Below are 258,567 nucleotides of genomic sequence, written 5' to 3'. Positions count from 1 at the left end.
TAACAAATTAAACCTAGGACATCACAATAGATAAAATATTGAATAATGTGTTTGTATTGACATTGACTCAGATGCACATTCACAATGCACAGAGCCCTTAAACCCAGAGAGTAACAGGTTGCCCACAAGAGAGCTAAAAATAAAAAATTGTTTCGTTGTGAAACCAGCATAGCACTGTCTCTCTCTAGCTTTATAGTTAACACTTGGCCCAAGAAAAACAAAAAAAAGATTACAGTGTCCAGCTCAGGGACATTGCTGTTTTTTTATTATAGAACTGAAGCACAGAAACTCAGCAAAGCAACTTAAGTTTGATGTCTAGAGTCACAGTTGTGATTCAACAGCACACATGTCTAAAGGCCCTTACATTTTAACTAACCCAAACCTATAATCAAAGAATGATTGACGGCTTTATAGAAGTATATATGTATTGCTTCTCGATAGAGGAAGCTTGTCTGTGAATCACGCATGAACAGAAATTATAGGGGACAGCGAGGAGAGACATGGTAAAGTGCAACATTTCTGTGAGACCGGGGCTGCTTTTAACTGAAGGAAATGACTTAGTAGATGGAAGAGCTGACAACACAAAGGCAACGTCAAAACTAGATGAGATGAGGGAGAGCTGGTAGTATAGTGGTTAGAGCTGCTGCCTTTGGACCTAAAGGTCAGAAGTTCAGCTTTCACCTCTAGCTATAGTACCCTTGAGCAAGGTCCTTACCCTAAATTGCTTCAGTAAAGTTACCCTACTGTATAAATTGGTAAATAATTGTTGGTAATTTGGGGGGGGGTGCAGTGGCTGGGTTCTGCTTTCTGACAGGCCTGGGGTTGGGGTGCCTTGCAATGGACTGGTGTCCTGTCCTGGGTGTGCCCCCTCCTCCACCAGCCTTGCACCCTGTGTTGCCGGGTTAGGCTCCGCAGCTTCAGCCAGTGTGTGTTGGTAATTCGATGTTTTAAGTTGCTTTGGAAAAAAGTATCAGCAAAATGAATAAATGTAGATGAAATCTTTAGTGATGGCATGTAGACTTAAAAAAAATACCAGGTTAAATCAAGTTACCTGGATACCTAAATACTCCATCAGATCTGGCTATGCTGACATTCGCGAACAACAAAGCACAAAGAAAGCAAAATATAAAGCTTAATACATTTTCTGCCTCCATGGTACAGCAGAAACAATACCAGCTTGTTCCCAACCGGTAAGCGGAAAACGCATATGGGGTTAAACTACAAAAGGGAGGTAAAACTATTGTTAGCTTGCAACCAAGGCAGGTGCCCAGCAACAGTCAGAAGGACTTGACCACCCTCTGTATTGGCAGATGGAAGGGGTTTGACCACCCTCTCTAGTGGCAGATGGAGGGGGTTTGAGTACTCTCCCCAGTGGCAGATGGGAGAGTTTGAGTGCCCTCTTCAGCAGCAGATTGGCTACTGGAGCCATCAAAGAAGCAACAGTAGCAACTGAGGCTGGCGATGGGTTCCCTGCCATTTCGTGGTGCCCAGAAAGCCCTCATATTCCTTCCCAGTGGAGTATGGATGAAAAAAGCTTTGCCGAGGAGCTGGGAAGCCTCAGCAGGGCAAGGCACCAGGCCTTCCCTTTCAAGCCGTCACAACAAGCTTGCGCAAAGCTCCCGTGAGGAGGTTCCAAGATTCATTCTCCTCAGTGGTCAGCCCCAAATCGGACATGCTGCCTCCCTTGGAGGCCCATGGAACAGTTCGGGTCAGGAGAAGGGCTTTGACAGCTGTATGAAGGTAGGAGACCACACTTATCAAGTTTCCGTCTCCAATGGACCATGATTTGCGTAACAGGGTGAGGGAAACATGAGCATTAATATCAACTTGATGTTGCTTTTCCCCATCCGGTGTGACACAGATGCCCCTTGGCTCCTTTCTTTCATATCATGTATAGAGAGCCTCTCGTCCGAGCAATCTTCCAGAAAGTTGGCGTTAAAGGTTAGCCATTGTCCACGCTGCTGCAGTACAGCGGGAAGCGCAGTGGTTAAGGACTTCCAAGCTGAAACTTGGCAACTCCGTTCTCAGGCACGACCCTTGGCGTGCTTCCCTTGAGCTACTTAACCTGAATTGCTCCGCTGAAAACATCCAGCTGTATAAATGGATGAAATAAAGAGTTGCTTTGGATAACAGAGTCAGCAAAACAATAACAGTAACAGCAATTCAGCAGTGAAAAGCTGAAGAGTGCTGCACACATGGATGGCAGTGCTGCCATCAGTACACATCGCCATGGCAACAAAGGTGGGGACTGCATGTGTACAGCCACAGGGGTCTTTTTCGGCGAGGGTACGCGAGTGCTTTACCTCTGGAGAGGCTGTGTAACCTCAGGTAGGTGAAGACCTTTTATCATGTCCAGGTCACACACATCAGTTGGAATGGTGGCACAGCAAGTAGTGCTGCTGTCTCACAGTGGCTGGGTGGTGTGAGAGAACAGGGGTTCAATGCCTGCTCAGTCTGTCTGGAGTTTGCATGTTCTCCCCATATTTGTGTGGGTTTCCTCCTGGTGCTCTCATTTCCTCCCATACTCCAAAGACCTGCTGTTGAGGTTCACCTGTAGTGTATGAGCGACAGAGAGAGTGTGTTCCACTGATGTATGGGTGAGGGATCCAGTGTAAGTCACCATGGTGAATAAGGTGTGTGGGCTGATAACACTACATAGAGTTCATTGGAAGTTGCTTTGCTGGAAAGCATCTGCTAAATAAATGTAATGTGTATACTGCTTGTCCTCTATATGGGGAAATCTTTCTCATAGGGTAATTTATAAGGGTATTAAGGAAAAAAGGTAAGGCCAGTGGTTTGTCTGGGGCAGAGCTCTTGCTCTGTTGGATTGGAATGGTCTTGGAAGGAGCTCCAGATGACCTGCTCTGAAAAGAGAACTGCCTTTTCTGGGTATTTTGGGTCTTCCCACCTTCAAGCTGTGGGTTGGAAAGGACTATACAAAACCATGGTGCTCACCTGAAAGGTCCAGGCAATCTAAAGAGCATCAAAGTACCTTGATTATAAGTAGGGGTGTGGAACCAAACTGAAACTACCGCTGTGTGTGTGAAGTTGAGCGGTTTTTAGGACCTTTACAGTTTTAGGTGTTTGACATCCTTGTAGATTTTTTTTTAGAAATGATGGACAGGGCAACTGTTCACTCATATGCAGAATTTTTCACATATACCAGCACACTGATTTTTTGACCTCTGGGATAGACTTATAACTTCAGGGTTACCCAGCATTCGTGGTTGTTCCAGGAGAAGATGACCTAGGTCTTACGCCGAGTCTTTGTTTTTTTCAAACCTCAGTTCCCAGCGAGCGAGTGCAGAAGCTGAGTTATGAGCGCTGGAGGAGTTTTGTTATCTGGCCCTCACTAATCCTTTTCTTATACATGCTCCAGATCTCTCGGTGCCATAGAAGAGCGGAGTGCTGACCATCTCGCCGAGGCCGTGACCTCATTTCATTAGTTAAATTGCATTGTTCAGCTGCTATTCCGGGTGAGGTTGGATTCCTTCGAGTGCTACGCCTTTACCAATTATACATAGCTGGATATGTTGAAGAAACATTGCAGGTTAAGCACTTTGCTCAGGAGAACTGGCTCAAACTTGAAGCCGCTGGTCATTAATTCCTTCCCCACCGCACAACCTGTAACTGCTGTCCTTTTCGAGCACAATCCTTATTTATGGCTCATTTTTCAAACGCAGTCCTGAGAAGTCTCTTTGACTGGTATTGATCCCGTATGTGTGTATATGTCTGTTCTGTTTTTTTTTTTTTTTTTTTTTTTTTTGTCGACTTTACACTACGAGCCATTGGGAACCGAAGCCGAATTCCTCGTGTGTGTGTGCGTGCATAGTTGGGCAAATGAATCGGATTCTGATTCCGATCCTGATTCTGATTCGCCGTACAGCATCCGAATGTTTCTGTGCCTCCTGCGTCGAAATTCTTGCTCTGACTCGCTGAAATGGTTTTCGCTAACCTTTACTCTTTTCCTTCTGCACATTTCCCCGGTGAAAATTAAAACCACGTTGCGGGCCCTGAATTCTTAACAGCTGCCGAGCTGGCTACTCGGCGCACTCAATCTATGAAATGAAAATGCTGTGATTTTTTTTTTTTTAAGCTTTCCCCTCTTTCTCAGACGCCGTGCGCGTACGTATAATGCGGTACTTTGTTTCTGTAAGATGCAGGGTTGATATCAAGGTTACCACATGTGAGGTTTTTCAGGGATGCGGAGCTCACGCTGAGGAGCTCTGCTCCTCTTTTCCAACAAAAGCTTTTTGTTCAGGCCTTTTGACACTAACAAAATGTAAAGAAATGTTTTTTTTTTTTCCCCCTCCCTGCCGCCATCTCCATTGATTAGTTTGGATCAGGACAGATAAGAGCACTGTGTTAAATTGCCCTGTGAAACACTCCCTGGAGGTTTTAAGAGCAGACAGACCCCATAAAGAAGGGTAAATATGGGCTGTAGTAACTGTCTCTTCTTACACACTCCAGCATGAAAGATTAGAGAGGCACTTCAATTCTCTGCTGGGCTGTACACAAAAGGGTGGTTATGCCCATGTACATTACATTTATTCATTTAGCAGACACTTTTCTCCAAAGTGACTTCCAATGAACTCTATGTTGTGTTAGGAGCCAACACATCTTATTTACCAGGGCGACATACACTGCTAGATACACTACTTACACTGGGTCACTCATCCATACATCAGTGGAACACACACACTCTGGGTGAACCTGAACAGAATGTCTTTGGAGTGTGGGAGGAAACCAGAGCACCCGGAAGAAAGCCACACAAACACGGGGAGAACATACAAACTCCACACACACTGAGCGGGGATTGAACCCACGTCCTCTCGCACCACCAAGGTGCTGTATCTCCATACCACCCGCCAGTTTCTTGTGTCATGTTCTAGGTTTCCAGGATAAGCTCTGGAACACAGCGACAAAGTGCTGCATAAGACGAACAGTTCCACAAAACAAAAAAAAGAAAGCCTTACAGTGATTTTTCAATTCATATTCCTTGATCTGGAGTTTCTATAGAATCCATACCATGAAAAAATCATGGGATGTCTGCAGTCTTTTGTTGACTGTGTCATACAGGTTGGATTTATACCATTAAATTTATTTTTATAAAGTGCTTTTCTCACCACACCGATGCAGAGTGTGCAGAGCTGAACACGGTTGCAGTAAATGACCCAAAATTACAGTTTTAACGAATACAAGTAACAATAAACTAAGCCAGCTGGATGTGGAGGTGAGGAAAATACAAAACTCTCAAAAAAACCCTTTTGGGGGTCCAGGTACCTGTGGCTGCCCACCCCTCCTGGGCATTTTACCATGGTGACAACGGACCTGTGTGGACATGTCTAGCCAAAAAAGACGAGAATGTCAGCAAAGGCACAGCTATAGCCTACTGGAAGCTAAAATTCAGTGTCCAGACACAAGGTTGCTGGTCCTGTTGTACAGTTATATCTGGGTGCTCTGGTTTCCTATCACATTCCAAATTCACACACACACACACTGTCTGAACCACTTGTCTCATACAGGGTCACAGAGCCTAACCTGGCAACAGAAGGCACAAGGCCAGAGGGGGAGGGGACACACCCAGGACACGTTGCCAGTCTGCCGCAAGGTACCCCAAGGGGGACTCGAACCACAAACCCACTGGAGAACAAGACCCAGTTCAACCTACTGCACCACAGCACCGCTGCACCTCTGCATTTCAAATTCATGCTTTCAAATGAACTGGTGACTAAAATTGCTCATGCTGTCTATGTGTGTGAGAAATAAAGTGTTCTACTGGTGTATGGAAGAGTGACTCACTGTGGCAGTGTGTCTAGCACTACCAGTCACCCTGGGTGTGAAGGTGTGAGCTAAATAATACCACAAAGTGCTCAGTGGAACTTGCTTTGGAGAAAAGCATCTGCTGAATAAATAAATGTAAATATCGACATTACGCTATGTTATGAAATGAGTTCTCTCCACTTTGTCAAGTGTTTTTACATGTTTAATATGTTGATATTGTCATAGGCTGGTGGCATGGTGGCACAGCAAGTAGCGCTGTTGTCTCACAGCACCTGGGTGGTGTGAGAGAACATGGGTTCAGTCCCTGCTCAGTCTGTGTGGAGTTTGCATGTTCTTCCTGGGTTTTGTCTGGGTGCTCTGTTTTCCTCCCACACTCCAAAGACATGCTGTTGAAGTTCACCCACAGTGTGTGAGTGACAGAGAGAGTGTGTTCCACTGATGTATGGATGAGTGACTCAGTGTAAGCAGTGTATCTAGCAGTGTAAGTCACCGCCGTGAATAAGGTGTGTGTGGACTGATAACACTACATAGAGTTCATTGGAAGTCACTTTGGAGAGAAGCATCTGGCTAAATAAATGTGAATGTAGTTTAGCTGCCCAGACAGTCACAGGCCAGACTGCTGTCTTCTTGAGGACAAAAATGTTCGATTAGACAGGGGCTCGTCCTCTGGTGACTTATTCCCTACTTGCCACTTCTCCAACGGGCCCCTTGAACAGCAGCCTCCAGATTTTAAGGGAATGAATGAAATAAATCACTGCTGCTGTAGGGTAGCAGACATGTGTCCTCTGGCAATTATGCTGAAATTCACTAAGGGCATTATTTGTACCATTTCACTTTCTTTCCCACAACAGTTATGATGTTTGATATATATGTGTTGCCAGGCTAGGCTCCGGTTTGCCGCAACCCTACTCAGAACAAACGGTTTAAGCCAGCGTGTGTGTGTGTGTGTGTGTGTGTGTGTGTGTGTGTGTGTGTGTGTGTGTGTGCGTATATACTTTTTTTAAAGTTTGTTAATCTTGCATCACACATTTTGTATTTTCACTTCATTTTTTTCTCAACATCTTCCTGCATACTTTCTGATTGCCCTCCCTTTCCCCAGCGTCCACGCACTGAAAAACTAAACTTTGCTCGACCATATTGCGACAAAAAAAAAAAATTTTACGATAGCTAACATGCTAAAATTTACGCACTGTTTAAAAATGACTGTTTTTGTTCTGCATCAAGCACTTTTCCAACACTGCTCCCACACAGATTTTACCCGAAGTGAAACAATTCACATGGCTTCTAGTGGAAATTGAGTGTTTTTTGCAATACATTGCACTGAGATGGCGCAAAACCACCGGTGTAGTATAGAAACGCAAGCGGTCATGAACGGTGCCTGGATGTCCACAAGCCCAAAAACATTTATCTGGCACTTTTATCCAAAGCAACTGATACTGTTCAGTTACTTATAATCATTTACCCATCTGGGTAATTACCTTTGTCAAGAGTTCTAAATTTACATTTATTTATTTAGCATGTACTTTTCTCCAAAGCAACTTCCAATGAACTCTATGTAGTGTTATCAGCCCACATACCTTGTTCACCATGGTGACTTACACTGCTAGATACACTACTTACACTGGGTCACTCATCCGTACATCAGTGGAACACACACACTCTCTCTGTCACTCACGTGCTATGGGTGAACCTGAACAGCATGTCTTTGGAGTGTGGGAGGAAACCAGAGCACCCAGAGAACATGCAAACTCCACACAGACTGAGCGGGCATCAAACCCATGTCCTCTCACATCCTCAACATGCTGTGAGACAGCAACACAACTCACTGTGCCATCATGCCGCCCCATAGCTACTGCCAGAGGAGGGAGTTGAACCTGCGACCTTTGGGTGCGAAAGCAGCAGCTGTATCCACTGCACTCCCAGCTGCCCCTGAACAAGCACAACTGAACCGCACATGGAGGCTAAAGCCACTGCTGATTTTTCAAACGGTTTCTGCATTTTAAAGTACACCAAAATGTTGAGTCTGCTTACCCACCGACACAATAATGCGTCGCAAAGTCAAAGAGCGAAACGGCACCCGGGCCAAAGAAAACGAACCCATGTTTGTAAAGGGATGTGGTTTCGCACTGCAGGCTGAGCCCCGGGAAGAAGCCTAGTAGGAAGGCATTTCGGCGTTGTCCTCCCCCCCTCGAACCTAACCGTATTTTCCCTTTCGCTACGGGAACCGTTCTCTCCATCCATTTGGTCGGCACCGCGCTGCATGTGGGCCCCCGGCCTGACGGAGGCCTTCATTAGTACTGCTAGCTGACATTTGCTGCCAGCCTTTGTGGCTGCCAAATAACATTGGTGGGAAAAAAAAAAATCATTTTCAATGATGTGAAATAACACTAGTAATTAGGTCAAGAATAAAAAAAATGACATTTTTCAATGGAATGACTCATCGATGTTCGTAAACCTGAATGTCAGTGGAAAAGGCTGAACAGGTATTGCGCACTTAATCCCATAAATAAATATCTGCATGCGGACAGCCCCTCCGCTTTACTCGCTGCGCCCGTTTTGCTGGCATTTTTCTGTGATACGCTTCCAACAGCGGAGGGTAGTGAAATTATCAGACCACTTGCAACTCGACTAAAAGTGGATTATTTCAGTTCCGCCCTTTTTGCCCTATTAATATTAACCTATTACTAAGAGTGAAGCTCACAAAATTGCTGCACTGGAAGCAGGAGAAGCTCAGATAGATAGATAGATAGATATACTTTATTGATCCCACAAGGGAAATTATTATGTTACAGCAGTAGAACACAAGTCAGATAAATACTTCCAATATATATATTAAAAAAAAAAAAAACATATAAAACAAGTGGAAAAGATGTGCTCAGAGCTTCAAACAGCTGCACTATACAGAAGCACAATGTTCTCCATGTAAATTAACCTGGCAGGAGATGTGGGATTTACCTCTTTGTAACTGTACGTAAGAGACGAGGCAGGAGACAAGAGGTGCAGTTGCCTGTTGATGAAGGCTTTTATTTGCCCTTAGAGCGGGGAGAAGGAAGGGGATGGAAAAGGGGGACCGGGGAGCAGGTAGGATGAGGTTTCGTGCGGGTCGGGGGGGCTGGGAGAGTCGGGTCGGTCGGGACGCGGGCGTCGTCTCCGGGGTCGGGTTCGAGCTCGGGTTCGTCCGTCTCGTTCCCCTCCTCGGTCTCTTCTCTCTACTGCTGGGCACTGGGGAAGAAATAGGGAGTGTAATCAGCTCCAGCTGTGGCTGCTTTGCCCCCCGTCTCTGCCTCGTCCCTGGGAGGCGTTGGCGTGCTACACTGTATTACATGACAGCAGGTAGTGTACTAGTCAGGGGTGGAGTACCTTTGATCAACATTCTCACCCTGAACTGATAGAGTAGCAAAAACCTACAGAATAAATGGGTAAACTATTGTAAATTTGGCCAACATTTTTAATAATAATAATAATAATAATAAACATGGACAGCTGGAAGCATAGGGGTTAGAACTACTGCCTTTGGATCCAAAGGTTGCAGCTTTGATCCCTACCTCTGGATGTAGTACCCTTCTGCAAGGTACTTACCTTAAAATTGCTTAAGAAAAAAAAAAAGAAAGAAAAATTTCCCAGCTGCATAAATGGGCAAACAACTGTAAGCTTGTAATAACGGTGACCTTAACATTGTAAGTCACTGAAGAAAGATGTCAGATAAATGTTGAGTTATTACTTAATAATAATATCCTGTGCAAAGTTCTTGGATAAATTTCTTTGGTCTCTTGTAAACATCTGAATTCATCGAGGACCAATGGAAGTATAGGAATGAGAGGAATGTTGATGACAATAATAAGAATGAAAAACACATTCAGTTGACATACTTCTACAAAGTAACTTACCATGTTAAGCTACTCACAACTGTTTACTCATTTATGCAGGGAGGATTTGAACCCATAACTTGTGGATCTATTGGCAGCAGCACTGACCATCACACTGCCAGCTGGGTGCACCAACCCTCAGGCAGCAACCAACCAATCAACCAAATATAAAACAAAGAAACAAACAAACAATAAAATTGTGAAAGGGTTGTACTTACAAGATCAAGACTGTAGATGGAGACATTGTGTTTATCCAGGAGTTCCTTACTAACCCTAATAAAATAAAAACAAGACTTTGCCAAAGTGACCAATACACCCCCCCCCCCCCACACACACACACACACACACACACACACACACACACACACACAGAGTTAAAAAACTGATATTTGTGCTCTGGTTTCCTCCCACACTCCAAAGACATGCTGTTGAGGTTCACCCACAGTGTGTGAGTGACAGAGAGAGTGTGTGTGATAAATGATAATAAATGTAAATTATTGTTTTAATAATAAATTGGTGTTATAAATTTTCAGTAACTTTATCCATTTCCATGTGCCCACGAGGGGGCGTAGCAAGGCCACGGCACTCCTGCTGGAGGCCCCCATGGGACTCATCCACCGCCAGATAGACACATCCAAGGTTATCCACAGTATCTGTGACACCTTCAAGTGTCGGGAAACCATCTGCTTTTTCTCCAAGTTGGGGTGCAAACCAAATGAGCCGGTGGAAGGAGTCCTGCTGCAAAGCAGAACAGATGCAGCTGTTTTCACACATGTGGACTCAATCAGATGTTTACATTCATTTAGCAGACGCTTTTCTCCAAAGCGACTTCCAATGAACTCTATCTAGTGTCATCAGCCCACACACCTTATTCACCAAGGTAACTTACACTGCTAGATACACTACTTACACTGGATCACTCATGCATACATCAGCGGAACACACACTCTCTCTCTCTCTGTCACTCACACACTATGGGGGAACCTGAAAAGCATGTCTTTGGAGTGTGGGAGGAAACCAGAGCACCCAGAGGAAACCCATGAAGACACGAGTAGAACATGCAAACTCCACACAGACTGAGTGGGGATCAAATCCACACCCTCTCACACCAGCTAGGTGCTGAGAGACAGCCGCTCTACTCTCTGTAGCACCATGCTACCACCCATTTACCTTCGTCATCAGCTCCAACAGTCTCCCGGATGATTCCGTCGCTTTTTGAACTGGATTAAATGCATCTGAATGTGGAATGCAAGGGGCAGCAGGTCGCAGAATTGCTATATGTATCACAGAGCCGCCAGCGAACTCAATCCAATTCCTTGAATACGACTTTTCCAGATCACCGCGGTGAAATCCCATGTGCTGGGATTACTGGAAAGGCAGATTCTCCGCAATATGTGGGCAAACTGAAAGATTTTACTCGCCGTGCCAGTTACTCTCCGTACGCATAGTTTTGAAAACACCCAGTCAGGGTATTTTATGAAGCTGGAAGGCCTTGTTGCTGCAATGTGACGACATGATTGATTATGACCCTGCCTCACCCTCCCAGTATGAAAAAAATGAGAGTGCCTGGAAATGGCACGGGACTTTGGCAGTGAGACAACTATTTTGCAGTAGGAAAGAATGTTGGGAAGCGGTTATGGAGATTGTGGAAGACATTGAACAGCAGCATTCATCTCATTTTTAATGTATGTGTGTTTATGAGGGGGGGGGGGAGTGGTGGCGCAGAGGACTTGGGTGGCTCCTGCTGTGTGGTGGGTCTGGGGCTCAGCTCCCACCCGGGGTGCCCTGGAGCGGACTGGCATCCCGCCCACGTCACGTAGTTTTTTTTTTTTGTTCCAAGAAAATCAAGGGCATTAACAGCGAAATCATTTTATCTTATAGCAAAACCCACAGCGCACAAGAATTCAGACCCCTGTCTTTCACTTCCCTCGTTTCTGGATCCAGACGTCACGTTCATGTTTACTTTTGTTCACGTAACGCTTTCCTCCAATTCAAGGTATTCAAAAGTGCGTTTCGTAAAAGATGAAGAGCGTTGGATACAGACACAGAATTACTGAAACTCAGTTCATTTGTCACATTCCATCCATTTTTGTTGGGCACGTTACTCAAGTAGGCACTCGTATAATGGAGTCGGATGAGAAATACAAAGATGATCATGGCAGATAACACACACACACACACACTGTCTGAACCTGCTTATCCCAAACGGGGTCATGGTGAACCAGAGCCTAACCCAGCAACATAGGGCGCAAGGCTGGAGCGGGAGGGGACACACCCCGGAGGGGACGCCAGTCCATCAGAGGGCACCCCAAGCAGGACTCGAACCCCAGACCCACCGGAGAACGGGACCTGGCCAAGCCCACCACGCCACCGCACCCCCTATGGCAGATAACGTGATGCAGATTTATGGATCTGTTGGTAGGCCATGAGATCAGTGCTGTGAAGTTGGAGTCGGAAGCAATTATTGGGTTACTGGAGTTGGTAAAAATGTATGGACTCCGACTAAATGTACTGTATATGCCGGCGTATAAGTCGATCTGGCGTATAAGTCAACCCTCAAAAATTTGAGGTATAATACAGGTTTAGACCTATATTCACCAGATAAGTCGACCCCAAAAGTAATGTCCAATTTCTGGGCCTTGGCTAGGCAGCAGAAGTCAACAAATAGTCCTGTTTCATATAGAATTATAAATTTTGTTTTACTTACTGTATCCTGTTATATGATAGGTTATTTTATTGTTTTATTATATGATTAATAACAGTGCTGTGGAGTCAGAGTCGGAGTTGGAAGCAATTATTGGGTTACTTGAATCGGAGTCGAAGGGTTTGTGTACCGACTCCACAGCCCTGCATGAGAGATGTTGTCTGCAAGAGTTGTGTTTCGAGACCCTTCTTGAGTGTTGGAAGGGATTCAGCAGTTCTGAGAAAGAGAATGAGCTCCACATGAGGGCAAAAACCAAAATACCACAGACTTTTTTGATTTTAGACCCCTTGTGAGTAAGAGCACTATGTGTCCAGAGATGAAGAAACTCTATGTTCTTGGTGGGGTGTAGAGAGAGATCAGTCTCAATGGGTATGAGGGTGCAGATCCTTTGACCGTCTTGTAGACCACAGCCAGAGTCTTCAACTTGCTCCAGGCAGTTACAGGAAGCCAAAGGAAAATGAGATAGATGGGAAGACCTTGGCGAGTCAAACCTACCTCATGCTTTGACCTTCTGGATCAGCTGAAGATACCTGAAGGCAGGGGCTGGAAGACCAGACAGGGGGGAGCTGTGGTGGTCCAGGTGGGACCACTCTCCATGGCCTGGAACAGGACCTTGGAAGAGTGTTTGGTGAGATACAGGTCAATTTCTCAAATGTTTCACAGGAAGTGTCTACAAGAACTGCTCTTAGTTGTTCACTGACTGTCTTTGATTCTCCTCGACCTGGACCCACCGCCTACAGCTGTTGTGATGATTCATTGCCTTGTAGCTGCGAACCTGAAGCGTGATCCCGCTTTTTCCATGAGGGACCTTTCTCTGAGGACTAGGCCAACTGAGATGGACCTCAGCAGACCCTGGAGTGTGACGCAAGCAGCGCTTGGGTGAGATGTTCTCAGTGAGCCGTCAAGCTGCGTATCAAAGCCTTCAAAAGAGCCCAACATGAACGAATCCCACGGTGTTTTGCAGTTAAACAACCACACTAATGCTTTTATTGATCTGTCCTCACACAGGCTTTCTGTTGGATCAGCTACCTGTTGTCATCCTCAGACTCTTCGTTTTAATGGGGTGACTTCTTCTGGTTGGAGAAGAAAGACCACGACAGACTTGTAAGTATGGGTAGATTTGTATAGAAGCGCGTTAAGGGACGCCGGGTTGCCTGAAGAAGCCAGGTGGGTCAGAGTGAGACAATGAGCCACACAGAGAGCTTTTGCCTGGAAGGAACCCCTACCAGACTTTAATTAACGCTCCCTCCAGGAGGCCAACCCTCCCCGCCCTTAATACCACCACTCCTTCCCAAGCGCTGCTGACCTGCACTCCCCCACCGTGATGGCTTTGGTGACCCTCAGGCATTGAGGTCGCCATCAGAGATCTGAGCTCTAACTATAGGCCTACTGTGTGCCTCGCAGGGTTGGGACACACAAACTCCAGCCACACGTACAATCATCTCCCTCATCAATCCAACCAGACACATCTCTCTGCACCAAGTCACCGTATTTCATACCGTGTTCATCATTCTTACATGTGATGCCTTGGCCTGCCAGCCTAGTTCTATCACTTAGCCCAAAGTGACCCTTCAACATGCTTATGGCCCATTTAGGCAGCATGGTGGTGCAGAGAGCAGCGCTGCTGTCTCACAGCATCTTGGTGGTGCAAGAGGAGATGGGTTTGATCCCCACTCAGTCTGTGTGGAGTTTGCATGTTCTCCCCATGTGTGTGGGTTTCCTCTGGGTGCTCTGGTTTCCTCCCGCAGTCCAAAGATGTGCTGTTCAGGTTCACCCATAGTGTGTGAGTGACAGAGTGAGTGTGTGTGTGTGTTCCATTGATGTATGGATGAGTGACCTAGTGTATCTAGCAGTGTAAGTTTTGGGTGCTCTGGTTTCCTCCCATACTCCAAAGACATGCTGTTCAGGTTCCCCCATAGTGTGTGAGTGACAGAGAGAGAGTGTGTGTGTGTGTTCCACTGATGTATGGATGAGTGATCCATTGTAAGCAGTGTATCTAGCAGTGTAAGTCACCGCGGTGAATAAGGTGTGTGGGCTCATAACACTACATAGAGTTCATTGGAAGTCATTTTGGAGAAAAGCATCTGCTGAATAAATAAATGGAAATGTGACCATTTACTGGCTGCCATCAAGAATCGCTGTGTAATTCCAGGCCTGTCACCGGTGAGATGACAGCTCTGGGTTTGTTAAAATGTCAGTCTTATTCAACTTTACCCATTTTGTGTTGTAATAAAGAACACAAAGCGTGCATGAAAAATAATGTTTAAAAAAAATGAAAGCAGCATATTTGTAAGCAAGCACCATCTCGCAGGAATGTGAGTTCTGGCCAGGAGGGGAGGACTGACGTCGCTCGGCGGCCCAGCGGCGGACAGGCAGGGTTCACTCGCTGCCCGGACGCACCGAGGAACCCGCGCCAATGCGTTGCTCACTGGAAGCGGCCTCACGGGGGCTGCGGGAAGACTGATTTATGGCTGCATTCGCTGTGGTGAGTCAGGGCTTTGGACACTCCTGGATGCTGACAATTTCCAGCCCCCACTTCACTGCCGCAGAAGAGCAGTGCAAACTGCGCTATGTCTTTCATTATCATAATGTGCATAAAGTCCAGCTTTCACTGACCTCAGTGGCCTGGACCCACTCTAGCAGAAACACAGGATCACTGTCTGAATATACATCGTGTGTTTGTGTGTGTGTGTGTGTGTGCGGCTCTTTCCCGGCAGTAGTTGTACTGGAAACAGACCCTTTATGATGATTCACTCTGTTGAGGTAACCTTCATTTAACACCGGTCCATTCAGGCCAGAACTGCTGTGCTATTGGCTGTCTGTAGCAGCCAGGGGGACGTGATCCATGTAGGTAAGTCGAACCCCAGCGCCGGGGAACAAATGCAAATGAGCTGGGAACTGGTTTGACGCACAAACAGCAGGACATTTCTCGGGCTTGGAAAATGTGGCATCAGGCGGCACGGTGGTTGACACTGCCGCCTTGCAGGTAAAGGACTCGGGTTTGAACCCTCGCTGTACTACCCTCGATCAAGGTACTTACCCTGAACTGATATGGTAAACATCACAGAGCTGTATAATCAACATAAATAATTTCAGTAGCCCTGGAGAAGCACGTTGGCTGTGATAATGTGATGCTGGTAGCGCAGCAGTTAAATCTGCTGCTTTTGGTCCTAGAGGTTGTAGGTTCAAATCCCACCTATAAGTGTAGTACTGTTGAGCAATGAAGTCCCTCTAAATTGCTCTAGTAAATGTTGCTGAGTTCTGTAAATGGATAGATATTGTAAGCTGCTTTGGAGAAAAGCATCAAATAAATATAGGTATGATAAAGAATGCTCTATTAGCCCCAACTAGATATCCAACATGTGCAGCAGGGCTTCTTTGATCACTCCTCAAATTGTGAGCTCTCATTCACAAGTGCCCTGTGGTCATTCTCCTTTTTCACGGTGTAGTGTACAGCTTGGCCACTTTTTTCCAACACACGGTGATCCAGGTGTCCTTGCGTAGCTAACAGCTCACAAAGAGTGTTAAATGGGCTCATTTTACCCGTGAAGTTGAATCGGGTGATTCATTGCTCAGCTGAAGCAATATCCATCTGGACTTGGCCCTCAAGAAGCATAGTTGAACATTGCTCCCTCTTCGTGGATGATGTGCCAGCCTAGGTCACTGCCAGTAGGTATCAGGTGTCATGCGCAAGTGCAGAGGTGAGAAGGGGTGTGTGTGTGTGTGTGTGTGTGTGTGTGTGTGTGTTTGTTTCTCCACTTGAGCACGAAGCTAAACCACATGGTCTGAGACCAGGCGTGAATTCACCGCGACCTTCCTCCCAGGTACGCAGAGGGTACCACACAGATTAACGTGTAGCGCAGATGTGGAGCGGGTTTTGGACCGGCCCTTATTTTCTGTTGTGCTGGTGGGCGATGTACGCAGCGCAGTCACTTCCGTTAAATCCCGTTTCCGGGTCCGAGTCGTGGAGGTCTGGAGCATATCCTGGCAGCACAGGTTGTGAAGGCTAATCCGGTATACCACTCCGTCGCAGAGCAGCCGAACACACACTCCAGGCAATGTAGAGTCCCCAGTTCGCCTGACCTGCATGTCTTTGGACTGTGGGAGGAAACCAGAGCACTCTGCGGAACCCTACAGACGAGGGGAAAACTCCACACACGCCAAGATGGATTCGAACCTATGTCTAAACAGCCCAGGCACTGTGAACCCTCCATGCAGGGCACACACCACCACCACCCCCCCCCTCGGGTGCAATTGCAATGATATTATGCGGCCTTGTTAACCATTGTGAATATTTCCTTCATCTAGAATGAACTTCTCTGTTCATTACCTTTTATATTTTGATTATTTAGAATAGATATTGTGTCTGTTTTTTTTTTTTTCCCCCACTTGCTTTTTTTTCTGGACTTTTTCTCCATGCAAGCTGTTTTAGCATTTATTACAATGACTGTCATACTTGCTTGAATTAGACTTTGTTCTGCTGGGAGCGTAGCTGTCTTTTCCACGAACCCCCCCTTGTTTACACACATCACTGCTGGGTATGTAATGTTTCAATTCTAATTAGACAGTGCGGAGCACAGCAAAGTGTTTACTAACCAAATGATTTTCAGTTTTCCCTCAGTTTAGAAGGCTTACCGCAGTATACGCTTAAAATATTGAATCGACATAATTTTGCCTAAGCGGTAACTTTAGGCAGAGTTAGAAAAGTCTTTTTTTACATATTTTTATTTAGCTGCTGCTGTTCTCCATGGTGACTTGCAAATCGTTGTTACGCTCCCATTTTTTTTCCACCTTCATTAGTACAGCAAAAGGCGAGACTCGAACCTGAGTCCTTAAAGTGCAAGGCAGCGGATCTAACCACCACCGTACCTGCTGCCCCTTTTTTATATATAACTTCTGTATTTATTTGCTTCTCTAATATAAAACACACATATTTTTCATCACCTACATCAATGAATTGTCATTATATAATCTCTTTAAGTGGAGGATATTCATTTTAGCCTCATTTGAAAAATAATTTATTTCATTAGCTAAATTTATTTATTACTACATTTACTTACTTAGGAGAGACTTTTCTCCAAAGCGACTTCCAATGAACTCTATGTAGTGTTATCAACCCACACACCTTATTCACCGTGGTGACTTACACTGCTAGGTACACTACTTACACTGGGTCACTCATCCATACATCAGTGGAACACACACTCGCTGTCACTCTCACATTACGGGGAAACCTGAACAGCATGTCTTTGGACTGTGGGAGGAAACCAGAGCACCCAAAGACTTACACTGCTAAACACACTACTTGCAATGGCTCAATCATCCATACATCAGTGGAACACACACACACTGTCTCTGTCACTCACACACTATGGGTGAACCTGAACAGCATGTCTTCGGACTGTGGGAGGAAACCAGAGCACCCGGAGGAAACCCACTCGGACACGGGAAGAACATGCAAACTCCACACAGACTGAGCGTGGATCGAACCCACATCCTCTCGCACCACCCGGGTGCTGTGAGAGAGCAGTGCTACTAAGTCTGCATTTGAAGCGTTCAAACCCGGGCCCATAAAAGAGAGTTAGACGCCTCAACTGCTAGGGAAAGTGGTCTTACTTCGGTACAATTAGTAAGTTCACTGAGCTGAAGCTATTACAATAGGTGTACAGAGAAAGAGCTCCACTAGAATAGTTCTTTCTTCAGAAGCCCCTCCCTCACCGTCGCTTATCCGCCGAGGGTAACGTGAACCCACCCCCCCCCCGACGCGAAGCGGGCCCACGCCCCGGCGCCCCACCCGGCCCTCAGCCCCAACGTAATAGATATAATTACTGATATTTCACCAGGACGGACAAACCTTGAAGCGGGCATAGAGATCTGGCCTGGCCCGGTGAGGGAGACCGGCAAACTAAAAATACCCCGTTATTACCGGTTCGCCAGTCGGACGCAGTTCGGGGCTCTCATTTTGGCTTTCCCGGACAAAAATAAAAAGCCGTGCAGCTGAGAGTTGAAAGGACCTCAGAGGCCCGGTAATGAATAGCACTGGCAGGGAGTGGAGAAGCCAAGTCTCGCAGAGGAGACAAAGGAGAAGGGTTCATGTGGAGCGCTGCCATGCGGAGGAGCGTGCGCTCCAAGCGAACCGGGCCCGGGGACGGTCGGAACCGCTCCGGGCTCTCGGCGACGCGGACGTCCCGCGCGGAGCTCGCCGCGTGCTTCGTTAAAGGCCTGCGGTGAACCTTCATGCGACGAGCCACAATTTGTCGTGCGGCCGATCGCTGCCGTTCGGGTCGCTTAGGGTCGCGTGAATTTTCTGGCTGAAATAATTCCTACCGGCACTATTTAAAGAAGAGCAGTTGTGAAATACAGACACTCCTCTACTTACGTGAATTTCACTTACGTAAATCCGGATTTGCGAAAAAACTACAGATAGAGCTTTTATTTTATGGGAAACGTCTGAAATACGTAAAGCACAAGTCGGCGTAGCCAGACAAGGCAGGGAGCTGCACCTTCCCGGTTCTCACGTTTCGAGCCGTGAACGCATCTCCTCTAATTCGTGTACAGTACTGCTTTTTTCGCATTTTTTTTTACTCTTTTCATTATTCACAGTGCCTGGTGGTAAACGTACACTCGAAGGAAAACGAGAACCGTCTCGCAAACGTACAGCAATCGATTCGGAGATGAAATTGAAAATAATAAGGAAGCATGAAGGTGGACAAAGGTGATCGTCTATAGAACGGGAACCAGATTTAGCCGTACCGACTATAAATACGACAGTGAAGGATGCTGCACGTATAAAGAAGCACGTGATCATGTTGGACGGTGGGGGACGAAGGGGAATCTGACATACGTAACTTTTGACTTACGTAAAGGGTTGAAGAACGGTCTGTTTGCGAAAGTCGAGGGGCGTCTGTATGTGTTCGGAGCGAAAGATTGAAATGATGCGAATTACGAAGCTTTTCTTTAAGTGTCCTATAGAGATCTTTCCGTATTTCTCTCCTGAAACGAATATACTCAGAATATTTTAAATGTGGGGGGTGTGGTGGTGCAGTGGGTTGGACCGGGTCCTGCTCTCCGGTGGGTCTGGGGTTCAAGTCCCGCTTAGGGTACCTTGCAATGGACTGGCGTCCCGTCCTGGGTGTGTCTCCTCCGGCCTTCCGCCCTGAGATGCCGGGTTAGGCTCCGGCTCCCCGCGACCGCGTACGGGACAAGCGGTTTCAGATGTATTTCAGATGTTTTTTTTTTCCCCCCACATTTTTCCGAACACTAAGTTCTGTCATCGCAGCTCAGAAATTCTCAGCGCATCTAAATTTTATAGACTGTGACTGACAGGCTGGAGTGACACAGGTGTTTGAACGGGAGCCAGGTGAGCAGTTTTTTTTGACAACAGGGACTCAGCTCACTTTTTAGAATAATGTATTGCAGACCAGGTGGAAATGAGTGCAGCATGAGCTACAGACTGAAGATAAAAAAGCGAATGAGAATATTCGTGTAAAATGCTAATAAAAAAATTAAGTCATTAAATAATGTTTTAGCGTTCACACCCGACTGGGTCTCCGGGTAGAGCTGTTGCTGCATCCGCATGGGTTATGACATCTTGTCCCGTATATCTTGAATGTTTTTACTAATAAAAAAGGAAAACATTCGGCCTTAATACAGATCATATACAAGAAAGCAACAAACGTGAGCACATATGGCTCCAGATTTTTTGGTTGCATTCAATACATCGGGGCTTCATTAGTTGCACCCGGTTCTTGTTTCCTCCCTGGATTTGTCTGATAATATGGAAATGTGTAAGTGTGGACTAATCCCAACCACCAGCCCCCCCCACCCCTCCCACATGCCACGCAGTTATACCACATTGCATATTAGGAGACACATGACCCACCCGCTTGTTATGCACGTGAATGACCGAAAATGAACAATAACTAATGTGAGATCAGATATGCTGTGGTTTCCCAGAGGACGTGGCTCATGAATCTGGATTTTTTTTCTCTGCAGTTCCCACTCGATCCTTTAAGCTCCTTAGACGCAAGAAACCTTTTACACGGAAGAGGTGCAAAAGAGGTGTAATTTGCCGAACGTCATCTAGTCCTCTGGCTCAGAACAGCAGAGGAGGTCTTACCTGCGCAGCCGATGCCATGTCCGGCTGGGAGGTGGGGGGGGTGGGTATCGTACGGGCAAGGGAGGCTGCTCGCGCCGTATTTGTGGCCGAGGCAAAACGCGAAGAGATCAGATCGGAGAGGAAAGGAGACCAATTTTTCGGAGCGCGTTAGCCTCGCTGTGTGAACCGAGTCGGAGCTGCTATCGTACCAAACGGGAATGTGCAAACAGGATGCTAAAGGTCACCCAGATCCATCTCGGAAAATCAGTCCGGTGACTCATCCTTTCTCCCTCGCTTTCTCACAATTCAGCGATGATGAGCTTTTTATACGTTTGGAAACAGAAAAGTGTTCTATTAACCTGCAGCAAAACGCACTTGTTAAACAGATACAGGGAGTCAAATGATAATTTGTAAATCTGCATACAAGTGTGTGAACCTCATTGGGATGATCGTTATTCTTCTATTAAATATTAAAATTAACTTGAAGGAATAAATGACTATGATTTACACCCCTGATTCTACTTACCTACGTGGTTTAACCAGTGTAACTTGGGCTTCACTTATTTTTCCACCTGCAGCACCTGCGCATTTCTACTAAACATATGATTTTCTCTAAAGCAACATATGGAATTGATCATTATACACCTATTATGCCACCTGAGAAACACTGATTCTCATTAAATAACCATTTTGTGGTAAAACTGAGGGACAAAAGGGGTTCACATACATTTGAGGAGCACTGTATGAGAATTATATGTATAAGACAGTTATGAAACGTTGACTTTTATTACTGAGGTATGAATATGTATAACACAGATGGCTGAACAGGTACAGATGGTAGCGTAGTGGTTAGAGCTCCTACCTTTGGTCCCACAGGTTCAAGCCCCATCTACTTACTCTAAAATTGCTCCAGTAAAATGACCCAGCTGTATAAATAGGGAAACAATCATAAGCATCTTAACATTATAAGTTGCATTAGAGAAAAGCACAGTGGCACAGCAAGTAATGCTGCTGTCTCCCAGTGCCTCAGTAGTGCGAGAGGACATGAGTTTGACCCCCACTCAGTATGTGTGTGTGGAGGTTGCATGTTCTCCCCATGTCTGTGTGGGTTTCCTCCGGGTGCTCTGGTTTCCTCCCACAGTCCAAAGACATGCTGTTCAGGTTCACCCATGGTGTGTGAATGACAGAGTGTGCTCCACTGATGTATGGATGAGTGACCCATTGTAAGTAGTGTATCTAGCAGTGTAAGTCACCACGGTGAATAAGGGGTGTGGGCTCATAACACTACATAGAGTTCATTGGAAGTTGCTTTGGAGAAAAGCGTCTGCTAAACAAATAAATACTAAAGCATAAAGTAAATGAATGCTGCATTTTGTGAAATTGTGATACAGGCCTTGTGGTGCTGGAGTACTCCCATCTGGGGTATGGCGACAGGAATATTTATTATAAAACGACACAAAATTTTTTTCTTTGGGAAATACTTTCCAGTCTATTTTGGAAAAAAGTAATATTTAATATTTTCTTTTAAAGAAATTAATATAATTTTTAAGCAAGCCTCCGCGCTCCGTGAGAAGCGTGTGAGCTCCTTGGCCAGGTCGGCGTAGCTGTGGACGGATTTTGCCTGTTGTTTGCTCAGGCATCGAAAGATATCGCTCGATACCGTCAAAGTTCGAACTGGAAAGAACCTCAAGCGCAAATCTCGGGCGATGCCTTTTTCCAGAAAGTCATCGGTCCAGGATCCGCGGAAATACGAACTGAAACACAACATATTGCGAGGAGAATCGAGGGCATTGTGCATTGTTCGCTTCTGTGAGCGACTGGAACCAGTGCGGATCCCAGGGGTGTGAATTCTGTTGGTTCTGGCCCGCAGTACACAGGACCGTGCGGGAATGGGTCGGACCAGATGCCGCTGGAGTCTTCCCTCAACATCTGCGGTCCAAACTGCGATCCCAGTCCTGCCAGAGGACCGGTTCGCCCTTGATTATCCTTATATAACATCTTGAGCGCGCTCTCAGCTTTCTGGCTGTGGGTTCACAGCCCTCTATTTCAAGCGCTACCGAACTGGAAGACCTCGTGACGTATGCGTTTGCATTTAATTGTCTTTTCTTGAAGGCGGCACTAAATGGACGGTTGCTGAACAAGAACGGGACCAAATGCCACTAAATGCATCTGTTAAGACAGGTTGCTTTCAAAAGAACATAGGGACCAGTAGGTGGCGTAGTGGTTACAATACAAAGGTCCTGCGACTGAGCCCCACCTCCAGCTGTAGTACCCTCGAGCAAGGTACTTACCCTGAATTGCTATAGTAAAAATTTACCATGTCCCCCATGGGGTAAATAATCGCGCGTAGCTTGACATAATAAGTCACTTTGAAGAAAATAAATGAACTGATAACTAATTCAATAACGAACTCGCAGCCAAGCTCCATTCTTCACAAGCCGTGTAGTTAAGGCCACGTCTGTCCTGAGGCCACCCTTCCTTTTGTCTAATACAAACTGGAAAAAGGGCCAATTTTGCAACAAGCCAGCCCTAAGACATTTTGTCATTTTTAGGGCCTGGATGAAAGAATTTATTCAGTGCACTTCGCTTAGCAGCCCTAACAGCTCTTTCCCCGAAACGGTGCTCACAGCGATCAGCTGTGAAAACAACTTGCACACCGACGGCTTGTCTTTGCACGCTGATGTAAACCCCCCTGGTGCATTCTGATTACCCTGTTGGTCCCTCAACCGCTCCCAGTGGCTCCAGCTGGCAAAGGGAGGCACTGGTGTCGTGCACTGATTCGGTATTTTTTTAACAGAGAAATACTCTAGGTCTTATCGCATGGTACTTATTTTGACATTCTAAAATTTTATTCTAAGGCACCTTGAGTGGGTGGGCGGAGTGGCCATGGCATCGGGCATGGGGCATGGGGCACGGGGCACGCTTCAACTTCATGGACAGCACACCACAGCCCATCCCTGCCTTTCCAAATTAATGACGACCAGCTGCTGGCTGCTGAGGACTCGTTTCCAAAAACACATAAGCAGTTGGTCTGAAGGACTGAAGAGACTTTTGGGGAATGTACAGAGGGAGTACGAGTGCCTTCCTACAATAAGCCAGAGGTTTTTTTTTTTCTTCTTACATTTTCTTGCCTGTTTTCTGTTGCTTTTGCCTGTTTTTGTGCCTGATTGAACAGATTTTTATTACTCTCTGTTTTGCCTTAAAAGGGCTATAGTCGCATTTTTTGTTTGAAACCTGCTGTCCTCCACCTGTGTCCTGCCCATGTGGACACCTCCACGCCACAACAGGTCACAGTATTAAAAAGGATGAACATTTGGATACAACACAACTGGCTCCCATCCTTTGCTTGCAAAAGTTTTTATTAGCATTATTGATATTACTTTTCTGTCTTTTTAATATTAGTATTGTCACATGCATATTTTGTTTGTATTAATCTATCGCCTATGCGGGGGGGGGATGCAGTGGTGCAGCAGGCTTGGCTGGGTTCTGCTCTCTGGCGGGTCTGGGGTTCGAGTCCTGCTTGGGGTGCCTTGCGATGGCCTGGTGTCCCATCCTGGGTGTGTCCCCCCTCCAGCCCTGCACCCTGTGTTGTTGGGTTAATCTCTGGTTTGCTGTGACCCTGCTTGGGACAAGTGGTTTCAGCCAGTGTGTATGTGTGTATTTCCTATTTGTCTAATAAATGAAAACCTTTTTTTGTTTTTTTCCACCTAGTAACTGGTAGAAAAAGTGAAAAATATTGCTTTGCATTAATCTCAAAGTAACAGAACCCTACATTTCACATGACAATTTTTTTGACCCAACTCATCATGTCCTGGTGGGGTTTCACTATATATGTGTATTGGCCCTCTACATTCAGCAGGTGTATTTACACACACACACTGGCTGAAGCCACCTGTCCCAAGCAGGGTCACGGTGAGTCGGAGCCTATCCCAACAACACAGGGCGCAAGGCTGGAGAGGGAGGGGACACACCCAGGACAGGACACCAGTCTGTTGCAGGGCACCCCAGGCAGGACTCGAACCCCAGACCTGCCAGAGAACGGCACCTGGCTAAACCTGCCGCGCCACCACATCCCCCGCTCTGCTAGTTAATGTGCTTTAAATAAATTTTGGCAATAGCATATGGCTATTTCTCTGGTCTGCGTCCAGCTTTTTCATAGTGGCTCTCTTTAGTGACTGCTCACTTGTTCTCAGCACAATATTTTAGTGCTTATTGTTTACTGTGAGGGGGCGTGGTGGCGCAGTGGGTTGGGCTGCAGTCCTGCTCTCCGGTGGGTCTGGGGTTCGAGTCCCGCTTGGGGTGCCTTGCGACGGACTGGCGTCCCGTCCTGGGTGTGTCCCCTCCCCCTCCGGCCTTACGCCCTGTGTTGCCGGGTAGGCTCCGGTTCCCCGTGACCCCGTATGGGACAAGCGGTTCTGAAAATGTGTGTGTGTGTGTGTGTGTGTGTGTGTGTGTGTGTGTGTTTACTGTGAATTTTCTGGCTTTCCACTAAATACACACACCATCTGAAACCGCTTGTCCTATATGGGGTCATGGGGAGCCAGAGCCTAGCCCAGCAACACAGGGTGGGAGGGGACAGGGTCCTGCTCTCCGGTGGGTCTGGGGTTCAAGTCCCACTTGGGGTGTCTTGAGACAGACTGGCGTCCCATCCTCGGTGTGTCCCCTCCCCCTCCAGCCTTACACCCTGTGTTGCCGGGTTAGGCTCCGGTTCCCTGCAACCCTGTATGGGACAAGCGGTTCAGAAGGTGTGTGTGGTTGGGGGAGGGGACACACCCTGGATGGGACACCAGTCCATCACAATTGAACCCCAACTGAGACTCAAACCCCAGACCCACCGGAGAGCAGGATCGGGTCCAACCCATTGTGCCACTGCACCCCCCTACTTCCACCAAATAAGTAAATGTAAAAGATGAGTGCACAGAAAGCGGCGTTGGTCCTCTTTGATACGTCAAGCAAGCAAATGCCCCGCTATGCACATTACACAGCTATCAGCTGTTCAACATCATTTGGGAATAGGGTCGCTGCCCGAACATCGAGCTGCACACCTTCCATTTTGCTACCTATTTCATCAGATGCATCCGCGAGAGCAGAAATTTCGAAGCTATATTAAGCCGGGACATGCGCCCTTATTTCCGGACGTTGTCTCCCCAAAAATGTCATTGGCTGCGTCTGGTCTCAGTTGCAGAGGTCTGCTCACCCAGGCGTGGCGTGTAGAAGTGGGGAATGGATGTCATAAATGAAAGGAGACACAATCTGACTCGCCCTCTCCTTGTTATGCAGGCTGAAAAAGCTTGGAGAAAATGATGCATTCAGCTTCAACAATGAGATCACACACACACACACACACACACACACACGCACACACACATATGCACTGGTTTAGGTGTGTTAAGAAGTTGCCTGATCAAAGTATAGACTCGCTCCCCTTGAGAACGAATTTGAAGCGTGGAGACTGTGACTGCAGCGTGCAGGGGGAGAAGGTTCTCCGAGGAAGACTGTGACGGAGAAGAAGGGTGTTAATGAGCTCTGACTTTTTTACCTACGTTTCAACGATTTCGCTTGTGCAAGCGAACGTGGTTACGCCCGAAGTAGGTGCTGGTAGCATAGTGGTTCGAGCTGCTTTCTTTGCGCCCAAGATTCGATTCCCACCTCTGGCTCTAGTACCCTGAAGCAAGGTACTTGCTACCTTGCTCTGGTAAAATTACCCAGCTGTATACATGGGTGAATAATTGTAAGTACCTTAACATTGAAAGTTGCTTTGGAGAAAAGTGTCAGCTACATGAATAAATGTAAGAAGGACACATCCCGAGTTCTGTTTCTGCTCTTTTGCATTTATTCATTGAGATGATGCTTTTTTCCAAAGCAGCTTACAATTATTCACCCTTTCATACAGCCGAGTAGCTCTGAGGGAAGTATGTTGCTCAACGGTAGTAGCTAGAGGTGGGGATCGAACCTGCAACCTTCAGGTCCAAAGGCAGCAGTTCTAACCACTACGTTTCTTATTGTCCCTCCACCACCTCATGTAAAACATGGTCCGGGGAATTCTGAAAAAAGAAAAACCAAGCGAGTTTTTTGGTGGAAGCAGATGAGGGGTCGAGTGCGCTAATCTCTATTAACGGCGACCCTTTCAGTCATTCGACGGCGAAGGGTTCGAAGACAGGCAGCGCAAGAGTGTGGCTACGGGTTTTTCTCTTTTTGAAGTCTGTTTACTCGGTTGCCGTATGTTCATGCATAAGCCACATAAAACCTGTTGCCATGGCATTGAGATGTCATGCATCAGAGATGTGCGCAGAGCTGCTTCGAGAGCCAGATGAGCCTTTCACCTTGGTCTCCCCCCCCCCCCCCCCCCCCCCAGCTGGAAAGAGCAGTGAGTCACAGAGAGTCACCGTTTTATTGTGTTCCTTGACGTCAAAAACCTTGGTTGTTCACATGCAGCATCCATGGTTCCTGCTTTGAAAGTAAATGAGGTAGAAACGTCCCTGTCGTGTTTGTGGCCCTAGAAGGCTGGGACTCGGGGTAGATGTCTTCTGCTGCTGGTGGCCGGGTGCTTCTCGCTGGACCCACATGTCCGTGTCAGACTAAAGGTAGTTTGGAGAGTGCCAGCCCAGAGAAAAGCTCAACTGCATTGATGGCAGAGGTGTGAGCTGCTGTCACTGGCTGTGTCTCCTGCCCTAAAATAGGACCCTGTTGTCACACAACCAGCACTCCCAATAACATGTGCTTTGGCATCCTACCTGAATCCTGACTCCTGTTTTCTTGACTTGATATCAACACACCTCTCAGTTATGCAACTGGAAGTGTGAGAGTGTCTCTAGCAGGTATATGAGATCCACAGGGAAATGTATGTCATGTTCCATATTTGTTGTAGACAGGTTACTGTACCCCTCCACAGTAGAGAATACTTTGTGTTACTGTATTATCCAGCTATGTTTACTTATTCAGGAGACACCTTTTTCCAGAGCAATGCCAATGAACTCTATGTAGTATTATTACCCCACACACCTTATTCACCATGGTGACTTACACTGCTAGGTACACTACTGGGTCACTCATCCATACATCAAGTGGAACACACTCTCTCTCTCTCTGTCACTCACACACTATGGGGGAACCTGAACAGCATGTCTTTGGACTGTGGGAGGAAACCAGAGCACTTGGAGGAAACCCACACAGACATGGGGAGACCATGCAAACTCCATACAGACTGAGTGGGGATTGAACCCAGATCCTCGTAACACAGTCACTGTGAGACAGCAGCGCCGTTTGGTGTGCCGCCCCATTCACGTACTATTAATAACCAGTGGTCATGGTGGCCCAGAGCATATCCTGGAAACGTGGGGCATGAGAAAGGATACACCCTGGATCAAAGGGCAATCACACGTCCACTCATTCAGACACACACGGGCAAGCACGCACACACACGGAATTTGGAGTCATCAATCCAGCTGAATCACGCGTTTGAACTGTGGGTGGAAACTGGAGCACCTGGAGAGAACCCAGGTGAGCACAGGGAGAACGTTCAAACCCCATCCGCACTGATAATGATTCAAATCCACGTCCAAACCCACAATCCTCCAGTGCTACCTGCTGTGCCACCTTGTAACCATACTACATGCTTTTTCACTTAAAAAGATTAGCAGGTTCTTCCAAGAACGTAATTCTAATACCTTACATTATATCTTTTATGGCTTCAGCTCTGCCTAATTCGGCACCTTTGATAGCTGCCTGGTGCTGAACGTTCTCGGATTCATTGCCTCTGTGTTCTTCGGTGGGTCGCGTGGGTCCACAGGCTGGCGCTTGCGTGTCGACGGTACGAACCGCTCGCGTTATCCTTAAAACGGAAGGGCTCTTGAGAAAATGTGAGCAACGGCTTCATCATGTCACCCACGGATTCAAAGAAAGATCTCCCGGGAGCGAAGGGACTCTCGTCACAAAGGGAACTTTCTAGAGTTGCAGCAGTGCTTTAGAAAGGGTGCTATCACACGCACCTGTAACTAAATAATCTTTTTTCCTCCTTTGGGTAAGTCTGGGTGTGTATTTCTTTTGTAAATGCAATTGATATTATATGTTGAGTCATCCTGTATAATTTTCTTTGTTTAATCTAATTTTAGTGCTTTGGGGTTTAGACGTTTTTATGGTTGTAATTTTCGAGAAGCCAAAAGGAGAAAAGTGGGGGAGTGTGTATGCACGTCTGGAAAGTTAACCCCTCCCCATCTGGTTTGGTCGGGACAGAATGGGGGCCGAGGGTGGGCGGGGAACCGTGGTTTTTAATGGTAAAACTGGCTGAGCGTAATTCCGCGGCGGAGCCCGGCTGGGTTCTAGCGTATAATCACATCTCATTCTCTGCTCGGCCTGTAATTATGGGAGCGCCGAGTGAGTCTGCAGGAAGATTCGGGAGGAAGGATCTGAATGGGCCGAGCGCAACCGCTCACTGTACAAATTACTCCTTCTTCTCCACCGTGTGCATCGGCATCCCACTCGGCCCGGCCGAAGCCGCCTATGTGCGCCGGCAGCTGAGCGCAGCCTGGAGCCGTTGCCGATCGATTCCCTTTCGCCGAACCCCATTCCAGCGCTAAGCCTGAGTAAATGAGATGAGCCGTTTAATTGGACATGCATATTAAAGACTGACACGAAGAGATAATGAGAGTCTGCAACGGAGCAGATATGGTGGGTGGCTGTCTAGGGACGCCTCGCCCTCGTCGCATTGTGACGACTCTCTGTCTAACCGCTGCAGTTAATCACGCGGTCGTTTTCCGCGAAGGTGTGTTACATCAGTTTGAATGTCACACTGCAGGCTGTACAGAACAATGAGCGGGATGCAGATCCCAGGTGCAAGTGTTGCAGCTCGAGGCCCCCCACACGCACACACATATGGTCTTCTTCAATTTGCGGTACTTCCAGTGATGCTGTTGAACTGGGAGAGCAACTCACGTGGTCAGCAAGGTGAAGGGAGATGTTTATCAAAGTAAGTGCTGCTCCCGAACCTTGAGAACCTCGAGAACTCGGCGCCCTTGCTAACATCATGGCTTAACCCAGTTAGGAAGAAAAGTGGCAACTACATATTCTAGAAAAAATGAAGATGAGTGAGGACAGGTTATATAATAATCTAAAATGGCGCAGTGTTGCGGAGTTTAAAATTGTTCTTTATACTGATGTTCGGTAAAGGTAATGTGAGTTTTCTTTGACATCTACTTAGCAGACACTTTTGTCCAAAGCGACTTCTAATCAGCTATATGTAGTGTTATGAGCCCACACACCTTATTCACCACAGTGACTTACACTGCTAGATACACTACTTACACTGGGTCACTCATCCATACATCAGCGGAACACACACACACACACACACTCTCTCTGTCACTCACACACTGTGGGAGAACCTGAAGAGCATGTGTTTGGAGTGTGGGAGGAAACCAGAGCACCCAAAGACTTACACTGCTAGATACGTTACTTACACTGGGTCACTCATCCATACATCAGTGGAACACACACACTCTCTCTCTCTGTCACTCTCATTCTATGGGTCAACCTGAACAGCATGTCTTTGGAGTGTGGGAGGAAACCCATGCAGACACAGGGAGAACATGCAAACTCCACACAGGCTGAGTAGGGTTGAACCCACATCATCTCACACCACCCAGGAGCCATGAGACAGCAGTGCTACTCACTGTGCCACCCCATTTGACATCATGTTGTAATTACAGGCAGCAATCTTCTTCTCCTCAAAGACCTCCGAAGACACTTACCTAGACACCTTCCTTGCTCAAGCCTGCTTCAGGAAAGGGTAGGATGTGTGCAGTACTGTACAAGGCAGTGTGTCATATACTGCAATGGTTAAGGAGCCTAACTTGCGACCTAAAGGTCATTGTTTAAGTACCAGAAAGAGCCTGGCTGCTCTGGCTGGCTGAAGTAGCGCACTTTCTAAATGGATGATGCGTGAACATAGTGAACTCCGTGAATCATTTAGGATTAAAAAGGAATCCACTGAGCAATTGTAATTGTGCAGATAATCATAAAGTTGCGGGAAAAAAAAGGAAAACTGGAAAAAAACGGAAAAATTGCTATTGATGTCATTGACATATTTTGTTGGATTTTTCTGTTTTGCTAGTGACAGTATTCCATTGTGTGTATCTTGTTCATACCGAACTTCATTGGCCGGAGTTAATGAACATTTTTCTGACCTTCACACCCTCAGATTGGAAATATGCCTGACTGGCCCTAGCATATGGATTGATTTCCTGAAGATGTGTCCCTTGCTCTACCTCAGAAATACTCATCATCAGCCTGTAGACAAGTCATGTATGACTTCTGCACCTGAGCTCTTTTTCCTGCCAAAGGATGGCACTTGAATCACTATCTTCTGAGGGAATTTCTGTAAACCATCCACCAACGATGGCACTTGGGTCTGCTTTTACGACATAGTCAGGGCACTGGAGTCACCCCAGACCAAGGGTAAGGAAAGGGTGAAAGCCGTTGAGTGCTGGACCATGGGGATGCAAAGATGGGGAGGACAAACAAACCCTGATTAAACTGGGATTGAATTGGGATTCAGCACAAGAGCCCAGCTTTGCAGCATTACCTGCTGAACCATCAAGTTCCTGTAGATCAAAGTAGGGGCCTGGATTCCCCAAAAAGCTTACACTCCCCTTGTAAGTGAATTGAAAGTGATATCAAAGTTGTTTTGAATTCCTCAAACATGATGAAGCTTAATGATAAATAAATATTCTAATTATTTTGTATTTTTTGTATTATTTAATATTGGTCATTGTAACGGGACGAGGTATGCTCTTTCTGTCCCTCTCGCATATCGCAATCCGGCAGACATTATGTGCGGGAAGAAATGCCGTTCGAGTCCAACTGAAGGTGGTACAACCGTCAATGACGTCTTCCATAACTTCGGCCTGTAAGTGTGACGCACACATTTTTGAAAGAAGCAGGAAGTCGTGGAGGCCCCCAGCCTCACCCCACAGCTCTTCAAACCCCACCCCAAACCCAACTGGCCTGTCGCAGGGTTTTCTTCTTCGCCAGAGTGAGGTCCCAGCTGTGTTTACGGGTACTGTTGCAGGTCGTTTGTAATTACATAAGACATTGTGAGGCTGGACCAAAAGGCCACTGGCCAAAAATCTTAACTGCAAGATCTTTAAGAGCTTCTTTTCTCATGTTCTTCAAAGAGCACTGCAGGCTGATGGAGAAAAGCTTAGTGAACACACACTTTCTGAGCAATACTGAAGGCGTGCTCCACCATGGAGAAACCAACACATAGGGAGCAGGTCTTGCATGTGGTTTTTTTTTTTTTACAGGAGCAGAAGCCCAGGATTATAGTTCGGAGCTAGATGAGCACAACAGGGGCTCCTCTCATGAATCACCATGGACAAAGGATCCTTGGAGGGCAGGAAGTGGTTGATGGTTTCTCCACCAGCTGAGAAGGATTTGTAATAGTCTGAGATAGGAGCAAGAGTCACTTGGAATCAAAGTGCAACGGGGGGCGTGAGTTATAACTCCTTACTCTAACTGGTTCTTCCGCATTCAGCCAAAGATAGAGCGGGGCAGCAATGAGATGTCCAGGCCTCCAGGAATGGCTTTCAAGGTGAATGAGCGTGACGTAGGTCTGGAAAACAACCCTAGACTTCAGAGGGTTCCCATTGGCTCCGGAAAAAGCTCTAGAGTATGCTCAGCCTCTCTGGATTCCAGACCATGGTATCAGCCAAAACATGCAACTGTACCAGTTATACAGCTGGATATTTCACCGGAACAATGCAGGTTTAAGTACCTTCCTTGAAGGTACAAAAGCTTGTGCTCTTAAATACTGCACTACCTACTGTCCTTGTTGAGTTATACAGTAACGCTGCTGTCTCACAACACATGGGTGAAGCAAGAGGACATGGGTTCAACCCCCACTCAGTCTGTGTGGAGATGGCATGTTCTCCTGGTTTCCTCCCACACTCCAAAGACAGGCTGTTAAGGTTCACCCATAGTGTATGCGTGACAGAGAGAGTGTGTTCCAATGATGTATGGATGAGTGACCCATTATAATCTAGCAGCGTAAGTCACCTTGGTGAATGAGGTGTGTGTGCTGATAACACTACACAGAGTTCATTGGAGGTCACTTTGGAGAAAAGCATCTGCTAAATAAATAAATGTAAATGTAATTTCTGGAGTTGGCATCATTATTACAGTAAAACAAGTTCCATGACTAATCTTTTGGAGGCTTTTCCATTGTGGAAGTAAAATTAGGCAAGAAAGTGGTCGTTTCTGCTTCTCCAGCCATATGACTGTCAAGGCTTTTTTTTTTTTTTCTTGAACAGCTTTATTTATTTGAAGAACACTTGACCCTTTTCCATCATGATTCAGCCTACCAGCCAAGATTATGGCAGCATGTGTTGCTGGAGTAGTGTAATGTTTATTTGCTGTCTTTGCCCTTACGGACAGTCTGCTTCTGGCAGTAAATTTCGAGGTGTGGTTTCAAAGGTGATGTCCCTCTAAGTGAAAGAAGAAGTTTGCGGCCTTTCCTCAAAGATCCCAAATCTTTCTGAAAAAGGTCAAAGGCTGTCACTTTAAAACGCTCCCCCAAGGGTCTGACCCAGCAGCATATTTGTTTTTTCAGGACTTCATTATGCTCGGTAAAAGTGGCGCCCAGCTGCAAAACAGCTTTGGTTTGGCCAATGTGTTTATTTGAAAAATCAAAGAGCTGTGTGCACAGAACACATTTCTGTTTTTTCTTTTTTTTTTTTGTTCATGAAACTGGAAATTCTAAAGATAAAGACATTATTAGAACCCATTTGCTGTTTAACTGGTGCTTTTATCTGGAGCTACTTACTATGTTTGACCCCTTTATGTAGCGTTGTATGGGAGCAGTTTTGGGTATGGACCCAACCACAGGGTACTGCAGCAGTAGCAAGGTGTAGGACCTTCAGCCTACAAATCCATGCCCTTAACTGCTACACTTCCTGCTGCCCTGATATTGTGATGCATAAGCACATAAGTATATGAGCATGATTTTTACATATCCGGATGACATTTAAGACCCTGGTTATTGCCTACAAATGCATCAGTGGAACTGCTCCTAGCTGTTTACAAGACTTGATGAACTGCTAAACCCCAACCAGACCTCTTTGCTCTTCTACTTCTGCCCACTTGGTGGTCCCACGCATGAAAGGTGAAGCATGGAGGTTCTTGCTTCTGGCTCCGTTGTGGTGGAACAACCTCCCCCTCTCGCTCAGAACTGCCGAAACTCTGTCCACATTTAAAAAGTGTCTGAAAACTCACCTCTTCCAGACTCACCTCACCCATGATCTCTTAAGCTCATGTAAGGTGTAAATGTTCATGCACCATAACTTTACGATAATGTCCGGATAAGCATTTACATAGCCACTACTCCTGTATTGTACGTAAATGTTTGTATATCTCATTAAAAAAAGGGTCAGGAGGTGATCAGAAATAGTTTGAGTTTTATGCAGCTATTTGTATGATGAACATTGATTCATAAAGTGGAAAGAAACGAACAAAGTTAACTTAAGAATCACACGTCTGCATCTATGTCTCTCTTTCTCCTAATGTAATGAACACATTGTATTTTCTATAAGATGTACGTCGCTTTGGAGAAAAGCATCTGCTAAATGAATACATGTAAATATAAATTAAATCTCATACAAACTGTACAGTAACTGCATTACAGTTGTGCTATAATTCAGACTGTATGTGTTGCCGTCATGCTCGACATCAAATGTAAAATACATGTATATTTCATATTTATTTTTACATTACTGCTCGAGTTTTTAGTATAGTATTATAGTTAAATGCAGTAAATCAGTGCCTTAGAGTAGAAGCCTATTGCCAAGTTCAGATCATTGTGAAAAAGTAAGATACATACTGGAAGTCAGTGGGAAAATAATGTCTGACAAACAGTGTGCTTTTATTTCTGTACGATTATTATACCTTACATATTCACTCCCTCCACCAGCTGTGCTCCTACAGCTGTTGGGCTAAAAGACTAATGCAATCAACACATTAAAACCACTCTACAAAACAGTGTAATGTGAAGTAAGTGCAGTAAAATGCATTAAATGCACTAAAATGTGCCGGCAGGAGTTCTTCTTTACTCTGTATCCAGAGGAGGGTTGCACATTTAGCCATATTGTTGCCTTGATCCCTTGCTGCCCAAAGACAGAGGAATTTTTATTGCCGACAAGTGTACAAGCAGTGAATGCTGTGCTGATGTTTTCAGCAGTTATTAATCAAGTGTTTACAGCAGTTGTTTTTTCATTTATCCCGATCCTGGGCTGGAATGTGAAATACGAAGCGGTAGACACAATACAGACATGCTGCTTGTGGAGGATTTCTCCATGCTGAAACAAAGCAAACATTTTTGATGAACAGGTCTTTTCAAAGCCAAGCAGATACAGATGAACAGGAGGACAAGGTCATTCCATGCGATAAGGTAACCTGCCTTCCAGGATAGGGAGAGACAGTCATTATGGGTAGACACTTTAATTAATGTACAGCATTTAATATGGTAGTTATGTGCTCGCTGGAACAAGGGTGAGGGAAAGCTGCAGGGTCGAGTGGCGTCCTCCCACCGTGTTTGAAAAGCAGCGAGGTTCTCCGAACGGGCCCTTCGTCAACAATCCAGGGATTCGTATCGGACCACTCCCCTGTTGACTCTTCCTGTCCCGGCTTATTTGGCTTGGGGAGGAAAGCGTCTCTGATATAGCCTTTGAAGAGGTCCAGATCATGTAATCAGGGAAGTAGCATAAATGATATCCCTTCTTGCATGGTAATTATAACTAATTATAACAACAGAAGGTCAGAGATGCTTCAGGTTCTTAAGCAGGTTCAATCCTGTCTTTGCAACATGCAGTGTGAACATTTAACTCTAAACCACAGACACGATTTAAGTCAAAACATAAATGCATCCTATCTGTACACTGCATAGAAGCAGATTTATATGACATATAGTTTTCATTCTCAACCCCTCCTCAAAGCTGTTGAAGGAGATCATGACACAAATGTAGTAGACCTATTTGGATATATTTTTCAATTCACTCTGACCAACGACAATCTAAGACTGCTAGTGGACCAGTTATTTTCTTTTGGAGATGCAAGAGCAAACCCATGAATGGTGGCACAGTGAGTAGCGCTGCTGTCTCACACTGTCTGGGTGGTGCGAGAGGATGTGGGTTTGGTCCCTGCTCAGTCTGTGTGGGCTTTGCATGTTCTCCCTGTGTCTGCGTGGGTTTCCTCCAGGTGCTCTGGTTTCCCCCCACACTCTAAAACAGGCTGTTCAGGTTCACCCATAGTGTGTGAGTGACAGAGAGAGTGTGTGTGTTCCACTAATGTATGGATGAGTGACCCATTGTAAGCAGTGTATCTAGCAGTGTAAGTCACCGTGGTGAATAAGGTGTGTGGGCTCATAACACTACATAGAGTTCATTGGAAGTTGCTTTGGAGAAAAGTGTCTGCTAAATATGTAAACCTATTAATTTCAGCACCGTTTTATACGGTCATTGTTATTCGGTCCATATTTTAGCCGCTCATGGACGTAACCAACTATGCTGAAATTTCTTTCAGTGATCCTCTGTGCAGAAGAGTTGACTAGGAACTCGAGCAGTGATTTTTGGTCAAAGAAGGGCACAGCTTACCACTCGGATGTAATCTGTCACACACCAACTGTCACACAAAGCACCACACGCCGGGGCTCCCTGAAGGTGCCTCCAAGCAGCCCTTGACACACACAGTCTCTTGGCAAACACATCTTTTGAACCACTGAATAATGATGTCATTGCTGGTTCTCCCTGTTCAAACCAAGAGCATTAAAGAGTGAGCTGTGAACTTTTCACCATGCAGGAAACATTGCAAACTGACGTTGATAGTCTAATGCTTTGGCAGAAGATAATGCTTGACATACAGCTATCAGCCACACCTTTCCTATAAACTGGTTCCAGTTTTTTTTTTTTTGGTTGGTTGGTTTTATAAAGAGCACAGGGTCACAATGAGCGAGTTCTCAGGGTCAAAAGGTAGCAATGTATCACAGTCATGGTCATACTTTCTAGAAATTTCCCAGTGAGTGTATAGATATTCCAGAATTCATTGGAGTTGTCATGCAAATTAATGTCACTTTTTCTAGTGGGAGAAATTTAAACACTTCGGTCATCCACATGTTTACAGACGGACTTTCAGATGTAGACCACAGCTTTAAAATTTATTTTTCCCAAGTATGTATGAGCCTAAGAACCATAACACCATCAAGAACGGAGGAGGTTAACAAGAGCGTAGTTGGGGAGAAATCTTTTTTTTGCTAAAAATTTTCTTGGATGGTTGCATGAACTCCAGTCCAGTAAACTTCTATCTTATCGCATTCCCAAAATAGATGTCAAAGTGACTGGAGAGGCTTTTGCATTTAAAACATAGCTGAGATGGCCCTGGGAACATCCTGCGAAGGCGCACTGGAGTGGGATAGGTCTGTGAATGAGCTTGGAGTTTTATTCCTGGATGTTGAAGAAGGTGCAGGCAGGGAAGACTTTAGCACATAGAGATGACCATTCATGGTCGCTAAAGGACACAACAAGGGCCTGTACCCAAGTCTCCCTCAGTCAGTCAAAAGAGCCAGTACCAGTGCTTGATAAAATTATATATAAAGCAGAAATCATGGCCCTGGAGTTGTTTGGTATAATGAGCTGTTTCTCAGCTTTTCTTAATTCTTTCCATAACCTCTTCTTCTTTACTAGAGCACCAATAAAATGACATAGTTGTAGATATCTATTTTGCTGGGTTGAAAATATTTCTTAAAAGTTTGAAGCTCTCCAGTGATTGATCCACAGATAAAAATTCTATATTCATCAGCCCTTTAAACAGCTCTTTTTGGAGCCCAGTTTGGCAAATCGTTGCGGGTAGATCTTGGTTCAGAATAATAGGAGACCATAATGATAAACTGTTCCCAAGTTGTTACTTAACGTCTTTCCAAATGAGAAAAGTGTTCAATACAAAAAAAAAAAAAAAAAAATTGGATGAAAACGGGATCTCGTGAAATTTCTCAATGAAACGCAAAGATCTTAAGAGTATCGGGTGGCATGAAGCAGACTCCATACCCATCCACAGTGAACTCTGGTCTAGCCTGGAACCATTTAGTCATTTGTTTAATTTGTTCAGCCCAATAGTAAAATTGCATTTTTTTTCCACACTCACTGTCTGAAACCGCTTGACCTAAGCAGGGTCATGGTGAACTGGAGCCTAACCCGGCAACAAAGGGCGGAGGGAACGCACCCAGGGCAGGACGCCAGTCCGTCGCAAGGCACCCCAAGCAGGGCTTGAACCCCAGACCTGCCAGAGAGTGGGACCCGACCAAGCCTGTCACACCACCGCACCCCCCCAGATCTTTCTAGTGTTTTTAAATCTATCTTTTCCCATCTTTTATATGAAGATGTGTTTGGATAGCTGCAAAAGAATGAGGAGCATTTAAACAGAAGAGCAGGAGACTTTGATTATGGTTTGGTTCTTCTTGAGCTGACAGCACTGATTTACTTGCTGTGTCACCCCCTACATGGTTTTTGTGATCTCAGCTCTGGAGATGTGTGTGGCAGCCTTGGGCCTTTATGGGGGAATTTTCACCAGATGCACAGGGTTTTCAGGGACTTGAAGCGGTTTGAATCACACACACAGTGTGTACAGCCACTTGCCTTGAAGAGGGTCACAGCAACCCAAAGCCTAGCTGGGCAACACAGGGCGCAGGGGACACACCCCAAGCAGGATGAAAGTCTGCTGGAAGGCACCCAAAGCAGGGCTCGAACCCCAGACCCTCCACGGGGTGGGCCCTGGCCAAGCCTGCTGCACCACCGCACCCCCCCGGCTTGCATCTTACTTACCAAATAACTGACAACATAGTGACCACTTTTTGTGGGTGCTGAATGATACAACGATTCTTTTTATTTCGATCTTAATATGTCCGGCATTTTAATATTTTACATCATGAAGTGAAACATAACGTAGTGCAACAATTATCCTGCAGAGTGACAATGTCGGCCACTGAATTGAGCAGAAATCGGTACTGTTGCTTTAAGAGACGAAAGTGGGTGTGGTTTTGGGAGGAGCGAAAATGAACTTTGGGCGGAGACAAAATGAATATTAATAGAGTGATTTGTACCCTACAGATGGCTCGCGCTGGATATGACAGATCAGAGAGAAGCACGAGAGAAATCTGCGTTCCAAGAGGCCTGAAAATTAATAGTTCTGAGCATCTCTACGAAGCTGCGTTTTGTGCTGCGAACGCAAAAAATCAAATTGTGTTGTTTTACGGAACCCTACAGTATCATATACCAAAGCTGACATTTTAATCGCAGTTTCACTTTGAAAAGTTGAGACATTATTGGTATTTACTGTGTAGCACAGTAAAAACAGCATCGCAATGGACACCATTCTGGACAATTTTTCGTCGGAGAAACTTTTCCCCAATTCCAACCTGTTGGACCTGGAGGACTTGAATGAATCGGACTTCCTCACCAATATGGTAACGACCCACTTCCTTCATTTTGCTCTCTTTAACACATGCTGTCAGTGTAAAGCGACTTAAATGCCTCATTTATTGTAATATATATCACTCATTTACAAGCTTTTTCTTTTGGTATTTTGCAGTACATGAATACACGCGTGTTTCTCCTCACACAGGTTAAGCAAATACGGCAAAAAAAAAAAAAAAAAAAAAAAAAAAAAAAAAAAACTGTTTAATTTCAAAATACGTTAATAGAAAAGTTTATTTTCCCTGTGCTAGAGGTACCTGATGAGATCCGGCTGTTAGGTTTGTTGTCAGGATCCTCTGGATACTCCCCCGACCCCGAGGGGCGTGGCCAACTGCAGTTATAGGCGTTGCTAAGGGCTGTGGGCGTGGCTAACTGTTCCCTTGCTATTTAACGGTTGCACGCCTCCCTCTCATTGGTTGCTTTCTCTCATCCGGGTTCTTGTATCCTGCTGGAGACATTTATCATTGACAGATTGCAGAAACATTCAAATCAGAACATGTGTAAACTTCACGAGGAATGGCTGCCCTTGCATTCACACAGTCAGAAGTGCAGAATATATTTTAATTTTGCAGGTGTTCTACTTAGGTCTTCATCTGTCCCCAGGCTGATGTTATTTGTTTTCAGTTTTATGAGTTCTGCAGTTAGTTTGGCTCTTTTTTTTTTGTCTTTATAATGACTATTGTATGAGGTCGCAAGATAGGAGGATTGTTCTTCTGTGGGACGTGTGGGCAGCTACTGGTGGTTTCGTGTGAACTGTTGCTGTGAGCAGAATGGAAATAATGTGTTTAACTTAGTTACGCTCTTCTCGGTGACTCAGGGAGTCCACTGGGGACAAACATAATGTCTAAAACAGCTCCCCGCCAGCAGCTCCGTCTTGTTCCCAGACACCAGCTGGGACTGGAGAAGGTCCCTGTAGGTCCAGCCCCACATCCCTTGGATGCCTCTCTGGCCATCTTGCATCATGAGTCAACCATATGCATCATAGGAGCAGTTTGAAACAGAACAGCCTTCTTCCTTGCATATTACATATGTGACAGTGATAACGTGATGGAATAATAAATCATCTGTGCTTATATCTTTCAGCACATTCAACAATGAAGGATGAGTTGCTCCAGGAGGCCTGCTGAATGATGGCAGGTGGAGTTGAAGAGCTAGTGTCCATTAGATAAAGCAGTCAGTGTGTGGAGTCTCGGTGCGTTCTTTGTGCACTTTACGTGTGGATTAATATTTCATCATTATATGAAGGTACATATGTGACGATGGCTGCCTGAATCTTGCCGTGATCTTTGTGATGTCAAGGCTTGGGTTCGATTCCTGCTCAGTATATTTGGGTCTTGCACGTCCGGTGTTTCGGGTGAACTGGTGACTCTAAGACGCCCGTGATGTGTGTTTGTTTGTGTGTCTTGTATTGCTGTGGTATGGATGGGTGAATGACTGGAGGTTGTTAAGTGTAGTTTATCTAAGTGCAAGTCACCTTAGGTGAAGGTGTTTTAAGTAAACACTTCATAGTAATTGTGTGTCGCTTCGGAGAAAACGGTCTGATCGATGAATAAATGTAATGAAAACGGATCGTTTGCCGTGTCGGAGCTCGGCATTTGTTGACAAAGTCCTCCCATCAGGACTCAAGTTCTTGCCTTCTGTTCTTTTTTTTTTTTTTTCTTCCCAGTTGTCTTCCAGTTGAATCAAATAGAATTCCCATATTATAGGCTCAGCTCTTATTTACATTTATTCATTTAGTTGACACTTTTCTCCAAAGCAACTTACAGTGTTAAGATTACAGTTGTTTATCCATTTATACAGCTGAGTAATTTTATTGGGGCAATTTAGGGTAAGTTCCTTGATGGTAGTTCCTGTCACCAAGACAAATTCCTTGTATGTGCGAACATACTTGGCAATAAAGCTCGTTCTGATTCTGATTCTGATCAAGGGTACTACAGCCTGAGGGGGGAATCAAAGCTGCAACCTTTGGATCCAAAGGCAGCAACTCTAACCACTGTGCTACCAGCTGTCCCTGTGCAACCCTGTCTTATATGACACCGGTTCTTCTAATGTGCATTTGATGTCGGTACTATGACTGCGGCTGATTTGTGTCATTGCTGTGAATGCAGCTCGCCTGTAATGTCAGTGCAGCAAATGTCACCGAATATCAGAGCAGAGACTGTGATTCTACTGCCAAACTGTTACACGAACGTGGTTAGAACCGCTGCCTTCGGACCCAAAGGTCGCAGGTTTCAATCTCGCCTCTCGCCAGCTGTAGTACCCTTGAGCGAGGTGCTTACCTTAAAATTGCTCCAGTTAAAAATTACCCAGCTGTATAAATGGGTAAATAATTGTAGGTAGCTTGACGCTGTAAGTCTCTTTGGAGAAAAGCGTCAGATAATGTAAATTCAGGTTTTACGGTTTTGTTTGATCTCTTTGTTTACAGGAACTCACTTTGACTCCCTTTTTGTATTTGGGTGTGACGGCTCTCTGTTTCCATGGGCTAGTAAAACCTGCGAAGCGGTACGACTGGAGTTTGTCGGATGTCGCAGTTCAAACAAACGGCAGGATACGTAACCGTGGTGTTACGGGATCAAATTATTGCCTGCGGCAAATCTGAGTTTTGGCCTTGCAGAAGGACAAGTCTCGTGTTGCATCATTCTTGCACCAAACCCACAGTCATTTGCCCTCCTTACACTGTCAAGATTCGAGACTCAGCATCCACTGAGCCGCATCCAAGTAATTCACGACTTTCGCGTTGTCTTCCGGTTAAATTGCCGAGCACTGATAATGAACAAAATGGCATCATAATTTCTTTCAATCGACGTTAAACTCTAGGAAGAAAAAGAACTACAATAAGTTCCACGTCCCAAGAAACCAGTTTCTCCAATGTTGATATTTTAAAGTCTTTTCTCTCATTACTCAGAATTGTGGGAATATTATTGAAGTCTATTGTGGATGTGTTTTAACTTATTCCTATAATTAAACGAGAATGTTGTACTTGTTCATATCAATTTAAGGAATATGAGTAATTGAACAAAATGATGATGGTTAATTATATGGTGTGAAGCGTGTTGCGTTAACTTAACCGCTGAACTGCCACTAATTTCAATGAAATACTCCCAGAGACATACGGTATTGTATCTGAGAACAGTACAGCTCCTATCTCTGTGGTCAGGACTGTTTTTGTAAGAGCTCAGCCTCATATGGCGCCAAAGGGATCTCTTTATTCCTTGCACTATCAGAAATATGTCGGCCTTATATGCAAGCAAGTCTGTGCAGGAGAAGCTTGTTTCACGGTGAGGTAATTTGCAGGGATCACTGGAGAAATTCAAGATTGTGGGGCATAAGTAAACAAATCAGGAGTTTTGACAAGTGTGTTAGTAAGAATGCCATACAGTACATTGCCAGGTCTCACTTGGGGGGTGTGGGGTTTATGCTACTCTTTGCTTTGCCATAGAACATACAATGTGCCAACAGATCCTTAATTGCACTTTTTAAATTTCTTATTCTCAGTGGTTTCAAAAGTGGACCCCATGTAAGATTGTGAACGGAGGATGCGGAGCCTTTTCCCACTGAAGACTGGGGTCTAGACCAGCGTGAACAGCTCGTATGTTGCATAGCTTTCACAGTGTTGCAGGTCATTTTCCTATTAATAGTTGGAAAGAACTTGATTTTGGAACTTTTACATATTTTAAACTGGGGCAACATAGTGGCATCACAGGTAGCGCTGGTGCTTCACAGATCCTGGCCTTTGCATGTGCACCACGTGCTCCCCGTATTTGTGTGGGTTTCCTCCAAGCGCTCCAGTTTCCTCCCACAGTCCAAGGGCATGTGTTTCAGGTTCGTTAATGACTCTAAATTGCCCTGTGTGTGTGTGTGTGTGTGTGTGTGTGTGTGTGTGTGTGTGTGTGTGTGTGTGTGAGATGGTGAATGAGTGTGTGTGATTGGCCTATGGTAGACAAGCATCCTGTCCATTGTACACCCTGCCTTGCACTGTATGATTCTGGGTTAGGTTCTGGTCCACCACAATCCTGGACTGGACAAGTGGTTATTCACAATAAATGAATGCGTGGATGAATCATTGAATGGATGGTTTAGACTGTTACTTCTGGCAATAGTGTGAAGTGCAAAAAAAAAAAAAATCCTAGGAAGAGGTGTTTAAGATATCCTGTAGTTCAATGAATTTTCCTAAGCATTTCTATGAAATTTCCATTCCAAAACCAACTGTTTTCTCATGTCAATTTTTCTATGAATGTTACCATTGACAGTACGTCTGCTGTACAGCTTAGGGAGGTTATCTGGATGTGAAAGTAGAATTGATGATTTTTTTTGGGGTGAACCACGTGTCCTTATATCTCCTGTGGACCAGCTGCACTGTTTATTTTTCCTTTTCTGTCCAGAGCATTGTGGGTCTTTTGTGCTCAAAATGGTTAGTGTCAAATCCAACGGGTGGGTTCAAGAGAGAAGGACCATCACCCTTCAGCCATTCGAACAGCTGGGTCCCAACAGCCTGCAGCAGGCTGGTTTCATCACGGCTGACCAGTGTGAACAGCCAGTTGATAAAGAGAGGGTTGGCTCTGGGCCATTCCCCTCCCACCAGTGTCCGCAAGGGAGTCTGAATCGCTGGCCAACGTTGTTTTTGGAGCCTAGCCAGCTGGAAACTCATGATGTTGTTATGTAATTTTTTTTTTTTTTTTTTTTGCTGCAATGCACGTGGCCGGTGAAAGAAGAACGGAGTAAGGGGTCAGAAAGTTAAAGCATGTGGTGTGCAGTCAACCCACTTCTAGATTGTGTGCCGTTCTCATGCTGCAGTCTCAATCTCAGCTGTGTGCCAGGCCCAGCTGGGGTGCAGATTTACCAAAGTTCCCTTTTGTGAATCAAGTTTCATGCAGAAAATCAAGGACAGCTTGATTTTTCACAGATGCCACGGCTGAGTTGCGGAACAAGCTTAGTTCCTGGCTTCTGGGTCGTGCTTCCTCAGTCCCGGTGAATCCTTGGTGGAATCTGTGCTGCTATGAATTTCACATGTAACCCTCTTCCATTCTGGCAAATCTTATGAGCTTCCACAGTTTCTTTGACCATCAAGATAAGCATCATGCAAGGTTCCTTAATTAATATTTCTGTAGATTCAGCTATGGGGGAGTCCTGTTACACATGCTGAGAAACGGACCAGCAGAAGTTCCAGAGGTTCCTTGAAGGCACACAGCCATTGAAAAGACACACGTCAGACCAGTCAGCGTGGGACAGCTGTCGATGACCGCCGGACACACTGCAAACGGCAGGACACTTCTGGTGCTGACTAGTGGAGATGTGCATCTCCTGAGCTTGTTGGAAAGGAAGTGGAAAGGACTGAGGAAGGTGCTTTGATGGGGCCAGCTCACACCCTTCAGCCAACTTAAACATCAACCTTGCAGCAGATAATTAGCGCTTTTCCGCCACTGGAAGATGCCTGCTTGCCATTTGGTAGATGACATATCTCAGCACGAGACCACAGCCTGTGAGCTGCTCTATCGATGTCATTTCATTGCTTCCTGTCATTTCCCTGTCGTGCAAGAAAAGAAATCCAAAAATCAAACTCCTTCGACTGTAATCCGCGTTTTGTCCTCTCGTCCTCTTTTAACTGAACTTAATCCACAAATCATTTACAGCAATATTTAAAATTTCATTGTGATACAAGTATAAACTTTATATTGCCCCAGAGGTAGTAAATTAACAAACAGAATCAAATTTCATAAACTTATCCCTTACTGTAGCCTAATCCTTCTTTTATATTTCACAAATTCCTCGTATCTGTGGTTCAGCACAGTATTTTTACCATGCAACGCAATTTTTTCTCAGCTTCCAAATGTATATTTTTCAGTTCAGAAATGTATGCAGCTGCAGTATAAAACCAGTGCTGTGATTTTATAGCCCAGAGTTATGGTTAGAGGCCCCAGCATTTAGGTTAGAGAGCTGAAAACTTGACTGATCCCAAAGAAGCTGCAGAAGCACACAGCAGCATACATACCGCACGACACCGGAATAACACAGGAAGGAGTAAATAGTGCAAAATTAGATAGTGGATCCAAATAAGTAAAAATGTGAAAAGTGGTACTGACAGTTCGGTATTACTCAGACAATAAAAGGTCAGTACCAACCCCCCGCAGTGAGAGGACTCATTACAGAGTCTAGTAGCTGTTGGCAGAACTGACCTCAGGCTGTGCTCCTTGGAGCAGCACAACTGGGTCAGTCTGTTGCTGAAGGTGCTCCTCTGTTTACCCAGGGTTGTATCCTGACAGTCATTGTCCATGATGGGTAAGAGTTTGTTCAGAGACCTTCAGTTTCGGTTTGTTCAGAGACCAGTGTTCTGCACCTCCTTCTGAATACTGGTAGAACGTCTGCGGCAGTGACCTGCGTACTTCGAAAGACCTTACCTTCCTTCAAGTAAACATGACTTTGACCCTTCTTGAGCAGAGAAACACTGTTGCAGGTCAACCCGAGCCTGTTGTCCAGATGCAGCCCCGCAAACTTGGATGTCCCCAAAATCGCTCCGCTTCTAATCCATCGATGGTCACTGAACACAATGAGCCCCTGGACCTCATAATTTCTGTCAGTATACTATCTGCTTGTCCAGATTCTCAAAAAGGAAAGAATGCTGTTGTCCTCATAGGTGAAGCAACCTGATGTTGCTTCCATCCTCCATGGGACGGTGCATGCGTATTGCGGTTTCTGGGACCAGTTAGCGACTCGGCAGCCCTGCGAGGAAGGATGGTTGCTTGGGCTCGATCGGCCGCCCCCTGCAGACCGGCTCACTGTGCCGAGCAGTTCGCGGCACAGGTGTCTCGGTGGTTCATCTGGAGCTCGCTGTTGGGATGGAGATCGGCGTGTTGAATGTGTGCCGGTGGGGTCGGTCGGTGCTCCACGTACAGAGGGGTTCACGTGTGGGCATAAGCGCAATGAGCCACTCCACCTACCGGGCTCCATGTGCGAAAGTTGGTGACCCAACACACACTTCAGGCTGTCTGTTTTGCTCTTTTTGTTTTTAGACTAATTCTTTTGCATTGTCCCTGAAGCCCCGCAGAACAAGTCTGAAGTTGCTGAAAATAATATTTGATAGCTAGGGCTGGAATTAATCAGAGTCGTCGTTACGGGGCGTTTCAGCAATTCAATGAGCAAACTTTAACCCATGCTTATATTTCATTGTTTTCTGCCCGCTTTCTTCTGCTTATGCTCCCTGACCGCAGGCGGGATCCAGACAGTAAACACAGTCCATATTGTATGTTTTTGATTTTAGAAGTTCTTTAAATGTCTTCTAGTTAAACCCGATGCAGTCCAATCGACTTATGTTCCATAGAAGGAAAACCATAATTTAACATATCATTTCTGAAGGAATGCATAGGACATTCTCATGGGACTGGAACCTGTTCTTTATTTCCAGAAATAAACCAGGCGTTACGGTGATCTCATTTACCGCTTATCACAAATTTCACCTGTATTTCAGACTGTCTGCATGTTTTTATCCTTTTAGACAATTTTTACTGCTCTCTGCCTCGCTCTTTATCGTATCCACCTCCTTGCACGCACACAATGCAGTTTCTGTCCCTTCGCCTTTCATCCCATGTGGTCTCTCATCCTTCCTGGCCGCTAAATACAGGGGAGCTTAAAGCAAGGCCTTCTCAACAGAGGGAGAATGGGACGGGCTCCTTAGATTATAATGTAATGACCGCGCTGTGCAGCCGAACATCCGGTCCATATCACGTGGCACTCTTCCAACCGCAAACAGCCTCGAACGCTCTCCGCAAGATGGAGGAGTCTGTAACAACAGCGGGTTTCATGCATAGATTTGGGCTCGCTGTAATACCACCGTTGGTATGGCATCTGGCAGGTCATTTCAGGACAAGTTTAAAAGGGCAGCAGTTTCTGGGGAATCCATATTTCTGAGGCTTTCTGCTGTCCTGTCTTCATTCCTTAGCTGTGTCTTTACCTTTAAAGTGTTTGAGGGAGTTCCACTTCCCCAGGCCAAATGCTCCGTCCTCGACCTGATCCAGTTTTCCACAGCCCAGGTCTCCCTGGCCGGGAGCTGATCAAGACCTGGTCTTCCAGCCTGGAGTTGCTGCGGGTGTTTCCCCAAGCCGGTTCCTCCTGGTTGGAGCGAAGGCGAGCGTTCCTTCGGGCCACGGCCATATGTATGGGGATAGGTGAGGTTCTTCTGACTGGGACAAGTCCAGGTGTGTCCCCAGACATGCACAGAAGCAGCTGTGGAGGGAGCGAGCAGCGGCAGGTCTCCTCTCCAGCAGCAAGTGCCAGCTGGAGAAGGGAGGATAGGCCAGGCCAGACGTCAGGTTGCATTTGGGGCATCGGCGCAGGCGGCTTTGCCACAGGCAGAGCAATTGCACACTTGGGAACTGGATACAGCTGTGCAAAATCATCCTGAAGGCTGCAGACACATCGGAGCACACGATGGGGAATTCGGGTCAGATATTGTTGCGTTTTAAAAAAAAAAAAAAAAAAAAGTCACCTTTCATTATATTTTATGAGTTGGAAAGAACGGCTCAGCTTGTCTCTGCAAAGATCCACGATTAATACAGTAGAATTTTTGTAACAATGTGAAAAGTACATTTACAATTATTCATTTAGTGGATGTGCATTTCAGAAAATACAAAATGTAACAAATTAGCAGAAAGAGAGACATAGTTGCATATGTGTGATTCTTAAGTACAGTTTGTTTTTTTTTTCTTTCCCCACCATATGCACTGATGCTCATCACACAAGTAGCTGTATAAAACTTGACTGGAATATGAACGATTCCTAATCACCCAGTAGTTGGTTTTTTTTTTTTTTTTTTTTTTTTTTTTTTTGGGGGAGATGCATATAAACATTTACATTACATTGCAAGAGTATCTGTATGAAGAATTGATCTGGGCATCATCTTAAGGAAAAGTAGTGGTGGGTAGCTTAAAAACTGCAACAGAAAAAGCAGTTAAAAACTGTTTATCGATAGCCTTTTTTTCAGAACAGATTTTCATGGCAAGGGTATATCTGTGCTTCCCTGACTGAGTACGAATCCCAGATTTTACTTTTCCCCTTCTCATTCTTCAGACTCATGAAAAAAAAATAGAGTGCAACATGTTTTATTCAGAATCAAAATGAAAAGTGCTTATTTTTAAACATCACTATTTTTGTCATGGTTTATTTAGACTGTGGTTCTTCCGAGCTGATGTTTTATTTTCCCTGTTACGCATACGGATTATTTCCCACATTGAGGGGAACGACTTGGCTCCCCCATGCAAACCTTGCACTCCAGTTTGGTTAGACATGCTGGCGAGAGTGCTGATCTGCATGCTGCACCGTAATTGGCCGGGACGGGACATGCTGTGTCATCATTGGTCAGGAAACAGCTTGCAGCCTGTGTGGGCAAAGGTCTGGGTCGATGTGATTGGTGGAGTGTGCTGTCAGTTACAGATATCAGCTGCTGTCATTGGAGGTGCCCACTACAGAGTGAAATAATTATATAAAAATCACTACAACTATGTACTGTATCCACAGTACCTTGGTAAAGAAGAGAGAAAATTAGAAATAAGATTATTAGCCTTTATTTAGCTGACACTTTTGGACCGGAATATTTACGATGTTAGAAATTTAATTTTACAATGATTTATCCTTTCATACAGTAAAGTATTCTTAGTTTCGATTCAGGGTAAGCTCTTTGATCAAGAGTACTACAGAGGGACAAGGGGTTCAATTTTAGAAGCCTAAGAATGCAAAGTTGTATTCCTAACCACTATTTGCTGCTTTTATAGGAAAAAAAAAATTACCAAAATATTTTCAGTGCTTAAAAAAGAGGAAAACACTTGCCATTTTTATAACTTGTTAAATTTCCCACTCCTCTCAGTTTTTCAGTCTGATTCTTTGTTTACATTAATTTGACTTAGTTACAGCCAAAGAAAAATACTTGAGATTCTGTTTTAAGACATATCTATATGCTATCTCACTTAACAACTCATGCAAAAATAATGTACTTCAAATTAGTTCACTTAACTGTGTCTTGCGTTTTGCATGAATCATGAGTGGGGAAAAAATGGTTAATATGCATCTGAATAACAACAAATTTAACAGTGGGGGTCATTTTTCTTGTTTTGTAAGTGAAACACACATTAGTTGGCATTAATTCTTTCCATAGTAACATAAAGTGTCAAATATGATGTTTCGCTATAATTTCCATGTATTTTCAGAATAAGAAATCATGATGATACAGTATCACCAACTGCAATTTCTTTAATGAAATGAATTTGCCAAGCAAATATCTTGATTCAGGGATATATAACATGGTGCACGGCACTCTGGGTTCAGATGCGGCGAAGAAGGAGACAGGCAGAATTCGTAACATATGTTTTATTAAAACACTGCTACGCAGGAAAACAATGCTTTTGGTCTGAGAATCCAGTTTTCTCAAGAACCTATACTTGGAATCAGCCTACTTAGTGCTTTTGAGTTTTTTTTCCCCACCCACTGGAAAACACAGTTACCCCATTATTTTCCCCGGAAGTCACCCTAGTGGTTGAACACCTAAATCACATTTTACCCAGAATGCAACTATTTACAATAAACATTTTCCTGCTTAAACTTGCGGTAATGGGGATCGTTACAATAATTTCAGAAGCTCTGCAAATATGAACAGTGAAGCAGCAGACGGTTTGTGCCGATCTCAAGCGGACAACAGGAGAATCCCATCAAAGATTCTAACTGGCACCGAAATGATTTTAGGACTAATTCTGCGATATTCCACGCTGCTACACAAATGCTTTAACGCTACAGAAAATATTCTCTAATTTTCCCTTCTCTACACCGGTCATCCACCGTAAATCACTTTTTGGGCCTTTGAACTATTCTAAGGCACTTTTTGAACATTTTTTCCTCAGGGCAGATGAGCATATTAATTATGACTGCTGACTTCCTTTGATGAAGCTCCCATAAGGAAGGCTGCATTTTGTGCTGGGATTAAGGAGCTGTTCCACTGTAACCTAACCCACAATTTGAGCAGTTCCATAGACTGGTGTTCTTTCAGCTCGCGGATACTTTAATGACCGGCTTTCCCTGGAACCCCCTGCCCCCACCTCATCCCAACCGACAGCACTTTCTGCCGTCAAACCAGCTGCCCCAGCTGCACATCAACAATGTCCAGAGGCTTCAGGAGCAGCTGGGATGGGAGGAATCCCTCCCTCGTAGCCCGTTCTTTAGAACAGGGAGGTGCTGACAGCTCGGTCCACTAAAACAGGCCCCACCTGGACTGATGGCACAAGGCCCTACATTCAGCGCAGTGGCACGAGGGAAGCTCCTGCTGGTGTCCTCTCTGTGCATGGTGTGGTTGCCATGGTGTCGATTACCCGTTCAGTTCTGTTAGGGTGGACATTCGAAATCATTGCACTCCACTCTGATTAAAAAAAAGAAAATTCAATGTGTTCCACGTGACCTGACGAGTTTTGAAACTGTGTATGTGCAGCACTAAGTTGTGTTTTTTATTTTAGCAATTACCTCTTTTGTCTAGGCTCAATAAAATGAAACCACAGGCAAATTACTCAAACAACATTTATTTATTCAGTTTAATTGCCTATACAGGAAAAAGTGCATGCTGTTTTCCAGCCAAATGATACTGACCCTATTCTCTTTAGTATCATCTAAAGACTTTTTTTGGCAAGGTTAGGACTATGGAGGAGTGATTGACCCTCTTTCCTTTTTTTATCTGAGTCTGGAGAAAATCCATGCATTTTTTTAATCCACTTGTCCAGTTAAGCCTTTGGGATATGAGATGTGTGTAGTCAGCCTTGTGGAAACCTGCACACCATCATCCGAATTTTACTTTGACTTTAATGTGTTCATTATGACTCATTTTGAAAACTACGCATAGTTACAGCATTTAAACATCTTCTCCGGAGACAAAGAATAGACTTTAAGTGTCTGGATTTGGGCTCTGTCTGTAAGGGAAGCCTATACAAGAAAGTGTGTGTGTGTGTGTGTGTGTGTGTGAGAGATCTCAACAGCTGTGAGCCACCTTAGCATAACACACTCGAAATGATGGGCCAGCCTTTGAAGAAAAACAAAAAAAGAGAAACAAGGGAAACTAATACTGAATAAAATATCAGTGATTTTTGCGTTTCTGTCATCGGTGTTTAAGGCCGCAAAGAACTATGGGCTCAGATCCTGTGACCAGTTCCAGAACTGAAATTTAAACACTAATTCATGTAATACCTGACCACATTCATGCCATTTTATTAATTAATATGGCAAGAGAAAGTTAAAATTCTGCAGCAATTTCGAATGCATTTATTTAGGTTTGTAAGCGATTTACAATGATTTACCCATTTGTACAGCTGTGCATTTTTATTGGAGTGATTTCAAAGGCTGAATTCAGACCTGGGCATTGAGAGTCCATGGGTGGTGGCTGTAATCACTACAGTGTATTTTTCAACTTAAAAGTAATCTTTTTGAAAGGTAACAGTCAAATATGTGAATAGCTGCACTATTTTTACATCTGTTTCCTGGGTATAAAGTCTTATGTCTTTACAAATCATTACCTTTCTACATTTAGCTGACACTTTTTTCCCCCCCAAGTCACTTACAGTGTTAAGCCTCCTACAATTATTATTCTATTTAGGCAGCTGGGAAATTCTACCGAAGCAACGTAGCATGAGTCCCTTGCTCAAGGGTACTGTAGGTGGAGGGGGATTAAAACCTACAACATTTGGGTCCAAAGGCAGCAGCTCTAACCCTTATGCTACCAGCTGACATTGTTCCCACAGTCAACACTGAATTCTCAAATAAATTCTATTGTAAAAATGTTATGCTCAGTGTATTTAAGCGAGTGTGTTGTGTAATGCATCATATTTTCATTCTATAGCCATGGTTTGCATGATGGGTAACGGCACGTGGCTCCATACACCTGTAAGTACGGAGCCACTTATACAGCCCCTCGTGATGAACTTTGGTTTTATACGATGGAAAAAAACAAACTGCAACTAAGACTCATACATCTGGTACTTTGTCTCTCTTCCTGCTAATGTAATGAACACATTGTATTTTCTATGAGATGTTCGTCGCTTTGGAGAAAAGCATCTGCTGAACGAATACAAGTGGATGTAAATGTAAGTGATCGCAGTGTTTGTTGAGAATGTATGCATCCTAACAGTAATTGTCCAGTCGTCTCTGTTGAGAAGAATCTCGCTTGATTCCCAAACACGCATCTGCAAATGTGAGGGGAGGCAAAAGCTGCGTATACCAGATAAACAAGTCCGGCCGGGGGTTTTGTAGCACAAAGATCTCGCGGTTATTTGACACTGATGGAAATCGACACAATGAGCTCGCTGCGGCCGGAGGAGTGCGTAAGCGCATGAAACGAGACCCACAAGTCACTCTTCTTTGCTCTGCTTTGCTCTGCTTTCTCGAGGGCGTAGGCTCCCCTGGATGTGCTGGCAACTTCCGTGTTTTGGAAGCCAAATTTAAAATGTCAAGATTTTATACTTCGTAGTTGCGTACCAACGCTGACTGATGGTCAGTGGCGCTACACCAGTGTCACACTGGACCGTGATATGTTACACACTTACATGTATGTACTTACATGTTCCAGTGAACTCTATGTAGTGTTATGAGCCCACACACCTTATTCACCGTGGTGACTTACACTGCTAGATACACTACTTACACTGGGTCACTCATCCATACATCAGTGGAACACACACATACACACACACACACACACACACACACACTCTCTGTCACTCACACACTGTGGGAGAACCTGAAGAGTATGTGTTTGGAGTGTGGGAGGAAACCAGAGCACCCAAAGACTTACACTGCTAGATACACTACTTACACTGGGTCACTCATCCATACATCAGTGGAACACACACACACACTCTGTCACTCACACACTATGGGGGAACCTGAGCCACATGTCTTTGGACTGCGGGAGGAAACCAGAGCACCCAGAGAAAACCCACGCAGACAGAGGGAGACCATAACTCCACACAATCTGAGCGGGGATCGAACCCACGTCCTCTCGCACCACCCAGGCGCTGTGCCACTCTCCCTCCCTGTGACAGTATCTCGTAGAGCCTGTATACCGCTAAACACGCTGTCCATGTGCTGCTGCCATAAGCACGGCTATCACTTCTCTGTTGCTACGGGAGCTGATGTTTTTTCCAATAATCAGCCCATTCAGGTTGAAATGATGCATTTCTGGCAGTCTCATAATTAAAAGAAAAAAATGCAGAGTAGGGCTTTCATGGGAATACTCAATGAGGACATGGAGCTCTGACTTGCATGCTAATGGAACTGGGTCGGGACCAAGCGCGTTCAGGTGGGGGACGGGGCCGCGTTAGAGGACACCTCACGTGTACGCGGTCCTCCAGCTGTGTGGCTGCCCTCCCGCTCCCAGGCCTGTCTCAGCAGGATGTGCACACCTGCAAGTTCCTTCACACCTCAGCTTGTTCGCTCAGCAAACAAGCCGCTCCCACTGGCCGCGAATGAGACGTTTAGACGCGTGCTTTTCCGTACGCGCAAATACCACGTTAGTCAAAAAGTTCTACATTTAAATAGCTGGTTTACATTTATCTGTCACTTTTCTCCAAAGCAACTTACGATGTTACAATTATTTACCCATTCATACACTTGGGTACTTTTACTGGAGTAATTTAAGGTAAGTACCTTGCTCAAGGGTACTACAGCCAGAGGTGGGGATTGAACCTATAACCTTTGGATTCGAAGGCAGTAGCTCTAACCACTTCAGTACCAGCTGTTCCCGTTCGTATAATTTATTTATCTGTCACTTTTCTCCGAAGCGACTTACAGCAGCGTAACTTTAACATTGTAAGTCGCTTCGGAGAAAAGCCTCAGCTAAATGAACGAACGTAAGTTGCCTTTCCGAACAAACCTCCCACCAAAAGTTAACGGTAATACAGTAAGTTGTTCAGTAAGTACAAATGATCGTTAATGTAATTCTAAAAGTCACGTGCTCGCAAATGTCGAGGACGTGTTGGCACCAGGGGTGATGGATCCTCTGGAAATGCTGAACTAAAGTGCGCTTAGGAGGGCACCCACCAGTGTGACGGTATTTATTACAATATGAGATTTAAAACATGTGAAAATTAACCGCGAACACATGGAGCGCTGGCGAAGGCTTGGAGCTGAATGCGCTTGTGGTTAATTTTCGCGTTTAGGTTTCATAGTGTGAAAAATATGACTGTAACTGTTGTCCTGAGTACACTTTATTGTGATTTTTACTGTATCAGTTTAGGGAAGGTTGGCGCTGTGTGGCGGGTTGGGCATTTGAGCCCCGTGTGGGGTGCCTTGTGGTGGACGGGCGTCCTGTCCAGGGCGTGTCCCTTGCACGCTGCGTTGCCAGGTAGGCTCCGGCTCTCCGCGCCCCTGCCTCGGACAAGCGGTTGTAGACCTTGCATTGCAGATTAGGGTAAATTCCTTGCTGATGGGTAATAGAGCAGGAGGTGGGACTCCAGGCCCACTTTTTGTCCAAAGTCATTTCTATGGATTAATTTACATTCAAGAGAGTTATGTTGTGATGCTTGGGGCGTGGCATGTCGTGTGTCACGGTGGCACAGCGAGTTGTGCTGCTGTCTTGTAGTTCCCCCATGATGCGAGAGGACATGAGTTCAATCTCTGCTCAGTCTGTGTGGAGTTTGTATGTTCGCCTTGTGTCTGTGTGTGTTCGCTCTGGTTTCCTCCCACAGTCCAAAGACATGTGCGGTCTGATAACACTACGCAGAGTTCACTGGAAGTCGAACTGGAGAAAAGTGTCCGCTAAATTAATGTTTGATGTAAACTCCCGTTGCATTCTTAAGCAGGGCATGTATCCGTAGCTTGCATTCCTTCGGAACTGGTCATGTGGTGCGAAATCCGTCCTGTTGGGTTTTCAAAGCACCTAAACGAACGAATGCACATGACTTCAGCGATGCTGCTTTTGGTTTCCCAGACATGTCTGGCGTTTTGGCGTCTGGCAACTTGCAACCCTTTCCCTCAAGGGGCTTGAAGACTCAAATTGGCATTGAGGCAGTAATTAATGCATTGAGTCAAAATCTCAATGGCCAGATGAGTAATTAGAACGCTTTAAGGAATACGCTCTTCATATTAACTTTAATAGCGAAAATGTTATTTGAGCCGACGTCCTTTCTGCGCTTGCGTCAGTCGTTGCACACTAATTGTCCCCATGATCTCATAAAAACACTCTGTCTAAGTAGGTCAGCATCTGTCCTGTGAATACTGTTTCTTTTCTTCTATATGTCAGAAGAAAGTGACCATGTTCTCGTTTCGGAATTAGAAGCGTCGGAGTGTCACAGCCAAACATCTTGCTGCCATCACGACTGTTCTGTTGCACATTTGGAGTCTGTTGGAGATTTTATCGATACAGTCGTTCCAGTTCTCCTGTACCGATCGGTCTGATGCACCCTTTTTGGTAATTCCTGGATCAGATTTGTAGGTCAATGTATTACCGTGTGTGAATCATTACTGAGGAACTTCTCCCTTTGGGCCAGAGGCTTCGTGTTCTGTCTCCTTCAGGTTTTCAGAATTCTTACATTAGATCGAGGTGTCATTTCTGGAAATCTCCTCTCACATTATATATTTATATATAAGGTTATAATAAATGATATGCTTATGATAATAAGTGAAATAATTCTTAAAGTTCAAAAAATTCTTCAGGACACTTCAGCTATTCTATCCTTATATATAAAGGGGCGACATAGTGGTACAGCGAGTAGCGCTGCTGTCTCAGAGGGCCTCGGTGGTGAGAAAAGACATGGGTTCGATCCCCGCTCAGTCTGTGTGGAGTTTGCATGTTCTCTCTGTGTGCTCTGGTTTCCTCCCACAGTCCAAGGACATGCTGTTCAGGTTCACCCATAGTGTACATATATATGTATCCGCACTAACGCTGACATATTTTAAACTGTCCAAAAGACCTGATCATGTGTTCAATGCAACGACGAAAGTGTTTATGTTGCAGCTCTTTGAATGCGAGGATGCTGTGTGTCTTGCAGCATTTCTCCGAGCAGATGGATGACTTCTCCAACGAGCTCTTCAGCAGCTTCTTCGATGACCACCTGCTGGCTGAGAGGAACCCCCTGCTGGATATGGAGCTGGACCCGCCGAACCCCGACATCCAGGCGGAGCACAGCTATTCCCTGAGCGAGGACTCTGCCCCTCAGAGCCCCGCCATGCCGATCCAGATGGATGCAGGGGCAGGTCAGTGGGGCTTCCTACACTACCGCCGGGCCGCTGGGGTCTCGTGTCGGCTGCCGCGAACGGGATTGTTTAATCGAGTGAATAGGCGTCCTCATGGCAGTTGTTGAGGTAAAATACCACTTTTAGATTAAAGCATCAGGTAATCCACAAACTGATGCCCATAAACTTTGGGAGTTGCCAGAGTGTTGGAGGTCCTTTGTGCAGCCATCTGGGGGAAGGAGGTGTGCTACGCACTCCCCCCCGACTCCTTCTGCTGTGTCTCTTGGAGTTCTCGAGAAGCACGAAGAAGCCAACCGAAGAGCCAAAGTCACTGGGAACGTTCCAGACCGAGCTCCGCACCAGCGAGAGGAAGCGAATGAGGGAATTCCAGGCGAGCAGCCAACACACACATTCACACATGCACACAACGCACACACATTCGGGGGACAGCCATATGGGCCGGCAGCCCCCGCACCGTCTTCCAACTTTAAACGTGCCCGGGGCCAGGGAAAGAAGCCACGGGTAAAAAATAAAAAAGGCCGAGCTGCCGGCCTCAGACGGTCTCCAGCGCCGTGTCGGATGGAAAGCAGAATGAAAATAAGCCTGCAGCTGGAAGCGGGACGGAAGGAGCCTCGGGTTGCGTCATGCAGGGCTTGACTTCGGTTTCAGGACACGGCGTATAGCCTGGCGCTGCAAAGTCTTATTAATCTTCCATTGTTACGGCTCCTCGTGGAGCATCGGATCAAAGATCTTCTGGAAGAAATTGGCCCTTCGGTTGCATTCAGAAACGGTGGCCAAATCCGGCCTCCCGAGTGGCGCATCAGTACTTTTCTGTGTGCCCCGCAGCACAGATGTTCATTCAGATCTTTTTTTTTTTTTTTTAATGTCCCATAATAGCCATCTGAGTCAAGGAGGCCCAGCAAACACATAGTGATGTGTCTATCCCAAGGTTCGCACCCCAGTTCCTTCCAGAGGGAGACGAGCTTGGGAGAAAATGGTTAAAATGCATTAAAAAAAAAAAAAAGTAGATCCTATGAAGGCATTTTAAGAAGTGCTATTAATGGACGCTTTTGTAAATGTATGAATGTGTGACTCCTCCTTCCCACATTGGGCAGCAGGTGGCCGAGGGGTCGTTAACCCGAAAAGGTTATGAAACCTGAAGGCATGAACCTGAAAGCTGCCGGTTCAAATCCCATGAGCTTCCTTTCTGTAAGCTGAATTACTCCAGTAAAACATCTTTTTTGAAGGGTGAAAGTATTCAAACACACTTTTTTGTTCCCAACTAAAGAAAGAAATAAAATGTGTATGTGTTCCGCACCCGTTCCTCAAACATCAAGGTTAATTTGATCCATGAAATCACGCTGTTTGGTGAATTTGCATTACGGGGGGACAAATTTGCTGTTGTTTCATATAGAAAAGAAAAAGAAAAAAATTCCTGGGCAAAAAATATATTGTCTGAGGTTAATTAAAATTTCACAATAAAAGTTATCTTCGCACATGATGATCTAAGCACCAATTTAACGAAAGTATTATTTCTCACGTCTTATGTTACGTTTTCAGTTTTTCTTTCGTTATCAATAACTGTTTATCCAGCGCATTGGCGCCGAGGTCCGGTATCTGTCCCGGCAGGATGGTGGGTGAGGCCGGATACGCTGTGGGTGGCGATTTTGTTAATTTGGCTCAAGGATATTTACACTATAAATAAATGAAGTTCACAAGATCACTGCCTGTGTTTTTCACTCCCTAAAGCAGCACCGTGCCGGCTCTCCGCCCTTAGAGCTGCTGTTTGTTACTAAAAAATGGTTGATGTTAGAGGATTAGAGGATTTTAGAGGATATTTCAAGCGTTCTTTCTGCTGCTGTTCTTCTGAGGACGGCCACACAAAATTTCGTTCTATTGCATACAATGACAATAAAGTATCTGATCTTATCTTATCTGATCTTATCTTATCTTTTCGTATCTATCTTATCTTATCTTATTTTATCTTATCTTTTTTCCTTTTTCTTTTTTTATCTTATCTGATTTTGTCTTATCAATCTTATCTCATCTCATTTTATTCAATTGAGTTTATTTACCCTACTGCATATATTCATTCTATTAAAAGTAATTATATGATTTAAAAACTGAGTTAGTAGCTGCATGTTTATAGTTTGTTTCTTAAAGGTGGTATTAAGGGGCAACAAGGTAGTGTAGCACCCATGAAAATAACCCAGGTGTATAAACAGGTAAATGATCCTACTATGCAACAGATGAGTTTATATGGGTGTGGGTGCTGCCTGTGTGAGATTCACTTTATGCTTCAGTGTTCCAGTAATGGCCCCTTTGTTAAATGCGAAGGCTGATAAACATGGATCCTTGCTGTTTCACTGCTCGTAGTCTTTCTAGTGTACGGAGGCCAAGCCTGCATCAGCTTTCCTCATCAGAGGTTAATGAGGCTCTGCCGTGTTGTGGTACCCTGCACCGGGGGACCAGCATCACCCCACACTGCGGATACATAGAAGCATGGCACACACACACACACGCACACACACGCACCCACACGCGCGCACACACGCGCACATGCACGCGCATATACATTCTTTTACACCGTTTCCCTGCCTTACAAAGGTAATTTTGTTCCTGGAAAAAAAAGCCATTTCTAAGGTAAATCCTTATCAAATTATTTACCATTAGTCTCGATGATAAAAATTTCCATGTGAAATTGATATCAATTTATGCTGAACTGTCACCAAATCCCCCAGTAATTTTAGTACTTAACATTAACACATTCATAGTTATCTGACACTTTTCTCCAAAGCAACTTACAATGTTAACCTACATACAGTTATCTACCGATTTATATAGCTGGGTGATTTTACCATAGCAATTTAGGGTAAATACCTTGCTTAAGGGCACAACAGCCAGAGGTGGGATTCGAATCTGCTATCTGGAGGTCCGAAAGTAGAACTCTAACTCCTACGCCACCAAGGCACTTTCACTTCATTAATTCCTCTGTAACACAGTTCAGCTGTCGAGAGGGACTCAAAATGTGATCTTCATGAAAACAAAGAAATGTTTTGTAAATTGAAATATGGGTGGCTTCCGTGCGCTTGTCTTCGCGTCGGGTGGGCCCATTTTGCATCCGTGATTCGGTAATGTGCTCGCGAGCGGCACGGAACGTGGGACCGCTCTTGCTGCGATACTCTCGGTCTCCTCGTTCTATCCGTCCTCCAGTCTCGTTCGCCGGCCTTATCTCTCTCCCAGGCCTGTTTATTGAGCCATAAACCGGTTCCCATAGGAACCACAGCTGGTCCTTACCGCTGTTCCCCCTCGAAACCAGAACATCGCCGTGTCGAAGAAGTAACGGAGAGATTAGGAGATGAGAAGAGGGAGCACGCAGATAATTGAGAGAGAGTCCAAGAAATACACTAACCCGCCAAGCTCTTTTTAGATACTGCAATTTTAGACACAGTGTATTGTGGGAAAGCAGGAAACTGGACACCACACAAATGGTATTTTATTTATGTTAGTAATCTGCGGGCCAGCGTGTTCTTTGGGTCATTGATATCAGTTGTTTAGTCTGCGAGGATAAGCGATTCGTGCAAGTTGTGAAACGCACCCGTATAGTGCGTGGAGCGAGGTTCCCGATGGGGTGTCGTCTATAGGCATAAAAACACAGCGGGAGACTAATTTCCGTTGGGCCTGCGAGCACCTTCCTGCCGGATGCTGTTTCTGAAACCCCCTTCCTGCCTCCCCACGGCAGCATTAGAAAATGTGTTTTGTGGGGCCGGGCCCTTAAAAGGCAGCAGCGCACCTTTTTACAAGCGTCTAAATCTTTCATCGATCCCTTCATGCTGGCAGGAAAAAAGAAATGGCTGAAAAGGCAGGTAACTTAACAAGAACCCCTGGGTGCAGCGTTCTTATTTTTCAGGCATTTAATTTCAAGAGCAGCAACTTTTCAAAGGCCACCCCCACCGCTGGCCACATGTCTCCTTTGGAGCACTTTTACCTGGCTTTTCTCGGACAGGCTTCTTCTCTAATGGGTTTTATCTTTGCAAAGGTAAGGGAAGCTCAGAATGTATTGATTGCAAGATGTTGGCTGAGTGGTCCCACAGTGTACAAGGCACCATTTTACCATGTTTTTTTTTTCAGGGGGGAGTTTAAGCTTGATCGTTCTTTGACATTTCTAAATCTTTCATGGAACACAATGGGTATAGGCTAGATTGAGTATCGGTCTACTTTATATGAGCCAACTTACGCCAGGTTTAGACAGAACGGAGTGTTTTTTTGTGTCTTTGGGGTTTTGGTGGGGGGGGGTTACTATTTATTTAATGAGGCAGAAAGTTTCTTTAATTCTGAGCTGACGGCGTCCCGCTTCCATCGGCTTATTCAGTCAAACATCTCAATTTTAATAGTCGTTTAACAGGTGCTTTGGTCTCCGACCACGCTCCATTCTTTCCCAGCAGAGATCGATAAATTTGGATGTTACAGTTTGACTGAGAACCACTCAGTCTGGGACAAAGCGTAGAAAAAGGTCATCGTAGAGGTCTCCAGTTGACCTAGAGTTGAAGAAGAGAGTCGTCCACACTGTTGAAGCAGCAATGGCGGTAGACTTCCCATCCGCAGGGCTCGCTTGTGGAGATGGGAGGATCGTACAGCCTGATTCCTCAGTAGTCCTTCCACTCACGTTGCCTTCGTTGTCTCCGTTTTAGAATCGGAGAGCTTGTGGGCCTTTGGTCAGGACCTGACAGCCATTCTGGTGAAGCAAGAGCCTAGCATGCTGGCAGAGCCACCGTCCTGCTCCAGCCTGGTGGAGAACAACAGCCACCCGCTGAACCTCAGTCTATCCCCACGGAAGGAGGAAAGGGTATGAAACTGACCAGCCAGAGCCGCTGATCCCAGTGGCTTCATACTGTGACGGTGCTTACAATAACCGTGTATGGAAAACTGCTCATTGGCTTCCAACCTCAGGATGCAACCAGTTGGTTTCTATAGCAAGTACTGAACAAATTCACAACCATCTGAAATTCACATGTTACTAATTTGTCTTTGTAATTGAGTTCAGACAACAAATTTAGGAGACTAACATACAATGCCTTTTTACCCTTTTGTTCTCCTTTTACCCTGATTTCGCTGTTTTATGCAAGACGTTAAGTTCACTCACTCAACGCCTCCAGGATTTATTTGTAAGCACGCAGTCAGTCGTTTAAAATTGAAGACATTGTCCTAAAGAGTTGGGTTCTGCAGGTTCAACAGTTCTCCTTCAACCGTCGAAAAGCTCAGAAAGAGGAGCTGTGGGTTCTGGTGGTAAATTCTGGCAGAAATCTAATCAGGGGATTTACTGTCTAGCTGGAACAAACACCTCCCACGCTCCGCTCTCCAGGACCGCGAGCTTCGTGCACCTTCAGAGGGGTTTGCAGAAAACCGATCCGAAAGGAGACGGAGAAGTAGATCGTTCTGTATAAAACGGGCACCCAGACATAATTGTATAACAGAAAGCTCATGTAGGTGTCTAAGAATAGTGAGCTGCGTGGCTGGGTGAGCTCGTTTTTAGACTAGCTTGTTTAGTTTTAGAAAGTGGCCACAAAAAGAGGAAAAATCAGTCATCTGTGTGGCCCGATTCAAAGCCCCTCGTCAAAATGTGATGTTTGACTCATGAGTCAGTGGAGGCCTGTGTTTCATACAAACCGCTGTCCTGATGGCAGCCAGCTGCTCCCAGCTTTCTGAGGCCGAGCTGCCGTATAGGTTGAGTCGTTGCCTATTTAGAGCATCTCTTTCCGAAGAAAAATCTTGCACTCGAACCTCGACTTTCAAGGGTTTAACTTCTGCGGATTTGATCATCCGCGAGTTTGCCGTCAGTAATTAAATGGGATTTTTTTTTTTTTTGTGGGTTACTGCGTAAAATCGCGGACGGCGTGCGTAGGCTAGAAAACGTGAAGAAAACTAAAAAATGTTTAGTAAGTCATAAATGCATAAAATATGTGTATTATTAATGTATTTTATCATTTACTACCAGACATCCACACACACATTGACTGAAACTGCTAGTCTTGAGCAAGGTCATGGCAAAGCAGAGCTTAACACAAGGCACAAGGCTGGGGGTGGAGGGGACGCACCAAGGACAGGACGCCAGTCCATTGCAGGACACCCCAAGTGGGACTCGAACCCTACACCCACCAGAAAGCAGGCACAAGCCAAACCCGCTGCTCCAATGTGCCATTGCACCCCCCAAGAAGTATATCCACAAATTTATTAAAAAGTTACATTTTGTTAAAATTTTCAGTGCGCTGAAGAACTGCGGACTACGCACTCCGTTTGGAGACGGCCAACATATAAAACATACTGTTGCAGTGCAGTGTATCGTTTTACTTTTTCTTGTGTGTTAAATACGGTCAGCAGTATTACGAGTTAAGGTTTGGGAGGCCTAGAGATTTTCGTGGTTTTTCCATTCCTGAGGGGGGTCCTGCGCCCCTAACCCCCGCAAATGTGGAGGGCCGACTGTACTTGTTCACCGTAAATATTTTGTTTCACTGTAGGCTTCAAAGGAACTTAACCCAGCTATCAAAGAAGAGCCCAGGGAGGTCAACCCATCACTCAGCACGTCATCAGGTGGGCGTGGAGAAGATATTTTATTTCCATCAAAGTTGCAATGATCGATCTGTCCCAATAACTGATCTTACACAAAAATAATAAGTGTGACTATATTTAGATATGTAAAAATAAATATGACAATATTCCACAACAATAGGTATTCTGCTCTAGAGTCAGCGGCCTCAACAATTATTCACTGCCAGTTAAAAATTCTTGCTTTACTTCTCAATTTTGTTCCCATTTCAGTCACAAAAACCAGTTTATTGCTGCCTCATTTCAGCAAGGTTTATTTGTTTGTTTGTTTGTTTGCTTACAAGCTTGAGAATGACGTAGTCTGACCGGCTGGTTAAAAAAAAATCTTTAACTTGTGACTAAAAAGAACCAGATTGACTCCTTGGAAGGGGAACTACTGTCCTGCTGAACGGCGTTGACACCTGTTCACAACTAGATCCATTTCTGTAAGTAGGCAGTAAAATGAAAAAAATTCAGATAATAAGTAAAACTATTAATGGTACCTGGTATCAGACATGAAGAGGGCTGCTGTAATTATGGGAGAAGATTTCTTCAACAAGGTGCAGGTGCTCCCTTCTCTTCTTCAATATGAAGGACGAATGAAGGAAATCTGAGCTGAACACCTGTGTCGAAGCACCTGTGGAGATGCTGCACGGCCAGTAAACGTAGAGTAGTGGAAAAACACTCGTCTCATCAACAGCATGGGCGACCTCCCATGACCCCTCACCTGGACCAACGAAAGTCATTTAGATCCCAAGTTATTATGAACTCTATCGTACGATTTCCTCGTGACTACATCTGCGATACATGTGGCTTGGACCAAGTCCACCTCCTCCAAGTGAGCTGCTCGCTCTCCAGCAACAACAGAACCAAATGTCGGTTCTGCGTACTTTAGACCCGAGCCAAGCTAAGCGCATGGCTTATTTCATGACGCGTCCATCTGGGCAGGGTCTGGAGGGAGGCCGGGGGATGTGTCGGCCTGGGGTCCGACCTCCACGGAAATCTCCTCCCTCTTCCATTGTTAGCGTGTTGATCGGCGGTCGCTGGAGCCGGTCGTGATCTCGGACAGCGGGATCTTTTACGAAGCCTTTATACGACGTGGTTGATTCTGGAAAGTCCTTGGCTTTTAAGGTTAATGACGTCCAGCCGAAGGAAGCTGTTATTTTGGACCGGGGTTCACACCAGCTGGCTAATCCCCGTTTCCATTGTGCGAGGTAAATTAACAGGTTTTACCGCAGCTGCCGAAGGCTGGGTTTCCTGTCTGCCGTCGCGTCTCAGGTGTGTGTCCGTGATGCCTGCGTGTGTTTGTGACGCCGGCTCTCCCCCCGTTCCTCCCTTCCCACCTGAAGATGAGGGGCTGCTGCTCCCACCGACTCCACCCAGCAGCCACAGCAGCGACAGCGACGGCTCTCAGAGCCCCCACTCTCTACCGCCCCCCAGTCCGGCACGACTGCAGCCTCGCACCTCTGCTGCCATCTCCACCTCCCCTCTCCTCACGGCGCCCCATGTAAGTGCTTCTCTTTGCTGGGCTGTACTGGCCTTCACAACGTCTGCCATAAATCACATTGTCGCACAATGAGTTATATGTTTACACTGCATTAAAGTCTGTGGGTTCTCAGTTTTCCCTCCGATGTGGTGGAATGTGCTCCCTCTGTCCCTCAGAACTGCTGAATCCCCTTTAGCTTTCAAGTATATGAAAACACATCTTCCTCAGACCCATTTGTCTCCTGATCTCCTGACTTCACACCTTCTGTCTCCATCACACTTGCATTTTCTCTCAGTTCCATATGCAGCTACTCGTACAACGTACACCGGCAAGACCCGTGCTATTAGACTAATCGACCTGAGCTTCGGGGGGTGCTGTGGCGCAGTGGGTTTGACCAGGTCCTGCACTCCGGGGGGTCTGGGGCTTGAGTCCCGCTTGGGGTGCCTTGCGACGGATTGGCATCCTCTCCTGGGTGTATCCCCTCCCGGGTGCATCCCCTCTCCCTCCAGCCTGATGCCCTGTGTTGCCGGGTTAGGCTCCGGCTCCTCGTGACCCCGCATGGGACAAGCGGTTTCAGATAATGTGTGTGTGACCTGAGCTTCAGGAATCGTATGGGGGCACCTGCAACGCTTCATCTGCTGTGTAGCACACTTTTTTCACTCTGAAATGTACCTTCTTTGGGGAGAAGTGTCAGCAAAGTGAAAAAACAGAAATATAAGTAGAGGCAGCAGGTGGCGTAGCGGTTAGTGCTTCCACCTTGCACGCGAAGGACTTGGGTTTTGAATCCCACATTCTGCTATAGTACCTTTCAATAAGTAAAAAATTACACCGTTGTGTAAATTGGCTATTCGGTATAAATAACTTAAATATCACAAATTGCTCTGAAGAAAAGATTCTGCTAAACGGATAAGTGCGAAATGGGAAGTTGTCTGTGTTTGCAAGTGAACATGTAGTTGTGTGTGTATGACAATGTGGACCTTTCTGTGTAGAAGGGATTTATTATAAACAAGATGTGTGCGGTCACCGTGCCAACTCCGGTACACAGAGCCAACATCTGGAGCACTGACGTTTTAACAGCATCGCAAAAACATGCGTTTTGTTCTTGTGGTGTCATCCTAAGGGCAGCTATATACTGTACTGTACTTTGTGCTCTGCTTTCTCTGAAGCTGTTTTGTATTTTACATTCCCATGTGGACAAGCCTTGAAACATCTGGGTTTAACAGCTGTTTTATTTTGTATGTATCGACCGTGCTGAGGAAGCCCAGGTCCGCTGTTTGAAGGCTTTGCGCTGCTGAGCACTCGAACTGAATTACATGAGCTAGAAGGGGGCAGCAGGTGGCGTGTTGGTTAGAGCCGCCACTTTCCGCCCAAAGGACTCAGGTTCGATTCTGCTGCAGTACCCTAAAATTGTTTCAGTATACATACATACAGACACACGCACACATCGTCTGAAACCGCTTGTCCGATGCGGGGGTCGTGGTGAGCCGGAGCCTAACCCGACAACATAGGGCACGAGGCTGGAGGGGGAGGGGACAACACCCAGGACGGGACGCCAGTCCATCGCAAGGTACCCCTAGCAGGACTTGAACCCCAGGCCCACCAGAGAGCGAGACCCAGCCAAACCCACTGCACCCCCCTAGCATCTCACTAAACTTACCCTGAAATTTTCCCAGTAAAAATTGCCCAGCTCTGTAAGTGGGTAAGTCACTATAAGGAGCTGAAACTAATAATATTTTCTATTTATTGTATATAAATATAAATCTAAACATAAAATAATAATGATGATGATAATAATAGTATTCGATCTGTCATTTCAGTTATTATATTTACCGTAACCAACAGTTGTGATTGCTCATTGTAAGTCACTTTGGAGAAAGGCATCAGCTAAATAAATCAATGTCAGTGTTGATGAACTGAGAATTAAAACCGGTTTCCAGATGCAAACCATGTTTCCACCCAGGCGCCTCCCAGTGTTTCTCCCTGCTGCTAATTACCTGTCAGAACCCCACCCTTAGCTCGCATCCTGCTTCTCGCTGTTAGCGGTGCCTTTGATCATCCAAAGAAAAGCCCCTTTCCGTCGATCTCACAGCCTTATAGGTGTCACCTCGAGACACGTGGGTAGCACGATGATGGTTCTCGGTCCTCTTCCGTGCAGAAGTTGCAGGGAACCTCAGGGCCCCTGATGCTGACCGAGGAGGAGAAGCGTACCCTCATTGCTGAGGGATACCCGGTGCCCAACAAGCTGCCCCTGACCAAGACTGAGGAGAAAGCCCTTAAGAGGGTACGAAGGAAGATCAAAAACAAGGTACCCCTCCGACGCATTTACCTCGCCACCCGCCTGGGCTCTCAACGTGACACGGGGAAACCGCAAAATAGTAAAGCGCCATCAGGCTAAGAAAGATTAAGTGTTAGATGATACCCCACAATTTGGCACTACGATATTTTCTTATTGCCGAAAATGTTGACATGTATAATATTGTACATCCCAGATGAGGTCTGCGCTCTTTAATTTAGTTCTCAAAATGCCGTGAAAACTGGACCCTGTCATTATAAAAGCACCACTGCAAATACCAGGGGCACCAGTCTGATCGTTCTGCGAGACTGAAGTTGACAAAGACGAGTTTGGCTTTTGTCCTGATCTCTCCCTCTGCACTCAGATCTCGGCCCAGGAGAGCCGCAGGAAGAAGAAGGAGTACGTGGAGTGTCTGGAGAAGAAGTAAGTGTGACGCTCACGGTTTAAGGCACCCTTCACCCATCCAAATGCTTATTTAGTGTCTGGATGCAATGGGGCCGTGTGTGTCGGACACGTCCAGGCGCTAAACGAACTCAGGCGTTGCAGTGGAAGGACCATCTCGTCAAGTGAACGGCCAAGCTGTGTATCTGTGTCTAAAAGGGGAAACAAGTAACAGAGGCGTATTCCTGCCCCCCAGGGTTGAAACGTACACCTCGGAAAACAACGAGCTGTGGAAAAAGGTGGAGACCCTGGAGAGCGCAAACAGGTGAGACATCGCTACCTGGGGTGTCGGGGATCTTCAGCTGTCGCCGTCTGCTGGGCAGCTGTTTGGCATCTGGTGGCATTCTCATCAGCACACAGGGAAAAGTAAACTTTTCTAAGAGTTTAAAAGATAAAGTCTTAAAAGTTTTCTAAAAGTCATAGAGTCTCCTTTTAAGTTGTGGCCTCTACGGTCACATGGTCACAAGAGAGTAAACATCTAAAAAATCAGTTGTCTAATCATTGTAGAGGCATTATCCTGAATATTTATTTAGCTTCTAGACGTGCAAGAGTTAAATTCTTGCTCAAACTAATACAGAACTGAGCTCCACGGTGCAACAAACTGCTCTCCTTCTACGGCCCATTTCAATACTATATACGCTTCGTTGACTCAGGTGCGGCCGATAATCCCGGAGGTGGGCGTGGCTACACCCTTGCATGACAAAATAGAAAAAGCAAATATATACAGTGAGTGCTGTGAGTAATAGGCAGCCAGACAAATCAGTAAAGAGTTAATGAAAAGTGACACTGGGAGCTCACGGGAGCTGAGTAGCACCTCGACAGCAAGAGGAGTCTTCTAGAGCTGAGGTGCCACCGACCTTTTATAGAAGCTGTTAGCAGACCTGACCTCAAGTAGAGCTCCTTGGATCAGGCCTCGCATACGTGAAAGTCTAATTGAGAATGACTAAATTTCTGTTCACTTGTAGCTACAGTACAGACATGCGTTGCCTAACGACGGGGATACGTTCTGAGAAATGCGTCGTTAGGCGATTTTGACGTTATGCGAACATCATGAAGTGTACTTATACACACCTAGATGGTATAGTCTGGATCATAGGGTGTACTTATACAAACCTAGATGGTATAGCCTCGATCATAGAGTGTACTATACAAACCTAGATGGTATAGCCTCGATCATAGGGTACAAACCTAGATGGTATAGCCTCGATCATAGGGTGTACTATACAAACCTAGATGATATAGCCTCGATCATAGGGTACAAACCTAGATGGTATAGCCTCGATCATAGGGTGTACTTATACAAACCTTGATGGTATAACCCTAACCCTCGATGCAGTCAAGAGACGTGGTAAACACGAGATTTATGATGCTGCTCCCAGTGTAACACAGCACACTGTTTTACAATAAATTTTTTTTAAGTAAATCGAGTCCACTGTAAAATGACGATAAAAAGTACAGTGCAGATGATCCACTACTTACGATGGTTTGACTTACGTTTTTTTGAAGTAATGATGGTACGATAGCGATACGCGTTCGGTAGAAGCCGTACTTCGAATTTGAAATTTCGATCTGTTCCCGCATTTGCGATATGGAGTACAATACTCTCTCCCGATGCCGGGCGATGGCAGCGGGCCGCAGGATCCACTCAACCACGCTCGCACTCTCCGTAGCGATCACACCAATGAGTGTAAACAGCCGATACTGTGTTGAAAGCATTTTTTTATTTTGTGTTCTCGCATCCCATCATGTCTACTAAACGCCTGGCCTGTTTTCTATTATGAAAATATGACATGCGATTTTTCTACTTACTATGGGTTCATCGGAACGTAACCACATCGTTAGTCAAGGAGTATCTGTATAGTACGTAAACCAGTAACATAGGTGTTTATTAACATTATCAAGTACTATGTACTGTACATAATTGTATGTGCTATACTTTTATACGACTGGCAGCGCAGTAGGTTTGTTTACAGCGGCGCCGCTTCGAACACGTCACACGTTGCTCTGCGACGTTACGACGGCTTCAACGTCGCTAGTCGATAAGAATTTTTCAGCTCCGTCATAATCTTACGGCACCGTCATATATGCGGTCAGCCGTTAAGCGAAACATCGTTAAGCAGCGCATGACTGTACGTTGTTAAGGGGGTAAAAGAGTAACCTGACATTGGGTCACTGCACTGTTGTTACCAAGGTTTTGCTGCATTACATCAACATAACATTACAATCGCAGCATAATCAGTTGGCTGAGAACGCGGTGATCCCTGCATGCCGCTGAGCAGAGCTTGCCGATACCACGGTGAAAAGGTGGGCGTGGCCATCAGTTAACTTGGCCCTCGTGGCCCTAGGGAAGCTAAAAGAGTGTGTTGTTGACACAGAAATTCCCAGACGTTGCACCACAAGGGCCCGGCTCACTTAGGACCTCAGCGAGCACTGGAATAATTTATACTGGCACTGGGAAGTGTTTATAAAAGTCCCGGTATTTACTGTATGTAACAGCAGGGGTGCGTTGCAGGGGTACTGGTGCGGACTGCGTGTTTCGGGGGAGGAGCTCTGGTCGGGCCACACGGCTTCTAACTTAGAGCACATTTATAGTTGCGTGCCGTGACACAGCATGTTTTTCCGAGTCCTTCCGAAATTAGTTTTAGCATAAAGACAGGAGCACTTTTAATATGCTGCCCCAGGGGAACCTCGCAATAGCAGGTTGTGGGTGAACCCACCAACGTCGGTCGAGCGGTCCCTCCTACCGCTGCGGCTCGCATTTTTGTGGGTCTGTGCAATGTTTCAGAATCGCCTTGAATTTTTAAGAGGCTTTAGGTAGGAGCACTTGCTGAGCGACATAATGACATCAATTACACACACACAGACACGTTGTCTGAACCGCTTGTCCCATAGGGGGTTGCGGGGAGCCAGAGTCTAACCTGGCAGCACAGGGTGTAAGACTGGAGGGGGAGGGGACACACCCAGGACGGGACGCCAGTCCATTGCAAGGCACCCCAAGTGGGACTCGAAGCCCAGACCCACTAGAGAGCAGGACCCTCTTCAACCCACTGCGCCACTGTGCCCCCCTTAAAATCAATTAGCTACTGAATATTCATATCAAAAAGCAGTCTTGGTGGTAATAATAATAATAATAATAATAATGATAGTAATAATAATAAAAATAATAATAATAAATTAGTTAATCATTATAAAGTTGCTTATTGAACCTTGAACAATAATAAAATGTAGTAATTATTGAGTGACAACAAGAACAACAATGATAATAATAATAATAATGATAAAGATGTACAGAATCCCAAAGTGTTTCTGCACAAATAAGATACACTGACTGCCAATTACACTATTTGTGATGCTGAAGTTTCAAGTTCCTACTGAGGTGCCTTTTGAAATAAAACCAAATCACACAAAAGCAGTGCCATTACTCATCGCTAAATAAACAACTTTACCGCGATTTACTCATTTGTACAGTAGCTTGCTCTCACCCGATCAGTTCAGACTAACACTCGCTCATGGATACTGCAGCTGGAGTGGGATTCAAACCGAGAACCATGAGGTTATGAGGAGATCCCTCCGAACACCATTCTGCTTATGGCCTAATGTTAATCATACACTCGCTTATGGTGTTTTACTAGAGTATGATATTATCTGAATTTGGATAGGATTGGATATTTGAATTGTGCAGGTGTGATATACTGTAGTTCCACATATCACATAAATACAGGACAGTGACAGGAAGGCTGTTCAGGCAGCCAGACGATGACGGCGGCATGACTGGAAGCCGTACGTCCTCTTGTGGTAAAGCCAAGTAACACGTTTCACGCGTTGTGCAGTACCGTTAAAACCGGAGCTTTTTTAAAAATCCAAACAACCACATGTTCGAAAAAATTATCGAGATTGTCGGAGGCACGAGGCGAAGGTGATTTTGCAATCAGTCGTCCTTTAAATCATTTGAAAATTATCTTCACTTAAAGAAAGATTTTTTTTTTTGGTTCGAGTTTATGCGGGTGAGGAATGCTGATTCTTCAGAGCATCGGGCCCAATACGCATATTTATTAGTTTAATTCAATGATGGGGAACGTTTATTTATTAAATTAATTTATTAAATTAAATTATTCATTCCAGTGGTTTGTGGCTATTTGTCAGGTACAGATTTGTATATTGTTCTTATACACTCCTGTGCAGCCTGACAGTGCAATGAATGTAATTTTAATACAAATCACAGAATATGTGCAGATATTCTGAATACTGAGACGATGAAACGATTCATTTAGAACAGAATGATAGAATAATAAAACAGAGAATCTGATGTCATCAACTGCAATTAACAAAAAAAAAATTGTCTCATTTTATATTTGCTCAGATGAAGCTTGTTGGAAAGGACTATTAAATAGCATTTTAAAGACAAGGACACAAAAGAAAAAAGTAGAATTTGCACGAAAGTGCATTTTTAAGACCCGTTAAACGTGAGGTCTGTAAATGGGACTCGTCAGCGCCAGAGGTGACCAACCCTTGTGTGAAGGCCTGCATTCCGGAAGCTTCTAATTACAGTAACTCCTGAATCTCAGACACCAGATGAGCTGATTTGAGGTGATTTACTGTCCAAATAATTGTCTCCAAAAAGAAATTATGCACTGAGATAAAGTAAAAACCACTGCAGTCCTTGAGAACTGCAGTTTACCACCCCTGTGCTAGAAAATGAATTAATAATAATAATAATAATAATAATAATAACTCCATCTATAGAACCCCACTAACTACCATAGGAACACAATAAAATTCATAGTGAGTCCATTACTGGGCACTTGCACACACTCATTCACTCTCTCACAAACACACACACACACACTTTCGTAATTAATGTTCTGAATATCTGAACTTTTACTGAAGGCAGCAGAACAGTGATAGGAAGCGCTGATCACTGTCTGATATATGTGTGTGTGTGTGTGTGTGTGTGTCTCGCCCGCTGGGCTCGCTCTTCCCCAGATCTCTGCTCCAGCAGCTGCAGAAGCTCCAGTCCCTGGTGGCCGGAAAGGTGCCGCGCTCCTGCAAGATGGCCTCCACGCAGACTGGCACCTGTCTTATGGTGTGCACCACCTCCTCATTTCCTGCATGACACTGTCGTTTCCATGGCAACCCATCACCCGACAGGCAGCGGCGCTTTCTTAACTTTTACCGCTGCGTGCCGCTCCCCCGGCCAGGTGGTGGCGCTGTGTTTCGTGTTGGTTCTCGGCTCCCTCATCCCCGGGCTGCACGAGCTGTCTTCCGCCTCCCACACGGTGAGGTCCTCCCCCCTGCCCCCGGCGGACATCTATACGACCAGCCACGGTATGTATTTCACGGCACGTCTCCAATATATGTACATTTGTATCGCTTTATGACATTTTATGCAAACTGACGGCGTCAGGTTTGTACCCTATTCACAGTGATTTTACCCACTTATACACCCGTGTAAATTTTCCTGCGCTAAATCGGTGCTAGTACCTTGCCCTAGGGTACTACAGCAATAGACAGAACTCAAACCAGGGTCCTTCAAGTGCAGGGCGGCAGCTCTAACCGCTACGCCACCTGCTGTTCTTCTCCTACAGTTCTACAGCACTGGCCATATTACTGGGTATCTGGAGAAGCCCTTTTGTTATTTATCCTTCTCCTGTGAATCAGATTAACTTTCTGAACTTTAATTTGCTCATCGTAACATCCATTCGTAACCCTAAAAGTGTTAAAGCTTACAAAGTTTGGAAGCTTTAGTCTAAATCAACGCACTTTGCATTTTTACTACAGTTTCCCTACTTGTATAGCTGCTCATCTATGCTCTTTCTCATTTTCACTCATCCTGTTCGGGGTCATGGGGGTCTGGGGCCTATCCTGGAATCACTGCGGGCAGGGCCGGGGGGCTACATCATAGGTGGGGCACTAGTCCATCATAGGGTAGTCTCACACACACATAACGGGTAGCTTCAAGTGTCCAATTCACCTGAGCTGCCTGCTTTTGGACTGTGGGAGGAAACCAGAGCACCTGGAGGAAACACACGCAGACGTGGGGAGGACGCGTGAACTTCAGACAGAATAAGATAGATTCCACCGTACTCCCGAACTGCCCAGGCGCTGTGCCGCAGCAGCGGCGCCACCCTCGCCTGTACACATGCCATGGAAATGCTGACTAAGAGAGGCATTCTGGGTGTATTGGGTGCAGAATTGCGGTTTGTAGACACTGTCCAAAGTAATTTTCTGGTACTTTCTCCACCACTGTCTGCATTGCATTGTCGCAAACCCAAAGGATCATGATTCTGACTCCAAAGTGGTGGAATGATCTCACCCTCTCTCACTCACAGCTGCTGAATCCCTCTTACCAATTAGGATGAGTTTTAAAACATATCTCTTATAGCTACACTTTGCTCCTGCTCATCTATCTGTTCCATAAACCTTACCTTTATTTATTTAGCCGATGCTTTTCTCCTAAGCAACTAACAGTGTTACTCTACCTACAATTATTCTCTCATTTATACAGCTGGGTAATGTTACTGGAGTACTTTAGGGTAAGTACCTTGCTCAAGGGTACTATAGCTGGAGGCAGGTATTAAACCTGTGAGTTTGGGTCCAAAGGCAAGAGCTCCAACCACTACGCTACCAGCCATCCCTGGTACATGGTTATGGTCTGGAATTTCCCAATGTACTATATTCATGAAACGGATAACAAAATGACGCTGCTTTTAAGCAAAGATGAGTTTGCGGAGCGAAACGGCGAGTGATGGGAGTGCCGCGTGTGTCGCCGCAGTTCGCTCCCGCAGCCTGCTCTTCTACGACGAGGGCTCTCCCGACGAGGACGCCTACGGCGGGTTCCTCAAAGTGGAGGAGGACGGCGACTGGGAGGGACCGTCTCGCACCCTCGGCGCCGAGCGGGCGGCTCCGGCGGCCCGCGGGCAGCACGAGACCACCAAGTACCTGGGCAAGGGCCACGCCGACCTGCTGGAGCTGAACAGGACGGAAGCGCACCTCCTCCACGAGAAGGAACAGTTCCACAAAAGGTGAGCGTCACCACTCAAGGTCCCTGGGAAGAGTTTTTTTAACTTTTACATATATTTCAGTTATTATAACAAACATATAATGTCTTCTAACCTTATATATATGTAAGGATAGTATTGCGGAACTACCCTCTGAAGAATTTTAAATTTTAGAATTATTTTGCCTGTTACATCATTTATTATAACCTTCTATATAAATATATATACTTACATGCTTATTTATAAGGACAGTGTAGCTGAAGTGCCCTGTGAATAATTTTTTAAATCTTTAGATGTATTTCAGTTATTATAATAATCACATAATTTATTATACTATATTTAAAGTGCCCAGGGAAGAATTTGTTACACAAGAATTTACATTGTCATAAGTCCATATTTTATTATAAACTTTTTGTATACTTACATAATAAATTATAGTTTATAATAGTTTGTCATATTTTCATATCAAGTGTCATATCAATAGAGGGAAAAGCAAATTCCCTTCTAGTAAATTTCACCTGTGTTCTAGAAATGTAAATTGACAGGAGTGTAGAGTTGAACTGTAAGATCAGTATAATAAAAAACATTGTTTGGTTCTGAAACATTGAATTACGATCACCCTGCAAAAGGGCTGTGTCATGGGCAAAAATGCCACTGTACTGAATAACCCTGTTATATGAAAAAAGGGTGTATATTGTCATAGCTTTTACTCTATGGTTGTATGAGGGCTGAGCGTATATGTAAATAATTCAATAGATAATAATCAAATAAATGAATAACAGGGGCAGCTGGTAGCGTAGTAGTTACAGTTGCTGTTTTAGGACCCAGAGGTTGCAGGTTCAAATCCCTCCTCCAGCTATAATAATCTTGAGTAAGTTAGTACTTACCCTAAATTACTCCAGTAAAAAAAAAAATTACCAAGCTGTATAAATGGGCAAATAGCTTAACATTGGAAGTCACTTTGGAGAAAAGTCTCAGCTAAACAAATAAATGTAAACATAGGGTCAGTATAATAAATGATATTATCAGAGGCCTTTGATACTGTGACTATCTTACACGCATTATACCGTGTTCCTCCTCCTTATCTCCCACAGAAAAGCCAACCCCAGCGGCAGCACGGAGTATTTTTAGCCCATCAGGCCGGAGCTGCCAAAAACGCGCAGCTTCCCAGTGACTCCTGACCCCAGCGGACGTGTCCAGCACCGCAGCGCCCCCTAGTGTGCAGCCCCCGCCCCCCAGGTTCCTCTGGCCCGCCACCCAGGCGTTCGCCCAGAAGAGGAGAGCAGAGGAGTGGGTGTGGGTGGAGTGAGCATCCAAACCCAGACCCCCCACCCTCCACCCCTGGAGACAACTCCGGGAAAAAAAAAAAAAAAAAAAAAAAAAAAAAAAAAAAAAAAAAAACCCACTTTTTTTGCTTTCCTTCTCGCTTTCGGGGGATGAGAGTCAAGCCGGACAGCGGCGTCTATGGAGACGAGGCCTTGCGGGGTCGAGAGTAAAAGGCGCGACCCATCGGCGCCGTCCGGGGGACAAATGCGGGCGGTGCGTCTGCGCCGAGGAGGGATACGGGGCTACAGGGGAACCGGGGACGAGGCCCAAAGAAACGAAACCTTTGCATTTATTCATTCCTTCATGCTGGACACGGTCGGTCGTACCTTTGCTCTGCAAAACAAGGAGTACGGATCGTTAACAGACGATCCCCAAGATTTTTAAACGATGGTTTTCGGATTCCAGGATTACCTTCCTTTCTGGAAGCGCGCAGTTTACTGCACACACTCTGTCCCGCGGTACGGTACATATTGCAAGGCGCCCGTGTTGCAAGGTCACTGCTTCCCTCCTTCTTAAGCATAACCTCAAACAAGCTTCTCATGCTTTATTCTTACTCATCTTATTTAGAGCAGTTCTGTTTTTTTCCCCCACTCTATGACAGCAAAGGATGAGGACTCAAGCATCTATTACAATTTGGCCTTAAAAAGCTTTTATTCCTAATAACGGCAGAGAGGACAACGGTTTCTTCTGTAAATAGCGATGATGTAATGTTTACATGATCTTGTTATCATAACTGTTACACAGTTTGCCTATTTACCTCTTTTTTTCTGTGTCAAGAAAGTTCTGTATATAAGAAATGATACAAAGAGATGCTTAGAGATTATGATACGGTAAATATTGCCAATACCATATGGTAGGTTTCAGAATAGCAACGCATATCGTCAAAGTACCTAAAGTACTAGTTAAACCTGTCATTGAAACGTTTCACTGAATGCAACATTGTAGTCATGTTTCACACCGCTTCATAATTTCTAGAGACAGGAATAAGAAAATATTATGCACTTCACTGATTGGATGGAAATGCGTGGAATCACTGCGCAGTTAATATCATACGTGCTCATCGACGGTGCGTTTTCAACAGACGTGCCATTTCCGGACCACGTCCGCTAACGTTCGCTTTAGGAACCGCAATCAAAAATATATACTTATTAATGCTCACGTGTACGACTGACCCTGCATATTATTTTGAAATATTTTTGGGGTTTTTTTTGTTTTAAAATCATTTGCAACTCTGGTGCTTTTTTGATGTGTAATGTGTTATTTCCACATATTTATACTAAAATATCCTTATATTGCCATTTCCCAACTGTTTCACTAACACAATAGCAGTCTCAGGACCCATAGGACAAGGCTATTACAGCGTTAACGGGCCAACGGCTGTGTTTATTTCAAATCGGTCAAACCGCTCTTTTAAAAAATAACATTTGCTTTCATTTTCATTTTCACCGCAGGCATTGTTTTGCAAATATTCACACATATTAAATAATTTTTCAGGAGGGGACGAGAATGTCTGCAGCGTAGAAGTAGCCTAGATGTGTGCCTCTGCCTTCCAGATAGCCCCCGTGTTCGGGGAGAGCAGTTGTGTAACCAGGAGGAGGCGGTTTGCGGTGCCACAGGTAGGAGGCTGAGGGGGTGGCGCAAGGGGTGGCCGTCGGGCCGAGATAAAAGAGCGCGGCGGTTGTCTAACTTGGCGCCCGGCCGCCTGGATCCTTGACTTTCAAGCACACCTCTGTGAGCGAAGGCAGCTGCTTCCTGCACCACGCAGCACGCAGCACGCAGCCAGGAGGGAGGTGTGCAAAACTCCTACCAAGTTCGTCCCACGGTGGAGAGAAAAAACACTGCAGATCGTTGCTGTACCTCCAGAAAGAGGCAGAACCTCGTGCGTGCATATACGAGCTCTTCTTGTTTTATTCGTACGTTCGGAAGTCATGGGGCCGTTTCCCTGTTGGACCTACAGCTTTGTCTGAACTTCAGTTAAATACATCTTCCAAGCTTTAAGGCTTACAACTGCACCTTTATAATTCAATTCAATTGCATTAAATTGCATTCAGTTCAACTGCACTAAATTTCATTAAATTCAGTTCCGTCGCATCCAGTTTAATTCAACTGCATTCAGTTCAATTACATTAAATTGCACTCAATTAAATTGCACTCAATTCAATTCAGTTCCATTTCAATTCAGTTCAGTTCAATTTCAATTCAATTAAGTTCAATTCAATTCAATTTTATTTATTTTTATAGAACGCAACGACGTGCAGTATGTCCACAGCCAGTTATCTGATGCCAAACCCATTTGTTTCGCAGTGGACCTTTATCGAAGTACACATAGCAACGCTGGAATCTAACAGCCTCTGCATTTATGCCACCGGTTTGCCTGTGCCACACACTGACCTTCTCTTCTACTTGCCTTTGTACATATGACGAGTAAAACTGCACTGTAAAAAAAGGGGACTTATTTTTGTATCGGAATAATTTTGGTATTCTTTTGCGAACATCTGAAAGTGGCTCTTGATGGCTGGGGTACGGTGATGACTTCGCAAAGGGATGCGCAAACCACGAGTGTGATGCCAAAGTGCCCTTTTCCTGGTGTGTAAATAGATCCTCAGTTTGTGTTATAATAGCAAGAACCTGAATAGCAACTTTAAGTGTTTGTGTCCTGTCACTTAGTTACATGTAGCAAGCAATTAAAAAAAGCATCTGCAGTTTGGTGTGTGCTTGACTCCTGCTTCCTCTTCCAGGATGTACACATTTCCATCCGCGCTCGTACCAGTACCGAGACCAGTGCCACACTACACTGTGATGCTGCTTTGTGTAAAGCTCACTTTTTTTGTTGTGTCGCCATTCGACTCATTCATTCCCCAGTTATGCAAACCTCAGTCTGAAAACTCCGTATTCTCACCCACAACAAACTCAACGAAACATTTTTTCATAGATCGATTTCAGCTGCGGGGGGTGGCGCAGTGGTGCAGTGGGTTGGACCGAGTCCTGCTCTCCGGTGGGTCTGGGGTTCGAGTCCCACTTGGGGTGCTTTGCGGCGGACTGGCGTCCCGTCCTGGGTGTGTCCCCTCCCCCTCCGGCCCTACGCCCTGTGTTGCCGGGTAGGCTCCGGTTCCCCGTGACCCCGTATGGGACGAGCGGCTCAGAAAATGCGTGTGTGTGTGATTTCACCTGCAATTCATTTATAGAGTTCGTCAACACTAACACAGCAATGAACAACTGAGCGCACTTGACACAGGGTAGAAAGTGGGATAATGGTAAAAAAGTAGGGTACTGGTTAGCACACATTACCCAAGGAAGCCAGTTGGCAACGGAGGAGAGGAAAACAAAAAAACCCGACCACAAATAAAGGGAGAATTTTTTTTTTTTTTGAAAGATACACACAGCTCAAATTCAGACATATATTTTCCTTCCACAGTAGCAGCCTGACAGCCCACCTGACCACACTGAAGGGTCACAAATGACCACATTACGGGAGCCCACATCTAGCTCTTTATAAGGGTGGATATTATACTGGAATCCTCCTAGGACTCAACCCAATAGCCTTCAAGTTCAAGTTTTTGTCGTTAACTATTGCGCTACCCGCACCCATCAAGGTCTAACAAGAGCCTGTTTCTCCCGGTATTTTCGCCTGGTCTGCAGTCAAACAGCTGCACCCTCCAGCAACCTTTCTTTGTGATTGTTGGACATGTATTATAATAAGAGTCCGTGTTTATAAATTGGCAAAAAGATGCATAATGCATAACGCTTCAGTGCCAGTTTGCCAACTCGCAATTTCAGACACATCCATTCCTCACATGATGGGGTTAACCCGTTCTGAGAAATCACCGCGGTATGCAAGTTCCCATTGACAGGGGGTGACATTTCCATAACATCTGAAGAAACAAATAACTGGATCCTGAACAAAGCAACACCATCAGTTAAATAACAGTGATAACACCACCATGTTTTATAACATTAGCAACAAAATGATTATTCACAGCTTGTCTTTTGGTGTTATATTTTCATTCATTTATTAATTTTATATTCATTGTCAGTAACTCCTTAGCCAGCGCAGAGTCTATCCACGACGCATAGGATGTGAGACAGTACTGCCAGGACAGAGAAATTCTGATAATTCTGCACATTGTTATTTTTTCATATTAAAAATTAACTTTCACAGAATCTCTGCCTGTAACTGTGTTTTTCACTCTGCAAAGCACAGGGACACTATGCAGTTATAGGTTTTGCATGGCATTACTGATAAATGTCCAGTCTCCACTCCTTCCCTTGAGCAAGGTACTTATCCTGAATAACTAAAAAAAAAAAAATTACCCTGCTGTTTAAATGGGTAAATCACTCTGTGTAGCTTAACATTAAAAGTTATTATAAGTAATACAGTTGTAATACTACCTAAGCTGTCTTTCCACTTGTTATATCATATTATATTTACCGTTACGGATGATTGCGATTGGTGGAGACGGTCAGCGTGGTCGGACGCAGGAAGTATAAATAATACTTGGTTTTGTTATAGTGGAAGTACAGTATTTGGATGCTTTGCTAAGTAAAAGTATGGTGTAGTGAATAAGACACCTATCGTGGAAGTGAAATGACAGCACAAGTGAGTAAAAACACCATTCTACTGACCACCCCCACTCCACGAGGGGGGCCATGGGTGAGACCCTCCCTTGGAAGTGTCTCCCTCTCTAAATGCTAAATCAGTGCAGTGCACTTATCATCCCTAGTCAATGGTTTAAATATTGACAGCAGGTGGCGTAGTGGTTAGGGTTGGGTTCATTCTGAAGGTCTGTGGTTCGTTGTAGCACCTTTGATTGAAGCGCTCACTGCGAACGGACACAGTAAGAATACTCTGCGTGAACGTGTAAATCACCGTAAAGCCGACCGCGTAACGTTGCAAGCGGCCTTGAACGTGGTCAAGGCATCGGCTAAATAAATAATAATGAGGAATATATTTCTCTATTGTATTGTATGCAAACACAGCTTGGAGATGGCATTTAGAAAATGAAACCATCAGAAAATGAAACTCGCTTCTTTGCGATAACACACACTGGCCTGGAACGACGAGTCTTTCCAGTTCTGCAGCGCCCGTGACGTGCACTCGGGAGTCAAAAAAGGGAAAACAATCAACGCTTTGCAGCATGTGTCTGTCCTGCGGTCAATACACACCATCAGGCTCTGTGTGTGTGTGAGAAGGAAATGAGCACTGAATTCAGTGAAGCTGTGATACTGTGGAGTTAAGGAGTGTTTATAAGTAATGGAGCGTGAACTGTAACACACCTCCCTGCCTATAACACAGACGGTTAGGTCCCAACCTGTCTGGATGAAGTGTGTGTCTGTTGAGACATCAAAGGTATTCAGTGTGTCGCTTAGGTGCTCTGTGGGGTTTTCTTTCGGGTGTTCGGTTACAGTCTGATGTTATTTTTATATTATTTCATTTTTATTGGTTTCATAAATAGCACAGGGCCACAACAGCATAGGGTAGGGACAGCCACCCAAAAAAAAAATGCAAATACGTCCACATACACAGAGCAAGGGTTAGGGTTAAAGGTAACAATGTATCACAGTTATGATCACGCAGTGCTTTGGAAAAACACCCAGAAGAGTTAGGGGTTATTTTTAATAATTTTCTGAGGTGCTCAGTGAGATTTCACATCTTCCGTGGGGCATTTTTTACTATTTTCTAATGTGTTTGGTTATATTACGTTGAAAGGTGCTATATTAATTTTTTCACTTTTTTTTTTATGAGGTGTTCAGTGAGGTTTTCAGTTATATTGTAAGGTGTTATTTTAATTTTTAAAATTATTTTCTAAAGGTGTTCGGTGAGGTTTCCAGTGTTATTAAAAAGTGTTATTCTTAATTTTAATTTATTTTCCAAGGTGTTCAAAGTGTGTGTGTGTGGGGGGGGGGGGAAATCAGGTCTTTGGTTAGATATTCACTTTTTTTATATTCTAAGGGGTAATTTTTTTTTTTGCCTGCGATGGAGGGGCGTCCCGTTCACAGTGAGCCCCTCCCACCAGTCGAGTGTGATTCCGGGATAGGCTCCGGACCGCCGCGACCCTGACAAGGACAAGCGTTATCTAAGTTTTTATTATATTCTGACATTTTCACTGTGGTCTTTCAGGTGTCTACTGTGGTACTGAGCAATATTCTAAGGTGGCCACGGAGGTTTTAGGGTCTTCCGTGAGGTGTCCAGGTGAGGTCACCTGACGCGCAATGAACGTGGGAGAGTCGCTCGCCGTCCGCTCTCACCCACACACACACTCTCTCTCTCTCTCTCTTACACACACACCCCGCTGTGAGGAGCGTCACGCACGCACGCACGCACGCACGCGTCTCCGCACCCGAACACACACAGCCAGCAAGTTGGAAACGGGAACACACCCGCGTGTGTGTGTCGTTTCTTTATCGGAGTCGCTCGAAAGGCGTCCATGGCCGAGGCTGCGGCGCGCAGCGGGGAGCAACGCCGGGTCTCCGTGCCCGTCCTCGAGCCCGCGCTGCGCGCTCCCCGCGCTCCCCGCTCGCCCTTCTCGCCCCTGTCGCCTCTGTCCCCCCTGTCGCCCCTGTACCCCGCGGACCCGTCCGACGACGACGACGACGAGGCAGCCCGGCGGTGCCGCGCGACGGAGTGGAGCGCCGGGCGCGCGGAGCGGGAGCGCGCGGAGGAGCAGCGGCGGCTGGAGGCGGACTTCGCGAACCTCAACATGAGGAAACAGTTGTCGTACAGGTAAGGCGCGGGCTCCTCCTGTCATGCTGCTCTGCCTCTGTCCTGCCTCCTGCCCTGTACTCTACTCCGTCCGTGTCCTCCTCCTCCTGCTCCTCTGTCCCCTCGCCCCTGGCTGGCGCGCGACGGGCACTGCTAGCGCTCGCGGTGGAGACTCCGCCAACCAGCCAACAAGCCAACCAACCCACCCAACATGTTGATCCGACGGACACCGAGATCACCTGCGTCGCGTCTCAGGTGCGCAGTCCTTCCCGCAGCGCTGGAAGCCGCGTGTCTGACTGCGGCCACAAATGAGTGGAAATTAGGGTCACGTGACTCTCGACACACACACACACACACACACACACACACACACACACACACACACACACTTTCTGTGGATGGGTCACCTGATGCTCCTGAGCCTCTTCCGTGTCGCCAGGCTTCCGCTGGAAACTCACTCTCCTCGTAAATAATTGACTGCGGAGCTGTTTGTGAGAAGCTTCAGGTCAGGCGTGTGTCCCCAGGGCCAGGAGGAGGAGGTGACACTTGAGGGATAAAGTTTATCATCCGTCGCCAGACCCCTCACTCTTTCCATCACCATGGCGTACTGTTGACTGTACGCTACAGCTCGTCATTCACATCACCTTACCGGAAGTGATCATACACCTCGCGAACCATACAGCTCATTTACGTTTATTTATTTAACAAATGCTTTTCTCCGGAGTGACTTCCAGTGAACTCTGTCTGTGTAGTGTTATCAGTCCACACACCTTATTCACCACGGTGACTTACACCGCTAGATACGCTACTTACACTGGCTCACTCATCCATACATCAGTGGAACACACACTCTCTCTGTCCGTCACTCACACACTATGGGGGAACCTCAACAGCATGTCTTTGGAGTGTGGGAGGAAACCAGAGCACCCAAAGACCTACATTGCTAGATACACTACTTACACTGGGTCACTCATCCATACATTAGTGGAACACACACACACTCTCTCTGTCACTCACACACTATGGGGGAGCCTGAACAGCATGTCTTTGGACTGTGGAAGGAAACCAGAGCACCTGGAGGAAACAGACATGGGGAGAACATGCAAAATCTACACAGACTGAGCAGGGATCGAACCCACATCCTCTCGCACCACTCATACCATGCTGTGTGTCTTAGTATTAGTATTATGACTGTTACTTTGTTGGAGCACTTTGTCTTACAACATTCCTGAGATACACAGTATAGGATGAGGTAGTAGGTGTAGGCAAAATAAATAAAGTTATTCTATAAGTGAAAGCACTGATGTTACGTGAACTGCCACTGAAAAATAGAGAAATATAATTTTAGCAGATACTTGATGTCAGGAAAACCATTCTGAGAAGATAAGATATCTGGAGGAAGTATTTTTCTCATTTCTCTTTGCCGCATATTATTCAACTTATGACTAAAATAACAGTTTTTTCCCATATATTTTCCTCTTGCTGCTGAACCTTGATCAAGGTACTTACATTTGTATTCATTTTTTTATGAGATGCTTTTCTCCAAAGCGACTTCCAGTGAACTCTATGGAGTGTTATCAGCCCACACACCTTATTCGGTGACTTACACTGCTAGATACACTACTTACACTGGGTCACCCATCCATACATCAGTGGAACACACACACACTCTCTCTGTCACTCACACACTATGGGTGAACCTGAACAGCATGTCTTTGGAGTGTGGGAGGAAACCAGAGCACCCGCTGGAAACCCACACAGACACGGCAAGAACATTCATACTCCACACAGACGGAGCGGGGATCGAACCCATGCCCTCTCGCACCACCCAGGCACTGTGAGGCAGCAGCACCCCTCACCATACAGCTCATTATAGTTCTCTCACTTTCCCCCTGTCCTGGTGGTCATACTACTGCTCTCGCAGATGAGCTTCTCTGTTGAGCTGACATGTGGCAGCAGACTGACCACGAACCGTCAGACAACACGTAAACAGCATTCGCTAACGGACACATTACATTCACGTCATGTGGTTTTGAAACATTTAGCTGATATACATATTTGGGCTGTTTTCCCTTGACATTGTGGAGTGGGAACTTTTGCTCAATGGTCCAACGGCAGGAGCCTTCGAGAAACCGGCGATTCCCCATTACAGGCCTTTGTGCCCAGCCGAGTAAATCCTGCTCAAGTTATTTTCCATCATAAAAGGCTTTCATTTCTGTATTGATTCTAACTGATTTTACAGTGATTAAAACGTGTTTTCTTTTGATGGATGGGAGCGGCTTTTCGCAGCTAAAAATGGTTCGAAGAGGCAAACGTTTCCTCTTGGCCCACCGATGCGCGCCACTCCATGGTGCTGGCAGTGGGTTCGCGTGTGCGGTGGGATGCGGGCTTACGTAACGGGATGAGAGGAGCCGGCGCGGATCAGGATGTTTGCGTAACGCTGGAAGGGTGCTTAGGAAGAGCTTAGCAGACACGACTCGATGCAGTCGACCTCCGCCGATGCTTCCCCGAAACGGGTCTCCCTTCCTCCCTGAAACAGGTGCGACCAACGCGTGTGCTCCGAATTTCCGGGAGGAAACAAGGTCGTAAAGAACAGCAGCTGTTGAGAAAAACTAACGTCACATCCGAAGGTATCGGTTCCTTGTCCAAAGCAGAGCTCCACTCATTTACATTTAATTATTTGTTTAGCTGACGCTTTTCTCCAAAGTGACTTAAACTCTTAATATACCTACAATTACTTACCCATTTATACAGCTGGGTAATTTTACTGGGGCAAATTTAGGGTAAGTACCTTCCTCAAGGGTGCTACAGCTGGAGGTGGGATTCAAACCCACAACCTTTGGATCCAAAGGCAGTAGCTCTATCCACAAAACTACCAGCTGTCCCTATTTTTTGACTGATTTTTGCTTTTTGGGGTTCAGGCATCCACAAGTACATTTTAGCTGTCTATTAGGGTTTTGCACCTGTCTGATTGCGGGAGATATCGGAAGGACAAAAATGTGCAAACGTCCAGGTTTGAAACGTCCTCATGAATTGCAACCGCTCGGCGTCACGTGAAAGGAAGCGTAGGTTCGAACGGGCTCTGGCGTAAGGAAATTACTCAAAATATGGACGCCGTCTTACTACATTCGGGCGCTTTCTAGCGTCACAACGATTTTGGAAAGAAAGCGTGCGTGACGCAATGTGTGATTTGTCGTACATCGAACTTCCTAATACTTTACCGTAATTTGTTGTCCATCAGATGGGTATCAGACCAGTTCTACCTGTCCTATCCTGAGAATTTCCATTTATGCGTTTATCTGATACTTTTCTCCAAAGTGATCTACATTGTTAAGATGATGTCGCTTCATTATTTTCCCATTTATACAACTGGGAAATTTTCGCTGGAGCAATTTAGAGTAAATGCCTTGCTCAAAGGTATTACAGAAATGGCAGTGTAATGGTTATAGTAGCTGCTATTGAACCCAGAGGTTGTAGGTTTGATTCCCGTTTCTACCTATCGTACCCTGAGCAATAATATTCTTACCTTACAAATTACCCAGCTATATAAGTAGGTGAATACTTGTAAGTTAACACTGTGAGGTGCTATGGAGAAAAGTGTCCGCTAAGGGAATAAATGTAAATGATTCGAACCTGTGACCGTCACATGCCAAGCAGTGGTTCTGTCCACTACACGATCAGCTGCCCCGTCGAACTATTAATTCTAGACGGTTGTAGAGCCGCGTGGAGGAATTACTTTCACGCATTGGATTTGGAGAAAAGCATCAGCTGAATAAGAAGCTGAAAGTGACAGATGAACTAACCTCCAAAGCCAATGCGTGGACGTGAGCAGCTGCCCTGGACACTCGTCTTTGAACGGCGGCTCTTCAGTCGGCGGCTATTTGATGGCAGCGGAGTGCCGTCGGGCCATCGATTGAGCCGCGTGGGCTGGAGACCCTCAAAGGCCCGACGGCGGATGCGACACGCCGCCAACGAAGTCCAGAGCACTGTAAACGCAGAGTACGCATGATGGGGTGGGGGTCCATCTCTGATCTTTCCCTACATGGGCGCTTAACAACAAAGGGGACTCGCATTAAATCAGCACACCTTCCATTTGTACGTTTCCAAACATAGGATCATTACGTTTAAATTTATTCGTTTTGCCGACACTTTGCTCCAGAGCAACTTATAGCGTTGAGGAAATTACGATTATTTACTTATTTATACAGCTGGGTAATTTTACTGGAGCAATTTTTAGGGTAAGTACCTTGCTCAGGGGTACTACAGCTGGGATTTGAACCTGCGACCTTTTCCGGAGGCAGCAGCTCTAACCACTACACCGCCAGCTCATCTTAAATATAAATCCTTTTCATTTAATTAAGTGGCTGAAATATTTCATTTTTTTTCACATGCTTTCTTTTAAGAGGAAGGTATTTGCATCAAATGGGGGCGCGGTGGGTTGGACCGGGTCCTGCTCTCCGGTGGGTCTGGGGTTCGAGTCCCGCTTGGGGTGCCTTGCGGTGGACTGGCGTCCCGTCCTGGGTGTGTCCCCTCCCCCTCCGGCCTTACGCCCTGTGTTGCCGGGTTGGCTCCGGTTCCCCGCGTCCCCGTATGGGACAAGCGGTTCTGAAAATGTATGTGTGTATTTGCATCAAGTGTTTATTGGCTTATTAGGGAATAATTAAATGATAAAGACTGATTTTAATCATTCAGATGGAACGGTTCGATTTGTTGAAACAACATCCGGGCTGTATTGATTGATACAGTGAATACAGTTACCAAGACCATGGTGCTGCATAAAACAACAGAAAGGTACTAAACACAGGACTAGATAAAGTGCACCTGTACGAGACGTGTGCAAAACAGCACAAGACAGTACAATAATTACTAAACAAAAACAATAAACAGTAAAAAACAGAAGATATTACAATATAATAATAAATATTATAGATATAAGCATACTAATTAGAGTTTCTCCTCAAGAGTATTAGCCTTCCTCCTCTTCTTCTCGCCAGTAGCAGGAGACACAGATGGACGTTTCCTAGACACGATGGATGCACAAAACACAACGTAGATACGGGGAGGGATCCAAGAAACGCTGGCAACACAGAACACTGTAGAGCATCGGTTGTAGACACTGACGACCGCATGGCAGACTGGGAGATGCGGATCGCTGCCGCTGCCCAAAATTCGAAGTACGGTTTCTACTGAACGCGATCGCCAGCTCACCGTGGTAAAGTCGAAAAATTGTAAGTTGAACCGTCGTATGTCGAGGAGCATCTGTAGTTTTACTGTCTCAAGATGCATTGGTGATTTCAGACGCCCTTTAATAACCGTTGCGTTTATATGGGTGAATACACACACACACACACACACACACACACACACACACACACACTGAAACCACTTGTCCCTAGCAGGGTCGCGGCAAACCGGAGCCTAACCTTGCAACACAGGGCGTAAGGCTGGAGGGGGAGGGGACGCAACCAGGGCGGGACGCCAGTCCGCCGCAAGGCACCCCAAGCGGGACCGGAACCCCACGCCCGCCCGAGAGCATGACCCGGCCAAACCCGCTCCGCCACCGCACCCCCCACGAATACACTTTAAATGCTTTTTAATAAACACTTAGCCAGGGAAATGTCTAGTTGTAAGAGTGCTGTGATGGTGCACCAGTTCTCCCTGCATCTCCCATTTTAGAAAGGTGTCGCGTCAGCTGTGATTTCTGCCGCCACTAAGAGCCACTTCCCATAACACTTGCAGAGATCCATGCGCATCCAGAAAACACAAATATTGCTTATTGACATTTTCTTCACATTGCCGCCCTACTCCTTCGTAAGGCCGGGTGTTGGTCGCACGCTCTTGCGTTTACTGTATGCGCAATGCTGGTGTGCAAGTGGCTGTCGGTTAATGTACCGTCAGCGTACTGTCAGTGTACCATGCTGCACATTCCTGTGGAGCTGCAGTACCTCTACAGCTATGGCTTCCCATTTATGGGTGTCAGCCTGTCTGTCGAAGGGGTGCTTATCTGACTACAAGTGGTTTGTTTGGGACAGAAGCGAAATGCATTTATAGCTACAGAAAATATGGATATTTAGATGTAAGTCCATAGGGAAATGGAGAATGCCGCAAAGCCATATTATTCCCTCCCACCAGTTTACTTTGTGAAGCAGGCCGAAACAGAAATAGTATCGTTGGGCAAACTAGAGGACAAAAAAACGGAACCCGTGCTTGATCTGACAAATTTGATTAAAATTTTGATGCAAAAAATATTAACATTTTAAATTAATTTAATAATTACTTATTAAATTAATGAGCGACAGGTTAGGCTTGCCTCAGACAGAGAGAGAGAGAGAGAGAGAGGGAGAGAGATGGGCAGCATGGTGGCACAGCAAGTAGCATTGCTGTCTCAAAACACCTGGGTGGTTTGAGAGGACATGGGTTCGATTTCTGCTCAGTCTGTGTGGAGTTTGCATATTCTCTGCATGGGTTTCCTCTAGGTGCTCTGGTTTCCTCATACAGTCTAAAGACATGCTGTTCAGGTTCACCCATAGTGTGTGTGTGAGTGACAAAGAGAGTGTGTGTGTTCCACTGATGTATGGATGAGTGACCCAGTGTAAGTAGTGTATTTAGCAGTGTAAGTCACCTTGGTGAATAAGGAGTGTGGGCTGATAACACTACATAGAGTTCATTGGAAGTCGCTTTGGAGAAAAGCGTCTGCTAAACAAATAAATGCAAATTAAATTAACACTAACCTTTCCATGACAAACTACCTATGAAGCAAAGCCTGTTGCCTATAAGCAACGCAGCTCGCATCCCCACGTGTTTATTTTCAAGGTGGTTTCATCTAAAAAAAAAAAAAAGATGTAAAATCTATTGACTGGTTTTTAGCTACTTCTTTCTGTCTGTGTGAATGTTAATAAATGCCATCTTATGCATTAATTTGGATTAATCAGAATCAAGCACCTCTAATTCAGCTGTCAAAACTTCATATAATAGCCAAGGCCTTCCCCTGCAGTTTAAATGCTGTTATGAAATACAGTCTTGTCAGCACAAAGCCTTTGCATAATGCGGAGAAAAAAAATCACAGTATTTCACATTCCTGAAATTTCTTATATAATTTTAAATGTGGTTAATCTGCTTATGTGCTCAGAGTTGTCTTGAATTTGGAAAAGATGAGGCACAGGTGGAGGACACCCTGAAAAGACCTTCAGTCCATTGCAAGGAACATATTTTTCAAGTCAAAATTTTAGCCTCACTAAGCATGCGTTTGCAGAAAATAAAAGGAATGAAAAAACATTAAAACTCGTCAAGCTACGTAATGTGAGGAGAAACTCGTTGTAACCGGGCGTGCACTGTTTATAGCTTCGGTGCTGCGTCTCGGAGGCCCGAGACCTCTGCTGTCGGAATGCTGTACTTCCCCGAAGGCGAGCTCAGGTGCATAGGTGAGGGAAGTGCTGTGTGACCGGTACCTCTCGTCACAGCCGAAAGTAAACTGCGTATTCAGAGCTCTTTACAAAGTTTAACTCTTTCTCTATGGTCTTCTAGCTTTCCTGCCTGGACTGGTGCAGATGTTCTACCAGTACTCAGTAGCAGGTGCAGTGTTCTTGGCGGTTCTTTGCCAGAACAGTGGGATTTCCACAGGCGGTGTCAGCAGGCTCAGTAAACGAATGATGAAGGCTGGGTCGATCTCGAGCTCTAGGCTGGACTCTGGAGGAAGTGGTACAGAGATGGCCTCTGAGCAAATTCCTATCCATCGTGGACGATAACCGTCACCTTCTGCATACAAGCCTTGGTGAAAGGAGTAGCACCTTCAGAAACAGAGTGGTCCAGATTTGCTGCTCTAAGGAGAGCTAATTTGGGCATGATTTTATGCATTGTAGTGCCCCCCAGAAGTGCTACTGGAAGCAGGTTCAGGAGACAGGTTTTAATCGAATAAATATGTGGTTTTTTTTTTTTTTAACAAGCTTTATTTGATAACTTTATCAATAATACACAACTAAAATAATACATTAAAATCCACAATCAAACAAACTCAACACCATTTTCCTACAGTTGGTCAACAAAGTTACTAAACAACCATTACATAAAATACATTGTCAAGACAAAGTCTTTCCCATAACAATCCCTTTCGGGCTTCAAAAAATATAACTGACCCATGTCTTCCCCACACCAACATACCGAAAAGGACTGTCCCCGAGTAGCAGCTCAACCGAAGTCGTCATCATAATACATGCTTCCTTCAAAACACATTAAATACTTCTAAATTACAACATAAAACTTGATCATACCCCTAAAAACAGACATACACACGAGTAATCATCAGCATAAAAACTCATTCTAGGTGTAAATATTTTCAGTAGCAATTTCGACAAAGGCAGTACAAGACAGTCTGAGAAGGACAACCCAAACACAGGTGTAACGTCATTCCCCACAATGGTTGGGACACCCTTCGCTGGATTCCCCAGAATCCCTCAGCGGAAAACAATGAGACAGCCAATCAGAGCAGAGCACCGAAAGAGCACACAGGACCATGTAGAGGCACAGTCTGTGTCTATCCGGCTTTCTGTGTCTGTCTTTCTTTCTTCCTTGTTTTGTTATTTCTTTCTTTCTCTTTCTTATAACACTAAACCTTTATTGTTGACTCATTCAGAGTGGCCACCTTACCCATTTCCCAGCTGATTCACGTAATACTGTATGTACCATAAAACATCTTAAAACATAATGGAAACTCCATGTTCCATATTTCTTGTCCAAAGTTGTAATGAGAAATAATACATAAAAACATTTACACATATTGATGTATAGATGTTATTTGATTTTTAATTTGGGTGCTAAAAGACTGAGGTCTCGAGCAAATATACAGTACTTGCTGTACATGGTAAAAAAAAAGAAAAAGAAAAAATATCAGGCTTTTAAATTCCAGAAATTTACAGCACGACGTGTCTTCGTAACTGTATGTCCACCAGCACTGGACTTACACTGCACATGGACGCATGAACGCGCTCTTAAGTGTTAACCTTTGGGTGGTGGTACATTTTCATCCGGTAATTATAGTGGAGTGTGTTTCCCAGACCTCCTGGACCAGATTTGCAAGTCTTTCATCTTCATATGATTATATGAGATACTAAGAAGTCAAACAAAGGAACATGATTCATAATTTATCGGGTCCAGTGACTTTAATCCTGGGACATGTGCTGATCCTTTTTAATGTGTTTTTCCGTCGCCCTCCGTGGCAGCAGCACGGTAAAAAGAGAGCAGCTGAAAGCACACAGCCAGTCAAGGTGGCCTGTTTGTGATCAAATCTCATTTTGTTTGTCAGCTCCATCTTGCCTTTCTTCTGTGGAAAATTACAATTATCAACATAAAGTACCTTTACTACATTTTGTTTTACTGGAGTAAAATATCTTACAGCCATAGTTTCAATAACATTAACATAGAGGGAAAAAAAGGGCAAAATGTAGAATTTATAATTTAAGCCAAAACAATCGCTAAAACAGACAGTTATTTTGTAGCTGATGCCTTTTCAAAAGTTGACTTTGGGTTGAATTTATGAAATACATAAATACATACAGAGTTACAGGATAATATACATATGATGGTATTCCGAGATGAATCTTCAACTAGACACAAATTTCAGGATGAAACCAGCTCAAGTTATTACACAGTGAGGGGAATGAATAAGGCGGGAAGCAATAAAGATAGTAACAAAGTGGTGCTATCGGAAGGATAAATTAAGAGCAATAGTACAGTGAGGTAAGCTGAAGAAAATCACACTGTGTACAGAAATGCAGATGCAAAGCAGACAGTGTGGTGCATCTCCGTATGGAAACCATGTTTGCTTTTCCAAATTCCCTCCAATGATGCAAATTCCCACAAAACATCCTTATTATCTAGTGCATTGCATGGTAGTGACGTAATCTGAGTTCCATCCGCTGTTGATTAGCTTGTTCGAAATTAGACTGACCAACACTGGCACTTCATTAATGAAGAGCTCTGAAAAATGACAGAATTGTGAATTATAACAACCGAGAATGAAAAACAGTGATTTAATTGAAATATTGAGATGTTGCAAAGCACTTGGTCTGCTTAGAGGCCACGGTGACAGGCAAGGCTGCATCGACAGCACCTTTAGGACATATGGCCATGTGACAGAGCTATGACGGCACCCATGTGTTGTCTTGGGTCGCTGCCTCAGTGCAGCTATACAGCAAATCTGGACCGAGCAACTCCAACAGCTGCAGGGAGTTATATACTTATAAAGGCCTCCTTTGCTATATTGACAGTGGGCATAAAAATCTTGTGTATATTTCTAGGATGTACAAGCCTTGATTAAAATTTTGTGAAATTATATACAGTGCTGCTTGAAAGTATGGCAACCCCCCGTGTCCCTTATTTTTACCACGAAATGGTTATTTAATGAGAATCAGTGTTTCTCATGTGACATAATAGGTGTGTAATGACCAATATGGTTCATATGTTACTTTAGAGGAAATCATGTGTGTTGTAGAAACACACAAGTAGTGCAGGTGGAAAAATAAGCGAAGCCCAGGTTGCATTGGTTACACCAAGTAGGTAAGTAGAGTCAGGGGTGTAAATCGTAGTCATTCATTTTATAAGTTTATTTTAATATTCTATACAAGAATACTGACCATCCCTATAGGGTTCACATACTTTGAAGCAGCTGTGTTTGTAGGTTAAGGGGGTGCGGTGGCGCAGTGGGTTGGACCACAGTCCTGCTCTTCGGTGGGTCTGGGGTTCAAGTCCCGCTTGGGGTGCCTTGCGACGGACTGGCGTCCCGTCCTGGGTGTGTCCCCTCCCTCTCTCCAGCCTTACGCCCTGTGTTGCCGGGTAGGCTCCGGTTCCCCGTGACCCCGTATGGGACAAGCGGTTCTGAAAATGTGTGTGTGTGTGTGTTTGTAGGTTCTACATGCCATGATTACAATTTTATAAAATTATATCTTCCAGTTTTTAATTTTTTAGCTGAAATGTTTCTCCAAAGAAACACTTTACAAAGTTGGTATGGCAGGCTACATACAAATATTTTCCCTTTTATACAGCAGGGTGATTTACTGTATCAATTCATGGTAAGTACCTTGCTTGGGTGTACTACAGCAGGAGGTGGGATTCAAACCTGGGTCTTCTTGAGTGGTAGGCAGCACCTGTAAGTGAGTGAATTTAAAAAAAAAATCATAAATGATAAGAGAACGTGAGTGAAATTACAGCTCATGATACCAAAATGGAGAGAACACAGATTGTATCTGCTTAGCTCTCAAAAGAAAAATTGCCTTTTTAGCTCAGAAGAGGAAAAAAAACGTATTAGGTGTTAAAGAGAAACTGAAAAATGTAACACAAATAGGTATGTGCAAAAAGCCCTGAAGCAACATGAAGAACCACAAAGTTGAACTTGGTCTTTTAATAGAATTCTCAGTTGAATTTAAATGGCCACATCTGCTGTTTGTTGTTTCGAAGTGCCCACCCCAGGTTATATATATATATATATATATATATATATATATATATATAGACATATAGATACACCATACAGGTGATCCACATTATTAGCAATATGGAAAGTTATTTCTGGTTTTAGATGTTATAGTAAATGTTAGATTGTTTTTTTTTTAAATTAAAGTTAAATTTGTCTTTTTTTTGTTGCATTTTCCATTCTCTTTTGTTAGATTAAGCATACTTTTGGTGTTAGTTTGTATTGTAGGTCAATAAAAAAAATAATAATACTCCACATTCTTGAAATGAGCAAATTTTGGTGAATTTTTGCACCAGATTCCAAGCACCAAATATTAAGGTACCTTTTAGGATCTGATGCGTTCTACGTTTTGGTTCTTTCTAGAACGTTCCGGTGCCTTCTGCATTCTTCCAATGGCTGTAAAGTACCGAACTAAAACTGACACTGTAGAAGAACTAGTGGTATTTTTGTGATCAAAAAACTTTATCTAATCATAAGCAACGCAAAAATAGACATAACTAAGAACTTTTAAAAATTTTGTTGCGTTGTGTTATCTGATAAAAATGTAAGCTTGTGATTCTGTATTACCGATACTCAGTAATCAGAATTTAGGATCATACAGTAGACGGGGAGACAGATAAAGATATACAAGTACAGCATACAGGTGAAAAAGCAGTACGGAAAGTAAAGTTTGCTTCGAGTAATGATTCTGTATAAGTGATATTCAGTGATCAGGATTTAGTGTCATACATACATACATACATAGATGGGGAGGAAGGAGAGAAACTTTATTGATCCTATGTGAAATTTCACACATGATAACTGAAGAAGAAGCCGCGATGAAAATGACAGTAAACTATTTGTCCGTAGTAAGCGTCCATGTGAGTTGTACCATCTACATTTTTCAGGGGATGGACAGAAATATTAGGAAAACGGATGCGGTACCACTAGTCATGATCTGAATTTTGTGAACAGTTGCTATATGAATGTGAAACTAAATTTGCATATAAATTGGTAGTGAGGAAAATGTGTCACCGCAGTAAATTGGGAGTATTGGCACGGCCAGTTTGGAAATATCGTCGATTGGTTTTGCCGGCGACCTAAAAAACCCAGTTTCAACTCCTCATGCATGGGTGCGATACCATGGAGGAGGTTGAGGAGCTTACTGAGGTCAGGGTTCGACGGTAGGAGGGGTGTACAGCATTTCTTCTAACTGATGCCACATTGTCTGGGATTTCAGGGCTTTACATTGAGCTCATGTGACGTGTACTTTGTGTCTTTGTGCATTTTGTATTTTTGAATTATTGTCTCCTTTGCCTTACTGAGTGTCACACAAAGTACGAAATGCACAACACAGCGAGATATTCCTCAGCGAATAAGTGCGGCCTGTTATTGTCCGATAAATCGCAATCATAATAACTGTTTTTCGTGGGTCACCTACTGACAATTGATCCAGACATTTGATAAATTGCCTAATATTGAAAGTGTGGGGTTGAATTTTTTTTTTTTTTTTTTGAGAATTAAATTGCTTTCGGTCTGTAGCCAGTTTTACTAAATATTTAATAACGATCCGTTGCAGTAGAGAAGGAAAACATCCTTTAAGTAATATTTTCCATAGTTCGGCAGGTTCGAACGTAACACTTAAGGAATATAATGATGAAAGCAGTAAAGTAACACATGAGGATGAGACCACCTTCTGCGTGTAATCCTGGTTTTGGAAACGTGCACCATCCAGATGGGGTGGACTCGAGAAGTTTTGAAATCTCGTCTCATTCGAAATCTCGTCTTGGCCGAATGAAAAATTTCAGGCTTATAATGAGCGATTAAGTTGTTCGCTGGGGGAGTCTTTAATGCTGATGACCTGATGTTCAGGAGTCTGGCTTTTGGAGACGGAATGATGTCGGTGCCAAGCTGTGGCATCTGTTTCGTGTTTATATTTGGTTTTTGGAGCGGTAGCCCTCAGTTAGATTCTAACAGGAAATACTATTTTCAGTGGTGGAACAGAAACGAATTTAGAGGTAAGTCGCAGTTTCTAAGAAGATAGATGTTTAAGGCTGTTTGTTTCATGTTTAAAGGTCAAATGTTTGTCTCGGGGGCATTTTGTTGCGACATGTTTCCGATCATACTTGTCTGGCTGATGTAAGGACACCTGCTGCGTTTTTGTAAAACCCCCGGGAACCCGAGCATGAAAAACGCATTGAGTTAAATTTCTTTCTGTTTGGTTGCCCACAGGACAGGCACATTTTAAATTTCATCTTTCTTGTCTCATCAAGTTCCACACCTGTCTGGTTTTGGAACATATCGGAGAGATGAAATCAAGTAAATGTCTAGACTGAAAATACCGCTGTATCGCGTGAAAGGAAGTTTTCTTAGAAAATGCTTTTGGCATAAATAAATCACCTGAAGTAGCACGACGTTGGGGCAATCTTGTTTCATTTTTGACAAATTTGGATGCTTTCTTGCGGGAAAATATTTCCAAAATGAAAACGCGGTAAATGATGTCGCAGTTTCTTTATTATGTTGGTGGTCGTCGTCGCGCATCAAATTTCTTAATATGTTACCTTAATTTATTGCCCACCTGTCCATCAGACAGGTATCGGAACAATTCCACCTGTCCGGCTATTAAAATTTAAATTAATTATTTCGATAACCATCAGTGCAGAGCTCCGCAATACCTTCAAAAAGATGTCAAACTGTAAGAGTCTCATCTGCAGAGATAGCTGGATGCATAAGTCATACTAGCAGTTATGGAACGTGTGGTACCCCATTGACTACTACTCTTCAGAGAGGTTCTTTGGCCTTGCTGGACACTAACCATAGTAATTGAGGACAAGGACTGCATGTAGACTACACCTCCACCTCGCTTGTGTAGCTTCACAGAGGAAGGACGTTGGTTTGCTCCTGTAAATTGTCCACCTCTTTAAATCTGTAATTTAAATAACACGGTATAACGCATGTTGATTTTTTTTTTTTTTTTTGCATTTGCGATTCAGTTTTGTTGCATTAATCATAATTTTGCTGTTGATTCGTACCCTATGTCAGTTTTTAGAAAAAACAATCCACATTCCCGAAATTAGCAAATTTTGGAACCGGATTCCGAGACCGAATATTCCAGTATCTTTTATGATCTGATGCTTTCTAGAATGTTCTGGTATCTTCTAGAATCTTTCAATGGCTGTAAAGTACCAAACTGAAACACTAGAAAAACTAGTGGTATTTTTGGAATCGGTAAACTTTAGCTAATCATAATAAACGCAAAAATCGACGTAACTAAGAATTTAGAAAAATTCTGTTACGTTATGTGACCTTATCTCTTTAGCTGCCTAGTTTATTAAAAATAGCTTTAGAATTGTACCGTAATTTTATAGCGTGCTCATGTAATTTTGCAGTTTACCGCTTTCCTCTACATACATACTGCTGGTGCTGCTTCTTCCATCGACCTGTGGCTTTTAGCAGGTCATTGGACAGGAGGGTTGCCTTCAACAGGCTTCAGCGCCATATGGAGTCACAGCACGTCTGGACTGTGAATCGGGCTCTGGGGTAGGGATGGTGAAATCAGAGCTCAGAACACACCGGAATTGCCCATGACATCATCATAGTTCACTTGGTATATGAGGGAGGAGCAGGTCTCCAAGTAGGTGTGGAGACACCCCCAAGGGCTCTAATACAGCTCCATAGCTTTTGCTCAGCGTGCCTCTTGAAAATTTTCCTAAATTTTTTAGCGTTAGTCGCCAATCCACTTGAAACACATGCCTTTGGACTGCGGGAGGAAACCAGAGCACCTGGAGGAAATCCGTGCAAACACTGGGAGAACATACAGACCCCAGACAGGCTGAGCCTGGTTTGAATGCGCATCTGAACCCAGAGGCCAGATGTTCATACGCACGTACACGCAATTACAATGACCAGGGCAAATCCCATCGTTTATAGCCTATGTTCGATTACATAATTTGCATACATATTTTAGTCCAGTACTAATAATATTCTCTTTATCATTTCACACATGCACCTGTAAGCTTACTCATACCACTAGCATAACCGTCCCTCCTCAACACCGATTCTCACACGGCCGACGGTTTTCCACCTTTCGACGGACGCATTCGGTCGAACGTGACGTGAATGATTTCGTTTATCCGCAGAACGGCTCGACCGCCGTATCAACCGTATCAGCCGCAGCGGAAACGATCGCACGCCGAGGGTCGAGATATCCCGACGGAAAACTGGGCGTCACACACGCGGGAGTCATTTTCACAGCTATTTCTCGCAGAGTGCTTCAACAGCCGCCCACTGATATTGAAATGAAGCTCCTCAAGAGTCGTGACAGCTCCGTTCCCTTCTCCACTGTGTCTGACACATAGCGAGAGACATCTGGAGCGAAGTTGCGGGGGCGAGAATGCCTCTTTTCGGCTGAAATCCCTTTACCGTACCTCCCGCCCTGCGGGGGCCCAGGCACACACTGCTGTCCAACATGTCTTCGCGAACCCATGCGCTGCCACCTTCATGGTGGGAGTGTCCCGATATGCCTCTCCGAGTGAGAAATGCCATCAAGAGTTTGCTGAGTGGATCCCCCCGCGCTCCTCCCGACAGTGGTCCGACAGACCGAGCAGGAAATACGAGTACACGTGGGAGAGAAAAATCGTGAGCAGAACACACTCTCAAACTGTCACGAAAGGTGTACTTTGAGTAGTATGGAATTCCTTAACCGCTGATGTTGCAGCCGCACTCAAGAAAAACAATCTGTGTGCAGATACGGAATTTTTTGAATAGTCTTTCAATATTTGAATATATATGTTTTTTTAGCTGGTGTGGGTCTCAGCAATATAAAGGCAGAAACGATACTTTACATTTACTAATTTAGCTAAAGCTTTTCTTCAAAGCAACTTACAGCGTTAAGGTACCTACAATTATTTACCCATTTATACAGCTGGGTAATTTTTACTGGACCAATTTAGGGTAAGTACCTTGCTCAAGGGTACTACAGCTGGAGGTGGGATTCGAACCTGCAACCTTTGGGTCCATCCTGAAGTTCCTTTGAATTATCATGCAGGTAAAATCTTTAAAAAAAAGTTACACATTTTGGTCTTTCACATTCCGTATTTATACAAGGGACCTCAGATATAGATTCTAACAATAGAATATGTTTTCTTGCCTTTTCTAAGCTTTTTTCTTAAACCAAAACACACTAGCCACTCAAAATGATGTTTTGCACTGCGAAAACCAGTCAGCTAGCTTTGGATCGGGATTCCCGGGCGCCATGCGTCACACGCAATTATGCGCCACCCCTCATGTATGGCAAATGGAAATTCACCTTTAACAAACTCTTATGCTGGGTGAGAAATAAAATTATTTCCCCTGCTGCCGGGGAAGCCGTGCAGAGGGTGATTCTCTTAATATCATCTGCTGTGTTGCTATGAATAATTTCCACCTACCGCTTGGTGTGTCTCTCAGTGCTTCTTCCAGCCCCAAGAAGCTCTTTACATAAGGCTGCGTTGGGGACCTGAGCAGGGGTAGCCCCTGGCGATTACCGTGCTGGTCGGCCCAGGCCCCCGCAGCCCCCTCTGCATCTTCCATCGTCTATTGAAACCAGATCGCACTTGCCGTCGGCACTGCTCTAAATATACAATATATCGGAATAGTTATTTTTTCCGTGAGCTTAAACTTCTCTCCGAAGCCACTTAAAAGTTTTCTAGACACATGCAAAGTTTTACCCATTTATACACCTTGGTTTTTTTTTTTTTTTTGGATTAATTCCTCATACAAACCTTGCTCAAAGGCATTACAGCAGCAGGTGGGCTTTGAACCCATTGAGTGCAAGGCAAGAGCTGCAACCACTACACCACCTGCTGAATGGCATTAAACGGCTTGGCGCTCAGTGATAGGTCTGCCGAAAGTACTACAGTAAGGTCTACATTTACATTACACACACTGTCCAAAATTGCTTCGTCCCGAGCGGGGTAGCAGCGAACCGGAGCCTATCCTGGCGACACAGGGCACGAAGCTGGAGGGGACACACCCAGGATGGGACGCCAGTCCGTCGTAAGGCACCCCAAGCAGGGCTCGAACCCCAGACCCACCAGAAAGCAGGACCCAGCCAAACCGGCTGTTGCACCGCACCCCCCCTCATTTCTATTATATTTACCTTTATTCTATTCCCACATGCATTTCTCCAAAGCGACTTACGGTGTAAAGGTACCTGCAGCGAACGTGTTTCTCTCCTCATCTCGGCATGCAATTACTGTGCACTGCGCTCCTCCTGCCGGGGGTATTGCCTCAGCCTCACCGGGGATGAGGGCAACCGGGTCAACTGAGTGAAGATGAGACGCATTTCTTGACAGATGAGCTGCCCGCTTCGTTTTACATTGATTTGTCTCACACACACACACACACACACACTAGCTGCAATCTCCCTGTAAGGGGCACAGGCGCACCTCCAGCACCTGTTTGGTCCCATCAACAGTGGTGTTTATTAAAGGTCCACGAAGACGGCACGCTCAGTTGTGGAAGTCATAATGTAATCATTTTTGGGTGTGATGTGAATATCTTTATTTTTCTCCAGAATAACTTACAATGTTAATCTACTTACACAGTTGGTTAATTTTATTGGGGAAATTGAAGGTAAGTACTTTGCTCAAGGGTACTACAGCTGGACATGGGACTTGAACCTGCAACCTTTGGGTGCAGAGGCAGCAGCGGCTCTAGTCCCTTCGCCACCAGCTGCCACTGTCCAACATCTATTCGAACGTGAACACACGTCCTCTGGTGGAACATGAAGCTTTGAGAAGACGAGCTGCAGCTGATGGCCAATTACAGCACAGGTCTGCAGAGTTACACGTAGGGTAAATATTACCTAATAGGCATCTGTGTGGGACTGCTGCAAATAAAGATGTTTGTTTTTGGAGGAGCTGGGCTGGGCGCTGTCAAAATGCTCCATAAAAGAGATGCATTACATCTTCATAATTTGCAGGACATAAGTGTGTTGTATCAGACCAGATCTCTTGATGAGATCCAGATCCTGAATGTTCTGAAACATTTGTCCCTCAGATATCCTGCTGCTGCTTGACATCACTGTGTTTTAGCGTATAAATTTGCATTGCTCGGCCAACAAAGCAAAGATTTTATCTTCCCGACTGACCAGATGTCAAGATGTGAGCAGCGAGGGTCAAGTAAACTGATCTTTCTCCCAAAACTTCTGTCTCATACATGGCAACGTTTGCTGATTTTTTTTCCCCTCCGTCCGTTGCATACGTGCTACACGTGCCGGACCATTATAAATAACGCTGATACAGGCTGCGATGGTGGCATTTCAACAGCGACAACTTGAAGCAGATAAAGGAAAAAAAAAATCAGCTGTTTTGCAAACATTTGCGGGAGTGGTTTCGATATGCCATCTAAAGAATTTCTTCACACGGCCGGTATTACCTGCACAGCTGTAATATATAGATATGTGTTATATACAGATGATGTGTCATGTATACGTATATATATACACAGTATGCATAGATATATTTACACTTATATATATACAGTATGTATATGTAGAAAGGATATTTATAGATACAGATGTATAGAGGGCATGTCATATATATACTGTGTGTGTATATATATAGGACCTGGTGTCGGTGCCTTGCATGCATGCATATGTGTGTATATATATATATATATATATATACTGTATATATAATGAAAGATGATATGTGCCATAATCACCTGTCCTGTTCTATGGGAAGGTTTATGGGTGTATTTTGAGAATATTGGTACCCAAAGGGGGGGGATGCACTGGTGCGGTGGCACTGCAGGCTTGGCTGGGTCCCGCTCTCTGGCGGGTCTGGGGTTCAAGCCCTGCTTGGGGTGCCTTATGACAGACTGGCGTCCTGTCCTGGGTGCGTCCCCATCTCCTGAACCCCCTGCACCCTGTGTTGCTGGGCTAGGCTCCAGCTCAACGTGACCCCGCTCGGGACATGCGGCTTCAGACAATGCGTGCGGTACCCGAAGATTACACGGCACATTTTATTACAGTCGGCTTTTTATTTTATGGTACGGAAGGCATTCCATGAGTCTCCTGCAAAATCTCTTTCATACGTTCCGCTGAGCCCGGTTCTTCTGGATTTTGGCAATGTCACCACTTTCCTTTCCCGCCTCCCCCGAGCATGTTTAGTTGGTCAAATCATGGGTGTGTCAAAATGATAATGAAACTATGTTCGCAGTCATGGGACGGGGAATTTTCAGCGCTATGAGGTGTGAAGTCTGGTACGATATAGCAAAGAGGTGAATCCTGGTGACACCTTCATCCGCATTGTAGCTGTGGTCATTTATCCCCTCGATGTTGGTCGATGGTGTACAGATCAAGGCTGCCACGTGAGTCTTCTGACATTAGCTGGCTCGGCGCTGCGTAACGGCCCTCCAGCGGGTGTACGCCGACACCGGCGGCGTGCGTCACGCTCGTTAACCATCCCAGGGGTGCGGACCGGTCAGCCGAGACCGTGCGACAGCAATCCCTCTCAGGCCGCGGCGATGGCCATTTCAGCTGCCAGTCAGCGGCTCGTCCGTCGCTCGTGCCCACGGGGCGGCGGAACCGGCTGTCAAAATAGCACACGAGCACCCGTGACCGTCATCCACGCAAGCGTTGCTCTACAGGCGGGAAGCACCTTTCACTGGCCCTTACTGACCGTTGGACCATTGTGAAAACTTTCATGAACGTTTCCTTGAATTGCGGAGAAGAAAGACGCCGGTGGTGTTAAAGCAGCAGTTCACGTGACTGTTGTGTGCGAGTGTCACGATCGACGCTGTCCGCATCTTTAGTCCGTCCGAGATGCACGGTTCGCGGCCGCTTGGTAAGAAGGAGAGCAGACGTAACACGGTAAGGTTCAGGGAAACCGAACCACACCTGTGCTGCACCCCGTTTTTCTCCTCCGTCTCCACTCACCTGACACTTTTCTCCAAAGCAACTTACACAGTTTTGCTCCCTGCAGTTATTGACCCATTTATACAGCGGGGTAATTTTACTGGAGCAATTTAGGTACCTTGCTCAGGGGTAGAGCAGCAATCGGCGGGATTTGAACCTGCAAACCTGCAAATACAGCAGGTCTAATCCCCAAAATTGTGCACCTCTGGCCCGAGGCAGTCCTTCCTTTTGTGTCATTTATAGGGTTTAACATTTGTTTTCCGCGTCCGGTTGTCTGCAGGACAGGTGCATTTTACTTTTTAGCCGTCCCGTCAAATTTTGCACCTTGTTCGTTTCGGGAAGACAAGTAAAAGTGCAAATGTCAAGGTTTAAAATATCCTTACGAACTGCAGAGAAAGAGAGGCGAACCGGCAATTATGTGGAAGTGTGAAATGCTCCGACATCGAGAAATTCCCCAAACCGGTACGAGAGCAGGGTGCTTTCTCGAGGAAACGAATTTCATAACATAACTTCCGATGACACAACTAGTGACATCACACGCTTTCTTTATGATGGCGGCGGTGGTCATTTTGCGTCGATGCTCTGAACAGTTTACGTTAATTCATTGTCTGCTTGCCAATTGGACAGGGGTGGGAAGCTGGTACCGTGGTGGTTACAGCTGCTGCCTTTGGACCTAAAGGTGGCGGGTTTGATCGCCACCTCTGACTGTAGCGCCATTGAACAAGGTACTTACCCTAAATTGCTCCAGTAAAATTACACCGGGTGTATAAATGGGCAAATAATTGTAACATTATAAGTTGCTTTGGAGAAAAAGCTTCAGGTGAAGGCCTCAGTAATTGTACCTGACTGACTGGAAGTTCATGCAAGTTACCTTTGCTGCGCAGATTAGCCCCGTTTTATGTTCTTCGCCGGTTATAGAGACGGCAGCACTGCTGGGGCGGTGCGGTTCTCAGAGGTACCTCCTGGATTTGGTGGTCTGAAGGCAACTTCCTGGATCTTCTTGTAAAGATTTGGCCGGTGCGTGTAAGGTACACGCCTTTCTCAGCGGTATTACAGGTGGATCTCTCTAGAGACACAGATTGGCCAAAGGGTGTTTTTTTTTTTTTCTTTTTCCAATCACAGCCTTTCCTGCTGCTCCTAATGATTTATTATTATTATTATTATTATTAGTTTTTTGTGCTACCCAGGTTTTACCAAGCAGCAACCCTACCAAAGTGTGTTCCGCTGAAAGGCAGGACCGCCTGGAAATAAACCGACCGGATCAAAAGAAACAGGTGGCTAAATGTCAGACCGGAGCAGTTGGTGTTTTTTTTTTTTTTTTTTTCCTTCACAGCAATCGATTGCTCACCTCTGTTGTTAAGAAAAAAAAAAAGAAAAAAAAAACAACCAAAAATGTCCTTTCCTGTCGAAGACCAGTGTGAGGAAAAGGAGGGAATGTAGGGAATGTACGTGGTGTCGGCAGGTGTATCTTCGCACGCTGCCATTGCGATGACGACTTCGAGGAACATTCCAGTGGCATGAACAGCTCTGCGGGACCGTGCTTGGGACCGTGATTTGCATCACGATATTGCTGTGGAAACGGTGCCATTGGTTCCGTTGCACCGCACGTGGGCCTGGTTGTCCTTCCCGAGCGGCAGGTGTCTGTCGGGCTCCACGATGTTGGCGAAACAAACCAAAAAGTTCAACTTCAGAGGGCAGCCGGTGGTGTTAGAGCTGCTGCCTTTACACCCGAAGGTCGCGGGATCGGTTCCCACCTCCAGCTGTAGTACCGCTGAGCAAGGTACTTACCCTAAATTGCTCCAGTAAAATTATCCAGCTGTACAAATGGGTAAATAATTGTAGGTAGATTGATACTGCAAGTCGCTTTGGCGAAGAGCATCCAACACATGTAACCCGGAGGCGACCAAGACCGATCCGCCAGTTGCGCCGTGGCTTTAACGCCGCCTCCGCCGCCACCTGCGTGCACGCAGCGAGCTGGGGTTCTAGAAAGGGTTTCCGCAGGGTTTCGCTCAGCAGGTCCATGGCGGTGGCCATCCCCAGAAGTGCAAACAGCTCTCACCTTGTTTGTGTTTCGTTTCGCCTTTCTTTTTTTGTTTTTCACTTGGGGTTTGGAGTTCTGGAACCCTATCTCTGAGCGGTTACTGTCGCAAGCGAGGCGGAAGTCCGAAAACAGGAACTGAAAGAGGGGGTGTGAGACGGGCGGCGTGGGGGCGAGCAGAGGGCTGTCGCACTGCAGTGCTCGCCTCACTGCTGGGGATCCTTAGGAGGTGCTGCAGGTCCTGTCTAGGGGTGGGGGGCAGGGTCAGGGTCAGGGTCAGGGCAACGCGCCCGGGAGCCAGGGCTCAGGAGGTTGACGCACCGCAGATGTGGAGGCACCGGCAGACATGGGACGTTCCTCCCACCCCGGCTTGCGGCGATCAGAGGTAGGACGGCGGCCCGTGAGCCCCGCCGCTCCGCTGCGGAGTCGCGTCCGCCGACTGCAAGGTGGCGAAGCGCTGCTTCGCACCACTGCTGGTGGCACAGGTGTCCTTTTAAGAGCAAAGTGTGCATCTTCTCAAGAATCGTGTAGCGTTCCATGCGCGGTCGTGTACGTTTTTTCTGTTATAACTACACTACAAGTCACCGTTGGGAAAGCGGTCGATGGAAACGGGTGTGGAGCGAGCGATCCGTTTATCCATTTAGCTGATGCTTCTCTCCGAAGCGACTTGCAGTGTTAAGCGGTTTACCGTCATTTACACATTTATACAGCTGGGTCATTTTACTGGAGCAATTTAGGGTAAGTGGCTTGCTCAAGGGTACGACAGCTAGAGACGGGATTCAGACCCGCGTCCTTCGGGTCCAGAGGCAGTACCTTCAACCGCTGAGCGAGTGGAGTTATGGCCGTGTTTTGTACCACGGTCTCCAGTTACGGCTCCGACAGATGATCCCTTGACCCCTTGATGGAGTTGCGCTCCCAGCCTGAAGTTCTCCGAGACGGCAGGTTGGTGGCGTCGCAGTTCTTCCCTCTACTTGAGTGGTTCTTCGCTATTGTCTTCAGAATCCGTGGATTAGGACGTCTCCCCATCTTAAGGGCGGTCTTCTCAGTCGTCTACTCATGTTCCTCGGATGTGGTTAGTGACCCTCATCATCCTTCCGATGCCTCCTGACTCTTGCTCCGTGACCTGTCCACCTCTTCTTACTGTCATATAACGTTTGCACAACATCTCTGATTCCTCACGTTCTCTTTATTTCAGAGAGCCCAGCACGCTCTATTTTATCGATGTTACAAATTCTTCTTTCTGCTGCTCTCTGGGTCGCAATGGGACCTTTTTCTTTGCCTAATGCAGCGACGTGGTACAACCAGGCTGCTTAGCAGCGTTTTGGACAGTGGTGTACAAAGAGATGGTTTCTCACAGGGCTTTTATGAGCTTGGACCAGCATTCATCTCGTACGACCTTTGTTTCTGGCGGCCTGTAACTTGAGCATTCTCCTCAGGCCTTTGGACAGTTGGTTTTGAACCTTCTAGAACCTTCTACTGCATGGCTCCTCTTGAGCCTTTGAGACTCAGTGTCAAATGTCAACTCTGCAAACAAAAAAGTGTAAGTTGTGAAAGTAGCGCCCTGTGACCAAAGTGACTCCTGCAGAACGAGCGAATGAGTGATATATATATAAAAATTTACAGAAGTCAGCAATACTTCTGCATTTGAAAATGTTGGAACGATCTTTCGAAGGAACGGGTCGGGCCCCCGGCTGACCGGTTCTGCGGCGGGTCGTCGTCCTCGCCCTGCGATGCTGCGAGGATCTGCCACCTCTCGTAACGCGTGGGCTCGTTCAGATGCGCGGCACATCCGCACGGTGGAGATGAAGCTGGCAGATTTACCGCGTTCTTCGATCGCCCGTACTCCTCCGCTCTGCTCCCAGCATGCAGCTGTGTTGTGACTTGTTATTTCCCTCAAAATAACGGTTTTGTAAAGTATACGGGACAGTGCAGCTTTACCTTGTATTAATATACTACATATATATATATCTATATATGTATATATATATATCGCATATATAAAATACTATACAGTAGTGTATGAGTGAAGCTATATTGTACATTTACATTTATTTATTTTTCAGACATTTACACTGCTTACACTGGGTCACTCATCCATACATCAGTGGAACACACACACTCTCTCTGTCACTCACACACACACTATGGGTGAACCTGAACAGCATGTCTTTGGACTGTGGGAGGAAACCAGAGCACCCATGCAGACACCGGGAGAACATGCAAACTCCACACAGACTGAGCGTGGACTGAGCAGTACATTTACTGAAAAATGAATATATTATAGTCACACACATATACAATACCTATAAAAAGTATGATAGAGAGGCGAATACTTATGCAGGCAGTTATTTTGTGTTTTATAGTTGAACTTAATTTAAAAGTGATTTCTAGAAATGTGCTTTCACTTTCTCTTTAGAGTGTTATTCCGTTGTTCAGTGTTGAAAACCCGCAGTCCATTCCGATTCAGTGCTGTGGAACGATAAAAAATGAAGAAGTCCATGGCGGGGTGAATGCTTTTTATAGGTACTGAAGAAAAGTGCACTTCTAAATACACTTATACTTTCATTTTTATGTTGTACACCCCAGGGTGTTTTCTTTCGCATTGTGGACAGATTCCACTTGACAGGGAGTTGCAAAATTAGCGCCTGGGCACTTTTCCAGAATGTAGTGTACACACTACTGGTTGCTCCCAGCATGCACCTGCCAGGGTAATTTTTTAACATTCACCTGACTGAGCCATTTCCCAGTGTGCACCTGTCTGTGCCATTGCCCAGAATACATTTGTCTGGGTTTTTTCCCCATCATTTGATTTTCGTTTGTTTGTTTGGCTGTTTGCTTGTTTGGTTGGTTGTTTAGTCATTTGTTTCTTTGGTCATTTGTTTGCTTGTTTGTTTGTTTAGTTGTTTAGTCATTTGTCTGTTTTTGGTTTTGGTTGTTTAGTCGTTTGTCTGTTTGGTCATATGTTTGCTTGTTTGTTTAGTTGTTTAGTCATTTGTTTGTTTGGTAATTTGTCTGATTGTTCGTTCGGTTGGTTGTTTGTTTAGTTGTTTGGTTGTTAATTTGTTTTCTTCGTTTAATAGTTTGCTTGGTCATTTGTTTGCTTGTTTGTTTGTTTAGTTGTTTAGTCATTTGTCTGTTTGGTTTTGGTTGTTTAGTTGTTTGTTTGGTCATATGTTTGCTTGTTTGTTTAGTTGTTTAGTCATTTGTTTGTTTGGTCATTTGTCTGATTGTTCGTTCGGTTGGTTGTTTGTTTAGTTGTTTGGTTGTTAATTTGTTTTCTTCGTTGTTTAATAGTTTGCTTGGTCGTTTGTTTGCTTGTTTGTTTAGTTGTTTAGTCATTTGTTTGTTTGGTCATTTGTCTGATTGTTCGTTCGGTTGGTTGTTTGTTTAGTTGTTTGGTTGTTAATTTGTTTTCTTTGTTGTTTAATAGTTTGCTTGGTCATTTGTTTGCTTGTTTGTTTGGCTATCCATTTATTTGTTTGGCCATTTTTTGGTCGTTCGTTTGGTCGTTTGTTTGACCATTCATGTGGCCGTTTGGTTGTTCACCGAGTCGTTTGCTTGGTTGCTACAGACGAATGTTCGGCAAACGTTCATGCATTAATTAATTTGTTTGTTTGTTCGTTCATTCATTTATTCATCCCCAGTAGGCAGGATGTGTGTGATTTCCCTGAGGCTCAGTAAAGTAGTGTAAAAAATGTAAACAGTCTTCGTCATTGACTCACTTACTGTCGTGAAATCCTGCTTTGCTGGAAGTTTCCTCATTACAGGGTGCAGTTCTTACCGTGTCCCAGCACGGATGCAGTTGTTAGGACCTGTGTGCGCTGTTTGCAGGTGTTTAAAATGTGCGTGAAAGCAGAGAGGGTTTATATGTGAATGGTAGGATGTAAAAGGCCGTCATCGTTCAACGAAGGCCTGCTTGCTTCTTGGCACACCGCACCACTCCGCACCCTGGACCGCAGAGCACCGGTGTCAGTCCCAAGGTGTAACAGGCTCGCGTGATTTTGGCGGTGTTACCTTACGTTTACCACTCTGTGAACACTACCTGCTCACCTGGCCAAGCTGTGAGGGAACGGGTGCTGGGAACCTGCACGGATGCGGTGGTAGGGGGTACGATTGTGCTTCGCTCAAGTGATGCTGCGGGGGGTTGGGGGGCAGACAGTCACACTGCTCTAAGGGGTTTTCATCTTTGCTCCTCATTAATATTTGCTTGTCTCTCTTTCTCTTAAATCAAGAGTGAAATGAACCTCAGATATTCGCAACGCTTATGCTGAGTGAGAGCGACGGCTTTGAAAATGATTTAAAGCGGGCCAAGGAAGCGCCGCGGTCCCTGAAGGGTCGTGCGGGCGCGTGGATCGCCGTAGCGACGTGTCGCAGACGCAATGTAATAAAGGAACGGAGAAGACGGTTCTGCAAATAGAAGAATAGCAGGAAGCAGGTTGGGGTTTGTGGGTAAACTGTAATTGTGTGAGTCGTTTTGTCGATGGTACGACTTCCTCTGGAGTGGGGGTGGGGGGGCAGTGACATTCTTCAGGGAGGATGCAGCTCACAAACAGCGAAGAAGCCCCGTCGATGGGTGGGGGTGCAGTGGGACAGTGGTGAATGTGGTGGGGGGGGAACAGGCCTGTGGGGCAGGAGCATGTGGAGATGGAGAGATGGACGAGGTACAGGGTGGGGTCAGAAGGTGAACCACTTGCTTCCATCTGCTTCTTAGTACCTGCCACCAGCGTGACAAAGTCAACTTGATCCAGTCACTAGTTACGTGGTCACCATGATGAACATATTGCTGGGAGCCCCTACAAGAATACAATATAATCAATTTTGGTTTAGCTTTACATTTATTCATTTAGCAGAGACTTTTCTCCAAAGCGACTCCTAGTGAACTCTATGTAGTCTCATCAGCCCACACACCTTATTCACCGTGGTGACTTACACTGCTAGATACACTACTTACAATGGGTCACTCATCCATACATCAGTGGAACACACACTCTCTCTCTCTCTGTCACTCACACACTATGGATGAACCTGAACAGCATGCCTTTGTCTTTGGAGTGTGGGAGGAAACCAGAGCACCCAAAGACTTTCACTGCTAGATACACTACTTACAATGGGTCACTCATCCATACATCAGTGGAACACACACGCTCTCTCTGTCACTCACATGCTATGGGTGAACCTCAACGGCAGGGCTTTGGACTATGGGAGGAGACCAGAGCACCCGGTGGACACCCATGCAGACACGGGGAGAACATTCAAACTTTAGACGGGTTTGAAGCGTCTGTCTGCTACTGCAAACATGCTTTTTCTTTTCGTCCCAGAAATAAAATTTTAACAACATAACATGGGGGAAAGTAAGATCACACCAGCGCTTGTTACACATTAACACACTTTAACCACATTGCATACACACTGCACACTACATATATTTAGTTTGTTTAGATGATGCTTTTCTCCCAGGCAGCTTATAATATTAAAGTCCTTACAATTATTTACCCATTTATACAGCTGGGTGTTTTTTCTACAGCAATTTGAGGTTAGTACTTTGTTCAGGGTACAACAGCTGGAGGTGGGATTCAAACCTCTCACCTTTGGCTCCGAACGCAGCAGCTTTAACTACTACACTACCGACTGCTCCAGTAAGATCTAAATGGGTGAATAATTGTGAAGTAGCCTAACATTGTAAGTTGCTTTTGGAGAAAAGCGTTAGATAAAAGAATAAATATAAATATGATGTAAATGCAGATTTTAGGGGTCACTTGAGGTTCCCCAGATGAGGTCTAATGATTGATGTCTTCGATTTTTGCCGTTTCTGGTGGCTCAGGTGTGCGTTTGCTGCCCGGGGAAGTGCACCCCGACAGGAGGCCCTTTCTCCTCTTGTTGTTTGTACATTATCACTGCACCTGCTGCCTGTTCTCTCGATGCGTATGAAGCTGGAGGCCTTTAATAGAAACAAAAAAAAGCAACAGGGAAATTAAATTTAATAACAGACTGGCATGACCGTCTGTGCCTGACACTAAACATGAGGCCGACGCTCTTAAGATGTTTCTGGAAGGTGGTTCTCGAGAGGCACGTCCAACATTGACGCGGAACAGGAGGAAAATGTCTAATAAATGTATCTTGATGTCATCTTATATTATAATAATTTTCAGTCAAAATTAATTATAAGTTAAAATATTACTAATGTAAAGAAAGACTGAGTGAAACAAAAGTGAGCAGTTTGCTTTTCAATACTGATAAATATGTAGTAAATAACATGCAAATGTGGGACACCATTAATTAATTTTAAAAATGTGTGTGCGTGTGTGTAATTTATTATAATAACACACACACACACACACACACACACACACACACACACACACACACATTTTCAGAACCGCTTGTCCCATACGGGGTCGCGGGGAACCGGAGCCTACCCGGCAACACAGGGCGTAAGGCCGGAGGGGGGGGGGGGACACACCCAGGACGGGATGCCAGTCCGTCGCAAGGCACCCCAAGCGGGACTCGAACCCCAGACCCACCGGAGAGCAGGACTGTGGTCCAACCCACTGCGCCACCGCACCCCCTATTATAATAATAGTAACACTTATATTAATTTATGAGTGATTGCATTTTTAAGTAAAATCCTTACTTTATGTTTGCATAAAAGGGCTGTGGAAACTGAAAACGTCAGGAAACAAATACAAATAAAATGTGCATCAAATTTCAGATGACCTTTTTTTTTTTCAAAATGTATATATTAAATTAATGGTGGAACAACATTTCAAAAGTGCTTTTAAAAAAGTAAAATTTATGTGAGGAAAACACTGAGGACGTAATGAAGGAGTGTCTGAAATAAACACCCCAACTCACCCCCCCCCATCCCGACACCCAATATCAATTACCATAATCAACTCAAAAAAAAAAGCTATTTTTTATTTCACCAGTACCTGACAAGCTGTTACATCTCTGATCTAAACAGTATGTCTAAGTTAAACACCTCATGTCCTTATGATGTTATGCATCCAAAATAAAGTCCAGTCTTAATTTAAAGCACATTCTTAATTTTTGGCAACGTTTTAATAAATCAAATTATTTCACTGCTCTGATTGGATAAAATTTAACACATTTACTTCTGACTCACGGAGGCGCGGTGGCGCAGTAAGTTGGACCGGGTCCTGCTCTCCAGTGGGTCTAGGGTTCGAGTCCTGCTTGGGGTGCCGTCCCGGGTGTGTCCCCTCCCCTTCCGGCCTTACACCCTGTGTTGCCGGGTTGGCTCCGGTTCCCCGTGACCCCAAATGGGACAAGCGGTTCAGAAAATGTGTGTGTATACTATTGACTCATATTATTTTCTTACACCATCTTATTATTTATGGCATTCAGTTTCTTTATGGCGGGGTGTGGTGGTGTGGCGGGTTTGTCCTGTGCCTGCTCTCTGGTAGGTCTGTGGTTTGAGTCCCACTTGGGGTGCCTTGCGACAGACTGGCGTCCCATCCAGGGTGTGTCCCCTCTCTCTCCAGCCCCATGCCCTGGCTTGCCGGGACAAGCAGTCTCATACTGTGTGTGTGTGTGTGTGTGTGTGTGTGTGTGTGTGTGTGTGTGTGTGTGTGTGTGTGTGTGCATTTCTAGTCAATATTGTTTCTACACCCCTGAGGCCCATCGTCACCTCACCGCTGACTTACGGTCAGAACCCGCATTCCTCAGTTGAAATTTTTACTGGAGGTTTTTATTGTCATTCCTCTACATAGCTTGCATACAGCGGAACGAAACGTCGTTTCTCCTGGACCACGGTGCGACGCAGAACAGCTTTCGCTTTCACGGTTAAGGTGCAGCTCGGCGCAGCGCAGCGGAGGGACACACGGTTGAGCTCGAACTGAAGCAGACTTCCCGCCCACGGCCCGACCGCGATCTCGACCCCGAGCTCGCCCCCGCGCCCGCGTCTTTCCCCCCCTCCCGCTGCAAGGCTGCCGCAGCTCCGCTTGCTGCCAGCAGGTGGCGGCACTACGACTTCCTACTTTAAGCCTGTCGGGGGGAGGGAGCGACAGAGGGAGGGAGGGTGTGGGGATAAGAGTGAAAGAGAGAGAGGAAAACAACAAAGTTTAGGCGGAGTGAGACGGGGCGGCAAACGGCAGAGGAGCCGTGCCGTGACAGGAGAAGGCAGGTGTGTAGACGCCTATGTGCAGGTCCTACCGCCGCCTGCCCGGGGTCTGACGCTTCCTGGATCTCTGCAGTCCTGCAAACAGGCAATCGGGAACGGCGGGAGAACTCGAGCAGCTGGGAGGGGAAGGGAAGGGAGGGGAGGGGAGGGGAGGGGAAGGGTGGGCAGAGGAGGGGAGTGGCTGGACCGAACCACGCACATCGCCACACGCTCGGGCCCAGCGGGGAAGTCGTGCTCCGGATCGCACTTCCTGGTGAGAGCCGCACGGGCGAGGGTCACGCGGGGGGGGGGTCCTGGGGGACGAGCCGTCTCCGGGACGCAGCGGGAAGCTGAGCCACGCACGCGGTGCGCTCCTCTCGGTGCAGGTAGCCCCAGCTGCTCAGCTGCTCTCTGGTCTAGTCCCTCAAGTCCCCCGTGTCCCTCCTCACATGGCCCCTGCGGGTGAGCCCTCCCTTCAGCTCGTGCATTTTTTTACTCTGTTCACTGCGTGTGGGATGAGGACTTTGTGACCGTCCGTGAGCTCCCGCGCCGGGCGCGTACACGCCGCAGGGGTTTCGCTTCCAATGGAGACGCCGGGGGACCAGGCGGCCGCGGCGGCCAGTTCCACGCCGGAGCCCCCTTGTCACGGCGAGGATGCCCCCGCCCCCACCTCCGCCTCCTCCTCTAATTCAGACCTGCCCTCCGCGGCTGAGGGTCCGAAAGCGGCCGGCGTCCGCCGACACAGCACCAAGACCTTCACCGGGTTGCGGCTCTTTCGCAGGAGGTGAGTGCGAGCAACCCCGATTGGGGCGTCCCGGGACGAGGGGACCGCGATCAGGACGGGTCTCGGCCGTCCTGGCTCGTTCGCTGCTCCTCGTCACTTGTGGTCCATTGCCTCGGGTCCGGGTCGCGACCCTAAGGCCGGGGCGGTGGGATTCCTCCCTTTGCGACTCTGGAACATCTCCGTCGTGTTGTTAGGTGAAAACTGACGTGTTTCCCATTACAGTTCTTTATTTCGGTGACACTTCGTTCCAAGTCGACTTGCAGCGTCCAGCTACTTAGAGCTGCGCAATTTTTACTGTTACATTTATTCACTTATCTGACACTTCTCTCCAAAGTGACTTAACAGCGTGAAGCTGCTTACAAATTTTTCACCGGGGAATTTTTTTTTCGCTGCAGCAGTTCAGGGTAAGTGCCTTTCTCAAGGCTACTATGGCAGCTGATGAGATTCGAACCAGCAACCTTCGGCACCAAAGCAGCTCTAACCGCTACGCTTGTAAGACAGATCTGTTTTAATTAGGGGAAGGTGTTTGATCAAGGCTACTACAGCAAGAGGTGGGCTTCGAACCCGAGTCCTTCAGGTTCAAAGGTGGAAGGTCTGACCCTTGCTTCACCCGGTGCCCCCGCTAACATCGCAGTAGCTGTTCTGATGCCCCAAGATGTGTTTTAAGCAGCGTTTTGGGTGGTATCTGTGTGGAGTCCCATGGGAACAACAGTTGCCGGTAATGATGCTGCGCTCTTCCTCCCCCGTGGATGTTGTGGTTGGAGAAAGGATGTCTGTCAAGGTGCAGCATCGAGGCATTCCGGCACTTTCCATGCGCATCCGCAGCCCTGAAGTCCAGTTCTCCTGGGTGTTTGGGTTGCAGCCGCTCACAGCGGGGACGGTGCACTTTGCTTAATTGCTTTGCGTGCAGTAAAATGCAGAGGATAGCAGAGCCGGAGCACAGAGTTGCTCTGTGAGTGAGTGAGTGAGTGAGTGAGTGAGTGAGTGAGTGTGTGTGTGTGTGTGTGTGTGTGTGTGTGTGTGTGTGTGTGTGTGAGTGAGAGAAAGAGAGACCATCCCCTCCGATGTAGAGCCGACACCCCCAAAGAGATTCGTCGCAGCTCTATAAAAGCCTCAAAGAATCAAAGAACAGGAAATGCACTGTGTACCGCTCCGCTGGGGGCCATCTGCGGCAGAGCGCTGCGCTGCCCCCGGCTCCCCACTCTTCATTCATTGGGCTCGGCAGCTTCTCGAACCCGGTAAACGCCCGCCGTGCTGCCTGTGTGTCCCAGTCCTGAGCGTCCGTGTTTGTGCCGTGTTCTGCGCTGCCTGCAGCTGGAAGCTGAGAAACAGAGTACGCAGTGTTAACCAGTGGGCAGCGGGGGGCGTAGCGGTTAGAGCTTTTATCTCATCCTCAAAGGTCCCGGGTTCAGATCAAGGAACTTACCTTGAATTAATACGGTACAAGTTACCCAGTTGTATAAATGGATTAATCTGAGCAGTTTCCTACAGCTGACGAGAAAAAATTCTGGTCACGGCCTACAAAACCATCAACGGATCTGCTCGCCGATATCGACAGGATATGATCGCTTACACCCCAACCAGACTGGTACGCTTGAAGGTTCCTCACACAAGAGGCCCAAAATCAAAACCACAAAGATCTTCAGTTCCTTATCCGGTAGAATGACCTCCCCCGTCACTCAGAACTGCTGAATCCCCCTCTACGTTTAATCAGCGTCTCAACACTCACCGTTTTCGGACTCCCTTCTCCCCGATCTCGTAAGTGCGCGATAAACGCGTGTTTATGTTTAATCGTTTTTTATAACAACTTGTTAAATCACGTAAAAGCCTTCATGTAGCTACTGGAGTGATGTACACCGGTTCATATGGTGGAATGTGACAAGCGGCCTGTTCTCTGGAATCCCTTGTCTGCATCCAAATCTCTCCTTCTGTTGCTATCATGCAGCCGCTAATGTAGTGGTTAGAACTGCATCCTTTAGACCCAAAAGCTGCAGGTTTGAATCCCACCTCCAGCTGCGATACCCTTGAGCAAGGTATTTACCCTAAATCACTGCAGCTGTATAAGTGGGTAAGTAGCTTAACGCTGTAAGTCGCTTTGGACAAAATGATCTGCTAAATGAGTCAATGTAAATCGGTGTAAAGAGCGCGGTGTACACTCCCCATAGTGCCGGAGGCTGACGAGTGTATGACTGTGTAACTAAGCCGAGGGCCTGGGGCCAGGGGTTCCGGTGTGCTGAGGGGCGGCGGACCTCCAGCTGTTGGACTGGTTCCGAACCATGGTAAGAGTTGCTGACCGAGCCCTTCCGGGGGTGCAGAGAGCACGATCCATCCCATTGCTGCACCGCCGCCCATCGCCCCTCCTCTTATGTGTCGCTGCGGTTTCTGCTGAGCAGCGCACGGCTTTTGATCTCATGGAAATAAATAATTTGCGTGGGTTATAGCGAAATGGGCCGTCGCTCGTCCCGGAGAACGTCTCGGTTATTAATAGCGACCATAACCGTAATGTAAGAAGTGATGCGGTGACACCTCACATGCACTGTTTTTGTTTGTAAATATATCGTGCCTGTAGAAATAGCGAAACCAGTACGTGCCTCTCTCTCTCTGTGTGTGTGTGTTTGAGCCAATCTACTGGGTGATCGTTTTGTGCAAGCGTGTAGGTGTGCTGGGTAACCGACTCGATGAGATTCGGGGAAAAAGTCGATGCGGCAGAAACACGTTGCCTGCGCTGTCTTTGCTCATGCGGGTAAACGCTGTAACTGAAGCGAAAACGAGATCCAAATAAATTCCGAAACGCTCGGTTTCTCTAAACGCGTTCCTTCTTTTAAAAGCGCGTTTGTAGCGCCCATCTGTTAAGCGCATCGTTTCTCGGCCCGTTTCTTCAGTGCATCGTCATAAGTGCGTCGTGCAGAAGCAAACCTCTTGCTTTTTTCAGGTAGATGCCATGCGCACTTGCTCGTATCTACTCGTCGGAATTGCTGTACGTACAGGTGAAAACGTGGACCCTTCCCGATGAGCACACGTACTACGAATTCACCATGCTTTAGTGAATATTGTGGGGGGAAAGGATCAGTCATTCATTGGACAGATGAAATACATTTCACTTTCCCTATTCAGTGATTTAACCAGTAATCAATTGGTGTGTTAGGAAAGTGAGTATGGTATCTGCTGCTGCCAGTATGCTATATAGTATACAGTATGCAATATATAGTATGTAGTCTAGTATATAGTATACAATATGCAGTATATAGTATGTAGTCTGCTGTATATGTTATGCAATATGTAGTATATAGTATAGAATATGCAATATATAGTATCTAGTGTAGTATATAGTACATAATATGCAGTATATAGTATATAGTCTGTAGTATATAGTATATAGTATGTGTATATAATATTTCTTCTGCAGTATATATTATTATATTATTGAATTATTATATTATTAATTATCATATTATTATTACTATATACTACATGGTATATTATTGAATATATAGTATGTACTATATAGTATATAATATGCAGTATACAGTATTTAGTCTAGTATATGGTGTACAATATGCAGTATATAGTATGTAGAATGTGGGAGGGGTGACGCAGCGGGTTTGGTCGGCTCCTGCTTTCTGGCGGGTCTGGGGTTCGAGTCCTGCTTGGGGTGCCTTGTGATGGACTGGCATCCTGTCCTGGGTGGGTCCCCTCCGGTCCCCTCCCCCTCCGGCCCTGCGCCCTGTGTTGCCAGGATAGGCTCAGGCTTGCCGTGACCCTCTATAGGACAAGCAGTTTCAGCCACTGTATGTGTGTGTCGGGGGGTATATAGTATGCAATATGCAGTATATAGGATAAAGTGCTGAGTTGTGGTTGGTGATGCTGATTAGTTGAATAAAAGTGATTTCTTTTTTTTTTTTGGAAAGGGATAGTTGGTAGTGAAGTTGTTAGAGCTACTGCCTTTGGATCCAAAGGTCGCTGGTTTGATCCCCACCTCTGGTTGTAGTACCCTTGAGCAAGGTACTTACCTCAAAATGTTACGGTAGAATGAAATAATTATAAAGCTTGTGATAACCGTAACCTTAACACTATAAGTCACTTTGCAGAAATGTGTCAGCTACATTAGTAAAAGTAATAGTTCATGCTAGACGGGTTAACTTGAAGGCGCTCAAGATTGCACACACCGCCCCATACAGCTGCGCGGTGACACAGACGCTGCGCTGGGGTATTTTTAACAGCAGAGCCGTTGAGCTGCGCTTCACCGCTCATGTCTGTCGCAAATAGTCACCGGCCTGTGTCACGGCCTCCTGACCTTCGGGCCGCACAAATTATTTGTCACCGGAACATTCTGAGCGGTGAGGACGGAGGGACGCGTCGTAGCGAGCGCACGGAACGTCGCGGCCGGAAAGTGTCGCGTCACGAAAGACAGCAAGGTGTCAGCAAGAGGCTTTAAATGAGGGGGCTCGATTCCTTTTCCGTTTGCATGATTTTGCTTACGCCCTGTAGTCCATTCTGAAAAATATATGCAAAGGTGAATTTCTGGGGAGGCTTGCAAAAGAAAAAAAAAAGAAAAAAACAGCTTTCCAGAGTTGATACAGGCCGTCACAGCCGGGTGTTTCATCCGCTGGTGCGCTTCTTCCCCCACGCTCCTTCCGTTTGCCCGCAACGTGAGGCTTCCTCTCAGATACGTCTCGTCTTCCGCTTCCTCCTCCTATCTGTCGGGGGCCCCCACGCTGAGCAGCGCCCCGTTCATCTCGCCTTTCGGGCCAACGGCTCTTTTGAAACCACCGCGCGCAATGCGGCGGCACCTCACGAGCCGAGGCTACGTTAGCGTGAGAAAAGTTCCGTGAAAGGACGTCAGTGTTTCAGTCTAATTCTTATTTGTTTATTCCACGCAGCATTTCGTTGTATTGCATACAATGACAATAAAGTATCTCATCTTTTGGGGAGAGAAAGACAGAACGCAGCTTCCTGGGATAAAGGTCATTGGTCGTGAACCTATAATCCGTAAATAGTTCTTGAACACCTTCAGAACGTTTTTTTTTCCTTTTTTTGTCAGTACTCATTGAAAGGCAGAGTCGGTGTTCTTTTTTCATTAAAAAGGTATTTACCTTGTTTTTGGGGTGGCACGGTGAGTAGCACTGCTGCCTGGGTGGTGTGAGAGGATGTGGGTTCGATCCCCGCTCGGTCTTTGCAAAGTTTGCATGTTCTCCCCGTGTCTGCGTGGATTTAATCTGGGTGCTCTGGTTTCCTCCCACACTCCGAAGACATGCTGTTGAGGTTCCCCCATAGTGTGTGAGTGACAGAGAGAGAGAGTGTGTGTTCCACTGATGTATGGATGAGTGACCCAGTGTAAGTAAGTGGTGTATTTAGCAGTGTAAGTCACCGCGGTGAATAAGGTGTGTGGGCTGATAATGCTACATAGAGTTCACTGGAAGTCGCTTTGGAGAAAAGCATCTGCTAAATAAATATATGTAATTGATTAGGTTTGATTCCTAGTGCTCCTAATATTCTAGCACCAGAATCTAAGATTTTGAAAATCACTTTGCTTTTAACATCAATTTTGTATTTGTTTTATCCACTTGCAGTCTGTTTCTGCTTCCTTTTCCTATTAAATTTGATCAATTTTATCAGGTCTGTCAATATATAAATGGAACCTGAGAGAAAGTAAAAAGACACCAGTGTTGTGCAGCATTTCCACGTGGAATACAATGACGTGCAACCACAGGTGTCACAGTCAGTACCACCTTTAGCTGTAACGACTGCAGTATCTGAATCATATTCAGTTCAGGCCTTTGATTAGGATATTCTGTAACTTTGTTGGACTTTTTTCAGTCATTCTGATGTTGCTGGTATGTTTGAGATCTTTGTCTTACTACATGTTCCAGCCGTACTTCAGCTCATGGACTGATGGTCTGATATTCTCCTTTAGAATTTTGGAGACAAAAGAGTACATGGTTCCTTCAACGATAAGAAGGAGCCTGCAAAACAGCACCGGACCATCACACTGCCACCACCACGCAGGCCTGTTGGTAGAAAGTTGTATGTCTGAAATGCTATATTTGGTCATTGCCAAATTTAACAAGGCCCATGTCGCCCAAAAAGTCCTGCGTTTCTCATCATTCCATAGAACATTCTTTCAAAAGTCTTAAGAGACATCCAGGTTTTTTCTGTTGAGCGGTAGACAAACTTTCACGTTCTTTTACCGAGCAGCGGTTTCCCACTCCTCCATGTATCCCATTTTTGCGGTGTCTTTCTTGCTGTGAAGTCATGCGTGAACTCTGACTTAAGAGAGGCCTGCAGTTCCCTGGATGTTGTTCTGGCCTTCCGTTTCAGCTCCTTAATGATTTTAGACCTTGCTTATGGGGAAATTTTGACAGGATTGCTACCCCCAGGTGGATTCAACGCTCTTCCCAACTTTCTCCATGTGATGTTCATCGCTCTGGCTGAGGTTCAGCTTGGTTGAGGTTCAGGGGCTTCAGCAACTTTCCTCTGGAGGGTTTCAGAAATTTCCTTTGAGCGTGGCATGATGTCCTTCTCTACGAATCTCTGCTGATTCTTTTTGAGCAGTCGAAAGTCGTATTGGACGGAGCTACCCAACTCAGGCCTTATTGTCGTCAAACAGCTGACGAGTTTATTCAGGCTGGTTAAAGTTCGGGGAAGCAACTTTTTCCACACCTCCGTTTTCACCACTCGTGTCACGTCATAGCACATGACCTAAAAACAGTACAGTTTTTTAAACTAGTTTTCAAACCCCACAAAATGTTCGATGATTACTTTACTCCATATAGTCACCTCACCATCAGGAGTCATATTTGTAGACTTGCTACCCGTCAACTGTACATGTTGTGAATTACAATACTTCTTTTCTGATTTTTCCAGGTGGTTGGCAGTTGGGGCACTCTTGTTTAAATTTCCTTCACCATGTTTTCATCATTTTAAATAAATATGTGTATATGTTTGTCATTTGCGTTTGCTACGGTAAATATCTGATGTAAAAATTTGCACGGTCAGTTGTGTTTTGCCACGGAAACTTTGGCCGTGTAACTCAGAAATACACCTTACCTCCAAGTAAAGGGCAAAAAAATAGTTTATTATTGTGCATGTGAATGAATGAATGAAAACTTTATTAATCCCAGAGGGAAATTGCACAATATGCCCCTTTCATACGCTTCGGAAGGGCTGAATCGGACAATCGCTGTTGACAGGTTCAGGTGTGTCCTTGTGTGTGTGTTTTGTAGGGGGATGTAGAGAACAGCCCGGTTGCGCACAGCAACCGCGAAGCTGGTTGAACCTGTTGCCGCCATCGTTTTAATTGCCTTAACTCATGTAACCTGTGGCTTTGTCAGTTTCTCACCGAGCCTGGGCTTCTGTTGCGGACTTGGCATGGAGCTCAACGACCTGTTTGGTCAACCTTGGCTTCTCTCGCTGGCTCCATGCTCGGTGTGCATCTGACTGAGGTCGGGCTTCGGGTGCCGTTTCAGCGTTCGAGGCTCTACGTGGAGCGGAGCACAGAGTGTGTCGCTGGTGCCGGGAGCGCTGGGAGTGCCATTGCTGCGGAAAGAGCGGCGGCACGTGAACTGGGGGGGGGGGAGGGGTGTAAAAATAGCATTTCATAACTTACTATAAATAAGTTTTACCTTAAATATGAAGCATGTGGTTAGGAATGAAGTCCAGGTCTGTATGCAACACACTGGGAAACCAGGTGCTCTTGGGACTCTACTAAGAGCGGGTAATCTTAGCTTGCACTCCAGGTGGTAACAATGGAGACTCATTTGTCTTTTTTCCCCTCTTTTGGGGGGGGGTGCGAGGTGTAATCTGATCAGGCCACCCACAAGTGCCTGTTGACCCCCAGTAAGGAATCTGACACTCCCTGGGAACACTCCGTCATTCTGAAATGGGGCGGGAGGACACTTTGCGTCTATTATTATTCCTTATTTAGGCGACGCCTTCCAGAGTTGGATAAACGTTGCGGTGATTTACACACGCGTACAGCAAGGTGTTTTATTGGAGCAATTCAGAAGCGCTTTCGGATTGTAAGGTCACAGATCCCAGTCACTGCTTGCTGTCCCAAGGCCGGGGGTTTTAAGTCTGGAGGTTGTCGGTTCGAGTCTCGAACCCGCCTGTTGCTGCGTTACCCTGAATCGAGGTACCTGGCCTAAACCGCTGCAATAAGGATATCCAGTCGTAGAACCGCATCAAAACTCTTGTCTTTTGGGGAGAAGCGTTGGACGAGCGATGAAACGATGACAGTTTCCTCCGAGTTGCCGTGACGACTCGGGACGACTCGCACGGTCTCGAGGGTCAGGTACACGGCAGCTAGGGATCTCTTAAAATACTTGTGCGTGAAGGCGGAATATGAAGTTGTTCCAGGGTCATCTGAGGGGAGGAAGTTGGGGGGAGGGGCGGGGTGGGGCAGGACCCCAGGGTCACATCGCCAGCCATCTGGCATCCCATCTGCACCGCAAAAGCAGCACACGGCGATGTGCAACAACTGAAGCATTTTACATGGTCTCAGCAGAATTCACCATTTTTTTTAATTTTTTTTTTTTTTTTTTTACTATGTTGAATGAGTGATATTGTAAATTTTTAAGAGTGCAGATTTGCAACATGAATATTTCAGGTTCTGTGTGAGAGGCTCCCTCTCGGTGTCAAGCTCCATATGGTCGTGAGAATTTTAGCACCTATATAGACGCGGATACATTTATTCTTACACAGGGCACCAAATAACTGCGGAAAATTATTATTACTAATTGTTATTAATATTACAGTAAAATGTAGCCAACAGCAATGATCAATGAGGGCGCAGTAACTATAGAATAACTATTAGGAATAATCATTATGGTACTTTGATACTTTAGTCATCTCAAGTAATGATTGTTATTGTTTCTGTTTGGTGTTTTAAATCGAATAAAATGCTGAGGCCAATAATTATGCAGCAGCGATAGTGAAATTGAAGATTAGAATGAATTAAAAAAAAGGCAATATCCTTGGTACACCCATGTGTTTAGCTGATGCTTTTCTTTAAAGCAACTTACACTGTTTATCCACAGTTTTTTTTACCTATTCATACAGCAGGGTAATTTTACTGGAGCAATTTAGAGTAAGTACCTTGCTCAAGGGTACTATACCTGGAGGTGGGTATCGAACCTGCAACCTTTGGGTCCAAAGGCAGGAGCGCCAACCACTACACTACCAGCTGTTCCCGAACGTATTTGGTCTATTCAGCAATTGTGATATGTTTAGTGGAAAGTAAATTCAAGGCTGAAGTATAACACACCGTGGTAATTTACCATACCCAGATGGGTTAGTCTCCTGGCTTTCTGTCTCTGGACACCCAACAGCAGTCCCTTAGGTGACCTTGTTGCCATGCATGGCGACTGTGGTCCAGCTCTTAGCTCTGGTCCTGGTCCCACTGTTGGATCAGCTGACGTCACACTTGGGCCGTTCACGGTGACGCCGGCCTGACGGTTGCGGACGAAACGAATCCCGTTTGTGGCCGATACCCCGTTTCACCAGCGCTGTTATGAATTTTTTTGCAGTGTTTCAGCACTTGTGCAGTCCGGGGAACCTGTCCCCCGGGGAAGGCGTGCTGGCGGCTCCGTGATCTTTGAGCGCCGTGTCCTTTGTACCCATGTGCACGGAAGGAGTCGTGTCCAAGCGTGGCTCTAGATAAGGCCACGTACGTCACCCGCCGAACGCTCCGCCGTTTAGATTATAGGTACAGTGAGAAAGTGCAAATACCGTACATGCAGGTTGGGTCAGTACCTCCGTTTCTGCCAACGTACATCACACAAAGAGCTGTGTGTGGAGCTGATAGGGAGTCTTTGTTTTTATTGCTTTTTAATTGCTCTTTATATAGGATTTATTTTTATTATTGTAGAGGTTAGAGCTCCTGCCTCTGGACCCAAAGGTTGCAGGTTCAAATCCCACCTCCAGCTGTAGTACCCTTGAGCAAGGTACTTAGCCAAAATTGCTCTGGTAAAATTACCCTGCTGCGCAAACAGGTAAACAGTATTGTGCAAATGGGTAAATGGTAAAGTTGCTTTGGAGAAAAGCTTCAGCCAAGTGAGTTAATGTTGTGCTTTATTATTTATCTATTTAAATGATAAGTAGTCATGGGGTAGCTGGTATTGTAGTCATTAGAGCTACAGATTTTAGATCCCAAGGTTGGTGGTTTGAATCCCACCTCTCGCTGTAGTACTCTTGAGCAAGGTACTTACCCTAAATTGCTCCAGTAAAATTAACCAGCTGTATAATTGGGTAAATAATTGTGGGTAGATTAACAATGTAAGTCATTCTGTAGAAAGTGTCAGATAACGGAATAAATGTAAAGTTTATGGAACAGATAGTTGAGCAGGAGAGAAATGGGCCTGAAAGAGATGTGTTTTAAAACTCATCTTAATAGTTGAGAGGGATTCAGCAGTTGTGAGTGACCGAGGCTGAGATCATTCCACCACTTTGGAGCCATAACCGTGATCCTTTGGTCTTCTGATTTTAGACCACTTGGGACCACCAGGCGAACAGAGGTGGAGGAGCTTGACACTCTGGCTGGGGGAAACGAGTGATCAGGTCCCGCAGGTATCGGGGAACAGAGCCATTGAGCGTCTCAGATGTTTTCACCAGAATCTTGAACATGACCTTGATACAGGCAGCTACAGGAAGCCAGCGGAGCGCAACGAGGAGGGGAGATGGTACCATGGTAACGCTACGTAACGTTCATTGGAAGCTGCTTTGGAGGAAAGTGTGACTCTTGCCGACGCGTTCCCGTGTACCTCCTCTACTCATTTCTCTGCACTCGCTTCCTATAGTTGCCCGGATGACATTTAAGACCCTGATTATTGCTTACAAATGCATCAGTGGAACTGCTCCTAGCTGTTTACAAGACTTGATGAACTGCTAAACCCCAACCAGACCTCTTTGCTCTTCTACTTCTGCCCACTTGGTGGTCCCACGCATGAAAGGTGAAGCATGGAGGTTCTTGGTTCTGGATCCGTTGTGGTGGAATAACCTCCCCCTCTCACTCAGAACTGCCGAAACTCTACATTTAAAAAGGGTCTGAATACTCACCTCTTCCAGACTCACTTCAACCATCATCTTTGAAGTTCATCTAAGATGTAAATGTTCATGCGTCATAACTTCAAGAAAATGTCCAGATAAGCATTTACATAGCCACTACTCTTGTATTGTAATGTAAATATTTCTATGTATCTCAAAAAAAATTAGTAGGAAGGTGATCGGGAATCGTGGATATTCGGATAAAGTTTCACGCAGCTACTGGTGTGATGAACGTTGGTTCGTATGGTGGAAAGAAGCAAACTAACTGCACTTTAGAATCATGCATCTAAACTAAGTGTCTCTTTCTCCTAATGTAATGAACACATTGTATTTTCTATGAGATGTATGTTGCTTTGGAGAGAAGCGTCTGCTAAATGAATACGTGTAAATGTAAGTGTGTGTGAATGAAAACACAGTAATAGAGGTGACGCTGAAATGAAGTTTGACACTTGACTCAGTCGCGTGTTTCTCAGCAAACCTCAGGTTGTCGTTGCAAAGAGGTGGAATCAGAGTCTTTCGAATAGCTGAACGAACGTCTCTCGCACTAGTGTGTATCCTCCCTTCCCGGATAAAGTGTACCGGCCTGAACGTTCTGCGGAGATGCTGAGGGATGAAGTACTTTTTGTGAACCAGCTTGGGGTAAAAAAGCTTATTTTCCAATGAATTGAAGGAGCTCGGTTCCTACGAATTAGTATGACAGTGCGGTTAATTTGCCAAACAGCCATCCGTATAAGTTATGTTTTCGGAAGCAGTTTGACTGGTGCAGGGTCGTGGTGATCCGGAGCCTATCCCAGAGGCATAGGGTGTAAACACGGTAAATCATGGAAGGAATACCAGTCCGCCGGAAGGAAATCTCTCTGTCTCTCACACACACACGCACACGCAATGCAAACAATTTAGAGTCATAATCGTGTGTCTTTGCACCGTGAGAGAACACGCAAACTCCACACGGAGGAACCGATTTCGACCCAAGAGCCCCGCAACCGTGAGGCACTAGAGCTACCCTCTGTGCCACAATTTGAAACGAGTTGCATAACAGTATGATTTTGATACTTATATGAGGAAATATTTTAAGGTGTCTTTCTCTTGGCTCAGACCACCGACCCAAACGCGCACACACTCCTGACCCTCCGGACTCACACCCGTGACTCTGATTCGGACGTAGCGGCTCCAGTATGAGCCACGGGGCCCTGGCTGCACCTCGGGGGATTCTTCTCCGCACCCTGGGCTGGAAATAGACGGCTGATCGAAAGTCCGGCCGGAACGTCAGCCGTGACGTTCGCGCTCTTTCCGCAGAACCCACAGCGGCGTGCCGGTTGCGAGCGTGCGATCTTGCGGGGCGACGTCTGCTACGTGCCGTTTGGACAGATTCCGTGCGGCTTCCTGAGTTCGGCTTCCCCAATTTTGGCTCTCCTTATTTTCGGAAATGTAGCAAACTAATTTTAAATCCACCGCACATCTTATTTCAAACTGCTGCACATATGCAGTCGCTGCAAATGACCCTATTGGGCAGGTGCTGGTGGAAAGGCTTTGGCCAAAGTGCCCTATTTTTGTGTGTGTGTGTGTGTGTGTGTGTGTGTGTGTGTGTGTGAGCGCGTGTGTCTTTTGTGCTTCTGACCCACAGTGGTGCAACAAAAGACTTCTGTTTCCTGTGAACTCGGGCCATTGTCGAACTTGTCAATGGCGCCGTCTCCGCAGAGGTCCAGGGTTCGACGACGGCAACAGCGCCGTCCTTGTGACGCAGCCAACCGGCATCGGCTGAAGGCTTCGTCCTTCAATAGCCAACACATGGCGTCAGGGGAGCTGGCGTAGGTGGGAAACACACACACGCACACACACACACACACACACACACACACACACACACACACACACACACACACCCCCCCCCCCCCACCTACCTACCTTCCCTCACGTTCCTCCAACACCAAACCCTTGCTTCTAGTGTTACCGTTCATATTACAGAAAGCTGGACTCCCACGTTGAGTGGAGCTGCAGTGTGATTAACGCACCCGACCGCGTTACTCCAAGTTATGACCGACGTGTCGAAATTAATACCCGGCCGGACTGCGTGGTTCTGTAAACATCATCATCTCGCCGTTAATGCCCCCCTGAGCGAGAGCGCGGGGCACCTGCCCACTTCATGGCACTTTCATTCTCCCGTCGTTGAGCACTTTGTATTAATAAGCACTTGGAAATCAGTCGATGTTTGGCAGGGGAGCAGGAGAGGGGAATCTTACCGTATCTTACAGGGGATCTACGGGTCTGTAATTCTGACTATTAAATTTACATTTATTTAGCGGACACTTTTCTCCAAAGCATCTTACGATGTTAAGGTTACAATTATTTACCCCATTTATACAGCTGGATAAGGTATATACTTATACCATTGACAATACCATTGAACAAGGTACTTACCCTAAACTGAGACAGTAAAAATTACCAAGCTGTGAAAACACGTGAATAATAGTAAACGGTGGTACATTAAAATCGCAAGTCACTGCAGAAAAGTGCCCATTAAATAAATATTAATACAGTTACACTTATCTGGCACTTTCTTCCAAAGCAACTTACAACATTAAGGTTACAGCTGTTTATCCAGCTGGGAATAAATGAATGAATAAATGTAATTTTAGGTAAATATTTTGCTCAGGGTTTGTAGAGCCAGAAGTGGGATTCAAACCTGTAACCTTCAGGTGCAAAGGCAGCAGCTCACCCACTGTATTACCAGCTGTCTATTAAATGTGGTGATGGAATGGGATGTGATCTGCTGGTAGGGTAGTGGTTCGAGTTGTTGTGTTTCGACTCAATGGTCGCAGGTTTGAATCCCACCTCCCTGTACAGTACCCCTGAGTCAGGTACTTACCCTAAATTGCTCAGCTGTATAAATGAGTAGATTATTGCGAGTCTTTGGGGGGAAAAAAACCATCGGAAAAATGTAAATGACTCAGATTAGATAGAACATGATTCATGCGTTAGATTTGCATAGTGATCCCGGTAAAGTGCGAGTGCTTCATGCGATGTAGAAACAAAGCCAATGTAAGATGAGTTTAGTTCGCACCCTTTTCTGGCACCTGCTCCAGACTTCCTCAGTGAAGTGTGATTGGGGCGTGAAAAGTTCTGATCCAAGTTCTTTCAAGGGATATATGGTAGCGTAGGGGTTAGAGTTGCTGCCTTTAGACCCAAAGGTTGTAGGTTCAAATCTCACCTCTGGCTGTCGTACCATTGTTAAAGGTTCTCACCAGTAAAGTCGTCCACCTGTAAATAATTATAAGTAGATTAACATTGTAAGTTGCTTTAGAGAAAAGTGTCAGTTCAACGAACAAATGTAACATTGCATGTAGAATAAGAAAATTAGAAAGCAAATTTCAGCGCATTAGAATGTAAAATGTGTGCGCTTAACTTCATGGCAATAACAGTTAATGTACGTAATGCATCTGTAGAGAAGGTGGTAAGTGGTGTAGAACTCCCAGCATCTTGGTCCAAATGCATCATGTGACTTTTAGTGACACCGTTACTTTTATTTATTTATCCGCCACGTGTGTTCCCTGCGCCACTTTAAAAAGGTGTACCGTTTATACGGCAGGGTATTTTTTACTGTATTAATTCAGTGAGGGTACGGCGATCAAAAAAAATCCAAAGCACGAGTGGAGCTTGGAACCCAGGTGCTTCCCATTGCTGCACCACCTGCTCTCCGTGGCGGAGAAGTACGTGGACTGCAGGGGTGTTATGATGTAGAGAAACCCTTTATTGGATCAGCTCTTTGTTACTTTATTATTCTTCATTCGTTTAGTTGATGCTTTTCACCGAAACGACAAGCGGCAATAAGCTTCTTGCTCCGATTTACTCATTTATACAGGTGGGTAATTTTTACCATACCAGTTCAGCACAAGTACCTTGGACAAAGGTCCTACAGCAGTCCTTCGAGTGTAATGCGGCAGCTTTTACCACCACGCCACCTGCTGTCCGGGAGTTTGCAGCGCGGGTGACGTGAGAGGTGGATGGAGATGCCTGCCTGGTGCTCCGTTGAAGTTCACTTCTTTATATTGTACAAAACTGCATGGAGAGCTGTGCCGTGGTAACAATGGGGTGAAAGGTTCAGGTTCAGACTCGCACCCCCCCATCCTTTCTCTCCACCTGTAGGTGTCTGAGGGGTGAATCATTAGCAATTTTTCATTTAATTAATTTTCACTAATTGCTTTGCGGGGGAATGGGGGCATGAGGGTGCGGGGGGACTGTGGGTTTGGCCAGTGCCTGCTGTGTGGTTGGTCTGGGGTTCGAGCCCTGCTTGGGATGCCTTGCGATGGACTGGCATCCCATCCTGGGTTTGTCACCTTCCCGTGCTGCTGGTTTAGGCCCCTGCTCGCCGTGACCCCCCCCCGGGAAAAGCGGTTGTTGACAATGGTTGGTTGTCTTTGGGGTGGGGGGCAATGTGGCTGGGGCAGCAGTCCATGTCAAGGTAGCCCTCCCCCCCCCGACACTTAGTCACTCACTTCACACACAACAGGCAAGTGAGTGTCACCAGTTCACCTGAACTGCATGTCCTTGGACTGTGGGAGGAAACCAGAGCGCCTGTAGGAGACCCACAGAGACATGGGGAGAACTTCCATACAGACTATGCACGACCTGCCCGCTGCACCACTGTGCTGCCCTTAATAATTAATAGTAACTATTATAATGAAGAATAACTTTCTGCCACTGAGGTGTGTGTGGGGGGAGCGCCAGCAAGCGACGCAGCATCAACTTCACACGCTGCTGAACGAGCGGGTGTTTGGCAGCGGAGATCCCTCGGCTGGAGAGCGGGTTTGCGTGGGGTGGGGGCAGCTCCAGAGACGCTGGCAAACACAAGGGTGCGATCACCACGTGGGACCCGCCGCACTCCTTATGTAAGCAGCCTAGTGAGCTGCGAGCCCCCGATGCACCGTCACCAATCCCAGCAGCCTCTTGCGTCCCGCTTCTGTAGCTGGACCTTGGAAGAGACTTCGGTGTGGTCTTTTACCGTCCTGGAGTCTTCAGTTCGGGATTCTTCCACCAGACCCGCAAGGAAACAGCAGTGAGGCAGCTGATAGTGTTGTTCTTAGATGTGGTACGTTTGAACCCAAAAGGTTGCAGGTTTGAATCCCACCATCAGCTTTATTACCCTTCAGCTGAATGAGTTAATGTTGTGCTTTTTTTTATTTATTTCTTTTAAGCGATAAGTTGTGATGTGGCAGTTGGTGACATAGTAGCTAGAGCTCCTGCTGTTGGACCAAAAGGTTGCAGGTTTGAATCCCACTTCCAGCTGAAGTACCCTTGAGCGAGGTACCCTAAATTGCTCCAGAGAAATTACCCAGCTCTATAAATAGGTAAATAAGAGTAAACAGTTTCACATCCTAAGCCTCTTTGGAGGAAAGCATCAGGTAGATGAATAAATGTCAATATGAAATAAGGAATGAAGGCCTTGGGTGCGCGAAGCCCCTGTTGTATGTAAGATTTTGAGCGATGATGTTAGAGGACACCCCAAGCTTTATTCTCTTCTGTTCCATTCTTATCTACTCCTTTATTTCAAAAACTCAAGTTGTTCAGTAAATTTCAGTAAGCGCGCTCTCCCGCTGCTGCTCAAAATCAAGGTACGGAGACCCCCCCATGAGTAGCAGGTCAGCGTGTGATGTCATAGCAGGAGTTGGCCCTTAGGGGGCAGCATTCAAGCACTGCTGGACTCTAGGGCCTTCGGCCTGAGGTTGCAGGCTGTTTCGGAGGAGCGGTTCAGGGTCCCCAGTCCACCGCTGCTCACGTGCCTTTGGGAGGAAACCCACACTTTACTAAGTGTACGGTGCATAACTTAGAATGTGAAAACTGGAAATACCGTAGTGCACGTAGATCCCGGCCCACCGTCCACGAGATACGGACAGCGTGTGAGACGACTTGTTGGAACGCAGTGAGCGACCATCCTGGTATTGCGTGAGAAACTGTGAGACGTGGAGGAGGAGGAATGAGGAAAAAAAAAAAAAGTGTCACTTAAAGGACTTGCATCTCTATGTTAGATATGTATGAGGGGGATGCGGTGGCGCAGTGGGTTGGACCAGGTCCTGCTTTCTGGTAGGTCTGGGGTTCGAGTCTCACTCGGAGTGCCTTGCGACGGACTGGCGTCCCATCCTGGGTGTGTCCCCTCCCCCTCCGGCCTTACGCCCTGAGTTGCTGGGTTAGGCTCCGGTTCCCCGTGACCCTGTATGGGATAAGCGGTTTAGAAAATGTGTGTGTGTGTTATATATGTTAGACAGATACACACACGGGGGGAGCCAGAGCCTAACCCGGCAACATAGGGTGAGAGGGGACACACCCAGGATGGGACAGCAGTCCATCGCAAGGCACCCCAAGCAGGACTCAAACCCCAGACCCACTGGAGAGCAAGACCTGGTCCAACCCACTGTGCTACTGCACACCACCCCAAATACATACATTTAATTATATATTTAAGTGATTCTTTTCTCCAAAGAGATTTTCAGTGTTAATCTACTTACAGTTATTTACCCATTTATATAGCTGGGTAATTTACTAGAATAATTTAGGGTAAGTACCTTGCTCAAGGGTACTACAGCTGGAGGTGGGATATGAACCTGCGACCTTTAGGTCCAAAAGCAGCAGCTGGAACCACTATACTGCCAGCTGTCCCGTTTATTGTCCTCACTTACTGGTCCTGAAGGAAAGGGTGTGAGGCTACAGGACCACACTGGTCAGAGGTGTAAAAGAGCCCAAAAATGAGGTCTGGAAAAGAATAAAAAGTAACAGCAACATCTCAGTGCAGCAACCTCAACCCTAAGCCCCTCCGGACCACCGTCATGGAACCTCATGGCTTCAGCAGTGTTATGCAAGTCACCCTGGATACACACACATCAGCTGAGAAAGTCCACCACGTTATAAGATTACCCCCCGCAGCCATTTCCGAAGCACTTGCGGTCATGAGGCCGATCACCATGTGGCCCGAGGGGGGGTAGAGAGAGAATTAAGTACCATTTACATATGGCAGCTGTGTGTAGTTAGAGCTTCTGTCTTCAAACCCAAAGGTCATGGGTTCAAATCCCACTTCTAGCTGTAGTTCCCTTGAACAATGTACTTACCCCAAATTACTCCACTGAACATTAGCCCGTGGTACAAATGGGTAAATAGCTGCAAATAACTTTACATTATAAGTGGTTTTGGAGGAAAGTGTCAGATAAATGTAACTAATAATATTAATAAAAAAAATACCCTGCTCTGTAAATGGGTAAAATATAATCTTAAAATTAGCCACTATGGAGGAAAGAATGTAGATAAATACATAAATGTAAAATATTTCTGCATTAGTACTTTATTATTTTATTAATTTACCTTAGAATTGCCTGATTTTTATTGAAATTTGTCCGTATTGTTTTATTATTGCACCCTATCTATCTCGGTGCCACACATCTCTTTGAGTGAGATGAGTGTGAGAATGTGTGTTTTTACAGCGGGGAGGGCGGTGCAGGATGTTCACAGTGACCGGAGAAGCGAACCCCCATGGTGCACAGGGGCTGACAAATTGAAATGGTGTTAATGACACGAGCTCATTGGCGCAGGAGCGCGGCGACCGTGCGACGGGTGCGTTTTCCACGCAGAAAGTGTGTTTCGCTTCTGCGGCGAGGCCCGTCCCCGCAGCCGCCCGTCTCCGGTCACGTGCCTCGTCCCCGCGACGGAGAGGCGCGCGCGTCGAAGTGTGTGGGTGCAGCAGCTCGCCTCGCATCCATGGAGCAAACGGGTGGATGTGTTATCGCGCCACCTGCTCACTGCATCGCCGCACAGCTCCTGGCCAAGGCTGTGCGGAGATATCTATATCTATATATATACACACACACACACACACAAAATGTGTGTATAGAAATCTCAGCCTAATCTCTCCCACTGTGAATTTATTTTTTCCTGCAAACGGCTGTATTTTGCACTTGCTGTAGCTTCTAGTTCAAGGGAAATGTACAGATGAATTAAAAATATAAAATAGGGATTTGCATATTTGGTATTTCCAGCTCTGGTAACCCTAACCTTGGAGAGTTGCTTGAGTTATTATTATTGTTGTTATTATTATTATTATTATTAGTAGTAGTATTATACCCTATTAATACCAAACCCTTGATGGTGGACCATAGTAAAACTACAGGGAGTTCAGGTAGAGGAGAGTAATGCATTATATGCAGAGAACAGATTTATTTTTATTGTTATTATTACTGATAATGAAAATGATCAAGGGTGCACCACTGACTCTCACATATCCCCATTAGGACTTTGTGATTATTTAAATCTGCAGCCTTTCCAGTAACACGTTAAGCCCCTTAACCGCTACTGCGTCCGGGTCCCTGCGCCGGGTTTTGGTTTCTTTTTTAACTGTATGAAATTATGAAAAAAGTTCTGTTTGATGTGCAGCATTCGCATCTCAGAAGAGGTTGCAGAATATAGTATATTACTGACTCTAATGATAGAAATCTATTTGGGAGGTAAAGGTAAATACAGGGTTTTTAACAACCTGGTGTTCTTACTTTTCATGTTTCATATCAATCTTATTATAATTAGCGCCAGGTCAAGGGACACTGTACGTGTGCGTGATGTCAGCTCGCGCTTATCTGATTGTTGCCTCTGCTCCGAGAGGTAAACCGGCTCTGCGTGCAGCTTCTGGTGTCTTCAAAGGTATCCGAAACGCCGCTCTTAACGCGGACTGTGCTTGTTTACCAAATAAGCAGAGATGGGACTGATTCGAACCCGCATCCGTATGGGGCTTTTCGGGGGGGGGGGTGTTAGCGGCACGGAGTTGCAGTTGTTAGGGTCCATATCCTAAATAGTCATGCTCTCAAGGGCCCTCGGTGTCCTCATTCTCACCAGCCCCAAGGTCTCAGTCCATGCGTGGGGTCTCTTTTACCATGTTTCGGTCTTCCGGGACGGTCCCAGCACAAGGTGTGCTTCTGTAGCAGGAGTGGAGCAAAGGTGACACCTGGAGGGTACATCGGGGGGGGGGGGTCACCAGGCCAAGGCTTGTGGCCCATAGCCTGGGAGAGTTGGTCACTTTGCTTTACTCCAGTAGCTGACACTTATCTCCAGAGTCATTTACAGTGTTAAGTTACTTACAATTATTTACCCACTAATACAGCTGGGTAATTTTTACTGGAGCACTTTTAGGGTAAGTGTCTTGCTCAAGGGTACTACAGCCGGAGGTGAGATTCAAACCCGCGACCTTTACATCCAAAGGCAGTAGCACTAACAAGTAATTGTTAGAGCTACATTCTCACTTTTCCTTTGGCATCTCCCTCCAGGGGACTCACTGACACTGATTTTTCCATCTCTCCAATAATAATATAGTGTAAAATAAAGATATTCTATGCCCTTTAAGTGACACTTTTTTGCATTACTGCTTCAGCCCTAGTCCACTGTGGGGGACATCTCCCATTAAAATGTAAGATTGCAATTAAATTAAATTAACAAACAAACAAACAAAAACTTTTAATTTTATTTATCTACTTGCATAGATACTTTGCATACAAGTTGCTTGGCTGACGCTTCCACCCAGAGCAGCCCCCCCTTATACAACGGTACTGAACACTTGGTTGGTGTGTGTGTGTGTGTGTGTGTGTGTGTGTGTGTGTGTGTGTGTGTACACATTTTAAGCACAGACAGGAGAGCCCGCCAGTGTGCGGCACTAGCTGTGGAGATTGAGGCTACAGTTAATCTGCAGCTTGTGTTCTGCATTCAGATAAGTGTGCGTGTGTGTGTGTGTGTGTGTGTGTGTGTGTGTGCGTGCGCGCGCAGACACACTTTGGTGACTTGCACAGGAGGCGCAGCCAGTCGCGAGCTCAGGAGTTACACGAGCAGGAACGCGCGGAGCGCCTTCCCCGCGCTCGCAGCCGAGTAGCGCCTCTCGCTCCGCAGCATCCGCAGCATCCGCAGCATCAGCATCATCAGCAGCGGCGCTCCGGCCACTGGCTGCACCTCTCCAGGTTGTATATGGATCAGTGCCGTGTCGGATGCCGTGTGTGTGCCGTTGCGTTGCGTTGTGTCTGGATACACTCTCATCGAATGCAGTACTGTCTCTTTTGAGCTGTTGCTCTCCGACCCACAGTGTGTGTGTGTGTGTGTGTGTGTGCGTATCTCACACAAATCCTGCGAGAGCCCCCATCACCCGATTCGCACCCGTTCACGCGAGCCGACTGACTGCGCGCGAACGTCTCGCACAGCGTCTCCTGTGTATCAACTTCTCACGTGCCTCTTGTTTGTTTGTTTCTTAGTTAGTTTTGGAAGCAGAGTAATCATGCGGCTGAAGTGACGGGGAGCTGGATGCGCGCAGAAAAGTGCTTGTCCCTACACCTCCGGCAGGGGTGCGGACGGAGACGAGTTTATTAATAAAGTCTCGTGAGGAAGGACACGTGACGCACGCTGGCGTGGAAACATGATGGATGGGTGGATGGATGGAGTTATTGATTGATTATTTAATCAGTCAATCAATCAATCGATGATTCCACCAATCAGTTAATCCATTCCCATTTCCCCTGATTGTTTTTAGAGACACACCAGCACTGTTTTCGCAGTGATCGAGTTCTCGCACACTGACAAATGAAGTGTAAGGGGTGTGAAAGCTCCCTGAGCTGACCTTTAACCCCAAGAGCTCAGGTGTGTGAGCTCACCTGAGACGTGTTAAGGGGGGGGGTCTGAAGCCGGGCTTATTCTGCAGGTCAGGCCCATGTCGCCTACATTTAATCATCTTGCTGTTGTTTTTCTCCAAAAACACTTGTAGCGTTAAGCAACTTACTAATTCATACAGCCGAGTAATTTTAACGGAGCAATTAGGGTAAGTACCTTGCTCAGGGATGTTAGATCAGTAGGTGAGATTCGAACCCGCAACCTCTAACTGTCCTACCCGCCACGCATCCAGCTGCCCCTATATTATGGTTTTTCCTGTTTTTACACTCAGCTCTTTTCCTAACAAAGTGAAACACTGATTGAGATCAGTAAATTAAAAAAAAAAAAAAAAAAAAAGATATATATCCAAATATAGGTACCATGTGCACAGCTCAGGGAGGTGCTCAGCTAATGTCTTCGTCCACACCGTTCCTATTTGCGTGTTGCACTGGTCCAAGGTACGAGACATGGCGGTAGGTATTATTATAATAATACTACTACTAATAATAATAAGAATAATAATACACCCCTTTGCCAGGCCAAGTGCCTCATGATAACGCCAGCCACCCGTGACACTCCCACTTCCCTGAGCAAGGGTGTGTTAAAATGAAACGCGCACTTTCGTCTTGACGTTCGGAGCGTTCGAGGATGGGATCGATGTAAATCGGACTTTTCGTAACACGCACCCAGAGACTGTGCCTCACCTTTTCTGGCGATGCTCTTACGCTAAAGAGCTGCAGAGCGATGTCCATAATTTCATTATTGATAAAGCGTGTAAGGATTTTGCTTTGCTTTATGAATATGCACTGTTTGGATTCCTACATGTGGAGAGGAGCACAGAGAAGCAGGCATAAATCATCAGTTTATTAATCCTCTTAGCCAAACATCATACCCCTTTTGTTTTTCTTGGAGAATTTAAACGGTACATAAAGTCTATTGAGGACTGCAATAATAAGATGGCTATTAAGACTGTAAATTACTGTGATGTTTTCAAGCTTTTGATGTAATGTTCTTGGTTATTAGAGTGTCTCGTAATTTATTTTGTTTTACCAAATAATTTTAAATAATTTTCTTTCTTATTTTATATGTTTAATAATATAGAAACATTTTATTATATTATTTAAATAATTTTATTTAATAATTTACTATTTTTGTTCACTTCCCCCTGGCGAGGCTCGGTTGTTCTGCATTAATGGTCTTGTATTGTGAGTTCTTGAATTTTTCCTTTTTTAATAATAATAATAATAATAATAATAATAATAATAAACCTTAATTTTGATGTCTTATTTGCGTTTCCTGAGTGTCTCATAAATAGTTTTGTAGATTCCCCCGTCTGATAGCATTTGTGGTGTATCTCATGCTTAGGGAGCTGTAGAAGTTGTTTGGCTGCGGTACCGTTGGCCGTCGCCAGCGACGACGGGCCGTGCTGGATGCGTTTAATAGCACGGAGTGGTTAAAGGAGGTCGTTTACCATGGTGCTGGTGGGAGTTCGGAATAGCAGGTACACGCTGATCCTGTGCGCCGCACCGCTTTCGGCCTTGGAAACGAGCTGAGCGTTGCATCATCGGCGCACCGTCGGGCCTGCTTGTGACAGCGGTTATTTATTTATCGCCTCTCTTATGAATTTGATCAGATAACCGTCGCCGCCACGTCAGCGAGAGGTGTTGTGGTGTCTTCGTGCTTCGGAAACGATACTTGTTAAACCAAAAAATAAAAAAAAAGCCAGCATAGAGCTCCAGCTTTGGCTGAATTAGTGATGATACATGTTCAGAAGGCATATTTAAGTTGCATGCTTTTTATGGGGTAGTCAGAGCTTTTTTTTCTGGCGGAATTCGTCACACATATTCTTGTACTTTTTATTTTGGCAAAAGCTTTTGCGGACTCAGAGAGCGTGTTCTACAGTACAGTGCTTTCTGAAAGTACGTGCATACCTTGTGTCCCTTACTTTTACCATGATACGGTCATTTAATGAGAATTAATATTTCTCGCGCGACGTAATAGGTGTGTAACGACCAATATGGTCCATATGTTGCTGTAGAGGAAATCATGTGTGTAGGAGAAACACGCAAGTAGTGCAGGTGGAAAAATAAGTGAAGCCCAAGTTGCACTGGTTCTAAACCAAGTAGGTAAGTAGAATCAGGGGTGTAAATCATAGTGATTTATTCATTTTAAAATTTTAAGATTTAAAATTTAGATTTTATAAGATTGTTTTCATGTTCATATATATATGTATGCATTTATTTTAACATAACATTTAGATTTTATGAGTAGTTTTTTAATATTAAAATATTTAAAAGAATAATGGCCATCCCTATAGGGTTCACATATTCTCAAGCGCCACTGTATATTTCACATATATTCATATGTAAATTGCTTTCTTTCTGTTCGTATTAAAAAAAAAAAATGCTGCAATAAGCTTACACTTCCACATATATACACCCATTTAGCCTCAAAACCGTTCTTAAAGACATTATAAACCTGCCCTGATAAGTCTCACAACTAAGGTAGTGCATGTAATGAAAGCACTGCATTTCTAATTAGTTTAAAAAATGGAATTAGGTAATTAATTGATTAAGACATGGACGAATTTACTGTGGAAATAAATTCTCGATATTTATTTAGAACTAAAAACAGAAAAATGGAAAATGTAATATCGAGTCTTCTGGTGCTGTTAACTGAGCAATGTCCCGTGTAGTTTTTCGAAAATTTTTGAAAATGAGCAATTTTGATAAAAACCCATAAAAGCTATTTTCTATTTTTATGGGTTGTCAATAAACAAATGGAAGGTCGTGGTGGCCCAGAGCCCACACCAGAAGCACGGGGCATGAGCCAGGGTATACGGGGTATGCGGACACCCCCCTACTTACTGTACGTAAATTCTGCTTACGGAAATCCAGATTTACGTAAAAAAAAAAAAAATCCCGGCATACACATTATTTACGGCTAGCGCTTTTATTATACGCAGAACATCTGATACGTTAAGCGCAAGTCTGTGTAACCAGGCAAGGCAGGAAGCTCCATCTTCTCAGTTTCTTCATGTTTTGAGCTGTGAACACATCTCCTGTCATTCGTGTAGTGTTTCTTCTCATATTTTCGACCCTTTTTTGTTGTTCACAATGCCTGGTACGCTTGAAGGAAAACGAGAACCGTCTCGCAAGCAGTCGGTTCGGAGATAAAATCGAAAATAATAAGGAAGTATGAAAGCGGGCAAAGATTATTGCGTATAGAACGGGAACCAGGTTTAGCCGTACGGACTATAAATACGATAGTGAAGGATGCTGCACGTATGAAGGAGTGCGTGAAAGGAACAGCTAGCATGAAAACGGCAATAAATAATGAAGAAACGTCAAGGTGCAATAAACGGAAATGGAAAAATGATAAATTACACAATAACAGCACCCTCTTGTGTGCCAGCATACCAGATATAAGGTAAACACGCAGAGTACGATACCGTACACGTACTATATGCAGTCGTCTATTTTTCTAACTAAATTTCTGCTTTATAGAAATGTAAACATTAATTTCAATGATTAGGCCTATGTCTTCTTACAGTCTTTAATATGTCCGACATTTACTGGAGAATTATTGTGTGATTTTTTTGAGAGGGTTTGGCTCTGTAACGGAGGGTGATTCCGACATGCGTACATTTCGACTTACGTGAGGGGTTGAAGAACGGTGTATTTGCGTAAGTCGAGGGGTGTCTATATACGAGGGTCACTCCATCACAAGCAGTGTCAGTTACTTAAACACACACTGTAGGGAGTTCAGAGCCACAAGTCCACCTGACACACACGTCTTTGGGCTGAAACCAGAGCATTTGGAGGAAGGCAGCTCCACACGGCTCATAGCATTCCCTAAGACGAGCCCCTTCCCCCTTTGTCCGTGGTGTCTTCTGCTCCTGTCACGTTCTCTCTTTACCTGAAGAGGCATCTGAGGCTTGGCATGTTCTCCGCTTTGTCATACAGCAAGACGGCCAACTGCTTCCCACATGCATCACACCGTGCTGCAGACCAGGACTTATTTACAGAGAAGTCTGGGAAAAATCTGGGAAAGTGTCCATGCTTTTGTGACAAAGATGATGAGATGCTCGCTCTGAATCATGCGTGGTGTTGGGACCCTGGAACTATTGAACATTCACACGCAACGAAGCACTGCCTTGAGCACGAGCGGGAGATCGCTGGTTCGAAAGCTCAGTTCTTGACCTCCCAGAGCCGTAGCACTGCACCGTAGGGTCAACCGTAGACTTGGCCAAAGAGTCTTCCAAGTGACTTCGCATTTCCCAGAATGCAACGTGCGGGGACATTGGACATCCCAGGGATCGCTGTTTTCCCAGCTTCTGGGCCACCTAAGGGACACCTGGCAGAAACCTGCTGAGCCTGGCCTGGCCTTTGAGATGCGGACAGCTTTCGAGTAGCAATCAGATTAGGATTTAGGAACGGAGGTTAGTTGGGGGGGAGAAAAAGCGGATTATAGGTGGCGTCTGAAGTCGTCTTGGAGCAGAGGGACACCAGGAAGGGCAGAGATCTCCTGTCCAGATTCATTAGTTTTCCGAGATAAATTTGCACATTTATGGTTAGTTTCTCCGATAGACTGAAATGAGGCAGTCTCGCGTTACGAACGTTCGAGGTGCAAATTTACAATCATTTTCCACTTTGCTTTTCATTGTTTTCTGCATCGTTCTCAGATTTTTACGCAACCTGCATCTCAGCTATTAGTTGGCGGTAAAACGTACTCAGAATCAGAGTGCGAACGCCGTGATTCAGCTCCCCTTCGGTGTTTACAGCTCGTGTTTTGTCTTTGCCAATGGTAACCGATAACAAAGTGAGGAACGCTGCGCATTATTGAGTTGGCATTAATTGAGAGTTTGGGAACATCGTGTATTTTTATTTTCAGTCAAGTTCACAGTCAATAAAAACTTTAAGAATCTTATAAAGTATTTTTATTTATTGTAGCTACGTATATCTGAGATGCTTGCAGAACCTAATTTGTATATACGTCAAGGAACGTCTCTCGAAGCTTTTATTAATTGTAAGTGAAACTGTGCAAGTTTCTTAGATCTCAGAAACCGAAAGCGGTCCGAAGCTGACAAACACCGGACTTGTGAATGTAATGAAGCAATGAATAATCCGTACTTCATTTTTGTGCGATAATTTATTTTTATTGCATTTAATTTTAGATGTTTTGATTTTCGTGCATCTTGAATAAATTAGTGTTACGCCAAGATGAACAGGCATCCTGTCTCAATGTACCCAACCTCATGACTTGTCAGCACAGGCTCTGGACCTTTTGGACCCAAAGGTCACAGGTTCGGATCTCACCTCCAGGTATAGTACGCTTGAGCGAGCTACTTACCTTAAATTTCAAAATTACCCCTAATTGTAGTTAGTTTAACATTGTAAGTCACTTACTGTATATTGGTTTAGATGTACTGATGATGATGGCCGCAAGTGTCGGGGAGTTTTGTACGTTTATGTTCTTATTTTACAGGCCCTAATCCATCAATAGATGGAAGGGTGTTTTTTTTTTAATTGTATCTTAGTGCTAATAGGGACTTTGAAATTACAAACAGACTTACAGTCCCACTTCTGTTCATGTCAGAGCCAGTGTATTCATTTACACTGCTTCCCAGATTATTTCAAAGTATCGACATAAATACTGAGTGTGTGAGTATTTTGAAATCACTGCGATCTGTAGGCGTTTCGACTGAGATCCCACAGGGTTTCTCACAGCAGGTGATGCTATTAATTGTTCTCACCACCGCCAGTCTTCCAAGGAGGGTGGAGCTCCTACAGCTGCTTGGAGGAGTATTCTGGCTGTAATTATGGGAAACGCCTGGGTGACCTGGCCTTGTGCAGCAGGAGGAATCCCCATGAGATTAACACCATTGGGGGGGGGGCTCCCAAAACTGCTGGCCTGCCTGCTCAGGTCGACCCGCGTTCCGTTAACCTCCCTCGGCCGCCTTCGCTCTGCGTCTCGCTGTGGATTTTTCGCCCTTACGCACGAACCAAACCACGTTCAAGTGCCAGATGTCTTTGAAAACAGCGTAGGCCACCGGACAGCACACTGTCGGTGTAACCGACAGCATCTCCCGAGCCGTTTCGACAACTGTAAATAGGCGATGACGGAGCTGTCAGTAGCGGCGGAGAGCCGCCAAAGGAAGCCCAGCTGTTCGCGAGATCTCGGCCAAAGGCCAATAACAGCCCTAATCCTGCATTTAATACAAGGCTCTGCGTGGGGTTTAAAGAAGTCGAAAATCATGAAAGCATTTGAAAACCATGAAAGCATAAGCTATATTAGCTGGGGCGGCGCGGTCCCAGACTGATGAATTCGTTCAGTCGGAGATACGAAGATGAAAGAAGGTCAGCGTGTAATCTTTTTAGAGAGCAGGACCGTAGGTCAGCTTCCGGCCGGATGTGGCCCTGCGTGCCAAGCCTGGAGCTTCCGCAGAAGGTGACACCAGCGTATCTGGAGCCACCGGGTCATTTGGCCCCGGCTTATGTAACGCACAGCCCCTGTTTAGTGGAGGCACAGCCAGTAATCCTGACCTATACGCAGAAGGCTGCGAGAAGAGGATGCTGCTGTCACGGGTTACTGCGCCTCTGGGGGAAGTTACCTAATGTGATGAAGGTGCTCAGCTTAGAGGGATCCACATTGCAAGTCCTGCATTATGCAGTAGCCAGTCTATTATAAAGCATTATATAAAGTATTCTGAATATGCAAAAGGAATTGATTGTCTTGTCGTATTAATTAATCCAGAAATGATTCATTTCATGCAGTCTGGCCTGTCCTTCTTATTATAGTACCTTATCAGTATTTATGACGAAATAATGAAACGCTGAAAGTGTGTTAAGGGTTACCTCTTGCTGCCTGTTCCTAGCAGTTTTGCATTCGGTACTGTCACCATGGTAAGCCCCATACTGCTTGTTTCCAGTCCCAGGCTGCCATGTTTGGTGGGTGCTCTGTTGCTCGCCAGCGACACTGATTAAAGGTCCCTTGATAGGAGTGTAGCTAGCATTAAAATATCACCGTGTGGGATGCCAGAAGTCTGTAGCACCTCTGTGTGTGTATGTGGGAATAGTGTTTACCCATGGTCAATTTAGCAGTCACAACAGTGAACCACAGGGAAATGGATTATGTTATATATAGCATAATGTAAATATGGGCGGCACGGTGGCACAGCACCTGGTTGGTGCGAGAGGATGGGGTTCGATACCCACTCAGTCTGTGTGGAGTTTGCATGTTCTCCCCGTGTCTGTGTGGGTTTCCTCCAGGTGCTCTGGTTTCCTCCCACAGTCCAAAGACATGCTGTTGAGGTTCCTCCATAGTATGTGAGTGACAGAGAGAGTGTGTGTGTGTTCCACTGATGTACGGATGAGTGACCCAGTGTAAGTAGTGTATCCAGCAGTGTAAGTCACCATGGTGAATAAACTGTGTGGGCTGATAACATTACATACAGTTCACCGGAAGTCGCTTTGGAGAATGTAATGTAATATGTAAACATTTCATTTGAACTATTTGGATTGTATTTTGGTTTATGTTATCATATAAGACACAGTCTGGGATATGCATATGTATGAGATCTTTTATATCGCCTAGTTCACATCTGGGAGAGTGACGAGAATGTGTTCATGGGTACGCCACCGAGAGGTCCTCTGCTCTGAGAATCCCTGTGCTCCGTCTTCTCAGAGCAGCTACGTTAACTTTGTAATCCTCTTCTGGGTGTGAGAGAAACCATTCTGGGATCTTCTAAGATACGTGCACTGTTGTGAACTTCTTTGATATCCAGGCACAGCACAGTGCAAACACCCAGAAAAGGGTATTGCATGCTGATGTTATGCAATACTCATCTGTTTCTATTTAAAAAAAAAAAAAAAAAAATGGAAAGAGAACATTCAGCGGTGAAGCACTTATTCAAAATGAGAACAGCACAGTTCAAAATCCAAGCTGTCCAGGAATATGTACAAACAGCTTTCTTGTAAGCAAAATAAGATATAAATAGGATAAAAAGATACAAAATCGAGATACCGGAGTGGTTCATAGCAGAAGAGCCAGAACAGAGTGCAACATAAATTCACTGCAGTAGCCTACAGCAGCTAACAGGTTTTTATCCACTGAAAGCTGGACTGAAATTGGGGTGGAAAAGACCATTAATATAACATTACTTCTTCATGTCAAGTTTGAGTCATCCATCAAAAAACAGCAAGGTTGCATGCATTGACTCGGTCTTCTGGGCTCACATGTAGCTACAGTACGAACACTTGGTGGATGAAAGGAATGGCCTGGTGGGAGGAATGGATGGATGTAAAGCTCTTGGCACACACCCCGACGCCGACCGTTGCGGACACTGCATTATCACAACGGGATTCCTACCCACAGTATCGCTTTCTACTGGACGTGGTTTTAGATTCAGAGGGGTGCATTTCTTCTTAAGCTGATGACATGTAGACCATTTGGCCGATTGTTTCAGCTGTGTAGGGGTTGTGTTCAAGCACAAAGACGTAGCGTTTGCCAGGCAGTTTGAGTCACCCAAAGCTTCCCACTAAGTTGGTTTTAAAGGGTTGCCTCTGGGTTCTCACAAGACCAAAAGAACAGTACTGCATTCCCATTAGTAGCTGAATGTTCGTAAGGACGCTTTTGCTGACAGCCCAATTTCTGCACCAACAGCCCATCAGAGTGCACAGCGCACGTGGACATTTAGCAGCTCCTTCCAGGCACGATGGACACCTTTTTCCGTCGACACTTTAAAAAGAAGGAGGCTCATGGCGCTGCTGCTGTGGCAGAACCTAGCTCCAGGCGACCCAGCGTGGCCCTTCCCACCAGCAAGGCTCGACGCCGGTCTAGCACGGGACTGCCTTCTTCCGCCCTCACAGAGCGCCGCCGCTCTAGTGTGCATCTGCAGGGCGTCCTCCTGGACACTAGGGGTCAGTGTCGAGGTGGCATCCGTCTAAAGGATCGCCACGCGCGCCGTCGCTCCAGCACCACCACTCTTGGCTTGAACCCTAGATTTGCTGTGCGGCCTCGGGGCATAGGCAAATTCCGCACCATCGACACACACCTGCTGGGTTCCTCCATACTGCTTGCCAGTTTGATCCAGATGACCAAGGAGGAAGAGAGCTGGGCTACACCTGGAGAGCGGCAAGTGGAGATGCGGGGGACGGGGCAGCAGCGGGATCTTTCCTGTTCAGACTCGGAGGATGGTGACAGCCAGTGCTACAGCAGCGAATCAGAGGTCCACGAGGTTGAGCAGACAGAGCTGGGCCGTGGGAGGGACTTGGAGGTATCAGATGAGGAGGCTGAGGACAGCCCCATGTGGCAGGACCTAGAGAAAAGCCAGAGTCAACCCCGTTTGCGGCTGAGAGACGCCCTCCGCTGCCTACGCCGGAGCTCCTCACGCCCACCTCCAAATGTCGGTGCCCACAGGAACAGCCGCCGCACCAGTCGGCGCTTTCGGCTCCGTGTCTCCTCCATGTCTTGTGGTCGCCGGCCCAGCAGGGTTCTGCCATGGCCCAGACACCCTTGCTGGGTCCACGCAAGGCGCTCGGCTCGCTGGAATCGCTCGGCCCGCCGCAAGGCCTCTCCTCGAACCACGCGGAGCTCTTGTGGTGGCCCCCAGCTGGAAACACGGTGTGGGTGCTTCTCGTATGTAGACCATTGCTTTGATCAGCACGTGTGACCCTCCATCCCCTGTGTGCAAAGAAAGGTGTGCAAGTTGACTGCTCTTGTTTGCAGAGTATGTGGCTCACCAAGTACCATGGAGATTATTTCTTTGTGTGCTGGATGTCTAATGTCTAACCATATTATGGTCTAACAGTTAATATGCATGGGCTCTTTCTCTTATAAGTACAACTAAGACAGGCTATTCATTCCACTCTCAATTTAGTTTGAATGCTGAATCCCCCTGTCACTCTAAACCTTTCAATTCCCCATCATGGTTGCTGGCCGTGTGTTGGCCTTCCCAGAATCCCTACAATACAAACAGTGAACCAACCAATCAAAACAGTACCAAACTAAAGAACCAGCAAGACACTAACACTAACTATTGACAGTTATTGACAGGAATCCTAAGATAGTGTGTGTGTGTGTGTGTGTGTGTGTGTGTGTGTGTGTGTATATATATATATATACAGTACAGTACTGTGCAAAAGTCTTTGGCACTTAGATGTTTCACAAAAATATTACTTCTGCATGGTTATTTAATGTCTTCTGCATTAGTGTCAATGGGAAAGGGCATATTTTAGATTTCCAAGCGTTCATTTTGCAAAAAGTTTTACAGTAAGAGTTTTGTATGTTGTTAAAGAAAGTACACACACACACACACACATTGGCAGAAGCCACTTGTCCCGAGCAGGATCGCGGCGAACTGGAGCCTCACCCCGCAACACGAAGCGCAAGGCTGGAGGGGGAGGGGGAGGGGACACACCCAGGACGGGACAGTAGTCCATTGCAAGGCACCCTAAGCAGGACTCGACCCCCAGACCCGCCAGAAAGCGGGACCTGGCCAAGCCCTCCGCAACCCCACTCGGGACAAGCGGTTGTTGACGATGGATGGTTACTAAGCTTTGTAGGAAGTTTATTTATTGAGAGCATTATTTTTGGAAGCATTCTCACTTTACCAAGTGCCTAAAACTTTTGCACAGTACTGTGTCTGTCTGTGTGTGTGTATAAAATCTGCTTATAATTACTTACTATAATTAATTACTTAATTACTATACTAATTCTCTAACTACATTAAAAGTGAAAGAAATTTAGAATTAATAAAAATATCTCTGCAGATTCTTGTTCGGTGCTGCTTTTTAATTCCATAAATGTTCCGCATCTTGCTGTTGATCGCCGACACTGTAGACACTGGGAAGTGAGCTGGCTGAAGGTGGTCCCACACACCTGTTCTGTTTTAAATGCACTTTGATGCCAAGGAACAGCTTTCGGCAAAAACACAGGTTGCGTTCGCTGAGCAACACACCGAAAACAATTAGTGTAGAAAAAACAATAAAGAATAAATTGGCAATTTGGGAGAAAAAAAAATATTTTTGAAAATTTGTAACACAAACATGGAGCCAATATGTGCATGTAAAGGAGACAGCAGTTTGCCTATTGCCAAAAGAATCCATGGCATGTTATTCGGAAATGTTGTGTAACACACTTGTTGGTTTTAGACTACGTGAAGACTGGTCCTTTGTGCGTACAGTGGAAATACCATATGTTTACTGTCAGCTGTCAGGTTCACTTCCTTCCGTGATGCCGCTGGGACACATCAGACTTAGGCTTGTTAATGAAACAATCGGGTTCGGTGACATGCTTGCGGGGGGAAAACCAGTCACCAAGGCCACTGATTCACCCCTCATCAACACACACAATACCCTACGGGAGGGACACCACTCCATAGCCCAGTCACGGTTGCTTGATATTTCATAATCATAGCAACTCGTATCACAGGTGTAAAACTGCATTTACATCCTGACTGGACTGATTTAAAATCCTACAATAGGCCATTTACTGAACAGAACTGATGCAACTAATGGAACATAATTTTGTGCTATGACATTCTCATTATTATTCAGTCTCGCTTCATATTCGTAAATACTGTACATAATATTGAGTATCATTGGCACTTACTGTTGTACTGTTCGAACTGTTGTGTTTTATACGGCCGCTGCAAAAAATAATTTCTACACTCCTGTAGCTCTGTAATAATAAGCATGAGGTCATGAGAAAAAGTCTTACAGTGTTTTGCAGTATCGCTGTACAGTGTACTTACTCTGTTTAGATTTATGACACAGGTAAGAGGCAAACCATTGCATTAGTCTAATGGTTTGCCTCTTACCTGTGTCTTAAAAAAAATAATAATAATTCAGCAGTACAACATGAACAAAGCAAATGAATTGCTTTTTTTCATAGGATTTTTAACAGGCTGTAATATTTTCTTTAGCCCTCAATAACAGAACGAGAGTTTACCATCACCTGGATGAGAAAAAGTCAGTTTTACGGCCATGCTGCAAAGTGTCGGAGCTGAATGGGAATAAGCTGTTGAGCGATGCTTCAAGAAGTGTGTGTGTGTGTGTGTGTGTGTGTGTGTGTGTTGTTTCAGGAAAGCCATTGCGAAATCGGGCCTTCAGCACCTGCCAGCGCAGCCGAGCACCTTGCCCTTGGTGAAGAGCGACCCGGACCGGGAGATCCGCAGCACCGTGGACTGGAGCGTGAGTGTGGACCGTGCTGCTGACGGGAGGTCCCCCCCCCCGTCCCCTCATCGCCCCCCGTCCCGCACCCGAGCCGTTACCGCGGCCTCATTCGGACCTTTGCCTTCTCCCGCAGGAGGGCGCCGTGTACGGAGATCACGTCTGGTTCGAGACGAGCGTCTCCGGGGACTCGTGTTACGTGGGAGAGCAGAACTGCATCGCCCGCACTCTGGTGAGCAGAGTCTCGTCCGTCCGTGTCTCTGCACCGCGCAAGCGGACCCGTTCGAGTCGCGCTCGGTGTAAAACAAAGCAGATCTTCCCGTTCTAACTTCAGCGTCCCGTCTGAGTGGCACACGCTGCAGTGGATGCAAGTCGCTTCGGTTCGTTTGTTGTAAAATCTCTCGCCTTCCTATTTGTACTTTGTATGAAGTCATACCAAAAAAGTGTCTGTAAGTACTACACAAAACAAAAATTCTCTATAACTGCTGTGCGTAACTAAGTGTGAATAACACAAGACACATAATTGCAATGTAAAAAGTTCTTAAAAGTGTGCATACAGTATATATACACCAGCAACTACTGTACATTACCGCACATTGGCTTCACTCGTGTAACACACACACAGTCTGAAACCGCTTGTCCCAGGCAGAGTCACGGCGAACCAAAGCCTAACCCGGCAGCACAGGGCGCAAGGCTGGAGGGGGAGGGAACGCACCCGGGACAGGACGCCAGTCCGACATAAGGCACCCCAAGCGTCTCGAACCCCAGACCCACCAGAGAACAGGCCCGGCCAAACCCACTGCGCCACCATGCCCCTATATATTATACCTATATATTATTATATATAATTTTTATATAGACACTTTTTAAAAATTATTATTTAAAGAATTAAAATAGGTATAAAGCACCTATTATGACAAACAGTAGATTTCAGTACATTTATATTTTTTTATTTAGCAGATACTTTTCTCCAAAGTCACTTCCAGTGAACTCTATGTAGTGTTATGAGCCCACACACCTTATTCACCGCGGTGACTTACACTGCTAGATACACTACTTACACTGGGTCACTCATCCATATATCAGTGGAACACACGCTCTCTGTCACTCACACACCATGGGGGAACCTCAACAGCATATCTTTGGAGTGTGAGAGGAAACCAGAGCACCCAGAGAAAACCCACACAGATATGGGGAGAACATGCAAACTCCACACAGACTGAGTGGGGATCGAACCCATGTCCTCTCACACCACCCAGCTGCTGTGAGACAGCAGCGCTACTCACTGCACCACCATGGTGCAGTGGAAGCAGTAGATTTACAAGCAGTAGATTGTGAATTATGACGTGTGGGCTGATAACACTACATGGAGTTCATTGGAAGTTGCTTTCGAGAAAGTGTCTACTAAATAAATAAATGTAAATTTACCTTGTCATGAGGCAAAGGATTCAGGAAGTGGTTGAACAGCGCCATCTACAGGCTACACCTTATACACTGAGAGCCACATGTCTATTTTTCTGAAAATGTGATTTCTGAAAAATCCCCTAAAGGTTTTAAAAATAAAAACCAGTTTTAATTTTTATGTCTCTTGTGCAGCATCAATACCAGTAAGTCCTAGTTTATTTAAAATACATGTATTTTTTTCTCTTTTATGATGTGATCACAGCAAAAATCAACAAGCAGGAGGAAATGTGGTGCCTGCAAGATTGTGGTGCACAACATCTGCATGGACCAGCTGGAGAAGGTATGTGCAGCGGAAACCCCTCCCCCGTCATTTGCATTTGTTCATTTGGCTGACATTTTTCTAAAAAGCAGCTTCCAATGTTAGTCTAGTTACAAGTCTTTACCCGTTCATACAGCTGGGTAATTTTACTGGGGCAATTTATGGTAAGTACCTTGCTCAGGGGTACTGCATGTAGGAGTGGGATTCAAACCTATGACCTTCGGATCCCAAGGCAGCAGCTCTAACCACTACACTACCAACTTCCTGATATGAGGTGTGCATATTTCTTCACATGATGATATAAATTAGAAATAGACAAACTATCGTAATTGTTCTCCTTTTGTCGGGTTTTAGAGTTGCTCGCCCTGCCTTCTGTGTTGCAACACTTGTCTTATTTTTGGGACAATATTTTGCCAGTATTGCACTCTCGAAATACCGCGTTTATGGAAAAAGTAACACCCTTTCAGCGGTTTGCTGCGTCAGGTTTCCTCGGAGCCGTTTAGAACAGTTCAGTATGTGTGTGAGGTGTTGAGTTTTTTTTTTTTTCTTCGAATGATTTCCTCTTTTTTGCATCCTTTTCATGCGCTGTATGTAAATATGTACTGTGCTTTGTTTTAGGTTTTATTGAAATTGCACTGTACGTATGTTTCATTGCAGAAAGAACCATGCTTTTCCCAGGACCTGCTGTAACACACACACACACACACACACACACACACACACACACACACTCTCACTCCAGACATGGTTCACTAAAGTGTATTTTTTTTTACAGCTGCCATTGTGTCTCAATTCATTGTGTTGTGTTTTTATTTTCTTTTATTTTTTTTATTTAACAAGAGAACGGAACTGGGTCTCAGCAATGCAGAGAGGTGATGAATACACTGAGAAAATGCAAATACTGTACAATTAGTGAAATTATTACATACAATTAGTGTCCTAATTCACAAAATTCACTCAGATTACCCTATCGGTCTAATATTGACTCTCCTTTTTACTCTCGAGTCAAACGTGTATTGATCAGCGTAGCTCAGAGATGGGCAAACTGCACTTTATATTACATTTATTTAGTTGATGCTTTACTATTATTTACCCATTTATACAGCTGGGTAACTTTACTTGCGCAATTGCCTTACTTAAGTGTATAACAGCTGGATGTGGGATCCAAACCTACAACCTATTGGTCCAGGGGGCAGCAGCCCCCACCACCGCAGTACCAGCTGCCCCCTGGTAAAAAGCTTTGGAGTAAAGTAGAGCTGTGGTAATGTAAGGCGTACCACGGTGCCTGGAACCGCTGAGACGTCCCTGGAAATGTCCTCTAAACACGTGCTGGAGTACGACGGACTCTGGGAATAAACTTGGAATAAAAGGACATTCCTGTTAATGGCGATCCCAGCACGTCTATGGTTAAAGCTAAAACAATAAATATGATAAATACAATAAATATAAGTGCATTTCATATAACTAAATAAATAAATCCACTATTAAGAAAACTGCTTTTCCTTTTATTCAGAAATGTTTCACATTATTTAAATTGTCCTGCTCTTTTATGCAGGACAGGTGACTACTTTTCGTGGGAAACTCAGGTTTTCAGCATAAAATAATGGTGTGATGTCAGCAGTACAGTCTGCAGGCTCCCTGTTTCACATGAGGTAAAAATGGGGTAAACATTTAGAGGCTGCCTGTGTGTTTGGGTGTAGCCTGTGTGAAGGAACTGCTGCTGGGCAGCTGTGGGAGGCTGCCTTACCGCATTTTACTCGCCCCCACAACCACAGGGCAAATTCCTCTTTTGATGAACTTATGGAACGTAGCCTGATCACTTTTCTATACTTAACAAGGCAATAAAATGTATTTTATTTTCGTGCTCTACATCTAAGTTCCTGGGTAAATGTGTGCATAACCAAGGTATTTAACCTCAGTTCTGCTCGGAAATTAAAATTTGATGTGCGTGAAAATTCAACGTAATTCTGGAACGTCTGGACACCCTTCTGGAACTCATCAGATGGTGTTACGTGACCATACCGGTGAAATACCGTGTTTTACGTACTGTATTTGCACTTGCTCGGTGCACCATTCCTGTGTCTGTGTTGCTGTGCCCCTGCACTGTTGATAAAAATAATTAATTCATATAAAAAAAAATGTTCCTTTCCCCCCAGCTGTCCCACACTGAGGCAGAGATCCCAGTAGACGCTCTGCTTGAGCAGCAAATGAAAGCGCCGACCTTTCGAGTGAGACACACCTGTCCAGCTTTACCGCACTGCTTTTGGGGACAAACTCCAGCTATAAGGCGGTTCTTTCGGCAGGGGTTCGGGGCCTCCGGATCGGCTGGTCCTCGCTTCTCTTCATCGCTCTTCTAAGCATGTTCCGGATCGTTTCGCATCGAGGCGGTGTTTCTCGGGGAGACGGAGGGGTGCCTGTGTCTCTGGGGTTCCTGAACCCGTGGGTCTCCAGCTGGAGACCATCCTGTGGGGAGATGGCTTTGCTGATGGTCATGGTTAATAACTCACACACACACACACATACATTGTCTGAAACCACTTGTTCCAGGTGGGGTCGCGGCAAGCCGGAGCCTAACCCGGCAACATAGGACATTGGGCTGGAGGGGGAGGGGATACACCCAGGACGGGACGCCAGTCCATTTCAAGGCACCCCAAATGGGACTCGAACCCCAGACCCGCCAGAGAGCAGGCCCCGGCTAAACCTGCTTCGTCACTGCACCCCCCCCGGGTTAATAATTCATAATTTTCATAATCTGATTTCACACTTTTCTTCTGGGAAAGTCAGCATTGTGAGCGAACACGGAGCATCGCGGTCATCGCGATGTCAACTGCACAGGGCATGCTGGGAATTCTGAACAGTCCCAACCACTGAGATGCAGAAGCAACTCCTTTTTCTGCTTGCTTTCTTTTTGGTCTTTTTTTGCCTCTATGTTGGATGCCGGTTTGCATTTGATCATGATCTAACCTGTAATTGTTTTAATTTTTCTTGGGTTCAAAATCTGGAGCTGAAACGAATCCTTTTTATTACGAGTAATTCATGTGTGATGCTTCATGCTGTGCGGTAATTTTGTATTTTACCACATTTCGCCTTTTCCGTGTCTTTCGCAGATCAATTTTCGGTGTAAGCCCTCATTTAGAGAAACGGGGTCCAGGAATGTTCGCGAGGTAATTCCTACTTCTTTCTCTGGAAATGTGCGAGATTCTGGTGCAGTTTGTCTCTTTGCTGTTTCACCAGAAAGTGGGTGTCTAAAGAAACCATCATGTGAAATGTGTTTGTGTTGTTCTCAGCACCAGTTTTAACCGACTCATTTAATCATCACAAATATGGTGTTTCCTCAAACCTATTCTGCATATATGTTGCACTCACTCGCTGTCAGTAACTGCTTATCCTGTGGCAGGGTCATGGTGGTCTGGAGCCTATCTCACGGGGTGCTAGGCTTGGTGGGGTACAGCCTGGATGGGGTGCCAGTCCATAAAACACATTCGTTCGGTGCTTTCATGCAGTATGGGGTATTTAGAGTCTCTGGTCAACCTGAACATGCATCTTTAGACTGTGCGAGGAAACCAGAGCGCCCAGAGGAAACCAGCATGGATAGTGGGTGAACATGCAAACTCCACACACGCTAAACAGATATTGAACCTATGTCTGATCTCACAGCCCCTCCTTACTACACCTTTCATCCAATGTAATACCAAAGATGGGAATTTAATAAAAACACGTAATTGTTAAATAAATTTATTCGTGAATAAAATCATCTGGTGGCTTGTGAATGAAGGATGAGGTCTTTGGAAAAAGAACATAAGTTAGTCAGCTTTAAAAATCACAGCAAGTAAAACGTACATCCTTATAACAGCAATTGACCCTTAGTTTTACCACTAAATAGTTATTTAATGAGGATCAGTGTTTCTCATGTGACATAATAGGTGTGTAATGACCAATATGGTCCATATGTTGCTTTAGAGGAAATCATGTGTTCAGTAGAAATGCGCAAGTAGTGCAGGTGTAAAAATAAGTGAAGCCCAAGTTACGCTGGTTAAACCACGTAGGTAAGTAGAATCAGGGGTGTAAATCATAGTCATTTACTCATTTTAAAAGTTTAAGATGTAACATTTAGGTTTTATAAGATTATTTTAATGTTTTATACAAGAATAATGACCAACCCTAGAGGAGTCAAATACTTTCAAGCAGTTTTGTAGATATATATATATATATATATATATATATGTGTGTATATGCATGTCTGTGTGTGTGTGTGTGTGTGTATTTATATATATATAAAAGAAACAAACAAACGCACACCCTGCGGTGGCTGCAGTATACCCAGGGTGTGGCAATATAACCGGTGCTTCTGGAGTAGGATCACCTCGACTCAGCTGAGGACAAGTCATTACTGAATTTGGATCAATGTTTGTATATATAGGGATGAGCACAGGTTCCAGTTCCCAGTTGACCCTCTTGTTGGTACACTGCTAGTTGTCTACTTCACAGAGTACTAGTTATGTGCTGAAGTTGTGGATGGCACGGTGGCACAGCAAGTAGCCTGGGTGGTGTGAGAGGACATGGGTTTGATCCCCGCCCAGTCTGTGCGGAGTTTGCATGTTCTCCCCGTGTCTGCGTGGGTTTCCTCCGGGTGCTCTGGTTTCCTCCCACACTCCAAAGACATGCTGTTCAGGTTCCCTCATAGGATGTGAGTGACAGGGAGAGTGTGTGTGTTCCACTGATGTATGGATGAGTGACCCAGTGTAAGTAGTGTATCTAGCAGTGTAAGTCACCGGGGTGAATAAGGTGTGTGGGCTCATAACACTACACGGAGTTTGTTGGAAATTACTTTGGAGAAAAGCATCTGCTAAATAAATAAATGTAAATGTGCTCCACACAGTACTAGTTGCATTCTCCACAGACGCCTTGTGGTTTGCTGCTTTCCAGCACTCGGATGTTTACAAAAACTGCGTGGAATGATCTAGAGTGCCGAGAAGCTTTAAAAATCCCACAGGCACATCTTCGCTGCTGTGTGGTCCACGCTGTTTGCCGGAGACAGACGTTAATGGAAAGAGGAGTCGGGGGTTGTGTGTCGCTCTGGCTAGGTGGCACGGCAAAGGCGGGACTGAGGTTTGATGCGCCGGTTGTGTGTTTGCAGCCCATGGTCGTGCGCCACCACTGGGTCCACAGGAGGCGCCAGGACGGCCGCTGTCGGCAGTGCGGGAAGGTGAGCGGCGCCCGGCCGGATGGAATGAGGAGCGCGGTAGACGTAGGGTCTGCGTTCAACTCGGAGTGCTCACCTCTTTGTTCCCCACAGGGATTCCAGCAGAAGTTTGCATTTCACAGCAAGGAAATAGTGGCCATCAGCTGCTCGTGGTGTAAGCAGGCGGTAAGTGACCAACGAGGAGGTGTGCTTTACTCGTGTGTGTGTGTGTGTGTGTGTGTGTGTGTGTGTGTGTGTGTGTGGCGCTCACGGGTCCCTCTTCCCTCTGCGCAGTATCACAACAAGGTCACATGCTTCATGCTACAGCAGATCGAAGAGACCTGTTCCCTAGGAGCTCACGCCGCCGTCATCGTACCCCCCTCCTGGATCATTCGTGTCCGAAGGCCACAGGTACCGTCCTTTATTTCGCAGACCTTAATTTTTCCATTTACCTCACACTTTTTTTGTAAAATTACTTACAGTGTTAAACTGCCTGCAATTATTTACTCATTCATACAGTTGGGTAATTTTGCCGTAGCAGTTTAGGACAAGTACCTTGCTCAAGGGTATTAGGGCTGGAGGTGAGATTCGAACCCGCAACTTTTGGGGCCCAAGGGCAGCAGCTCTAATCATTACACTACCAGCTGTCATGACCTTTATCTGAGAAAATTTCACCATACTGTACAGAATATTGCATATTTTATTTGCAGTGCTTTTCCAGTGCTCACAATATTACTTTTGAAATGATGGTACCAGTGGAAACTTTCTTTAGCTGACTTTCCATGAATTCAGTACCAGCGGGGGGCGGTAGAGACCATTTAATTTGCTGTTCAACACTACCAGTAATATTGTACACAGAGCAGGTTTTTTCAGTCTAAGCTCTCACAGCCTTGTGGAAGGGGGAGGGGGAAAAAAAAAAAAAAAAAAAAAAACTGCCTTTTAAACCAAAGGTTGCAGCTTTGATCCCCAGCTCTAGTACCCTTGAGCAAGGTACTTACCCTAAACTGCTCCAGTAACATTACAAATTGGGCAGCACAGCACATGGGTGGTGTGAGAGAACATGCAAACTCCACTCAGTCTCTGTAGAGTTTGCATGTTCTTCTCCTGTCTGCATGGAGTTTCCTCTAGGTGCTCTGGTTTCCTCCCACAGTCCAAAGCCATGCTGTTCAGGTTCTCTCATAGTGTGGGGGAGACAGAGAGAGTGTGTTCCACTGATGTATGGATGAGTGACCCATTATAAGTAGTGTATCTATTTATATAGCTGGGTAATTTCACTGGAGCAAATTAGGGTAAGTACCTTGCTCAAGAGTACTACAGCCCAAGGTGGGGGTCAAACCTGCAACCTTTGGGTCTAAAGCCCATAGCTCTTACCACTACACTACTAGCTGTCCCTGGCTGCAGCTGTTGAAACAAGACAAGTGGTGTTTCTCGGTGCTTTTAGAACGTCAAACACAGTTTGTGTGTCCCTCCTCCTCCTCGCAGACCTCACTCAAGTTGAGTAAGAAGAAGAAGCGGACTTCGTTCAAGCGCAAGTCCAGCAAGAAGGGAGCAGAAGTAAGAGGCCGTGTGACTGTAGCGTCCTTTGCTCATGTAAAATACTGCTTGTTGTGGTTAAAGAGCTGGAGGGCCGAGGGCCCGACAGTTAGGAAAAGGAGCAGATAAAAGCACTTTGTTAGTTAGCGCGACCTCTGTGACATCCGTTGTACAACAGCACCACTTAGAGTGTTTACACAACGCCCGAGGGAACCGAACAAGAGTGTGTGTTAGTCCGGACCACCCACGCGCGTCATAATTAGGCTGCCCCCTGCTGTGGAACGTTTGGGGCGCACGTGCGACGCCGCGGCGGCTTTGCGATGGGGGTTGGAGACAGAGGGCGTGTGTCGGGTGTGTGGCGGATGGGTGGAGGCAGAGCAAAGCTGAGCCGCTTCTCAAACGCGCCTCCGGAACATTCCGGGACCCGCCCGAGTGCTGCCATGTGTGGAACTCGGAGGCGGCCCATATAGATCGGTCGAAAGGGCGTGAAGGGCGCAGCCGTTGCAGTTTGTGGGAGCGGTTGTAAGGGTGTGTGTGTGTGTGTGTGTGTGTGTGTGTACACAAAAACACACACACACATGCACACACATAGACAGGCCCAGTCACTGTTGCACAGAAACTGTTAATACACACACAGCCTCATTCTTGCATGAATGCACGTCACACACACATGCGCGCGCACACACACACACACGCACAAACAAGTACAAAGTAGACGTGGGATAGAATAGAAATAGACTTTGGGAACATACATCTGAGTGTATTTGGTTAAACACACTGGTTTACTATAAATTTTATTATTAAAAATAGTAGAAAGAAGAAACAGCAGGAGAATTGCTGGAGGTTTTTAGCTTAAGGTTTTCAGCACAAGACCAGGCAGAAGAGGTGCAAACCCCTCTTACAGGATCTTGGTGGGTCTCCATCACTTTTCTTGGCAGTGTCAGAGATCACTGTCCTCTCTTATTCCCATGGTATAGCATAGTGTGGCACACAGCACCGTGGGTTTGGAGGGGGCAAAGAAGGACACACAGACGGCATTCATCTCAAACGTTTCATTGGAACACCAACACACAGGGAAATAATGTTCTCAGTCCAAGGATCCCAGTTCCTCAAGGACATGCGCACAAAGTTGGCCTTCCCATCCTGCTTAGCAGCCTCCAGCTCTCCTCTTCCCAAACGGGTTCTTTAAGCAGCGCTGCGAGGAAAGCGACGGCCGTCGCGGCGCTCGAATAATGACTCGCTTGCTCCATTATGGAGGGATGGGTCTCGGTGCCGGCGGCTCCCTTCATTAAACAGATCCGGATTATTTTTGCTCCCCGTACCCGAGCGAAGGCGCTCCGGAGACGGTGGTTAGAACCTTTCCAAGCGTGACCCCGGTGCTGTGCCTGACCACCTCTCTCCCTGCGTCCAGGAGTCTGGCTGGAAGCCCTTCATAGTGAAGCCCATTCCGTCGCAGCTCATTAAGCCTCTGCTGGTGTTTGTCAACCCCAAGAGCGGGGGAAACCAGGTGAGACTCGCTCGCACCCACCTGGCCTGCGGGGGTCAGTGCATTAAATTCTCACGTGCGAAACGAAAGTTCCAGATCCCAAGTGTTCCATCAGAGATTGCAGGTTTCTTCCGAGGACCTTATTATTATTATTATTATTATTATTATGATTATTATTATAACCTTGCCTACTGGGCAAGCTGCTGAAGGTGACACTGATGTCAGCATACTGGCTCAGCAGGTAGAACTGGTGCCCCACAGTACAGGTGGTCCTCGATTTACGATGGTTCGACTTATGATTTTTTCGACTTTATGATGGTGAGCTGGCGATAGACATTCAGCAGAAACCGTACTTGGAATTTAGATTTTTTCCCGGGTAGGCGATATGCGGAGCAATACTCTTGTGATGCTGGGCAGTGGCAGCAATCCACATCTCCCAGTCTGTCACGCAGGGGTGTGTTCGTATTAGCTGTATTAAAAGAATTTTTGATTTACGATATTTTCGATTTATGATGAGTTTCGCGGAACGTAACCCCATCGTAAATTGGGGACTACCTGTACTTCAACTGGGTATTTGGATGTGGGCTCGAGTCCAGCTCAGTCTGTGTGGAGTTCGCACGTTGCCTCTGTGGGTTTCCTCTTGGCGCTCTGGTTTCCTTCCACATGTTAGCATTGTACGTCGCCTTGAATGAAGGCGTCAAGTTAAATAGCAGTGAATAGTCCTTGTGCGTCGCTTTGGAGAAGAGTGTCTGCTACTTGAATAAATGTGCATCACTGGATATCTACTATATTGCCATCAAAAACCAGGAAAAAATGACATTTGTGCAGTATTTAAAACTGTTCTTTTTGCTCCCCAGTTTTAGGATGGTCACTTAACAGCGCATCCTGTCTTATCATCCTAGAAAAATTTTTCTGGGAGTCCAGGGAATACAGGCTACACTGTTACCAGTTTACTATGCTCTGATGCACAGTAAAAAAAGAGGACATCCGTGCACAACACCAGCTGTTTTCCTCCCTGCCATAACCATGCAGTGTGACTAAATAGGTTTAAAACGAGACTTATTATGTAACAGCGGACTGTCACTGTTGAGCGGAGCCAGTCCTGGCGCGCTGCTTTTTGTTCCAGCTGAGCTCTTAATTAATTGGCCTTGATGGAGATGTTCGCCAAATGACCCTCGCAGCTCAGCTCACAGGCCAGCTGGGGACTCGCTGTCATTTTTTACCTTTACCTTTACCATACCCTTTTTTTTAACCGATGTTCACATCTGCAGAAACGTCGGCGTGACCCTTCTGCACGGCCCACCCTTCCGACCTCGAACAAATCAGAGCGCAGCTCTTTCGTGGTGGATTTTACCATCCCCAGACGCTTGCACCTCCAAGTTATTGTTTTCCAGTGTTTGTGCTAGAAATTTCCAGAGTCCTGATTTTCATCCCTCTTGTGAGCTCTGCTTAGCCGAGATCCACATTTTAATAAAAGGCCTCACCTCTATTTGCCAATTTACATTTATTCATTTAGTCTTTTTTTTTTTATTTTTTTCTTTGATAAATAATTTCTTGGCTCGCCATGTCACAAGCACCGTTCTTCTTGCGTAAATTACACGTGTAGAATTGATAGAGATGGCAGTATTTTCGTTTGACAGGTTATGATGGTATCATTCAAGTCGAAGTTTTTCTCTGTGTAACGCCAGCAGCAGAAACCCTGTACTGGAACTACAGTCTACATTTATTCATATAGTTGACGCTTTTCTCCGGAGAAACTTACAATGAGAAGCTATTTATGACTATTTGCTCATTTATACAGCTGGGTAATTTTGCTGTAGCAATTTAGGGTAAGTACCTTGCTCGAGGGTACTACAGCTGGAAGCAGGATTCGAACCTGTGGGTCCAAAGGCAGTAGCTCTAACCACAATAGTACCAGCTGCCCCTTTTAACACTTTAACACTTGAATAAATTTCAATAACCAGTCAAGCACATAGCCCTTACTGATGTATTGTGTGTGCGTGATATTGAACAGGCATGCTGTGTTGATCTTTCTTGCTTTGCGAGCGCCAGCAGAAACACGGTAACATGTCTGGGAAGTGGCACACAGTCTGAAATATTGCCCGGCACAAGGCTGCCTTCTCATCATTTCATTCAAGCTTTCGATCTTTCATTATAGGGGGCAAAGATAATCCAGTCCTTCATGTGGTACCTCAACCCTCGGCAAGTCTTCGACCTGACCCAAGGGGGACCCAAAGAGGGGTATGAGTTCAGATATATTACAAGTTCTGTTAAATAGTTATGCTGACTATTAGAGCGGTTATTGGTGTACTGCTTAAATGTATCTCTAATAAGCTTTAATCTTCTCATGTGGGTTTCTATTTATGGTGGAAAGTTAATCTCTGTTCTTCGTAGATAACTGACTATGTTTTACCGTGTTCTGGTAATAAAAAAGCCCAAGTGGGCCGCTGAAGGCCATCCAACCCGAGGCATGCTACTTATGAGTATGACTTCAGCATGCAAGTATTTCACAGGATGCTTATTAGTGCATCATGGTGATGTTTGGCAGAACTCTTGGCAGTGCACTATAAGGAACTCATTCTGTGTCTTTTTAACATGCCTTACCCTACCCTGATTACATGTAGCCTTTTATTCAACTACACTTTAATGATCCTTCATTTGTCACCATCAAGCATTATAGGAGGAATATATACACACACATTTTCAGAACCGCTTGTCCTATACGGGGTCGCGGGGAACCGGAGCCTACCCGGCAACACAGGGCGTAAGGCCGGAGGGGGAGGGGACACACCCAGGACGGGACGCCAGTCCGTCGCAAGGCACCCCAAGTGGGACTCGAACCTCAGACCCACTGGAGAGCAAGACCTGGTCCAACCCACCGTGCCACCGCACCCCCCTATGAGGAATATATATTATATATAAAATCAGTTTAATTAATTTATTTATATGTATTAGTTTTGTAAATTGTATTCAGCAAAAGCAACATAAGGAGCAGAAACAGTATACCAACAAGTTGGAAATACATACATCCACACACATACAATAAGTGCAGAAGGTCAAAGAGTTTCAGTATTTCACAGGTGTGACTGCATATCAGGAAAACTGCTTTTAAGTGAGGAAATGTTTTGGTCAGTTGCCACTAAGGAAATAATCCCCACCACATTACTCTACCACCCCGATCCTGTAAAAGGCAGCTGTACCTAATAAAGTGGTCAGTAAGATAGCCCTCCAAAAGTGATCAGCATTTTGTCATGTTCCCTGTTTTGTTCTTAAAGGTTAGAACTGTATCGCAAAGTGCACAACCTGCGGATTCTGGCTTGCGGCGGGGATGGAACGGTCAGTATGAATGATTGAAGAAGATGAATGAATTATTGTAAATACCTTTATTGTTGGATGCCGGTCACGTTAAAATAGAAAAGATTGCAAAACAGCAAGATGAATTACTGCGGTCATGGTCCAGTCAATCTGGTCTTCAGTTGTCCCACGAAAAGCAGCATTGAAGAAACGTGCTGTTCCTGTTGGAATTCTGCCCGCAGAACCACTGACCTGCGGGGTCAGACCCCTCATTGCTGCTGAATATTAACTGTGATGATCTTTTGCCTTCTTTACACTTTCAGGGGCTCTAGTAGTATCTCTCATGCCTCGAAAGCTCATAATTTCACTCGTGTGCTAGTTCACACCTCAGTCCTTGTTGGCTCCAGCAGGACTTTTGTGGGTCGTGAGGATGAAGGGTTAGGGAGTGATTGGCAAGGAGAGAATTGAGGAGAAACTTGTCGGGTCAAGATTTTGTACCCTAGTAAGAAAATCATCTAGTGCTAGATTGGAAGTAAGAGCTAATAAGTGTACCTTTCTTCCGACTCTAACACAGTATTTCCCAGCAACCTTGACTGTACGAATTTAGTGAAACATTCAGTTTGAAGTGATCTTTGACATAATTGATGGTTTCTCATCAGTAGGTTATGTAGTCTGGGATTTACCTTTTCTGTAGTGTCTGGTTGGGAATGTTTGGATCAGGCTGGTCCAGGGTTGGCCATTTGGTTAAGGTAGGGCTCGGCAGAACTAGACTGGGCTTGGCTGGACCTCAAAGGTCTTGATAGGGTTGAGAAATTTCTACATGTAAGAGTTTTTTATTAGGGTTTTAGAGCAGATGAAATCTCATATAAGGTATAGATGAGTGTAAGAAGTACTTTATGAAGTTTCTTACTTATGAAGGTAAGAAGTTACTGTCATCCTGACCTATGGACTTCGGTTGTCCATTAGCTCTGAAAAACTGCACGAAGCACAGTGATTGTGGTGGTGCTTAGAAATAATGTTCTTATTGTCTTTATTTTTGCCCAATAAATATTTCATATCCTTGCTTGTATTTTAAAGTTGGGTAACAAATGATAATAAATGCAAACTTCTTAAATTATGAAAGATATAATTCTGATTTATTCAGGTTGGATATGTGCTGTTAAGGCAGAAGAAAGAGGTTGGTGTTGAGACCCAACAGGTCGAGGTGTTTAGAGGGAAACTCCTGTGCCCTGTTGTCCTGCAGGTGGGATGGATCCTTTCCATGCTAGACCAGCTACGCTTGAACCCACAGCCTGCTGTGGCAGTCCTGCCCCTGGGAACTGGGAATGACCTGGCAAGGACCCTCAACTGGGGAGGGGTGAGAAGCTGCAGCAGACTCTGTTTTAAATCCCCATTACAAGCCTAAACTGGCTGGTTGACTTGTGCTGTGCCTATGATAAATAATCCTAGTTTATGATTTCAATAAACATTTTTTCTGTACCTGGATATAGTTCTGAACTCTGTAGAAACAAAAAATTGGGTTCCTTCACTAAAAACAAAAATAAAAAAATCTATCTGGGTATAATACTTAAATCCAGTACCTCTTTATGTAATTTAAAGTCTCACTTGATGAGACACAGTTGCGCAATATATTTAATGGTAAGGAAATCTCTGCTGTTGACTTTTTTCTTACATCACAGGTAGTCCTCAATTTATGATGAGATTTATGACAGCCATCCCATCAAACTTATTGTATGATTTTTGAGTCTCGATGTTTGGTCATATCGTGTAACTCGGACCACTCCATCTGCCGTACGATAACTTTGGCTGGTCGCACTGTGGCAGGGCACCATATTTCTTATCGACTCAGTCAATCACCGATTGTATTTTACTTACAAATACATTTTACTGACGGAACGTTGCGTTTATGATTCCGTTCAAGTTACCTTTTATTTGCAGCGGTTAGCAAGCAAAAACACATGTTCTGGTGGTGCAGACAAGGAAAAGGGAAAGAAAACATTTGAAAATGAAAATGGAAAATAATAATGCAAGGACATGAAATTATTATACTGTATCAGTATTATTTGTCTATATTAGTATGATTGTAACAGGAATAATGAGAGAAATTTGTGTATCGGGCTTTATTTAAATTTTTTCACAATGTTCTTAGGGGTACACAGATGAGCCTGTGTCCAAAATCCTGTCCCATGTGGAGGATGGGAACATCGTCCAGCTGGACCGCTGGGACCTGGTGGTAGAGCCCAACCTGGAGGCCAGCCAAGAGGACAAGGATGAGCAGCAGGCAGACAAGGTACATCTGCGGCCCTTCGGCCTTCACAGTCCCTTGAAAGCTGAAACTTGGAGGCGCGTGTCCGTGTGTGTCGTCGTGTGTAATGAGAAGCTGCCCATAACAGTGCAGGAGTGTGAATGTGTAAGTAGTATCTGAAGCCTTGGAAGTGCAATATGTCAGATTACAGTAATGCCCTTTTGAAAATATTCATGAAGTAGCTGAATGCTGAACCCAGTGGGAACCCGAATTACCCCTAAATTACATCCATATTAAAGCCATATTAGGACCAAAGGGACATCCTGATTTTGGCTTTTTGGTTTTTAATCACGCCGCTGCCTTGTGATGAATTTTTTAGAGAAAATCCTGAGGTGCCTGTTACGCACAGCCGTTGGCGTGAACGAGGATATGCAGCGCCAGCAGACAGAAGCATCTAAGTTAGTCCTTGGAAAGAAAGACTTGTCAAATCCCAGATCAGAGCACCTGGAGATCGGTCCACTCCTGCTTGAGGTGATGAACCCAGTTTTTAGCCTGCAGGCAGAGCTAGAACCTAACAGGGCGCTTGGATGTCATGGTAGCAGCGTGCCTAGGGGTGTGGTGTGGCTAACAGTCATAGCCGTCCTTGGAGACACTGGGTGCGGAGGGCAGGGAATGAGAGGTCTTGCTGTGTCCACAAAATTGACAGCAAAGCCCTCTGCCACCTGCTCTGTCTTCTGCCCCTCCTAGACAGGAGAGCTAGAGACAGGAGAACTAGGGAAGGGCTTCCTTGCCGATCTGTGAGCTGACGGGAAGAACGATGCCTGCCGTGATCGTTCTTGACATGTAATTGACTCCTTGTAGACCTACAATTAATAACCCGCCAAACTGGATTGGATCAAAATGTGATTTGGATGGGGTGTGGATAAGCTGGCTGATGAGCTTGTGTGGCCAAAAAACTACATTTATTATTATTGTGATATCAAATAGGAGCCATGGTGCTAATTCTGGATCCAATCCATCATTTAGATTTAAGGGTAGGGTAGCATGTAATGATCTCCAGACATATTGTGCTGTTTTGCTTTAAAAGTAGCTGTTGTGATGACCTTGCGCATCTTTTAGTTCTCAAGATGCTGGTTCACCTCTTCTCATTTGCGTCTTTCCACCTTAGTGCGTCCACGGCTCACTTGTCCACTGTTATGCAATCCTGATTTGTTCCAGGACGTGGTCAGATTATCAAGAAACCAGATAACGTAATTAATCTTAAAATGACTTGTTCCATTTTTTCTTATGGCGAAAAATTCAAGCTCATTCCAAGTTCACCACAAAACAACCCTAAATGATGCCTAATGTGAAAAGGAAAATATTGTGTAACACATTTAAAATATAATGCATATCAACTATTAATATCATGTATAAAATTTAAAAAATATTTATTTCATAAAGTAAACTTACCCTTATAGTGTGCGTGGCCTGACTTGAGTGAGGCAAATGCTGTCTATCAAATTTAAAGCAAAGAATCATTAGGAAATGAAGCACAATTGTGTAAAACACATGAGCATGCGAGCAACACCCTAGAGGCCCATAACGCAACTGAGAGAGTGGGTACATGTTTCCCACAATGCAATGCGTCTCACAGTCGCTCTCATCCGACCACTCGGTGCAAATTCCAAATATGGTCTCAGGCCTGGAGCAGATGTCACATGACGAATGACAGTGGACCGATGAGAGATCAGTGGTAAGAATCATGGATCGGATTACTGAAAAACTGGGTATCGGAAAAGCGAATAATGGGGAAGAGTGTATATGATACCCTGTGATACCGGAGAAATCGATGCAACGGTTTGGGGGGACCAGCACTTTATTGCAGTAGTCCATATTCCCTCCACACTCTATTGCACTGCCCTCCACACAAGAAGGTCCCTCCTTTTGCACAGTTACAATATGCTTGGACAGCTGTGAACTCCCCCACCCCACCATCCATTTTATACAGTATTTATATTTGCTGAGCTGTTTCTTTGTGCCCCAGCTTCCCCTCGATGTCTTCAACAACTACTTCAGCCTTGGCTTTGACGCTCACGTAACACTGGAGTTCCATGAATCCAGAGGTTTGTTCCAGCTTTTCTGTCTCGAATATATCTGTAACCATTCATAATCTGTCGGAGTCCTGAAAGTAAAGCAACATTTGTTATCTTCTACAAATACAAGTCTGACGTCTTACTAAAGCATAAATCCAGTCGAAACTTTCCCTCAGCAGTACATAACTTTTATCCCCAGAGATAATTTTTGTTCCTAATTAAAGTTCCATTCATCAGTGTTTCAGACTGCAGCAGGATGAATAGATGGGTCCCTGTATCAGAAATAGATCTTTGGTCTTGCGCTTGAATTTTAACCAGTGTTAAGTGGCACAATCTGAAATCGTACTTTTTGCCATCTGCTCAGAGGCCAACCCAGAGAAATTCAACAGCCGATTCCGAAACAAGATGTTCTATGCGGGGGTGAGTGCCTCCGATGCCTATGAAGATGTTCAGATGGAAGCAATCCGATACTCTTCATCTCCCAGGAGTTCACTGCTAAGTTTGTCTGCTTTTCCTCTAGACGGCCTTCTCGGATTTCTTCACGGGCAGCTCCAAGGACTTGGCAAAACACATCAAAGTTGTGGTGAGGGGAGCCATTTAATGGCTTTGTGGGTCCCTGGCTCTAATCTAATGGATTACTGCTGCAATCAGTGCAGGATGGATTTGTTAAGATGTTTGGTGAAGGTCCATCTGTAGGAACACCAGAAATCCATAACCCCTTGTTTTTCTATTAAAGGGGCTCAGCTTGCTCGGATTCTGGTTGCGTTCAGTACGGAAGCAGCATAGTTTTCCAACCGTCCATACATTTTTAGAAACTGTTCATCTGGTCCAGAGTCTATCCTGGGAAGCGCATGGTGTGCGGTGGGATATACCCTGGCCAAGACAGCAGTCCAACACAGGGCGCTGACACGCACTCAGTCACTCATGCAGTGAAAATGTGGAAAAAGGAGTCAAGTTCCTTTCATATATACAGAGTTCAGGGTTTTGGAATGAAACTTGGGCGAGGGCTAAACTAGTAATGAGTGTATTATCATTATAAAAGGCATGTGTATACTAGTATGAATATGTGCACACGAGTTACTATTTGTATTTCTCTGCAGTACGGACTACATTTGTATATAAACGCATTGATTGAGCTGTACATGTAGGATGCACTTTCGTCAGTTTAAACATGACGGCATCTGGTACTGAGCTTCTCTGACTTTTTTTTAGCTATGAGGTATTTTCTGTGTTTTAAAAGTTTCAAAAGAAATAATAGACAGATGGATCAATCGATGGACAGAGAGATAAAACTTCATTGATCCTGAACAAAATTTCACGAGGCGACATACTGTATATACACATGTACAAGAAGGTAAAGACAGAGACACGAGTTCCACAGGTGTAAATAAGTATTATAATTAGGGAGGTATGTAATAATTTTTTAAGCTCAGTAAGTTCAGTAAAAATCATCCCACGATTTACCAAATTTATCTGTTTCTGAAAACGGTGCAGATATCAATTTTGGATTCTGAAAGCTTGTTTCCCATTATTTTAATTGGTCAAGAATGGCTTAAAATCGGGGGGCGCGGTGGTGCAGTGGGTTGGACCGGGTCCTGCTCTCCGGTGGGTCTGGGGTTCGAGTCCCGCTTGGGATGCCTTGCGACGGACTTGCGTCCCGTCCTGGGTGTGTCCCCTCCCCCTCCGGCCTTACGCCCTGTGTTGCCGGGTAGGCTCCGGTTCCCCGTGACCCCGTAAGGGACAAGCGGTTCTGAAAATGTGTGTGTGTGTGTGTGGGGCTTAAAATCAGGGTATTTCCTGTTATTAGGTGTGCATTCTTTAGTACAACGATCAGTTTTTGGTACTTGCTGGAATGCCTAATCTTCACTGACCCCTTTGTGATAATGTGAGAAGATACCAGGTCCACTTCACTGTCTGCTTCTGCCCTCACTAGTGCGACGGCACAGACCTCACCTCCAAAGTGCAGGACCTCAAGCTACAGTGCCTTGTTTTTCTCAACATTCCCAGGTAAACTGTGCCATGCTTCCCCCAGCTGAGATGCCTGTGACAGTAGATCACCTTTACCAGATGCATCATGGAATGAAAATGTTGCAACCTGCCATCACTCCTTTTTGAACACCAAAGCCCTCTAGTCTTAATATAGTAGCAAAGAAAGCATTTAAATTCATTGCAGCACAGCGAGTAGCACTGCTGTCTCACAGCAAATGGGTGGTGTGAGAGGGTGTGGGTTCCATCCCCCCTCAGTCTGTGTGGAGTTTGCATGTTCTTCCTGTGTCTGTGTGGGTTTCCTCTGGGTGCTCTGGTTTCCTTCGGGTGCTCTGGTTTCCTCCCACAGTCCAAAGACATGCTGTTCAGGTTCCCCCATAGTGTGTGAGTGACACAGAGAGAGTGTGTGTGTTCCACTGATGTATGGATGAGTGACTCAGCGTAAGTAGTGTATCTAGAAGTGTAAGTCACCGCGGTGAATAAGGTTTATGGGGTGATAACACTACATAGAGTTCATTGGAAGTTGCTTTGGAGAAAAGTGTCTGCTAAATAAATAAATGTAAATTCCAAATTTTGGAATACCTTTATGCTTTATTTTGAAATGTTCTTAGAAACTTTGTCGTGCTTTCTAGGTACTGTGCCGGCACAACGCCCTGGGGAAACCCCAGCGAGCGCAACGACTTTGAGCCGCAGAGGCACGATGATGGCTATATCGAAGTCATCGGGTTCACCATGACCTCTCTGGTATGACTGTCTGGCTTTATTGCGCATCTCGCATCTCTGTTAGCATCTGCTTTACTCCAGGCGAATTCGCTCAGTGTAGCTTGTGCTGCTCTGACTGCACATATGGAAAATCTGTGCATTGCATATTGCAAATATGTAATTAAACCCAAACAGGTTAAAAACCTCATATCCAATTGGGTGTTACTGCACTGTATTGTATACAAAGAATGATTAAAAATTGAAACATTAGAATGATCAAAAGATCAGTGCACCGGTACCATCAGACCATCAGAACCTGATCACTCCCAACACACCCAGAGAGCACCTGCACTCCTCCACCTCTGGCCACTTAATGGTCCCAGTCACAAGGTTTCCAAAATTGAAGGCCCAAAGTTTCTCTGTTTTGCCTTCAATGTGGTGGCTTGAGCTCCCTCTGTCTCTCAGAACTGCTGAGTCCAGCATTCAAGAAGGTCTCAAAATGTACTGTACCTTGTTCAGGCACACTTGTCTTGATCTCCTAACAGCTCTGTGAGTCTGCATCACGCTATCTGTCACGATCACCTTTCCATTTCCCGTCAGACTCGGTTCTGTATGCGGCGTGCACCGACAAAAGGGTGGTACTGCACAAACCAGCTTTGCTTCGACAGTCATGTCTCTTGGCCTTTCATCCGCTGCTGTAGTGCGCTTTTATTTCCTCTGAGCTCTGTGTCGATTTGGAGAAAAGCACGTGCCAAATGAATAAATGTAAATGTAAAAAGTCAGATTGCAGGATTCTTTTTGTGTATGTTTATTTTAATTTTTTTTTTTTTTTTTTAAATAAGGACTCCGGTGCTCACAAGACCACCTTAATAGATTTTCAGAGTTCAGACGCCCCCCCTCCCTTCCCCTGCAGGCGGCACTCCAAGTTGGGGGTCATGGCGAGAGGCTCCACCAGTGCCGGGAGGTGACGCTCACCACCTACAAGTCCATCCCCATGCAGGTGGACGGAGAACCCTGCCGGCTGGCCCCCTCCATCATCCGCATCTCCCTGAGGAACCAGGCCAACATGGTGCAGAAGACCAAGAGGAGGACCTCCGTGCCCTTGCTCAACGAGTGCGTGTTCCTTTAGGCTTCTTTGCCGACATCCTGCTTCTTACTCCGCTGACACCCAGAGATCTCTCACACACACGCGCACACACACACATTGCTCATGCACATGGTACAAAGAAGCCCCCTCCTGGGCCTCTTCCGGTGCCGCTGTTTGATAGCAGCCATTAGTGTGTCATTAGCGTGTCCTAATTTTCTGGGCACCGATCATCAGCAAGCGTCATTCCCACATGGCATTGCGACGTTACCTTCTCTCAGAAATACAGAGATTTGTAACACGGTGCTGAAGATGTCATTTTTACTGCCTTGCTGAATAACAAGGTGAAATAATGATAAGGTTATCAGGGCAAAAGTCAATTACAGGAAATGTCAGGGAATGAATGAACCAAAACACTGCGTCATTATCTGTGAGTGAAGCACAAGTAATTATAATTCTAATTTTTTTTTTTTTGTTTGTTTGTTTTTTTTTATATGGCTTGCTCAGCGGACCGGGCCATTCACTCCGATTTGGAGAGGAAATGAATGATTTGGCTGCAGTGTATTAATTACTGTCCCTTTTACTCTGTTACTGCACAATGTGACATTATTTGGATGAGAACTAGGGGAAGGATTCGGTTATCGTTTGGGAATTGTCGGCACGATTGCTTAGCTAAATGGGAGGACACGTTGTCATCGCTCGCTTTATGGTTCAAGTGCTGGATCGGTGAGCCCGGCCGACGCACATTGTTATTTTTTTCTGGCCTCGGAACACAGAGGACTGACAAGAGCCAGCCTGCAGACACGGGGCAATCTGCACTTTCCTCGTCTTCGGAATCGCGGTGGCGCGGCCGAACTACACCTTTGTTTCCTTTTCCGCTTTCACTGATGTGTTTCTCCTCTGAGCTCCGGGTCCTCCGTTAAAGGGCGGAATTGATGAAACTCGGAAACAAATTGAATCAGTTCGATACTCATTTCTTCATATGACAGATTGGAGGCCTTGTTTGTTTCCTTCTGCTCGGATCAAATATCAAGATCATTTTGAGAAAGCGGCGTGAAGTTTCGGGGGGAATGTACTGCTTTCGAAAGCAGCAGTTTTTTTTTTTTTTTCCTTTTTCTCTCCTCCTTTCATTACGTCCATTTACCTGGTAGGACTTCAGCCTATACTGTTCTCTCAGAGTTGTGCTTTTGCCATCAGTTGTGCGTTCGCTTTCCCTCATGGCTATAGTTCTTCAATATGCCAAATTGAGTCGTAGTGGAGAAGCTCTCCGCTGTGAGACCTCAGAGTTGTTTAGATGGAGCAACAGGTCAAACTCTTGCCTCTCTATGTTGCCTCTGCACCTGATGCATTTTTGTGACTCTTCCTACCTCCCCCTGCAGCCAGCACCCGGTACCCGAGCAGCTCCAAATCTGCGTCAGCCGCATCAGCATGCGTGACTATGAGGCTTTGCATTACGACAAGGAGAAGCTGAAGGAGGCCGGTAAGTGATCTTCCACGACTCCCCCAGCACACCACACTCAGACCATCAACGCTGCCCCACACCCGGTCCACATGCATGTCCAGCATCCGGTGAAGATCAAACGGAGCCATGCAGCAGATCTTTACATCTTGAGTCTGGTGGGCTAAAGGTGTCGGATTTCAGCTATAGTTCTATATGTCGCATTATAATGTACGGTATGCCGGGTCCTCGTGTTACAAATGTTCGAGTTAAAAATCTTCGAAGATATAAACATCTCCCATATACTGGCTCACTCCCCCAATTTTTACCTTAACCGCTTGTCCGAGTCAGGGTTCTTTCAGTTTGCAGCCCTGGAAACACAGTGTGCTGGGGTAGTTACAGTACGCGCTGGACAGGGTGTTTGTTCGTTGCAGGTCTGTTTATTTAATTGTTGGATTTTTTTTCCACTGGTCTAATTTCAGAAATGTGCTTGTGTGGGATAAGATTAATTGCACTCAAGGCCACAGTGCTTATTGCGCATATCTGGTGCGAGGAACAAGATGAAGAACGTTGCACGTGCTTATAGATAAATCAGTCAGCAGGTAGCATTAATTTGGGACTTGCGGGGACAACGTATTCTTATTTTCAGCCATTTAACAATAAAATACGTTAAAATTTTAACGTGGCATGAAGTAGATTTTTTTTTTTATTATTATTATAGCTGTATCTGGGACTTTTACAGAACCAGAAAATAAATCAAGTGAATAAATCAAAGTGTGTCTCCAATACTGTTCATTTATTTATTGTATAGATAGTAAAGCAAAGGGCAGCTTGTCCACGGTGTTCGCTGTCTCACACGCTGTGTTTTAATGACTTGCGGTAGAATGTGAATTCTTTTTAGGTTTTATGGTTCCTACCATGTGAATAAGCCAAGGTATGTCTGTAGTAAGTTTTTAGTGATTATGACATTGTGGTTGGATTTGCAAAATGAGTTGCAAAGTTCCACTTCTGATGACTTCCGGTCCCAGTTTTGTTCGCAAATTGTGGAGCCAAGTGCACATGTGTTGTTCTGCACATGATTTACTGGGAGCCCCACTAAATGTTCTAATGAATTTGCATTGACATGTATTCATTTAGCAGACGCTTTTCTCCGAGGCGACTTACATCTCATAGAAAATACAATGCGTTCATTACGTTAGCAGGAAGAGACACTTAGATGCCGACGTGTGATTCTAAAGTAGTCCGTTTGTCTCTTTCCACCGTACGAACCAATTTTCATCACGCCAGTAGACGCGTAAAACTTTATCCGAATATCGGCAATTCCCGATCAGATGCACTGAGGAATGCGACACCTGAATTTCCTCTACGGTCAGGTGATCTTCTCTGACACACGGATTTCCCAGCGATGGTTCATGGCTAGCGACACCCCCCCAAAAGCTTTTGTGAAAAGGGGTGTGGCTGGAAAAAATCTCTAATTTAGTCCTAGCAAGGACACTCCTGCGCCAACAGTAAACTCACCGCTTCTCGTCTTTGGCAGAAGGCTGAGTTTAGCACGAAGGAGCCGGCAGGCTGCCGTTGGCCCCACATCAGGCACGCGAGGCGCTAATGAAGCCCCCGCTCTGCGCTGCCACTAATTGATGCCCCGGGCCCCAGACCCTCCAATGCACGTCACGGCTCTCTGTCACACCGCATCTCTGCCAGGGCAGCCGGGCAATTACCTCTGCAAACCAGCCGGACCTCCCCCCTTCTCAAATGTGCCGCAACGTCTGACTGGAAATATAAACGCGCCGGCAAACTTTCCTCTTCGGCTTTTCGGACACTTTGCTCTCTCCTTCAGGAGCCACGTGACGTTCGTTTGTTTGCATTGCGCCTGCAAGTACCAAGCTGAGCGTTCGCTTGGTTCCGAATTCCGAGGCTCGATGCCCTCAGCATGCGGACTAATTAGGAAGAACTCCACCAAAAACAAAAACTAATTGATGCAACTTAATGCAAGGGATGTTGCGTAACGGAGTCATCAGACGAGACGGTTTTGTTTGACTGCAGGAAAGCTTTTGAATTAGTATAATTCACACAGTCACTTTGAGGCACTAATCATATCACCTCGGTGATAATTGCTGGCTGAGGTTATGTTTAATGATGTTGAATTCGGATTTTTGTCGGAAGAGTTTGAGAAATAACAAGCGGGAGGCATAAAGTCAGCGCTCTCTCGCGGTGCAAATCTCGGAAAACGGCTCCGCTGTGATTTAATGGCTCGGGTTGCGGGCCGCGGCTCGACGCTAGATGTCAGTGCAAGCAGAGCTGGGAGGGTCCCTCGCTATGCGCCTCGTGCAAACAGAAATCTCAGTGCTGACAAAAAGGCTTCGTTTCAGACCGCTGCTGTCCTACATGCATTGTGTATGCGTACGTCCATTGATTCTTTATCGATAACTGCGCATCCAGGTCAAGCTCACGTTGGTCCGGAGTCTATCCTGGAAGCATAGGGCTAGCGGTAGGGGACACTAATAAACTCACTCGCACGTGTGCACTATTGTTAACATAGTCACCAAACCACTTGACGCATAGTTCTTGGACTGTGGGAGGAAACCAGAGCGCCGGAAGGAACCTCGCTCAGACACAAGCACACCGTGAGAACTGCACATGGAGTGAGCCGGATTTGAACCCGCATCCGAACCCACGTCCAGACCCTCGGCCCAGGTGCCCCGCTGTGCCGCCCGCGTGAAATATATAATCGCCGAAATCACCGACCCCCCCCTTAACTGAGAGTGTAAGCAGCAGCTGTCACATGTGGTTACAGTGTATCTGATAAAGAAAGCAGCTGGGTGCGAGTGTAAAGATGGCCAATTTGGCATCTGACGTGGGGTAACGCACATCTTTAGAGTGGTTATCAATGAATTGTTCATCGAGCGCTGCACCCTCCGCTGCTCAAATGTGCCTCCTGTTGAAAGACGATCCTCCTCTCTGCACCCCACCGGAGCAGGTTAGAGTTTGAGCGGAACGCTGTCCGTCAAGCGTGTGCGGAAGCTGCCGATGGGTAGCCGTGCACCTGCCTGTTAACCGCTCACAGAGGTACGAACGTATATGTGAAATGAAACCGAGATGCGGATGGTACGGACGGTACGGATCGCGTCGAGCCGCTTATCGAAAGCCCGTGCAAACCATTGAGCTGCCTGTTGAATGGCTTTGCGAAGCTCGGATCGTCATTCATTTCCCTTACGCACGCCTCTGTAAGGCACGGGTAGCCATGCCAACTGCACGGCAGATGCCTGCTGAAAGCGCGTGTGGGCACGCCAGCTGCCTGTCAGGCGCCCACGTAAAGCTTAGAGAGTCATGTAGCCGCCCGCCTAAAGCTCAGATAGTCGTTCCGCCACCTGTTGAACGCCATTATGAAGCCGAGCGGCCGTTCGGCTGCGACGCGGGGCCGAGCGGGTGCCTGTGGGACACCTACACGAGGCTTAGGTAGCCGTGCGGCTGTTGTGACACAACAGCCGAGGAAAAGAAAGAAAAGAGATCGGTTGAATTACACTAGAAGCCGTCGGTTCTGCCGTCGCTAGGCAACAATGCACCGCTCTATTAGGAGCGCCGCCAGGTCTCCGCAGGGGAAGTTTGGAGACGTCCTTCAGATGGGAATTTTGGCTCCCTGGCGATGGTGCCAACGTGCGCACTCTTTCACGCACCCGGCAGTGTGTTTAAACACGTCTCTTTTCCACAACATCTGATCACGTTAGTTTCGCTGTGACGGCGCCGGGACTCTTTACATTGCGGCGTCAATAGGGCCGATCCCGAAAGCCTTTTGGGTCGTCCCAGAGCGCGGCGTGAGAGCGGCAGTCAGCCACGGGCGCCTGTTCTGAAAATAACAGTCAGCTCCTCCGTCCGAGACGGTGTTCTTTTAGCGTGTATTAGAATAAGTGTTGTATGCATCAGTGCATTTATTAGATATGTTTTTTTTTTTTGCTTTTTTAATTATGTATGCATTCACCTTGCTCTTTAATAATTCTGCTCTTACCTACTTTTGCTGCTGACTCAAGGCAATTTGGCAATGTTTTTAAAGTAGGACAATCTGCCCAGACCCAGCTTATATTTATTTATTTAGCAGACACGTCTGTCCAAAGCAACTTCCAGTGAACTCTGTGCAGTGTTATGAGCCCACACACCTTATTCACCACGGTGACTTACACTGCTAGATACACTGCTAACAATGGGTCACTCATCCATACATCAGTGGGACACACACACACTCTCTGTCACTCACACACTATGGATGAACCTGAACAGCATGTCTTTGGAGTGTGGGAGGAAACCAGAGCACGCAAATACTTACACTGCTAGATACACTACTTACACTGGATCACTCATCCATACATCAGTGGAACACACTCTCTCTGTCACTCACGCACTACGGCTGAACCTGAACTGAACAGCATGTCTTTGGACTGTGGGAGGAAATAGGAGCACCCAGATGTGATTTTACTGAAGTTGCAGAGTTACCACAGCTGCTTTGTAGTTTCATCTTCAGGACATCTTTCCTAATACATGCATGTTCTGCCTTACCCCACCAGCGATCCCACTGGGCCACATCGTTGTCCCGGGAGACAGCGACCTGGAGACGTGCCGATCTCACATCGAGAGGCTACAAGAGGTGAGCGCCGAGGGGAGAGGGGTGAGGGTCCGAGGGGAGCGACGAGGGGGATTACTTAAGGGAGGATGAAACAGAATAAATAAGAGAATGTGAAGAGCAGCCTGGCTGTGATAGGAAGGAGGAAAGACGGAAGGGATGGCTGCACCGATTCAGCTGCATCGCTGGTCCGGCACATTGTGGCCCTGCAGGTCTTGAGGGCTGTGCCCCCCCCCTCCATCGTCCCACTGCAAGCCCTGTTTGGTGCAGCCACAGACAATAATGAGCTGGGAAATCATTCTTCTTGTCGGAGCATCACGGGAAACCCTGTCTAGATATTCGAATGATTGAAAAAGTATCGATACACCAAGGGGAAACTCAGTCTAGATATCAAAATGATGAGGCAGTCTCTTTAACCACGAAGCATTACTGCAAAGCATTTAGCCCACAACGGTTTTGGGTATTGAATTCCTTTCTGCGTATTTTTCCCTCGCATGCAAAATCTTAAACTTTGAAGTGCAACACATTATTATTTTACTGTGTGCAGCATGATCAGAAGAGGGTGAATGCAGGCAGGAGCTGAAGCACCACGTCTTTCTCCATAAGATCCTGCCCTCCTCCGCACTCCCTCGTGCATCTCCTCTTTGACATCCCTCAGCCTGGCAAAGCTCTCGGTCTACCCAGCCCTGAATTATTGATACATTGCTTAGCAGCCGCAGTTTTTGGAGCCTGTGGCTCCATTACGGTCCATTTGTACGCCTAAGTTCCCAGAAAGTGTTTTTCTGCTCGTTCCTCTGTGGTCGCGGGTCTGTGTTTGCGTGGGGAGCACGATTGTTTGGACAAAAGTCTCGGCTAAAAAGTGAAATAATAATCTTAACAATTGAAAGGCTGTAGAAAAATGTCTTTACATGTAGAAGAATAAATAAAAAATGAATAGAGCAAATTGCAGTAATGGTGGTAAAGCCGTGAAATAGTGAATAATGTGATGGAACCTCAGTACAGACCCTAATACATAGTTGGTAATGCAATCCAGTTGAAAGAAGGGTCCATGGTACAACGTAGGCCAGAGCCTCTGGGGGAGTGCAGAGGGGGTTGAAGCCTTGATTCAGGCTGCTGAGAACCTCAAGGGATGTTGGCCAAGAAGAGGATGCCAGTGGGATGATCCTCACTATGTGGTGGGGCTTCACAAGTCATGTCCTTGAGTCCTTGGCTGAAGGGAGGTACCTCTCAGAAGAGATGGAAGAAGTGGAATAATGTCCTAACGGGCACATTTAACTCTTGCTCAGCTCAGTAAATGTTCGCAGATGTATTTGATCACGATTTTGCTGACCTCTATTTTATTTTATGATGATCTACAGTATAACACATTGATAAAGTCATGTTTTGGAAGAGGTTCACAGCAGTTCAGTGGTTCCCAAGTTCATGACTGCGACCCAAATAGGGGTTGAGGGGGGTGTTCCTGAGGGTTGTGGTGTGAGTTTAATTTAAAAAAAAAAAAAAAAAAAGGAAAACTACAGCATTACGTGGGGATTACTTTACTGGCGCAGTTTGAAGGATTATTTAAATAGAGATTGAAATGCAATAGTTGTGGATAATAGATCATTAATATGCACTAATGTTTGAGTTTGTTCGTGTCCAATGCTCATACATCAGGCTGATCAACGAGGACCCTGTTGTTAAGTAACGCTTTTATTTGAACACAATTTTATAGAGGGAGTTGTAATTTTACCGTTTTCAGCTTGATTTTCAAATGCACCGTTAAATGTTCTTATTAAATGGAAACATTTTTGATCATTCAGAACTGGTCCAGGTGAGAGTTATCATACACGGAGCTCTTATCATATACTGAGCCGACGACTTTATTATATTCTGCTGCCGAAATTTCTTCTGAATTATTCGATGTATCAATTATTGGTCACTGGGGTCACCACCGAAAAAACGTTTGGAGCCACTGAAAAAGATCAACCCAGAACATGGTTTTCATTTAATGTCATTCTCTTAGCTGAATTGCTTCCCACCGTCGCCAAGGCAACGTGGTCAGTAACAGTAGGAACTTTAACATTTTATGAATACATATCTTCACTTTCTACAATGAAACTTCCAGTGTTATGCTATTTAAAGTGATTTCCCCCGTTTATACAGCAGGGTAATTTTTACTGGGACAATTCAGGGTATCGGGGTAAGTGCTTTACTCAAAGGGGGAGGGGGGGTTGGTAACGCATTGGCGCAGTGGGTTTGGCTGGGTCCCGCCTCCTGCTTGGGGTGCCTTGAAATGGACTGGTGTCCCATCCTGGGTGTATCCCCTCCCCCTCCAGCCTTATGCCCTGTGTTACTGGGATAGGCTCCAGCTCCCCGTGACCCTGTATAGGACAAGCGGTTTCAGACCGTGTGTGCTTTATTCAAGGAAAAGTACAGCAGGAATAGGGAATCCTTTGGTAATTCGATTCCAAAGGTATCAGTTCAGACCACTACACCACATACTGGCTCTAATAATTCTCCATATTTTAGCCCAATGGTTTCCAGCTGTGCTCCTCATATTAATGCATGTGCTTGTTTTTGCTGCAGCTTGCGATTCATTTTAGCTCTTAATTCTAGTTTATAAAGCTGTTGATGGAACACACGGTATAACGCAAAGTTAAGCGCAATGTCAAATAAACTTCAAAAAGTTTCATCCGTCCTCTTTAAAATACAATCTCTTAATATGTTTGGTTCAAAATGTTTTGTGCCGTCAGACTGATTGCGTGACCAATAAATAAGAATTCAGGTGCAACAAAAAGCAACGTATTCAGGGGTGCATAAGGACAAGGGTTGAGAACCGCTGGTCTATTGATACTTTCACCATTTCTGTACGTATCTTCCAACATGACTTAGTGGAAACCAAGCTCAGTAATGTTGGCTTGTCTAGGAAAAACAAGCACTGAATCCTCTATATCCAAATTTACACTTACTAGCTAGGTTACCAGTGTAATATTTTACATTTGTTTAGCTGATGCTTTTTTCCATAGCAACTTACAGCGTTAAGCCACTTACACTGATTCACCCATTTATGTAGCTGACTAATTTTACTGTATTTACTGAGATCAAGGGTACTGCAGCAGCGTGACTCGAAATTGGGTCCTTTAGCCTGTAACCTGTACGCCACCTGCTGTGTAACCTTAATCGCGCTAAGAAACACCGAGGCTTGTATGTTTGTAAATCAGTTCATTTTTGTTCAACAGCATGACGTTACCAAGTGCCGCAGGCAATATACAAAAAAAAAAAAAAAAGAAATCAAGAGCTACCCAGCTTGACTAATTTACTTGCATTTGTCTCTTGAAATTATACAGAAAACCCATGACTGCAGTAAAAAGTAGGATTGTTAGGGCACCTTTGGGAAATCTCCGTTGCATAGGTTGTCTTTATGAAGAACACATAAATTCCCATGTTTTTCGCTGGATCATCTACAGAGGAACTTTTTTTTTTTTAAGCTTCCTGGGACTGAGAGAGAAATTCACACGCGCACGTTGTCGGAAGCCGCTTTGTCCCAAGCGGGGTCGCGGCAAGCTGGAGCCTAACCCAGCAACATGGGGCATAAGGCTAGAGGGGGAGGGGACACACCCAGGACGGGACGCCAGTCCGTCACAAGGCAGCCCAAGCAGGACTCGAACCCCAGACCCAACGGAAAGCAAGACCCAGCCAAACCCGCTGCGCCGCTGCACCCCTGCAAAAGAGAAGTTCTCTTTTTTTTCTTCTTTTTTCTTCTTCTGTTCAGGAAATCATTAAAAGTCTTTCTGACCATGGAAGCACCCAACTGCGAACACTGCTTATTGTAGGCAGTATGGAAAAGTAACCGCCTTTTACAAATGTATTTTTGGTTCCAGTCCTCTGAGAATCTGAGAATTTCACATTTGTACTGTCGAACCCAATAAAATCAGATTTAAAAGTTGCAGATTTTCCAAGTTGTGGGCGACATGGTGGCACGGTGAGTAACGCTGCTGTCTCATGGCTCCTGGGTGGTGTGAGGTGATGTGGGTTCGATCCCTGCTCAGTGCGTGTGTGGAGTTTGCATGTTCTCCCCGTCTCTGGGTGGGTTTCCTCCGGGTGCTCTGGTTTCCTCCCACAGTCCAAAGACATGCTGTTCAGGTTCCCCCATAATGTGTGAGTGACGGAGAGTGTGTGTGTGTTCCACTGATGTATGGATGAGTGACCCAGTGTAAGTAGTGTATCTAGCAATGTAAGTCTTTGGGTGCTCTGGTTTCCTCCCACACTCCAAACACATGCTCTTCAGGTTCTCCCACAGTGTGTGAGTGACAGAGAGAGAGTGTGTGTGTGTGTGTGTGTGTGTGTGTGTGTGTGTGTGTGTGTGTGTTCGTTCCACTGATGTATGGATGAGTGACCCAGTGTAAGTAGTGTATCTAGCAGTGTAAGTCACCGCGCTGAATAAGGTGTGTGGGCTGAAAATACTACAGAGAGCTCATTGGAAGTTGCTTTGGGGAAAAGCATCTGCTAAATAAATAAGTGAAAATTATGACATGTTGTACAAGTGTGGACACAGCCAAGGATTTTACCCTTAAAGTATGTTTTGTGCGGTAAATCACTCTCTCATCCTCAGTGACCAAGGGCGAGAGGGATGGTAGGGATGGTCTCCCAGAGAGCTCACCTCCTTTTTCTGGTTTCTTTCTAGGAGGGGGACAAGTCAGAGTGTTCACAGAAGCTTTCCCCAAAATGGTGCTTCTTGGACTGTGAGTACAAGTCGTCCCGCGAAGGAACAAATACTTGTTGAACTGGCATGCCGCTTGTTCTTCAGCAGGTTTCTCCAAGGCCCAGAATGCTCTTTAATGTCATCACATGTCAATGTTACTGTATGAGGACTAATTGATAGAAGAACTGCAGTAAGTCGGTGAGGTCTTTAGAGCTACAGGGCCCAGATTACGTTTATATCTACAAGGCTCGGTATTCCACTTACAGAAACAGATGACTGGCAGTAACTGGCGGCAAAGCTTTTTCTGTCGCGTTGCCATGGAAACGCTCTTGTTGGTGCTCGACTCCTGTTAGCCGTTCTTGCTCAGCTGCCTTGTCTGGGACCGGGACGAAGCTGTCTTTGCAGTCCAGCTGGTCATCCTGACTGCTGCAGACTTACTAATTGAATCCCAGAGCTGCGGTGAGTTGGGCTAATAGGAGGAGCTCACTAACCATGACGGAATAAAGGCCGCAGATAAAGGAGCTCTCTCACCGTGAGTCCCCCGGGTCAGCATTCGCGGTGGTTGTTAGTGTTGGAAATGTCACCTGCTAGATGACATCCGCCCCCCAACATTGTACAGAGACCACCACCACAGCACATTTTTTCTGTTATATTCTCTAGATTCGCTGGGTCACTGTCTTTGGTTATCCTAATATGTATGTATCACTGCGGCCTCATTATATAGGGTCTGTGTTATTGTTATTGTGGTCTATATTATTAATATTATTGTATTATTGTATCTGTTGAACAGTTATTAATAATAACATCACAAAAATGTCAAAGTGGTCTTAATTCCTTTATAGCCCCATTCTCCATTTAAGCTTTTTCCTCATTGTTACATCACATAACGTCCAATGGTGTCAAACAGGATATTGAATTTCACGTCCGACATCAACCCCGTAATACAGCGCAACATGCCATTTAGTCTGTGTGCTACAGTTTATATGTAGTCGTGTTATTGCTCCTTTCTGTGGTCATGAGTCGAAATATTCCGATCACTCAAAAGTTTTAATTTTCTATTTGCAGGCACAACAGCGGATCGATTTTACAGGATAGACCGAGCACAGGTAAAGCAATATTTCATCATAACGTGTCGCGTAAGGCGGACTCATGCAATCGCCCGGGTCATTTCAAATGTGGGAAGCGAGAGGCGTACAGGTTAGAGGCACTGCCTTTGCACTCAAAGGACCAAGGTTCAAATCCCACCTTCTGCTGTAGTGCCCTTGACTCAAGGGCAAGGTACTCACCCTGAATTGCTTCGCTAAGAATTACCCGGCTGCGTAAATGGGTGAATAATTGTAAGCTTCTTTGGAGAACAGCGTGGAAGAAATGCGGCCTTATGGATTTGTACACTCGAGGTTGCGGTGACATTTGAGCGAAAATGTTAGGACGGCGAAAGGGTTCGATGTCACGGCAGCCCCGCTCGCGGTGCGAAGGTTCCTCTTGACCGCCTGCAGTGCGACACACTGATCTTACCCTTCGCTGTATCGCAGCGTTATATGAACCGTTTCCGGTGCGGCTCCGCCACTTGACCGCTCGCGCTGTGACCGTTTCACCCGATTTACCGCTTTAAAACTTGGAAGTTGGAGAGTTTTAAAGTATAACCGCGGTGATGACATTTCCTCGGCTCAGACCGACGGCACGTTTCGTTGCTGCGTCGGCCCTAAGTGGCACCGCTAAGTGCGTGCGGTTGCGAAAAGGTCACGTGAGGTCTCCCTGTCCATGTGCCGCAGGAGCATTTGAACTATGTGTCGGAGATCTCTCAAGACAAGCTCTTCATCCTGGACCCAGAGCTGGTTGTCAGAGAGACCGTGAGCACGTCTCCCGGGGTGCCTGAGCTGCTCGATTCCACTGAAGATCCTCCAGATGGATGCAGCCAATTCACCTTCCCAGCATCCTCGTCTCCATCGGACTCTCTGTCCACCAGGTAAGGACGGCTGAAATGCTTTTTTTTTTTTTTTTTTTTTTTTTTTGCCTTCAAGGCAGTGCAGATTTAATCCTTTTTAAATGAATGCTCAAATATTAGCTACGGTCTGGAAATTTGCATACAGACTGGAAAAACATGCAGAGCTGTACTTTATTATTCAGAACTATGTATGTGCAGTTTTCTCCTGGAATATGCCAGATAACTTTAACTTTTTTTTTTCCCCCCCCCTTTTTTCAGCCCAAATGCATTAAGTGCACGAGGGTAATAAATTAATTCACTGTGTCACTCTTTTGCAATTAAATTTTTGGCATTTCCCATTATTCGGCATTAAGATAGTATCGAGCGCTGATGTGAAAAAACAAAGAGCGGTAAAGTCTTTTGTAAGAGGGGAAATTTAAATGCAGGCGTATATTTCACACATGCATTTGGTGGCGTAGGCGTCGCAGGTACAGTTCCTCAAGACAGCGCTGTAAGATGCTGGAGGACAGGAAACACACAACTCACCCTGTATAAAGAGTCACTTCTGCAGACTTTTCACATGTAGTTTTGCATCTTATATTTATTTATTTAGCTGACATGTCTCCATAGTGACTTACAACGTTAGCCGCATACAGTGATTTACCCATTTATACATCAGCGTTATTTTCACTGGAGCAATTCAAGGTAAGTACCTTGCTCATGCCTATTACAGCTGGAGGTGGAATTTGAACCTGGGGCATCTGGGAGCAAGGTGGCAGCTGTAACCGGGTCACCACCTCCTGCCCCTAAATCTATGTTCCTTCGTCTCATTTTATGGAATTTTTGTTTGTTTTTTCGTTTCCTGATCACGTGATCAAGGTAAACCTACAGTAGCCCTGTCCCACACCAGCAAAATGGAAAAAAAAAAATGTATATTAAAATCTCTTCAAACAATTAAATACCTACACAGACTGATAGGAGGGACACGGAAATGTTTATATTTAACCATATATGATTGATTTTTCTCCCCCGATAAATGCTGTCAGTTTGTCCGGCATAAATTACACATTGATGGAGATTAAAATATTTTTGTTTGACAGTTTATGTTGGTAAGATTCATGCTGATCTCCGTGTAACTCCAGCGGTATAAACCTTGGATTGGAATTACATTTATTCATTTAGCTGATGCTTTTCTTCAGAGACTTACTATTTTAGGCTTCTTTCAGCTCTTTACCCATTTGTACAGCTGGGTACTTTTACTGGAGCAGTGTAGGGTAAGTACCTTTCTCAAGGGTACTACAACAGTAGGTGGGATTCAAACCTGTGACCTTCAGATCCAAAGGCTGGAGGTCCAACCTTCCCACTACCAGCTTGTTTTTAAATAGGAAGCTTATAAATCAAAGCAGTTCCCCTGAGTTGTGTGGCAGGTTGCGCAAAAAACGTGATGGCACAGTGGTGCAGCAGGTTTCCCGGGTCCTGCTCTCCGGTGGGTCTGAGGTGCGAGTCCCACTTGGGGTGGGATGTAATAATTTTTTAAGCTCAGTAAGTTCAGTAAAAATCATCCCACGATTTACCAAATTTATCTGTTTTTGAAAACGGTGCAGATATCAATTTTGTTAGCTTGTCAAGCTTGTTTCCCATTATTTTAATTGGTCAAGAATGGCTTAAAATCGGGGGGCGCGGTGGTGCAGTGGGTTGGACCGGGTCCTGCTCTCCGGTGGGTCTGGGTTTCGATTCCCGCTTGGGGTGCCTTGCGATGGACTGGCGTCCCATCCTGGGTGTGTCCCCTCCCCCTCCGGCCTTGCATCCTGTGCTCCCGGGTTAGGCTCCGGCTCCCCGCGACCCTGCATGGGACAAGCGGCTTCAGATGATGTGTGTGTGTGTGTGTGTGTGTGTGTGTGTGTGCATTGATTGGTAACCTGTCCTTCAAAAATGGATCACTATTGTAACTGTCCACCTTGTTGCTACGTTTGCCATCTGAGATCTGCCATATACACTTGGCCTGCGCCCATTTGGGTGTCACCTTTGAGAAGGGACCAGCAATCACCGCAGTCTAAATTCTATGCTTATTAAGTTGCTTAAATGGTTGTTAATGAGTCCAGGTTGTTGATGAGTCCTGAGCTCCTCAAGACTGCGCAGACTGGTCTCCACTGGCGCTAGTTTGCGTCACGGGGCCTCTGCAGGTCCAACGCGGTCATCCAGCCAGAACAGCCCAGGCTGACAGCGCGAAGGTTCACTCCGGCTTTGTGCTCCAAGTACAATTAACATGAGAAATATTCCACAGATCTGGGAAGCAGCTGTTTCTGCACAGGATCCTCTTTCAGAACTTTAGACCTGCAAGTCTAATGAGACGACCTGCGAACTACAGCTTTAATGACCAGTCCACCTATAAAGTCCCAGGATCCAAGGCTGGCCTGCGGGAGGCACCCCCCCCCACCACCACCCCGTGTACCTTGGTTTGAGGTTTCCTCATAATTGGCCTGGAGTGAGTCCTTCTTCACTGCTGTTGCCCTCCATGCTGCGGCGTTTGAGGTCCCTGAGATACCTTCAACAACACCCTTTTATTTGCTGTAAACATATCTGACCATAACGTTCTGTGTATTCTTTCCACCAGCTGCCTCATATGTTACTGACCGTTTATTGACCGTTTATTTCATCACTAAACCAGGACGTTCGAGTGACCGTTTTTTGTAGAATTATTTCCTATACTGGTCCTAGCTGAGCTTTTGATCACCTCCTGACATCATTTTTCCCTTCGGTCCTCGGAAGGACTATGAAGTTGGCCATTTTGATCATTATATTTGTTGACAACGGCTTGTAAAATGACTTTGGGATTTTGGTTTCCAACCTGGAGCCGCAGACGTGTACGAACAGCCTGAGCAGAAGTCGGACCGCAGGCTGGATATGGAACGTCTGTCCCTCGATAAACATCTAAATAAAACTGGTGTTATTCCCTCTGATCTCCTGATGGGGGGGTACAACTTCTGATGCCTTCAGAGCTCCATTATACCTGCCACTGGTGCGTTTCCTCACGCTATGGAACGTCGGAGGAATTCCTGACCAGATGAGATGTTGCGTCCGTTCTGTGGACTTTTTATTTTAACCTCACTGTACTACGGTGGGGGGCGGCTGATGGCGTTGTGGTTGGGGCGGCTGCCCTTGGCTCCGAGGGTTACCGGTTCAATCCCCGCCTCTAGCTGTAGCGCCGTTGAGCAAGATACTTAAGCCCTACAATTGCTCTGGTACCTTCACCCGGCTGTGTGCCTAGGTAGCTAGATGTGACCCTACGATGGACCGGCATCCCGTCCAGGCTGTTCCCCCCCACCCCCTCAGCATTGCGCCAAATGTCTCCGGGATGGGCTCCGGCTCACTGCGACCCCACTTGGGACAAGCAGTTATTTGGTTGTACGTTGGTTGGTTGTACCACAGTGCACCTCGGACACAGTACTACCTATCCGGGGTGCGCGGTATAAGCATAGTGGCAAAACGGGGGACCCGGGTCACACTTGGACGTGCTGCATTTTTCGTGTGTTACTAACAATTTGCTGTCATTGAAACGTTGTGATACCGGCAGCATTTTGGGGTATTTGAAATCATGTTGAACTGGGGTGATGGGGAAACTCGATGGACAGGATGGTGGGATTTCTGCTGTGTTACATGTGTTAGTTTTCTTGACTCTTTTGTCTATAGTGACTCACAGTGCTAAGCTCCCTATAATGATTGCACATTTACACAGCAGGGTAATTTTTACTGGAGTAATTCGGGGTAAATGCTTTGCTTAAGGGTACTACAGCAGTAGGTGGAATTCAAATCTGGGTCCTCTGGGACCGAAGGCAGCAGCTCTAACCACTACACCACCTGCTGATCTAATCCAGATATATAGGAGAGACACATGTTGAGGAGGGAGGTGCGGTTGCACAATGGCAAAAGACTTATATTTCACAGGCGTGATCACGGCACACTAAGCAGTTCCAAAAAGGTGTCCACATATTCCAGAATTCACCTGAATATTATGACACATATAAATAACATTTTTAAAATTTAACACTTGGCTTAACCACGTATTTTGTCGAAGCTTCTGGTGTGGACCGTAATAATGAAGTAGGTTATTGTTGAAATACAGAATACAATGAACACATTTCCTTGCCGAATATGTAAGAGTCCCATAACTTCCAAGAACGGAAACCGTAAGTCACCTTGAACAAAGGCGCCTCCTGAATAATGTTTAATATTAAAAATATTATGTGGAGAATGAATCAGATTTTCTTTTTTGTATCATCTTATATCAAGGAATGCAATAGATCTGTTTTTACTGGAGTGTTTCACATATGGGGGGGCGTGGTGGCGCAGCGGATTTGGCCAGGTCCTGCTTTCCGGTGGGTATGGGGTTCGAGTCCCGCTGGGGGTGCCTTGCGATGGACTGGTGTCCCGTCCTGGGTGTGTCCCCTCCCCCTCCGGCCTTACGCCCTGTGTTGCTGGGTAGGCTCTGGTTCCCCACGACCCCATGTGGGACAAGCGGTTCCGAAAATGTGTGTGTGTGTGTGTGTGTGTGTGTGTGTGTGTGTGTGTGTGTGTGTGTGTGTGTTTCACATATACGGAGTGTGTGTTACTGGTGCCACTGTTGGGAGAGATGGTCACAATGTTACTGGGGCTTCTTATCTGTAACGTCCATGCATTGAATGTGATGCCATGGACATGGATTTGGAAAATAATTAACCTAATGTGGTGGCTGTGTGGCTGCCTGCTGGGAAGGAGACTAAAATGTTCTCTCCAGGAGCCCCATGTCGGACCAGCACTGCACCACTCGCGTGGCACGCAGGCCCTCATTTCTGCGTTTGCTCTTCTCCTTTCTGCAGCTCCACACAGCGCAAGCGTATTTCCAGCGACAGCTCCGTCACCGAGGAGATGGCGGATGGCGACTCCCAGAAGGCCGCGAAACCGACCCTCGATCGGTGAGAGGCGCCCAAAACCACACGTGAACCCACAGGGTCATCTTTAAGTGGCTCTGTGTATTAAATCTTTCTGCTCTCAACGGGGGACCCCTTTCCCCTCGACCCCCCACCCCCGGCTTTGCACCAGGTGACTGATCCAGTATCTCGGTGTAGCGAAGGTATCCCAAATACAGCATTGTGTTTGTCCCCTGAGCACCGGTCGGTCACAGTCAACGGAGTGGGGTGTCATGGGTCCCTGCACCGCTCTTCAAGAGACAGCTTTAAAGCTGAATCGATCCTCATCGGTCATACGGTATCAAAAGTTATCCCTGTTAATGGCCGGTTTTAAATCGGATTATCTCCGAGCCCTTTTCTTCAGGGTTCTGTAGAGCCGTGACCCCTGTAAATCCCTCTTTATGTTCCGCGGGGGAATTGCCTTGATCTGGTTAACGCTCTCGTTATTTATTGTTATTACGGGCCGTTTCTTCCACTCTCCTTCCCTATACGTCAGACTCGTCGCACAGGTTATCGCAAACCTTGTTCGGATCCCAAGCGCGCGTTAAGAAGCATCGGTTGCGTGTTCTGCCTCCGCCGTGTGATCCCGATCGTTGCGGGAAACCGGGCTGTTCGGCAGTGAAGAACCGGGGTGGTTAAAGCGAGGGAACCGGAATGTTAATTTTAACGCGGTAAACAGGCTTTACATTTACATTACATTTACACGTCTTCGTTTAGCAGACGCTTTTCTCCAAAACGACGTACGTCTCATAGAAAATACAATGTGTTCATTACATTAGGAGAAAGAGAGACTTAGTTGCAGACGCGATTCCTAAATACAGTTAGTTTCTTTCCACCGTATGAACCAACGTTCATCACACGAGAGGCCGCATAAAACTTTATCAGAATACCGACGATTCCTGATCACCTTCCAACTAATTTTTTTTTTTTTTTTTTTGAGATACATATTACACACACACACACTTTCAGAACCGCTTGTCCCATACGGGGTCACGGGGAACCGGAGCCTACCCGGTAACACAGGGCGTAAGGCCGGAGGGGGAGGGGATACACCCAGGACGGGACGCCAGTCCGTCGCAAGGCACCCCAAGCGGGACTCGAACCCCAGACCCACCGGAGAGCAGGACTGCGGTCCAACCCACTGCGCCACCGCACCCCCCAGATACATATTAATTCAATTCAATTTATTTTTACAGAGCGCTTTAACACAGGCGTAAGGCAAAACAAACAAATGGATCATTTAAGAAAGAAGACAGTTGATTAATGACTACTATAATCCACTACTTTTATAGAGCTATAAGTATGCCTACTGGCCATGGAGGAAAGGAACAAAAACTCCCAGTTGAAAGTTGAGGGAGAAAAAAACCTCTGGCAACCACTGGCTCTTGGACCCCCAAAGGTTTTTTTTTCTTGCACCACCCAGGAGCCTAGGTTTAGTAACAATTCTAAGCCAGTTAACAAGTAGTAATGATATTGTTGCTATATGGTATCTTGAATCCCCAGCTGGTAGTTGGTCATCATCCTCAGTCAGCATGGGATTCGTCTGTCACCACTGGCTGCCCTCCTCAGGTCTCGTGTAGCGAGGCAGCGCTCGACAACAAGGAAGAACAGAGTTGGTAATTTGTGACTTAAGTCAATTAACATTTACACTAGAGTAGCTGCGTGAAGGTTTATCCGGGCATGATCTTAAAGTTACAGAGCACCAATATTTACACCGTACGTGAGCTTAAGAGATCGCGGGCAAAGCGAGTCTGTTCCGGCACGCCGAGCGAATCCTGAGAGAAGCGTCCCCGCAGGCCGTCGTTTAAATCACGAGCTCTGCCGTAGTAATCCCGCGTCTGCAAAGTCGTGACCGCACGGATTTATAGATTTCATCTGGGAGGGGCCGCTGCATACGAGCTTTGACAGCGTAGGTCAAAGTGCCATTAAATGCAAAATATTGGCGGACGGTACCGTGCAGCTTGTATTCCGTTGTTTACAGGAGGAATCGCTTTGGTTTTATAGCACTTCTCAAGATGGTCCACGAGGAGAGAAAATTGGCAGTATTCTGTACATGGACTGCTGTATGTCAGCTACAGACTTCCCCCAGAAATTGAATCTTCTGTGAAATATGAACTTACTGGGCTTCTCCTTGATATTAAAACCAACACAACGGCAGAATGTTTGATAGGGAAAAATAGTTTTTTTCAGATTTGTTGTGGTCAGTCACCCCGGACTGAGGGAAAGCCAGTCGCTCCGGTGCTGTATTTATTGTATATGTTGTGTGTGCTCAGTATGTATATTGAGACTCTACAGCAGCTGGATGGGAGCAGATCAGGGTTCAGATCACCTCCCAAACTGTAATGCCTGGGGTCAGAGGTCACTGTTGCGCATCAATGTCCTATTTCCAGCCTCAGTAAACACAGTGAAAAACCTGTTTCTGTAAAAAAAAAAAAAAAAAAAAAAAACCCACAATTTCCATGTATATTTACATGGATTCTGCCCGTGATTATTCTGCATGTTGCGCTTTTGTTCACCTCTTTGTTTTTTTTTTCTTTATTTCATGTGGCTTCAGAGGAGGGGTGCAAAAATTATGGGTGTTCATCGCACTAACACAACCACTGCAGGTTTCAAACCCACCACCAGGGGAGAGAAAAGCCCCCCAACCCTTGGGGTGCTCTCCACACTTACAGCCCCATCCCTTAAGTGTCTCTCCCTCTGTCAAGTGTCCCCTCCGTATTCACTGACCCCTTTTCCAATGTCCACTTTACATTTACAGCCCTCATTCCACCCAAGTGTCCACTCCTCATTACACCCCTCCTCCCCCTCCCAGTGTCCACTTTACACTTCCCACCCCCCCAAGTGTCCACTTTACACTTACAGCCCTCCTTCCCCCCGTGTCCACTCCTCATTACACCCCTCCTCCCCCCCAGTGTCCACTTTACACTTACAGCACTATTCCACCCCAGTGTCCACTCCTCATTACAGCCAAGTGACTCTATTACTACCATTTATATAGTCCCGAAAATGCACCGATCTTGCAGCACAAGTAGACACGTCACTCTAAAGACTGCCGTTGTCATGTTTGCTCACATCGGAGCTCCGACACATAGCGTTCCAGTTTCCTTGGGAGTATCACCTTAACGCTCTTCACAGCAGCTGTTCCCCACGGGTTGGATGGAGCTTGAGGAAGTGCTGCTGCTTGCTGGAGCGACGCTGCTGGCTCGGCTCGCCAGTTGGATCCTGTCAGTGTTTGGATCCTCTCTATGTCATTGTGCCCTGAAGTGTCTTTGCTATCAGTAGCTCGCACGCACAGGGGTTGTAGTCGGAGGCAAAGTCGTAGCCAGCTGCGAGGGCAGAGCGAAGCTGATCTCGGCTTGTCGTGGCACCAGGCAAAAATAAACTTGGCCCGCTCTCAAACATCAGCGAAAACGACCTCGGTGGCTTCGGTTAATGGATGCTGGGCAGTTCCCAAGGGCTGCACTCCATTAAATTTCCCAGTAGCTTGAAACACAGTATGTGTACGGCTGTGTAACTAATTCACAGTTATGCATAATACACACACACACACACACACACACACACATTTTCAGAACCGCTTGTCCCATATGGGGTCGCGGGGAACCGGAGCCCAACCCGGCAACACAGGGTGTAAGGCCGGAGGGGGAGGGGACACACCCAGGACGGGACGCCAGTCCATCGCAAGGCACCCCCAGCGGGACTCGAACCCCAGACCCACCGGAGAGCAGGACTGTGGTCCAACCTACTGCGCCACCGCACCCCCCACAGTTATGCATAACATCCTTTATTAAAATGATATACTATTTTTGTATGGTTAAGCAAGGAACACGGCGCTGTATGGAGCAGCGGCAGCATCCATACATTCTCTTCTTTACATGCAGTAGGAAGTTACTCTGCGGTCGCAATGTATTTGGGTACATCGTTGTTTTTTTATTTTTTAAACATTTCAGAAGTATTTTTTTAAATTCCCCACATAATTTGACATATCGACTTCTGCACTTATTTTTCACCAGTGTTCCACTGAATGTGCTTTTCTTCTGTGGTTTTTTTGCTTGCACACCACAAGATGTCTTTCTCCAAGTCACGTTCTTCATCCCGTCTCTCTGTTTCCAAGAATCATCAGGAAATGAGGCCTGATGGGATCTCCGCTGAGGGACCAGAACGTGGCCCACAAATGGGAACATTTCCATCTAACAGCGGCTCCACTTGTCTCGGCGCTTCTCTGACTCAGAACTTCTTCGTAGGCCCTTGTCAATACTTGGAGTGCATGTCTCCATTTCCCAGCAAGGCCACCTACAAGCCTTGGAACCGCTAACCAGTGCATGTCCGCAGAAGGATCATATCATATCGGCCAGGGTCGATTTCACTGGAAGAAACATTGAGAGAGCCAACAACCCCTCCATTCTGGTTTTTACAGTTCTTACCAAAGTGACATAAGTGTCCTTGCATCACCAAGAAAGTCAAGGACAGAAATGGAAGTTAATTCTTTAGAGGAGTGTCTGCTAATGTGGTGTCATCAAGCAGCGAGTTGGGACCTTCAAGCCATCTCATGGATCACCGAGCTCACCTCCATGGACCTCCGTTCCAAGTCTCTCAACAAAGCCAGTAGTGTGGTGTGGGCCAACAACAAGGGATGGACACAGACAAAGAGCACAGAACATGATGCGCTGAAATGTAGCATGTTGTAGAGTTCGCTCCATACACAACCATAGTCTGTCTAGCTGCGTGTGCCGTCACTAAACGGATCAGTTCCGTCAAGGTGACTCAAAGAGTTTTTCTCCATTCTCTGTCATAGAAGACTGATTCCATAGCAAGTCTCCAACTTGCTTTCACCTTCAGTAGCTTTCAGCGTTTCGGTACAAGCAATGATGCCAGATGGCTGCCGTGTCTGATATAGGTAAGCGTACAGGGAGAAGCAGCTGAAGGAACTGTTCATTTAGGCTCATTTCTCAAATACATCAATCCTTTTTCTTACCACCAGTTGGCAAGTTATTGTTCCCTGACTCCCAATTATGAACTGGTGCATATGTTGTAATTAATTTAGGATTTAGTGTTTTTTCTGCCTGTCAAACAGAGGAAGTGTGCAGTGGAGAAGGTTGTCGCTGTAATAAGATTTTGCTGCTTAATCACCTCCTGTCGGAACAGTCTTCTTGAGAGAAAGCTCCTTTAATACAAGCTGCACAGCCAGTGACGCCGTGAGAAATTTGCTCAAACCAAATATACCTTTGTTCTGCAGCAATAAGGCTAAAATGAGGAAGGGAACCCATGAAAGGTTTGAGGAATCAATTTGTCAAAGGTCAAACCTCTCAAACCTCATTTGACAAGCATATGTTAGCGGTAGATCGCTGATGGACCACTTTCATTTGTTGGGCATAATTTTGTGTGCTGCTGCTGACTTCTGGAGCAGCCACTACATTGTCTTTTAGGATTTTTTTGTTGCACTAAAATAGGGTTTTTAACTACACGAACTTCTTTAGCTGTTTTCTTTGAAGTTGTAATAGGAATATAGGCTAATGTATGCAAGTCTTGGCCTATCCCATTTTGGGGCTGTCTTTCTCTGCCCATGTTTATGTCCACTTAATAACACCCCCACTCCCTAGATGCCTAGTATTTTCTCTGCAGGAGGGAGGCACAGTTAGCTGAGCCTCAAACATCCCTCTGCTGCTTGAGCTTGAGATTAAATGCCCAGAGAGTGTGCTTGAGAAACGCGGAGACCCGGACCAAGGTGCACATCACCAGACCTGGTTATAGAGGAATGAAGATTGCTAGAAACTGGCAATCTGAAGAGGCTGTGGACGACGGGGGGAGATTAGGACAGAGTCAGAATGACCAGGGTATCCAATGTGGAGACGAGTCAAAGTGAGGAACTCCCCAAATCAAAGATGGGAAACATGAGAGTAGAAGTGAATGTTTCTGTTTGAGCTTCTTATAGATTGAGTCTGAACTGGTCCTGTTTTTTTTATTATGTTACAGCAAAATACAGACATGCCTTCACTTAGCAGAGCAACACGGTAAAATTATATACAGGTGGTCCCCGACTTAGGATTGGGTTACATTCCACGAAACCCATCGTAAATCGAAAATATAGTAAGTCGAAAATGCATTTAAAACACCTAACGTATCGAACATCATAGACTAGCAGACGTACGATGGCCATTACGGGCTTACTACCACTGCCCAGCTGTGAGAGAGTATCGCACCGCATGTTGTTTGCCCGGGAAAATATCAAAATTCAAAATTCGGAGTACGGTTTCTACTGAATGTCTATCGCCAGCTCACCAACGTAACGTCGAAAAATTGTAAGTCAAACCACTGTAAGTCGAGGAGCATCTGCAAAGTCACGTGGGCTGAGGTTCAAAGTCCAAGAATTGTGCATTGTCAAGTGCTACACATGTTTTGTTAAGTACTGCATACATACCCAACCACACTTCAGCGTTATACACAATAATTTGCAGAATACAATAAGGGAGTAAATTAAGAGCAGTGACAGGAACAGCTACGGAATGTTTATGACACTAATTCGTTATATTATATATTACGTTGTTTATCAGTCAGATTTTTCAGCACCGTCAGTTATACATTTGTTAGTCTGTTAAATATGAAACATGGTGTTATGCCATTTTACATAACAATAACACATTAAATGGGAAAATGGATTTGGGAGAGAGCATAAACATCACCTACAAAAACTCAGCACATTGTAAATTTAATTGGAAAATAGGTCAGAACCTACCATAATCTGTTGAAAATAAACGATATAGCACATGTAGATGATTAAAGAATATGAAAGCTTATTTTTGCAATACAGCTTTATTTTTTCAGCATGTAGCATTCAACTTCAGTATTATAGTCTTTCTTTTATGTCTCACCTTGGACTACCAGAATGCTTCTTTACACTTTTAGCACTTTGGCTTACTATATTTAATTATGATGCAGTATGAACACAACATACAAAAAATGCGTAGCATGTCGAACATCCACTTACAAAAGCAAACGGGACTGGGCATCCTGCACATCAGGCGTGCATCTTCATCTGCAGTTTTTGGGATGGGACCACATAATTACCAAATTGCAGGCATGTGAATTATGTAAATAATCCTCCCCTGTTTTTTTGTTGCATTATATCCAGATCACATCATTAAAATGTGTAACAGCACAATTGACTGTGCAGCCTTTTGTGGACGCTTCATTATCTTAATAGAAGGAGGAACAGCAAGTTATTCATTGTTACATGTTAACGGAGTTCATGGCTCCACCGCTAGTGAAAACAACACCTTTTTATTTCCTGCACTTCTGCTGCGATGTTCAGGTATCTGCTACCCAGAAGTCTCCGCAGCCTTTCTAAGATATGTACTGAATGAACTTTACTGTGATGTGGCTCTGGAGCTTGATGAGTTAATGTTACTGTGGCAAGTGTAGAAGTGGGGTTTTGGAGCCTGAAATGGGGCGGTGACCCGACTGACCCCTGGGTGGTTCTGATGGCTTACTAATTAAGGACTGTTTTAGAAGAGGCTTCCATGCTCTCTCCGTAGGGGTGCCCAGGAGAACATGAAGGCTCTTTTTGCTAATGGTGTTGGAGGTGCTAAACTGCAACCAGCTGAGCAGCTGCTGCTGATCCTTATGAGTCGCGGTGTGGCTTGCAAACGGATCTGAGGGATACCTCCGTATGGTGGGGCCATGTGGCTTTGGCTTCCTAGATTTATTCCTCTTCCGCTTTTTAACTGATTCTTCAAACACTGCTCAGTCGCCGTTTTGGTTTCCATTTTCCATGTAAAGTGGGCAAAAAAAAAAGTCTGTTGGAGAAGCTGGTTTGTGTGATTCAGCCACGTTTCTGCTGAGCACAGCTTTGCTTGGAGTTGAATGCTCCAAGGAGACTTTGAAATCTCTTTGTGCCTCATAATTGGCCAGAACAGATGCATTCTGAAACTTTAGTGTTTCTCACAGCTTTGAGCAGCATCTAATTATGAAATATAACCTAAATTCTCTGGAAGTAAAAAATCTTACCCTCATTATTAGACCCAACTGGCGATTCATTGGTTTGGTCTGACTTTATTTCCTCAAGATCACGTTTCGTCTTGACCATTTTTAAACTCTTGTTACACCGTTTATATCACAGACGAACGTTTGAAAATAGTTGTGTGTTTTATATTTACGTACATTGCGTTGAACCCAGTTTCTGACTTATCCCGTGATTCGTTCCTGAAAACCACCCAAGTATTGAAAAACCAGAAAATAAAATGAATTATTTCATTATTTCTTAGGTAGTAAAAATTCTAATGCATCTGAAGCCTGTTTCAAGTTCACCTCAAAACCACCCGAAACGATGCCTGGTATCTCGACCCAACCCGACATGCCATGCCTCACAGGCTAAGACCAGCTGTTGCCACTTCAACCAGGACATTAAAGGCAGCTGGTCCGAAGACTGAAGAGAGAGAACTGCTTGGAGACCGTGTTTTGTTGCTCATTTTTAGTTTAAAATTTGTGTTTTTTGGAAAACCTGCTCTCCTGTGCCTAAATCCTACCAATGTGGTCTCCTCCACCAAACTACCGGCCACAATAAAGAAAAAAAGAATATAACCGCATTCAAATTTTCCAGTTTTACTTTTTCACAGTTTGTTCCCACAAAATTATTTTTTGAAAAATCCTTTTTTAAATTCCATTGTCTCTCAGAAGCATTTTTGAATCACACGGTCACTTGGCACAGTTTTCCAATGAGGTTTATCGCGCTGGACCGAATTTCATGGACCCGGTTCGGATGTGGCAGACCACTTAAATGACAGTCCTGACCGATTAAGACTAAGCGGACTTTTTTAAATGATTTTTTTTTTAGCAATAAGTGATATTAATAATCTCAGACTAGATTCCTAAAAAGTCATGTAATACGAGACCCAATAACGGGATTAAGTGTAAATTTACCTTAAAAAGAAATGTCTCTTCTGAAGCACTTTGTTTCTTGTTCTTTAAGAGAGCTTGGCAGTACTCTACTGTAACATTGTGATATGGTAGATTTATTCTCTTGGGGAAGGTTCATCTGTGTTCTTACTATTTAGCCAATTGCCTTTAGGGTAAAGATTTGCTGATAGGTGTGGGTAGGTTGGAACGCCAACACAGGAAATTTTAATGAGTTTTTAACCTCCAGGAAGCTTTAATGGGGTTTCTAGGACTGAGCCATGAGGTACCTCAGGTTGCCTTTGTAAATTCTACTGAGTCAGAGGTCAAGCGGATCTTTAGGGCCTCGGGTCCAGGTTGGTGCCTCCATAGACTCGCAGCAGGCTTGGGAGGTGGGCTCTTTGTCCTGGCCACTGTGGGTTTCTGAAGAATCCCATCTGTCTACAAAGTCCCATTACTCACTGTCAGCTCCGAAGTCATCCTTATTTTTCTGCCACAGTCATCTTTACCCAAAAGCACCACTCTTCACATGGTCTTTATTTAGAATTTTTTTTTCTCAATGACTTAGAAGGCTTTAAACTCTAGTTATAACTTTATTCTGGGGCACTGGCTCACCTGCAACAACATTCGCTGAATAATGTCACAGGGCAGTTTAAGTAATCCAACTCCCTTAATTGACAAAGCGAAGGTTTATTACTGAGAAACACTTGTTCTCTGAAATGGGCTGTGTGTGTGATAACCAGCCCTCCCGTTGAGCACTACCAGTAAAGGCAAGATGTGGATATACCCCCACTAATAATTACAGGAAAGCCAACATGTTTACTAGATTTACATAGTTTTTTACATTCTCTCCGTCGCAAAACTTAAGAAGCAAAAAAAGAGCATTTATTTATTTATTTTTTCCATGGAAGAAAAAAAATGCTGAATATAAAAAAAGTTCCAGGTCCCAAAAGTTTGCTGCTCTGTTTCTTTATTTGGGGCCATTGCATGGAGGTTACTGACGGCCCAGTGCAAACTGGTGTGTATTGGGGCTGTGAAATATGGAAGTGTTTACCAGCTGGGGTGTTGGACTATAATCCAGGGTCTCTGGTTCAAGCAGACTGATGTACTAACAAGTTGCATAGGGCTGGGGGTGCATAGGGAGTGAACAGGAGGTCATCCAGCCAGCGGGCCAGATGATGAATTCTGCTGGAGCCAGGTCCATTGGAGCATGCAGTTCCCACAGGGCCTTTTCCAACATCTTCCCCTGGCCTTTGTCTCAGCTCACGTAGCAGTGCTGGTGGAAACTGGCCCTCTGAACCCTGACAGCACGAAGGCCATTGTAGCTGGTGGTATGATGAGGGATGGGAGGTGTGCACACATGTCAAAGAGAAAGTGAATTTAGGTGAGGTTTTCCTTTCTGCTAGACTCACGTTGAGTTCTGTATCTCAAAGTGGCATCTGTAGGTGTGCGTTCTTTAGGGAGGTGTAGGACTAAGAGAACTAAACTATGCCTGAATGGTGTGTCTTTCTACATTCAGGACTACGAGAACATCTACCAGGGTTCGCTTTAGGTGAGATCGGAATCCACTCTGTTTTTGATTTTTTCATTTCTTTTTTTTTTCCTTTCCCTGCCTCTATGTGAGTACTTCCCACAAGGCTTGTCCATGTCCTCCTATTTAACGGGTCCCTGGAAACCACTTGAGGCACGGGCTCTCCAAGGCTGGGCCTCCCACATTTTTGACATTTAGCTCTAATTTTTCTCTAATGTTTGCGACCGAGCACTTTCGTGCGACTGGTTACCGTGCTTCAGTCGTCCCAACGCAGTACCCTTGAGGATGTATTTTCCGTCATGAAATGTCCTTGCGATGAAAAAAGCTTTACAGATTCCACTGCTAAATATCTTCTTTCTGTCTTTTCTCTTTTTTCTACACAGGCTTGAAGGACCGACCTCGTGTACCGCAGCTAAAGGTAAACTTGCACCGAGTCTCACAGTGGGAGAAGGGAATAGCCAATGTTGATCATAAATACGAAGCGTCTCTCTGATCACGGCTGGGATGCTTGGTGCTTTTGGAACTGCATCAAGGACCATCTCATCAGGCTCCTCTGCGAAGACCCAGTTCCACGGGAGAGAAGTTCACTCTCTCGAAACGACCCCTAAATATCAAGTGGTTTATAAAGGTTATAGACAGGCTGCCTTTTCCTTAACTTATTACAATGAGCCCACCTGAAATTTGCATCTGTCAAGAAAAGATTTTCCAGATCATCTTTCCTCCTGACATTTGAGAGGTGTATCTGATGGTATTTAGGCCCAAGAGCTGCAGCGCTGCCATTAACATTCGCCCGGGCCACATTAGCATTCCGGGCCACTGCTTGGCAGCCTCTCGCTGCGAGCCGAGCAAGGAAACGTTCTCCGAGACCGATCTTGGCTCCGCACGAGCACTTTCTCGACCAGTTGTCCTAATTTAAACCGAGAGCTTTAGCACATGCGAGGGTTTTCAGATCGAAATGTGTAAGTGTTCGCAGCAGAAGATGCCTAGAAGTGAGCGAGGAAGGCTTCGCGTGACATTAAGCGGTTGAGGGTTCTCGGTGGCAGGAGTGCGCGGCGGAGGATTAGTTAATGAGTCTGCGCTCTCGCAGGACGTGTTGTCACCCTGAGCGAGGATTTGCTGCATTAGGAGTGTGTTTGGGAGATCAAATTAGCCTCCAATGTGATCCATCCTCCTTTAACATCCAACAAGTTTTAATGAGCTTTTTTCATGTTGACAAAGTACATTTGTGAATTTGTTTACTTCTTGGAATGTTTTTTAGTTGTATTTGAGCTTGTATCACATATATACTTTTTTTGGGAGGGTCAGTATCAATTTTATTCCAATATATGAGCAAGTCTCTTAGATGAGCAGTTGCGATTAACGTTGAGCAAATGTCATGTAGCAGAAGTATGTGCACTTGGTGCTGAGTAACATGACGCAGCTCCCTCTGTAATCCAGTTTCTACCTTTGACTTTTCTCCAGTACCAGCAGAAATCCTCACTGAATGTGTGAAGAGTAAAGACCATCAGAGGGTAAGTAAGGATAAAGTTTGTTTGTGAAGTTCAAATTTTGGTGGACTACTTCTCCTGGCTTGTACAGTTGTGAGGAAAGGTTTGCGAACCATTTAGAGCTGTGTGGATTTGTGCAGGAGGGCTCCTTAAATGTGATCTCATCTTCACCTACGTCAAAGTAAATATAGGCAGTCTTTTTTTTTTTTTTTTTTGTAAAGCACACACACACGCTCTACATTTCCATATCTTTATTGAACTAATGATTTAAAATAATGATGCTGGAATGTATGTGAACCCTGGTATTTAGTGGAATCTCTTTTATTATCAATAACCTGAACCAAACACTTTCCTCATCGGATCAAAATGCGGGTGATTCCAAAGGGTTCACGATTTTTTTGTCACGACTCTATAAATTTAGACGACTTGAAAATTGCACGGTCCTCTTTCAGCGTCACAGCCTAGACGAGGGGCGTCAAATGTTCAGCCCGAGGGCCGAATCTGGGTTTTTGTGCGGCCCAGCACGAGCGGGGAATTCCGTAATAAATTGTTATTAGCAAATTATTTAATTATATAACGGTGGTTTCTTTGAAGGGGGACCAGCTTTGACAGGGGGTACAACCCACCTCTGTGAAATACAGCTTTGAAAGTTATTAAATTATATAGCTGCCATTTCTTTGGAGGGGAACAGTTCCTCCACTTCCCTGAAATCACTTTCTCGAGGTTTGGATTAACGTTTGGACTAACAAAGGAACAATATTACATCAGTTTTTCTGTGCTGCAGCATTTTTGGAGGATATTGTTTTATTAACTTCCAATAGCTGTGTGTAGTGCTTTCCCACTCTGCTAGTCCTTATCTTCCTTATACTAATATGATGTGCAACACCGGTCCGCAGCCTGCGCCATAAAACCAGTTTGACACCCCTTGTCTGGATGGTGATACCTCATTTTAACAGTTAATATGAGTTCATTTCCTTTATTTGTCCATCACTTGTGTAAAGTTAAGAGTTTCCTGTGCAGATGATGGTTTCGGTAATGGTGGGTGTTGCCTTCCCCAGCTTAGGGAGCTTCATGAGCAGGGGGAAGACCTGGAAGTGCAGGACTCCTGCGGGCAAACTTTATTGCATCACGCCGTGGACGTGGGCAGCAAGGAGATCGTGAAGTACCTCATTGACAACGGTACGACAAACCTTCACGGCGGGTCGCGAAGAACCTTAGAATTTGAGTGAACTCGGGACAGATCTGTTTGTCTTGCCATTTGTATAAAAGTACAGAAAAATAACAGTATTTTAAATACTTACGTTTTATTCATTTAGCTGACGCTTTTCTCCAAAGGGCCTTAAAATGTTAAGATTACAGTTATTCACCATTTATATAACTGGGTAGTTTTTACAAAGCAATTTAGGGTAAGTACTTTACTAAAGGGTATTACAGCCAGAGATCGAACCTGCAACCTTGGGATCCAAAGACAATAACGCTACCCATTACACTACCAGCTGTGTTTTGTGTTTAACTTCTCTAAAACAAAATAGATCATATGTTAAAGGCAAATGAACGTAGAAAAAAACTTTTTTTTTTTTCCCCCCTTTTTAAGTATTGTAAGGAGGTTAAATAGGGGAAACTACACACACAGTCTGAAACTGCTTGTCCCAAGCAGGGTTTGCAGCAAACCAGACCCTAACCCAGCCATACTGGGCACAAGGTTGGAGGGGATACACCCAGGACAGGACACCCATCTATCACAAGACACCCCAAGCAGGACTCGAACCCCAGGCCCACCAGAGAGCAGGCCCTGGCCAAACCCACTGCACCATCGCACCCTAGGGGACACTAGTGGGGCATAATTACACATGTTAATTACAGAGCAACACTAATTACATTCATTTAATTTTTACATCACTGGTGTTCATCTCTTCAGTGAGAAATCGTTTTAATATTAATCACAGTCGCGAAAGGGTCCATGGTGTGACATTATAGGGAAAGGCACTGTGGGTTGATATAGTTCTGCCTTCATATCTCCAGGACCTTTTAAAGTAAAACTGAAAATTGAAGGATGTTTACAGTGGAGCACAAACATTGGATAAATCATTCCATAACCGTGCAGAAATAGAGGAATATTGACAGAATAATGCTGCCATTTATTTCAAGGTGCATTTATGATTTTTATTTCATTTTTAAGATTTTGACACATTATCCAAGTAGCTGTTTCTACTTGAGACAAAAAAAAAAAAAAAAAATCAACACTTGGACCCAATTTACCAGAAAGTTGTGTTTGCGATGAAAATATAAAACTTCAGTTCCCATGAAGTGAAACGTAAAGGCATATTAATGTAGCTTGGTTCAGCTTGACATCTGACGTTTTTTGTACCGCTCCGTATGTTCATGGGGGGCACGGTGGGCTTGGCTGGGTTCCGCTCTCTGGCGGGTCTGGGGTTCGAGTCCCGTCCTGGGTGCGTCCTCTCCCCCTCCAGCCCTGCGCTCTGCGTTAGGCTCCGGTTCGCCGCGACCGCACTCGGGACAAGCGGCTTCAGACTGCGTGTGCGTTCACGTACAGCACTCTGTGGTAACATCCACAAGACGGCGAGACCACACGCCTCTACCTCTCACTCGCTCGGGTCCTTAATGGTACACGAACCTCCCTGGCGCTCGGGCAGGAAAACATCCTGTTGTTTTGTTCAGCGGCGGCTCGGCGCATCGCTTGTAGCGTGTGAACAGACCGCACGGCTCACGCACGTTGGCCGGAACGCCACTCCAAAAAAAAAAAACCGCTCCACTTCTGCAAGGCATTTAATGAATCTCCAGAGACGCGGTTCTTAAACGTGTTCCCAAAAATGAGCGGTGATGTTCGGAAATGTAGGTGTGTGTGTGTATGAGAAAGAGAGGAGCTCGTGCCTCTCCTTTGCATTCTTCTCATTTTGTTCTTCATATAGGGAAACCGATGACCTTCTAAGTAATTTATTGTGTTTTTTTGTTCCCTTCATGATCAGTGCCCACCGATTTCCTGGATGTAGAAGAAAAAGAGAAGTATGTATCTATCCTATTTCATCACCATCTCATTTTCTTTTATCAAATTTGCATTTTGCTTAAACTTGAAGCGCCTAATGGCGCATGTCTCCGGTGATGCTTTAGTACCGCTTAGCCTGGTCGGCGTCATGGCGAACGGAACGCGTTTGGTGCACTCGGGGAGGGGGGTTTAGCGCATGGCTCGTGAAGCGCCATCTGCTGCTGGGACGGGTGGCTCCGCGACGATGGGGGTGACGGAGATCTCTGTGGATTGCAGCGGGGAAACCGCCCTGCACAGAGCAGCCTCGCGGTGCCAGAGGACCATCTGTCACTACCTGGTGGAGGGCGGAGCGTCGCTCATGAAGACCGACCTGCAGGTGAGGCCTTTCTAGGCCTGTATTCCGGGCCCCTTTTTCTACTCCACTCTGTAGACACGTGTTAAACATCCAACGGCTCTTGCGGGCACCGAATGCATCCAGCTCCTGGCTGCTGTTGCTTTTAACGTACCCACAGATCGTCTTGTAGGCCCTCGGCGCACGCGTTGGCAAGGCTGTGCCGGTAAAAGGTCGCCTCAAAGTGGGAGCTGGATGTGATCAGCCCCCGTCTCTCAGATGCCACCAACATCTGGAAAGTACTTTCTGCTCTCCTTGATTAGTGTGTGTAACATCTGACAGCTGGACCCCAGCCAAACACACAGGAAGGACTGAGCTACCATGTAAGAAGAGATCAGAGACACCCCTATGTGTGTGAACACAGGGACTGGGTGGCCCATGTGGAACAGTGCAGGGGGTAAATAGGCAGCTTCCTGCAGAGGGAAGCGCTGGGTGGAGTTTTGTGTCTCGATGCCCCACCCCATAGAGAGGAGCCATACCAGTCCCTGCAATCCAGCACATGATGGGTAGGACTCCTGGAGGAAGAGACTGTTTAGCACTGATTTTGCTTTTTTTTTTTTTTTTTTACATATATTTATTTAGCAGCTTTTCTCCAAAGCCACTTCCAATGAACTCTATGTAGTGTTATCAGACCACACACCTTATTCACCAAGGTGATTTACACTACTAGATACACTGCTTACAATGGGTAACTCATCCATACACCAGTGGAACATACACACTCTCTCTCTGTGACTCACACACTATGGGTGAACCTGAACAGCATGTCTTTGGACTGTGGGAGGAAACCAGAGCACCCAAAGACTTACACTGCTAGATTCACTACTTACAATGGATCACTCATCCATACATGAGTGAAACACACTCTTTCTGTCACTCACACATTGTGGGTAACTTAAAGTCACCAGTCTACCTGAGCAGGACCTCTTTGGACTGTGGGAGGAAACCACAGCACCCAAAGGAAACCCACACAGACACATGGCGAACATGCAAACTCCACACAGACTGAGAGGGTACCGAACCCACGTCCTCTCGCACCACCCAGGTACTGTGAGACAGCAGCGCTACTCACTGTGCCGCCCACCCAGATTTTTTTTAAGTGCTGCAACACATGATCAAATAACTGTTTTCTCTGTACAGAGAACATACAGTACTAGCAATGCATGATGAGGGTGTGTTGGATTGCAGGGAGGTGCGTGTGGCTCGCAAGAGCATATCGGCTTCAGGCGGCGACCAGGCGGGGATCAAAAGTGGCTGGATTTGTGTGTCGTTTCACTTGTGATCCTCGTGTGTCGTAACTGAAGGCGCAAAAACACGTGCCCTGCCACGTACTGGCGTCTCGTCCAGGGTGTACCCCGCCTACCGTAGCAACATGGAGTCCTGCGCAGCTCAGCATTTCCTTACACCAGTCTATAATCCTCAAACATCAAATGCACAAACCTCCTTCTAGAAATGGCCAAGTCTACACCGCCCAGCCCCAAATACCAAAAGGCTTCTCTTCCAAGCTCTGGCTGGTCTTTGACTTTGAAAAGTCTAATTTTTTCTCCAACTGGCTGCACCTGTCGCTCATTTCCTGGTTAAAAAGTCTATTCCGGGTGTGGCTGTCAGTTGGGGGGATGCGTAGTGGGCGTGGCCAGGTTCGGTTCGGTAAGGTGTCCAGAGGAGAGCTCTCCCGGCTCAGCAGAATGGTTCTGATCCATATTGCCTCCACACCGGCTCCTTTCTTCTCTCCTCTTTCCTGTTTCCAGCGACTCATCTGCGTTCTCCTTCCGTGTCACTTCCCGCGCCGTCTCTCTGCAAATCCCCCACGAGCGGCGCGCCCGCGCAAGTCCGACGGTGATGAATGTTCGCAATCAGTGAAAACTGTAATCCTGCAGGAGCTTGGATTTATTTAAGTATGATTTATAACTTGCAGACCTTGGAATATCGCGGGGCTTTGCCGCTATCTCTCTTTCTCAGTCACTCTTTTCTGCACGAGAGGCAGCTGCGGAAGACAATAATTACCATAATGCTCAGTGGCGTTATGCTGAATCGCGCACGCACGTGCGGAGACCCCCACGATCCGGAACTCCCACACGAACCTCGTGTAAGAGAAGGCCGCCTGTTTATGGAAATGATTTTAGGGAAGACTTTCAAGTGATCAGAATGACTTTTTAAGTCCTTAAGTCGAGCACATTCGAAAACGCGTCTGCGTACTCTGCACACTTACGCAAAGGGCCACCTTCGTGCCTTTAGTACGTACGATGTGTGAGATTCTGTGGATGACAAACTGGAAAACCCCGGAGGCTCTGTGTGGCTTTAATTCATCTGGATCATTCCATGAAATGAATCCCAGGCTAGTGCGTAACGCGCTTCATTATTGGCGTCAGAATTGGTGCCAAACTATTGTTCCTAAATTCTCTACCTGTCCTCTTGTTACTCATTAAAATGCACCACTGACTTTACATCCAGTCATATACATGCAAGTTTTCCTGTAGTTTCTCTTAATTTTACAGGTTTACATTGTGTTATGTTTGTTGCTTAGCTCATAAATCAAAAAGGCCTTATAAATTTACCCATCTATTGAGAGGAATAGGGAAATTTCCCTTTCTGTAAGGGAAAATACAGTGTTAAGTAATATCAACTGATTTACTCCTTTCTACAACTGGGTAGTTTTTATTGGAATAATTCAAGGTAAGTACCCTAATTAAGGGTACTGCACGAGGAGTGGATTGAACCCAGGTCGGTCCGCCGGGCGATGACGCTGCGCTACCTGCTACCCTCAGCCGCCTGGTGCCCCACAGCTGAGCTGCATGGGGATTTTTGAGAGCCCCTTCTTTGGTTGGGTGGAGCTGAAAGCCGGAGAGAATGGCGGTGGGGGGGTCATTTGACTAGACGGATTTGGCGTTTACTCGATTGCTGCACTCGATAATGTCCGTCTGGCTGGGGGAACCAATTAAAACCCGGGAGGAGGAGAGAGGAAGAGCCAAATGGGTTCTGTACATCAGCCCATTTATTTGTACATATTTTGGGATTTTTTTTATTATGACCAACATAATATACCAACTTATGCTTAATTGCGTACCTTTAATACAGACAGGGCAGCAAGCAGCACAATCGTCCCGCACAGTCCCACACGTCTGTTGTTTGCCCTGCCCTGTTTAATGTTCCTTAGCTCGGTGGGCAAAAACGTATTAAACCAAGCAAAGGTTTAACAAAATAAGTGGCGTGTAATTGCGCAATTTACCTCTGCTGTCATGGTTACGGAGCTGCTGTGCTGCAGTACTGTATGTCGAGAAGAGGAAAACAGCGCTTCCGCTTTGCACGCCTGGCCCTTCCAAAGCCTGTCACTCTCTCACACACACACACACACACACACACACACACACACACACACACACCTGTGCCGTGCATAGTTGCAATGAACTTCTGTCCTCAGCTATGTTCAGTGTGAGGGTCATTTCTGTGATTTTGTGTGGTGTGTCCCACTGAGCATTACCGTGTTCCCGATCCACTCCGCCCTCATCTGGGGTCCAGCACAATGAATGACTCATAAAAGCGTGTACCCTTCTTCTTACATCTCACTTATTATTACCGAATATACAGAATATGTGCTACGATACACAGTTACACAGCAACGGTTTTGGTCCCTCTGGTGTTTGTCTGCCTGTTTTCCTTCAGTTTATTAACATGGTCACACCTGTTCTGTAACAAAACCAGCTGTATACTTCCTTTTACACTGACAGTCTTAACCTATCACAACTGTTGAGGTAAATCTAATATCACATCTGAAATAGCGGATTCGATACTCATTTTTTCTTCATTTAGCCGACACTTTTTCCAAAGTGACGTTAATTAGGCTTATTAAAATTGTTCACCCGTATATAGAGCTGGGTAATTTTTAAGGGGGTAGTTCAAGGTAAGTGCCTTGTCCCGTGGTACTACGGAAGGAGTGCCGATGAAACATTTGTGAGTAACGCTCCGAAGCACCTCGTACCGTCCCTGTGTTTGCAGATTGAAAGACACCGGCAGTGATCTTGAGAACTTTATTTCTTTATATCATAAAAATCCTTGAGCCAAATTATCAAAACGTCTCTGTATCCTACTCATGCCGTAAGCTTCCTGGATGGACTCCAGACCTCCACCACCACGCACTGGAAAAGCATTTATTAATACTGAAGGACTGACTGAAAATACAGACGGTCCCCAACTTATGATGGGGTTACGTTCCGATAAACTCATCGTAAGTCGAAAATGCATTTAATAGACCCAACCTACCGAACATGATAGCCTAGCATACGTGCAATGGCCATTACGGGTTTGCTGCCTTCATGCTGGGTAATTATTTTCAGTTCCTCCTCAAGAGTAATTGCCTTCCTCCTCTTCTCCTCGCCAGCAGCAGGAGACACAGATGGGCGTTTTCTAGACATGATGGATGCACAAAACACAACGAAGATACGGGGAGTATCCAAAAAAACGCTGGCAACACAGAACGCTGTAGAGTGTCTGTTATATACACTAGTGACCGCATGGCAGACTGGGAGATGCAGATCGCTGTCATTGCCCAGCATCACGAGAGAGTATCGCTCTGCATATTGCTTGCCCAGGAAAAAATCAAAATTCAAAATTAAAAGTACGGTTTCTACTGAATGCGTATCGCTGTCGCACCATCGCAAAGTCGAAAAATCGTAAGTCGGATCATCGTAACTCGGGTACCATCTGTACAACGTCAAAAGACATGCAAGGAATTATTTGTTACAAATTTGTTGGTGTTACATTACCATGTGTAAAAGTACTTATTATGTGCTTTAGTTAATTTTCCATGCGCATTTTCAATTATGGCAGAAACGAGTGTGCTTGGCTCTAGGTTCTGGATACAGGGAGCTGGTTGGATGGATGCTGATTGTGCCGAAGCACTACGGTCTTGATCTCCGCAGGGTCTTCACAGATCTTCGTACTACGTGGTCCAGGCCTTTCCCATCTCCGCTTTCCCACACGTTGTCTTCCCTCACGTAGGGAGATACACCAAAACATCGTGCGGAGAAAGCGAACGACCAGGAGCTGGCGGCCTACCTGGAGAACCGGCAGCACTACCAGATGATCCAGAGAGAGGACCAGGAGACAGCTGTCTGAACAGCATGGCTGCAAACTCCAAGTCATCTCCAACAATACCAGAACGCAGAGTTAGGGAGCACATTCCAGCTTTCCGTCAGGGCTCCGTGGCCAAGACTCCATGGCCTTCGCGCCGCCATCGGGGGACCCAACTGCGATGCAAAGGAACCTGGTGGCCCTCATCTTTCATCATTGCACTGCCAAAATTGCATATTGTGTTTGTGCTCTGTAAGTAAATGCATGAACGAGGCGTCTCCCGTCCACGACGGGTTGAGGGCCACAGTTCAGAGTTTATGGAGACTGAATTTACCCCGCAAAGTTTAGGGCGAGATATCAGGACCGCTCGAGGATATTTGAATGTCTGGGTTGGTGTTGCAGCCGAAACTCACATAGCACCATGTAACATGTCCTGCATAACGAATCGTTGCTGTGATGTACAAAGAGAACTGGATCTCGAGGGGTTATTTTTTTCGCAGGCGATGAGAGTTATGCCTTCAAAGGCCGGTTAACAATATAGCGAGATATGTAACTTCGATGTGAAACAGAATAGCGTGTGCCTCAAACATTTCTGCGTGACTGCTATGTTTAGATTGTAATTACATTTTTTGTGTAATTAGCTAATCTGTTTACTCAAACTCGTTTGCTGTTTCGACCTTATTAATAAGGTAAAAGGGACATTTTACACTGAATTTTTTTTTTCTGTAACTGTACAATTTGAAAATTAAAGAAACCAATGTTGTTCCATAGAGAGAACTGTGGACTGTATTATTCAGAAACTGTCTGAACTGAAAGAATTTTGCTGCTGATGTTTGACTTTAGCTAAAAAATGCGCTCTACTGTAAATTTATCTTAGCTCTCCATCTGAGCAGTTTTCATGTTACTGCTCTTATTGCCTTAAATATTTGGCTTTATTTTTTGGCCAGTGTTGACTTTTTTTTCTGGTTGTACTAAGGATATTGAATTTTTTCTTATTATAATGTAAGGAAAATTAAGACATTTACATAATATTTAGTGGTGAAAATTAAGTTTTGTCACGGTCATACTGTACAAATTAATTAGCTACTACTCCCATATAAAGTACGTTACCTTGTGCACGTAGTCACGTAAAGGGCATTGCAAGGCAAGTATTTACCTACAGTGTACCCTTGAAAGGTCTAATTTTCTTCTATTAATGTGCATTAATTTGAAAAAGTTAGTACCTAGTAGGGCTTCAATCCAGGAAAAAAAAATAATTTTTGGTATAAAGAAATTGGTTGAACTGATAGATTCAAGATTTTTTTTTGTTTTATGAATGTGTGGGTAAAAGTTTACTTGTTTCTTACGTAAAAGTATATTTGAATTAAATTCAGTCCATTAAGTAAATATGTCCAGTGTACATAGAATCGGAATGGACTAAAGTGGTTTTTATATATAATAGCCTCACCCCAGGAAATACTGCCAAGAAGCTGGTTTGAGTCTCTAATGCACTAATGGGTCGCTACTAGGCAGTCCTGTGCAGTGGTCTCCTCCCACAATACAGTTCTGTTCAGTGATTCACTATGAACATCCATTCCAATCCTGCGGTTCACTACCATTCTAGATTTCATGATGTCACATGTTTCGTGATTACCACAACGTGGCATCTAACGGTCATCTATGGTTCATTGCCCGAATGCAGTGGTAATTGGCATAAAGCATAAAGCATTTACACGTGCTGCCTGCTTGTTGGCACTAAGACTAACACTGCTATCCAGTGCTTTTAATGGCAGTTGCTTAATTTACCCAGAGGTATCATTGTAAGTGTATAATAGTATCTAAATATATTTTGGAGGATCAAAATGGTTGTCATCTGAGTTTCGGCACGTCAAAAGCATTTAGTCACACTGCAAAACAGGTGTCACTGCATCCTTTATTGATGTATACGGACATAAAATTTTCATAAGAGTGAACCGACGTCTCAAAGTCACATACAAAATATTATTTGCATCTGGATGTCCATCAATCACTTTATGGTAAAAACGGTAGTTTATGAAATAAAAGCTAAATTTAGCTCACGCTGGCATTCTATGTTTAGTGTCTGTAAAATGTGTGGCATTTGGAAATCCAAAGGTATTCTATGGATTGTTTGCTATGAATAAAACCGTGTTTTTCTCTATTCTCTAATATTTTTTCAGTATTACAGATATGCTCTCAATGTTTAATGTGGCTTTCATAAGTAGTATCTAACTTGTTTAATTTGAATAGTAAAATTAATATGCTGTTGCACCACCAAAACAATTTTTTTATTGTAGTACTTTGCTACTGGGGGGGTGTGGTGGTGCAGTGGGTTGGACTAGGTCCTGCTCTCTGGTGGGTCTGGGGTTTGAGTCCCGCTTGGGGTGCCTTGCGATGGACTGAAATTCTGTCCTGGGTGTGACCCCAGTCCCTCGCCCTGTGTTGCCAGGTTGGGCTCCAGCTCCCCATGACCCCATATGGGATCAGTGGTTTCAGATGATGTGTGTGTGTGTGTGTGTGTGTGTGTATATACACATGTACTTTGCTAGTTTTTTTCTCCATTTATATAGATGCTTTCAATTTGAATTTTGTATGAAACTTTATAACTGATATGACAGCAAATGTAAGGATCAAATTTGGAATTCAGTCAACACAAGCTTGAACTGCATGGAAGAACATTATTTTTTCCCCTTAGCAGCTGGGTTCTGTGACATGAATGAGGGAAAAGGTGCTAAGAACCAGTGGATTACTGAGATTTATACAGGAGCACTCTGCATCAAATCCCTAGCAGAGCTCTCTGAAGTCGGGATGAAATAATACGATCATATGGAAGTAATGCAGACTGATTTTAGTTTAACTGCTAAGAAATCCATTTCTACATCGTGATATGTTGCTGTTTTATAAAAAAAAAAAATTCTAGCCTACGTCGACCATATAGGCACGCTTCTACTCGTTTGAGATCTTGTCATTTGGCACCTCATTGACACATAGGTCTGCCCTTTGAACAGATAAACACTTCAGTCCATGTTTACTGCCACACACACATTAGTTGAACTTTAACAATTAGAGAAGAAGTCACCATCCATCCTCAAAGTACTGAGTTGATTGATATGACTTTGGCACATTGAACCATGTCAGGTTGATGGTTTCCGACTAAGGACAACTCTTAATTATTTTTCAATAGGATGTTAAAATTGATTTTTTTTCAATTTGCGATTCTTTGGAGTTTTCAGTAACAAGGCACAATTAGCATAAGAAGGTGGTTCATTACAGTCCTCACCAGATGTTTGCCACCACACATGTGCACTCCTCACCATTCATGCACCATCATGGACACACACACCTGCACGTCTCTCCTGGGTCTCTTTATGCCGCTCAACCTGTCTTATCTCCCTGTACCAGAAGCAAAGACCTTCCAAGGTCTTCTTCACTGGAATTTTACCAGTAGCTGAAACACTCTGTTCCAGAAACTTCTACAGCAGGTCATATCAGAAACACAAATGAAGCACATAGAGAGATGAATACCATATGGTCAATAATATGAGTAATAATAGTAAAGAAAAAGTAAATCTAAAAATGGAGCGTAATATTCAAAAGTAAATTATAAGAGGGATAATTATTAAATAAGAAAGCAGGTACAATCAAACAAGTACAAGAGAAATACAGATACTGTACAAGGTTGTCACTTTTGTAGCATTTTCATAGTATGAAGTAATATAACAGCTGGAACAGCTGCTGTTTGACCTGAAACGCAGGTGTTCAGGTGAATTTTCCAGTGTGTCACTATTGCCACTGATCTGTTTTCAGCCCATCTCACAGCAACATTTTAGACATTTGTAGCCATGCAGAGAACAGATTGCATATAATCATAAGATATGAATTGTGGGGGAAAAAAACCATTTGGTGCCATGTATGACACAAGATTTTTAGCAAATAAAGTGGCATTAAAATTAATGATAATGCATCAAATAATTTTTTTTTATAATTTCAGTTTTTGTTTTGCTAGATAAAATATGAATGTCTACATAATTTAAAAATGCTGTGCAGTTTTTAATTGGCACTGAATCTTAGCAGGTAGTCACTGCAAGACTTGACTTCACTGTACTTTATCTGAATTCAGTTAGACAGTTTTCGAAGGAAAAAGTTTTTATTTTTGTCTAATTTTAGAAATAAAGTAATGAGTTGCTCGACAGTTAATAGTTACAATGAATATTTATGAAGCACTGTAAAATTAATCGTACAATACACACTTTTCAGATGTTAAAAATATTTTAGATTATAAATCTTGACTGGAGTAATTAAGGAGCAGAGTCTTAAGCAAGAAACAATAATTATTTTCTGCCGTCGTCAGTGTCACTCCACCAGTCTAATCCTTACAGGTCCCTGGTTGTGGGTTTGAATCCCATAGTATTTCTTGCAGAATACTAGTCCTGCATGTAACGTTAATGAAATGATATTTATATAAAATCATGTCCTTGCTGGACAGTTTATGCAGCATATTTGCACATTGCTAAATTATTCCCAAGTACCTACAATGTACTTACTAAGTACATACACAATGTGACCAGCAATATTATAAATTAACTCTGCGGACTAAAAAAAAAGCAGCAATCATAACTCTCATGATCCACCCTAATGAAACGGAACCTTTCGACAACACAGTGAAAAAATTTTGAAAACAAATTATAAAAATTGTTAAAGTCTAGAAACCAATTCATCCTTCGGCAAAAGCAGGTAGTCCAAGTAGGGTTAATAAAATAATAGTTGTCTTTCCACTGAAAAGAGCACCCGGAGCCACTAGATAATTTAGACTTAAGTAAAATTTCTGGCCATCCATACACACTGAAGCCTTGAATTGAGGATGAGCCGGTATTACTCTTATTTATTTAGCATCTTTGGCCACACAGCTCACCTTTAATGTTTTTAGAAATCATACATTTACTGAAAATGACAGTGCGACATCTGTGCAAGCTGACATCGGGAGTGTTCCACCAGCTCCATAAACGAAAACTCAGGCCCAGGGGATCTGCTATGGGTCTTCAGTTCTTGCACGATACCTCGGTCAGTTTGAAGGCTTCGGATTTAGCTGGGGAATCATGGATGGGCTGCATCATGAGAAATGGAACCCATCACAGACTGGAGAGACAGGGAAGAGCTGCATCTCTCAATGGCAGATCCCTCAAGGCCGTGCCTTCAAAGCGTGGCTCACAGAGGAGCGAACGCAGGGTCGTGCTCAGGGCTCTAATCGATGTCCTCGAGCCCCCGCACACGGGGATTTGGGCCGAGACAGTCAGCAGGCCCGTGGTCCAATGGCAGCACTTCCAGACAATTGGGGTCCTCTATATAACTGTTTCAGAATTTCAAGTGCAACCATTAGAAGTCATGAAATCATTTAGTGTGTCCCCTCCCCATTAGTTAAAAGGCACTTAAGGGAATGTAGGTGTTTGAATTGGTCTCTCGTTTCGAAAATTTCCAGAATCCCAACTAGCGTTGCCTTGTACCCTCAGTTTTAGAGATGTGGCAAATTTTTGGGAAATTCAAGAACAACATCCTCTCTGTTTTTCATGAACTGGTTTCATGCACTTTTTATTTCTGTAGTGCCTTAAAAAATTACTTACTCCCATCCAGGGTGTACTTGACCAGCCCGGTACTCTTTGCTGATAGAGTTCGCCATCCTGACTCGGACGAGCAGTTATCAATAGCGAGTGACCCAGGGAATTAAATAAATGATAAAAATGAATGTTTCAATTATATTAAAAGATACTTCATCTGCTTGTAGTCGGAGGTTTGTACGGGTGACCCGCCGACTTGTTTCATACACTGTTCCTCTCAACCTTGCAGGTAGAACATGGTAATCATCTAAGTGGACCTTAGAGGAAGTGTGTACCTGCATTCACCGCTCCTGACCTGCTGTGGGTGTTGTGCTTTGAGTGTCCCAGCCTCCATCCAGCTGTTCCTCAAAGCTGCTCCTCAGAGTTGCACAGCGATCAACGGACTGGTTAGTGACAGCCGCCCTACCAGGCTCCCTCAGTTTTCCCCGCCGCTCCCAGGCACACCTTCTAGCTCTACCTCCAGGTTTTTCTCTTCCACCTCAACTACACAAACAGGCTTTTACTCCAGCCCTTGCATCCATTTACCCTTAGTAATTACCCTGAATTGAACAGTAAAAATGACCCTGTTGTAAGTCATCAGGTTTCGTGTAACCAAAATAGATACGATAAGATAAGATAAGATAGATACTTTATTGTCACTGGATGCAATACACCCTTCCTGGATCGGGGCCTTGTTGTGGCGGAAGGGCTTGCATGATCTAGGGATCTCCAGAGCTATATTGTAAGGAGGAATATACTCCTGGTAGGGTCTCCCATGGCGCCCGGGTCTGGAGTGAAGATCCAGACTAACATGATGCGAAACACCCCTATGGTGAACGTAAGCAAGTCAACATTTACCCTGCCCCGGATAGGGTCATCGGGACCTACCCCTGGAGCCAGGCCTGGGGGAAGTGTTCTTAGGCGAGCGCCTGGTGGCCAGGGGTTGGGTGCAATGCCTTTCTCCCTATTGCCACCGCGACCCTAGAAGGACAAGCAGGCAAGACAATGGATGGATGGATGAATGGATGGATGGATGGATGGATGTCTGCAATACAATGAAATTCCGTCATTTCATTGATATTTCCGTAATTTAATTCCGGTCTGTTAGAGAATGCTGTGCATTGTACTACACACACACACACATCTTCAGAACCACTTGTCCCTCACGGGGTCACGGGAAACCGGAGCCTACCCGGCAACACAGGGCGTAAGGCCGGAGGGGGAAGGGGACACACCCAGGACGGGACGCCAGTCCGTCGCAGGGCACCCCAAGCAGGACTCGAACCCCAGACCCACCAGAGAGCAGGACTGCGGTCCAACCCACTGCGCCACCACACCCCCTCTGCATTGTACTATTTAGAAGGTAATGTTCTGCAGACTTTGTTTATATTCTGAAGGTTTAGGTTTTTGTGTCCTGGTGCTTAGCGAACCTCAACAGTCCCAATGAACAGATGCTTTGAGATGGCTGTTCCTCAAAGGAGGATGATGTGAAAAATGTGGACAGTACTTATGCCTCCTTGGCCCGCTGGCCGTGTCCTCTGTCAGACTCTAGCCAGAGTGTTAGGCCGGCTCCGCCACACCACCTGGGGATCCCTTTGCTGACTGGTCTTTCAGCTGTTTCTCTGGAGCGGCACAATGCAGTGCCTTGGAAGAGGGGATTCCTCTTGCGCTCAGCGGGAGTCATCCGGGCTGCGGGGGCTTGCAGTGCTGGTGGTGACTGCCGAACAATGTCCATTCGCAGCACTGAGCCAATCTATCACAAAAGGATTTTCGGGGCGGGAGGGGGCGTATGGGATGGGGGTGTTCTCCCCAGGATGAATGAGACAAGACCACTACCCCCATCCACATTCATTCTTTCCTTGTAAGAAAAGACTTGCAAATGTAGCTCCAACATGTGTACTTTAGGCTTAAGTTCCTCTTCTTGTGATTTAACCATCAAAAACTCAACCCTTCCATTACAGCTGTCATCGTATAGTAAGACCTGAGGAGGCTGGCGGGCCGTCATACCAGCATCCCATGATGACTGAAGCTGATGACCGCCCGCCATCATGGACAAAACGTACCTATGTGAACTGGGACATCAAGTTAACGCTCATCTACCGTCTTATTATTGGTTGTAAATTAATTTAAAGGTCTTTTTTAAGCTAGAATACCCAGGAGGGGTGGGCAGCCACTGGCATTTGGACCCCCAGAGGTTTCCTTTTCTCCCTTGACTTTCAGTTGGGAGTTTTTTGTTCCTTTTCTCCATGGCCAGTAGGCATATAGCTTTAATACCTGCATGAATAATGTATTACTCAAATATATCGTCAACTGTCTTATTTCGTTATCCTATGCCTTTGTTCAGTGCTCTGTGTCACTGTGCGAGAAGAGCACTTTACAAAAATAAAATGAATTGAAAAATCCTGCGCTTATATTTCCGAAGAACGAGCCATATCCTGTGATATTCCTGACAAACCAGTCATACGCTGTGATATTTCTGATGTCACTCCGACTCCATCCTCTGTCCAACTAATCATCTTCTCTTCCATATATGAGGGAAAACATCTCCAGATTACTCCTTGTTGATTATGTCAATCCAGCAGTGAAATTAATTGGAAAACAGACGACTTGCGGGTAGCGTTGCTGTCCAACAGTATCGCAGCACGAGCGCAGTCCTGCAGTTTGTTTTGTATGAACAAGCCCATCTGTCATTGCTCACTTCTTAGCCATCCGGAAAAAGGAATTGCATTTACTTAATATCTTTGTAGAAAAAAAAAACAAACACTGCATGTGTGATTGTTGTTGCTATTCTGTAACTGACTAATTTTAATTGGTTTTTAAATGGACATCTGCACGGTTATGTTTAGAAAGTCACTAGGCACTAAATCCTGTTATCCTGAGGGTCACAAATTTGTGAGTGTGATACCAAGTCTTCAAGTCAGAAGAAAAGGATTGGCTTCACCATACTTTAACATCTTACGGTTTATTTACATTAACCAATAATATCATAAACCGTAACAAATTATCAAATACATAATGAATTTATCATTAGTGCAATTGTGAGTTGCATCAGCACAACACACATGAAGCAGTTACTGTGTTTGAATGTAATAAAGCACGTTATTCGTTAGAGCTGGAGTTCACAGCAATTCTTGGTAAACACTGTACTTGCAAAATAGTTACACCCTCCCACGGCTGCTCTTCTCCGTTGTTTTGCTACTTTTTCGGATTGTGTCCCATTGAGTAAATTAACAGAACTATGTAGCTTACAGTGGCAAAACATTTTAAATATGGAAACTGGGTATATTTTCATTCAGCAAGGACTTTAGCGAGCATAGCAGAATCGAGGCCAAGAGAACTAATGCTCGTCGTCTCACTTTTTCATAGAAAACGGAATTTTTTGCTCTTATTCTGGAAAGTTCCGTGGTCGGAAATAAATAGAGATTTCAAATTGTAAATGTTAGTTCATTACTAAATCTGTAGGTGCAGGTTTAATCACGTTAAGTCTAATTTGCAATTAAATGAGTGTCGACCATTCATTATATGTTTATTTAATCCTGTAATTAAAAGTAATTGTTTCTCAAGATCAGCGGTGAGGGCGGCTTTGGCTGCTCTGCGTGCGGCATTACGCTGCTGGAGCTGCACTCTGCCATGGATGTGCACTGGAAACAGACTGCAAACAAAATCAAGCGCAGCGTGGAACAGGGAGTGTGTCAGATAGTTCTATTGATCTCCCCTCGGTTACCATCCCAGCAAATCATTATGAGTGACAAAAGCGCAGACAATATCGGGTCTGGGACAGAGTTTGTCCTGTGGCATCTAGTGACAGCCTGGGGGGGGGGGGGGCATGACAATGGAGACCATAATAAGTAATGATTGAACAAGCTAACTTTTAGAATTTTTTTTTTTAATAAGTACCACTGGAAAATGGTGCCAGAAGTCTAATTTATTTCCTGCAATGAAAGGTAACAGGTTAATGAACGGCTGGGCAAAAACACTGAGATAGTCCTGGATGTCCATTATTTTAGATACATGTAATCCAAAAAGAACACACACCTTTTATTCCAGTAACAAAGTATAGCCAAGTAGACCAGACTGCGCAATTATGTATACGCCTAGACGATATCACAATGTCTGGAAAGCATCAAACATTTCAGACTCTTGTGGGTTCAGTGTCTGTCTACCATGGTGAGGGTAGGGGGTGGGTTAGAGCAACAGAAAGCAGCTTGTTGGTCTGGTGGTAATTCTCTCTTCCCCCTCTCTGTCACTGGAGTGCAACACCCAGATTGTCTCAGCACAGGCAGTTCTCAGCAGTTTTCAAGTCAATGGAAGGAGAAATCACTGCAGGCTTTCATGGTGTTTGGAAAGACATGACCCCTAATATTGTCTAAAGTCGGACCATACACAGGTATGCTGTTTTTTTTTTTAAAAGTTCTTTATGTATATATATATGTGTGTGTGTGTGTGTGTGTGTGTGTGTACTGTATGTGCATGCACACACAGAGACACATCAGAATCACAATCAGAATCCGATTTATTTGGCCAAGTATGCACACATACACACATACAAGGAATTTGGCTTCGGTTCCCAGTGGCTCATAGTGTAGAATAGACAAAAAAACCACACAACATGCATATAGACATGTAAACATACTTACATACATAAAGGGATTGATCTTGGGGTGGGGAGGAAAGAAATAATGAGGGATCGAATAAATAGTGAGAAAGGGAATAAGTAAGAGGGAAAAAGTATTGCACAGACTAACAAATATCAGCTGCTCATGGACATAACAGCATGGGGAAAAAACCAATACAAATACCAATACCAGTACATACACACATATATGTTTTAAGGGGTAGAATTATTAAGTTTTTAAGGAGAACATCCTATGGTTAGGGTTAAGAGCTATATATATATATGTGTGTGTGTTCCCTATATACACATTTTTTTGTTTTTTTGCAAAAGTGTGTAAAAGGTATGAATAACATCAGCATATTGTAATTACTGCAATTATTATAATTATATTCATTATTATTTAGGTTTGGTATGTCTAATTCAGTTTTCCCAGATGACTTACAGTAACCCCACAATGGGGAAGATGCTTGTGAATGGATCAGTAACAGGCCTCGTCAGTCAATTCGTTGAGGAAAATGCGGACATAGTTGGTGTTAAATTTAAAAAGTAGGATACATAGTCGAAATTTTCGGAAATTTAAAAAAAATGTTAGTTTTATTGTGGAAGAATATTTATTTACAAATAAAAATGCTGATAATGCTTTCCTTTGCTTATACTTTTCTATATTTTTTTAAATTCATGCTTCAGTGTGACCCTGGTGTACAATGGACTGGAAATTATTTAAAGTTTTGTTCTGGAATTTTAATAATGAAAAACATCACTTACAGGGCAATAGAGTGGGTGAAACAGTAAAAGGAAAGTAATGAAATCAACTTTTTTAACGCTGGAGTTTTAAAGAGTTTGAAAAGTTTCTGGTCCTCTGTTTTTTTTTTTTTTCTTTTCGGGGGGGGGGTCTTATTTCCTACTGCACAAGTTGTTACCACGTGGAGTGTGATGTCAGGGGGGTTAGTTTAAATGGTCTCCATGTTTGACCAGATCAAACTAGTTTGTGGAAACAAAGAGGGGCCACTTTGGACTGCTGCTGCTGCTGGACAGAGAGCGGAGACAGAAGCAGAAGGAAAGGAATCAGTCAAGTAAGTTTCACGGCGCTAGAAAATTACTACTGACTGCAAAAGTGTGAACTACTGGCAGCAAAAATACAGTGCGGGAAAAAATAAAGAAAAATAAACTAGCAAACCCTTATATTAATTAAGAAGAAATAAACCGGACTTTTTTGCTTTTAATTTTAAGCCGGATTATTTATACTGTGAGTCCGTGTTTCTTTAAGGAAAATTTGTAAATAATAATAATGCGTTTAGCCGACTTACAGAGTTATTCTATAATACAGTAATTTTACTGGAGCAATTTAATTTAAGTACCTGGCTGCAAGCACAGCTGGGATTCGAACCTGCGACCTGTGGGTCCCAATGCATGATGATCTGATGCAACAGTTTTAAGAACTATGCAACACTTGTCCCCTAATAATAATAATAATAATAATAATAATAATAATAATATCATTATTATTATTGTTATTTTTATTATTATCGTTGTTGTTGTTGATGATGATGTTCCATAGTTTTTTTTTACATTTGAGGATTCCAAGACAGAACCCACTTTTACTACAGCAGAGTAAAACTCCTGGCTGATCTATCACCGCGACTCCATTCATGCAAAGCGCGTGCGCGCGCGCGAACTTTGCGTTTCCTCAGTTGTAACGCATCGAACAATAAATAAATAACTCCACCTTTCTCATCGGTGCCAAATGAAATTAAAATAACTAACTGCACTCGGTGTAAAATGTTGTCGTGAAATTCCATGTGGTTTAACTTATGAGCAGTAGTAGCAAAGTTGCATTTTTTCTCCCCTTTCATATTTTGTTAACTGTTTGAATTTTATTATCTTATAAATGCCCGTTGTGTGTAAAGTTCATCTTCAGTTTGTGGCGTAGAAGGTGAGAGGCTCTCCGGGTTTCTCAGATAGCTTGTTCGATCCCCTGCCCCATGTATGGCTCTTGTGTGTTAAAGGCACCCTCCACTTCTGTGTCCCATGGAGTGAAAGAGAACAGAAGCTGCTGGACCTCCTCACCTTGCTGGAGTTTGTCCTCCTGCCCCCTTGTCTCCTTCCCTTCCTTCATATGCAAAACACCTGCTGAGAACTTAATCCATTGTCTGCAGAGGTGTAGAGACAACCTGCAGTTCTATTAAATCTCAATTGGGTCAACTGGGGGGGGGTGTTGAATAGAGCAGATGAAGTTAATGAGGAGCCTGGTGTCCCTTAGAAACACATGGACAGCATGGCAGGGACATGTTTTCAAAAGCAGAGGAAGTTCTCGAGATCTTCAAGGCGTCTGTCAGAAGTTGGGGTGCCTTGTCTTTCTGGAGCACGGGGAACAAGGCAAGGGAAAGGCTCAAAAAAAGAGCGAGGAACTTCTCGAGGTCTTTAACGGGTCCATCAGAAGCTGGGTGGGGAGTCTTGCTTTTCAGGCACTTGGTGATCGAAGGAGTTAAAGAATGAGGCACGTCTCTCAAGCTGAGGGACTTCTCAGGCTCTTCGGTGCGCTTTTTACCAGTCTGCCGCTCACGCATGTTGTGTTTGCCGCGCTTTGTTCCTCCATCAAACCCTTCTCAATGTTCAGATTCATTCGGCCTGGCGGGAGGCCGAGGGCCCGTTTTTCTAGACATTTTTTCAAGACTGTATTTTTCTTCAGAGCCCCAGTTTTGGGTCTGACTGGTGTGTTTTTTATAACACAAAGAAACATTTGTCCAGTAAAGCAGCAGTTGAGGAGGAGAACTGGCTCCGCTCCAGCTGTGTGCTTAATAATTCCAACCTTCAGCGCTTCATTGTTTAATTCGTTAAAGCAGCAGTCGCCCGTGTGGCTCTTCCAATGGAGCAATTTAACTCCCCGCTAATTCTTGCCTGCACATAAACTATCTGCTCCTTTTATACATTTGGTTTGTGTTTTGATGCCTGATTTCACCCCTTGGAGAGAATTTAAGGGAAACTTCACTAATGTGTTTCCCTTCAGCTTTGGGCACCATTCATTCATTAAAGAGTTAATATGCTTGTATTTACTGCATTGGTCCTACGTTTACTTGCTGACAACAACTTACAATTATTTACCCATTTGTACAGCCAGGAATTTTTTACTGCAGTAGTTTTGGGTGAATACCTGGCTCAAGGGTACTAGAGCTAGAGGTAAGAGTTGAACCTGCAACCTTTAGAACCAAAGACAGCAGCACTACCAGCTCCTCTCTTAGAAGAGTCCTTCTTCACCTGGGATCTATAGATTGGCTTCAGGGGGTCCATGAATTGCAAACATAAGACATTCTAACTAAAAATAAATATTAAATAATAAACAAAGAAAATATAAAATATATATTAAAAAAAAAGATTTTAATTATTACTATCTATATCTTCTTTTTATTTGAAGGTAATCGAGTTTCAGTAAAATCGGTGGTTTATTTTCTCCAAATTTATTTATAGACATTTTCCTAGGAAGGGGTCCTTGTCTGTCGTCAGGTTCTTAAAGGGGTTCACGGCCTAGAAACAGTTAAGAACCTCTGCTTTAGAGCTATAACCTGCCTTGCATACTTCACCTGTTGCTTCGCAAACAAGGTTACTGTACATCGATTTGGAGGAACTGAAGGTACCTGTATCTCTGTCATGGTTGATTTTATTATCTCTTCACTCTCCTCACTTTTAAATTCATGGTTTTTTTTTTTTTTTTTTTTGTGAAGAATGCCTTTCATTTAAAGTAGAGAGAGACAGAGAGAGGTTGGCACTGACCCTCCTCGACCCGTTGAGGCCTGGGCTCAGACAGAGGGAGCCATGCGTTACTTATGAAGTGTTTACTTGTCAGTGATACCGGTGAAATAATGAGGCAGTGCTTTGTGGACGTGACAAATGCGGGTTTAGACAATATAACGGTCTGCTTTTCCAGAGCTGAAAGAGTTGAATGCAAGCGTACAAGTGCCGAGTCAAACCTGACCCATAGCGACCACTCGCGTGGTTTTCAAGGCAAGTCAAGGGAGGAACAGAGGTTGGTGAAAGAGTTGAAAGCCACATTTAAACCCTAGTATTCTGCGTTATGAATTTTCTAGCCCCATTTTCAGCTCCGAAATTCCAAATTTCCCCAATTCACTAATTCCACGTTGGAGTTTCCAAATTCCAAATTTCCAAATCAAAGATTTTGAATTTCCGAGTGAGTTTTTCCCTTTCGGCATTGACTGGAAACCCTAAGCAGCTCGCTAGACATTCTGTGTATTTTCGGAATGACGTCACCGGCGGTTGTAATTCTGCTGGTGTGATGCTCTCCGTTTGCTTTGCCGAGGACCCCCTCTGGCAGCTCGCTGGGCGTGGCACCTCTTGGCTCCTCTGTGAAGACAAGTCGTGCTTTTATTTGCCGAAAGGAGCCCCCGTTTTTGCCTTGAACGGCGCGTGACGCCATTCTCTCCGAGCTTGCAGTGATCCGACGACCCGCTTCGCGAACCCGCTCTTTCTACCAGGTGCTGCTTTGGGGAATGTAAGCTTTGAAAGAACCGTTTTCCATTAATTGTTATTTCTTTTTTTGAGTTGTGTCATTTGCTGTGCTCCATTACACATCGGCGCGTGAAGTCGGACGAGCGAGGCATGCCGGTCGGGGGAGGGGAGGGGCGGGGGTTGCTCAGCATCGCCGCAGCAGAGAAGAACATGAAGCAAGCGGGACGGTGCGGAGCGCAGAGGAATCTGGCGTTGGCCCGTTCCTGTCGCATAGGTGCTGTCCTGGCACTGCCGCTGCAGACTCCACGCTCTCCCGCTCGGCCTCTGTGCTACTCCGCAGGGGGTCCTTCTTCCCGAGAGAAGGAGCGGGGGCCTCGAGTCGGGCTGAATGTCATTAGTGGAGCATGACCTATATTCCAGCTCGGGCTCTTACAAGGGAACTGCGGGAGCATTATGGCGGGGCGCTCCCAGAGTGCGGTTAATGTTTCCCTAGGCGGAGAGCCTGCGGAGCGTGGTGGCCCCGCTGAATACAAATGCATCTGCTCTTTCACAGGCTCACCTTGACCGCTATCAGCTTCCCCGCTTCGAACCGTCGCTTCATTGGCGCTTTTGTGAGTTTTGATCGAACGGGCAGCGCGTGGGAGAAGCGAACGGATCGGGCGCACGTGCGTGCGCCGCAGAGTTCGCCGGAGCGGATTAAACATCTGCTCGCGTTCTCGCGATCGCGACGACGTGCGTCCCCTGAACACACGACTACGCGCTTCTGCGGCTTCGCTTCCCCGTACCGATGGCCGATGAACCCGTGGTGTGATTCTCCCGTTTTGTTTGGGAAAACGGTACTAACAATAGTATCGATAGTACTGCTGGCGATGGTTTTCGACCTTTTCATCCACCGTGGTTTTGCGGGAAAAGGAAAACCAGTTTCCCGACGGAGAGATACCGCCGCGGAAGTTTCCGAAGTGTAGTCCTTCATATATCGGCTACTAACATATTTTTTCTGATCTATAGAGGTTTTGTTGTCCAGTTATGCAAATAAGTTTACATTGAGCTGGGCGGAAGAAAGGCCTGTTTCTAAGGCGCGGTATGGGAGCGCGCTTGTCAGCTCTTTAAAAAGAAATGAATGGAGGGGAGAAAGGGCCCTATTTTGAAGCAAGAAATCTGTATTCCTTACGGAGAGCAATAAAGGCCTTTCAGGGGGCTTGAGGCCGCTCTCTTGCTAGGACGTGGTGGGTGAGATGAGGCCTGCTGAGTGCTGTTTCTGTTCCGCACAAAAGTGTTGCCCGGCGAGGCCCACAACATTTATGGCTGGGAGAAAAGAAAAAAATTTGCGGTTGCGAAGGCGAGCTGGTGCAGAAGAGAGCCCTGAGAGGCGCCCTTTCTCATGCGGGAGGACCCTTCCATAACTCTTCGAACAATGGTTCGAGCCGAAGGAGAGGGCAGGGAAGACTTATGGAGCTGGGAGTGTTTAGTGACGCTCCGCTGAGCTCCTGACGGTTAATTACTTTTGTTATGGAGGAACCAGACTCAGCGGGTCAACAGAGTGTTTTATTGACTCCTTTTAAGAGGGTATGAAGTCTCTGCTCCATCCGTCTCTTCCTTGGCCTGTCTGGCTTTTAAATTTGGAGAACCCCTTGCTGAGGAGATAAGGTTGCTGTGTCAGTGCTAATGAAATTGTCCCGCAAAAAAAAAAAAGAAAAACAAGGTGACGGGGAGAGGATTCCGGTGGGTCAGCCGTCGGGTTTTTCCCAACGTAATGACTACAGCGCCGCCTTCTACCTGTCAAGATGATAGACCTTTCTCACCCAAAGGTCACTGACGAGAGATATGTCTTCTGTCTCGGCGAATGGACCTTTCCGCTCAACCGGGTGACTTTTCGGGGTGAGAAGCTGCGCTGCGGAAGAGCCGACGGTCCCCTGTTGATGACCTTTCCAGCAATGTCGGTGGTTTCCCGCAGGCAGGGAAAGTTCAACGTGAGCCCGACTGCGATGCGCGCAGATTGGCGACCGGGACCACTGCTCGCCCCAGGCGTATCTGCCTTAGAGAGGGTGACCAATAACGTTGATGTTATTTATTTGAAGAGCTAATTATTCGTGATCGATGGAATGTGCCATTGTGAAGGACCTGGGTGTCCTACAGACATTGGAATACAAACCACCTTTTGACGGTAAAAGTAAAGGAGGTGGACACTATCTTCTCATATCTGCTGAATCGGGGTTCAAGAAAATCAGTGTTCAGACTGACCAAATGTTGACCGAACATCCTAGATCACCCTTATTTTTGCCCTATTCGACCTGTTTTTTTTTTTTTTTTTCCACGTTTACTTTCTGGCAGGTGTATTACCCTCGAATTAAAGAATTCTGCGAATTAATGGTTGTTGTTATAGGCATTTTGGCATTTCTAAACCACTCGTGCTGTAAGATGGTTTGCTAAGTTTGTCGACTTTTCCAGCGTTTGAACTTTCCAATGTAGCTTCTCACATTCCGGAAAGAGCAAAAACGATCCGACCACCCATCGCGCTATGTCTGAATTCGCAGTAAATCGGGGCATCTTAAATCGGGGTTTTACTATACTTTCTAATAGCTTTGTATGTGGCTTCAGCTCCAGGTCAGACTAGGATTGTGCTTCAGTGATGTTTCTTTCCTCTTATAAAAATCAAAATCTTGCTTTACAGAGTGATGAAATTAATGAAACTAAAACGGGACTTTTTTGAAATTTCTTATTTTTACATTTTTTTATATGCAGTCTGACCATATTAACTTACTAGCGATGGTGACAATTTGATTTCACATCAAGTTTTGCCTGGTAGCTCTTAGAAGTTAGTGACCCAAATTAATCTGTCCATTGTTTTCCGCGCAAGTCCATGCGTTGGTATCAGGCACTGACCTCTGCGGCTGTAATACTCTCCAGAGCAACGCTGGACTTCTCATCCTGCATCACAGCTGATCAATATCTGTAGCATCCCAGAGTTACTGTATGATCACAGTACTGTGTAATGACGCCGTGGATGTAATATCTCTGATAGTGCAAATACACCCCCCTCCGCCCCCCAAAGAATAGCAGACAATTAGCTGTAAGTGATTTCCCTTTGGGGAGAGCTATAGAATGCGGATGGTACAGTTCCTGGTGCTGGGTAAATAATTACATCTTCACAGAAAATAGGGCAAGTTTAAGTTCAGAGGTTTAAAAAAAAAACACATAACAGAACACAGACAAATGTTTTTGGCTATTACAAATATGCAGGAGATGCAGTCCAGATGCATCCGCACCATGCCAAAGCTTGCATTAGAACTGCATTGGTGCAGCACTGATATCGTCATTGATTTTCCTCTTGACTGTTTCACTCTCCGTAACTATTTTGTAGACGTTTTGGTTCATTCTCTGGTATTATAAGTTACTTTGTCTGTATAATGATGTGTGTAAATAAAATCAAAGCTCATAACCAGATCAACATTTAGCACCTTAGTTATTTATACAGCTGCGTAATTTTTACTGGAGCAATTTAGGGTAAGAACCTTACTCAAGGGTGTTACAGCAGTAGGTGAAATTGGAACTAGCAACCTTCATCAGCTCTAATTGCTGGCCTGTCAGCTCCTCCGATGGATAACTGACGCAAGGGTTCGTACAGTATGTTCTTCACATCTTGTTGACGAGTGAGTGAGCAGTGTGGTATCTCAGCAGTAAGTCTGCTCCTGTGGGGCGTGGGGGGGGGAGCCTTGTCAGAATTCAGTGCTCTGCGTGATTCCGAGACACTTGCTGATTTCTGATGCGTCTCATCTGGCATCATCGCTTCAGAGCAGTCCTGTCCAGAAGAAAGAAGTGGACTTTCTCAGTGCACCCATACAGTACTGACATAAACCGGACAGATTTGTGTCTATCTGTTCCATAGACGTGAATAAAGTGGCTTCCTCGGAAGTTCCCTAGAGGGTTTAGATAAAATTTCTAAGCTCGATAATTCAATGAAAGTGCGTGTGGCTGGAAACTGAGCGCTGGAAAAACCCCGGATCACCCAGCCTCGTGTCACCGGCTAAAGACTAATAAACAATTAAGGAAATACCGGAAAAGGCCACTATACGCCAGCATACCGCAGTATGTTCCATGTATGTGTGTCACTTCATATTGTAATGGGAGCGATTGCTTTTCTTTCAGGATGCGGCGTGTGCTCCCCATGTCTGTTGTGCTGCTGGTGGCCATAATGATGGCTGCTTCAGAGGCAGGGAAGAACAAGAAAGGTAAAAGCCTCAGCCGAGAGTCACCTTGTCGCATTGGTGTCTATGGGACAGAACCAAAGGAGCACCGTGTCTGTCGCCCCACTGAACCTCATCTGGCTCTTTGTTTGCCGCTCATGTTGGTGCAGAAAAGGTCAGCAAGGCGACCGCCGATTGCACGGAGTGGCGCTACGGCAACTGCGTACCCAACAGCGGCGACTGTGGGGTGGGCATCCGCCAGGGCACCTGCAACGACCAGACCAAGAAGCTCAAGTGTAAAATCCCCTGCAACTGGAAGAAGGACTTTGGAGGTGAGAGGAGCGTGAGGGTTCCGGCTTTTGAAGAGTAACGTCTCTCTAGCGCCAAATATGTTTACATTCTGCCTTAACTATAAAATTACTAAATAGCTCCCATACAATTAAATCTAGATCAAATCTACATAATTCATTATTAATTTGAGGGCAGTAGATGACAGAGTGGTTAGACCCAGGCTTCAGTCGTGATTGAAACCTGGGTTTGTTATAAAACCATTGAGCAAGGTACTTATCCTTAACTGATACGGTAATATGCCGACTGTATAAATGCCAGTGTATTTTCTATATAAATCAGGGGCGGCTAGTAGTGTGGTGGTTACAGTTACTGCCTTTTGATCGAAAGGTCACGGGTTTGATCCCCACTTCCTGGAGGAAGGTACTTACCCTGAAGTTGCTCCAGTAAAATTACCCAGCTGTATAAATGGGTGACCTTAACATTATAAGTTGCTTTGGAGAAAAGCATCAGCTAAATGAATAAATGTAAATGGTTAAGTAGCTCAAAATTACACCTGATCTTAGAAAAAAGCATCAGAAAAATAAGTAAATGTGATGAGGTGGGTCAAATTATGTTGAGTTTTTTTTTTTTTTTTTTTTTTTGTATAGCGCTAATAGACCAATATAAGTCCTCTCCACAGATTTGTTACTTGTAGCACTTTTAAGTGATAAAATTAAAGCATCAGTCTGTGACCCAGTCAACCCTCATTAACCAGGATATTGACTAGAATAAAAAAAGTGTGCACAGTGGCTGCAGAACCTAATGGGATCTTTTAAATATCCTAATTTACTTCATCAGTACAGTTGACTCAACCAAATGTCAGACTTCAGTCTATAATGAGTAATGCCCACTTTTACACCTGTGTGACTTTAATGTGTGATTCTACAAAGCCCGTAATTTATCTGGAGATGCAGAGAATTCTCAAGGTGTGTATTATACAAGAAAATAAATAGTGAATGTATTGGATGTACAAAAAGGTCAAGTCACATATCATTGGTTTGCTAACAATGATTACAATGTTGAATGAAAAGCTGTACAGCAACTTGCTTCTGGTCCTTTCAGCTGATTGCAGGTACAAGTTTTCCAGCTGGGGTGAGTGTGACACGGCTACGGGCACCAAGAACCGGTCTGGAACCCTGAAGAAAGCTCTGTACAACGCGGAATGCCAGACTACCATCAAGGTGTCCAAACCCTGCCCTCTGAAAAGCAAGACAAATGCCAAAGGTTGGTCACGTCATCGCGACACGTGTTCTTTGGTGCCGTCTCTTCTTTGAAGAAGAACGTAGCGCCTACACGTGAAAAGCTATTTGTGTGACTTATTGTATTTTTTTGTCATTTATTAACCCTAAGAGCCAATAGAAACACCACAGTGACTCATGTGACTGTCATTGATACAACTGGTATGACTGGTGAGCCTGATGTCACTGGTGGGACTAATCTCACTGGTGTCACTCATGTGACTGGTGTGTTCCAGGTAACTGAGACTCCGATTCTGTCCTTCATACAGCAGGCAAGAAGGGAAGAGGGAAGGAGGTGTAGGACATGACGACCCTCGTGAGGCCCTGCTCTCGACCCACCCTGTGCACCGGCTGCCTTGCCAACCACCACCACCACCACCCCCCTCCACGGCAGGCAGACCACCACCTCAAAAAACACAAAAACTCTCACACACACACACACACACACACACACAAAAGACATACTCTTTTCAATAAAGTCGTGTTTGCAATGTACAGTACTTTTTGTGTTTGTTCTGTCTTCTTGGTTAGTTCCTAGGCAATTCTCAATATAACCGAGGAGCATCTCGTTCTGCCTGTGATGCATTTGATAGAAATATTCTTAAAAAGCATTAGTCCTGTAGAGGTAGTTACCAGTCTATCAATCCAAATGTTAGTGTTATGTTTTTTTTTTTTTTTTTAACCACTCTGTAGCGCTACTAATAGATTTCTACAGGTATTTTAATTTGGAAAGCATGCTAATGACTAACCTAGGCAGCCCAGAGGGCTTTAGTGGATTGAGGACAGTGAGTTGGTTGCCTGTGGTCCATGCATAAAAAAGTTGTAGGGTTTTTTGTGCTCTTGCAAATATTAGCATTTGTATTATTCATGAAGGTATCAGTAGGAAAGTAGACTTTGTTATGTAATATATGATGTTTGAAACAAAACTTGGTGGGACAGCAGAAAACTTTTGGATGACTTTATATGTACTGTGGCAGCAGATGACTGACAGTTATAGAAATTAATGAATCCTAACACTGACCTGTTCCTGTTTGCCCAGTGACATTGGTTAATCAGGAAGATTTTGTCACAGGCTGTTCTTAATTTTATGTAAACATGGATTAGGATGCTTGTGGGAGGGGGGGGGGGTGTCCATATTGGGGGGAAAAAAAAGCAACAAATAAATTCAATAAAAATCAGTGTTGAGCACTGATTATTTCCCAATTATGTGTCCTGTTGACCTTTGCCAGTCTTCTCCTGTCACTGTAAATTACTTATATAATCAGTATACAGACGATGCTTCAAGTAAAACTGTCTCAGTCACAAGGGCTGTCAAAAGAAAAAAAAAAAACAAACCTCAACAAATAAACTTGATTAAGACAATCTTCTGGAAATTGTGCCTTGTTCCCGTGTCTTATGTTCATTTTCGAGTTAATGAAGATGTATTTTTCAAATTACTGTGTCTCTATTAACAGTACAGGTGTGATCTCTGTGTATTTAGATGTCATGGCTATGGGAGTCTAAGTATATATTTGTCAACAACCTTTTATAAATTTATCACCTGTCTATATAAATACATTTATTTACTGTATGATTTTGTATTAATGATATACTACAGCTGCCATCCCTACAGTTGCGTGTGGGTGTGTACAAGCTATATGAGCGAATGGATAATGGTAGTGTTTGTGCACGCTCAGAAAAATCAAATGCATTTCTTCAGTTGTCAAATGGCAACAAAGAATAATAACATCTAAAAATAAGCTTCTATTTTAGCTTCATTTGCATCCAGCGTTTGATTATAGAACATTTAGAATAAAGCAAGATACAACGGTCACTGCACACAACATTATACCTGTCAAATCCTAGATGAAGGGACATGCAGGCTGTTTTTGACCAAAAATAAACAATGCAGTGGCATAACAGGCCAGAAGTCATCCATGTGTAGTCATTCAGAAGGGACAGCAAAATACTGGTGATTTTTCTCCTCATTCATCTGACCGGAAATTGCTTGAGTGTTTACATTTATTTAGCAGATGATTTTCTCCAAAGTGGCTTCCGATGAACTCTGTCAGCCCACACACCTTATTCACCGTGGTGACTTACACTGCTAGATACACTACTTACACTGGGTCACTCATCCATACATCAGTGGAACACACACTATGGGGGAACCTGAACAGCATGTCTTTGGACTGTGGGAGGAAACCCACTCAGACACAGGGAGAACATGTAAACTCCACACAGACTGAGTGGGTATCAAACCCATGTCCTCTCACACCACCTAAGTGCTGTGAGACAGTAGCACGACTCGCTGTGCCACCATCCCGCCCATGATTAATGCATAATGATTAAATAATGGGTATGATTAAGCCCTACCTGTGTACGACAAAATCACATGCTAGTGTAACAAAATTCCACACGTGTCATCGGCAAATGATCTCTGAATCCTTTGTGCTCTTTAACAAAGACTCGGGTTGCACTTTACCTGTGAAATTCTAAACTTTTACCCTAGTGTTTGAAGTAAGCACTTGGGTACACAAGGGGTGGAATATAACACCAAACAATACATTGATTTCAAGGACCAAATAAGAAGTAGGGCTACCCTACCCTTTGCCTTCTGAACAACTTAAATCATACAAGTGCTCTCATACAAGTCCTGAACTGTGTAGTTGCTTACTTCAAACTCTTTTTTTCATACTGTATTTCCATTATTTCATCCACTCCTGTACATATTGTGTTGGCTTGAATATTTTTGAACACTTACACCTTTATCCAGATTTTTGTTGGTTTGAATACCCTACAGGGATGAAGCTTTGTCTTCATTCACCAGAAGGTACACTGAAGCCAGAGAAACAACCTTGAGCAAGGTACTTACCATAAAGTTCCTCCAGTAGAGTTACCCAGCTGTATAAATGGGTAAATAATTGTAGGTAGCTTAACATTGTAAGTCCTTTCGGAGAAAAGCGTCAGTGAAATGAATAAATGTAAATAGGTATTTTTTCCTGCTCTGGAGGTCTGTAAATGGCACACCCTGCATCTCCTTTCTCCAGATCTTTATTCTGTGATTTTTTTCTCAAGCTATTTTTGTAAAGAGGAAGTATTCAGCATATTTTATAACCTAACCAGATCAGTAAAGCTGGATGCAGGATGCTGTGTGGTTCTTTACTGAAAAATGTCTTCTATTATAGCTATATGTCCTGGAAATATTTTTGAATGAGTGCCGACTAGGAAAAACTGTGTAATAGTGTCACTGTGTGACTGGTTCTGTTTTCTGTTTATATATTGCCAGGGACACGATTAAATCTTCAGGGAAAAAAGCCATATTCACTAATAATACACAATATTATCTGCTCACTATTTATTGGAAACCAGCCGAGGGAAAGAATATATTTTGTCACTTTTGCATTACAGGTTCTGACTTCTGGCAGATGTTTTTCCACCTTTTGGTTTTTGCTAATCTAAAATATGAAACACCACATCTCTTTAATAGCATTATTTCTTTTTCACTATTAAAGTACCATGCCAACCCATAGTTTCTTATTTCTTTTCTGTTAATAAACCATGTGGAGACATGTAGAGGTTTTTTTAATTTTTAGACATCCATCCATCCATCCATCCAATGTCAATAACCTCCTGTTCTGAGCAGGGCTGGGGTGAATTAGAGCCTATTCCAGAAGCATTAGGCACAAGGCTAAGGTGGGGTACACCCTGGATGCAGCACCAGTCCATATCATAGTAGATTATGATTCATTAAATTCTCAATCTTCAGCCTATTAAAAACACATATTAGTGTATCTTTAAATAAACCTGGAAACAGCCCCAACAATCGTGCTTATCTACTTTCCACAACACAAGAAAAGCATACTGGATTTAGGTATGAAGCTCAATCATTATCTGCAAACTCTTGACCTATGCAGGTTTTGAGGACCCATGTCAAATACAGTGCATGACAATGCCAAGGTGTGCAAGGTAATGAACAGTTCATTTAGCAGTAAAGAAGTTGATTAACTTTGACTTTCTCTTCAACAGCAGAATAACGTCCATAACTCTAATTCTAACCCTAAGCCTAACTCTAACCCTCCAGCCTTGTGCCCAATGATTCCAGGACAGACTCTGGACCGCACGACCTTGGCTAGGGCAAGCGGTTGACGAAAGTGAGCGAAAATTCCAGAACCGTTTGGAAGAAAATCCATGAACATGTATGCAAGTCACATACGGGAGACGAGGCAGACTCAATCTGAAAGGGCTGTGCAACATTTACATGTAAACTGTCTGACTCAAAGGGCAAGCTTTCTATTTCTCCCCTCATAGTCTGCTGCTGTTTCTCCTCTAATGGGCAGAGAAGTGCTTGTCAAGTGGCTGCTGACTGCAATATCGAAGGTGCAGATTGTTTGCTCACCTCTGGAAAAAATGAACTGTAGCAAATGCGCTCGGACTCATGAGCTCTAAAGAAGGTAGAATAATTCTAGCACTGATCTCTGTACCATAAGCAGTTTGAATAAAAGTGTTTTTGTGTGGAAGTGAAAAATTCATAGCATACCTGTATTTCAAACACGTCTTGGAAAACGTTTTCTGGAAACTACACACGTAAAGAATGTATTTCCTTTTTTTCACGATAATCTTCTGTGGTGTTATGGCAGCAAATTAAGTGATTCAACGGAATCAGTTTCAGTGGCAGAGATAAAGTGTGTATAACTGCTGGATCATGGTAGCATAATGGGATCGTGCTGATGACAACGTAATGCGGCAACTGCATGAAGAGCAAATGTGAAGCATCCTGTGTGTTGATACCTGAGGGGTGAAGCCTCCTGGAGTTGTGATGATGCAGTTTCCTCTGCAGGAGTACGAAAAGCCCCATGGAATCTGCTTGGAATGACAAGGCCTGCATGCCAGCATATTCAGCCTCTCAGGCCTGGCAGCCTACCATAATGTAAAGACGAGCATGAAGAGCAGATGATTGGAGATGTTTATCCATCCAGCCAAATCACCTAAATGCTGTTTGACAGCGGTGGATTCCTTCACGTCGAAAAAGGGACATATTTATATGACTTAGGTCCTATGAGCTAAATTGTGTAAAAATGTCCTTTATTCAAAGGGTTGGAATCCACCGCTGTCAAATGCTCAAAAAAATATTTTCAGCTGAAAATATGAAAGTAAATCTGTTGACTGTGGAAGAATATTGTCTCCACATACACACACACACACACATTTTCAGAACCGCTTGTCCCTTACGGGGTCACGGGGAACCGGAGCCTACCCGGCAACACAGGGCATAAGGCCGGAGGGGGAGGGGACACACCCAGGACGGGACGCCAGTCCGTCGCAAGGCACCCCAAGCGGGACTCGAACCCCAGACCCACCGGAGAGCAGGACTGTGGTCCAACCCACTGCGCCACCGCACCCCCTGTCTCCACATATATATATGGCAAATCAAAACAGTTTGGTAAAGTCAGTTGCTGTAGCTGCACTGCAAAAGGATGAAAATACAGAACCAGTAATGTCTTTCTTATGGCTTACAGACTGGACAATGGCATCGTTCCGCATGATCTTTCATGTGCCCTGCAAAACGCAGAGCGAAAGAAAGGAAACGAGAGTCTATCAGCTGGAGGGAAAAAAAATGATGTGCAGCATCACAAGGGTTGAGACTCCAGAAGATGCAAGCTCAGAAACGTGGCTTCATCTTACATGACAGGCATGACAAAGCATCAGATCATTAGTGCAGGAGAAAAGGCTGTGCATCCAGCTCATATCATACTGCATACTAAAGATGAAGCCAAAACATGATCTGAAATGTCAAAGCCAGATGACTGACAGTATTGATGATATTTAATATTACATGGTACTGTTAATATGGGTTGAAGGGAGCACAAAACTGGTTATTTACACAGTCTCAGCTAATTGGCATATAGGTGCATAGTTGAGTGATATATGTGTAAATAAAACAAAACAGACATTAATATATAACTGGTATATAATGAAAACAGTATACATCTATACAGATATAGCTAAAATCAGATCACTTAATATAAAAATCAGTGATGTTATTGATTTACCATTAACATATGGGTTTCTAAGTAAGCTTACCAAGCAATTTGACATTATATAGTATTCAGAAGTTCTGGAAACATCATAACAACTGACTATTAACAATAATAATAATAATAATAATAAATCAATATTATATTTTAATCTATATTATTGAATAATTTATTCTTTATTAAATAAATGTATAAGTTTATGACAATGTTGTTTTGCTTTCAGATGATTCTAAAGAACATTTTGTAAAAGGAAAATTCTTTTATGAACGTTGTACATTTAAATGCAGTGCGCCTGCTTGACAGCTGTTTTGTGACAGAGAGCTGACAGTTTAGAGTAGCTGCATGAAACAAAGTGAAACATGATGGCAGCTGTATAATGACTGGTGGCTGAACACGTGCTGTAATATTTTATGTTTTTGTGTGGCCGAACAGGACAGAAAGAGCGCTTAGATGCATGGCTGAGAACATACAATTGGACACGCTGTGATTAATTCAGATTTGGAAATAAGTTGTTGGGTTTTTGCTCAAAACGGTGTTTTAGCTGTAAGAAATGGGTGCCATTGATGCACTCCTTAATCAATACTTTATCAATACTCATGGATATTCAGCCCACTCAGCTTCATAACTACAACATTTTATTAAGCATTTGGCAATAAAAAAATACAATCCTCAATGTACTCTGGATACTTCAGGGAAGCGAACATATAGATGATATAAATAAATGTAGTCCTTGTCTAATGCTGCAGCACAATTTCATTCAGCATTTTTTCAGTTTTATGTATTTTATGATTTCTTTATTGTAATCTGGTCTGCAATACACTGTTGGTAATACACTGTAAACCAAAACTGGGAAACTCATGAGTTAAATACACACACTTGTACACTGATGGGTCAGAAAACAGCTCTCATGGTGTAGTTTCGGAAGGAAAGTGTCTCTTTGGTGGGATGAACTTCTACCGCTTCATTCCAGGAATACCTCCAAAGACCAGCAATCCTCGCCACTGTGTGCCATGGATGTGCTCCTGTAGTCAAGAGTTCCCTGTGCAGAACATTTACATTTATATTTATTCGTTTAGCAGATGCTTTTCTCCAAAGCAAGTACATCTCAGTGGACTTCTCATTTCACCGCAGTCCACTTTTGGACATGCTCATCAAGATGCTCTTACAAGTTATGCTCCCTGGACCATTTCACAACGGAAACTGCTTTTTCGCCACGGAAACTAAACCTGTGATGGATGCAAATGCAAGTTTTGTGAAAACCTTAGCCTTGCTCAGAACCCCAACCCCAATTTCATACTTTCATATTCAATTTCATAGTTTATCACAAACTCCAATTCTAAGTCTGAACAGATTCCATGCCATTTTGAGACAAAGATGTTGATAAGGGTGCTATTTTTATAAGGGCAACACAGGTAGCCGTGTTCAGATGTGAGATGGAATCTCCCTACAGTTCTAAGACATGGGTTTGATCAGAGCTGGGAAATCTAAATACCCATAATTAGTGTGTGTTTTGGTGATCGCAATGTAACGGAAATTTTATTATGTAGATTTTTTTTGCATTTTCCATTCAGTTTTGTTAGATTAAGCGTACTTTTGGCGTTACTTCATATTATCCCACTAAGTTTTTAATGAAAAATATTCCATTTTAGCAAATTTTAGCAAATTTTGGCACTGGGTTCCAAGCGCTGAATATTCAAGTACCCTTAAGGATCTGATGCTTCCTAGAATGTTTTTATACCTTCTAGAATGTTCTGGTGCCTTCTAGAATCTTCCGACGGCTGTAAAGTACCAGACTAAAACTGACACTGTAGAAGAACTAATGGCACGTTCATAATCAGTTAGCTATTCATAATCAATGCAAAAATTTACGTAACTAAAATAATTTTGTTGCATTGTTCTATGCTAATTATCTGTATCCGAAGTCACCTTGGACAAAGGTGTCGGCTAGATGCTACCAAGTAATCACTGGACGTTCCTTTGGAAAAAAGTTTCTAACAAATGAAAAACGCAAGAATGAACAGAATTAAATTGAATTGTATCCCAGCACATGCATTGTGCCTTATTAGTTCGTTAAAAGTGTTACTGTCATAACTGAGTGACACGGAGCATTAACTCGGTGTGCAAATAGGTAATCCGTATGCAGCATTTTAATGTAACATTAAACACTGAACAACCACAATGTTTCTTTTTCAATTTTAAAATCTGGATTGGCCTCAAGAATCATGCCGGGAAACCCCTCCCCCCCACATCACAAACAAAGAAAATGCTTGCTGTTCCTTCCCCGACAAACATGATTTCAAACAAATATGGAAATATAACTGTACCAGTTTTTGCATACAGGCAGTGAAAGAATTTATATTCAGATAGTTAAATATTTGATAAATAAGATCACCATTGATATATAGCAATGAACCAAATACGTGAGAAGTACAAACATACAATACAAATAGTAAATACATGAAAGAAACATTCTTCAGTTTTGGATATATCTACATTATGCATATTCCTGTCCAGTATTTACACGTCTTTGCCAAAGCAAGAGCTCAAGATACACATTTTCTCATGCAGCATCTTGCTTTGTAGTTTTACGCTCTCGTCAGATTGGTTTAATCCGAAGACTGCAATCTCGTAGACGGTCAGTAACTGGCTATTAACTTAAAGAAAAGCCTTTTTTTCTGTACGCCCTTTTCAGGGACACCATCCAGCAAGCAGTAGCTTGACTTGGACTGTGTGTTTATACCGAATGAATGGCTGGATGCTCAACAGCACCCACCAGAATGGTTACTGTACAGCTATTTGGCATTCAAAATGAAATATTTTTGGCACATATGTAATCTTACATTCTTTTCTTATAGATTTAATTGAATTATGCATTGAACTATTTTAGTATTCCCGAATACTACTTTCCAGTAAAAACATTGTTGGTATTCTTATCCAAACCAACTTAATGTTCCCACCTACAGTATATACTGTAGCTAGATATTTTTAGGATCATTTTTAGGTTACATATCTTCCTGCTTCAGTAAATAACAACAGCAACCTTTCTGGGACTTGAACTAACAATGTTAAGGTTACAAGCTGGATATCTTTAGCCACCTCTTTGTGTGCTATTCCAACTCACAACATTGTTTTATTATATCACTTGCACTCTGAATTCTGTTCATTTTGAGTGACTCTGTAAGGCCCAGGTAGCTGCCCTTCTATCCGCTATTTTCTCCTTTTCAGTAATATAAATCTGGACTTCTTATACCGCCTTAGTGTCTCCGGTGGGAGAGTCAACATGACCCGGATGTCAGAAGCACACATTCAGCTGAAAGATTGTCATTTTGTCACACATTCATGCCTTTTGAAGCACTTTGCCAAGCGGAATAATGGCAGAACACATTTTTTTTCTTTGTGTCATCTGTCCGGCCTTTTTCATTCAATTCCACCTATTACCTTAAGAGACTCTACTGTAACTGAGAACTGAAAAATGACTGACGCTATGTAACTGTGCTTTGTTTGCAAAATTCTCACCACCAGTATTCATTACAAGTACAAATCTCCTGGTGTGCCTGAAGACCTTCAATCACTGATTTCTGGAAATGAAACCTAGGCTCTGACATATAAACCAGAGTCATTGGTATGGGCCTTCCACTAGGCCCGATGTGTTAACATGAATTACTTTTAACAAGATGTTCCTTCCTCGTCTGGATCCTGGCTTCTGTACTGTGAATGAAAGGATCTCAGGGTGCCGGTCAGGATTTGGCTCCATCACATTGCCTTAAATCCACAAGCATCCCTCAGCATTGCGGTATGTTGGACAATATTATCTGCTCCAGCCTATCTGGTGCCAATGTTTTTGTACTGACACATGAGAAGGTTTTTGAAGGTCTTCTTGAAGGTCACGTTGCAGAGTGCATAACACGCAGGGTTTATGGTACTGTTGACATAGCACAGCCAGTACCCTATGGCCCACACTGTGTCCGGGACACAAGATTGGCAGAAGGTGCTGATGAGTACCATGACATTATATGGCGTCCATGTAATGATGAAGGCCAGGAGGATGGCAAAGATGGTCTTGGTCACCTTTTTTTCCCTTGCTGCCATTTGTCGCTTTCTCCTCATTTGGCTCCTGGCAATGCTTGCAAATTTTCGAACCACAGTCCTGGGCCGATTGAGGGGGATGGATCTGTTCTGGCCACTGGTTGAAGGGACAATCTCAATGGCAGTGATGCACTCGTCCCCTGATTGTTTGGTGATGATTTTAATCTTTGACCACTTAGAGTTGGGGTTTGATCTGGGTAGGGGGTTGGTGGCAGGGGCCTCAGACACGGCCAGGCCACTGCCTTGATCCTTGGTTTCTTTGGGGGTTATGATGGCTGTGCTGGAATCATTTGAACTCTCCTTTTCCTCCGGGGGAACGCTGGAATCAGCTTTAGTCGAGACCGACTCCTCCAGCTTGCCATTCTTGGCTGTGTCACTGTTAGATTCCATGCAGGGTTTGGAGGAGTTGTTGTTGTTCTGTTTTAGGATGTGACTCTTGAGCAGACCAGCAGACTTGAGGGCTTTCTCCTTCTTGGCCTCAGGCTTTTGCTTTCTGACACGGCTACGGCTGGCCAAGGAGATGTGGATGTACAGTATGGTCATGATAACAACAGGCAGGTAGAATGCAGCAATGGCTGTGCCAAACGTGACCACGGGGTTGGAGAGAAACTGGATGTAGCACTCCTTTTCCGGGACTGTGCGTTCCCCAACAATGAACTGCCAGAACAAGATGGCTGGAGCCCAGAGGATGAAGGAAAGGATCCAAGCTGCCGCGATCATAAGGCCCGCCATCTTGGTTGTTCGTCTAGCCGGGTAGGTCAGGGGCTTGGTCACACAGAAGTACCGGTCAAAGCTGATAATCAGCAGGTTCATGACAGATGCATTGCTGACCACATAATCCAGGGCCAGCCACAGATCGCACACAACAGGTCCCAGAGGCCAGTAGCCCTTTATGATGTAAACAGTATAGAGGTTCATGGAGAAGACCCCAATGATGAGGTCGGCACATGCCAGACTGAACAGGAAATAGTTGTTGACTGTTTGAAGGTGTCGATTGACTTTTATAGAGAGCATCACCAGGATGTTGCCCACCACGGTGACAAAACTAAGGGACCCAGTCACAAGGGCAATGAAGACCATCTCCATTGTCCTGTACTGGCTTCCTGCCTCCTCTCCCTGGGAAATGGAGTCATTGCTTCCAAAGGTAGTACAGTTGGACAGACTGGCATTGCTGCACGCACTGAATGTGGAGCCTGAAAGAAAAACACAATGGAACTTAATTACGGAAATTAATATTCAAAATTAGAAATTAATTAAATCTGCGACAATAAGTAACTTAATTAGCGCAAGTCGGAACACAACTAATTTCTTTCCAATATGCTATTTTGGTTTGCTATAATTTTATCTAATTGTACAAATGAAATCTTGCCAATATTAAGTAATATGTTGTAATATGCAGTAATGCAATAAAATATTCCGTTATTATGTTTCATTTACATCCGACCTGAAGAGCATAAGATATTCACAAAAATAAAATTCTACTGGTCTGCATACCATGTGCGCATGCTATAGTTTTTAATAATTCTTAATCACCTATGGAAATAACCTATGGAAATCATCTGCAAAAACAGTTTTTGTGTGTGTATGTGTGTGTGTATATATATGTGTGTGTATATACATATATACATATATATCATTTAAATATAAAATCTGTGATCAGTTAATATCAGTGATGTTATTGATTTACTATTGACATTATATTGTATATGGTATTCAGAAGTTCCTGAAATATCATAACTAAAGACAGGCATGATGCCCAAATAGCACCTTTTTCCATCAGAAAGCAGCTGCTTTCTGTGTCTGCTTCAAATTAAAGGACATTTTAAGAACTTCAACAGTAATAAGTCTTCACATTTCCTTGAATTATTCATTTAATAACTTCAATGTATTTCCATATCATGGTCAGTTATTTACGTGTGTTGGGAAAACTTGAATTTAAAAAGCATCAAAGCATGTATCTGTGATAATGCATGACATAACATCTGTTTTGATTTACTCTGCAATTAAGAATGAATTATTATGAATTACAAGTGAAATGCACTGAAACACAACCACTGTGGAAACAAGTCAAATAAGCAAAATATCGATTCTATTTTTCCAAACGTATTGGGAAAATCAATTTTAAAGTCATTAAAAAAATCTGACATTGCTACAGGTTTCATCATTTCCTATTCAGTATCAAGCTTTCTTCCGTAGATTCACTTTGTAGTGCAAACAGCAAAGCCGAAAAACTGAGACTTAGTTAAGGTGCTTTAAATAGCAAGAAATAGAATACAAAATAAATCTGTGTGATTTTAATTTGCATGTGAGGTCAAATCAATTGAAATATTATACCCTAATGAGAACTGGAGCTTGTGACAAAAGAACAGGGTTGGATTCTGATTAGGTTACAAAATGTGGATATACCTTTATTGGTTGGATAAGAATATATTTTTTTGTGAATGAAAAAGTACATGTCTTCACAGGTATAAAAATATGGAAAATAAAAGCGTTAAATAACATTCATAAAAGTGGAGGAACCGGCGACATCTGTTCCTCTGTCAGATAAACTAATGAAGCTGGAAAACTTTACAAACTGAATATGAAACAAATGTAAAAAAACTTTAATTCATACCATGCTGTATCCAAACACCATATATTAGGTAATAATTCAATATCATGCAGTACATTCACCAGAATGCATCACAGTAATATCTCAGGTTGCTATGTCTTGAAGAAATGATTGCAGTTAAGGTGAGATTTCTCAGGAATGTGTTTATTGCTCACTATATATTTTCATCTTAGTTCAAGTAGTGTACACTAAGGTCCAGGCCACGCGTGACACATACCACCGCGATTAATGGCCACATCAACATGCCTGTGCATATTTCATACATGTGCTTGCTGTGATTTCTGCTTCATACAGTTCCTGCAACAAATGTGTGAGATAACACCTATTATACAAGAGGAAAGAACAGCATTACTGCGACCGTGGTGTTTCGGTGTCTTTCCCACATGTGTGCAATCACAGATAACTTGAACTGCGGCACGTATGTTATGTACACGCCTAAAGGGAACGGGCAAGACACAACGTGTTTACGCTGCGATGGCTCAGAATAATGGATCCCTGGAACACGATAACGATAATAGATAACGGCCGAAGCATTAACTGAAGTCTGTTTGTCGATTGCAGCCAGTGCTGGTCAAATGCATTTTGTTTAGTGCTTAACAGTCGGGCCACTGCGCTGTCAAAGCCAGTAATAATAATAATAATAATAATAATAATAATAATAATAATCTCAATAATAAACCACGTCAACTGCCAACATCTGTAATTACACCAAGGGTCGGGCAATTCTGCCAGTGCACCCTGGTGGTCAAAGGGCTCTACGGGGATGACCTGTTCAAAGCCAAGCCATACAGGTAGCGGATACCTTCTGATCCCCATCATATCGCAACGCAGGTGAGCGAATGCAGTCTAATCCACATAAAGTCACTGTACAGATGAGGGAAAACACCGTAATCATCATCATGTTACAACGCAGGTGAAGGAGCATAACTATTTCATTCGGGTGAGGGGACGTACTCTAATTGCCATAATGTTACAGCTTCATTTAAGTTGCATGTGACATCTCTTAAGAACAAATTCTGCCATGAATAATAATCATGCATGCTGTCAGAATCCCTAACTTATGCACAGGTGGTCTCCGATTTACGATGGGGTTACGTTCCGTGAAACCCATCATAAGACGAAAATGTTGTAAGTCGAAAATGTATTTAATACACCTAATGCACAACTCTGCATGACAGACTGGGAGATGCGGATCGCTGCCGCTGCCCGGCATCGTGAGGGAGTATCGCACCGCGTATCGTTTGCCTGGGAAAAATAAAAATTCAAAATTCAAAGTACGATTTCTACTGAATGCCTATCGCCAGCTCACCATCGTACAGTCGAAAAAATCGTAAGTCCAACCATCATAAATCGGAGACCACCTGTACTGTGAAAATAGCCACAGCTGAGGGTCTTCCACAGACATACAGTGTGTGTTCACAGTACAACAGTCTCTGGTGACTTATCAATTTTGAACCGCTAATATAAATACAACAGAAAATAATTAGCTGATGATGCTTATGATCAAATAGCCAAGACCTGAAGTTACATTGTGGAATATTTAGCCACGGACATTAATGACTGATGCACTGTGATGGCAGCCATATGAACATATGAAATATATTTCCCCTAATATATTAAAATGGAAATGAAACTTTGAAACATCGAAACATTTCCACTGTCATTTTATTTACTAGAACTTATTTACAGTTAAACAGGCTTTCTCTACCAATGTTTTGTCCAAATGACAATTCATTAGTGAAATAATAGTTTATTTTATTGTTGAAATAACGTTTTATTGGAGGAAGGCAAAGGTGACCACATTCATGTGTATCTACATCCAGAAATAATGAGCAGAATACAGTTCTGACCAGTGCAAATCAAACTGGAATTTTTTTCTTTCGTATGAAACCTTTCATGTCAGTTCTTCTCGTGATGAGTAGGTGGCCGGTATCATTAATGGCAAGCAAAACCGGTTCACCTCCAATAGCTGTTAAAACACACATTATGATCGCATGTGATCTGCTAAGTGAGCTATAACAAAAATAATAATAACAACATAGATGCGCTGCAGTAAGCTCCCTGCGGTCATTCACCTGTGTATACAGCGGTGTTATACAGACACACACACACACTCTAAGAGCTATTTAGAATCACCAACAGCATCCCCATAAATTCATGTCTTTGGACTGTGGGAGGAAACAGGAGCACCGGGAGGGAACCCACACAAACATGGGGAGAACATACAAACACCACACAGAGCCAAGATTCGAACCCAAAGAGAAACCCCTGGATTCAAACCCTCCTCTGACACCACAGCCTAAGAGATGTGAGAAATCCACTGTACCGCAGTGTCACTGTGTGTCCCTCAGTGTTCCCAAATGTTTTCTTTAGACTATATTTAAAGCACATTGTGGCAAAAACAGGGCTTACTAACAGATCTGGCACAGAATGTTCCGGAATACTACAGTGTTTGTTCGTGTTGTTAGTAATTAGTTTATGAATCACATCTACAGGCGTGGTTGGCTTGGCTTCCTGCACGTGAGGAACTAAGAGGCCTAATAACACGGCTCCTTCCAGCTCTTCCAGCGTTCGCTCAAGGCCTGTTATTCCGCCCCTTGGTCACGTCTACACGGTGCCTCTGTGGGAACCGAGCGCTCCACCTCACTGCGCCCCACTTGCCTGCACGGAACCTGTCTTTTGCTGTGTACCCAGTCCTCTGATAAATGGTCACTCTCGAGCGCCTATTTAAATAAACTTTTGCGCTGGCTCTAGAAGCTGTTCCCTCACCCCCCCCGGACACAAAGAGGCCCTCATCATGTCTTTATTAATGGCCGTAATGATGATGCACAAAGCCCTTTGGCTTGGGAGTCCATTATAGGACTTAAAGTAATACTATAAATAGCATAATAACAATATGAATAACCAAGAATTAACAAACGCATGACGTTTGCCGTCGTAATTAAAATAACACATGCATTTGCTCATTTATCGTATGGTATTTACGGATTATTTATAATACGCTGCATTGTGCTTGAGATCATTAATATTTAATTTCATAATGCTTTGTTTTATTATGTTTGCGTGGGTCATGCGTTTAAAGTGTGACGTCTACATCGGCTGGACCGGCAGCGCTGACCACCGGCGCTCGCCGTCCGCAAACAGCCACTCGCAGCGGTGTGTTTTTCTGCAGGAGATGCTGGGAAATTGACCTCACTTTCAGCCCATACAGAGGTGGATGGTTTTTAGGGTCCTTTCCCCGGAGAGCTGTATTAAACAAACCACCTTAAATGGCCATTTGTAAGCAGAAGTTCAGTCAGCACCATCGTTCAGGAATCTTACATTCCGGTCTGGGTGCCGAGCTGTCTGACTCCTTTTCACCCAAAGCAGTTTGAAGAACAGCGTAATGTTTCAACCTAATTAAAAACAGCAATATTAAGATTAAAATGTGTAATTACAATAAAACTCAGTATTTTATGTTTATTTATTTATAATTTTTTTTAAATTAAAATTGAACTCTTAGAGACATGTAAACATAACAGTTTTCTTATACATTTAATGTCAGTTTAGTGCCTGTGTAGATTATGAGGTCCGTGAGCTCGGATGGAAAAAAAAATTACTAACCTTCTAAATGTATGGTCTTGTTATTTAATTGTGCTAATGAAGAAACACATATATTAAAGAGACTCAGATCACAAATTTGTTTTTTTTTTGTTAAATCTTGATAATTGTATTTTAATATAATTAGTTTCCTTTGTAATCCTATGTATTGTTTGTATTTGATGCATTTAAATATATTATTCTGAGAAAGCATCCGTAGACTTCAGCACCTTGCCAAATGGGTCCATGGCATGAAAACGGTTAAGAACCGCTGGTCTAGGTGCAGGGTTAGGAACGTTACGCGATGCAAGGTTTTCATGCTAACTGCATGCTTCCTGAACGTAGGGTTTCACACCCTACCCCAAGCCCCCCAACTTTCTTTCCTCTGCCTTCTCATAGCTCTGAAATGGATGCTCCTGTAACAGCATGTGACCGAAGACGGAACCCGCAGCCGCCGAGTAAACAAAGCCACTTTTGAGACGGATGATCACAGCTGATTGTTTACTGGAAGCTAAGAACCCCCCCCCGTGGCACACACTCCCCCTGAGCCTGGCGCATTCTCATTATTCCAGCTGAAGCGGCGGTGCGCTACTGCTAGGCTGGGGGCTCTAATGAGAGATGGACCGACTATGAAATGCCATAGTTAGTGCAAAACAGAGAACATGTCAGCCAGTATAACCTTCTCCAAGTTCCACAAAAAACTTTACACCACTACCAGGTTCATCTGAATAGAAAAGCGCTTTGGATACTAAAAGAGGGCACTTGGAGGGAAACACAAGCTCGCCCGTGAAGTGGGAAACGTTCGAGCTTCGTGCCTTTGATTCATACTAATTGAACTGCCCTTCTGCTGGGCTTCAGCCTCCGAAAAGAAGACCTCGTTCCCGAAATGTGATTAAAAATGTACGTACACTTCATGCTTCACAGTGTTGGATAACTTTTTCCAATAGGGACAAGGTCCCGTCTCTAATTTGTCCTCTTTCGTCTTCCTGTAAGGAACTGCAAATGGCCTTGTCACAGTATCTATTAAAACCATTCAATCCACCCAAAAATAAAAAGCCCTTGATTAGTCTTAGATTTTATTTGGAGCCAAAATGGCTACACTGATTAAAAATGTAGGCGTTCAGCTGTTCCACCCCGGCATTGACAGATAGAGCAGCTTACAGGCGTCTCTAAAACAAATAGCAGGAGAAGGGAGACGAGAATCCTGCAGAACGTGTGAGCAAAAGGTAAAAAGACGCACTTCGGTGGAAAGCATGAGCCCTGATTTATCCATGCGCTCCATCACGACCTTGTGGGAAAGCGGCGCCGGCGCATCTACGCAACAAAAACGATGCGTCTGCTGGAGCAGCTGTGGTCCCTTTGCTTTACAAGGTAACACATTTCCGCTCAGTTTGTCTCTTGGGCAGCTAAAATAAAACAGTATCTGAAAAATTAAAAATAACTGTTGAACTTTAAAGATGGCAGCAGTTTGACAATGAAAGCAGAGCAGCCAAGCAGGCTGGCATCATATATCAGCTATGGTAGAAAGTTCCTCCAAAGTGCCATATGGGAGTGCTGGTTAGTCCCTCACCACCTGCTGCTTTTTTCTACCTGTTTTCCTACCTGTGTGTCACTTCAACGGGCAGCTGCTGGACTGTGCGCTGTGGCAATGACTGTATCGAACAAATAGGCTGTGCTTGAGCGGCTGTGTGCACGTGTCTAAGTCCGCTATCTGTTGTGAATGCGCTTGTCTTTTCTCTGAGCTGGAGAAGAGCGTGTGCCAAATGGATAAATGTAAAGGTAAAGGTATTGCTGAAGTATCGCCAGTGAAAGGTGTAACAGGACGGTCAGCCCTGCTTTGATGGTTACAATGCACATATGGATTTGCTTCACGTTTGCATTCTAATTGTATTAATAAACTAATTCCCGGGCTGCACAGCGGCGCAGTGGGTAGCACTGACAACTCAGAGCTCCTGGGCTATGGCTATGAATTCAGCTCTGCGTTCATGTGCCCACCCCATTGTCAGTTTCCTTCCAAAGGATGAAGACGTGTTTTGGGAGAGCTGGCTATTTTAAACTGCTCTTTGGGTGTGTGTGTGTGTGTGTGTGTGTGTGTGTGTGGGTATGGATCAGTGATGAGCTCTCACCCCATCCAGTGCGTAGCCTGCCTTGCGCTATGATTGTCAGAAAGACTCTGGACTGCTGTGATCCTGCACTGGACAAGTGATTGCCAATAATTAATTAAAGAATAAATTATTTAATTTGTTCATTAATGAAATCATTATTTGCATACAAATTCCTATATTGGTCTCTTCTGAGGTTTCACGTGTGAACCAGATGTCCCTCAAGGACTACCCGTTGCTGGTGAAGCAAATTCACGAACGTGTTCCCTTGAGGAGAGCGTAGAGGTGGTCCACCCAGTGGTGTACATGCTCCACACACCAATTCTGCCTTCACCCAACATCCAGAAGCTCTGAAGTATCGCTTGCAGGAGCACTGCGGCATCCCATTATCAAAGGTGCGGACCCTGTACAGAGTGCCTCCACCCAAACGTGCTGCATCTCTACAAATAGCTGCCAGGAGAACGTACCGAGGCGCACCCTTCCCCAGTTTGTTGCATAACTCACACGCTTGCCAGAGGAATGGTTTTGTCTTCCAGGCTTCCGCCGCCCGACCGTCAATCACAACATCTGTTCACAGCATTCTCCCCAGATCTGCATTCCTGAAGAACAGGATGCCAAGACATGTTCTTGCACAGCTCCTCCCCCTACCCCCTCCCCAGTCAACCCTGAGATCTCCATACTTCATCTCTCCTCACAACCAGGCTTCAACGGCAGCCTAATAACGGTGCTCTCGCAACATCTGCGTGACTCTGTGTATTGCTGACTGTCGCAATCATGATTTGCTGAGCCTCTGTGAGGCGGCTCTGTGTCATGGTGCTTCCTTAGACCTCTGCATCCAGGTGGGACTCTGGAAAGAGTCTACAAAATTCCTACATCACCTTCAGGAAGGGGGTGTAGAAGTCTCAGCAAAACCATTTTTTTTCCTAAACCATTGCCTGCCTTGGTTATTTCATCACACATACTGCTGCAAATTGTGATTTTTGAGGAGAATATGCCTTTTGTGCACCAACCTCATTTTTCGCAAATTGGTTCAGAGCCAGTTCTCCATTTTCAGCTATAATGCCGAAGGTTTGGGGTTGAAAAAGCTACTCCAAGAAATATCAGAATCATCAGGGAACATCATGACCACATTAGAAAGTTAAGGATCAATATCAAATTGATCTGATATGGTTGAATCTCCACAGCAGTCCACTGTAAGATTACCAAATGGTTTGGAAAGGTTTGCTATTCATGCGCATGCATGTGAGTACTGCCTTGATTTATTTTAATTATTTTATACTTGTGGGTCATGAGTATCCCTGTGTGAATGACTATTACTTTTCCTCTGCTAGCATATCTGCCATATCATGTTGCATCACAAAAAACAGATGACCATCCTCTTCACTAAGTGTGGTGTTGCAGCAGAGCCACTTGTTCAATTAATCACCTATTGCCAGATTAATTAATCTAGCAGGATGGTACTCGACAGAGTGATGTGCCTCATTAGGCATGTTTTACCCTGGCAAGTGATGGGTGGAGCATTTTGCCAGGATGCGTCTGGTGCATAGTGGTGGAAGCAAGCTTATGGACTCGGGGGGAGGGTGCAAGGGTTCAACATACTCCCTCTGCTCAAAAGTCCATTAGACTGAGCTCTGAACGAGAAGCATCACCTCAAGTTGTCCTGTTTGTAATTACATCTAATTAGATCAGGGGGCCTAATTTTGTACGCTTTTCAACAGTGAAGCGGATGCAAATCCCAGCAGTCAAAATGCTAATTTCTCAGGACTACTTACAGTCTTACAGTGTGGAGAGGCTTTGCATTTCAATGAGATTTGACGGCTCCTGTTTAAAGTAGGATTTGTGGTCAGCTGGACTCGACTAAAGGGGACCCAGCACTGCCCAGCGCCACGCTTAACACACGAGAGAAGCCACCACATTTAGGTCAGTGCATTCCTCACTCTTACAATCGCATTTGGCTCCACGTACAAAGTCCTCTGCCTCACGTCACAGCTCTTACAGTAGAAAATGAATTACGGCGTCCCAAATGTACTCTATCAGCCTATCCCTGATTCATAGATCTTGTCTCTTTTAGTTCAGAATTATCAGTCAGATTATGACTACTGTAAAAAGCATGTTTTGTGGGCATAAATTCAGTCACTGTGACTTTTATCTTGACTGGGCTTACCTGGTGGGCAGTATCCTACTGCTCGAGTCTGTTCATAAATATAATTACATAAAGTTTAGGTGCAGAAGGAGGGGTACTTCAGTATTTTGGATCTTGCCAACATAAACACCCATTTCAATGTCAAACAGAAAAATGTTTGCTGTAAGATTCTGAAAGGTCAGAGAGGAACATGTGGAAGTATTTACCTGCAGGTAATGACAGACATTAGAAATAACAGTTATACATTAATTTGTAATATATATGAATACTTATTAATTGATGGAAGATACAGCAAAGTTACTGAAACATGTCATACCTCAATGGATTAAGGTGGGAGGGTGTAAGTGATTGTTAGAGCATCGCATTGATTTATTTCTTTTCTAACGCATGGAGTTTATGGAATAATAACAAAAGAGAACCTGACACGTTATAGATCTTTTTTTATAATTTATATAAGAACACTTCTGAAACATAACATCAACACCGGAGAAACATGAATAAATAAACGGAATCGGGCAGCACGTCGCACCTCCTGAAGTCGGTCTGATATTAATATTTGATGTTTTACGATAATAAATGTATATCGAAAAACCTGGGAGAGGTTAAGAGCCCAATATCTCAAATGCAAATTAGACTTTTGCTCTTAAATGTGCGAAACCCTCTCCGGAGGTTTGTAAACGCGCACCTTTTCGAATTAACGGTACCGTTAAACTAAGGGACCGTTAATTACACTGTTTCCACACCGTGACACTTAGATTAAATGACAGCGTTGCTAAATCAACAAAACAGTTTCGGCTTTGTCTGTTATGTGAACAAACCCCTCAGTCGGGAGGAATGTCACACTAATAAGTTTCATACTCTTAAAAATGTGTCAGTGTGCTGTAGGAACGCATCTCACAGTCATCGGAATGTTTTTTTTCTTTCTTTCTGTCTTTTACTTCAGTGTGCAATACGAGCTTCAATTGTTTGCCGCCTGAAAGATGCATTTACAGCAACTTACCATTGAAGTTCCAGGGCTGGAGCCCCTCAGCTCCTGTGGTGTTGGTGCTACTCATGTTGCATGGTTGTCCAGTTGCTGAACAAAGCAAAAAAAAAGAAAAAAAATCCCCCGTGAAGCCCTACTCTAAGAGACAACACATCACACCGAGTGCTGCCCTCATTTTTGGAGATACCTGTCACGCTCTCACTTGTTTTACATCACATCATCATCATGCGTTTTCATTGTGGAAAGCGGTCTTCAGCTTTTGTGGCAGTGCTTTGCTCTGAGAGATCACCATGGTACGTTTGGTGCTTGGTGACCAAAAAAAAAGAAAAGAAAAGAAAAGAAAAGAAAAGAAAAACCACACACACCGCCTCCAGCGGAAGCATCAACTTCTCCCGAGAAGAAGGCAGTTCAAACTCGACCAGATGTGCGGCTCATCTGTGACCATCACGGGCGGCAAAGTGAAGGTGACGTCATGGCGAACCGACCAATCAGACGGCAGTGCGAACCGCTCCCTCTCCTTCCAAAGCTTGGATGAGACGCGCGGACTTCGGGGGGTGGTGACACCGCGGGGCTCCACTGATGCCCCTGCTTCGTTCGTGGGACCTCTGTCACTCGGCTGTTGACAGCTACAGTAGCTTCCCTCCCATCAAAGCACGAGGAGAAAAACTGTGCAGCAGCGAGGCTCATTTTACATATAATAGACGCGCCTTATAAACTAAGCCTTTTCCGAGATGCTTTGCAGTGTTAAATAATGAACTTTACAGCCGTTTTCCTACATATAGCAGGGAATTTTTGAAGTGTCCATTTAGGTTGAATTCCTTTCTCGATGCTTCTAGAGCAGGACTTAAGAAAAGAGCAATAACCGCTACGCCACCTGCTGCCCCTGTAAAGTGGACGCACATATTCCCTGGAGCAGCAGTGCATCACTGTACATCGCTGTTGCTTCTTCTGTGGGGTCGCTCATTGATTCTTGTTCCCGCTGTCATACTATTACGTTATTTTCTAAGCGCTCTGATGTTGAAATAAATGTGTAAATGTGGAATGTGGAAATGGACGCTGTACGACGAGCCGTAAGCTGAAATGAAAAGGAGTTTATAAAAGACATTTCTTGACAGTTATGCATTATTAATTTTTCGTGCAGTTCTATTATTAAAAAAAAAAACTTACGATTTGGAGCCGTTAATATAATGGCAGGGGGCGGCACGGTGGCACAGCGAGTAGCGCTGCTGTCTCACAGCGCCTGGGTGGTGCGAGATGATGTGGGTTCGATCTCCACTCAGTCTGTATGGAGTTTGCATGTTCTCCCCATGTTTGCGTGGGTTTCCTCCGGGTGCTCTGGTTTCCTCCCACAGTCCAAAGACATGCTGTTCAGGTTCCCCCCCAGTGTGTGTGTGTGTGTGTGTGTGTATGTTCCACTGATGTGTGGATGAGTGACCCAGTGTAAGTAGTGTATCTAGCAGTGTAAGTCACCGCGGTGAATAAGGTGTGTGGGCTCATAACACTACAGAGAGTTCATTGTAAGTCGCTTTGGAGAAAAGTGTCTGTTAAACAAATCAATGTAATATAATTGGTGGAAGTGAAAAGAAACGTTATTTTTAATGTTGATGGACATGTGCTTCTTAAACTCTGCATTTAACTGGGGAATGAAAGCAGCTTATTATTAATACATGATGTCAATGTTTGCAGCTACGGCACTGCAGGGAAGGAGCGCGAACGGGAGGAAACGGGAAGAGACACATTTCAGGACCTCCGAGGCTGGACAGCTCCTGCGCACTTTCACTATCACTCTCTTCATTCTCTTCTCATTTAATATTTATCGTTTTAAATGCCTCATATTTTTGTCCTGGTCATTGTTTTTTCCCACATCGGTGCAGTACATGTGAAACACCATGTTTTAACCAGGACGCTGTTTAAGATACCATGTCTGGGAGTCGAAGGAAATCTGGATTCGTTCGCAATTTTATCTGGGAAAATGAAAAAAAAAATCAGTTTCTTGCTAAAGTTATCAGATATATCAGACATTTCCATCACATAGTCAAAACACAAAGATGCATGTATTTGACCTGAATATGGAAAAAAAAAAAACTATTGCATAAGAATTTAGGGATGGTCATTGTGCAGATACATGCATTCAGCTGATAACGAAACACCAATTTATCATTGTAGCCCACTGTTGTATTGCTGTTGTTCTCTGAATACCAAAATTAATTAATCAAAATTAGCAACAGTTACTCGTGTAGATTTTCTGAGACTGAAAAGAAAGATACTGATTTGAAAACCACTGGAAAGACTTCAAGGAGTTGGGAACAATCCTTCCGTTGGTTATGATGAGCTATAATCTCTCACCTTTGTCCAAGTGAGCTCATAATTATAGATAGTTCATTTTCTTTTTTGGTGTTGACCTGGCACAACCCGTCACCTCGGCAGTAGTCTCAGTCGTTGAGTGTGATGCAGCAACATGCTATATGGATGTCTTTCCTAGGTAGGGATTAGAAAACTGTCAGGATTAAATTTACAAATACTACAGAACAGAACACAGGTAAATAAGGAAAACCTGTTTAAATCTGCATACTATTTCAACTGTGGGGGAGGGGTGGGGTCATTTAAGGACAATAATGACAAGCCAAAGGAAAACTCATAATCAGGAAGAGAATGTCCTTGAATGGCCCAGTAAACATTCTGACTTGAATTCTACTCAGAATGTGAAGTATGATTTAAAACTGCTTTTCTTAACATATCCCCATAAAACTTGAAAGAGTTTGTACAAATCTGCTTAGACAATGAGCAAAAGTTACACAAAATCTATGTGCAAGTTTAGCAGAAACTTACCAAGAAAAACAATCTGAAGGGCTGTCAAGGGTAGGTGAACTAAATATTTAGTCTATGTAATAAATATTGAGCATGTGCGTATTGAGCATATTTCTGTTTCGGTACTTAGATTTAATGTAATTTTGGTTACGGTTATGGATCATTTTGTAATTTAATTTTAAAAAACCCCACAAATACAAAGATGCTTTTTGATGGGCTACAGAGTAAACTACTGTACTTCTAAGCACCAATGGGTCATAAAGTACTTTTAACTGAAGTGAGTAATGAAAACATTTTATTTCTAAATTCATCTTAAATATAGTTGTAAAAGAAGTATAGTAATAGAAACATAAGACCACAGGTTAACAAAGCATTGAGCAATTAATCTTTGTAAAATCATGCCTCATTTTCATGTTGACATGGGCCATGTGACTGTGATGTTCTCTAATGCAATCCAACTCAGTTACCGTGTCTTCAAAGGGGTTTAGAAAATGAAAGCATGGGTAGACAAGCGCCTGCATTGTGTGACTAATCCCAAGCTCTCTCAGTGAGGATCTGATGTCCCCAGCTCCATACCGAAAGCTTGCTCCTAATTCCACAGACTAATCCATGCCCCCATTGGCAAATTATCACCAACTGTCTCATAGCAACCAAAAACTAGATAGTTGACAGCCAAAAGCGAGAGCGTGGGTTTAAATAATTTTATTCAGAGCGATGCACACCAGTTTCTCCACTGGCAACCCTAAAAAAATTAATATAAATAAAAACAAAGACAGAATGTTCTTGCAGTGTTTGTTTGATGCCCAAGGACGGTTCTTGTTTTCGGTGACAGTGTAAAACGCCTCACATATGGAGGTTATAATGGAGGATTGATAACTTTTGCACAGCACACTTTTTGTGTAACTCATTTATTGTTGCAAATAAGGTTGCTAATTTGTGCTTGGGAAAATCAACTCACAAATATCTGAGCAGTTTGGTCCAGTGGGGTTTTTATAAACTTATTATAATAATTCCTCAGTCACCTTTTATCATTGCACTGAAAAGATTTACATTTCCTTTCAATTATTAGTTACTGGGTGGCAGCACCACAGGACTACAAATTGTTTTGGCTCATTCTTTTCCTGAGAAACATTTTTGAGTCTTTCCAGGAACTGTCTGTGTTGGTTTGAATTGCACTGTTTGTAACAAAGTTCTGAGATTCTTTGTTAATTTCCATTGTACAAAATGGAAAGCCATGCAGGTAAGGACCAAAACAAGACCAAATAGCAAAAGCAATGAGAAAATTTACATAAATATTATACAAGTGCAGAAAATACAAAAACGAAATAACCCGATATGGTTCGTTGGTTTAGCTCTGTTGGTACATACATGTCAGAAGTTGCCTATAATTGAAATAATGTATCTGAAGTACAATAACTAATGTTTCTCAGCTACTGACACAATGTTTGTGTTGTGCGTTTTCTGTATTTTCCTTTTCTCCGTATTTATAACAGCTAAATGTTCAGGAAGAAAAAAGCTATATTGTCACTTGTTGCTTTTTATGCATTTAAAGAAAGAATCAAAGTTTTAAATTTATATTTTTAAATTAAATTAAATTAAGTTTCAAAATCAGTTTGAAATTTTTCTTTAAAAAAAATCTTTTAAACCACTACACTATCAGTTGTCCCTTTAAAAAATATATTATATTGATTTTATATTAAAAGTAGATTTTAAATTTATATCACACACACACACACACACACACATTTTCAGAACCGCTTGTCCCATACGGGGTCACGGGGAACCGGAGCCTAACCCGGCAACACAGGGCGCAAGGCTGGAGGGGGAGGGGACACACCCAGGACGGGACGCCAGTCCGTCGCAAGGCACCCCAAGCGGGACTCGAACCCCAGACCCACCGGAGAGTAGGACTGCGGTCCAACCCACTGCGCCACCGCACCCCCCAAATTTATATCATAAATGTAAATTAAATGTACATTTTCAGTGTAAAGTAAGTGTTTATGGATATCAGTTCCATCTACTGTCATTAACTACAATGAATGGTTCAGTTGGCCCATCTTGGAAGAAGGGGACTTGAGGCTGGGGAACACCCTGGATGGGCTTCCACTTCGGCCTAGGTGTGTGTTCAAGTTAGTTTTAGTCCTAGTCCTTACAGTCCTTACCTTAGTCTTAGTCCTTACAGATGCTTATGCCTTCTGTTGTTAAAGCACAAATAATATCTTCTATATCATCTACTTATTTTTTCATTCATATTACCAGAGCTAACTTTTTCAAACTGCTTAAACTAAATTTACCATACAGCTTTTCTTTTTTTTGCAGAACTGTGACTGAGATAAGAGTTCGTCAGTACTTTGTGCAATCTGCCATCAGTTTTCTTGTCATAGATCAAAGACATCAATCTTTATGAAAAAAAAAAATCCATGAGTGAAACAATCTGATTTATGGTGAATTAATTACTGTTGTGTCTGACAAGGGTGCATGTTAAGTGTGACCGATAAAAGATGGCTAAGTTGTACTTTTAAAAATAGCAGTCACAGCGCCAGTGCAAATTTGCCAACATTTTGTTTTGATATTTCACTCGTGTTTCAGTGGATTTGTATAGAGCTCATCAGAAAAAAAGAACACTGATGTCCTGGTCTGTGAAGTAAGTGCCAGCCATATACATAGGTATCTAGGAGGGGTTTTCATGTCTTTGTTTTAAATAAAAAGCATTCAAATGTGCCAGCTGAGTATCTATGACACACCCACTTCAAAAATCACTGCACCTCCACAGATAGAAGTGCTTTATGAAACTTGCAGAATGCTGCTCTAAGAGGGTGTTGAAACCTCGAAATCACTCAGCATTCACAACGTAATATTTCATCGCTCCGTGAATCTAGAGCCCATGCTGTCATGTTCTTTAAGCATTTGTTTGATTGAATTGATTTAAAGTGGTCACAAAGAACAGCATTATATTTACAGATTATTTAAGAACTATGAATAGCCAACTGCCAGCTAAACTGAGCATTGCTATGGTAACCGACTCAGTGCACCTACACAGATACACAAGACAGTAACAGTTATATATCAACGTGATAAATGGGATTTTCAACATCACTTATATGGAAGTGGCATTTTAGTCTCACAGAAGAGAATGGTTAATGAGTCATCAGTTAATAGATGTGTGGCTATCGATTATCTTGTTGAATTAATTCATGTAACTGAAATAATGCAAATTTCTTAAGTGTTTCATTAAGGACTTTTGCAAAGGTATGCAGGAAGTCGGCCAAAGTGAAAACACTCTCATTACGGTACTAAAGTTCCACTACAGAATTCCCACTGGCAGCATGCCTTAGTTACAAAACTGACCAATCATCACTTTAACATGAACACTGGTCACAAAAAAAACTGAAAATGGTTTAATGAGGAAAGTCATGACAGCACTAACCGAAAAAAGTCAAATTCCACTGGCAAAGAGGCACTGTAGTCTGAAGAAAACACTCACTGACTTTGGATTTCATGTTGAGAGTAAAGACCAAGGACAAAGGTGGCATGATGGTGCAGCAGGCAGCACTGCTGGCTCACAGTGCCTGGGGCTTTGGGTGTAGGTTCAAATCCAGCTGCATCTGGAAGAAGTTATATGCTTTGTCTGGATGGGTTTTCTGGTTTCCTCCCATGATCAAGGATCGTCAAATGTCTCACAGTGCCTGGCTGGTGCGAGATGATGTGGGTTTGATCTCTACTCAGTCTGTGCGGAGTTTCCATGTTCTCCCTGTGTCTGCGTGGGTTTCCTCTGGGTGCTCTGGTTTCCTCCCACAGTCCAAGGACCTGCTGTTCAGGTTCACCCACAGTGTGTGAGTGACACAGAGAGAGTGTGTGTTCCACTGATGTATGGATGAGTGACCCAGTGTAAGTAGTGCATCTAACAGTGTAAGTCACCATGGTGAACAAGGTATGTGGGCTGATAACACTACATAGAGTTCATTGGAAGTCGCTTTGGAGAAAAGCGTCTGCTAAGTGAATAAATGTAAATGTAAATAATCCAAAGATGCATTTCAGGTAAACTGGAAATGTCAAGTGTTAAATAAGTCAGAATGAGAAATGAAAGTTGAAACGAGAAAGGAAAAAAAATACAAGTAAGTTAAATACAGATAAGAAAACTGAAATGCAGGTATGATTAAAAACAACGCCATGTGTTTGGACATTTAAATAAGAATTCAAATGCTGAGTCTCTAGAGGCCATGAGTCCCAGTTAGTAGCTTTTCAAATGTCTTGTGTCTGTTCATCTACCTCATGTGTCCAGCTGGTTCACAGGCCATGAGGGGAATCTTGTGGGACACCTGGTAGAGTAGTGGTTGGAGCTACTGCCTTTGTGTCTAAAGGTTGCAGGTTTGATCCCCACCTCTGGCTGTAGTACCCTTGAGCAAGATACTTACCCTAAAAAATTACCCAGCTGTGTGAACATTGTAAATAGCTTTGGAGAAAAGCATGAATAAATGTAACTCCTCCTTCTCTCTGTATGAGAGCGCTGCCTCCTTACCTCACTATCTAGCACAAATAATGTGATAGGGTCGTCAGTGAACACATTGTTTGGCATTTGTATGTGGTAATGCATTCAAAAAACTCAATAAAGCATAATAAACCACATTGCTGAAAATAAAAGCAGTGCGCCCAAAGGTAAGACAACATGAGTAATATGGGTTAACACGAACTATCTATACAATTCACGGGTCCCTGCTTTTTTTCACTCTGACAAAGTTATTATAAATATTTCAACTTAGTATATCTCTTTTATAGGTGTGTAACTCATACTTTGCTCAGGTTTCTTAGGTTTTGTTGATGATTGAAATTTATGTTAACCTTGTGTACTCCCATCTGATTCTCTGGATTCTCTGGATTCTCTGAGGGGAGGGGTGCAGTGGCGCAGTGGCGCAGTGGGTTGGACTGGGTCCCGCTCTCCGGTGGGTCTGGGGTTTGAGTCCCGCTTGGGGTGCCTTGTGGTGGACTGCCGTCCCATCCTGGGTGTGTCCCCTCCACCTCCAGCCTTCCGCTCTGTGTTAGGCTCCGGCTCCCCACGACCCCGTATGGGACGAGCAGTTCAGACAGTGTGTGTGTGTGTGTGATTCTCTGCGTGATGTACAAGGAGGTGATCTTCAATCCCCGTCCCCCTTTTTTAAAATAAATTAGCAGTTACTATGCTTCCTGAATAGACTTTGCATGTATACCACAAATGTCTATTTAGATACCATAGTATACATACAGCATCCTAAAAAACCCAAATAAAGTAACTACTGCATGCAAGGTGCCGAGTCGGAGCCGACCCATAGCGACCACTCTCGTGGTTTCTATAGCAAGACAAGGGCGGAAGAGAGGTGGGTCACCAGGTCCTTCCTCTGCATGGTGGGGGAGGCAAACACAGGGAGAAAGACAGGGCTGCTGCACACCTCAAGCAGGACTCGAACCCCAGACCAGCCATCCACCAGTCAATCCCACCCTGCCACCACGCCCCCCGAAAGTAACTGTTAGCTGTCATTAAAGCAGTAAAATATATAATATAAAATATTTCTATAAAAATATTTATATTACATAATATATCATATATAAGAAGTTACCATTTGCAAATACAGTAATGATTACACAAGAAATATAAATAAACATAAAATGTAGTTGGAAAACAAATAATGGAACAGATGCACTACCATGTGTTTCCTACACTTTGCACATCCCACCTTAGTTAAAACATCTATGCATCCTTCCTTATTTTTTAACCACGTACACTGGTGGCTGTGGAAGTGGAAATAAGCCAAGCAGAAGGCTATACTTTGATTTCTGTGGATCCCCAGGAGGTTAGTTACCATAATAAAAACATGAATGGCTTAAATACAGGTAAAATACACTGTCATTACACATTCACCAAGACAATAAATAAATGACAAGAAAAATTAAATGAAATACTCAGCTGAGCAACTGTCAAAATTTCACTGAAAATTAGTGGAAGTGATGAAGATGATGAAGTTTTAGCACAGGTTGTATAATAAAAGTCATATATAAAGCATGCACTTTCATGAGTTAAACAGCTAAAGGGGGTCCAGCTACCACCGCTGGCTACAAAAATTGACAGGCTGTGTGCCTTTTATCTCGACCCCTTAGTAAGGGCATAGAGGTTTTTGGGAAAACATGAAAGGTTTTAGTCTGTTGGAAACTTTTGTAAACATGTGCAGAATTAACAACCGTCAAGAGACTGTGGAACTGTTATTATGGGCAGCTTTCGGTGCGAGCAAACTCTGGCAACAATATGTGCCTGAATATGAGTAAATCATTTTTTATGTAGTTCTGCCAATGAGCAAAACACCATCTTGAGAACATATTTCTTGTTGTCCTTTCGATATTTATTTGTATATTTATTTTCTTATTTAAAGTTCTCTGAAAGCCAGGCTTCTGCTAGAACAAAATTATATCGTTTTGAGTGGTTTCACCCTGGGTTCAGATGATCAACCGAGTTTCATCGACAAGTAGGATAGAAGTAGGATGTTACTACTAGAAGATAGGTGTTTCATATTTAACAAACATACATCGTGTATTAAGCATACCAGTATCATATCCATATATTTCAAGTGAGACATACACAAAGAAGAACACATAGTCGTAAGTGCAAAATTTGTTTTTCACAGACATCAAGTTTTTCATTTTCAGTTTATTAATTCCAATTTTATTATGCGGAATTGTACTGATGTGTATTGGCAAAGTGCTGGTCGAACAATTTTATGAACAATACCTTGTAATGAGAAGTAATAATAAATAACTATACAAACAGCAAATTACATCAGGGCAAAAAACTAATTGAACAAATGAATATGTGACCTGGTATCCACAACAATAGGTTATTGGGATCTCTATTATTTGATTATGTAGTTCAACAAAAACATTTTCAGCAACATGAGTAATATTTTAATAGTATTTGCAGATTTGATTCCAGATCCTTGGAGTAGAATGGCATAGATTGTTTTTCAAGTGCTGTACAATTGCTCATCTATCAACCTGTAAACCTGCTCGCTCCATCTTAAAGGCAACAAAGGGATCTACTGGAAGTGGCTTGAATGCAAGTCAAGCAGATGTGTGTAATTGATTTTCCTGACCACAAAGCCAACACTCCAACTGATTACAGGCTCATTCTGTGATGAAACCCCCTCACCATTGATTCACCTGGGAATATCGTGGTTCAAAATCTTTGACTAATCAAGCCTCTGATCAGACCTGTGGCAGGTCCTTGATACTGCAGGTGTTGCCTCCAAAATGTTGGCATTTGCCCCTAAGAAGAGAAAGACCAGTGTCTTTCTTCACTTGAAGCCTGTGGAGATGATTGTTTTCAGGCTTAAACATCTGACTGCTGGGCTTTGTTCCATCTCCTATGTGCTCATATGGCTGAATAGAAGTTTTC

The 258,567-nt window shown here is 44.7% G+C and overlaps 4 protein-coding genes across 15 annotated transcripts; 3 read left to right on the top strand and 1 right to left on the bottom strand.

Annotated features, from left to right (window-relative positions):
* The first annotated feature begins 38,639 nt into the window (after nucleotides 1-38,639).
* On the top strand, nucleotides 38,640-75,322 carry LOC108940915 (cyclic AMP-responsive element-binding protein 3-like protein 1). The gene is made up of 12 exons (XM_029256064.1): nucleotides 38,640-38,951; nucleotides 55,965-56,169; nucleotides 60,840-60,994; nucleotides 62,664-62,736; nucleotides 64,080-64,237; nucleotides 66,372-66,521; nucleotides 66,874-66,932; nucleotides 67,147-67,215; nucleotides 71,934-72,033; nucleotides 72,149-72,275; nucleotides 73,723-73,972; nucleotides 75,043-75,322. The coding sequence occupies exons 1-12, from the start codon at nucleotides 38,850-38,852 to the stop codon at nucleotides 75,077-75,079; spliced, it is 1,485 nt and encodes a 494-aa protein (XP_029111897.1). The 5' UTR covers nucleotides 38,640-38,849; the 3' UTR covers nucleotides 75,080-75,322.
* A 6,272-nt stretch (nucleotides 75,323-81,594) lies between these two features.
* Nucleotides 81,595-212,671, top strand: LOC108941080 (diacylglycerol kinase zeta-like). Of its 8 annotated transcripts, none has more exons than XM_018763538.2 (34): nucleotides 104,725-104,742; nucleotides 143,615-144,589; nucleotides 147,036-147,144; nucleotides 147,260-147,355; nucleotides 148,790-148,867; nucleotides 151,003-151,074; nucleotides 151,954-152,010; nucleotides 153,984-154,052; nucleotides 154,143-154,214; nucleotides 154,323-154,439; nucleotides 155,511-155,582; nucleotides 156,973-157,068; nucleotides 159,206-159,288; nucleotides 160,323-160,383; nucleotides 161,585-161,698; nucleotides 162,491-162,631; nucleotides 164,613-164,691; nucleotides 165,026-165,081; nucleotides 165,182-165,244; nucleotides 166,595-166,668; nucleotides 167,280-167,391; nucleotides 168,263-168,462; nucleotides 169,813-169,913; nucleotides 174,428-174,507; nucleotides 179,147-179,204; nucleotides 180,230-180,270; nucleotides 180,937-181,130; nucleotides 185,945-186,040; nucleotides 196,838-196,872; nucleotides 197,916-197,965; nucleotides 199,000-199,120; nucleotides 200,929-200,965; nucleotides 201,222-201,321; nucleotides 206,332-207,276. In XM_018763538.2, the coding sequence occupies exons 2-34, from the start codon at nucleotides 143,667-143,669 to the stop codon at nucleotides 206,446-206,448; spliced, it is 3,774 nt and encodes a 1,257-aa protein (XP_018619054.2). In that variant the 5' UTR covers nucleotides 104,725-104,742; nucleotides 143,615-143,666; the 3' UTR covers nucleotides 206,449-207,276. The 8 variants fall into 8 exon arrangements, with proteins under 8 accessions (XP_029112106.1, XP_018619054.2, XP_029112107.1 ...); XM_018763541.2 differs by lacking the exons at nucleotides 104,725-104,742; nucleotides 206,332-207,276 and adding exons at nucleotides 133,942-134,271; nucleotides 212,242-212,671; XM_018763539.2 differs by lacking the exon at nucleotides 104,725-104,742 and adding an exon at nucleotides 133,943-134,271 and having other exon boundaries at nucleotides 143,615-144,574.
* A 3,184-nt stretch (nucleotides 212,672-215,855) lies between these two features.
* mdka (midkine a) lies at nucleotides 215,856-228,181 on the top strand. Of its 5 annotated transcripts, XM_018763236.2 has the most exons (6): nucleotides 215,856-216,378; nucleotides 217,582-217,679; nucleotides 225,214-225,296; nucleotides 225,422-225,583; nucleotides 226,644-226,805; nucleotides 227,089-228,181. In XM_018763236.2, the coding sequence occupies exons 3-6, from the start codon at nucleotides 225,215-225,217 to the stop codon at nucleotides 227,118-227,120; spliced, it is 438 nt and encodes a 145-aa protein (XP_018618752.1). In that variant the 5' UTR covers nucleotides 215,856-216,378; nucleotides 217,582-217,679; nucleotide 225,214; the 3' UTR covers nucleotides 227,121-228,181. The 5 variants fall into 5 exon arrangements, with proteins under 5 accessions (XP_018618752.1, XP_018618750.1, XP_018618749.1 ...); XM_018763234.2 differs by lacking the exon at nucleotides 215,856-216,378 and having other exon boundaries at nucleotides 217,522-217,679; nucleotides 227,056-228,181; XM_018763233.2 differs by lacking the exon at nucleotides 215,856-216,378 and having other exon boundaries at nucleotides 217,529-217,679.
* An 8,340-nt stretch (nucleotides 228,182-236,521) lies between these two features.
* chrm4a (cholinergic receptor, muscarinic 4a) lies at nucleotides 236,522-248,386 on the bottom strand. The gene is made up of 2 exons (XM_018763470.2): nucleotides 248,358-248,386; nucleotides 236,522-238,115 (listed from the first exon to the last, which is right to left on the bottom strand). The coding sequence occupies exon 2, from the start codon at nucleotides 238,006-238,008 to the stop codon at nucleotides 236,659-236,661; it is 1,350 nt and encodes a 449-aa protein (XP_018618986.1). The 5' UTR covers nucleotides 238,009-238,115; nucleotides 248,358-248,386; the 3' UTR covers nucleotides 236,522-236,658.
* Between the last annotated feature and the right edge of the window lie 10,181 nt (nucleotides 248,387-258,567).

This window comes from Scleropages formosus, chromosome 11 (assembly GCF_900964775.1).
Source record: "Scleropages formosus chromosome 11, fSclFor1.1, whole genome shotgun sequence".
Classification (NCBI taxonomy): Eukaryota; Metazoa; Chordata; class Actinopteri; order Osteoglossiformes; family Osteoglossidae; genus Scleropages; species Scleropages formosus.
The sequence above is the reverse complement of the archived record's forward strand: the minus strand, read 5'-3'. Positions and strand labels throughout refer to the sequence as shown.

Bases quoted from the DNA above. Each gene is read 5' to 3' on its own strand.
- LOC108940915 (XM_029256064.1), top strand. From the start codon at position 38,850: ATGGACACCATTCTGGACAATTTTTCGTCGGAGAAACTTTTCCCCAAT. The intron at 62,737-64,079 runs GTGGGCGTGGAG...TCCCACCTGAAG, and splicing joins ATCACTCAGCACGTCATCAG to ATGAGGGGCTGCTGCTCCCA. The intron at 66,522-66,873 runs GTACCCCTCCGA...CTCTGCACTCAG, and splicing joins GAAGGAAGATCAAAAACAAG to ATCTCGGCCCAGGAGAGCCG.
- LOC108941080 (XM_018763538.2), top strand. From the start codon at position 143,667: ATGGACACCTTTTTCCGTCGACACTTTAAAAAGAAGGAGGCTCATGGC. The intron at 155,583-156,972 runs GTAAGAGGCCGT...CCCTGCGTCCAG, and splicing joins CCAGCAAGAAGGGAGCAGAA to GAGTCTGGCTGGAAGCCCTT. The intron at 180,271-180,936 runs GTAAAGCAATAT...CATGTGCCGCAG, and splicing joins ACAGGATAGACCGAGCACAG to GAGCATTTGAACTATGTGTC.
- mdka (XM_018763233.2), top strand. From the start codon at position 217,561: ATGGTCTCCATGTTTGACCAGATCAAACTAGTTTGTGGAAACAAAGAG. The intron at 217,680-225,213 runs GTAAGTTTCACG...CTTTTCTTTCAG, and splicing joins GAAGGAAAGGAATCAGTCAA to GATGCGGCGTGTGCTCCCCA. The intron at 225,297-225,421 runs GTAAAAGCCTCA...ATGTTGGTGCAG, and splicing joins GGCAGGGAAGAACAAGAAAG to AAAAGGTCAGCAAGGCGACC.
- chrm4a (XM_018763470.2), bottom strand. From the start codon at position 238,008: ATGGAGATGGTCTTCATTGCCCTTGTGACTGGGTCCCTTAGTTTTGTC.